General features: G+C 50.1%; 2 protein-coding genes and 2 pseudogenes across 3 annotated transcripts; 3 read left to right on the top strand and 1 right to left on the bottom strand.

Moving 5' to 3' along the window:
- Positions 1 to 72,653: 72,653 nt before the first annotated feature.
- LOC130033033 (ataxin-3-like) lies at positions 72,654 to 73,444 on the top strand (annotated as a pseudogene).
- Positions 73,445 to 87,648: 14,204 nt separating this feature from the next.
- Positions 87,649 to 192,900, top strand: PPARGC1B (PPARG coactivator 1 beta). Its single transcript, XM_056124657.1, has 13 exons — positions 87,649 to 87,782; positions 166,334 to 166,507; positions 173,676 to 173,891; positions 176,925 to 177,041; positions 178,155 to 179,238; positions 180,517 to 180,553; positions 181,318 to 181,382; positions 182,362 to 183,073; positions 186,788 to 186,863; positions 188,366 to 188,487; positions 189,266 to 189,420; positions 192,249 to 192,466; positions 192,497 to 192,900. The coding sequence occupies exons 1-12, from the start codon at positions 87,705 to 87,707 to the stop codon at positions 192,347 to 192,349; spliced, it is 2,937 nt and encodes a 978-aa protein (XP_055980632.1). The 5' UTR covers positions 87,649 to 87,704; the 3' UTR covers positions 192,350 to 192,466; positions 192,497 to 192,900.
- A 12,060-nt stretch (positions 192,901 to 204,960) lies between these two features.
- PDE6A (phosphodiesterase 6A) lies at positions 204,961 to 271,709 on the bottom strand. Of its 2 annotated transcripts, XM_056124597.1 has the most exons (22): positions 271,236 to 271,709; positions 262,635 to 262,787; positions 260,508 to 260,597; positions 259,059 to 259,199; positions 256,365 to 256,439; positions 247,674 to 247,738; positions 242,518 to 242,584; positions 240,368 to 240,415; positions 234,035 to 234,184; positions 232,828 to 232,971; positions 229,462 to 229,527; positions 228,968 to 229,114; positions 226,672 to 226,779; positions 225,116 to 225,225; positions 223,110 to 223,197; positions 222,845 to 222,945; positions 222,172 to 222,279; positions 209,614 to 209,677; positions 209,288 to 209,362; positions 207,276 to 207,359; positions 206,214 to 206,361; positions 204,961 to 205,040 (listed from the first exon to the last, which is right to left on the bottom strand). In XM_056124597.1, exons 1-22 carry the CDS (start codon positions 271,707 to 271,709, stop codon positions 204,961 to 204,963), a joined length of 2,586 nt encoding a protein of 861 aa, XP_055980572.1. The 2 variants fall into 2 exon arrangements, with proteins under 2 accessions (XP_055980572.1, XP_055980573.1); XM_056124598.1 differs by lacking the exons at positions 260,508 to 260,597; positions 262,635 to 262,787.
- LOC130032924 (40S ribosomal protein S25-like) lies at positions 217,024 to 217,401 on the top strand (annotated as a pseudogene).
- Positions 271,710 to 286,852: the final 15,143 nt, after the last annotated feature.

Below are 286,852 nucleotides of genomic sequence, written 5' to 3'. Positions count from 1 at the left end.
GCTGGGTGGGGCCCAGGGAGGCCGCAGGGGCTTTGCAGAAGAAGGAACAGGACATGGGTTGAGGGGGCTGCTCCCCTCTCATCCTCTCCCTCCCTTCTGGACCCAGAATCCCTTTTTATTAGTCCTGATCCTTAGAGAAAAATCAACCTTCGAAGGGCAAAATCCAGGAACTCAGGGATGTGGCTTAGAGGCAGAGTGTAGGCTGTGAGCCCTGGGGCTGGCTCATGGGACCTTAGCACAAGCAAGGGATGCAAGCCGGGACACTGGAGCCCATGGGTGCAGCCCTGTGCACTGCAGGGTAACAGAGGAAAGCAACAAGGAGATTCAAATTATTTATTTATTTATTTTGTTTCTTTGGGGGCTACACCCGGCAGTGCTCAGTGGTAACTCCTGGCTCTGCACTCAAGAATCACTCCTTCACAGTGCTCAGGGGACTATATGGGATGCCGAGGATTGAACCCAGGTCATTTGTGTGTAAGGCAAGTGCCCTACCTGCTGCACTATTACTCTGGCCCTGTCACTGTCACTGTTGTTGTCCTCCCCATTGTTCATCGATTTGTTTTAAGTGGGCCCCTTAACGTCTCCATTGTGACACATCAAATACATCACGGGCAGCTTGCCGGGCTTTGCCGTGCAAGAGAGATGCTCTCAGTAGCTTGCTGGGCTCTCCGAGAGGGGCGGAGGAATCGAACCTGGATCGGCTGGGTTTGCCATGTGCAAGGCAAACGCCCTACCCGCTGTGCTATCGCTCCAGCCCCACTCTGACCCTGGAGATAAAAATTTAAAAGAACCAGTGACTGCCTTAATTTTTCTTCCAGACCTCTTCCGTGGCCAGTGAAGTGTCCAGAAAAGGGTAGTTGGATTTTCCTGCCCCCCCCAAAAGGGTTTTTTACCTGACTCCATGCCCCTGACTCGGGTCGGCTAGGCTGGCTTCTGGTCCCCTGGGTTGCTATGAGGCTGGTCTGTGGGGGAGCTGCTGCCCACCCATTCTCCATGCATGCCTCGTACCCCTCGCACCCCAAGTCCCAAGTCCCCAGGGCCTCCTGGCACCCCACATCTCTTCCTGTATCCTGGGCACAGGCCTTAGCTTCTTTGGGCACTGTGTTCACTGCTTCTTGTCACATGATGGACTAATAACCCAGTTTGTCCTACAAGAGTCAGTTCCTGGGGAGAGAGATTCTATTTTCATGGTTGGGGGATATACCTGATGGTGCTCGGGGACCATGCTTTGCTAGGGATTGAATCCAGGGTTTCTACATGTTTTGAGTCATGTCTCCAACAAGGAGGAAATCTATTTCTGTAAGGTTGCTGAGCTGCTAGGCTTGAGTCTAGAATGTTTCACAACTATTTTGCTACTCTTAGGGAAGGCTGGTTTGAGAATGAACCCTGGGGCTGCTGGGTCCAAATGGGCTCAGGGCTTATGGGTCACATGTGCTGATCAATGGTCCTTTCTTGGCCAATCTTAGTTGGCATTCTGACCTTGGAATTATAAAAAAAACAATAATGAATATAGCGTGTGTTTCTGAAAAGCTGAACCATGCTCTTACTTGACTGAATGCTGATAGTAGGGAGAGGAGTGGGAGATGGGATGGGAGATGGAGATGTAGAGCCATGGCAGGGTTCTTGGAGACTCTCTCGGCTGGGGCAGGAGGCTCTCAGGCCACTGGGGGTCTCAGGAAACCCGGATCCAGGGCATCTCAGGAGTAGCCAGACTGGCTCCACTTTGCCCCCCCCCCCCCCCCCCAGTATCAGTTAATGCTGAGAGCGTGAGAGTGGCCGAGAAGGTGGGCTCTCCATCTCCCACGGGAGGCCTCTCTAGCACACTTCTGCTCAGTGCCGTGAATTCTGTGTAATCAAACTATTTTAAAAAACAAGAGCTGGTGGGCCTGGAGGTAGGGTTTCCCATGGGTAGGGTGTTTGCCTTGTATGTGGCCAACCTGGTTTGGATCCTGGGCATCCCATATTGTGCCCCAAGCACCACCAAGAGTAATTCCTGAGAGTAGAGCTAAGAGTAACCGCTGAACACTGCTGGGGGTGTGGTCCCAAAACAAAACAGCCTCAACTCTCTGTCTCCAACACGAACCCCAACTGAGCTAAGAGTAACCCCTGAGCATTGCCGGGTGTGGCCCCCAAACCCAACCCAACCCAAGAGCTCATAGGATGACAGGGGTAGGGGAAAAACCCAGAGTGACTGATGAGCTAACCTGTGGTTGCCACAAAATGTGTCACTTCTCTCTGAAATTGTCCAAATAGGACATGGGTAGGCCTGAGCACAGGCGAGAACATCTCTTTCCCCTCTACAGGACCTCTCCCCACACACAGGGCCATGGGGGGAAGGGAGGGCGTTGGTGGTGGTACAAGAACAGTTAAATGACACAAAAACACAAGCCCTGCAGCGTCCAGGGTCACCCACGCGGAGTCTGCTCTAACCATATCTACACCTCTTCTCCGCATGGCTGTCACTCACACACACACACACACACACACATACACACACACACACACAGAGCTAACTGTATTCTTCTCAGGCCAGGCCAAATTTCCAGGCTCTCTCCCTGCTTCGGGGGGGAACACTGCTTCCTCTCTCCCCTCCTTTTCAAGACTTCACGGCCCCCATGAAGCTCCCGTCCTTATGGAGGGATGAAAAATGCAACAAGCCAGCTCTCATGGTTCCTTCAATAGTGGCAGAAAATCCAGACCCCAGGGCCCAGCATTGCAGTGACTGTGTCCCCCCTCCCCCTGCCCCGCCACACTGATGGCATCAGAGCTCAGAGCCATGGGCACCCCACTCTGTTCTTCCCCAATCTTTTCGTCCTGCAATGAGGACTTTCTCCTCTCACCACTGACATCTTCACTTGAGGATCTAACAGCCACTAGCCAGAGCTGCTCAGGACAGCAGTCCGGGTGAGGCCACCATCCCTTCTGGTTTGACTCTCAACTGATTGTAAAACCCCAGATGAAAAATCTGGTGGAGGGCACGGCACTCTGGGGGTGGGTGGTGCAGGAATGATGTATGCAGGAACTGTCACTACTAGCATTGTAAATCACAGTGCCTCAATAAAAATGGGCAAGGGAAAAACCCAGATCTCAATACTCTTTTAATATCGTATGAGACTATGACCCAAAGAGAGTAGAAATGAGAGCCAGGAGGACTGACCACGGCTGGAAGCTCATAACAAGTGGGCGGGGACGGGGAGGGCAGTTAGAATAGAGAAGGGACCACTTATTGCAATGACAGGGAATCATCACGCTGGACAAGAACTGAGTGCTGGAAGTAGGTAAAGGGATACACATGGTAATCTTTCAGTACCTGTATGGCAAATCAGAATGCTCCCCAAAATAGAGAGCAAAAGAGCGGGTGGGAGGCTCTGAGGGAGAGTTGGCAGGAGGGAACTGGGGATATTGGTGCTGGGAAATGTGCACTGGTAGAGGGATGGGTGTTGGAACACTGTATGATTGAAAGTCAGTCATCAACAATTTTGTAACTGTATATCTCATGGTGATTCAATTGAAATAAATGAATGAATGAATGAATGAAGCATTCTTTTTGGGGGTGCACACCTGGCAGTGCTCAGGGACAACACCTGGCTCAGTGCTCAGGGGGCACTGTGTCTCTATGATAAGAGTGCTTGGGGGGCCCGATGACTACTTGGGGGACCGTATGCATGCTGGGGGGGATCATATCCATGCCAAGATTTGAACTAATTGTCACAGTCACAGTCACATTAAAAGCAAATGTACTCGCTCAGGCCGAGCCTCATCCATGAGTCAACCCATTACTGGACTGTGAGACAACTCATACCTCACACCACCCATATTCCAAGAGTACCACAACACATTTGAGGGGGTTTAGAGTAGGAGGCAACCAATCTTAGAGGGAAATAATTTTTTTACACACACATATACATATAAGTGTGTGTGTGTACATATATATATGCACGTGAGGCTCAACCTTTAACAACATGTTAGTGATCTCTTACAGAAGGGCTTAATGGCCCCTGGGTGAAATACGAAAATCTTCACTCTCTTTCCTCTAAGAAAACTTTTTTTTGGTAGCATTTTCAGCGATTTTTCATAACAAACAATACAAAATAAATTATTTCAGTTCTGCTTTGGGACAGGAGTTGGGGTTCAGGATGGAAACATCCGAAATACGGTGGTGGGAAGGTATAATGGTGGTGGTATTGGTGTTCAAATATTAAATGTAGTCAAATACTGTGAACTGCTTTATAAAATAGAAAAATTAAATTAAAAAGTTGAAAAGAAAAATCAAGTGTACTGACCTTTGTACCACCTTTCTGGCCCAAAAATATTCTTGATATCTATAAGACATGATATATATTGCTTCATTATTTATATGATAATCATTGAATGTAGATATTGATTCTGGGAGCGATAGCACAGTGGTAGGGCGTTTGCCTTGCACGCAGCCAACATGGCCGACCCGAGTTCGATTTCTCTGCCCCTCTCGGAGAGCCCGGCAAGCTACCGAGAGTATCTCGCCCGCATGGCAGAGCCTGGCAAGCTCCCCGTGACGTATTCGATATGCCAAACACAGTAACAACAAAAGTCTCCAATGGAGACGTTACTGGGTCCGCTCGAGCAAATCGATGAACAATGGGAGGGCCTTTACCTTTACCTTACTTTATAAGTATTTGCTCATTTAATCCTCAGAACAACGCATCGTAACAGAAGACATTGAGACTCTATATTATGTGACCTCCCCAAAATCACAACATTAGTGAAAGAACATATTTGAATCCCTGTGGCTTGCAGGCTACAACCTGGGCCAAGGACAGGCAAAAATTTGTAGCAGGCCAGATAATGTTTTAGCTGTTGCGTTTCACACAGATGGAGTTCAGTGCCATAAACTCTGTCTCCCTGGACTCCTCTCTGCATACCCCAACACTGGAGAGCCAGGCCTGGTGGGCAGCTGGAATTTGCTTGCTCCAGCTCTGTGCTGTGCTATTGTTCAGTCCGATCCTTGGGACTTATCTGCATTCTCAGACAAAGAGATATGGGTGAAGAAAGGTTGCTGGCTTGCGCCAAGGTCGCGCAGAGAGCAGGTGGACGAGTCGGGATTTGCTCCAGGTGTGCTTTGAATCCAGTTACTGCCGTAGCAGGACAACTGACAGAGCTGGTGGGCAAGGAAGAGAGTTGAGTGAGGGGTACCTGTACTTCCCATCTTGGCTTGGAGCCATCGATCAAGCAAACGCTGGGAGAATGCGCACTCCTTGCCCCTCTGCCATTGAGATCCAGGTTTCCCTGATTCTCGAGACTTGCAAGGGTTCTAAAATGCTCTGGCACCCGAAGCTGGCACTCCCAGACGCTGTCTCAACTTGATCTGAGCTCGCCAACCACAGCCATTACGGGAGGTCAGAAAGGTCTAAAGGGCTGAAGCCACCACTCCGGAGAACACATTAGCTCTGGGCTGGCCAGGGCTGGGGAAAGGAGCAAGGTGGGAGGGAGACAGCGAGACAGACAAAGAGAAAGAGGAGCATCTGCCTGGGCGCCACACGCAGGAACACTCTGATGGGGCATCTGTATGGCTGGAACATACAGGAAACCCTGATGGGCATCTGTATGGGTGCCACACCTAAGAACGCCCCTCAAGGTTGTTTTGCTGATTCAGGACCCTGATGGCTTTTTTTTTTTTTTTAGAATCCAGGACGCTGTTTCTCCTTTCCTCAACTCCAGACACAGAGCAGCTGACAGTGCAGCAAAAATATCCGCTTTCCATTAGTTGTTCTAATAATTACTGATTCCTGGTGTCTGTTCTAGGCTTTGGCAATCCTTCCAGCCCACAGGGCAGACAGGACACAGGGATTTGCTCAGAGAGCCTCAGCATCATATTTATATTTTATTTCTTTTTAAAAATTTCTTAATTTTTAAAAAATTTTTATTAGTGAAACACCATGAGGTACAGTTGTAGACTTACAAATTTTTGTGCTTGGGTTTTCGTTGTACAATGATCGAGTACCAGCCCTCCACCAGTGCCCATTCTCCACCACCACGGATCCCAGTATCCCTCCCACCCCCCTCATCCTCCCATCCCACCCTGCCTCTGTGGCAGGGCACTCCCTTTTGTTCTCTCTCTCCCTTTGGGTGCTGTGGTTTGCAAAAAAAAAAGCATTGAGTGGCAATTATGTTCGGTCTAGAGTCTACTTTCAGCATGCTTCTCTCATCCTGGGAGGATCCTCCCAACACCCCCCATTTGGTGCTCTCTTCTACATCTGGGCTGCCTTTTCCTCTAGCACGTGTGTCTGACCTCCAAGCCATGGAGTAAACCTCCTGGTATTTATCTTAGCTATTCTTGGGTGTTAGTCTCCTATTTTGTTACTTTATGTTCCCCAGATGAATGCAATCTTTCTATGTCTATCCCTCTCTTTCTGACTCATTTCACTTAGCATGATACTTTCCATGTAGTACCACTTGTATGTAAATTCCATGACTTCATCCTTTCTGACAGCTACATAGTATTCCATTGTGTAGATGTACCAAAGTTTCTTTGACCAGTCATCTGTTCTCGGGTACTCAGGTTTTTTCCATATTCTAGCTATTGAAAACAGTGCGGCAATGAACAGACAACTGCAGATGTCACTTTGACTATACTTTTTTGCCTCTCTGGGATATATTCCCAGGAGTGGTATTGCTGGGTCAAATGGGAGCTCAATTTCTAGTTTTGTGAGAATCGTCCATACTGTTTTCCAAAAGGGCTGAACCAGTCGGCATTCCCACCAGCAGTGGAGGAAGGTCCCTTTCTCGCCACATCCCTGCCAACACCTGTTGCTTTTGTTCTTTTGGATGTGAGCCAGCCTCTGTGGTGTGAAATGATATCTCATTGTTGTTTTGATCTGCATCTCCCTGATGAATAATGATATAGAGCATTTTCTAATGTGCCTTTTAGCCATTCAGATTTCATCTTTGAGGAAGTTTCTGTTAATTTTGTCGCCTCATTTTCTGTTGGGGTTGGATGTTTTCTTCTTGTGGAGTTCAACCAGTACTTTGTATATCCTTGATATCAACCCCTTGTCAGACGTATATTCAGCGAATATCCTTTTCCATTCTGTAGACTGTCTTTGTATTTTGGTCACTGTTTCTTTTGAGGTGCAGAAGCTTCATAGTTTAAGATAGTCCCATTTGTCTATCTCTGTTTTCACTTGCTTGGCCAGTGGCGTGACATCTTTGAAGACACCAATAGCTTCAATGTCATGGAGGGTTTTGCCGACTTTGTCTTCAATGTACCTTATGGATTCAGGTCTGATGTTGAGGTCTTTAATCCATTTTGATCTTACTTTTGTACATAGTGTTAGGCAGAGATCTGAGCCCAGTTTTTTGCATGTAGCCGTCCAGTTTTGCTAGCACCATTTGTTAAAAAGGCTTTCCTTACTCCACTTCACATTTATTGCTCCTTTATCAGAGATTAGATGACCATATGTTTGGGGGGAGATGTCAGTATATTCAACTCTGTTCCATTGGTCTGCTGCTCTGCTTTTGTTACAGTACCATGTTGTTTTAATTATTACTGCTTTGTAGTAGAGTTTGAAGTTAGGGAGGTTGATTCCTCCCATTTTCTTTTTCCCAAGAATTGCTTTAGCTATTCGTGGGGGCTTATTGTTCCATATAAATTTCGGGAGTGTTTGCTCCATTTCTTTAAAGAATGTCATGGGCATCATAATAGGGATCACATTGAATTTGTACAGTGCTTTGGGAAGTATTGCCATTTTGACAATGTTAATTCTCCTGATCCATGAACAGGGAATATTTTTCCATTTCCTCATGTCCTCTTTTATTTCCTGAAGAAGGGTTTTATAGTTTTCTTTGTACAGGTCCTTAACTTCTTTAGTTAAGATAATTCCTAGGTAGTTGAATTTCTGGGGCACAATTGTGAACGGGATTGTTTTCTCCATGTCATTTTCTTCTCTCTCACTATTTGCATATAGGAAAGCCATGGACTTTTGGGAATTTATTTTATAGCCTGCAACTTTACTATACAGATATATCGTTTCTAGGAGTTTCTTGGTAGAGGTTTTAGAGTTCTCTAAGTATAGTATCATATCATCTGAGAATAGTGAGAGCTTTCCTACTTGGATGCCCTTTCTTCCTTTCCTACTTGGATGCCCTTAATATCTTTTTCTTGCCTAATCACTATTGCAAGTACTTTCACTACTATATTGAACAGTAGTGGAGAGAGTGGGCATCCTTGTATCATACCTGATCTTAAGGGGAAAGCTCTCAGTTTTTCCCCATTGAGGATGATCAGCATCACATTTAGGGTCACACAGCAGATTATGGCAAAAAAAAGAGATCAAGGCACAAGACCCCAACTCCAGGTGCAAGGTGACCCCCGATGGCAGGAGCAGAGGGGATGCTAGACATGAGAAGTGTTGTTACTTCTTTTCCCTTCGTGAACCCTTGAATTCACTCTGCTTTTGTTTTGTTATGCCAGGAGTCAAATCCAGTGTCTCACTCGCTCAGGACAAGCACTCAGAGGCTTAATTGTACCCTCCCCCCAAATGCCCTCTGAGAGGGAACGAGGCTTTGTATGAGCTTGAGAAGGTCAGTGGAAGGCATCTGATAGCCTCACGGTCAACACAGCTGAGACTGTGGAAGCTGGGGGCGGGGAGGCCACAATAGCTGGTAGCTGGTACCCAGAGGAGAAAGGGTGTAGAAGAAAGCTTGTGGCATGGGTTTCTTCCTAAAACAGGAGGCTTGAATTCCCATCCAATATTCTCTAAGAACAACCCTTCTGATTCAGGGTCCTTTTCCTAGGGTAACTCTTAGGACCATCACTTAGCCCAAAGGGGCGGACCTATTTCCCATCTCCAAGAGAAAAGCCTGGAAACTTGAGCATTGGGTGTCATGCAGTGGTTGACCACATGAGGGCACTGTTGCAAAGGGGCAGCTTGGTTTCCCAGCAACTGTCCACCAAGCAGCCTGCTGGGCATCACTTAACAAGGGGGATGCAGAGATGCCTTTTGAGAAATGGGTCATTATCTACTTGTGCTATTGCCAGATGTCATAGAGTGTACTTCTATAAGACTGGAGGGTTTCGCCCCCAGCACCATCTTACAGCACACAGCAGTGAAGAAAAGAATGGCTGGAGGGCCCCACAGCTCCTGGAGAATTCTCCAGGCCCCATTCAGAGCTGATATCACCAGGAAGTCCCAGATGGGGTAGGTGCTGTCTCCCCGCTTTCTCTAGATGGAATCCCGGTGACCATGAGCTTCTACGTAAAGCATGGCTCTGGCATGTGGGTACCAGGACTATTTTCTGAACCGCGCAGCCACATATGTGGCCGCACGACATTTCCTGATATGCAAAGTGATCAGTGGAAAGTAAATGACCTAGCATTTGTCCCTGAATATCAGGCTTGAATGTGGTGCAAAAATCTGAGCAAAAGATAATGCCCAACCGAAATACATCTGGACTGCGTATTTAACTATGGTACTATACCACCCTGGGAAGGGAAGGGTGTCTGTCCCTCCACCTGTCCCCCTTTACAGCGGTGACATGGTGGCCTGCATCTTTTAGAGCCTAATGAACAGCCAGGTATGAGACTGCATTGACGAGGCATGTAGGGCTTCATGGGATGGGGGTGGAATCGGCCCTGCTCCCCGCCATGACTCTGGGTTGCCACCCTCAAATGCCTGGGTTGCCACCCTCAAACGCCTCCTCTGGCTTCTGACTGACCATGATCCCAGAGGCACACTTACCAATCTCGGAACCCAGGGGCTTCTGGTAGTAATCCCTCTAGGCTTATTACTAAAACAGCAGAAATCCAAATTCGCGTGACCGCTATTGTGGCCACACGACATCATATGCTCTTCATAATCAGCAATAGAAAACAAATTTTCTAATGATGTCTTTGTGGCAGGTCTGAATATTGAGGGAAAATTCCAAATAACAATGTTGGGTCTTTTGTCATAATATTGAATGTGATCAACGTAGACACAGAGAGAGTAAAGTGGAAATCTGCCACACAGGTGGGAGGTGAGTGGGAGGGAGGGTATACTGGGGTTCTTGGTGGTGGAAAATGTGCACTGGTGAAGGGACGGGTGTTTGATTATTGTATGACCGACCAAGACTTGAACTGAAAGGCTTTGTGACTATTCTCGCGGTGATTCAATAAAAAAAAAAAAAAGACTGAAGGGTTTGACCCACTACACACCTTGGGGTTTATGTGATGTGATCAGTCATTGACAGAAAGGACACTTGCCTGTACACAAACAGCCCCAGGTATAGTCCCTAATATGTAAAAAAAAATTATCGATCAGGCACATTTCAGTTGGTTCTATAAGTATTCCCTTGGGGGGTTGTGGGGAGGGGCAGGTTGGGAAGGAAAATGATCATCTCTCCACAAGGATGGTCATTCCATGGCACCCAGGCATGGATGCCCAGTGTCTCTGCTCCTCCATTACAGGCGCACACTCTTCACAGCCACTCCCTTCATGGGGTTCCCCAGCACAGGGATGGAGGAACTGGCATCAGCCTGGGCTGGCTACAAACCATCCCTCGAGTTAGCAGTATCGCTCTCTGGCATTGGTGGCCTACCCTAAGCTGTGGCTTTCACCAAGGCAAACTGTCTCTCCACACTACCTTGGGGTGAGAGCTGCTTTGTCCCCCATCTGCTGGCCGCCTTCAGTGGAGCCCAGTGGTGTCGGCACCTTCCTGGTCCCTTCCTGGGACTCTAGCTGGGGAGGACAAGGAGGCTGCTTCATTCTCTTTGTGGCAATAGCAGTTGTGGGGCCCCCCAGAGCACTGCTCCCTGTCTCGGTTCAACGGAGTGGCTGTTTTTCATTCTGCCTGATTCTTGGCCTTCAGCAACCTCCTAGTTCCAGCCCATCCAGACCCAGCATGAGTCTGAGTGACCATGAGCACCTCCACCAGCCTTCCTGGTCTCTGGCAACAAGAGCTGTGCCCCCAGTGGAAAACCTCACATCCCCCCTTCCAAGAATCACACCAGGATGGAGGGTCTCCCCGAACATGTTGCCAAGACTTTAAGGGGAGCATGGGGCACTGAGGATGACAGATGGGCTTATGTCCCCACTTTAGGGGGAGCACGGGGTGCTGGGGGTGACTTTTGGCTCTATTTGCCCCCTGAATAAGATGTGCCCAATGCCCACACACTGCGCTTAGGAGCAGAAGCAACAGCGCTCATGAGCACATGAGTTTAGCTGCTTTCACAGAAACAGATGCGTCGAGGAAAAGAGAGTTGGGTTTGGAGAAGGAGAGTGCCCGCCCCTCTCCCCCGTGGGTGACCTTGAGAGGGAGCTTGCACATGTTGGCACCACCCCATGGGCATTATCACCCAGGACGTGGGTGTATTTATTGACAGAGCCAAGGGCAGATATCCCACTGACCACTGTCTGCATGACTCAGGACAAGCCCTCACCCCACAAGGAAGTGGCCAAATGACCCCCAAAGGTTCTGCAGCTCCACTCTGGGGCCCGGGATAGTGGAGGGAAGATTGTCCTAGGCAAGGGGGGTTCCACTTTGGGATTTGGTGCTGTGGCTAGGCAGATGGGCAGCTGCTTTGGGCTGTATGTGGCAGGAAACCCTCGGGAACTGGATTAAGCAAAACTGAGACGGGCTCAGCTCTTGTCACTGCAAAATGAGGCCCAGATTCAAGCTTGGCTGTATCCAAGTCAGAGGGCGCACCATGCCCGGGTGTCCTTTGGCGTCCTCTGCTAGCCTTCAGCTGCATCCTCCTCAGGGAGGGTTTTGCGGTGCCAGGGAACATGCCCAGGGAAAGAGAAGTGTCCTGCCACTGAGCCATAACCCCAGCTGTGTGTATTCCTCTGTGCAAAGGCAAGATGGTCACCAACGGTATGTCTCACAACCTGCCTGCTACGCCTGTCCCAGGGCTCCAGCCTGTCCCAGGGCAGACTCTAACCATACTCTAGCCAGTGACGAGATCCCCGCAGACCCAATCACCCACCAGAGCCAGGCTGTTCATGCTGCTGATGGGTCCGCTGTGATCACGATCCCATCCCTGACATTAGGGGACCTTCTGGCCTAAGAGGAGAGGGAAGGGGGCCTCCTAAAGGTACATTAGGTGCTGTCACCAGACAGGGAAGGAAGCCCACACACAGGTCCACTCATGTGCACCCAGACCGGTTGTTACCCAAGTCAGTTCCCTGAAGGGCAGCGTCCACCTAGAGAGGCCAATCTGTGGGGAAGGCCCAGATCACTGAGCAGAAGGAGCCCAGCCCGACTGGTGGATCCGATGTGTGTAATGCCAGGAGCTGGTTATGGAAGCCAGTGGACCTTGTACCTCACTCCAGTGTGAATCACTGTGGACACCCCTGTCCCCTGGAGCCCACTTTCAACCAGCGCCAGCAGGGTAAAGGGGAGGACGGGGCTCAGGCCTTGCCACACCTGACATGTTCCCTGAGTGATCTAAAGGTGGCCATGCTGACTGGCCCTCCTAGCCAGGTGGCCCTCCTTCTGCTGAGCTCCAGGTGCGAAACATGGAGCAACAACGCAGGGGACATTGACAACCCCCATCCTCCTCCCCCCACCACACACATTAGGAGCCATTCAGTGGGATTTCCCCAGCCTGTCCTCACCCAGAGGACAGGGACTGAGGGAGGACACAGCAGGCATGGTTCACTGGGGGTTACCAGAGCACTGAGCAAGAAAGGGGGGATACTAACAAGGCTGTCATCCCATGACACCCGTGAGAGTCGCTAACAAAGAGGAAGAGGTTTGGGTACAAAGGGGAAAGGGGACTCGAGGGGCCTGCACTGGGATGGGAATCCAGGACCACGTCTGGTCCCTAAACTTCACGCGCAGGCACTGCTGTCTTCTGGGGAAGGTCCTTGCCTCCCTCCCACGGGGCTCGGCAAACCTTGGGCTCCACACACCCTGACTCTCTACAGGGCTGGCGAAACTCCTGCCCTCGCTGGGGGCTCAGTCTTCCTATCTCTACAATGGGACAATTTGAATGGAGTCCCAAAGAGTCTTTCAGGTCTGTTTAGGTGATGGGATTGGGAAAGTTCCAGCACAGAACCTGCTCCCCAAGATTCTCAGACAGGTTTTGAAACACTCCAGTATTTCAACGGAACCAGGTGTTCAAGTTGTTGGCTTTAAAATTGCTCCCGGGCAGGGGAGAACGCTAAGGTTTGGGTGTGTGCCTTGCATGCTTGAGGCCCTGAGTTTGACCCCGACTCCTCATAGCTCCCAGAGCACTGTGGGGGTGGTCCCGGTGGCCTTCAGCACCCATGGGCCACCAAAACATCTCACTGCCAGGTCAGAGCACTGAAATGTTGGTTTTGGCTGGCTGAGTACTGCCAGGGGTTCTGAGCAGTGTTTGGGGGTGCGGCTCCCCTGACAGAAACAATCTACTGCCTATGCCCATTAAAGATTCCCGATTTATTTAAGGCCTGACAGCATAATTCAGATGGAAGGTCGACATTTAAGTCTTGTTCAGGGAGCTATAGAAGTTTGTAGGTTTGGGAATGTATTTTTGTCACACTGGACTATAAAATTAAGTTTCCAGGCTAGAGAGATAGTACAGGTACTTGGTTGCAAGTGGTCAACCCTTGTTTGAAACCTCAGCACCATATACAGTCCCTGGAGCATTGTCAGGGGTGATTCCTGAGCGGGGCTAGACCCAACATCCCCACCCCCACCCCCACCAGCCAAGCAGCATGCCCTGATGGCAATATTTGTCCTCTCTGCCATGCTGGGCTCTGGGACAGCATGAAAGATGCCAAGACAAAGGGTCACAGCAGCCTCTCACGGTCAGGGGAAGGCAAACTCAGAGCCTTACGGGCCCCTCAGGGGCTTACGGGCACTGGCGAAATGCTTGGACAAGAAGGAGCCAGGGAAAGATTTGAAGGGTGATTTGTAATATTTTCCAACATTTTAATTGTGCATGTCCCTTCATCTAGCAATCCCACTTTTAATTCCATCTTTAAAAAGTGCTTGCTCTGTGCAGAAGGAGGCAAACAAGAGTGTTCTTGTTGTTCTCTCTGTAGCTGCAGCAAGTTGGAAAGAGCCCAGAGACCATCAAGAGGGAATGTTGAATGGGTCCCCTTTATGCTCTGGAGTACCAGGTACCCACACATAAAAGGGCTGCAGTAATGGCCCAGAAAAGCACCCGGTGACAGAAATGGGCCAAACCAATCTCAGAACAGCATATTTGGTTAAAAACACACTTACACCACATTGAGACACGGCTTCACACCCACTGAGACCACTAGATGCAAAAAAAAAGACAAAACTAATGACAAAGCTGGAGGAGACACGCAGGGTCAGTAGGAACGTAAAATGGTATAGCCACTTTAGCAATATTCAGACTGTACTTCAAATCAGGGGCTAGAGAGTACCAGGAGCCCAGCAAATCTACTCCAAGATGCAGAACCAAGAGAAACGGAAATGTATGCTCACATAAAATCCTGTGTACGAGTGTGCTCAGAGCAGCCGCGTTCATAATATCCCCCAAGTGGAAACAATCCAGATGCCCAGGAGTTGATGAACGGAGGAATCAGGTGTGGGTTTCCTCTTGAATAGAATATTATTCTGCAATAAAAAGAAATGAAGTGCCAATAACATGCTCCAATATGGCTTAACCCTTCTGGTAAGTGAAAAATATCAATCACAAAGACTCCATACTTTATGATTCAATTTTATCCCCAGTAACTAACCAAAATAGCAAATCCAGAGAGAGGGAGTAGATGCCGGGGGGTCTAGAGTAGGAGATTGAGGGATGACTGGAAGAAGAATAAGATTTATGTAGAAATGGTGACAATTGTCCTAAAATTATGCTGCTGTATACATAGAGTACTAAAGTGACTGAGTTAGAAGCTTAACACAGCCCATGCAAGGTTGGTTAATTATATCTCAAGCCGGCTCAGCACACTTGTAAATAAATAGAATATTTTTCAATGAACCATAACTGTTTCCAGTAGCAAAAAAGAAGCACCCAATATGTCCATCAGTGAGTGACTGGCTGAGGAAATGCTGGTAAATTGATTTTCATGGAATAAACTGTAAAATGATATCAAAGAAAAACTGAAAAGGCAACCATGTGGCCGTGCCAGGGTTTCTAAGGCATATCCCAGGATGAAAAAAATCAAAGCACAGGACGATGTGTCAAGCTCCCCTCCACTTGGAAAGAAGAAAAAGGCGTCTCTGCGTGCTGTGTCAGCAACCTGCAGTTGCTGGCAGAATCCAGCCTGCCACTGAGTCCAGAGACAGAGTACGGTGGGCAAGACACCTGCCTTGCACTTGGCTGACCTGGCTTCAATCCCTGGCACCACATATGATTCTTACCCCTAACCCCTCCGGAAGTGATTCCTGAGCAAAGAGATAGGAGTAAGTCTTACGCACTGCTAGGTGTGGGCCCCCAAACTGAAAACAAAACAATGATATTTGGGGGGCTAGAAAAGAGTCCAGGAGTAAAGGCACTTCAGCCACAGGGATATAGTGATTGTGCTGGAATGGACCCTGAATAGGCAGGAATAGCCCCAGAGCTAGGTGTGGCCCCAAAAGTTGTTTTGTTTTAACATGGAACTTAAATTTCAATGTCCGTGAATAAAAGTTTAACGGGCACACAGACACACTCATTCATTTATGAGTTGTCTATGTTTCTTTCTCAATACCGTGGCAGAGTTGATTAGTTATGACAGATACCATAAGCCTGCAAAAACAATAATATTTACCATCTGATCCTTTACAGGCTAGTTTGGCTTATGTCTGTTTCAGTCTCTCTGGAAGGAAGTACTGGGTCACCCCACAGTGGCTGGTACATGGGGAAAGTGCAGGACTTGTAAATGTCCTTGGAATCATTCTTTCCCTGTTGTGAGGTGTGGGAGACGCGTCTTGGGGTGCAGAGAGGGTGCAGGGAGCAGACAGGACCCCTCCAGACTTCTCAGGACCCCAGAGTTCACACAGGCAAGTCAAGTGCTCTATCATTTGACCTAAATTTTACAATAAAATTTTATTGAGATGACATTAATTTATAACATTACTTAACTCACGGTTGCACTGCATCATAAGTCATTGTCTATCTACATTGCATCATGACCACCACCAAAAATCTAGTTTTCATCCATACCTCTCCTTTAGAGCCCCCTTTCAGTCTCATTTATCCCCAAACCTCCTCTCTCAACATCTCTCTGCTCTTGCTACCCAAGAGTTCCTTTCTGTTGTTTTGCTTATTATTTGTTTTGCTTCCTTATTCCACTCAGGAATGAAATTGTAGGGAGTTTGTTGTTTTCTATGTAACTGATGTCACTTGGCATAATACCTTCCAGGTCTATCCACGTCTACCCAGTTGGTAAGATGTCATCTTAAACAGAAATAGCTGAGTAGTAGTTGATAGTATCTTTAACTATTTACCCACAGACAGACACTTAGGTGGTTTCTGGACCTATTTTTAAAAGGTTCTCAAAACAAAAGTTATCTATTTCTGCAAGGGAACATATTAAGACCGACAAACATAGAAAAAGATTCCAATAGCTATTCACCAAATGAGTAACTGAGGTCATCAGAGGGAGAGGCTGGTGTGGTGAAGATACTATGGGGGGGCGGGTAGAAAGATAGTAGAGTACTTACCTTGCACACAGTTGACCCAGGTTTGATTCCTGACACTCCATACACTCCCTTGAGCACTTCCAGGAATGCAGGAATGATTCCAGAGCACAGATTCAGGAGAAAGCCCTAAACATCACCATCCCCCCTCCCCAAATATATTGTTGGACTATATTCAAGGAAAGAGATAAAGACTGTGAACTCCCCAAGCTATGCGTGTGCAGGGAGGGATTCGAGCCTTAGGCCGTTGGCCCGTCAGTGAAACTAACAAAAACTGTGGTACATGGTGTGTGTGGTGGGGAGGGGGAGCTGAGGTGGCAGGAGCATTCAGAGGGAGCACAGAGGAAGGAGCACAGTTCAGAGAGTCCTGATGCTACCCAGGCCATGGTCACAGCTCCCATGATCTGTGTGGTTGAACAAGAAGCTTCCCCCTGGACAGGCACAGGAACATCTTAGTCTCTCCCATCCCAGAGTCCCTATTTTTTGTCCTTTACTCTTGAAGGGTGTTAAGGGAACATGCTGGAGGCTTGTGCATACCAGCTGTGCCGGCTGCTCCATAGAACTGCCTTTTCAGCAAACACCATCTGCAGTGCCCCTGGGGACACACCCCACCATCCCCTCACACATTCCCCCCCCCCACACACACACTCCCTTGCAGGATGACAAGAATCGTTGTCCCAGGAGTGTGTCTACTCCTTCAAGAAAGAGGACTCCTATTCCATTCACAGGGTACTTTGCTCTGTGGTTTTTGTGCCACATCTGGTGGTGCTCAGGGATCACTCACTCCTGGATGATGCAAGGAGGGGGACCATATGGGATGCTGGAGATGGAACCTGGGTCAGCTGTGTGCCTGGCTGTGCTATGTCTCCAACCCCAGACCCCATTAGCTTTGAAGGGCTAAAGCCCACTAGGAAACAACAGATGTGTGTCCAATCAGAACATCCCATTTCCCTGCTCACATTGATTGGCTCAGAGATGGGCCAATGAGGGTCAGCCTGAGGGTTTTGGAGGGGGGCATCCTCTGGGGAGAGGCTGACCCTGCAGTTCCCAGGAGCAACCTGGATGAGAATGACACAATGGAAGCAGAATCCAGATGGAGACTTCCTTTCTGATGTCACTGTCACTGTCACTGTCCCTGTCCTCCCACTGTTCATTAATTTGCTCGAGCAGGCCCAGTAACGTCTCCATCGTGAGACTTGTTGTTACTGTGTTTGGGCATATTGAATACACCATGGGTAGCTTGCCAGGCTTTGCCGTGCGGGCGAGATACTCTCTGTAGCTTGCCGGGCTGCTATTTTAATTGCATTCATCTACCGTGGCTTTCTCAGTTCAATTTCAGAATTCCTCTCTCACTGAGGCTAGATAATATGGCAAGAATTGTGTTGGAGACATGCTGTGTGTCCGAGCTTCGGATCATCCATCCTGCCCCTTTGGCTGCTCCTGACCTCCGTGTCTCTGGTTGGGTCCGACCCACCCAGGCGCTTCCCTCCTTGATTCCACCCCTCATCACCCAGGCTGCGGCTGCTATGAACCCCGGCAGCCGTTTATGACTGAAGTGGGCTCCAGTCCCTGACGGTTTTTGTTCTTTAACCTCTGCTGAGCACTTCCTGGGTGCCTGAGTCTCTGCCAAGTACATTACATGCATTGCCTCAGCCACAGCCCCCCAGACGCTGTGGCAGGTAGGTTTTATGGTTATTGCTCCCATTTTCAAGAAGAGGAAGCAGCTACTTAGGGAGATGAGGCAACCGGCCAAACGTCAACAACCACCCGGGCCACACACAGGCCAGGCGGGCTGGGCCGGGAAGGTTCCCGGGACTGACATTGTGTGGGCTGGCGTGCCACTACCAACTCCAGGAGCCCACTCAGGTGTGGGCTGAGAGGTCTGACTGGGACCCGGGAAGCTGCCCTGGCAGCTACTGAAGCTTGAGGGGGCCCCGGGGGGCCCCCTCCAAGGACTTTGCTCAGTGAGAGAAGTCTGACATTCCCAACCTGATTCCTGCAGAAAGTGACTCTCTGCCCTGGCTGAGGAATGATTACAAGACAAACTTCTTTGCTGATGGAGGGAAAGAGAGAGCAAGGGCTGGTGGAACGGGCAACAACTCCCGTCGGGGAGACAGCAAACCATTGAGAGGAACGGGGGCTTCACATTTCAGAGGGTGGGTTGAGGGTGCGGAGATTACAGACTCTGAGGGGGAAGCGGGACTTCTCAGAGCTTGAGGGGGTTCTGGTCAATTGGCTTTTCTCACTTTTCCCTAAAAAGTAATACAGGTTTTCACTGAGCCCTGGGATGAAGTTCAAAGTTTGTGACAGTGTTTAAAGAAGCCAGGCCCGAGTTAGCTATGCTCTCATGACACCTACCCCAGAATGTGCCGTGGCCTTCACCTGGAATGCAGCCTCTTTCCTTCCTTCCCTTTGTGCTCACTGAGTTTCTTCTCAACCTTCAGGTTCCACTGTTGAGGACACTTCCTCTGCGAAGTCTTCCCAGAGCATGCAACTGGGCTTTGGCTCACCTCCCCCATTGCCCTCCGCGTCCTGTCAAGTGCCTTGGGCCCACTCTCGTACTGTGTTTTATGTATTTGATTCCCTCAGACCTTGTCCATGTTCTCTATTCTCAGCAACAGAAAACAATCGCATTTCGATGAAGGAGTAGCACTGTAGTAACACTGTCTTCCATTGTTCATCGAAGTGCTCGAGTGGGCACCAGTAATGTCTCCATGGTGAGACTTGTTGTTACCGTTTTTGGCATATCGAATATGCCACGGGGAGCTTGCCACGCTCCGCCGTGCGGGTGGGATACTCTTGGTAGCTTGCCGGACTCTCCAAGAGGAATGGAGGAATTGAACCCAGGTCGGCCACGTGCAAGGCAAAGTCCCTACCCGCTGTGCTATCAGCTCTGATGAAGGAGTAAATGAAGTAGCACAGCGGTAGGGCGTTCGCCTTACAAGCGGCCAACATGGCCGACCCGAGTTCGATTCCTCCGCCCCTCTCGGAGAGCCCGGCAAGCTACCGAGAGTATTCGATATGCCAGACACAGTAACAACAAAGTCTCCAATGGAGACGTTACTGGGCCCGCTCGAGCAAATCGATGATCAACGGGAGGGCCTTTACCTTTAAATAGCCCCAAAGCTACTTGCAATAATAATCATATTGACCACTAGGTGGCAAATCACCTGGATATCTCCATTTTGCAGTGGTGAGTTGGGTGTATCATCCAAGGATAAGGGAGTGCAGTGCTAGTGCGGCCAGTAGGCGCTTGCCGTGTACATGGCTGACCTGGGTTTGATCCCCAACGTCCCATATGGTCCTCTAAGCACCTCCAGGAGTGCAAAACCAAGAGTAAGTCCTAAGCATCACCAGATGTCCCCCCCCCACACACACACACAAATTGAAGGATGAGCTGACTGTGGGGGTGGGGCGGGAGGAGGGCTCCCAGCTTCTTCAGAGTAACAGCAGCTGCAGAACTTGACCAGCCTTCAATTTGTATATATGGAAACTTTTGCTCAGGTAAATTGCTTTACCCCAGAACTCCACTTGTTCCATGACCTCAAATGCTGTTTTCAAATTTCTAAAGTCTCTAACTCAGGTACCATAGTGTTGGCTTTTATTGTTGTTATTGCTGTCGATTGCTTGGAATGGTTTTGAAATTCCTTTTCTAGTTGGTTGACGCGTCAGTGGACTTTGTCATTTGTAGGATCTGCGTGCACACACACCGAGTCCGATCTTCCACGCTGCACTTTATCCAGAACTTTTGTTTTCTGACTCAAAGGCTGGCATAAACTCATACTTCTCTTACTCTTCCTTTCCATCATTAACACAAGTTGGTGCGTTTTCTTCCCTTTGTAAGGGACCCCAGACAGTGGGGCAGTATGATAAACTGCTTGGCCTCTTGCTTGGCCTGGGATTTTATTTGTGGGGAGTGGGAGGAGACTTGCTCTTCTTTGGGACCTTGGGGGCACCTCCTGGTGATACTCAGCCATCCTGGTAAGACCCGAGGATGTGGAGCTCCTTGGGTTGCACATTGTCTGAAACCCAAAGGGCCTCCCCAACTTTTCTTGGGACCTCTAGGCCCACATTGTGCAGTGCCGGGGGACCAGGTGGTACCAGGGTTCAAGCTCACATCCCAGCATAGGGAGTGCAGGTGACCACTGAGCTCTCCCTGCTGGGCACTGAGCTGTCTTCTGGGGTTTTGGTTCATTCTTGTTTATGTGGCTTTGGCTACACCTGGCAGGGCTCAGGGGTGACCCCAGAGGTGCTCAGGGGACCATAAGCAGTGCCAGGGATCAAACTGGGATAGCCACATGTAAGGGAAGTGCCTAAACCCTTTTACTAGCTCTTCAGCAATGCCAGGTTCCTATTTTAAGAATTACACATATATTTATTTATACTTTTAACATAAAAAGTCCATTCCTACCCTGCTGTCTATTGAGAATTCCAAGAAGGGTGACAAGTGAACAAAGTCATATTGAAAGGTAGCCACAGGGCAGCATGCTGGCCAGGCTTACTTGCTGTTCATGCTTCCAGATTCCAGAACTGTGATTTAAATCTGGGTCCTGCAAAATAACACAGCAGCACACACCGTGACTGTCCTGCTCCCCTCACAAATTGCCAACCTCCACATTTCAACTGTACAGAGCCCAGAATAATGAACTGATGGTTAGCTAGTCGGCACCATGGCCCTGACAGTCTCGTTCTGTGATTAGAATGATGGTGTCCTTTGGAGAAGATCCCCCGCCCCTCTCTGGAAGTTAATGAAAACCTCCAGTTGGCAGCAGTTCAGTAACTGGGAACCTTTAAGTAGTCAGGATTAGGTATTGGCCTGGTGGAGTTAATTCTTGACTATCCCGTGGACGGCCACGTGACTATGCTAGCTTCTCTGCCTTGGCCTCCTTATCTACCCAGTGGAGGCAGTGAGAAGGCCAAGCCTGCAAGGTCGGGGCGGGGTGTGGGGGGGGTGTCCAAGCCTCCTCTTTGTACATATATTTGACTTGGAGCTGGTTCCAGGCCAGTACAGGGGCAGTAAACAGTTACAAAGGCCTCTGGCAATCTTGCTGCATTACCAGGCTCCCCAACTGATGCCAATCTCTGCCCATTACAACCTTTTTATCCGAACAGTTTGGAAATTCTTTAGAACTGTTCTTATTTGTACTTGGACAATCCAGCTCTAACCACCACCATACTTGAACCCCATTTGTGGTTCCTTGGGCTGTTGATTGAAGAGTGTAGGAAGCAAACGCTGAATTCACCAAGAGCTTGGGCACCAACACTGCCCATAGGGGCACCTTGGTGTTGGGAGCTGGGCTAGGGTGTAGGAGTCACATTCTGAAGTACCTTTACCCTTTCCTGGGATGTTTCTGAGTGCTGCGTATGTGTATGTGTACATGGAGAGAGAGAGAGAGAGAGAGAGAGAGAGAGAGAGAGAGAGAGAGAGAGAGAATGACTGTGTGAGTATATGCGTGTGTGTGTGTGTGTATGTTTTAGAGAAGATCCATGTGAATCATGATATTCATCTCTAAATGAGGGTGTCCTAGGGTGCCACAAAAATCAGTTCTACAAAAGTGGGGTGAAGAACAGAAGAAATGAGACTACAATCTACAGTCTACTCAAGATGGGAATTTTAGGACCAGAGAGATTTAACAGGGGTTAAGGGATGTCCCTTAATTAGCCAATGCTGGATCAATCCCCGGCACCTGTGGTCTCACAAACACTGCCAGGTGAATCCCTAGATGCCCCCTCAGCACTGACGCTGTGGTTCAGGTGACCGCCCAAACCACAGGGCCTCAGACAGTTGCATTGAATGCAGCCCCATCTGGCTGAGAATCCCGGGGGCAGCCCCTCACCCTCCAAAAAAAAATACCTGTTTGTTAATAAATGTAAAAGATATACTCTAAATCCAGGCATCAGTATTTACTGAGGTCAAATGTCCTCTGAGATGAAAGTGGCTGGACACCCCTGAATGCTCTGGGCCCAGGTTCCCAGGTTGTGTCCTCCTGTCTGCTGGCCCCGGGCTTCCCTCTGTGTGACTCCCTGTTGGCCAGCCCAGGCCACCCTCTCTCCAGTGCAGCCAACTCTACCTCTGGGTTCACAGGAAGCTGAGCTGCCTGGCCTGGAGGCCTTTGACACCACTCCAGGGCCTCCTCCCGGTCACTTTCTTCATGGCTCCTAGAGTCCACTTGGCTGCTTGACTTCTGCTCTCGGAGCACTTCTCCAGCAAAGGGGTGCCCCAGCAGTGGTTTCCCTGGCTGTGTCCCTCAGAGCTGTGGGCTACCCCACACTTGTCTCCTGGCACTGTCAGAGCCTTGGTGGGGGTGCAGGGAAAGTCCATCTACCATTTGAATTCTGTGCCAGATGCAAACTATTGTTTATTTCCCAACTGAAACAATCATTTCGGGGCAAGAGGCCTTCTTCTTTGGATCTTACCTTTCTGCAAAGAAGAACCAAAAGAGACGGAATGATTTCAGAATGATTGCCTCCCTTCTCCAGAGAAGAATTCAGAGATTTTTGTTTCCCACTTAATGGGCACTGTGCCTGTCTCCCAGAAAGCAGGAGTCATTACAGTGAGCTGGAGTTTTAAATGACATTATTTTCTCACTGAGCTCCATGCCCATATCCCATTTGTTTATTCAATAAACAAGTGCTCAGTGGGGGCTGAAAATAGGCACATTCTGCCTGGGCTAGAGCAACCCAGGGAGACTTTCTGAAAGAGGTGGCAAATGATTGCAAACATCAAGTTTAGGCAAAGTAGAATTTACTTAAGTGAAGACAAAGGGCAGGTAGGATGTGGGAGGATCCCAACACTCCGTTCAGTGACACTATCCTGTGGCTGCACCTATTCTGGCCTTGGGCTGGACACTGGCCAGAGTGTCCAACAGATACGGGGCAATTCAATAAGTGTGAGAAGTGGGCGGGCACAGGGCTTCTGAAAGAAGACCAGGAGAGGCTGCCAGGAGAGAGAGCTAGCACGCGCTGAGCCAGGAAGAACGCGTGGGTGCAGGTGAGAAGCAGGGCTTCACATCAAGGGAATATTATTTATGGAATTCCCAGATCCAGGGCATCTGATGGTCAGGACAGGAAGTGTAGCCCGTGAGATCCTGGAGTGGGAGGCAGCAGTGGGCAAGAGGGAGGTGGAGGTGTGAGGCAAGGTGGGGAGGGAGCCCCGGTCCTGGGGGCGGTTAGCAGTGAAGATGCATCATCGCATCATGAGGCTTTGGGAAAGCACCTGGGCTGGGCTGGTGAAGAAACTGAGCAGGCAGGAAGGGGAACGAGGAAGCATAGGGGGTGGGGAATCTGCCTCAACATGGACTGGGCCTCCTGGGTAGGGGGACACAGCAGGGAGGGAAACTAGGGGACTTTTCTTGCACTGCTGCAAATGGGGCGGCTGCTTGGGGGCTGCCTGTGGGAAGGGTGTGTCTTGTCTTTCCTAAAGGGGCTCTGCACCCTGAGTTTTCTCAACAGTGCTGGCTGGCATTGGGGGGTGCTCTCATGGTAAGTGTGTCCCTTCTCATCTCTCCTAGGATCCTTCCAGAGAGAGTCTGGGTTTGGGGGCTCGCCTGTCCCAAACTCTTGTAGTGCTTGTTTGCTGAGAGAGCAGACCTCAGCTCAGAGCCGCCGTGGCCCAGGGCATTGCTGGGATGTGAGAACTTCCCCGTAGTGCATCTCTTAACTGTGTTTTCTGCATCTCTTTCTCCCTGTAGAGCTTCCTTTCCTGTATGGGAGGAGACTCAGTGAGGGCAGGGAGAGGAAATCCTTCTCTAAATCCAAGCATTCAAGCTAAGGAAAATAAATAAATAAACAAATAAATAAATGGTGGTTTTTGCTAAGTATTTTTTTTTCTTTTTGGGTCACACCCGGAGATGCACATGGGTTACTCCTGACTCATGCACTCAGGAATTACTCCTAGCAGTGCTTGGGGGACCATATGGGATGCTGGGAATCAAACCTGGGTTGGCCACGTGCAAGACAAATGTCCTACACGCTGTGCTCACTCCAACCCCTTTGCGAAGCATTAAAAGGATGATGGTGGGTTTGTAGGGAAGGTGCCAGGGATGGGGGTCAGTGGTAGAACACTTGCCTTGCTTGTATGGAGCCCTGGGTTTGATTTCTGGCACCACAGGGACCCCAAGCACCACTTTGCGGGACCCCCATCCCCACCCCATCAAGCACTGAAGTCAACTATGGCTGGGTGTGACCCAAAATAAAACCCAGATCTGGACACCTATCCAAAATAGACATGCAGATGGTGCAGTCCCATAAAGTGTAGCCATCATCTCTTATTATCAGGGAAATTCAAATCAACGCACCATGGGCTATCAGCTTGCGCCTCTGAGAGTGGTCATTATCCCAAAGACAAGACACAACAAGCTGGTGATGATGCGAAGGAAAAGGAATCCTCACACAGCAATGGATGGTGGGAATGGGAATTAGACAGATTTCTCCCGAAATTAAAACTAGAGCAACCATATAATCCAGCCATTCCACTTTGGGCTCTTATCCAAAAGAAAAAAAAAAGAAAAGAAAACAGTAATTTGAAAAGATTTGTACCTCTATGTAACCTCTGTGCTCAGGACAATCTTTACAATAGCCAGGACCTGGAAACAACCAAAATGCCCATTAGAGATGCCTGGCTAGAGGTGGGGTAGAAATATACAGTGAAAATGAGAAGCTTCAAAGGATCAAATCAGACCATTTGTGACAACTCAGACTAATCTGGAGGGAATGACAGTAAGTGAAATATGTCAGAAGGAGAAAGATAGTCTATATGATTCATTCACATGTGGAGTATAATGAGAAAAAGCAAATGAACAAAACCCAAACAAACCCATAGATGATCTCAACAGAAAGAGGGGGTAAAGGGGGGTGGAGCCCATGTCAGGAAAGGAATGTGGGGGTGGGGTGCTGAATGAATAAAGAAGAATGGGAGTGACCCGTGTGGTGGTGGGCTGTGGAGTGTAGACATTTGTCTTAAGTGTAACGCTGTGCCCATGAATCTTAGTGTTCTAACTCAGTATTACATCAATTTAAAAAAAAAAAGCCCTAAGGCAAAATATTTAAGGTAAGTTGTCCAAATAGTACCAGGTAGATATTACTCTGTTGAGATGATGTTTAAGATCAAGCCATAGTGGGGAGGCTTACGAGTTTTCTGGGTTGTTTGCTTGTTTGTTTGTTCTGGGGCTAAACCCAGCGATGCTCAGGGCTTCTTTCTGGCCCTGAACTCAGCAATCACTCCTGGGGCTGTTTGGGGAACCATACGGGATGCCGAGGATCAAACCCAGGGTTGGCAGCGTGCAAGGGAAGCACTTTACTGGCTGTATTAGCTCTCTGGCCCCTTGTTTGATGTTTTGGGGAGAGGGAGGGCCCAAGCAGTGTTTCTGGGGGGTGGGGGTTCTCACCTATATACTCAGGGAGACAGATGCAGGGCTGAAGGCCTCCAGGGATGTCCCCAGCAGGAGAGACCAGGAGGTGCCAGCCTCAAGCAGGCGCCGGGAGCTCCAGCCCCTGAAAGTATCTCCACAGCCACATTTCTTCTGTTGTCCTTTGTGGTGCTGGGATCAAACCAAGCCCTCACACATATGAGGCAGGTGCTATATCAGGTAGCCACATGCTTCCCTCCCCTGGAGGTCCTGAACACAAAGTGGTCACTCAGGTCAGCTCAGGTCAGCTCCTGGTCATGGATGCCAGGGTGACCAGCACAGGCAGCGAGGGACATGGTCACTCTAGTGATTCTAAGCCATCATACTTGCCCCAAAGTCCAGTGCTCCGTGCCTGCTGGCATGGCCTGCCTCTCATGAGCTTTTGGTTATGACAGTGGGATGAGCCTGGTCTCCATGGTGACGGGTGTGCCTGGGCACAGACCTGGCTAAACCTGAGAACAGGGCATTTCCTCCAGAGCACTTCGACAGTCCTGTCCTGTGTGTCCGGCCTGGTACCCACAAGGACAGTGCCTTGTTCCCAGCACCCTTCACAGGTCGGGGTGCTACAGCAAGGGTTCACCCCTCTTGGGGGAAGGGTCAGGAACCGATAATGCGCTTCTGCTGTCCTCGCATGGTTCCAGGCAGGCTAGTGACAGCACAAACAATGGACAAATGCTGCTAGCAGGAAACTGGAAACGGGCTCGTCCTTGTCCTGGGCCTCATCATCTAGAAATAGAACGGAAGGGAGAACACATGTAAAACTAAAGCTTCAAAGGTCTCAGATTGCCCAGAACTCAAAGTCTAAAAAGTCTTGGTGGCGGGGGTGCTTTCCTCGCTACCTTCTCCCCCTGGCCCTGGGGAGAGGGTCCTGGCTGCCCGGATCACAGCTGGGGGTAGTTTGGCTCCATAAAAGGGCCTGACCAGAGTCAAGTTTTCTTTTTTGGTGTTTTGGGGCTTCACTGGGTGGTGCTCAGGGATGATTCCTGGCTCCGTGCTCTGGAGTTCCCCCTGTAAGAACTCAGGGTCCCTTTGCTGTTCTAGGAAATTTAATCTAGGTCAGCAGCATGTAAGGCAAGTGTCTTAACTTCCATTCTCTCCGGTCCCAAGAGCCTAATTTTTTATCCCAAACCACACAGCGCATGCTCTCCTCCTGCTGGAAGATTCTGGTTCTGATGATCTATAACGTGCAGCACCATTAACATGTGAAAGGATCAGGTAGAGCGTAAGAGAAGATGTGGGGCCGGAGCGGCTATGATGGTTTGCCCTGCACATGACTGACCAGGTTTGATCCCCAGCACCACATATGGTTTCCCAAAGGAGAGACCCTGAGCATAGTGCCAGGAGTGAACTATAAGCAATGCTTGGTGTGTGGGGAGAGAGACAGTGACAGAGACAGAGGGGTGAGAGAGAAAAGAGAGAGAGACAGAAAGAGACAGAGAGACAGAGAGAGCGAGAAAGAGAAGAGCGGAGAGAGAGACAGAGGCAGAGAGAGGCCAGGGAAAGAGACAGATAGAGAGAGACAGAGACAGAGACAGAGAGAGAGAAAGTTGATGCTCCACTCCACGGGGGTTTGGGAAAGTGAAGTCATTGCTATGCTTCCTTGCAATTCTCTGACATGGGGTGGTGGGGCCCTGGCACAGACCGGAAGCCCCGAGAAGGAGACCTCCCACCAGCTTCCAAGATTTTCCTTTCTATGATAGAATGAGCCCAATTCAAATATCTGAAAATACTGTAACTTACTCCAGGGGAAAATGTGATTTACAGTTACAAGGAAGCTAAACATGTACTTACAAGACTAAATTCCAAGTGTGTTGTCAAGAGTGATTTGAGGTTTTTCTCAACAACCTTCTTCTCACTTAAAATCTTTTTTTTTACTGAATCACCATAAATTACAAAATTACAGTAATTTGTGATTGAGTCTCAGGCATACAATATTCCAGCATCAATCCCTTCACCTGTGTCCATTTCTCTCCACCAATATTCCGGTCTTCCTCCTCCCCCCACCCCCCCCAGCCTACCTCTATGGCAGGCACATTGTTTTTCTTTTTTCCTATTAGTTACTGATAGGGTATCTTGCATATCACTGCACTCAGGAATCTTTCCTGGTGGGCTCAGGGGGAACTTATGGGTGCCAGGGATCAAAGCTGGGTCCATTCTGTGAAAGGCAAGTGTCCTACCTGCTGTAGTTTCACCCTGACCCCATATGTTTCTTACAGCTGTGTGGCCTCTGCATTCGAGTCCATCACCCCCATCATGTCAGGGGGTCCCTGAAACCAAGTGTGAGAACTCCTGCTGCTCAATAGATCCCCAAAATCTGCTCAGATGCAAGTGCCATTTGTTTGTGTAAAAGTTCAACAAATTCAAAATAAACTGCAGATTTGAAATAATTGCTTAGCAATAAAGATGCGACTTGGAAATGTAACCTACCGTCTGAGATGATTTGTAATAGCGATCAACTTATACCTAACACATTTTATGTCCCTTAAGAAATAAAATAATTTTTGACCTAAAAAAGGATCACCCACATTTTAATTTTCTCTTATGTTTTCATCCGCTCCATTCCTTTTCTTCCAAAGGCAGCAGAATCTCTTACCCACAGTGTCGCTATCAGAGGAAACGTTCACTTCTGCCCGAAACCCTTCCCACTTCCCCTGGGAGCTGTTTCCCACGACTGCAGGCACCAACCCCTCTCCTCTCTGAAACTCCACTTGCAGCTGAAGAGAGAGGAGAAGCCAGAGTCCCAGGATGTGTGGCACTGAGGCTCTGCCCTCCGGGTCCCCTGGGAATTTGGGGCTCTCAGGATCCAGCTCAATGCAGCCTCGTGTCCAATGAGCACCCCACAATTCTCCTGACACTGACACTGAAACCCTCCTCCTGGGAGGATGAAAAGGACTTGAGGTCCACATGCCTCACTGTCTTCTGGCCCTTCCCGAAGCTATGTCCTGCTGTGGGGCTGAGCTCTGGAATCGGAATTTCCTGTGTCTCTCAGACAGCGTGAGATGAGGGAAGGACCCACGGCCCTGGGTGGGTTGCCTCCCAGGCTGCGCTTTGAAAGGGGCTTCCCTGTGTTTCATTCTGTGGATCCCTTTTTCTGCCCCATGTCCGGTGGCTGACAGTGAGGGGTCTGTTCATGTGGCTCATTTGTGAGTGGCTTCATTTGTGCAACAGGAGTAATTGCCACGTCATGGGACTTGGCTTGTCGGGTGGTGGTGGGGAAAGAGGGGGGTCGAAGGTGTCTGTGGGTGCACAATTGCCCACAGGAGCTTTAAAGCACCTTGTACATGTGAAGCCTGGCCAGGTGCCATGTGAAAGGTGTTTCACATAGAGATCCCTACTGACAAAAGAGCCCTCTTTGTTTTTTTTTTTCTACAGAAAATGTAGAAAAATGTAGAGAATGCAGAAAAAATGATAAAACATACGATGGCTGAGAAAACAACAATGATGAAGCCCGACTTTGTGTCACTGTCTCACACACACTCTAGCGAGTCCTCGAGGCACTTCCTAGGGTCACGCCATAGTCAGTCGGCAGAACTGGCAGGTTCCATGAGGGCCGTTAGAGCTGCACGTTCTGAGGGCGGATGGGCGAGGCCCAGATGAAGGGTCCTGGGCAGGCTGAGTGGGGGTGAAGGGGTAGAGGCATTTCCTTCTGGAGCACAGAGGCTGAGATGAGGGCCCTCGCCCAGGGGGACTTCTCAACACAGAGACAGGAAAGAGCGAGCCGACAGGGATCACAGGGTTTTGTAAGCCTGTAAAGCCCAGGAAATGTCCCTCGCTGCTTCCTGTTGCCTATGAGGAGAAACAGAGGAATCCACCCCTCAGTCCGGCTCTCTCTTTTAGGCACCTACTGGGGTCCTACCCAGTCTCACACGATGGTCCTTTAGAGGCAGGGAAAGGTGCTAAGGGATATGAGATCCCAGAGCACAGTGTCAAATGAAAGGAGGAGGTCTAGGACCATCCTGGATAAGCCCCGGGAAACATGGATCCAGCCTGGTCCGGAGCCTAGGGGGCCGGGAAGGGGGCTTTCCTGGTCACTATGGGCTGCGAGCTGAGCGCTTGTGCTGGAAGCCCTCCCTGACACCCAAGGCCCCAAGGTGCCGCCGCCTCCTCCCTCCTCCTGCTCCGCAGGGGCCCACCCGCATTCCCAGGGAATCAGAGGCTAAAAATAGACTATTGCCACCAGACTCTGGGCCCAGGGGGATCAGTTCAACTAGAGTCCTGTGGGCAGTGGGTCAAGGCCAGACCATGGGGATGAGAGATGACTAAAAGTTCAACAACACCCCCCCCCCACACACACACACCTGGGGCACAAGTCATCCCTGCCTCCCCGCCGACCCTCAGCCTCACTCTGAGGGCCAAACCTGTAGCCTGCCTCTCCATGACCTTCTATGGCCAGGGCTATTTGGATCCCAGCAATGTCACTGAGCCCGTCGCACAGATAGGGCTGGTGGCAAAAAATAGCCTCGTCCCCTTGCAATATTCCTACCCATAACTGGGCACAGCAAGTCTTTATCAGCCCCAAGGCTGGCTCCCAGTGGAGCAAAGGTGCTTTTCTGGGGAGGCAGAACCCGTGACTCTGCAGGCTAGAGAGAATGCGGTGGGGCTCCCATTACCGCAGCGATGCCGGGATCCTTAGACACGAATCCAGCCTTGGGGTGGGCGACTGTCAACCCACAACACCCACCTGTCATCACAGGAACTTTCCTGGGTCTTAGCTGTCCTCTGCTCCCCAGCCTGTGTCACTGACCAGTTTGAGTTCACTCCCCAAACAGACTGGACAGAAGCAACAAATGTCACTGCCAAGCGACGAATTTGGACTTGGGACCACAGGAAGCTGAAGGAGCCGAGACCCTCCTGGCTCTGTGTTTACTCCATATTTGACTCCATCATCTCTAGCTCGAGGTATCCCAGTGGCCCAATAATAATCATAGCAACCACACCAGCTGCCATGAGCACATCAAAAGATGTGAGCGTGGTATTGTTGTGTGCTGAAGTGATAAGACTTTACATGCATCTGTGTACTTTAGAGATTCATACCCATTTTTCAGGTGGGAAGAAAGAGGCACAGAGAAATGAAATAGCTGCCTGTTTCCTGTGTGTGGTTCTTTTTTAAAAAATTTTTTGCGGGGTGTGGTCACACCCTGCAATACCCAAGGTTAACTTCTGGCTCTCCACTGAGGAAGTCCTCTTGGCTGTGCTTGGGGGACCATATGGAGTGTCAGGAACTGAACCTGGGTCAGCCATGTGCAAGGCAAACGCCCTCCCCGCTGTGCTATAGCTCCGGCCACACCCATGCATGGTTCTTGATATAGGCCTGGTCTGAGGGGTTCACTTCTGCTTGGTTCCAGATTCTCTGGCTGGGACATCTGGGGGGAGTGTCCTGTTCCAGGTGCCGGGCTGGAGGGGAAATAAGAAAGGCACAGAGTGAGTGAGCGAAAGTTCCCCAGATGTTTTCCCGGAGTTGCTGTGACCTTTCCCCTGCTGAGACCTTGGCAGGACAATGAAGCCTTCCTGACCTCTGGGGCTTTGGCACGTGCCTTCCATTCTGCGACCCTGCCCACTGCTCCCAAACTGGCTAACTCCTACTCAAATTGAGGTCTCAGCTTAACTGCCAGGGTTACTTGCAACATACCGTGAGCTGACATTCCCTAGGTTTTTACACAGAGGCTACTGAAGTCTGTGTGCGAGGGTTGAAGACAGAGTGCAGTGGGCTTAGTGTTGCATTCTGGAGGCCGGGGTCTGATCCCCAGCATCATGAGAGTATCCTCCAAACATACAGTTGAGAGTAGGCCCTGAGCACCTCTGGATACACCCCAGACTGAAGAGAGAGAGAGAGAGAGAGAGAGAGAGAGAGAGAGAGAGAGAGAGAGAGAGAAAGGAAGGAAGAAGAAAAAGAAAGGAAGGGAAAAGGAAGGAAAGCTAGAAAGGAATGTTAGAGCCTTCTCACAGTACCCTGTGTCTCTCACCTTAATGAAAACTGCCAAGTGCAGGGACAGTGGGGCTCTTGTCCGCTAAGACATCGCTATGAGGCAGCTCTGTGCCTGCGTGCCTCCAGCACTCAGCAAAGACTCTGGATGGAAGGAGGAATAAGTGAACAGTTGGAAACTGAGACTCTCACGATGATTGCAAAGGAGCAGCAGCTGGGACACAGGGCGAGGCTGTGGCTGCATCAGATCCAGAGTTCTGTTGGGAGCAGAGAGGGGGCGGGAGGATGGATGAAGTGGGAGGACGGGCGATACAGGGAGGATGGGTGATACAGAGAGGATGGGTGATGGAGGATGGGGGACCAGTGACAGTCCACAGCTCAAGCACCCCGAGACTGCCTGTGAAGGGCTTCCAATGCGTGTGAAGATGAGCTGGTGTTGGGGTACACTTTGAACGTCACCCTCCATGCACATTCCCTGAAAAGCCAACCAGAGTGAATACCATCTCACGGCCACAATTGTGTGAAACCCACAAAATCAGTTCTGGGGCAGCTTCTCCCAGTGGCTGACTCTGGGGTGTGGGATCCTGAGAGCTCTTGCCAAGCTTAAGTTCTCCCTTTCCTTTCTAACAACACGTGTCATCTCTGTGCAGTCACAAAGTCAAGTCATGTGGCCTATCCTGGTTTGATCCCCGACACCCCATACTGCCCCCCAAGTCCTGCCAGGAGTGGTCTCTGAGCACAGAGCCAGGAGTAAGTCCCAAGCAATGCCAAGTATGGCCCCCAAACCAAAATAAACCAAACATAAGCCAAAATTGGGCATTTTGTAGGGTCATGCTGTGACCTCATTGGCAGAACAGGTGAGGACCTGAGTCCAATCCTTAGCAACACATGCCCCAGCCCCCCAGCACTACCCAATGTGGCCTCCACAATAAAAACATCAAATTTATGACACTGGAGAAATAGCACAATGGGTTAGCAGCTGCCCTGCTTATGCCAGACCCCCATGTGGTACCTCGAGCACTGTCTGGAATAATCCCTGAGCAGAGCCAGGAGTAAGCCCTGAGCACTGCTGGGGTTTAAAAAAAACTTTAAAAATATCAAACTCAATAAAATTTACTTAAGTATACATTTCTGTAAATTTTATTTTTTAATTTAATTTTGGTCTTGGGGGCTACACCTTGTGGTGCTCAGGCCTTACTCCTGACTCTGTGCTCAGGGATCACTCCTGAAAGGTTTGGGGACCTCATGTGATGTCAGAAATCAAACCTGCATCAACTGCATGAAACATAAGCGCCCTTCTTGCTGTCATCTCTCTGGCCCGTGTTTTAACATGCATATAGATTTGTACAACCACCACACAGCCCTGATTCACTTCCTTCCAGCCCAGATCTTTCGGGACATTATGTCTCAGTGTCACAGCCTCCTGGATCCCAACCAGCTGATCACTGTGTCCACCCCTCTGCTGGACAACCTCCCCAGTCCAACCAGCTGATCACCGTGTCCACCCCTCTGCTGGCTTCTGAGTTGTTCTATGTGTCGTGGTTTGTCCTTTGGCTTGAAGTATGAACTTAGCACACAGTTTGTCAGTTCCCCTTCAGGAATAGGACTTCAGGGCCTCAAGCATGCAATGCGTGTGCTTTACTGCAGAGTGACAAATCCCTGGCCAGCCGTGTTTAACTTAAATTCACTGTAGGTAGGTCTGAGGTTGACACTGAAACCACCACTACCTGTGGACCAGTCAAAGACTAGTCAAGTGTAGTAGCAACAGTGAGTAAATCCAAATAAGTCCAGTTCACTTTATGCTATGTTTATCTTAAACTGGTTTTCTCCAGAGGCTTTATCTCCTTACCCTCTCACCGGACTGAGGGTTGCAGTTTCTCTGTGTCTTGCCAGCATTTAGTATATAGTGTATGTGTGTGTACGAGCGCATGCACAAGCGAGCACCCATGCATGCATGTGTGGATGTGAACATGTGTGTGTAAGCCATTCCAATAGATACCTAGTTGTATCTCATCATGGTTTTATTTTGTGCTTACCAAGTGCTCACTGATTGTCATTTCTTGTGCTTTTTTGCCACTGTGAATTTTTTGGTTTGTTTGTTCGATTTTAAGGATACACCTGGCGATGCTCAAGGGTTAATCCTGGCTCTGCACTCAGGAATCAATTTTTCCAGTACTTGGGAGGATCATAGGAGATGTTGGAGATCGAACCCAGGGTAGCTGCATGCAAGACAAGCACCTTACCCACTGTACTATCTCTCCAGACCCAACAACTGGGAATTCTTTTAGGTGAAGTAATGTGGCAGGTCAAGATTTTCTTTTTTTATTTCAGTGCTAGGAATGAAACTCAGGATCTCACAGACTCAAGGCAAATGCTCTACCACCAAGCTACACCCTCAGTGTATTTGGTTTATTTGGGGATGCTTGTTTTGAGTCTTCTCCAATCCGCCTCCAACTCTCCCATATCAATCTTTTCTCAGACACTTGCAAATATTTTCCCCCAGACTGTAACTTCTCTGTCCAGACCCTTCATGGGAAAATCATTTATAATTTTGATGAAGAATATTTTTATCAATTTTTTCTTTTATAGATAATTCTATTGGTTCTGTGTTTGAGAACTCTGTATAACATGGTGACTTTGGAATCACTATATCAACTTGGGCTGGAGAGATAGCCCAGCGAGTAGGGCATTTGCCTTGCACACGGCAGACCTGGCTGACCCAGCCAACTCGGGTTCGATTCCTCTGCCCCTCTCGGAGAGCCCGGCAAGCTACCAAGAGTATTTTGCCCACATGGCAAAGCCTGGCAACCTACCTGAGATGCATTCAATATGCCAAACACAGTAACAATAAGTCTCGCAATGGAGATGTTACTGGGCCTGCTTGAGCAAATCGATGAACAACAGGAGGACAGTGCTACAGTGCTACTATACCAACTTAGCTCACACTGCTTAGCCCAATTAATCATAGGAGGTGGGTACTGTTGGTACTGTTTTTATAGGATCTCATATTGCAGATGAGACAATCGAGGCACTGAGCACTTACATAACTGTCCAAGGCTGGTGTGGCTTTCCATGACAAAGCCAGATTCAAACCTACATCTTCAGAACTATAGAGACCATTATGGCCAGGCTGAAACTGACCCAAGGGAAGTGTCATTGGAATGTCACCAAAGCAAGGAAAGTGGTAACATTTGCTCCTTCTGACATTTAGATTTTAGTTTAAATGTCACCTCCTGGGGGAGCCTTTCCCTAGCCACTCTGTCTGAAATAGGCCCTCCGACCCTCCTCCTTCCTCCCCTTTCCCCTTCTCCCCTCTGTCTTAACCAAGAATATGTCTGTACAGAGCTGTTTTTATTATTAAAATTTGTTTGTTTTCTTCTGTTATTTGTTTTCTTCTGTAGTGTTTCTCATCAGAAAGTTAGAATGGATGGGGGCAAAGCCATAGTACAGTAAGTAGGGCACTTGCCTTGCACTTCACAAAGCTGGGTTCAATTCCTGGCACCCCAGTATGGTCCCTGAGCCCCACCGGGGTGATCCCTGAGCACAGAGCCAGGATTAATCCCTGAGCACCACTGGATATGGCTCCCAAACAAACAAACAAGTTAAACAGGTGAGGATAAATATCTTTTTTTTCTACATCCTGATCTACAGTTTCTAGTTTGCTGCCTGTTACAGAGTGAGTGTTCAACAAATGTTAGTCGATGAATGGATGGAAACATGCATGCATGGAATTCAAGGATGGATGGATGCTCGGGTGGGTGCATGGATGAAAGTATAGATGGATGGGTTGATGGATGCCTTACAAGGATGCATGGATGGGTGAATAGATGGGTGCAAGGATGGAAGTGTGAGTTGATGGATAGATGGTTGGATAGGTGGATGGATGAATAGAATTCATGGACATACAAAATGATGGTTGGGCAAATAGATAAAATGCCTCCACTGGGACATTTAATTTCTCAGGCAGGGAAGTCTTAGAACTAATCAGGTTCTTGCTAAAAGTAAACAAAAGACATCTTCTTTATGGATACATTTGTGCACCATTACTGCAGAGAAACCATCACTGTATTTGTGTTTGTAAAACTAGAATGCACACACAAATGTACTAATATATGCATGTACTACCTCCGGAGGGATACCCAAAAGATTGATGTACACCGGGTGGTTAGGAAGCTTACTGTTTATTTTATTTAGGTTTTCCTCGCCACTTGAAAGTATAATGCTCCCATTGATATTAAAATTGGTAGATGATTCTTTGGATCTAAACCTCTGAACCTGCCCCCAATTTTCCCACATACATCCATGATAATTGAATTCTGACTAAAAAAAAAAAAAACCCATGTACCAAATCATCCTAGAGAGGAATGCTCATCTTTCAGATTGTGAGTTGAAACCTGTTCTCGTTTGTTCATTTTGAGTTTTTCTACTGTGGGTGTGTGTTGCATATTTAAGACGTTCATTTCTTCTTAGAATAACAATAATATAAGATGTCTTCCCAGGCTGGCTGGGCAGCCGTGCTAACCAAGAAGTTAATCAGAGGGAGTTTATCAGAAACAATTAACCCCTTCTCTCCAGTCAGAGAGTTGAAGCAAGGTAAGTAGTAAAAAAGCAGAGGTTTTATAGGAGTAGACAGGTAGGCGACGTTTATTAAGTCATTATTAATGAGCAGGGTTTATTCACTCATTTAATTTATTTTTTATAGGGATATCACCCAAAAGTGCCTGGGGGCGTGGGGGGAGGGCATGGTGACTTTCCCTGCTCTTGCCTGACTAGTGATGGGGAGTTGGGGACAGCAAGATCACACTCAGCTGGCCCTCTGGGCCCCAAAGCTTCTCTCTTATCCTGACAGTGCTGTGGGCAGAAGGGGTCCAGGTCATGCTGGAATTGAACTCAGGGTCTTGTGCATGCTAGGAGTATGCTCTGCCACTCGAACCACATCCTGTCCTTAATTTTCAAATAAAGAACGTGCTTATGGCAACAATTCAAGCTTCAAGATGTTTCTGAAGCAAGGATGAGGATGCTCCAGTGCAGCTGCTTTGACACAATGGAGTGAAATTTTGATTTCCCCACATTTTTCTTTGCTGAAACAAGTGATCAGATTTGGGTTATGTTGCTTTTGTTTTCTCTGAACACTGGATCAATCCAATTCAACATCCTTTTCCCTTCACGGGGAATTAGTTACAATTTGAACTGGTTTCGATGTGAAGCCAGCGCACATGAATTGACTTCATTGGCTGGTTTTGATTTGGGGGTAGGGATTCACTAAGCATTGAGCCGCAGGCTTGCCCCTGACTCTGTGTTTGGGGGTTGATCCTGGCAATGCCTGGGAAATTATGAGGTACTGGAGCTTGTACCCAGGCTTCCCAATGCAAAGCATGTGTTCAACCCTCTATCTCCAGCTTATCAGTTTAGACTGTTTCTATAGTCTTGTTATTAGTGTTTTAGTGACTCTGTGTGTGTGTGTGTGTGTGTGTGTGTGTGTGTGTGTGTGTGTGTGTTTGGGGTCCACACCCACGAGAGCTCAGAGTTTACTCCTGACTCTGTGTTCAGGGATCAGTCCTGTTGGGCTTTAGGAAACCAATATGTGGTGTTGGGGATGGAACCCAGATCAGCCATGTACAAAGCAAAAAATGCCAGTACCTGTTCTCTGTCCCTGCAACATCTGTTCCTGTGCCTATTATTTATCCATCTATGATTACTATGTATTGTTGCTTTCATTTCTGAGAGTCATTAAAAAACATTTTTGCTACAATATTTTGTAAAGTGTTTTCATTAAAGGAGGTAATTTTTAAGGATGTCACTTTTTTTTAACAGTCTAACACTAGATATAAGAGTGTTGGTTTTCTTATATCTTCTTCATTCATAAAGTTATCAATATTTATGCCAGCATTGAGCTATGTGGGAACTTACTAATTAATCCTTATTTCCCCAGTTGTATCTGTTTGTTGCCTACTTCTCTTCCTCTTTTGAAAACTGGTCACATTCTTTGCCCATTTTCTGTTGAGTCATTTGTATTTTCCCAACTTGTTTGCAGGAGTACATTCAGACTAGGGAGAGTAAGTCTTTTCTATATGAAATTCAAATATTTTCTCCACATTCTCATTTATCTTCTGACCTTATTTGTGATGTCTTTTGTTATACAGAAGTTTAATTTTTTATGTAATCAGTTCTTTCTATTTTTTCCTTCATGGCTATTAATAGCCACGGATGTTTGTGTAACCCGGTGCTTTTTATTCTGTGCTCCTAACCTTCGGGGATGAATTGATGTGGGGGTGCAGGGTAGCGAGCAGGGCTGTGACGAGCTCACCACTTCCCCTTCCTCTATCATACTTTACCCATCAGTTATATACTGTAGTGGATGAGGGTCTAGGCTCTGGAGCGAGGATGATTAACAAGGTGCTCACCAACTTGGACCTCAGTTTCTTTTTTTGGCTGGAGTGGGGGGAGGCAGAGTCTGACCACATACAATGATGCTTAGGACTTACTCCTGGGTTGGCTGCATGCAGGGCAAGCTCCTTACATGCTGTACTCTATCTCAGTACCAGGATTCTGTTTTCTTCATTTCTTCTGTACGAGAGAGGGTTACAGAACTCTGCCTCCCTGGGGTCCACAAGGATCCACTGAGCTACCACTTAATAAACACTTAATAAATGCTTGCTGTGTCCATTGATATCTCCAGGGCAGGTGGTGGGCACACCTCTGTTCTCCTGCAGTCCTTCCAGCTGCCTTCCTGTCTAGAGGCCAGTGGGATCATTTCTCCTGGACAGGGAACAAAGCAGAGAAGGTAGGTTTCTTGCCTAAAGACACAAGAGCTGCGAGTAACGGAGTCAGGCTGGGGCCCAGGTTCCTCTGTTACCCACACTCTGTTGTCCCTTGCTGTCATTGGGTACCTGATGGGGGTTGGAAACTCAGCAGTAACTATGAGAGCCCCTGGGCGTTGGTGCTCACAGCACATTGGAGTGGCCATGTGGAGGAGCATCTTGGCACAGCCATGCCTGGTGCAGTGAGAGGTGATAATTCTGAGTTTATTTCAGATTGAGGCACTGGGAAAGGCCTTTCTGCAAGAACTCTGCTAGACCTGAGACCTGAAGATTGAGTAAGCCCCAGGGCTGGAGAGATAATACAGGGATTTCTTGCCTTACATACAGCCCATCTTGGGTTGATTTCTGACACCTAATATGGTTCCCTGAGCACTACTGAGAGTAACCTCAGTGACTACAGAGTGAGGATAACCCCCCTAACACCCAGGATCTGGCCTTACACCCCGCCCCCCCAGAATGTATGCAACCTGAATAGGTGGAAATTGACATACCAAGTGTGTGTATGTGTGGAGGGGGGATAGGAGCTGCTCCTTCACCAGCCCTAAGAATGGACTTGGAGGTCAATATGGCAGGAAATCAGGGGAGATCTTAGAAGGGGGAGACAAAGGGTGCCAGAGCAGATGAAGTTGAGTCATAGGCCATGGAAAGCCACAGAGGGTTAAAGGAATGCTGTCTAAGGCATATCCAACAGCAAAGAAATTCTACTCCTAAGTACATGCCCAAACAGAGGCAAACTTGTATACACCAAGAAAAATAATTCAACAACTGTGCTGTATAATAGCCTGAAATTATAAACTGCTTGAATGTCTCTCAGAACTTGACTGGTGATACAGGTGAAGGAAAATTATGCAGCCATGAAAATGCACAAACCATAAGTAATAGAACAAAAATGGATGGGCCTCACAGACACCAGGATGGACCAAGACAAATACAAAAGATGGGAATGGAGCTTGGTGGTAGAGCACATGCTTTACCTGCCTGAGACCCTGGATTTGGCTTCCAGTACTGCACTATAAAAAAAAATCAGTGATAACAGTAATGTGGTATTGATTCATGTGTATAAAGTTTGAAACTAGGTGACTGTCATCTATGACATTAGAAATCAGAGTGGTGACAGCTAGGTGAGCTGGGCTGGAGCCTACATTAGGTTGTTGCTGCTGGCTCGCTGTCAGTCACAGTATATTATGTTTAGGGCAATGATTTTGCTTTGTTCCAGAATCTTCTGCATGTCCCAACCTGGCCAGTTTGTGACCACTGAACTGGAAAGGGGTTCAAGACTTGCGCCCTGGTCCTTGTATGGTTCGGTCTTATTTTATTTGTATTGGAGTCACTCCTGGAGATGCTGGGGGACTGGAGCCCTGGTCTCCTGTGTGCAAAGCCTGCGCCTTTGGGTTGTCTCTCTGTCTTGTCTTGTGTGGCTTTAAAACTTTGGTTTTCCTCCTATGCCTCAGGGCAGTCTAGGAAGATGCAACAGGGGCTGCTGTGGAACCAGGTGAGATGCTTGGGAGGCACCGGGGGGTGAGGGGATAGAGGGCTGAGGGTGAGAAGACCCTGAAGGGTGGAGGGATATGAGATGTGGGGTATTGGACTGTGGGGTGTGGATGTTTAGGTTGTGGGGTGTGGGGTATGGGGGTGTTGGGCTGTGGGGTGTGGGGTGTGGGGGTATTGGGCTGTCGGGTGTGGGGTGTGACGTGTGGGTTTGTGGATGTTTGGGGTGTGGGATGTGGGTGTTTGGGGTGTGGTGTGTGGGGGTGTGGGTGTTTGGGGTGTGAGGGTTGTGAGGATGGGTGTTAGGTTGTGGAGGTGTTGGGTGTGGGGGTATGAGTGTGGTCACATGTGTGTGTGGTAGACTTCAGAACTCCTAACAGAAGCTTCTAACAGAAGTGCTGGTGGAGGAAGGTGTCATCATTAGGATAGACGGGTCAGGGGAGAACCCTCTTTGCGCGCTTCCACAGGTGAAGGCATCACTCAAGTTCTTCAGCAGGAGAAGTAAAAGAAAGATGACAGGGCTCATGTGGGCCCCCAGCCATGGAAAACCTTCCCTGGACATGACATGTGGGTCTCAGACCCGTTTGCCCAGGGCCCCAGGGAGAAACCTCCAGGGCCTCACACAAGCCAGCCAGTCACACAAGCTGGCCGGTCAGGCAACAGCCACAGGCCAGCTTGTTGAGTGGACAGACAAACAGCTACCCCTGGATAGAATTCTACTCTCTCCAGACGGACACAACTTTCCTGCAGCCACCCTGCCCGGCCTCCCACACGGGTGTGAATCTTTGTCAGAGAATTGATTTAAATACTGAGTGAAGCCAGTCAGGAGAGGGACAGATCCAGAATGATCTCTCTCATTGGTGGGACTTAAAGATAAAGAGTAGCAGCACAGGACCGAAGGCAACACACCGGGGGAACTGATCCACACTGCTGAGCTTGGGGCGGGGGCGGTTAGGGGAGAGGATTGAGAGGGCCCTTGGGAGAGGGAAGTGGGTACATTGGTGATGGGTGTGGTTTTGGAATTATGTGCATGGGAAACCATCGTTAACAGTATTGTAAATCACAGAACCTCAATTAAACAAAGTGTTAAATAAATAAATGAATAGACAGAGAAGCGAAAGGGCACTGGGGGATTGAAAAAAAAAAGGCAAAAACGGTGGCTTGCAAATGTTTCCTAAGTCATTTTCCCCTAAATAAAATCTTACTATACATGAGTGTATCCATCTGTTCCCAAGAAGATGCCATTTGGAAACATCTCAAATTTTGCATGTCCAAAATCAAGGCCCTAGATTCTGCTATCCTCTTTAATCTGCCATCCTTGTTTTATGAAAACCCCCTTTTCATAAAAAAAAAGTTTAGTCCTTCCCCAAATCTACCTTCTTTAAGTGAAGGAACAGAAAGTGTACCCTAGATTACTACTGCCCTTCCCACTCCCCCCAGAACATCCTCACTCTGCACTGCAGGGAGTGGTAACTCCCACTTTGGATAATTCTCAGTCTTGGTATAATCCATTCCTTCCAGAAAAGCATCCCCACAGTGATGGGATGAGTCAAGGACTCCCCAGCACTGCAAGAGGGAGCTTCACCCTTATTGAAAACACAACCACGTAGACCCCCATTGTTCTCTCTTTGCATTTATCATGAGCAAAATTGTTTATACTTGGTTGAGGTGCTCACTGGAGCTGCTCACTGCGATGGTGGCAGGGATCCCCAAGTATGTGGGTGCCCCAAGGGATCTCCACCTGTGCAGCCAGGTATCAGTCCCAGAGCCACCGCTGAGGTCTCCCTGGGCCCCTGGGTTCCACCGAAGGTCAGTTTCACTCAGGCTCTGCCTTGGCCACTAGCCTGAGCCCCCGGGCAGCAGGACTGGGTCTGCCTTGTCCCCCATCTCCTGGCCCCCATCCCAGCACAGGGATGGTTGGCTGATTTGCCCTCTGACCTCTCCAATGGAGGCCCGTGCCCTGTGCCCAGCAATTGGGTACCAAGCATGTCCTCACAGCCATTTCTTCCCTTGCTTCCTGGGGCAAACACGCAGGAGCCGGCCATGACCTTGAAGCCTGGCATGCCTTTTTCCACAGCCCAGGCCCAGGGGAGTGGTGCTTGCTGTGTGCCCAGGGACTTGGCCTTCTGTTGACAGAATCCTCACAGATACTCATGACCAGAACTGACCCCACACCTACTTTTTCAGCACAGTACTTGGACATAGTTTATAAGCAGATTGGGTCCCAACTCTGGACCACCCTCTCCTCATAAAGGAAGGACGAAGGTCAAACCGCTGGGGCCCATTCAGCGTGAAGTCCTGTGATCCTACAAAAGTACACAGTGACCTTGCTGTGGTGACACCACACAAGGCGGCAGTCCCGGCAGGCAGGCAGTCGACAGAGCCTTACAAATAACAGAAACTCCATCTCGGGGAGCTCATTTTGCTGAGAACATGCAGGAGGCATAGGTGAACTAGCGCGGGAGCTGCCTGTCACATCGTACATCACAACAGAAAGTGATCATCAGATCAGTGTGGAAATGATCTAGATATCTGATGGGATTGGTTAAAAGTGGAAGCAGATATTAGTTTGCTGCCACATTATTAAAATGATGCTGTATGTCAGCGATCATGGAATCATGTCCATGGTGTGGGTAGTGGACTGCAAATAACAGAAATCTACCTCAAAGGGGACAAAAATCTAGGGAGGACTTGGTGGTCCTTAGCTACCAAAGTTGAAGAGTTGTATAAGACGGGCAGGGCCACACGTGACCTTAAGAACAACTGGGATGGAATGTAAAATTCAATTCCTGGACATAGCCCCCCACGTGCCATGTTTGACTCTCCAGAGTCAAACTCTGTACTCCTTGTCCCATGTGTCCCATTGCATAGCAGACAGCGCATGGGGTGGGAGTGGGGAGTTGGGGACACAGCAAAGAATCTACCTAAGGCCATCTCTAAAATCCAGAAATCCCAAACAAGGAGTATATTGACTACATTACTCCTTGATCAAGCTCCTGAGACAGAACTAGTCAGCTATGGGCAAGACAACCAAGCGCCAGTCAATCAGCCTGTTGGTAAGACCTTCCTCTGCACGGATCAACTCAGCCTGGGAGGAGTCACCTGAGTTAAAGAACATTTCCCATGAAAGGGAACTGGGTTGATAATTGCAGTTGTCCTTTACTTGCTATTATTTTTATTATTTTTTTAAAATTATATTTATTGAGCTGGAGCAATAGCATAGCGGATAGGGCGTTTGCCTTGCACTTGGCCAACCTGGGTTCAATTCCCAGCATTCTATATGGTTCCCTGAGCACTGCCAGGGGTGATTCCTGGGTGTATAGCCAGGAGTAACCCCTGTGCATCGCTGGGTGTGACCCAAAAAGCAAAAAAAATTATATTTATTTTAATTTTGGATTATTTATTTACTTATTTTATAGTGCTGGGGTTTGAACTGAGGTCTCATGCAAGGCATGTGCTATAGCACTGAGCTACAACCCCAGCCTGTACTGAAGGGAACTGGATAACCAAACAGTAAGCATGGCAATCATTAGCTACCAATGTTGGTAAAAGAGAGTGTGGGATGGTGTAGTCTTCACATGGAAAGACCTGGGTTTATCCTTGCCATCTCATGGTTCCCTAAACACTGATGGTGGGGGTAGGGGGGTTGGGGGGAATGGGGGAAGGCCTGAGCACTTTTGAGTGTTGCCCAAAGCAGAAAAAGAAGGAGGGTAGTTGTGTGTGTGTGTGTGTGTGTGTGTGTGTGTGTGTGTGTGTGTGTGTGTGTGCTGGGTTAGAGATTAGGCCCAGGAGATCATAAACTGAGCTATATCCCCGACCGAGAAAAGAGATGTCTTAGGAGATATTCTAAAATGTTAAAAAAAAATAATTTTTTTCTTGCAACTTTACTGTGTTTTCTACAACAAGCTCCAAATACTTGTTAGATTTTTAAAATGTTGAAACAAAAGCTATACTGATTCCATGAGTATTTAGAACATGGATTCATTCCTGTCTCTCTCTTTCCATGTTGGATTTGAAACACAAATAATTCTACAAAGTACAGTGTCTTTCTGTCTCTGGTAATCTCTCCACCTTGCAGTGACCATTCTCAGCCAGTAAGTGCCAGGCAGCAACACGCACTGGGGCCCAACAGAGGGCCAGACCCACCCCACAGCGTGCATCCAGTATGGGGGAGGCCACTAGAGCGCATCTTCCCCCAACCCCTTCCCACAGATATGTTATGGGAACTCAGAACAAATGTGGGTAGTGCAACAGAAAGGTACAGACCGAAGGGCCACACACTCTGCTCAGGAGATCTTGAAAGGCAATCTGGATGTATATAGAGGGTGCTGGCCAGCAGCTGGGTATGGCAGGAAGCCGGGGACACAGTGAATTAGTGAAAGCTCGGTGCATTTCATTTTACAGAGCGTTTAGTGAGCATCTATTTCATGTCAGACTTGTGATGACATAGGAAAAGCATCTGAATTCGACTCCAGAGGCATTGATTGTCCTCTCAGTCTATATTCCAATGTATCAAAATTGAGATGAAAAATGTGGATTTAACCTCTTCTTCCCCAGGAGAAAAAAGATCCCATTATGGGTCCTTTGCAGTCTCCTCAAGCTTAGATTAGGGGAGGACGTGTGTGTGTGTGTGTGTGTGTGTGTGTGTGTGTGTGTGTCTTGTGTATATGTGTATGTGTGTGTGGTATATGTGTGGTGTGTGTGTATGTGTGGTGTGTGTGTGGTGTATGTGTGTAGGGCGTGTGGTGTGGTGTGTGTAAGGGGCATAGGGTGGGCAGTACCTCACTCTCTACACTCTAACTCAACCCAGGTGCCAGAGATGCTAGGGAATTCTCCCCAGCACTAGTAGGAGAGTCAAATTCTGTATGCGAATCCTAGCTGAACTTTGACATCACCTTCCAGCCCTGGTTTTCTGGAAGGGGCACTGAGAAAGGGAGTGGGGGGTTCGCTAACTCTCCTATGTCTTTGATATTCTAAGCTGAATGACCTTGGCCTGAATCACTGTGGGTTATGTAAGATTAGGTAGCCACTTAGTCAAAAATAGCTCTCTTGCTGACTTCAGCCCACAGAACAGCATCCAAGCAAAGGGGGCACAGATGAGTCGAGCATGCTCAGGAAATTCCCTTCCTGGGCTTCACCACGAGGAAAGCACTGAAGAACGTTAGATGGAGCGTCGGAGCTTCTGACACGGATGTCCTAAGTTGCCTGTGTGGCAGCAGAAAGTTGGGGAGTTTAAAAACAGAAATTCAGGGGCTGGAGATATAGCACAGCTGGTAGGGCATCTGCCTTGCACATGACCAACCCGGGTTCGATTCCCAGCATCCCATATGGTCCCCTGAGCACTGCCAGGAGTGATTTATGAGTGCAAAGCCAGGAGTAACCCTTGAGCATCGCCAGGTGTGAACCAAAAAGAAAAAAAAAACCCAAAACAAATTCAATGCAGACATTGAAGTAAAAGTGAGCGAATGGGTGTCGCAGGCAGAGCGAGCACTAGACCTAGAGTCTTCACATCTTCTACTACCACAGTCATGCCAGAAACAGGCACTTTCTTTCTTTTTGCTATATTTTGGGAGGGTCACATCCAGCTGTTCTCAGGGCTTACTCCTGGCTCGGAACGCAGAGATCACTCCTGGCAGGCTCAGAGCACCATATAGGGCGCTGGGGATCAAGCCCATCAGCTGTGTGCAAGGCAAGTGCTTCACCCACTGTACTATCTCACCAGCCCCAGGCACTTTCCTTACTCACTCACTGAGCAGTTACTATATGCCAGGGACTGTAAAACACAAAAAACAATGACAGGTGTGATCCCTACTTCTCCCAGAGTTTCAGCTCGTGGGAAGCTGTCTCGTTCTCCCTCCAAGGATGACTAATGTTCTAAGGTTGCCCGAGATCTTCCTGGAGTCAGACACTTAAGAAAACATGGGTATTCATGGTGAACAAGTCAGCCACAACCCCTGGCTTCATGAAACTTACATTCTAGCGGGAGAAATAGACAATAGATAAGATCAAAAATTGCAAAGCAACTTTACAACAAAAATTCCAATAGGCGTCCTGTGAAGGTCACAAAAGAGGTGTTTCTGTTGAACTGTCTGTTGCCATCTTTTCAGGACTTCCTGCCCATGCAGGGCATAAGCCATGCCCCTCAATTCTCCTCTGGAAATGAACTTGGGTCAGTTATCTGCCACCACGCAAGGGAGCAGACAGCCCCTTCTCCGCTGTTTGGTTTTTTTTTTTTTTGGCGGGGGGGGGGGGGGGAGAGGCGGGTGTCACACCTGGTGATGCACAAGGGTTACTCCTGGCTCTACACTCAGGAATTACTCCTGGTGGTACTGGGGGGGGGGGGGGGGGGCGGAAACCATATGGAATGCTGGGAATTGAACCCAGGTCGGCCGCGTGCAAGGCAAATGCCCTACCTGCTGTGCTATCGCTCCAGCCCCCTTTTCTGCTGTTTTGACTGAATGCTGGTCTGAGAACTTGGGAGGACAATTTGGCAACATTCATCAAAGCTTTCAAAGTATGCCTCTCTTTTGACCTAATAAGTCTGCATCTGGGAATTTATCCAAGGGAAATAATTGGATAAGTGCACATCTTTGTTCACTTTATAATAAAGCTTATTGCATTCTTTTATAACTATTTTTTAACAGTTAAACTATTTTGCAAGAGTTAAGAATATGAAATGACAAAAAGAATCGATCAGGATAACTGAAGCAGATTGTTGTATATCCATAAAGTGTAGTGCAGGGATTAAGTAGCCTGTACATCACAGGCATGGGAAAACGTCTTTATCTTCAATTTAAATGTTTTATAAAGTTGGGTGCAAAGAAATTGAACTCTGAAACACTTGATAGGAATGTAAAATGGTACAACCACTGTGGACCATTCCTTAAAAATTAAAAATAGAACTGACATCTGATCTAGCAATTTTGCTTCTGGGTATTTATCTGAAAGAATTAAAAATGACTCTTAAGGCATTTGTCTTGCATCTAGTTTACCCCAGTTCGATCCCCAGGACCACATGTGATCTTCTGAGCACCTGCAAGAGTGATCCCTGAGCATAGAGACAGGAGTGAGTCCCGAGAATCACCAGGTGTGGTCCCAACACTTCCCCTAAACAAACAAAACAAGGTCTCAAAGAGAGACTTGTATATACTCGTTCATAGTAGCATTATTCACAATAGATAAAGCATGGGAGGAGTTCAACTGTTCATTGATGGATGACTGAATAAACAATATAAAGCATATATGCAGAATAGAATAGCATTCAATTCTAAAAAGGAAGGAAATTTTGATATGTGCTACAATGTGGATTAACCTTGAGAACGCTATGTAAAATTAAATAAGAGTGCAAGAGGACAAACATTGTATGACAGAACTTACATAAGTCACTTAAAGTAACCGAGCCGGTAAAGATAGAAAGTTTAAAAGAATTGGAGCTGGATCTTTTGCCACTCTGGAAAAATTCACGTTCATCTACTTCTCTCCTCTGCTCTTTTCTCTCTCGAACAGTTATACTTCTCTTTCTTTGCTCTTAAAGTCAACTAATTCCAAAAAAAATTTTGATTCCCAAAAGAAGGAAGGAAGGAAGGAAGGAAGGAAGGAAGGAAGGAAGGAAGGAAGGAAAATTGGAACTGGAGAGATAGTACAGTAGGTAGGGCACTTGCTTTGCATGCAACAAAGCAACATTCCATCGCTGGCACTCCCTATGGTCCCCCAAGACCCTGGGAGTAATCCCTGAATGCAGAGCCATGAGGAAGTCCTGAGCACTACTGAGTGTAGCCCCAAAAACTAAAAACAAACAAACAAAAAAAGAAAAAAATTTCAGAAGCTGGGGGAGTGGAGAAGGAAGAGTTATCATTGAATGAATGTAAAATTTCAGTTTTGCAAGATCAAAAGATGTCTGGGGTTGGATGCTGGTAATGACAACATTATGTACCTTATGAACCTATTTGATACCACTGAACTGTTTACATAAGATGGAAAATTTTATGTTATTTGCATTTTGTCACAAGAAAACTGGGGGAGGTGGCGGGGAGATAGTATAGCAGGTAGGGTATTTGCCTTGCAGGAAACCAACCAAGGTTCAATCCCTAGCACCCATATGGTCCCCAAGCCTTCCAGGAGTGATCCATGACTGCAGAGCCAGGAGTAAGACCGAGCAGCACTGGGTGTGGCCCCAAAACAGAAAAGAAGAAGAAGAAAAAAGGAAGGAAGGAAGGAAGGAAGGAAGGAAGGAAGGAAGGAAGGAAGGAAGGAAGGAAGGAAAGAAAGAAAACTGGGGGAAAATTGTGTGCAACACTTACCCTCCCCCAAAAGAATAAAAAAAAACCGAACAAAAAAGTCAAGAACAAAATACTTATGAATCGTCTGGGAAGATATCTCAAAGCATTCAAGCAAATGCTTTGCAAGCTGAGAATTCGATATCTGGCACCTGAACCATTCCCCTGAGCACCACCGGGGTGACCCCTCAGCATCTAGCCTAGGGTAGCCCTCAAACACCGCCAGATGTGGCTACAAAACCAAAACAAACAAATCAATTTCACCTAGAGATGAAACACTTGTGTACTGAAATGTAAACTATTTCTGAAAGAAATTAAAACCCTAAGTATGTTGACATGCATGTTTATAGATCAAAAACATTCTTATTTTATATCCAAATAAATCTCAGGGATGAGACAGTGGGCAAGGCACTTGCCTTGCATGTGGCAGCCCCAGTTCAATCCCCAGCATCCTATATGGTCCCCAGAGCTGCCAGGAGTGACTTCTGAGTACAGACCTAGGAGCAATCCCTGAGCACCACCAGTGTGACCAAAAACCAAAAAACAAAACTAAAGAAATCGCAGATTGAAAAAAAAATCGACTCTGAAATTCATCTGGAAATGTAAACAATCCAAAATAACCAAAGGAATGGAAAAGAAAAAGTATGAAGACTCACAATGTCCTGATTTCAAAACTTACTACAAAGTTGTAGTCATGAAAATAGTGTAGAATAACAGCTGTCACAGATCAATGGAATAAAATTAAGAGCTCCAGAATAGATTTATATATCTCTGGCTAACTGATTTACAACAAAGTTGCAAAGGTCACTCAATAGAGGAAGAATAATCTCTCCAATAGTTATGCAAAAAAAAAAAAATAAGTCACTTCACACTAGAAACAAAATTAACTCAAAATAGGGGGGCTCTAAATATCAGAACTGGACTATGAAGCTCTTAGAAGAAAACACAGATGATCTTTAGAACAAGCAACAAAAGAAAAAATAGACAAATTGGTCTTTATCAAAAGCAACAGATTTTATGCATTAAGATCATGAGAAGGTGAAAACAAGCCAAGAATGAAAGAAAATATTTGCAAATAATAATGTGATTAGGGTCTTAATGCAGAATACATAAGAAATTGTATGATTAGACAATAGACCAAAAACAAATTTTTATTTTTAATTTAAATTTTATTTTGTGGTGCTGGAGATCAAACTCTGGACCTCATACAAACAAGGCAGTGCTTTACAGCTGTACTACATCCCTGGTCAAACAACTGAAATTTTTTAGCTTGGCAAAGGACTTAAATATTGCTCAAAAGATTATCTATAAATGGCCCACAAGTACATGTAAAGGTGCTTGAAGTTGTTACAGAAATATAAATCAAATTCACAATGAGATATCACTATACCTACTATATAATGGCTGTAATGTAAAAATAGCAAGAGTTATGAAGGATATGGAAATTTTCAAACATTGTTGATGTAAATGTAAATAGTGCAGCTACTGTAGAAAACATTTGAAGTTTCCTCAGATTTAAACATAAAATGACCATTTATCCAGCAACGCCATCTGTAAGTATATACCCAAATGAATTGAAAATAGGTGTCAATTCAAATAAAAACGTGCATAAGCAAGTTCAGAGCAAATATTCATAATACCCAAAGATGGAAACAACCCAAATCTCCTTCAGTTGATGGATGGTATAACAAATATGTTAGTGCCATATAATGGAACCAAATGTGGCCATATAAAGGACTGAAGTACTGACTCCAAAACATGAATGATCCTTGGCATGTTCTTCTGAGTGAATGAAAGAAAACACAGAAGGCCATAGATTGTATGATTCCATTTATATGAAACAAAGAATAGATAAATCCAGAGACAAAGGCAGATGAATGGTTACTAGAGGCTGGGAGAGAATGGGAGTATCTCTTTAGTGGGTATGGAGTGTCCTTTTAAGGGATAAGAATGTTCTGGATTGAGGACCGGGGAGATAGTACAGCAAGTTAGGCCCTTGCCTTGAACATAGCTGACCTGGATTCATTCCCTGCCATCCCATATGGTCCCCAGAGCACTGTCAGGAATGATTCCTGAGTACAGAGTCAGGAGTAGGCCCTGAGCATCACTTGGCATGACCTCAAAACAAAACAAACAAACAAACCATTCTGGATTGAGATAGTGGTGATCACTGTACAACGTTGTGAATGTTCTAAATGCCATTAGATTGCACACTTGAAAATGGTGGAAATGCAACCCAAAAGAAGAGAGAGAACAAAGGGGAATGCCCTGCCATAGAGGCAGGATGGGATGGGGGGATGAGGGGTGGGAGGGATACTGGGATTCGTGGTGGTGGGAAATGGGCACTGGTGGAGGGATGGGTATTTGATCATTGTATGATTGAAACCAAAGCACGAAATTTGTAAGTCTACAACTGTACCTCATGGTGTCTCACTAATAAAAATTTTTTAAAAAATGGTGGAAATGGTGCAAAAGAAATGTGGGCATTCCAGAAAAATAACTGAAAGAACCGATACTACAATGCCAATAGTGATTGTTTTTGTATAATAGTAGAAGTGACTTTCTATTCTCTTTTTTCTTTCCATGTATTGTTTTTCAATAAGTAATTTCTTCCTTGATAACCAAGTAAATAAGTCACAATGAGTTGCCTTCATTTTAGAGAGCAAGAAAGGAAGAAAGGAAAGGAGGGACAGGGAGGGAGAGATTAAAATGGGCACTGGTGGAGGGATGGGTATTTGATCATTGTATAATTAAAATCCGAGCACAAAAATTTGTAAGTCTACAACTGTACCTCATAGTGTTTCACTAATAAAAATAAATAAATAAAAATAAAAGGGGAGCTGTGGCGCCACCCCTTTTCTTATCTACTTGGGCCTCAGGCCCTGCTAGATTGCCTAGACATGCAAAGTTTCAGGTTAGACACTGAGACACCCATCAGCTCAGTAGGGACAATGTCATCAGCCAACAGAATCCTGCGTCTGTGATGGAATAATCCCTACAATGTGGCATGCACACACGCACACAGACACACACACACTCACATACACACACACACTTACCAAAGAATATGTGCATGTGCACTCACAATTGCAAAGATGCAAAAATATATATTTAATATTCAGCAGGAGTGGTGTTCCCCTAGGGGTGGGGGGGTGGGGGGACAGGCTGTTTGGGCAAGCACAGGAAAGAGAAGGCCAGCCCTGCAGTCTATGGCCACCTCTCTGTACCTTCTAAATTTGGTTATGTATTTCCAAAGATCCGCACCTTTCTCCTAAGAATCTGCTTTATATCATAATGTGAAGCTTCCGAAACATTAAAGCAAAGTTTTACGCAAAATAGAGCATGGGGCGGGGGGTGCAGAAGGGTGGGCCACACTCGAATGTACTCAGGGCTTACTCTTGTCTCTGTGCTCAGAGATCACTCCTGGCAGTGCTCAGGAGGACCATATAGACCAGGGGGACTATATGTAGCATCTGGGATTGAACCCAGGTCAGGTGTGCAAGGTAAGCCTATTTGCTCTTATTTTTTTCACTCACTGTGATATACAGTTTTACAATAGTGTCAGTGATAGAGTTCCATGCATCCAGCCATCCACCCTCTTCATCACATCTCCTCACCAGAGTGTCCCTTTGCCTTCACCTTTGTCGCTAGAGCCGTCCTTCCAGGCCCCCTTGCCTCAACACTCCCCTCCTCCCTCCCACTACCATGGGTAAGCTCTGTTCCGTAGACCAGTTCTTAGGTTTTGTTGCTTTTGGTCATGGGTTATTCCTTTACCGTGTTTTTATTATCCCACCTCTGAGAGAGATTATTTTGTCTCTGTCCCTCTCCTTCCGGCTGACCTCACTCAAACGGATACCCTCCAGCAGAACATGTTTCTTTCCTGCCCTCTGAACCACAGTTTAGCATGAATAAGGTGGGCAGCCCTAAACACAGGCAAGGATACAGGAGAGCTCCAGTTCCGCAGCAGGCTCTCCAAGCCGGGCCCGGGGTGTTCCTCAGACACAGAGTAGCTGCCTGCAGCGCAGTCCAGACTTCCGTTTCCACAAACAAAACCCTGGAATCTAAACACTCCTCCTAGCTTACTTTCTTCCGGTGGCAGAGTATCTTCAGAGTAAATCAATTTCATTGTAAAATAAAGGTATCAGAGACATGGTCATTCAAAACACTTTATTTTTAGCTTTTCTATGATGACATGTGTCATGTGGTGAAACCCTGCAATTCATCAAGATCTAGACATCAAAGCTACTATTTTAAAGTGGTCAGTGCAAGAGTTCTGGGTAGACAGTGACCTCCCTATAGCCATGGACCCCTCTATCCCCCGTGGCCAAGCCTAGGACAGGACTGTCCAGCTGCCCTAGATGCTGCTCTGTCTGCCGGGCCCTGCTTTCTGCCTTTGTGACCTCAGGCTCCGAGCTCTGGGGCTCTTTGGAAGGGATGCTTGTCTAACAACCAGTGTTTTTTACTTTGGGAGTATGCTCTAGACCAAAACAAAATTTTCAAAAGAATGTTATCTATTTTGCTTTGGGTCTGCATCCAGCAGGGTTCCAGGGAAACTATCCGTGGTTCCCCTTATGGAGCCTTTGCACCTACTGTGTACAAGACCTTTGCCTTGTTCTATGGCTCCAGCCCCTTGAAGGGATTTTACATTCAGGCTTCTCCATTTTAAACATGGTCCCTTTAAAGACAGGTGGGTGCAGCTGGGCTGAGCGGGAGACAGAGAAGGAGGCCAGCCCTGAGAACCCCCCTGGTGTGGCTGTTTTGGATGTTTTTCTGTCAGTCAGGAGAGGGAAAGACAGCCACCTCCAGCCTCCCTACCCACTGACCTATCACCTGAAAACTTGCCTGGGCCTCCCTGCAAAGTGGAGGAACAAAGACCTTTTCTCCCAGGTCACTTGTGTACAAGGCAAGCCGCCACTGTACTATTGCTCCATCACCACCCTTTCCCTCCCACCACTGCACCCCACCCCTGGGACCAGCCTCCTGAGCCTAGCACTTCTTGGCTCCTCCCCCTAGAGCATCTTGGCCCCTCCCACTCTGTTCCCTGAGCCCCGCCCATGGGTCCCAGGCATGCAGGAGCCTCTCATTGAGGGACCTCTGCTTTTGCTGGAGACCATCAATTTGAGGAGCAAATCACAGTGTTTAAATAAAGAGAGGGGTGGGATTTGAGGAGCACCCTTTCGGATGCACCACACTAAAGTCCTGTTTGAAAACGAAAATCTGTTTTATTCCCTGAATTATAAAAATAATAATTAGGTAAAATACAAATACATAGAAACCTCACCACCATATGAGACCTTAAGAGACCTTAAGAGACCGCACCTTAAGAGACCACAGCTCTGGTTTCAAGTCTGTCCTTGACATCTTGAGAAGCGAATCTGAGTGATCAGAGTGATAGCTCTTTGGGATGAGGCTTTGCATGCAGGAGACCCTGGTTCTATCCCCCGAACCTCATGGTCCTCCAAGCACCACTGGGAGCAACCCCTGAGCACTAAGCCAGGACTAAGCCCTGAGCCACACCAGTGTAATCAGTAGCAAAACAAAACAAAACAAATTAGGTTTTGTTCTCTATTTTTGCTTTATTTCATTGTGATTATTCTGTATATCAATTATATTCCTTTTCAATAAAAACTATTTCAACAGGAGGTTTTTTTTTAAAATTCATGTTGCTGAATATATTAACTCCACCATGCTAACAACTATGCAGTCTTGGGTATGTGTCGTAATTCCTCTGTGCCCAGTTTATTTACCTAGAAAATGGGGATAACAGCAGTGTTTACCTCATAGGGTTGTTCTAAGGACTCCATGAGTTAATGCAGCTAGAACACTTTGTTCTCAGGCAGCCTGATAGACTAAATTCAGGAAGACAGAGTTGGTTTCGCTGACTTGATTAATGCTCTGAAGAACACCTGTGTCTGCAATCTCTGCCATGCTAAAGATTCATTCCTCAAGAGAGATTCTTGAAACAGATTTACTGGACCAAAGAGACCAGATCTTTCTGAAGTTCTTGATACAGATTGCTACTGATTCTCCCAGCAGGAAGCAAAGAATCCTGTGTTCAGTTGTTTCTGTTTTGTTGTCTTGAAGGGGGCCACAACCTGGCAGAGGATCCTCCTGGGTCAGTGCTCGGAGGTTGCTTCCAGTGGTGAGCCACTTCCCTGGCCCAAGGATCCTGGTTTTAAGTGTGAGTTCCTCCTCTGTAGGACAGGACCTTAGCCCCCCTCCCTACCTGCCAAACGCCGGAGGGGGTGAGTTTAGAAGGGTTTGATCTTAAGCAAGCTTTCGGGTTGGGTCTGATAACCCATCTTGGCATCCTCCTGGGACTTGGTGAAATAACCCTGAGTCTTCGGTTTTAGTTCTTTAAAACCCGGGCAAGGATCTTGCTCAAGGTGTGGTGAGGGGGCTAATCAATGGCTAATGGCTAGAGCTGACTTTTGTCCTCCTGCTTGTAAAAGACCTTTGAATCACTTGGCCACTTTTGAGCTTCTCAGGAAAGTGATTACACTTGGCCAAAGTTCATGCCGGTTGGCCAAGCTGCCTCCTTCCGGCACCTATGAGGTTGAGAGGGAAGTGGGCGGGGGTGGGGGGGAGAGGGAGAAGCACTGTCCCCTGGGTGCTGGGTCAGGTTCATTGGGTTGGGGGTCATTGGAGTCAGAGACAAGTCCTCTGGGACACACACTGAACCTGTGGAAGTGCCCCATCCTGGGCTGCCGCCCACTCCTGCACAGTGAAGGATGGAGGTTTTGGCACTCACCAGGGAGAGGACTTTGAATGAGGCGCGGCCCTGATGAGACTGATCAGATCCAGGCCTGTCCCGACCCCCACCCACAACAACTGGCCACCCGCCAACACTTCCCAGGATGACCGAATCCAAATCCCTGAGCCTGCCTAGGGATGAGCGCTTGATCAAACTCAGACAGAATTTTCAGTTCCTAGCAAGTATCAGAAGGAAACTCGGGCTGGACCTCTGCCCCAGATCTCTGCGCTCAAAACCCTCCCTCCAGAAAGCCTGTTCCTGATGGACTACCATCCGCTCAGCACACCCCTCCCTCCTTTCATTCCCTACTGGGGCCCTGCTCTGGGGACTTGCTGCTGACAAGTCACCTTGGCTTTGCTCTTCTTTGAACTTGGTCTCATTTCCCAACACCTAATAATCACATCCACTATGTCCCTTCCTGGAGCTCCTGGGCCCAGCGAGAAACAATTCCTGGGAAAGGAGGGCCTATGAATGACGCTCTTTATCTGGGCCTTTCATGCTCTGCTCGCTCTGCACCCCGTTGTAGAGAGGTTGTTGGCTCTGGGTCACCACTGAGAAGCTCTCAAGGGCAAGCCCCACACTCACGCATCTGTTTGTCCCCAGAGTCTCCAGCTGTAGAACCTCTGGTCCCTGAGGCAGTTAATGGATACAACTGACAAGCTCCTTCCTCTCCCTGGCCTGAAGAGGTCCTAGAGGGAAAAGTGAACTTAGAGTTTAACTTCTTTTTTTTCGATCTCAATGCTTTTAATTTCCTTTTCTTGCCTAGTTATATTGGCAAAACCTTAGGTAACCCCTGAACAAACAAACAAAAAGGTCAATGTTTGTTGAATAGAAATGATGCTAAAAGACATGTTATTCTTGTTTGGGGGGAACTCATTTAGTCTTTTGTTTTTGAGGGATTCAACTGTGGGGATTCTGAAAGGGCTGGAGTGACAGATAGTAAGTGGGGAGGGTGCTTGCCTGGCACATGTCTGACCCAGGTTCTAAACTCAGCACCCGGTATGGTCCATCAAGCACTACCAAGAAGTGATCCCTGAACACAGCGCCAGGAGTAAGCCACAAGCATTGCCGAGTATGGCCCAAAAGCAAACCAAAAACTGTGGGGATTTTCTGTCATTCACTGTCATGTTGGGGACTTTCCCAACTATTCTTAGTGTGCTGATTATTCTCATCAGGAAAGGGGTTTTGAACTTTGTCAAGTGCTTTTTTTGACATCAATAATCATCTAGATGATTATCTGCGTTTTCCCCCATTTTCTAATTCATAGGATGCTCATGTTTCTTGACTATATTAACCAGATATTGCATTTCTGGGATAAATTCTGTTTGGTCATGGTTTCTAGTTCTTTTAATATCTTGCCAGTTTTTGTTTGCTTGTATTTTATTCAGCGTTTTTACATCTATATTCCTAAGAATAATTGGCCTGTAATCTGCATGTTTTGTGAAGTTTTGGTTTGGTTTGGTATCAGCCTAAGTCTTCTTCATATAATTATTTCTTCCTCTTTTATACTTTGGAAGATTTTTTGAAGAATTGGCATCAATTTTTTTCTTAAATATTTGGCAGAATTTACCAGTGAAGTAATCAGGGTCTGGAATTTTTATTTAAGTGGTTTCATATTTTTTTCCTTTCTTCCTTCCCTCCCTCCCTCCCTCCCTTCCTCCATCCCTCCTTCCTTCCTTCCTTCCTTCCTTCCTTCTTCCTTCCTTCCTTCTTGAACCCAAACCTTCATGTACTTTGCCACTGAGCCACACTACCTGCCCTGATTTTTAATTTTCTTGTATTCATAGTTTTCTATTTTCTATATTATTAATTTTTTTCTCTGGTCTTCATTATTTCTTTCTCTGCAACTTTAGGTTTAGTTTGATCCTCTTTTTGGTGTATTAAGGTAGACTTTTAAGTTCTGAGCAGGTATCTTTGTTCTCTTTTAAATGTATTTATAGGCATACATTTCTTTTAAAGGACTATTTTAGCCGCTTCTCAAAAGTTTTGGCATGTTGTGTCTCATTTTTATTCATCTTTTTTTTTTCAAAAAAAGTTCTGGGTTTGGAGAGATAGTACAGTGGGTAGGGTGTTTGCCTTGCATATAGCCAACTTGGGTTCGACTCCCCGAGCACTGCCAGCAGTAATTTCTGAGTACAGAGCCAGGAGATACTCCTGGATATCATTGGGTGTGCACCCCCCAAGGTATCATTCCTTTACAGCAGCATTCATGTGGATGATTTAGACCCACCAGGTTACTGCACCACACCCACTACCATGTGACTATCCCTGTACAATGATCTCTGAGGCCTCATCACACTACATCACTCCCTTGGAAAGACTGAGTTCTGTAGGCCGAATTTCAAGGTTTGTTTTCATTGGCCATTGTTTATTCCCTTCCTTTGCTTCTTTGTATTCTTTTTTTTTCTCGATGTTGGAGTAGGAATTTATTTATTTTTATTTTTTTTATCATTTTTTTAATTAGTGAAACACCATGAAGTACACTTATAGACTTATAAATTTTTGTGCTTGGGTTTCAGTTATACAATGATCAAGTACCCATCCCTCCACCAGTGCCCATCCTCCCCCACCACGGGTCCTAGCATCCCTCCCACCCCCATCCCCGTCCCCCCCGTCCCACCCTGCCGCTGTGGCAGGGCATTCCCCATTGTTCTCTCTCTCTTCTTTTGGGTACTGTGTTTTGCCGGAGAGGCATTGAGTGGCAATCATGTTTGGTCTATAGACTACTTTTAGCATGTCTCTCCCACTCTGGGAGGGTCTTCACAACACCCTTTATTTGGTGCTCTCTTCTTTATCTGAGCTTCCTTCTCACCTAGCACATGTGGCTGGCCTTCAAGTCATGGAGCAAAATTCCTGGTACTAATCTGAGCCCTTCCTGGGTGTTAGTCTCCCGTTTTGTTGCTTTATGTTCCCCAGATGAATGCAATCTTTCTGTGTCTATCCCGCTCTTTCTGACTCATTTCGCTTAACATGATACTTTCCATGTAGTACCACTTGTATGTAAATTTCATAACTTCATCTTTTCTAACAGCTACATAGTACTCCATTGTGTAAATGTACCAAAGCTTCTTTAACCAGTCATCTGTTCTCGGGCACTCAGGTTTTTTCCAGATTCTGGCTATTGTAAAGAGTGCTGCAATGAACAAACAATTCCAGATGTCACTTCGACTATACCTTTTTGCCTCTCTGGGATATATTCCCAGGAGTGCTATAGCTGGGTCAAATGGGAGATCGAATTCTAATTTTTTGAGAATCGTCCATACTGTATTCTAATATGAGCGAGACCATCTAGCATTTGTCTTTCTCCTGAAGTTGCTTCAGATTATACCCTTCAGCTCCATTCAGTTTGCAGCAAACTGCAAAATTTTACCTTTTCGGGGCTGGAACAACAGTACAGTGGGCAAGCCATTTGCCTTGCATGTGGCTGACCTGGGTTCAATCCCCGGCATCCCATATAGTCCCCTGAGCATCCCCAGGTGTGACACAAAAACCAAAAAAAAAAATTTATCTTTCTTAAAATTGACTAGTAGTTCATTGTGGTATATAGTAGTGTACCACAATTTCTTTATCTGTTCACCTTTTATCAGGAACTTATGTTGTCTCCTCATCTTTGCTAGTGTAAATATGTTCACTGCAGTGAACATATGTGTGCATATATATCTTCATGAATGAATGTTTTTATATTTTGGAAACAGATGAAATAGCTGAGGAGTGGAATCACTGGGTTATATGGGAAATATAAATTTAATTTAGAAGTTTCTATGCTATTTTCCACAGAGGCTGAACTACTTAGCTTCCCCAGCAATAGTGAATGAGAGTACTTTTTCATCAAATCCCTACCAGTATGTTGTTTCTGACCTTTTTGGATGAGGCATTCTCACTGGTATGAGAATATCTCACTGTTGTTTTGATTTGCATTTCCCTGGTAATCAGTGACAATGATCACTTTTTAATATGTCTGTTAGGAAATAGGGAAAAAATACATCTATATGTCTTCCTGGGGGATAGGTCTGTTCAGCAACTGCTCCCCAATTTTTATGGGATTGGTCATATTTCTTATTGAATTCTGTGAATGTTTATATATCTTGGATATAACCTCTTTGCCAGAAGTGTGGTGTACAGATAATTTCCCCCATTCTGTAGGGTGTCTTTTTATTTTAGTTGTCGTTTCTTTTACAGTGCAGAAATTTGTAGTTTGATGTTTTTTATTTGTTTAATTTTTCTTTTGTTTTCTTTACCAATGTGGCTGAATCATTTAAGAAGCTTCTGGAATCAATATTTTGGAGATAGCTGCCCTATTTTCCTTGATTTTTTATGTATTCAGGGCTACTATTGATGCTTTGATCCATTTTTGATCCATTTTTAATTAACTTTTGTTGTATGGTGTAAGATCGGTATCCAGATTTTTTTTGCATATGTCTAATCAGTTTTCCCAGCATTATTTGTTAAAGAGAACTTTCTTGCTCCACCTCATATGCCCAGACCCTTTATTATAAACTGACTTTCTATGTATCTTAGGATTTATCTCTTAATTCTCAATGCCATTACATTGGTCTGAGAGTTGACCTTTATTCCAGTACCACACAGCTTTGATTACTATAGCTCTATAGTATTATTTAAAACCAGAGAATGTAATGCAACCCATCTTAATTTTCTCCATATTTCATTTAACTATTCAGAAAGTTTTATGACTCCATATAAATATCAACAGCATTTGTGGGGAAAAATTAGGAGTGTTAATTTTGGGGTATTTATGGATTTTCCAAATCAACTTCTATCACCAATTTCTAATTATAATCAGAGAACATACTTGGGGTAATTTTATTTCTTTTTAATTTGTTGAAGTTAGCTTTATGACCTAGAATACAATGTGCTCCATGTAAACTCCATGTGTACTAGAATAGAATGTGACTCCACTTTCGTTGAGTGAAACATCCTCCAGGTATGGTTGGTCGGTTGCTTGGTTTATGGCACTAAGGCTTATGTTTTTCTGTTTTTTTCTGTTTTGCTGGTGCCTCATAGAGTTGTCTCTTCAATGCAATGGATTAGAAAACAAATGCTTCTTTAAAGACAGATTACATTGTCCTTTAGAGGGTCAGTTACAGAGTCCTAATGATTTAGTCTATCTTCACTAACATAATCCTTTGTCATTAGAACAACCAGTATGCTTCTTGGAGCTTTTGGTCAACTAGCATTGGTTAAGACCCAGAGTGAAAGTCTCAGTGAGCTGCTCCTACACCTAATGTCACATAAAGACCTGTGACTTTTTAGGGACAAAGTGAGGTTCTAGACAAATTGATCTTGGAGCTCCAATTCCACCTAGTATACATTTTCTTCTTTCTTTCTTCCCTTTCATCACTCCACTCTCCTCTAACTTCTTTCTTTCTTCTTTCTTTCTTTTTCCTCCCCCCTTCTTTCTCCCAAGTACTTTCAATCCTTCTATCCTACCACGTATCTTTATTTCTTTCCATCATTTCATTGTTAATTCACCTCCCTCCTTTTTTTCTTTCATCTTCTTCATTCACCATTTTACTTTCATCTGTCTACTCAATTTCTCTCCCTCCTTTCCTTCCTTTCGTTTATTTCTTCTTTCTTCCTCCCTTCAATCTTTCATCCTACATTCCATCCACATAGCCATCTCTTCATCCATCCCTTTTCACTTCTACCCGTTAGCTTTTTCTTTCCTTCTCCTTCTCACTGCTTTTCTTCATGTATTCCCATTCTACCTCCCTTCTATCATCCCTCCTCTTGGTTATTATCCCCACTTTCTTTCTCTCTGTTGATATTGCTGTGATGATCAGAGATCTCGCTGCAGGTCACATGCAGCTATGGCTCCTGCTGAGGTTTGCACTCTTTGGTTGTGGTGAGTGCACCTGTACTTGCCAGGGGTTGCACAGTTTGATTATGGTGCTCACACACATGCGTTCTGGGGCATGAGCTTCCTGCCACTGTGCTTTCACATCTTTTTCAGTTTATACACCCCTGACTACAGTGTGCCAAATAAATTGTGACTCCGGGGATCACAGACAGCCAAACTGCCAGGACTGGGTTTGGTACATGTGATGGTAGCACAGGAGTGGAACTAAGGGCCTCATGGTGACAAGGCAGGAGCTTCAGCCACAGAATCATCTCCAAGCCTTTCCTTAAGAAAATAAAAAGCTCTGTGATAGAGGTGGCACAAGCTCTTTTTGATGTCACTGAGTTCAAAGCAAGTGTGCTTGGCAGTGGGAGTGGAAACCCTGATTTCTTGTCATCATTTCACAGTCATTAACAAGTGTGGCAATGATGTTCACAAACTTCCTTTGGGCACCTAACACTAGCATGGTGCATGGTACTGGGTGTGTGTTTGGGGGAAGACTTGGTCACCACTCTTAAGGTGGAGAAAAGAGTGCAATCCCAAAGCACCAGCATGGTGACCCAAGCTGAGAAGAGGACACTTCAGGTGGAGGCAACTGGAGCAGGTTTCTTGGAGAATTGGTGCCTGATTGGGGTTTGAAGGATGAGCTTTGACTGGAAGGATCAAAAAGTATAGTCACAAAAATTTGTAAGTCTACAACTGTACCTCATGGTGTTTCACTAATAAAATTTTTTTAAAAAAGAGTTTATAAACATTTTTTCTGCATTAAATGGATACATTTATGTTTTGTAAATTACTTATAAATATATTTAATAATTAACAAAATAAAATTCCCTAAGGCACTGGTGAATACAAAAAAAAGTATAGTCACTTGTGAGATTGCTCGTATGTCAGAGTGACTGTTATTAATACTATTTATTTATTAATACTGAGATCATCACACTCAGCTCCCGGGAGAGAACAAGACAGAGTCTCCTACCCTATGCCTGACTGTCTCCACCAGGGCCCAACAGCTGAAGACCACCGAGGCCCAGCCAAAGCCATGCTGGGAGCACTCTCCACACACTTGGATGAGCCTCACGCATAAAAGAACTGACAGAGGAACCCAGGTGTGTGGGACCCGGGGCTGAGATCTCCAAGCCTGCACAGTTTGGGACTGGACCTGCCAGTAACTAGACAGTTACACCCACCAACTGCCGTGTAACTCCAACAACGGCCAGGATCCAGAGATCATCACACTCAGTTTCCGGAAGCGCGCCCGGCCGCATTTGCGGCCACGCGACATCTTATCATCTCATTCCTAATTTGGTGAAACTGGCAGGCTACTAAATGTAACATGCCCACACGGCAGAGTCTGGCAAACTCCCTGTGGTATACCCAATATGCCAAATACCAGTAACAATGATGGGTCTCATTCTCCTAACCCTGAAAAAGCCTTGAATATGGCACTTAAAAAAAAAAATCTCAGGGCTAGGACAAAGAAGACGTTACTGGCACCTGCTCGAGACAATCGACGAACAACAGGGTGGTCGTGATCGTGATCGTGACTTTGTTAATGTTGAAGATACTAACATTCAGTTAGAAAAGCATTTCCTAGAGTGGATGATACTGCCCTACTTTGGCAATGATGCAGGGGGATGGTATTAAGCTTTGGTACAATTGGAGGCTGCTGAACAATGTTTTGCTGTGAAAGGGGGTGGAAGGCAGAATTAGTTTGGGAACTGCTGCATTAGATGAATAACTAAGTACTCTTTTGACCCACAGCAGCATTTGTCAAAATGGTATCAAATTCCTAGTAACAACTTCTTCTTCTTCTTCTTCTTCTTCTTCTTCTTCTTCTTCTTCTTCTTCTTCTTCTTCTTCTTCTTCTTCCTCCTCCTCCTCCTCCTCCTCCTAGCAAATTTTTAGATAGCACAGTGGGTAGGGCATTTGCCTTGCATGCAGCAGACCCGGGTTCAATTCCTCTGCCCCTCTCGCAGAGCCCGGCAAGCTACTGAGAGTATCCCTCCCACATGGCAGAGCCTGGCAAACTACCCATGATGTATTCGATATGCCAAACACAGTAACAACAAGGCTCACAATGGAGATGTTACTGGTTCCCACTCGAGCAAATTGATGAACAACAGGAGGACAGTGCTACAGTGCTAGGCACATCAGCTAGGATTGAAATGAGAAAGTCTCAGAGCAGTGAGGCAGGACTGTGGACCACCTCAGAATGAGGCTTTGGTTCTAGAGTAAGCAGGGAGGGGGACAGCTCTGACTACCGTTTGTAGTCTGCGCATGCCTCTGTTGGGGGAAGAGGTGATAGGACAAGAATAAGAACTTGCCTCGCTTGTATGAGGCCTCAGCTTTGACCCTTGTCACCCCCCAGCATGTACACTCACAAATGAAGTGGATGTGTTGAGACTGGGAATTCATGGCGAGCATTCTGCAAAAGCTGGGGACTGTTGTTCCAGGGGAAAGATCTCCTCAAAGATCATTTGGCTCAATCTGCTGTGGATTCCTGCTTTCCTTTCCTTTTCCTTTTTAAAAATCTGCCAACAAATATCCAAACATGTATGCTTGGGAGAAATACCTGTTTTTTCTTGACCCTTAACTTCCTTTTTAGTAAAACTTGCTTTAGTGTGCCAAGACAAATGCAAGATCTATCCAGAGAAAAATCTTTGAAGTCAAATGAAAAGGAAATAAACATTAAGTAAAAAAATAAATAGTGAAATGCTAGGGCTAGAGAATACAGCAGGTAGGGCACTTGCCTTGCACACAGCTGGTCCAGGTTCGATTCCTCGCACCCCATTTGGTCTCCCAAGCCCTCTATGAGTGGTTCCTGAGCACAGAAACGGGAGCAGATCCTGAGCACAGCCAATTGTGCTGAAACAAACAAAAAGAAACTGAAATGCAGAAAGAAACCTCAAGCACAAACATGGCTGCTTTAGCATGGCAGGCCATGGAGAGGAGAGAACCAGAAACAACACAATTGTTCACAAAATTATTATGACTGTCAAAATAATGATAAATGACTGATAAAATAATGTCGACTGTTAAAATAACTTACGGACTTCCTTCACTAAGATCCTATATTCTTCACTAAGAAGAATATGTGAGAACCAAAATTGTTTTTTTTTTTTTTGAGGTGAAAATCTCCAACTATTCTTTTTAGTTGTTGTTGTTGTTTTTCTTTCTTTAATTTTTTTATTGAATCACCATGAGTTACAGTTACAGACTTACAAATTTTCATGATTATGTTTCAGTCATACAATGATGGGGCACCCATCCCTCTACCAGTGCCCATTCTCCACCACCAATGTCCCCAGTATCCCTCCTGCCACCCCCACCTCTTCCTACCCTTTGCCTTTGTGTCAGAGGAGGAGGGAGGGAGGGAGGGAGGGAGAGAGGGAGGGAGGGATGAAGGAAGGAAGGAAGGAAGGAAGGAAGGAAGGAAGGAAGGAAAGGTAGGAAGGTAGGAAGGAAGGAAGGAAGGAAGGAAGGAAGGAAGGAAGGAAGGAAGGAAGGAGGGAGGGAGGGAGGGAAGGAGGAAGGAAGGAATGAAGGAAGGAAGGGAGGGAGGGAGGGAGGGAGGGAGGGAGGGAGGAAGGAAGGAAGGAAGGAAGGAAGGAAGGAAGGAAGGAAGGAAGGAAGGGAAGGGAAGGAGTTAGAGGTGAAGGGACAGTGCCAAGGTCAAGCCAAGACTGAGTGTCCCATTGATTTGTGGCCAGCTCAGTGACCTTTCTGTTTGACTGGAGGGAAATAGCTCTCCAATCTTATTTGGAGAGCTTCAGACACAGTCTCTGAATGAGCTGAAAGACCAGATCATTTCCTTTTGCACTCACTCCCTCTTGCAGAATTCCAGCAGACAATCATTTTCCAGGAGTAGGCCAGTAACTCTTGCATTCCTGGTTCTTCCATTTCAAAGGACACTCACTAGGTTTTCTTTCACACTTCAGGTCAGTAACATGACCCTAAAGCTCCTCTGGGCAGAGAATCTTGTCAGCCGATGGGCTGTGAAGACTCCTGCAGATTGAGTCAGTTATAATCTCTGACTCATATCCGTAGATAACAATTTTCTATAAAGGTGTCTGTGGAGTGAGAGGGGCACAGAGAACCAGAGCCAGAAAGCATCAATAAGGATATACCAACAAGCATGGCACGGGGACTGAAGGTGGCCTTGGAGATCACCTGTCTCATGGTTCATCTGGGAAACTGAGTCTCAGGTTGTATCAATACCAGCAGAACTAGAACCAGAACCCTAGTGCTTTTTGCTACTAAACATTCTGTCTTTCCTACCCCAGCTCTCAGGTATCCCACCTCTCCTTGGCCAACCTTCCTTCCAGCCAGGGTTCTAGTACCGTGGTGAAGAGCCTAAACTGTGATCTGCTGGGACAATGAGACACTGTGGCAGAAATTTTAGTCTGGTGAGTGATGAAATCAGCTCTGGATTTCAATTGGCTTCTGAAACCTTCCAATTGCTATGGTGTCTAGAATGGAACTTTTTTTTTAATTGAATCATCGTGAGACTAAGTTACAAAGCTTTCATGATTGAGTTTCCATCATACAATGATCTAACACCCATCCCTCCATAGAATGGCACACTCTAGAATGTAACTAACATACTGTAGCAGTTGGAAGGCTGAAATTCAGAACTAACCCCATTGCTCGCCAGACTAAAATTTCTTCCACATTGTTGCAGTGGAAACTATAGAGTCGACTCTGTAGAGCAATGTGAAGGCTGCTTTAATTGTTCAGGTGAAAAGCTGTAGCAACATGGTGGCAAACCATGGCGATGGAGGTAGAGACTGGTGGGTGGTCTCCCTGACTCCAGCCTCTTATTCCTTTTCTCCCTTGCACTTGTAATCAGCATCAAATAGTTTAATAGTTTTCAGAAGCTTCGTTTTGTTGTTTTGTTTTTGTTTCAGGGCCACACCTAGTAGAGCTTAGGAATCACTTCTGACTATGTTGAGGGGACCAATATGGTGCCAGGGATGAAATGCAAGGCAAGTGGGCAAGTGCTTAGCCTCTGCACTGTCTCTCCAGCTCACATAGTACAAGTCTGCATCTTCTCAGGCACTCCTAGACACTATTGCCCAGTGATGTAGCTCAGACTCACTTAGCTCAACACCATTGAACAGTGTCAGGCATGTGATGGGTGCTCAGTACACAATAAAAGAATGAATCAATGAGTGTTTATTGATTTTTGTATTCTTTCTACTACACACAAGACAATACTAACCTTAAGCCAAAAACCCAATAATATTAAATATGCTAAAGCTTACCCTTAACTCAGGAATCTCTTATTTTATTTATTTTTTGGTTTGGGGACCACACCAGTGGTGCTCAGGGTTTACTCCTGAATCTACTCTCAGGGATCATTCCTGGTGGGGATCAGGGGGCAATATATGATAGCAGCATAGAACCCAGGTTGGATGCATGCAAGGTAAGTGTTACAGCATCTGCCCTAGCAGGCAGGCTTGAATGGTGGTGGGAAAATCCGAAATAATGGTGTTGTGAAGGTGTAATGGTAGTGGAATTGGTGTTGAAATATTGAATGTACTATCTGTACTATATCTCTGGAATCTCTCATACACATGAGTGACAGATATCCACTTGGCGGATCTTTGGAATTCACTAGGGATAGGAGACTCCATACTTGAAAAACAATTCATCTTTAAGAAATACAAAACAACCAAATGATGTGTACTACAGAAACAGCTTTATTGAAACATAACTTAATATACAATAAAATGCACCATTCAAGTATCAAATTCTATGCAGTGAGCTATGTAACCATCACCAGAATACAATTCAGAACATAGGCATTATGTCAAAACATTTGCTTTGTAATCTGTTCTCCTCACCCTTACCCTTGACCTTCACCTGTTATAATTTACCTTTTTCTTATAATTTTGTGTTGGAGTGATAACACAGTGGTAGGGTATTTGCCTTGCAAGCTGCAGGCCCGACTGAGCTGGGTTCAATTCCTCCGCCCTTCTCGGAGAGCCCGGCAAGCTACCAAGAGTATCTTGCCCACATGGCAAAGCCTGGCAAGCACCCCATGACATATTCGATATGCCAAACATAGTAACAAAAAGTCTCACAATGGAGATGCTACTGGACCTGCTCGAGCAAATCGATGAACAACTGGAGGACAGTGCTTATAATTTTATTTTCATAAGACTGTTCAAATTAATTGATTACAGTCAATATTTCAACACCAATTCCACCACCATTACACATTCGCACCACCATCATTTCGAATTTTCCCACCACTATTCAAGCCTGCCTGCCAGGGGCAGATGCTAGATAATTTATTTTCTATTGTTTATTTTGAATATCATGAGAGGTTGCGTGGCTGCTTTTGCGGCCACATGCCTCTGGATTTCTAAATTTGTAAACAGTTGGGGTCCAGATTAGCTCTCTGTAAGGAGCTAATTCATTTTGAGATTCATTTGGGAGTCTCTGGATCAAGGCCCTTAATGTGCTGAGATGGCGCCTGGAGGCAGATCATGGGCATGAGAGCCAGAACCCCAAGTAGGGCAGGGGGAGAAGGGAGGGATGGCTGGTCTCAGTTGCTGCCATGTAACCTGGAGTCTCAGGCCCTGAACCCACAGACCTGGGTTTTGCTTCTGGAAGCTCATGGCCACCAGGGTTTCATCTGGAGCAGTCGGAGAGGACACACCCTCTCCATCTGAGGTGTCCTGTTGGGACTGGCTTCGTACTGGGTCTGAAGAGATCTCCGGCGAGCTGCTGTCTCCTGGGATTCACTACTGTGTCTCTTTTCTAAAGGTAAATTTTACCTTTTCTAAAATTTTATTTAAATGTCATTGTATACCATTTGGACTTTTTTTTTAATGTAGGAGTACTGCTATTTATTCAGCCACTGATTAGTTGATTGAATTGGGCATGAACTCCACCTTACTTTTTTTCCATAATTTTATTTATTTATTTATTTATTTTTCTTCTTATATTTATTTATTGAATCACCGTGGGAAAAGTTACAAAGCTTTCAGGTTTAAGTCTCGTTCATACAATGATCAAACACCTTTCCCTTCACCACTACTCATTTTTCACCACTAAGAACCCCAATATACCCCAATATACCCTCCCACCCCTCCCAATGCCTGTGAGGCAGATGATTTCTACTTAACTTTTCTCTACATTGATTACATTCATTATTTCGACAAAAGATGCACCATTATTGTTTAGAATTCCCCCCCCCCAACAATCAGAATTGCTGAAAAGGCATTGTGAAATACTTTGTTTTCTATAGCTGGTTATGAGAATCATATAATGATTTTGGATTTCTACAAAAAGCCAGATAATTACGAAATTGGTTTCTGTGCATCTGGTGTTATGGCTGTGCCGGAGAGCCACTTGTGGGGGGCAACTCGTGACCTCAGTAGGGTGTGAAGGACGAGCCGGTATCGGCAGGGCATGAAGGATGAGCTGGTGCTGCCCCCCTACCCATGAGACTGCAGTTGCCCCGTCACCACTGGCTCATACCTGGCTTTCCAATAAGCTCTGAGGTGTTGGCCACCTTGTATGTGGTCCAGATGCATTTCTGCCAAAAGCCGCTGGGTTTTGAGATTTGTTTCTGAGTTTCTGGGATCATGGCCGTTAATCAGCTTGATCAGGAGCCAGAGAGGCCATTTGTAGGTGGCAACTCGGGGTCTCGTTGGAATGGGGAGGAAAGGACCAGTTCCACACCCATCTGGTGAGGCCCTGCGTGTCTCGTCACTGCAGGCCCAAACCTGACTGTCCAGTGACCTCTGGAGGATGGTGGTCACCGGGCCGCCAGGGGAAACAGGCCAAGGCATGAAACCTATTCCCACCTGCCCACCTGGAGTGGCCCAGCCTCAGTAACCTACTGCAGGAACAGGACGCATTTCTGCCAAAAACATTTGGGTTCCGAGATTCGTTTCTGAGTCTCTGGGATCATGGGCATTAAGCAGTTCGATCAGGAACCAGAGAGGCTGGTCGTGGGCGATGACTTGGGGTCTCGTTGGGGTGGAGAGGACAAGCCCGGCTCCACCCTCATCCCGTGAGGCTCTGTGTGTCTCAACACTGGGGGCCCAAATGTGACTATCCAGTGGCCTCAGACGGATGGCGGCCACTGGGCCGCCAGGGGGAGTAGGCCAAGGCACAAAACCTATTCCCACCTGGGTTGGCCCAGCACCGGTAGCCTACTGCAGAGACCAGATGCATTTCTACCTAAAGCCACTGGGTTCTGAGATTCATTTCTGAGTCTCTGGGATCATGGCTGTTAAGCAGTTCAATCAGGAACCAAAGAGGCCTTGCCTCCAGTTATATAGCTGAGCCGGAGGTGGTTTGTGGGTGTGTCTCCCACATACCTAACTTTTGGCCGTTTACTTTCTTGGTAAACTTTGCCCCAAGGTTTTGGGGTCTGGCCAAAAGCACAGCAGCAATTTTGGGGTATCTGAAAGTCTGACGGTGCCATCAGGCTGCTGATGCACTCGCCTCACAGGTACAGATTGACCTGCTGGCGGCACCATACCCCCTCCATTTGGACTTTTTAGTTGGGGTTATTTCACTTAACACAATGCACCTATGTGTATCAGATTCACTTTGTACCTTATTGGTGCTTTGTTTCTTTTAATTGCTTAGTAGTGTTCTAATGAATGAATATTATATCACAATTTGTTTATATAATTAAGAAATTGCTTATTCAGCTCACCATTTACATTGCTTCCAGTTTTTATTTTTAACAATAGCCAGCAAATTCACTATAAGTCACATGTGCATTCTTGTACAGAAAAAATTCTCTGGTGTAAATGCTTAGAATGGGACTTCTGGGTCATCTGGAAAGTATGTGTTTAAAAGGTAAAGGTAAAGGTAAAGGCCCTCCCGTTGATCATCGATTTGCTGAAGTGGGCCCAGTAACGTCTCCATTTTGAGACTTGTTGTTACTGTGTTTGGCATATCGAACATATCACGGGGAGCTTGCCAGGCTCTACCGTGCGGGCAAGATACTCTCGGTAGCTTGCCGGGCTCTCCGAGAGGGGCGGAGGAATCGAACTCGGGTCGGCCATGTTGGCTGCAAGCAAGGCAAACGCCCTACCGCTGTGCTAATTTAGAAAAATGCAGGGAGTTGGAGATAGTACAGCAGTCAGGTGCATATCTAGTACCTCACCCAGTGTCCATCCCTGGCACCATTTTGTCTCCTCAACATTCCTGGGTGCAACCCTGGAGGACTCCAGCATCGCAGTCTCTGAGCAGGGCTGCATCCTCTAGTCTTAGCATGGAGCTGCCAGCCATTATGGTCATGTTTCTCTGGGAGTGGCTCTTGGGCTCCCTGAGTGCTTCTTGGGAACCCTTGTCCCAAATAAATAAGTAGAAATGAAAACTGCCAGGTCCCTAGGGTGGTTTGGTGGCATCAGGCACTTACCCAGCAAGCACAAGGTTGAGAGTTTAACTTTTTATTTGTTTGGTTTGTTGGACCACACCCAGTGGTGCTTATTACTTACTCCTGGCTCTGCGATCAGGAATTTCTCCTGGCTGGCACATGGACCATATGGGCGCCTGGGGGTCAAACTTGCCTTGGCCGTACACAAGGCAAGCGCATTACCCACTGTACTAGCTCTCCAGCCCTAAAGGTTGTGAGTTTCAATTCTGACTCCACCTGCTAGTGCTAAAGTGATCCTTACAGCTCTACTATTAGGGATTTCCAGTACAAAAGGGCCCAGGGATGACTTAATGGTTTAGGGAGTAAGTGTTCCAGACGAACATGAGCTCCTGGTCCTGAGCCTGGATGGTGTATGCACGGAAGCACGTGGGCTCCATGAGCTGGTGTTCCCCCATGAAGGAAAATTTAAAACAAAACAACAAAACTCTTCCAATGTGATCCCTGGCCCCACTAAAACCTGCCAAACTATTTTTCAAAGTTACATTATTTTATACCGGAAGGAAGCAACACAGGGTCAAAGGCAGCATAGTGGGAGAGCTGCCCCACACAATTGAGTTGATAGGAATGGAGGGGTTGAAAGGGAGTGGAGTTGGGGTCTTTTGGGGAGGGAGGTGGATATACTGATGAGAAGTCTGACATTGGAATTATGTGCCTAGAAAACTATTAATAGTATCCAAAATCACAGAATCTCAATCAATTAAAAAATTTTTAGTAGAAAGGTCCAGGTAATAGTCAAGGATATTTTGACACTGGCAGAGTGGTAGTAGCTTTTTACAACTGACAAAGAACATACGTTATAAGCTATGGCAATTCAATTAAAAATAAAATCATAGAATAAAATTAGAAAGAAGGAAGATAATGTCCCACATTGAAGAGAAATGGAGCATTGTATTTACTCATATCCTTCACCTCAAGGATTCCACGTAGTCTCTGGAATCTTTGAAGCTGACCATTGCAGAGTAAGAAAGCTGCCTCAGAATCACTCAAAAGCAGTTGGTCTTTGAACTCTAATTTTGGGATTAAAAGTACAACTAATGCTTTGAAAAGGCTCTGTGTGCCATTGGTAAAATTTTAGTATAGTCTTAGGACTAACTATACTAACTAGACTCAGCTAAAATGAAGTTCCAGGGAATTATGGTTTAACTAGTCTCCAGAATTAATTTTTCGAATATCCAAGTCCCTCATTAAGCTGTTTTGCAGGCGGTTGTCTGGTTCTCACCACTCACCTGGGAAGCCTGTTTACTAACTTAACCCGCAAACACAGGGACTGCTCTGACTGTAGAAATGTGTGAAGAGACTCAGGAAACGTTAAGTTCAAATCTCAACTCTCCTGCTTCAAAGCTGAATGACTCCAACAAGCAACCTACCCTCTTGGGCCTCAGTTCTCCCACTGTGCAATGGGGATAATGTCAGCACTGACATCACAGAGTCCTGAGGGGCCAGAGGGAAAAGATCAGACACGTAGAAAACCAGGCCCTGGAGCTCTGGATTTTTCTATCTGTTGAATAGGAGAAGGTATATCAGGACTTGGCTCTCTGCTGGACACATAACTGCACTGAATGGCCAGTTTTATCTATTTAATAATTGCACTGAGATTATTTTTATAAAGATTGAGTTGAAGAAAAATTCAGTACGGAACTTTTCACTCACAAAATTAAAACCCAAATATATTTTCATTTCTCTACATTTGCAAAATTTTATCCCCACTTGGAAAGTGCATTAAAATAATGTATTATGAAGAACCTGGCAACAACGTTGTAGAAATCCTCAAAGTGTTTTGATGTTTTTTTTTATTTGTTTGTTTCTAGACTCTACACAGCATTTCAGACACTAGTCCCAGCTTGGTGTGTGGGGGACATGTGATTGCAGCATTTGAACTGGATTTTCTGCATACAAAGCATGCACTCCAAGCTGTTGAGCTATCACTCCAGCTTCATAAAATACATTTTTAAAGTAAAATAGTTTTATTTGGAGAAATAGAGAAAGGGAGGAGGAGGAGGAGAGAGGGAGGGAGAGGGAGAGAGTTGTGATGTGGCTAGTAGAAAATGCATCCAAAAAGTACGTTTTAATATAAAACCAGCACCCAATTACTCCAAGAGTTTCAATTTCTTCACATACATTAGGATCAGAATACTTCTTTTTCTGCCACTCTTTAAAATCAGAGACAAACATGGAGTCCATATTCCATGAAAAACAAGAAGGCTCACTTTGTGTTCAACATTGCTTGAATAATCTACTGCAAGATTATTTTAGCCCTGTGGAATTGTCTTTGACTGCACATCAGCTGGATGAAGAAGAGAGAAAGAGAAGGGCAGAAGGAAGAGTTTCTAGTGAAGATTATTGTACATTTTTATAGAGACTTTGTGGAAATATGGATCACAATGGTCTTTTCTTCATTCAATTCATAAAGCCTTGAAAACATGGGGTTAACAGCTAATCCTATTCAACAGTCCAGAGCATCAGAGGCTCAGGATGGTTCCTGTATGAAAAATAATTTACATGCAATCATAAAGAACATTGTTTTACAGTTAGAACATTAGGAAAACAGTTCAGCTTAAATTCACTCTCTGAGAGTCCAGAACAAATATCAGATGTATAATTTGTACTTTTCTGGGCACAGTCATACTGGGAGGTTATCCTACGTTTGTTGTTAAGTGTGAACTGCAAGAACATGAGGGTGACTTGGTACAGGTAATCAGGGGCCAACAGATGCATTGACCAAAATGTCCTGGAGAAGAACTAATGCAACTGAAATAACGGAGTCCAGAAGGCAGAACTTGAGTGAGTTTTAGGAATTAATGATACGTCTGCAGTGTTAGATATGATGAAGATTTTTCGACCGCTCTAGGACTAAGATTCCAAGAAATTGACCTGGAAGATGAAGAAGCGAAGCTCCATAAAGCTATTCAGCTCGGCATGCAAGGTAGTTTCAGAAACTATCTCAAGATATTTCTGATGTGAGGGGAAGGAGAGACAGAACATCAGGCAAAGCACTTGCCTTGCATGTGGCTGATCCGGGTTTGGTCCTTGGCACCTTACATGGTCTCCTGAGTACCGAGAGGACTGATCCCTCAGTGCAGAGCTAGGAGTACAACTTGAGCAAAGCTGGTTGTGGCCCCCAAACAAAAACAAACAAAAACAAAACGAAACAAACAAAGATATTTATGATGTGGGCTAGAGAGATCCTACAGTGCTTACATTGTATATGGTCAACTCCAGTTCAATCCCTGGCACTGCATATGGTCTCCTGAGTACTGCCACGTGTGACTCTTCGCCCCCAAATATACATATATTCCTAATGTACACACTAGGTACCTAGTCTACTGCAGGAGAGAAACTTACTTTGAAAAACAGCAGCACCAAGTGACAATGATAACTGGACCTATGGAGAAACCATCCATGTGTAAAAGACTGAGCACAAGTTCAGGAGCACTCTGCCATGATCAAGCTGATACTATGAGTGAACACATGCTTCAGGCAACTGTTGATTGTCTAAAACCATCAGGTTTTTAGAAACTGTTGGAAATAATTTTAAAACAGAAGAAACTTTTAAGGACTGTAGAGACTGGGCGACAGGATGGGTACATGCCTTATACTCAGGAGGACTGGGTTTGATGCTGGGCATTCCAGGATATAGCCCAACCCCCACCAAATCCCCAAATCATTTAGATGTTTATACTTCCTACCATTCTCCTGCATGATTACAGCATCATCCCACTTTAGTGATATGTTAAAGAGAACAACACTCAGACAAGGAAGTTAGTTTGGCTTTGCCAAAAAATGAAAAAATGAAAGAAAGCAGGAAAAATGCAAAAGGGACTACTCTTGTGAGTGGCACCCACAGGGCAGTTCGACTGTTCTGCATGTGGAATTGACATAAAGAGATTTCAGAAGCAGAACGCACGGCCGTATTTGTGACTCTGGGACATTGTGGCTACACATGTCCAAACTCTACAACACAGATCATCTGAGTAATAACACAAAACCTAACCAATATCAACTAACACAGAAGACTTAACTTACAACAGCAGCTTAGGAAAACTTCAGTCAAGGACTTAATGTCCCCACCACGATGAGAGGCTACAATTTTCACAAATTTTTTTCCTATGGAGATAATTTTTTATTAGTCTGTTAGCCATTTAATGGTAACAAGCAATGTAAAATAAGCTATTGTGGGCCCACTGCAAGGTCAGATTTGAGGGGTGGTTGGGAAAATGGAGACAGTGGTGGTAGGCTTGGTATTGAGGTATTGAACGCCTATAAAAAATCATCATGGGGGCTGGGCCGATAGCATAGCGGGTAGGGTGTTTGCCTTGCACGCAGCCAACATGACCGACACAGGTTCGATTCCCAGCACCCCATATGGTCCCCCGAGCACCGCCAGGAGCAATTCCTGAGTGCATGAGCCAGGAGTAACCCCTGAGCATCGCCGGGTGTGACCCAAAAACCAAAAAAAAAAAATCATCATGAACATTTTTGTAAACCACGCTGTTTTTTTTTTTTAAAGGAGGGATTAAAAAAGAGAGATCTCAGAAGTGGGCCAGAGAGATAGCATAGTGAGTAGAGCACCTCCTGACATTCAGCCAATCCAGGTTTAATCTTAAGCCTCCAATAAATTCCCCTGAGCCTCTCCAGGTGTGATTCCTGAAGCACAGGATTAAGCCTTGAACATTACCAGGTATGTCCAACACACACACACACAAACACACACACACACACATACACACACAGATTTTAGAATTGCAAATTTTTTTTGTAAACTGTGCAGTTGGTGATCACTGGTCCTAGAACAACTATCCTGCTAGTAAAGAGAGATGGTTTGCACTGCAAGAGGAAAAAAAGAGGTCCCAGAGAAATAGTATAGTGGCTGACTTGGGTTCAATTTTTGGCACCTCATATGGTCCCTTGAGTACCACCAGTACTGATCCCTGAACACCCTTAAAATACTAGCTGAAAAAAGCATTCTGAAATTAATAAAATTGAAATTACTTAATAGTGTAAATTTATAATTTTTTTTCGCTTTTTGGGTCACACCTGGCAGTGCACAGGGATTACTCCTGGTTCTGCACTCAGGAATCACTACTGGCAGTGCTCAGGGGACCATGTGGGATGCTAGGAATCAAACCCGGGTCAGCCCCATGCAAGGCAAATGCCCTACCCGCTGTGCTATTGCTCCAGCCTCAATAGTGTAAATTTAGACATGACATACACTAGAATTGAAATGATGCAAAGATGCCCAGCACTGCCCTGGAGCAACACAAATCTCTAAAGCATTTCATATTTGGACCTGACCATCCTTTGCTAATTAGTGCTGAGGAAACAGTCCGAGCCAAAACATAAAGTATGGGGGCCAGATAGATAAAACAGAGGGTAAGGCATTTGTCTTGCATGCATTTGACCTAAGTTTGATTCCCAGCTTGATCCTGGCCTGACTTTTGAGCCCACCAGGGATGAGCACAGAAGTAGGAGTAAGCTGAACACTGCTGGGTATGACCCTCCCACCCCACCCCTAGAAGTGAGGCACTCAATGGTAGAGGTATGGCTTTTCACATAAAAAATATTCAGGGAAGGGGATCTATGAATCTCGCTCACCCTACAGACCCTTTGTCTCCACGTGGTCTTTCCTGCAGGTGAGCTGAACCCCTTGTCCCAGAGCATGGGCCCAGGAGCTCCCAGCCAGTTTGCTCAACTAACCCTAGGGCCGACTTATACTCTTCTCCGACACATTCCCCTGATCCAGGCAAGTCACAAGACCCGTCCAGAATCAAGTTGGGAAACAGACCCACCTAGCATGGGGCTGGGCGTGTCAGTGGCATCTTGATGCCCATCTTACTCCTGGCTCCACGCTCAGCCTACCCATCTCCTTCCCACCTCAGAGAGCACGTTTGCCTGGCTAGCCCTTTCTTTTCTTTTCACTCAGTTTTAGGGTGAATTTCAGGGAGACCTGACCAAAGGGCAGGCACCTGGCTGGCTTTCTGCTGAGACAAGCATCTGGAGAGCAAAGTGAGTTCACACACTTCTATCTACACTGTGGCGCTTAAGTTGTCCTCCCCCTGCCCCACAAGCCCCTTCTCCTTATAAAGGAAATCCCACTTTAATTTTTCTTATTCTATCAATGTGCCTCTGTGGACTCAGGATATTTTGGCTCTTGCTGTGGAGAACCTCCTTGGGATTTCAGGGTGATGGTTAAGTCAGCAAAGATTCATGAAGATCAGCTGCTCCTCAGTGCTACAGAGTGTCCCCCATGGGGCCCGGGACACATGGAGAAAGACACAAGCTGACCTTGACTTTTCACAGACTGGAGACATAGCATAGAATTGAACGCAGCCAGAGCTAGTCTCCCATTCTGAAGGGTGACCAGGTGACCAGCTCACACCTGTTCTTCCATGTTCTGTCGAACTGAATATGTTTCTGGGAAAAACCCTCCCAACATGGAAGACAACGTAAGTGCTTTCTCAAACTGCCTCAGAAACACAGCCAAGTTATTCCTTTTCCTTGAACCTGAACTTCCTCTTTGGTACAAGAGGCCCTGCTGCCAAGTTCACAGATAGTGGGACACCTCTCATTGAATAGCAGCATCCTGCAAGGTGGCAAGGACTCTCCTAGACGCTCAGAGAAATTGTAGGATTGTGGAGACAGTTCCTGTTCTCCAACTGGCTTGTCTTACAAGCAATGTTATTTCAAAGATTATACCTAGGAATGAGGAAGGGCTTCCCTTAGGTGGCAGAACAGAGCACAAGGGGAATTGAAGGAAGAGCAGTTTGGGTCAAGAAAACAGTAAGTGAACGCCCCCAAGGCAGAAGGTACTCCTTGGAACAGAATGGAACTCATGAGTAAGATCATCTCTATAAACCAAAGAGCCCAGCATTAATTCACTTTCTAGACTAAAATACTCTCACGAGGGGCCAGAGCAATAGCTCTGGGAAGGGGGTTTGCCTTGCATGCGGCCAACCTGGGTTCGATCCCCAGAATCCCCTAAGGTTCCTCAAGCACCACCAAAGCACTTTCTGAGCACAGTCGGGGTAACCCCTGAGTATCACCAGGTATGGCCCCCAAACAAAACAAAATAAATATTTTCACAGAGGGGATGAGGAGGGGAGATGGTTCAAAGGGATAGGGTTCATTCTTTGCATGTGGGAGCCCCGGATTTGATCCTGGGCACCACACGATTCTTCGAATACTGCCAACAGGAATCCCCAAGCACCACTGGGTGTGGCCCCAAACAATAAAAAACCTGCTCACATCTTTTGTCTTAAATGATCCTTAAAGTAATTTTAGAAGGAGAGAAAGGCAGAGCAAGGAATATTATTAACCTTCTTTTATGGAATAAGGTATACTTATAAATTGCCTTTGCATATTTTTCCCAAAATGGTCCCACTATACTTGCCTGCTTAAATTTAATTCCATGTATCACCATTATCTTTTATTGCTTTTGATGATGAGACTCTTTTGGGAACTAGAGACATCTTTATACATCTTTTTCTGTTAGAATATTGAATTTTGTGGTTAAGCCCTTCTGTGTACTGTTACTGAATTTATATTCATAAGAGATATTGGTGTGTGATTTTCTCTTTTTGTAGCCCCTTAGTCTGGTTTGATTATGAGTGTAAGAATGGTCTCAAGAATGAAAGCTGAGAAATATGCCTTCCTCTTCCATTTTCGGAAGACTTTGTGAAGAATTGGTGTGGATATTTCTTTAAGTATTTGGTAGAATTAATCACTGAAGACACATGAGCTGTTCTCTGTGTGTAGTTTTTATTTTTAATTACTGATTCAATCACTTTACTTGTTTCAGATATATTTAGATGCTCTGCTTCTTATTGAAATAATTTTGATCAGTTGTGTGTCTTTCAGGAACTTGACCCTTTCACCTGAGTATTCTAATGTCCTGGCATACAGCCATTCGTGTTACCTTACAATCCCTCTTACTTCTGTAAAGTTGTAATGTTCCCTCTTTCATTTCTTAATTTACTAAATCAAGTCTTCTTCCTTTTTCCCTTGGTTAAATAGCTTAAAGGCATGTCAATTCTGTTTATCCTTTCAAAGAATCAATCACTGATTTTTATTGACTTTATTCTATTTTGTTCATTTTAGTTTGGATCTTTATTATTTTCTTCGGCTTGCATTAAGCTTAGTTTATTATTCTTTCCCCACTGTTTTAAGATAGTGGGGTATATCGATCTGAGATTTAAAAATAGAGACATTTAAGACAGTACGTTTCCCTGCCTCATACAGATTGTTGTCTAATTTCAGAGCCCTGATTGCCCTCACACCTCCTAACTCACCCTAAGAAGTAACCAGAGCCTTCACTGGGTCCTGAGACTCAGCTCTGTGGCCTTGGCTCAACCCTTTCTCTCTAGGAGCTTGATTACTTCTCTGTAAAAGGGAGGGGTGAGAGCGCGACCTCTCCAGGGACCATGTAGTCCAACTGTCTGGAGGGCAAGCTCACAGCTCCTCACCTGCAGGTCCCTTCAGGGTGAACATCTGTTGTTTCTGCCCACTCAGCATCTCTTCTTCTGCTCTGGCAAAGGCACCTAAAACTTCCTTTTGGGGAGACATCTTTCTCCCATATTATGCCTAGGCCATTTTTGTGTGTTTGTGCTGTGGACTCCTTTATTCTTATTTTATTATTTATTCTTATTTTATTTCAAAAACTTTATTTTAGGCACTGTGGCTTACAATAGGGTTCATGAGAGGGTTTTACGCACAACACAATCCCTTACCATACCCTCTCCCAGAATGACCCCCTTTTCAAAGTTAGGTGGTTTAGCCCATGTAAGTAATACCTAGCCAATTAAAAGGGATTAATTATCCTGAAACAGTTATCAAATGATTAGAGAAATCAATATCACTGTCACTGTCACTGTTCTCCCATTGTTCATCAATTTGCTCGAGTGGGCCCAGTAACATCTCCACTGTGACACTTGTTACTGTGTTTGGCATATCAAATATGTCATGGGTAGCTTGCCAGGCTTTGCCTTGTGGGTGAGATACTCTTGGTAGCTTGCTGCGCTCTCCGAGAGGGGCGGAGGAATCGAACCTGGGTTGACCAGGTTGGCTGCATGCAAGGCAAATGCCCTACCCACTCTGCTATTGCTTCAGCTCAGAGGAACCAATATATGACCTAGTAATTTATAATTTTTGTGCATGTGTCCTCTTCTTTTAGGCAGGGGGGATGCAGGGGGCAATGCCCAGTGGTGCTCAAGGGCCATTCACAACTCTGTATTTTGGGGTTCTTCCATGGACCATATTTTTTATTAATATGTTAAATAAGATCTTGTTGATCTAATAGCTCCATTAATTTAAAAATGGTGTAGATAGTACCCAAAAGAAGAGAGAGAGAACAGGGAGGAATGCCCTGCCACAGCGGCAGGGTGGGACAGGGGGGGATGGGGGGTGGGAGGGATGCTAGGACCCGTGGTGGGGGAGGATGGGCACTGGTGGAGGGATGGGTACTTGATCATTGTATAACTGAAACCCAAGCACAAAAATTTATAAGTCTATAAGTGTACTTCATGGTGTTTCACTAATAAAAAAATGATAAAAAAAATAAAAAAAAATAAAAATGGTGTAGATATCTATGACAATTGTGATGACATAAACTGTGTTTCTTATGAAGACAAATTTGAGTATTTTAAATGCTCCTGTACTTGTGCTATATTCATAACAGAAGAAAAATACCTATCCACTGGAATTTGGTAAGAAGAGAGATGTAGTTGTTTTCCATTTAAATGAATGTCTCTTGTGAAGGAAGCTAATTTGGGTGTTTATATCACGCAGCTTGATGTCTGGATTCAGAGGGAGACAGGTAACACATGTTGGCCCACTGAGCAGGGTTTGGTGATGGATGTCATTTGTGTCAAGCAGATACAGGGTGAATCTCAGACTTCTGCTGGGAACCGGGAGAGCTCCTTCTGTGGACTTGCTAAGAAGACTGGGTTTGAGCTTAAAGGTACTCCACCTTATCATCACCAGGTACAAACCCAACTCAAAATAAAATTAGGGGACAGAGAGATAGTACATCAGGTAGAGCACTTGTCTTAGACAAAGTTAACCCAGGTTTGATCCCTAGCATTCTGTATGTTCTCCTGGGCACCACCAGGAGTAATTCCTGAGCACAGAGCCATGAGTAACCCCTGAGCAATGCTGGGCATGGCCCAAAGGCAAAATAATAATAATAATGATAAATATTATCCATTAAAGTCCGCATGAAGAGAGCATTCAAAGCAATGAAAATTATTATGTCTCTAAAGTTTTGCAGAGTGCCTGCTACACAGGAGCTTGCTCATGAAGGAATGATGGGAAATTTCAAATAAGGTGGCAACATGACTATGATTATTTGCTAAACTCACATATGCAGATTTAGCTTGATTGTGTATTCAAAGATAAAGAGCTACTCAAAAAACATTCTTGTGTGTACATGTGTCAGTGTGTGCGTGTGTGTGAGTAGGAGTGTGTGCATGTGTGTATATAGGTGAGTATGTGCATGTGTATGTATATTTGAGTGTGAGTGTGGTGTGTGCATGTGCATGTGTATGAGTATATTTGTGTGAGTGTATACATGTGTGTGAGTGTATACATATGTGTGAGTGTGTGTGTGTGCATATGTGTATATGTGAGCGTGGTATGTGTGTGCATTTGTATGTATGAGTGTGAGCATGGTGTGTGGGAGTGTATGAGTGTGTAAGTGTGAACATGAGTGTGTGCATGTGTGTGCACACATTTGTGTGAGTTTGAGTGTGTGTGTGCATGCATGTGTATGTGAGTATATGCATGACTATATGTATGAGCATGAGTGTGTGTGTGTGTGTGTGGTGCTCAGAAGCAAAATCACACATACAAAACCACACATACAAAGCCTCACACATACATAGCCCGCTGTGCCACTGAGCTACACACCAGCCCCTGCACAAACTTTGACTGTCTCAGCAAGTTGGGGACTCCTCCCTTGTCATTACTCTTTATCCAGTTCAGCAGATTCATCAGTTAGAACTGGGTCCACACAAACCACCTGGGAAACAGAAATCCACCAAGAGTTATAAATTGAGTTTGTGCCAGACTCACGTTGGGAAGAACCAAGCAGTGTTTTATTTATTTTAAATAATTTTATTTACATTTTTGGGGGGAGTGTGTAAACCCAAGCAATTGCTCAGAAGGTCTGGGGATCCCACCTGTGATTCTTGGCTAATGTGTGTGTGTGTGTGTGTGTGTGTGTGTGTGTGTATGGGAGGGGACAGTTAAGAGCCCAGAGATGGGCTGTTTGGACCCTCTGCTGCTGGGGATACCTGGGTTATCCCATCTGTGTCAGGGCCTTCCAGGGCCATATTGGTGGTGCTCAGGGGACCCTATGGTGGCAGGTATTAAATCCTGGTTGGGGTCACACTAACTGTTATACAAGTCCACCCCACCCTCCACCTCCAGCAGTGATTTAAAGAAATAATGGAGTTCTCTGTGCACCAATATGGAAAGTCTACCCCCTACACATGAAAAAGAAAACAGCTTAACAGTAATGACACTAAGATTCTATTTCATTCAAAAGAACACCTGGCGGTGGGCGGGTTGCAGAGAGTTCAGTGGGGCTTACCCTCCATGTTGCCAACCAGGGTTTGATCTTCCTCATCTATAGATCTCTGGAGCACCACCAGGAATAATTCGTGAGTGCAGAGTGAGGGCTAACCCCTGAGCATTGCTGGGTGTGACTCCAAAACAAAACCCAAAACACCCCCCGACTTGCAAGTGTGAGGCCATGCCTCCAAGTTTGGGTGACTGCACGTGAGCTGAGTGTGCCGGGCACCAGCACCCAGCCCGCTGCAGGCAGCCCTGCTGCTGAAATGCACACCGAGAACCTGGAGAGGCGCCTCAGCTAAAGAAGTGAGACCCCTCCGAACACCACGGCCGTGTGTGTGTGTGTGTGTGTGTGTGTGTGTGTGTGTGTGTGTGTGTGTGACCCTGGTCAACAACAGCCACCAAGGGACAGAAGGGAAAAACAATTACTAAGCAGTCATGTGGAACAGGATGTGAGTGGGGCTGAGAGCCATTCTGTGTGCTGAGTTACCCTGGCTCCCAGGCTGATACAGTCAGTGCTCATTAAGTGGCTGTTGTCCCCAAACACTCCTGGGGACAGCCCTGGTGGCCCCCAGAACCATCAGTAATTGGCTATAGCCTTACATCTGGGTGGAGTGTTACCAGGAGTGGCCCTGAAGTCCCTTGAGCACTGCCTAGGGAGGACCACCCCCCTCCCAATGTCACATGCATACACACACACACACACACACACACACACACATGCACATGTACACCATATCGCACCATGAGTAGTTTCCTGCTGCAGAATCATCTAGAGCCTATTACATCCAGATTCCAGAGCACATTAACACAGATTTACAGGCTAGCGATTGTTGGCGACAGGCCCAGGTGGCCATCCTATTCTCCAGAGCTTAAGAACCATGGCCCTGGTGACTGAATAAAGCATTCTCCTATTATCAGGAAGGAGAAAGTGCTGATGTGGTTATTTTTGAGCATTTGCCGGTAGTGACCATAATATTCAAGTCAAATGGGCCCATTTTGTTGCAGTCATTTCCAGGGAGCCTGGAGGAATCTGGGCTTTGCAAAGGGTAATGTAGGACTCCCATGCACTAATCTTGGGAGAGGCCAATAAAGAGGCAGAAAAGATATGGTGGAGCCACATAAAGTCCAAGTTTGGCATCATTATTGCCCTTCACTTGGAGTCATAAAACAAGCAAAGGGCCACGTTCCGGCTTCCTGGAGAGGCTCACTGGGCCAAGGCCTCTTCAGTCCCTTTCAAGAGCCTGCGGCTTGAAGTGTGTAGAACTGGGGGCAAGTCTAGCCGCTTAATTGCAGCTTAATCATGTTAGCCCTTTTTTTAAAGTTTGACTTTCCTCTGTCATAAAGTAGACACCACAACCCAGCCAGCAGGAGTGTTGCTGAAAACTACCCAAGAAGAGGGCAGAGCGATAGCACAGCAAGTCAGGCTTTTACCTTGCATGCGGCTAACCTGGGTTAGATCCCCAGCATCCCATATGATTCCCCAAGCACCACCAGGAATAACTTATGAGTGCAGAGCCAGGAGGAACCCCTGATCATTGCTGGGTGTGGCCCCCTCCCTCCAAAAACAAAACTAAAAAACCAACAACAAAAATTACCTGAGATGTCGCTAACTCAGGTGTCTGGCACAGACTTGGTGCAGAAACACTGTGAAGTTTGGGCCGATACTAGACACTGCCCTGTTGTCCCAATAGGGACTCGGTTGAGTCCTTTGCTTGGCCCTTTCCTAGCCAGGGAAACGCACCCCCGAGTGGGGAGGTACAGCGCACCCACCATGGGGGCAGCTCCCCAAAGTAGATAGTCCTGTCCTCCAGGGGCACTGGGCCCAGCTAGGGGGCAGCAGGTAGCTCTGGGTGTGACTGGGGCATTTTCTTATTTGTTCACATAAAGAAGGCAGATTTCCAAGGCATGTGCAGAGTAATTTGTTTTCTGAGAAGAGGGGGGTAGGACAATTAAGTCTGGGAGGCTCTGACCTCATACCCCAGGTTTCTTTTGGAGAGGGGTGTTTGGGCCATGGACAGCTGTTCTGGGGGCTACTCTCAGCTCTGTGCTCAAGAGTCATCCACGCAGTGACTGGAGATCATGTGGTGCTGGGGATAAAATGGGGTGAAGGCAGATGCCTTAACCCTACAGTATGTCTCCAGCCCCCAGGATTCCTCGCTTCTCCTCCTGTGTTCCTTTCTTTTTTTTGTATTTTTTTAAATTGAATTTGGGTCATATCCAGCAGTACTATGAAATGACATCCAGTTCAATGCTCAGGGGTTGCTTGCAGTGGTCGCTTCCAGGGATTGAACCTGGGCCTCCTGCATGGAAAGTGTGCATTTAGCCACTGAGCTGACTGTCCAGCCCCTCATTAATATTCTGAGGCCTTCCAACTTCAATGATCGAGATCTCTCCTTGGACTACAGGAGAAGAGGCAGAGTCTGAGGACAGCTTGTGATGAAGGGATCCCAGGAGTCCGAGGCTCTTTAGAAGCCGGAGAGATAACACACATTAACCTTGTATGTGGCTGCCCCAGGTTCAATCCCTGGCATCCCATATGGTCCCCCAAGCACAGCCAGGAGTAATTCCTAAGTGCAGAGCCAGGAGTAACCCCTGAGCATCACTGGGTGTGACCCCCAAAGAAAAGACAAAACAAAGAAACAAAAAAAAAAGAAGCTTGGTATCTCGGGTGAGAGTTTCCAGCGAGCCAGAAGTGCATTTTGAGGACATAGAAGCACTGTAGCACTGTCTTCCCGTTGTTCATCAATGTTCTCCAGCGGGCACTAGTAAAGTCACCATTGTGAGACTGGTTGTTGCTGGTTTTGGCATAGCGAACACTCCACGGGGAGCTTGTCAGGCTCTGCCGTGCGGGCGGAACACTCTCGGTAGCTTGCCGAGCTGTCTGAGGGGGATAGAGGAATTAAGCCTGGGTCGGCTGCATGCAAGGCACACGCCCTACCCGCTGTGCTATTGCTCCTGGATATGGTAATTAGTGAAAAACTTGCCCTAAAGTTGGTGACTTTTCTATGGACACTGGAGTTCCAATAACCAAAGCCTCTGGGGAATGTTGTGAGGCCTTCCCTGGGAGGCCATGGCCACACCCTCCTTTCCTCCCTCCTAGGGTGTTGAAGGTTGCTCTGGGCTCTCCCAGCACAGCAGCTGTCAGGAGCGGGGCTGATCAGATCGGGGACCCCTACAAAGTGTTCAACAGGGCAGAAAAGCAGTGCCTCAGGAAAGCTCGGGTCCTCGGAGCTAAGAGGCTGGCTCTGAGAGCAAGAAACGGCCCATTCCTTGTGCCAGGTGAGGGCCAAGCGATTTATATTTACATGCCTTTAAAAATGAAAGCCTCATAAAATCCCTGTTTGAGGTTGAAGCTAGGCCCGCGGCAAGTGAGTACCAGGCTTCAGGTCTACCTCTAGTGGAATCTATAGTAACTAGTAGCTTGTGCATGTGGTAAGAAAGGGGAGTGAATAATAGTAAATAATGGACTTCAAGGGAAATACATATATATGCATATATATTTATATAATATATTCACATATATAGGTTCACTTTCATGGGTGCTTAGGCTCCAAGCTCCTGGCTCTGTGCTCAGGGGTCTCTCCTGGTGGTGCTTGGGGACCATATTTGGTACCTGAGATCAAACCCAGGCTGGCCACATAAGGAAGTGCTGTAACCCCTGTACTAGCTCCCTGGCCCCGGGATAGATCATTTACCCCCAGATTTACAGATGAGAAAGCACCAGAGGTTAGCATTGGCCCTATAAGGTCAGGCCCCATGCCAAACACTTGACCTGTTTTCACCCCTCAACCATCATAAACTCCCTACAAAGTGAGCAACTTAATGACTCCCATTCCTGTCGGCAAGGCAGCAGCCCTGGGTCTCCAGGCTGTGCGAGAGCTTTACAACCAGGCTTTTAGCTTGAGTTGCCAAGTAAGGACTGAGATGTGGGCGAGCTGGGTCAGAACCCAGGACTCCTGACTCCCAGGCTCCAGGTAGGCGCTCAATTGGAATTCATTGTTCCTTAAAAGCGTGCTGGCCTGCAGCCCAAAGAGTGAAATCACACCCCGCGGTTCTGGGAACCACGCGAGCTCTGGCTGCTGTGGTGTTCAAGTCTGAGCAGGTGAGCTGGGGACTCTCCCTGCTTTCCCCTCTCGCTGGGTGGGGTGGGAGGAGGGCAGGAGACTCGCCTGCCCAATAGGACGGGGCGAAACCTTCCCGCCTTCACGCCTTTACCCAGGCTGTGCCCTGTCTCCGTCCAGCATACACCATGAGGTGAGTTCAAGGCTGGCGTCAGCACGCCTGACCACTGGGACACTCCAAGTGTACCTTGCCTTCAGCTGGGCCACTTCCTTATCTGCACAAGGCATGGGATCACTGCTGCAGGGTAGTAGAAAAACTCTCCAGGGTTTTCTTCTTCCAGTTAACACATTACTAAGCGCCTACTATGCACCAGGCACTAGGGGTAACAGCAAATAGATGCGAGTCCAGCATGCAAGCGTCCTTCAAAGACTTCTCTTTGAAGTAACTGCAAAATGGCCACTATGGGGGGCCAGAGAGATAGTACAGTGGGTAGGGTGCTTGCCTTGCATGCAGCCAACCCAAGAGGGTTCAACTCCCAGCACCCCATATGTTCCCTGAGCCCTCCAGGAGTGATCCCTCCGCACAGAGCCAGGAGAGAGTCCTGAGCACAGCTGGGTGTGGCCCCCAAACCAAAAATAAATGAGTTTTCATTAAAAAGAAAAAAATAAAGGCCACTTTTACCTAGTTTTAAAGGCAGAGCACTGCAGGTTTCGGTACTGGTGTAGGAAGTGGAAGGGGCGAGGGGTGTTGTGCGGGGCTGGGTCAGTATCATACGGAGCGGTGCCCCTTAGAGATGCCGAGAGTGTGTGGAGGCCCATTGTGGGAAGGTTCATCTAAGAAACTGAGGCCTATGGCCCTAGACGAGCAGGCGTGAGCCAGACTCTAAAGGCATGTGTGTCAAGAGAAATGATTAATTTTTGGAAGAAGGGGAGGGAGTCGGAGAATAAGGGAATGGGAAATCGGGAGGGGGGGTTGTAAAATTTAACAGAATATGGGTCAGCGCATCTTTCCAGGAAAAGAGAAAAATGCCGCCTCCTCCGAGGAGCCTCCCTTGATATCTCAGTCCTAGGCCTATGGAACTTCCCCCCACCGCCGCGGGCTTGCAGTCAGGGCCTGAGGCTTAAGCCCCCGGGGAGGCCAGACGTGGGCGTCCTCTTCCCACCCCTGGGGTCCTCCGCGGCAGGTCCCGCGGCCGTCCGCTCCCCGGGCCTCAGTTTCCCCCGCCGCGCCGAGCAGGTTGTCTCGGAGGACCCGCCCCGCGCTAACGCAACGTGATTCGCCGGGGCCGAGCGGGGAGGGCTGCCCGCATTGCTGCGCAGGCACCGGGCGGTCGGCGGGGGCCCGTCCGCCGGCCTGGGGCGCTCTCCTGGGGGGCGGCGGGCGAGGATCGCGCCCCCGGCCGTGGCGCAGAGGCGCGGGCGCGACCCCCGCGGGCCCGCAGCCGGCCGCCCTGCGGCAGCCGCGCCAGCTCCGCCCCCCGCGGCCGCGCCGGCCGCTCGCGCCGCCCCCGCCGCCCGCCCGCCCGCGCGCGCGCTCCCTCCCGGGCCGGCTCGGCGCTGACTCCGCCGCACGCTGCAGCCGCGGCTGGAAGATGGCGGGGACCGACTGCGGCGCGCTGCTGGACGACGAGCTCTCCTCCTTCTTCCTCAACTATCTGGCCGACACGCAGGTACCGGCCCGGAGGGCCCGGCGGCGGGGCCGGCCGCCGCCGCCGCAGGGACCGGGAGGCGGCGCGGGGCGCAGCGGGGATGGATCGCGGGTTCCAGGCTGCAGAGCCCCCCCTTCTTGGCGCCCTGCGCTGCGCTCCGCTACGGGGGCTGGGGGAGTTGGAGGTTCCCCCCGGCCCATGCGTGCCGGAGGGCTGGGGGCGCTCCGGCCGCAGGGGAGGGTCCAGTCCTGGCCGCCGGGAAGTCCGTTCCCCCGCCGGTAGGGCTGGGGCGCGGGGGTGGGGGGACCGCGTTTCCTTGGGGAGGTGGGGCCCGGCCAAGGTGTGGGGGGGACCCCCCGGCTGGCTGTAGGTGCCGGAGGCGCGCCCTCAGGCGCCCGGCACTTGCTGCCGTACTTTCACGTGGACTTGTGGCCCCGGCACGGGCGCCTGCCCTGGTCCCCGGAGTCTCCGGTGCTCCGGCCTCCGGTCCCCCGCGTGCTGCTGCCGGCCCCCCGCCGCTTCCCATCCGAGCCCGCAGCGCGGAGTTTCCTGCCATTGGCCGACTAAGGGCAGTCGGGGTCCGCGGGGCACGTGGACCTTCCCGGTCTCGCCCTCCGGCGGCGCCCCCCCAGAGGAAAAGCGCGTCCGGATGGGGGCGGAACGACTGTCTGGGGGCGTCTGGGTCCCCCTGCGGCGCGCGGCCCCGGTGCGCGCTCGGCGTTGCGGGGGGAAGGGAAGTCGAGGCGGCGTCCCGGGCTCTGGCTGCGCCTGGGAGCCCCGCCGGCGACACGCGCGTGACAGGAGAGGGTGCTCTGGCGTGCCCGGGGTGTGTGTGTGTGTGGTGGGGGGGGGGGGCGCTGGCAGGAGGGGGGAGAAGCTGGTGACTTGGAGACGGGTGGATGGGGTTGCTGCAGGAATCAGCTGCCGCCGCATCTGCCTTGCACTCGCTGTGCGCGCCCCCCGCCGCAGCCCCTGTATTTCCCCCCCACCCCCCCCACCCCATGCCTGTTGCAAGCGTAAAGTTTTTTGCCCCGGAGTTCGGCTTTTGCGGCGGGCTCACGGCTGCGGGGAGCCGGGAGGCTGGGGGTGCGGCGGAGCCGGGAAGGAGCCCCCCGGAGGCGGGCGCACGCCGGGGGCGCAGAGAGGGGCGGCCGGGCGGAACCGGGCGCGGCTCGCGGGGGCCGGTTCGGTACCTGGAGTGGGAGTGCGAGTGCCGGCTGGTTTTGCATAACACTGGGAGGGAGGGGGGCCGGCCGGGGGTGGGCGGTGGGAGGGGAGCGAGGGAAACTTTGCTGCTTGTTATAATCGGCCTGTCTCGGGGCGGCAGCAGCTGTCATGGGACCGGGTGGGCGGGGAGAGGCTGGCAAGCTGATCCCGGCGCGGAGACGCGACTCGGAGGGGACGCGGCGGCCGAGACGGTCTGCGCCCGGCGCGCTCGGGGCCGGCGGCGGGGCCCGGCGCGGCGCGTGGCGGGCTGTCTGTCGCGGGGAGCAGGCCCCGGGGCTGCGGGGGAGCCGCGGGGCGGCGCGGCGGCGGCCGTCGCGCTCGGGTGGGTCCGCGGAGCACGGCGAAGGCGCGGGCGGCTGCGAGCGCGCGTCCCCGGGCGCGTGGGGGCGGGGAGGGTGCGTGTGCGCCCACGGGCCGCCCGTGCACACGCCGCGCGCGCCGGGCGCGTACCTTTACCTCTGACGAAACTGCGGTGGAGCTCGCCGCCCGCGCCTGTGTCTGCGCCGGCGGCCGCGCCGGGCCCCGGCCCCAGCCGATGCGACCCGCCCGGGGCCGGGGGCCGCCGGGGTCGTGCGGGCCGGGCGGTGTCGCGCCGGGGAAGGTGCGCTCTGCACCCTCCGCGCCCGCCGAAGGAGACCCGAAAGAGCCCCAGCTGCGTTTAGGGGACCCCCCCCACCAGCCGGATGCCTGCGCCCCGGGACCCCAGGCGCAGCGTGGGGCTCCGCCGTCCGCGTACTTTGGCTGGCCCATAATTAATCATTTGCCTTTTAGCCGCCCCGCGGGCCCGCCCTGCAGGGTTCACCCAAGGAAACTAGAAAATTGGGTAATCAGGTGTCAGCAGAAGCAGCGCAGTGAAAGTTAATCTGGGACGTTTGCTTTTTTTATTCAGCCACGTGACCCCCGAGGCGCTGCCGCCGATCCTCGCCGGCCCAACTTGGGAAGTTGTAACTGATAGGGGGAGCTTCGCGGTCGCCCCTACAAGGTCTCGAGTCCAGCCCGACAGGACCTGGGCGGGCCCGGCGGGCCGCCTTATTTTACATTTGGGGATAGAGGCTGTGAGGCGCGAGCGGCTTGGACAGGACCACGCAGCCAGCGGGTGACAGAGCCACCCAGGGCTCCTGACTCCAGGTCCTGTGTGTTACCTCGAAATAGCACTGGACTTGGAGTCAGAAGGCCTGAGTGGAGTCGCCTTCCCCACTCTCTGGCTGCGTGACCCCGGAGCAAGCCATTTTTGACCCTCCAAGCCTCTCTTCCTCCATCTGTCAAATGGGGCTGGTCTTGCCCCACTGATGAACAGACCAGACTGCCCGTGGTGGTGGGGGTGAGCTTCTCTCTTGCATGTGAGCTGTCTGGGAATCTGCACCTTCCCCTCCCCCCCCACTCCGCCCCCCTCACCGCCCCTCCCCTCCCGTCCCCTATCTCCCCAGTTTGGAAGGGGTGGGGAAAGTGAATCAAAAGGTAACTTATTATAATTTAACCAAAAGACTTGGGTTATCTTTGGTGGATAATCCAGGGCGAGATAGGGGGACGACTTCTGTTTTAGGGGAATTAACTTTTACCCTTTTGGGCCAAAGTTCAGAAATTCAGCAGAGCAAGGATTGGGCAAGTTTGGTGGAAAGAGGACTGTATCCCTAAGGACAGTTCGCTGTCTGCCTGTAGCACCCTTTCTGTCGCCCAGCCTGTACCATCTTTTCTAAAGGCATTTCCCCCCTGCCCCTTATCCTGTTCTCTCTCCCCGTTGCTTGTCTTTGTTGGTTACACAACCAAGCATTTTGTATGTGAGTCCTGTGTCCCAGTAAGAGTCTAGAATTAGTTGTGTCTTTCATCTCTTTGTGTCCTCGTGGCACCTGTCAGGGTGCTGAGTGCCTTTGCTCAGCTCTTGGCTAGGCACGTGAGTTCAGCCACAGAGACTGCCGGGCATGAGAAAGGGAGGGTGCGGGGTGAGGTGGAGAGTACAGAGGGCTGCAGCTGTGGGCATTGCCACCCAGCAAGGCCCACACTAAATATGGATTTAGTGTTTCCTGGGACATCAATCATATGTCAGAGTTGATAAGAACTCTGTAAGCCGTCTAGCTCGACCCCTTATCGTCTAAGAATATTTCATTATAGAACTCTTAGAAAGGATTGGTTTCCATTAAGAAAAGAATGGAAACTGTCATCTTACCCAAAGGGTAACTAGCCATCTACTGTTCATTTTCATAAATATTTCCAGGCTTTTGGGGTTCTTCCTATTCTTTACAAAAATGAAGTCATTCTTTGTTTATTCATTGTAATTGGGAATCACGTTGTTGAAACTTGCTTTTTTTTTTTTTATCGTCCAGACCACTATGCTGTTTGACCTTCTTGCCATATCAATAAATGTTCTACTTAAAACCTGGGTGGTTTGATAGTATTTCATTGAGAGTTAAACCAACTGTATCCTTGACTATCAGCCATTCACGTTGTTGATGGATGTATTGGCTATTGTAAGTCATATTGAAATGACTATCTTCGCGCATGTGTCTCTTTTCATTTGAATTCCTAGAAGGGGAATTACTCTGTCAAAGGAACTTTGCAGGCATTTGGTAAACACATTTGTGGGTTGCCTTCTAGAAAGATTGTGATAATGTACACACTTATCACCGCTGTGTAGGAATGTTGATTCCCCATACCCAGAAATCTCTTGGCATTTTTTCATTTTGCCAGTCTGTTCATCGATAAATTCTGCCATTCACATTCTACTACGCATCTCTTTGATTCCTTGTGAGGCTGAGCCTTTGCCTCAGAGGGTGATGGGCCATTGTGGTTCTCTTTGATGAAATACCAGGTGTGTGAACTTGGCCCCTTTTCAGCAGCTAGACCCCTGAGAGTTCTAAATCTGAATCTGAACTTCCAGGAAGGGGACCCTGCCACATATGCCACATGATGACGGGAGAGAGTGACTGGAAGTTCCAGTGTGCACTTGAGAGGTTTGGAACGCTGCTGCCGAAGCCAGGACTAACTTTCCCAAGTCCAGTTCCCCCGTCTGTGATGCAGGTCACAGGGCAGCATTTGCTGGGTGCTGGGGCCACTCTTGCCCTGCGTGAAGTCAGGGCCAGCAGGCTCGCCTGAACTTGGACAGGCCATGGTCCCTGGCTATGTTTCCCTGATTCTGGGCCCCATGGTTGCTGGGTTTTTGGGTGTTGCTGGTAGCTGGGATACCTGTGAAACCCAGGAAAAGCAATGGCCCCAGCTGGGGGGGGCATATTTGCCCTTCTTTGAGGAGCTGTCCCCTCCCTGCAGGCCTGCCAGGACCCCCACCACTGCCAGCATGTAAGCCGCTTCTTCCTTCTCTCTGGAGTGACAGAAGGAACTCTGGTTGGAGTCAGAAATGACCTGGTGAATGGGGACTTGGATGTCCAGTGACAGCCTTGAGTGCTACTCTGTGTGCTCTGCGGTGCCTTCTCCTGGCCTGACATCCTTCCAGTTTTACCCAGCCTCCACGGAGGCAAATGCTCTCTTGTTCATCCCATTTTATGGACGAGGTAAGAGAACCCCCTGACTGGTAAAGAAAAGCCTCTTGTAGCGCTGTCGGAAGCAGAAGAGCCAGGATTAATTCTGGTCAGTTGTGGGTTCCTGATTTCCAGCCCCTTGTGTGAAGGACGGCATGTGGATAGAGAGAAGACAGAACTCCGAAGTCCTGATGCTCTCGATCTCATTTTCTAATTCTGAGAAAGAATCCAAGACCAAAGGTTGGGAAGGAATGAATACACATACAAGCATTAGCTTGGAATTTTACATGTATTATATATGATAGGATGTAACACTGTAGCGCTGTCCTTCCGTTGTTCATTGATTTATTTGCTCGAGCGGGCCCAGTAACGTCTCCATTGTGAGACTTGTTGTTACTGTGTTTGGCATATGGAATACGTCACGGGTAGCTTGCCAGGCTTTGCCGTGCAGGCGAGATACTCTCAGTAGCTTGCCAGGCTCTCTGAGAGGGGCAGAGGAACCGAACTTGGGTTAGCCCTACTGCTGTGCTATCACTCCAGCCCTTATATAATAGGATATATAATTATAATATAGAACATATAATATATAACATTACAGATTACTCTATTATAATCTATACTTTATATAACAATATATTATATAACAATACATTATAATATATTCTATATATCATATATGTTATATATAAGTATATGAACTTTAACTTGCGCGGAGCATTTTCTTTGAACCACGCAAGCAGGACAGAATCCTATATTGAGCTAATTTCTGTCCAGGAGTTCTTTTTCTTATGTTAAAAATAAAAAGGAGGTAGGGGGAGCAGTTCTTGGTAATGGACTCTGAAAGGAAACCAGGAAGAAATCATTTGGAAGAGAGAAAGGAAAGGTCATTACTGTCTTTCCCAGGCAGTAGTGAAAAGGGCCCCCTCCATCCCTCCCTGCCTCTTGCCCTGCACCTGCCCTTGGTCCTCTCTCCTGGATTCTGCAGTTCCTCCCAAGGAGATCTTTGCCACACTGGACTCTGCCCTCTCCCACTTGTTGGGGCCCTAGGGCTGGCCAGGCTTCCAGACTGAGTCAGGACCTGGGCTCACATATCACTGGCCACCCCAGCACTTTTACGCTAAGGCCTGGACTGACTCTCCTTCAGGTGCGTTGGAGTGTCAGTCCCCCCCCCCCCCCCCCCCCCCGCCCCCTGGCTTTATCCTGAGTTGTCTACCAATCTCATTGGATCCTGTTTCACCCTGATTCAACTTAGCTCATGAATCGTCTTCCTCACAGCTCACCCTCCTATTTGTTTCTCTCTCCTTCCCCCCTATTTTCTTTACTTACTGCACCAGGCCCAGCCCCCAGGGATGTTTTTGTTTTATTCCTATTTTGGGGGGTGTTCTGGGGTCAGTGCTCAGAACCTTGTGGTGCTGGGAGTGGAACCTGGGGCTCCAGCGTGCAGAGCATGTGCTCAGCCCTTTGAACTGGCTCCCCCCTCCCCCCCCCACTGTTTTGGTGATGCCTTCCCTCCCCTCTGCCCAGCACTCCATGAATGCCAGCCTGTCCTCGCTGCTGTCAGCCCACCCAGGCTCAGGGCCTGGTTCTAGTACCTGCTGACTGTGAGCCCTCTTTTTTGAGGTTGCAGGGGCAATGGAACGCTTTGCGCTTCCATTTCCTCTTGCGTGAAGGCAAAGATCAACCACACATCCCCCAGCAGGTTGCTGCAGAGTTCCTAAAAATCCGCTGGTCAAATGGATCAGAAGCACCAGATGCGATGCCTGGTGTATCGTAAGCCCCGAGTAATAGATACCGTTCCTCCTAATTCCATCTCCTTCACAGTTATTCCGGAAATCACTTGGGAAGAGGGCGAGGAGTTTTGTTGGTTTCTCCTGCAGCTCGTGCCCATCTGAGCTGAGTGGGCCACATCCTCAGGAGAGACGCTGCTGTGCTTCCTGAGAAGGGACCCACTTGCGAATGTCCCGAGGAATGGCCTGGAATGCCCCCATACTCATGCCCATCTCAGGGTGCGCCCAGCTGACCTGCCCTCAGCGCCCCCTCCCACTCGGCTCCTCTACAGCTTTCTAAGCCATCTCCAGGCCCCAGCCACCGGTGTGGTAGGGCGACTTACTCCACCGGCATTTGGTGTGCTTTGATCCTGTAACTGTGTTGGCAATTCCGAGAGGGGAAGGAATGGTATTTTTAGCTTGGTTCTTCCAGCCCAGGTTCTCCTTTGAACATGTATCTCACCCTCTTGTCTCTGTGTTGCTTTGCTTGCTTATTTCCCACTCTGGAGAAATAACCTGTGTTATTTTTTGAAGAACGAGAGAGAAGCCCGTGTTCTCTCATGAACTCCTGTTTCTCCCTTTCTGTCCCCTCAGCATCTTTCTAGATAACTTTCAGTAAGAAATGATCTTGCTTAAAAAAAAAAAGACTTCATATTCTTGTCCTGGACTAGCATTGTGGTTAACCAAGAAGCAGACGAGTTCTTATGCTGGCCGATGACGAGCAGAGGTTCTCTGAAGAGAACTGTGTGTTTCGCACATGGCACTGTGCAGTGTCAGACGCATGGCAGGGGCCTGTGGCCCAGTGAGCTCCCAGCACCTGGCTTCAGCTCTTCTCCTCTGGGGCTGCTTTGCCCCAGAGTGTGAGGGCATGGGTCTCTCCGGCCCCCATGGGGTTGGCTCCCTCTGCCCTGTCAGTAAGTGGGACGAGGTGCCCAGGGTTAGAAGAACCACCGTGAATCTACTCAAAACAGTTCTTTCCCACCCAGCCTGGCCTGGGAGAGAGGAAGGGGAGGCACTGAGAACATTAGATCTTTCCTTGCTTTCCCTAGGGGGGCACTGAGGACAGGCCCCCCAGATGGGGAAGCCCAGGCCCATCTGCTACCCAGAGGCTAGGAGGGGAGGTGGGTGCGGGGTACAGACAGAGTAGCCTGGCCTTGGTAGGCCTCCTTAGCCTGTCTCTCTCCAACCCTGTGCCTTGGTTTTTATCTTGCTTTTTGAGCCACACTTGGGGGTGCTTTCCTAGTTTCTCAGGAGACCAAGGGATGCTATGGATGTAACCCAGGGCTCCTACACACACATTTTGAATTCTGAGCAGGCCTCCTTCTGGGGCTTCGTGCTTGCTGTGGGCCAGGGGTGTATCCTCAACCCCTGGCCAGTCAGGACACGTTTCCTTTGTCTTCTCACTGTTCCTCGACCCCAGGCACCTGTGACTTTGGATATCCTCCTTAGGGGCTCAGCACCTAGAAGGGAGACAGTGTCCTGGGCTGAGCAGCCTGGGTCTGAGGCCACTCCACTGGGCTGGACAAGGTTCTGCAGACTGTCTCCTGGAGGCTTCTGCCTGGTGGTGCCTGAAGTTGGAAATTAGCTGCCTTGGTCCAGACCAGGTGGAAGGGACCATGGAAAGGCAGTTACTGCCCCACTGGGGATCATTATCCTCAAAGACTTGGAATGACTGCCTTTTAGGTACAGAAGAAAATAATTCCCCTCATTGGTTTAGGTACCCGAGAAGGCTTCAGAGCTAGGATTGGGTACCACTGGGGCAAGCCTGTGGACTTGGCACCACATTTCTTTTTCTTTGCTTTTGTGCTGTTGATATTTAACTTAGGTAGATAATTTGGAGGCAGTTTGGGGTCATACCCGCCAGTGTTCAGGGGTTATTCCTGGTTCTACTCATGGTGGGGCTCAGAGACTATATGCAGTGCTGGAGATCGGACCTGGGCCAGCACTCCAAGGCAGTGCTTTCCCCTCTATACTAGCTCTTTAGCTGGACCTGTGTCTTTGTTGTTGTTTGTTTGGGGGCCACCCATGGCAGTGCTCAGGGCTTACTCCGGATTCTGTGCTCAGGGATCACTCCCAGCGGTGCTCAGGGGACCATGTGGCTGAGGACTAATCCAGGGTCTGCTTTGAGCGAGGCAGGCCCCTTAAGCCTGTCTCTCTCCAACCCTGTGCCTTGGTTTTTATCTTGCTTTTTGGGGCCACACCTGGGGGTGCTTTCCTGGTTTCTTAGGGGACCAAGGGATGCTATGGATGTAACCCAGGGCTCCTACACTCAAATTTTGAATTTTGAGTAGGCCTTGGAGCCTCTCCCCGGCCCTGCCTTGGTCTTTTCAACCTAGGAAATGGGGCTGTGACAGTGGCATCATCTCAAGGGTGTTTGTGGAGACTAGTTGAGAAGGTGCCTAGACAGCGTGTAGAAATGCTGATTTGTCTGTGCCTTGGCTAACCCACAGGTGAGCTGCTGGGCCGAGCCTGCGGTCCCACTGAGCACTCTGGTCTCCATCCTGTTTAGGCCCCCGGGGTTCCTCCTTCAGAGAACTTTGGTTTTTGTTTCCCTTTCACTTCTGTAGGGACAGACCGAAGAGGAATCCCCTCTAGACTTAGCAGGTGTTGCAATACTGACTTTTAGGAAACAGAGAGAATGAGAGGCCGCAGGAAGAGGGGAGGGGACGCACCAGATTGTGGGTAGAGCTGGCTGTGGAGGGCCTCCGCTGTGGGTCAGTACTGGAGGCCCGCCCCTTGCCGTGCAGCCTTGAGCAAGCGTCTTCATCTCTCTCTCTCTCTGACCAACCCTGCTGGCCTCAGAGGCAGAATCGAGGCTGCTGGTGGCGCGGCCTTCTTGCATCACCAAGGAGGATAAATAACGCTGGCAACGCTGCTTGACATACCGTGAGGGCTCAGGAAATGGGAGCTGCTCTGATGAACAAGGGCAGTGAGACCCACGTGAGGTTTCAGGGTGCCGGGAGAGCCTGAGCCCGTGGTATGCCCTGAGCCCTCGGGTTCTGGATGTTGAGCTCACCCAAGCAGAGGCAGGCCAGGGCCCCCGGGAGCTGTCTGCTTGGCCAGGCCTGGCTCTGTCCCCGGGACCAACCTGCTGTCTGAGGCCCTGCTGTCGGGCACTCGGCGTTGCCAGCCCTGCCTGGGCGAGATGGATGTTCCCCGGCAGCTCTGCGGCACGTTTTCGCCTTGTGCTTGCCTGGCAGAACAGTCATTTAGCAGAGGGAGAGCGAGGAGACTTAGAAACCAGCCCTGAGCACTGCAGCAGCCCAGGAGCGGCTCCCTGATGTTGCCATGGCAAGCAAAGCAGCCTTGGCAACGTGGCTGCTGGAGCCTTTATTTCTGCTCTCCGCCTCCTAGCAGGGAAGCATTGGTACCCGGGACACTGGGACCAGGCCCTGCCCTGGCCCCAGGGGACCTAAGATGACCCAGCCTTCTTCAGGGCACTAGTGACCCCTGGGCTACATCTGCAGTCTCACTGTGCGTGACCAGCAGAGCCTACCCCAGGGGCCTGGCCCTCAGCGTGTGCCCGTCTGCCCACCTCCATGCCACCCTGGACGGCCACCGCCTACACTGCCAGTTCCATTGCTCCTAGTGCGAGCAGGGTGAGCGGGGTGAGCAGGGCGGCCACTCCACGCTAGAGCCTGTCCCTAGCGCTGGTGATGGGAGTCTGAACAGATCCTGCCCTACCAGGTCTGGCACCAGATCACTCAGATGCATCGTCACATTGGTCTTGGAAGTCACCCCCATTTTATTATGGAGTAGACTGAGGTCAGCTCTGCAATTTGTGGTGCTGTGGTTCCTTCCCTCGGCCTTATAGCCACTAGGGCCATTGACATGAGGAGGGGGGGGTCTGTCCCTTTTCCCTCCCCATCCACTTCTTTCAAGACCCAGGTCTGGTCTAGTGCCACCTCCCATAATTTTTACCCCATTCCCAGAAGCTCCCTGCCTCCCATTCCCTTGATTCCACCACCCTCCCCCCTTTCCCCCCCCGCCCCAGACAGCTGGCATGTTCTGTTCTCTCTCTCTCTCTCTCTCTCTCTCTCTCTCTCTCTCTCTCTCTCTCTCTCTTCTCTCTCTCTCTCTCTCTCTCTCTCTCTCTCTCTCTCTCTCTCTCTCTCTCTCTCTCTGTCACCTGGATGGATTGATGTCAGTCGATTGATTCTCCCCCCAGGGCTGAAGGGGAGATTTCTGAATGTCCCGGTGAGGAGTTTGGACTTGGCAAAGTCATGAGGCAGCCAAGGTTTTGTTTTCAGTGTGAACAGTCAAGAGCAGAGGACAGTAATGACCACCAGGGCTGTGCTGAGTGCTGTGCTCGGACATTGGGGTGCGTTATCTTGGACCGGGCTTTGGCTCCCTGGTGAAGTTGGGACAGTGGCAGATGAGGAGTGTGGGACTTGACTCTACACACCTGGGCAGGGTGGGGAAGGGCCGGGATCTGTGGTTCTGCAGAGCATTGGCCTGCTCCGCTGTGGTGTGGCTGATCTTGCTGAATGCACAGCAAGGATTGGAGTGGGGTAACGAGCCACAGAGAGGGGGCATCTGCACTTGGCCTCAGCCAGGGGGTTCAGCAGAATGAGAGGGACATAGGAGAGAAGGAACGGGTGTGAATGGGCTCTGTAAAGTCCCTTTCCTGCCAACGTGCGGTGCAGGAGGATTTGTACAAGAGGGAGTGGCTGTGTTTTCAGGACCCCCGTGTGCTAGCACCTATTCCCTTTTCTCCCCTTCCCCAGAGCCTCGTTAAGTGCAGGGCTGGCTCCAGCCTGTGATAACCCTTGTGTATTTACTGTGCTGTAAACTCTGCAGGATTGGAGTTCCCAAGGAGGGACTTCATCTTGCCAGTTCACCCTCAGTCCCTCAGTGCCTTAATAGTTCCAGGTATGGACCCGCCCGGAAGAGAAGCTCAAAGGGCTGGAGGACACGGCATGCCTGCAGGAGCCTGGGTTTGATCCCCGGTACCATAGGGTTCCTCAAGCATTGCTATGACTGAACCCTGAGCACCAGGCTTGGAGCAACTCCTGAGCACGGCTGGGTATGGCTCTAAAAGAAAACCGAAAACAAACAAACAAACAAACAAATAAACAAAACCCAACTTGGTTCCTGGCACCCTCTTGGAATGCAGTAAATATTTCTTGAGTGACTGAATGAGTGAAAACACTTCATCTTCCAGAAATTTCACCAACCAGTTAGTTACCTGGCTCCTTCTCTGTGCTGGAAGCTACATGACGATGTTTGGGGGAGGGAATTGTAGGAATCTCCACAAAAGGAGACCCCCCCCCCCCCCCAGCCCTTGTCTCCCAGATAAGCCTTGCACACAAAGAAATCAAGCTTCCAGAAGCTCCTAGTGGAACACACCCCTAGGTGTGGTATATTCCAGCACACTGAGGAGGGGCTGGGGGGGGGGGGTGTGTCTTCAGGGAGGTAACTGTTCATGGACAGCTACTTAGGCCAGAGGCAAGGGTCAGGCCGGAAAAAGGTGGGTTCAGAAAGGGGCACGGGGTCTGGCAAGCTCAAGCTAGTGCTTGCCCCTCATGGCTCAGTCCCTGGCATCGCATGGTCCCCGAGCACACCAGTAGAGTCCCCCAGCACAGTCGTGTATGGTTCCCAAGTACTGCTGGCGTGACCCAGTACTTTTCCCCCCCGCTAAGCAATAAGGGAAGGGAAAGGAAAAGGGGAAGAGGGGACCAGGGGTCACAGGCTCAGCCCAACGACTCTGCCTCCGTGCAAGTGTCTTTGCTTGGAATCTCCCCAAGACTGAGTGTTGCACAAGAGACACACATTCTTCTCCTTCATCCCTCACACCCCACCCCACCTTCCTCCTTGGGATTTATTTACTCTTACTTGAAACACAAGTTTGGCAGTCCAGGCCTCTTGTGATCAGAAGCAGCAGGTCAGCTCTGGAGGGGTGAATGTGTGTGTGTGTGTGTGTGTGTGTGTGTGTGTGTGTGTGTGTGTGTCGGTCTGTGCCTGCGAGTGGGCGGCAGGGACCGAGCCCGACCAGAAGCCCCTTCCTGACTTCCTCACTGTCTGCAGGGACAAGGCTGAGGGCCACAGGCACGGGTGGGGGCCCCCATGGAAGAGCACATTCTGTTTGGTGATCTTGTCGGAAGCCAGGAGGAGTGAGAACACACTTTCCGATTACTGTCTACATTAGGAAGTCTATTTGGAAAGTTTGAACATTATCGATAAGCTTTGCTTATGGCAAGCACAGAGTGCTCCTCCATTATGTTCAAGGAATGAGGAGGTCAGCTCGTTCAGCTGTCCAGTTGGAAGGTTCCCAGTTTCCTAAGGTGAGCTAGTGTCGGTCCTCACTCTCAACTGACAGTATCACCTTTCGAGGCCCCAGGCTCTAGAAAGAGAGTCACCAATGCTGATTAGTCTCAGGAAACTATGCAGTTTAGTTGAGAGTGCGTGGCCTCTAGGACCCAGTCCTCTGGTTCTGATCGCAGCTGCCTCATGCTGTGTGACCCAAGGAGTCAGACAGCGTCTCTGTGCTCTGGTTGGCCAGTTCCCAGTGGAGTGACAGTGGTGCTGCCTTCTTGGGTTGGTTGGACTAGGAAGGGACGCTCAGCCACAATTGGACGCGGGAATCAACCGTGTAGTTAAAAGACAGTGCATTCTGTGGCCAGCCTAGCCTCATGAGAAAGGAGGACCTTGGCCAGCAAGCCCTTCAGTGTCCATATTTTTATTAGAATGTTTGAAATCACTTAATTGGAAGGTTAACCGGCAGTGCTTGAAGGACAGGTGGTGCTGGAGATGGAAACCTGGGCTCTGTCAGGGAAAGCTGTGTGCCGCAGACCCCCACCCCCCACCAAGCCTTCTCCCCAGCTTTGAGCATCTGTGTTCTTAAAGGGCCCTCTCTCTTCCCCCCAGTTGCCGCTCTGCTCTGGTAATATTGTCAGCAGTTCTGTGTAGGGGATAGAATGATACCAGGGTGAAGTGACAGTCTCATCGCTCTGCATAGTCGAAACAGAGTCCTCTCTCGTGGCAGCCTGCTTTGGTCCTGGTGGGTAGATTGTACTTGGAGAAAGTCTGGCCTTAGCTCTGTGGTTTGCCCTGCCCCTCACGGTCCTTCCTGCCTGTCTCACCCCCCGCTGGGATTGAGAGGCTGCCTGGGCCACTCCCTCCCATCACCTCAGCCCTGTGTGCGGAGGCAGGAGGCGAGGATTACTCGATTCCATTTGACAGATGGGAATGATCAGGTGGGGTTCTGCAGCACCGGATGTCTTAGCGCTGCCTTTTCATCCCGAGCTCCATCCCGGTGACTCTCAGTCACACTCCTGTTTGCTGGGCATATCAGGAGGTCGGGAAAGGTGCGTGATTATGTCAAGGGGGTGGAGGTGGGGGGCTGGAAGGAGGGGAAGGAGGAGCCTGGAGGAACGTAGCCCCTCTGGGTCAGAGAGTGCTGGTGATGGCCTGGGCCACGGGGCAACTAACAGGACTCGACCTCACTAATGCCACGCAGTGCATCATCTTCCTGCCTGCCGTGCTCCAGCTCATCGTTCTCCCAGCTGGAAGTGCTCCGGCCCTGGCCCTTCTGTCCAGTACCTGTTTTCTTTCAGGAATGACCAGCATTACGTGCATGTCCACTCCTCAGCTCCTCTCTGATTCTCCTGTTGCCCCCTGTGGGGACAGGAAGCACCTTACAGACCGCATGTGGCTTCTCTCATTCCCATGTCTCCCCAAGCACCTGGCCACACACAGGTGTGGCATTTGCAGAACGTCTCTTGAATGCATGAATGGATGAGCCCGTAATCTGCCGGGCCTCTGTGCTGAGCTCCCTTAACGCTCCCAACAGCCGCAGGCACTGAATACTTCCACCGGCCCATTCTCCAGGTGAGGGAGGTGGGGAGAGAGAGTTCCTCTGATGACAGAGCGCAGGGAGCCCCAGGGCCCCAGCGGGCAGGTGTGAGCAGGGCCTGCCCCAGTGCCCCGACCTCATCACTTTCTCCAGGCTTGGAACCGCCCCACCTGGCACTGCAGGTGGAGCCGCCAGGTTCCTGCTCAGCAGTGCGAGGCCTCCAAGCCCTTGCACTTTGTCCTACTGGCCAAGGAGTGGCTGCCTGGCCGGGACTTTGTGGACCAGCCCCCAGCAGGAATGTGGCAACTTCCCTCTGCTAGAAGCCTTGTTTGGTGTCTATACCCCAGTCACACAACAGTGCACCTAGAGGCCAGTGGTGGGGTTTGTTTGTTTTTTTTTTTTTTTTGGTTTGTTTTGTTCAGGGCTGACTCCGCCTAGCTCTGTGTTCAGGACTTGGGGCATCATATGGGAATGCTGTAGACTTGAACCCAAGTTGGCCAGTGCAAGGCAAGCACGCTGCCTCCTCTACTATCTCTCTGCACCCCACCCATCCCCCAGTAATGGTATGTGACACCCTCTCCCCAGAGCCAGACTAGTTCGAGATGACTGACTCCATCCCAGGGAGAGGAGGCTGTGAGAAGCAGAAGGAGGCTGAGGGGTTTCGAATCCAGGCAGATTTAGATAGGCCTCCTTCATGGGAACAACCAGGGGATATAAACTAGCCTAATGTCTTGGGTTTAGTCTTTGGCTTTTTTGGGGGGTCACGGTCCTCCCGTTGTTCATCAATTTGCTCAAGCGGGCCCAGTAACGTCTCTGTCATGAGACTTGTTACAGTGTTTGGCATATCGAATACGTCACGGGGAGCTTGCCAGGCTCTGCCGTGCGGGCGAGATACTCTCGTTAGCTTGCCGGGCTCTCTGAGAGGGGCAGAGGAATCGAACTTGGGTCGGCCATGTTGGCCGCTTGTAAGGCGAACGCCCTACCGCTGTGCTATCGCTGGGGGGTGGGCGGGGTAACAACTGGTAGTGCTCAGGCACACAGAGGCCAGGGATGGAATCCAGCTCTCCTGCGTGCAGAATGTGTACACCAGCCCTTTCCCTGGTCCTGGGATCTTGGGGCAAGCAGCTGGCAGGGTAGATGGGTGAGGCTAGGGCCCTGGGGCAGGGGCTGCTTCCTGATGCTGTCACTTAGCAGCTGAGGGCCCTGGAAAGGGGGAGAGGGGTTGGAAAGGCGGGAAGAGGCAGTGTCTGTGTTGTTCTCATCAGGGTTCAAGACAGTTGGTGGCCTGACAGTGTAGTGATGGGTGGGGGTCAAGTGCTACAGAACCATCACTCCTCTCTGAGCCAGGTGGTGACCACTGGCTGGCAGTGTAGACCACTCCTGTCCTGGCAAGAACAGACCCCCCCCCCCCACCCCCAGCTGGCCTTGGAGGTGCCCAGGGCAGATGTTGGGTGAAGAACAGTCAGGACTGGGGCGGGAGCGTTAGTACAGCAGGTAAGGCATTTACTTTGCACGCGGCTGATCTGGGTTCAATCCCCAGCATTCCATATGGTCCCCCAAGCACCGCCAGGAGTAATTCCTGAGTGCAGAGCCAGGAGTAACCCCTGAGCATTGTTGGTGTGACCCCAAAAGTAGCAAAAAAAAAAGTGGTAAGGAATGTCGCAGTAGTCTCCAGGAGGGGCCAGAGTGATAGCACTGTGGACAGGAGACTTGCCTTGCATGCAGCAGACCTGGGTGTGATCCCCGGCACTCCCTATGGTCCTCTGAGCCTGCCAGGAGTGATCCCTAAGCACCAGTAAGCCCTGAGCACAGCCAAATGTGAGCCCCAAACAAGCACTGTCCTGTAGCACTGTCCTCTCGTTGTTCATTGATATGCTCAAGTGGGCCCAGTAACATCTCCATCGTGAGATTGTTGTTACTGTGTTTGGCATATTGAATACGTCATGGGTAGCTTGCCAGGCTTTGCTGTGCGGGTGAGATACTCTCAGTAGCTTGCTGGGCTCTCCGAGAGGGGCAGAGCCCCAAACCCTCCAAGAGGGTTGAGCCCCAAACAAAACAAGAAAAAAATCACCAGTAGGAAATAGCATCGAGATTTTCAGCTCCAGGTCACAAGCGACTGGTGTGTGTGTGTGTGTGTGTGTGTGTGTGTGTGTGTGTGTAGGGGCGTGGGACAGGTGATGGACTTGGAAAGTAACTAGGTTTTTCCTGACCTCACCGCAGAACAGACTCGGCCTCGACACTCGACACTGATTCTGCTGCCCTGTAGAGTGAATGCGGAAGGCTGTGCTTTCTCACCTGTGCTCTGTTTGAATGGCCTATCCTGGCAGAAGTGGGGGATACCCCCACTTCCCAGGTCCCTGAATGACAGGAGAAAGTTGGCAGTGCCGAGTCAGCCCTCAATAAAGTTAATGATGCTAATGATGATGACAGCCATAATAATAATAATTACTCCTATTACCACTCTGTTCCCTCTGTTGGCATGTACCCGTGAAGCACATGGGCCATTTTCACACCCAGAGTGCATGTCCTTAGAAGGATTAAGGCCTTTCATTTCCATTTTGCAGAGGAAGAATCTGAGACCCAGGGACTTCGCGGTGCCCCCCCCCCCCCCATTTTCCTGGCGTCGCCCCCCCCCCCCCTCAGTCCTGCTGAAATCCGCCTGGTGGGTGAAGGAGACTGGTTTTTGAAATGGGTCCCTCAAGCCATTCCTGTCTGTGTCTTGTCTAGACTGAGTTCTCAGGATTATCTTGATTCTCCTTGGAGCAATGATCCCCAATCTTTTCGGAGTTGCAACATTATTCTTCTGTGGGATTTTGCAACACTTGCAATCCCCCACCCCCACCCCAGAAAACTGTAACTTCCGTTGAGCCCTCTTGAAGTTGGTTTTAGGGAAGAGTCTTGCTGAGGATGGGTAGTAAGCAGAGCTGTCCTCGCTTGGGGACAGTCAGGAAGAGGGTCTGGTAGCGCTTTGCTGGGTGACCATGGCAGGTCTGGCCCCCTCTCCAAACCTAAGTTTCTCCATCTCTCCCTCTGACTCATATTTTTCTCTCGTGGGGGCTGGCTTGATTTTGTAAGTTCTGCTTAAGGCAGAACCGCCAGGTACTGGGTAAGGAGGGAGCTTAGTTCCCGGCGACTAAAGGGAGTAGGAAACTTTCATCTCAGAGGACACCGCCTGTCCCGGGCTCCTATCGCCTCACTTGTGTCTCCTTTCCTGGTGACAGGTGCTGACTTCTTTTTGAACTGCAAGTTGGAGGAAAATTGTCACGGGATCAGGCACCTTAAGTGAGTGGGTTCCGAAGGAGGAGAAGGCGGGGGAGGAAACTCCAGGCAAGAGAATCCCTGATTTCCACCCTCCCCCAGTGAATCACAGAACATTTGGATAAGTCACTCATGGGGGTGGAAAGATTGGGTGAAAAGCAGGAACTGAAGGCCAGATTTTTTTTTTAAATGGAACAAGTTATTCAGAATCCTCTACGGTGGATAGATCATATCTCACTTTCTTCCTTTTTTTTTTTTCACTGACTCTTATGCATCTTAAAAATATGTGTATTTTTTTTAGTCTGTTATTGCCTTTTGCTCTTCTGTTTTCACCAACAAGTATTGTAATAGGGGTGGGAGGGTCTGAGGACCCAGAGGCCCTGGGCTGCTGTTCCCTGAGACTCTGAGAGCTACTCTTGGCATCTACTTCCCAGGGACTTCCATGGAAGGCTGCTGAGTCTCTACCTTGAGGTCTGCAATTATTTAAAGAAAGCTCACAGCAAGTGGAAAAAGAGTGACCAGACTCACCATACCATGTGGCCAGGAGGCAATTCAATACTGAGTAACCAACGAACTCCCTCGGGCTTGGCCGGCTGCAGGATTTTGCAGGGGTAGATGAGGTGGGCCCGGAGGCAGGTCCAAGTGGGTTTAGTGGCCCCCCTCGGGCCACCTGCCCAGCGCCTACCTTGAAGAGGGCACCCGCTGCCCACAGAGCAGGGTCTACTGTGAGCCTCACACAAGTGAATTCGGAAGCAGTTTTGTCAGGCAGCAAAGGAAGCTAAAAGCAATGGGATTTAAAACAAAAATTATATATTGCTCTAACTCAGACATTTAATTCATCATTAGCCCTCAAAGTGTTTGGGAGAAGTAACTTATTGTCTTAAATTGCATTTTGACCATTTGTTCAGCTAGAAAAGACAGTTTCAGTTACTGTTAAGATTATTTTTCATGAAAGAATTTAACTAATATTTTTTAAAAGTTCCAGGGTTAGGAACTAATTTTTCAGAGAAAGTCTAATCTCTTTATTTTTAAGAAACCGTAATTTCTTAGTGGGTTAGTCTGTTCAAATGCCTTTCAGTGAAACATGAAATTATTCATTTTCTTGTTTGGGTAAATATTTTTTTTCTTGTTACAAAAGTGACAGGTATTAAATTTATTGAACTAAGAGTATGTTAATAGGCAAAAGAAAAAAAGTTTTTGAGGCCAGGGAGGTAGCTCAGAGGACTGGGCCGTTTAGATTCCCTGAGCATGCTGGGAATTAGGAGTGACCAGCCCCCCACTATGCTGGAACTAGCCCCTGGTCACCTCTAAAATAAACCAAAAGAAGAAAAAAACACAATACCTAGAAATGTAAGTGGAGTGACTGTGTGCGGGTGTGTGTGTGCATGTGTGCACATGTGTGTGTGCATGTGTGTATGTACATGCATATTCGCGCGCGTGTGTGTGTGTGTGCGCGCGCGCATGCTCACTCGTGAAGCCTGGTAGATCTGGTAGATTTCACCACCAGCTGTTATTTGTAGGCTGATTTCTGCCCATGACCTTGAGAGGGAGAGTACTGAGATGTAACTCTTCCTGCCTACCATGGGAGTCTGTTTGCCACCAAGTGGTGTCACTTAGCATCTCTCCTTCTAAGTGGGAGTAATCCCTGCATTGCTACGGAACTGCTGGTCTTACAGTTGTCAGAGATGATTGCAAGTTATAGGACTGTAAATAGACATAGGGCTGTTCCCTGGCGTGTACCCACCGCAGTGGCTGCTGCCGTTTGAATTCAGGTGGAATCAGATCTGGACAATCTGATTACCTCCACATCGTTCCCATGACCGATCACCATCATCCCCCAGATTTAATTGCCATCAGAGCTTGGCTTTTCTCTCACACACAATGTACCGCATCTGTCTAGATATACACTTGTTAATATGTACAAAGCAAGGTAAACACGGTTGCTGGTTGGGAAGGCGTTCAGACCCTGATTTCCTGATTTAGAACCTATTACTCAGCTGGGCTGTTTGAAGTGTTAGCTGACCCACCTTGTGATTCAGTCTGCAACTGGAGCTGACCCAAGGGGAAGAGATTGGGGTGGGAGGTGGGGGAAAGCGTCCAGCTGCTCACCAAGCTCATGTTGAATCTGGTTTCAGCACACAGCATCGTTCTGGAGGAGAAAGACAGCAGATGTGCTTTGCTTCTGTTTTGAAGTGAAATACATGAACCTGCCTGAAAAACGGAAAGAGGTATAGGTGGAAGGCTCCTCTTGTGTTCTGGGCTCCTCTCACTGTTCTCTAACATGTTGTTCTAGAGAGGAGCCGGGCACATCAGCACCCTGGAGGTCTGCCCTCCTACCCTTGCGTTAACACAAAGGAGAGGAAGCTAAGAGTGTTCTCTAGCAGAAAAGTCTGTCTCGATGATCATTTCGTAGTTATATAAGGATGGGCTTTGGTATTGGATTGTTCTGTCCAACCTAACCTGTCTTCTGTTGGGTGTCTGGGTGATTCCTAACTTGGCGCTGATGCTGCTTTGCTGTGACTGCCTTTGCATGTGGTGGGGTAGATGCCACACCCAGGGATGCCCTGTCAGAGGTAGGGTGGGGCACGCTCAAATAGGATGAGCTTGTTAGCTTCACACTCACTGAGTGAATGAGAGAGATGTGTTTGTCCAGGCTTTCCCTGACACGGCAGGGATTAGACATTTTTTTGAGGGGGTGTCACACCCGGCGATGCACAGAGGTTACTCCTGGCTCTGCACTCAGGAATTACTCCTGGTGGTGCTCAGGGGACCATATGGGATGCTGGGAATCGAACCTGGGTTGGCCGCGTGCAAGGCAAATGCCCTCCCCGCTGTGCTGTCGCTCCAGCCCCAGGATCAGATATTTCTGATCTGTGGTTTCGATCTAGTGCCTCTTCCGAGGTTTGATGATGGGGGTGGGTGTCCTTGCTTTCCACTCGTGTCCTCATGATCCCTCACTTTCTTGGACCCTGCCTTCTACTCTGGAACCCCAGGTGGGAGGAGAGAGCCTCCGGTCTTGGGAGTGTGTGCCTGATGCCAGTCCTTGAGTCCTGACCATTGGGCCCTGACTAAGGGGCAGAGTCACTTTCCCCGCCTATACACGTGGCGAGGGTGTTGGCACCCTGAGATGGTCAGGGTAAAGTTGTTTCATAGACTGTGGGAAGCTGTAATGTCATGTTGTATTCTGTTTATTTGGTTTCAGATAAGTACTGATATTTTGGATTCCTGAAACTTTTTTGAGTCTAGTCAACTGGTTAAATAAGTGGGCTGTTTTTAAGAGGTGGGCTTTTTTTTTTTAAGTAGAGGGGGCTTGAGCAATAGTACAATGGGTAAGATGCTTGCCTAGCATGTGGCTGACTTGGTTTCAATCCCTGGTACCCCTGAGCCCCGCCAGGAGTGATCCTGAGCACAGTGCCGGGAAGAAGCCCTGAGCACAGCGGGGTGTGTGTGGGTTTGTATGGCACAAAAATCAAGAAGACAAATGGGTTTCTGCCTCAGGCCCAGCCCGAGGCTGCTTCGAAGGGAATGGGCCCTCCAGTATGGCCAGAGCCATGGGTGATGTGATTCATAGCAAACGCCCCATAGCAAATCTCGTGACGGCTGTGTGACTGAGCCCCGAGAGCTGAACGCTTCAGAGCCATAGTTGTCTCCAGGGGAATCCCAGCGTGGCCCCCTGGTTCACGACAGGCCTGGTCTCTGCTTCACCTTCCCTGTGCCCCCAGACAGTGTGGTCCTTACTGGGATTGGGGTGGGGGAGGCATCCTGGCCTGGCTGTGGAGGGAGGTTCCCTCGGCTTGTCATGGCAGAGCAGTTCCTGTACCACAGGCCTGAAGACAAGCAAGGGGACACTTGATGCAAAAATAGGCCCTCAAGCCATCCTGGAGTGTTGCCGTGGGGCAGCTCAGGTGCAGATGTTGGGAATCTTGCAGGGTCCCTGGCCTCCCTCGGGTGCCCCCTCCCACTTTACTTGCTGGGGGGCCTAGACGGGGCTGCATTGCGGGGCTGCTGTCAGGCATCACATGGGTTCTGCTAGAGTCTGTCTGGAAGCTTGGGGCCAGCCCTGACCCTGTTGCCCAGATGGCTTTCACTGAATTTTCTCCCTGGCTCCCGGGAATTAGACTCAGCCCGAGTCTCTCACCTGGTGCCTTGGTAGCGAAGATCTACAGCTGGTGATGTACGGTGCCTTGTTTGATGCCCCTCCAGGACTGGGCCTGAGTGTAGGAGGGTCATTCTTCCTGGCTGTTCATTATTTGGTCAGTACCCGTTCCCTCTCATGTACCCCATGTCTTAAACCAGTTTCCTAGGAACCAGCCTCAGTGCTGGGCTCTGGAAGACAGCAGGGAGAAGGGGGCACCGGGGAGGGGAGGGGAGGGGAAGGGAGGGGAAGGGAGGGGAGGGGAGGGGAGGAGAGGAGAGGAGAGGAGAGGAGAGGAGAGGAGAGGAGAGGAGAGGAGGGGGAGGGAGAGAGGGAGAGGCAGAGTGAGGTGGGCGTGATGGCAGGAAAATTGGGGACACTGGTGCTGGGAAATGTACACTGGTGGAGGGATGGGTGTTGGAACACTGAAGCCTAATCATAAACAGTCACGTAAGGGTCTATCTCACAGTGACTCAATTAAAAAAAAAAAACAAAAACGGAAAGAAAGAAAAGAAAGCGTAGTTGGTTCCGGAACCCCTCTGAGCTGACGTGTAGAGTGGCATTGGCGAGGTGATATTTTTGTCAGGGTTTATGACAGTTATGGTGGAGGTCTTGAACAGCAGCGCCATCCTTCCCAGGAGACACCAGCTACCTGGGATCCAGGGCTGTGTGTGAGGACAGCAGGGCCCCGAGCATCTTTTCAGAGCAGCTGATGTGTTGTCACCCATGAGAGCAGGCTCACCTGGGGGGGTCTCGCCCAGGGGGTCTTGCCCAGCCAACCCCATGTGCAGCGGGTAGGCCCCCCTGGCGCTCCGTGTGTCTCTGAGATAAGGGGGTGCCACGGGGTGCTTGGACAGTGCAGACCCGAGGCTTCCCGAGAGCAGCACGGCTCTGGCTGGCTATCCTGACCCAGGAGGGCTCCACCTGGCTCTCCATCTGACGGTGTCAAGTCCACGGCCGCCGTCGACACAAAGTCAATTTCCACTCTCCGATCTGTGATTTAACGCCCGGCTGCTCAGGAGAGCTGCAAAGAGTCGAGGTCAGTGGGGCTAATTGGGTGGCTTAATAAGAGGGAGCGTCTCAGAATTGGAATCGCAGGGCCCGGGGCAGGGTCAGGCTGCAGAAGAACCAGGCAGGCTAGTGCCAGGGGCGAGGCTGAGTGGTCAGGCTCAGTCAGAGGCAGCCCGTGGTTATGGCGTCTCAGTGACTCAGAATGAACGGGGACACCTTGGAATCCTGCAGATGCTGCTGACCTGTGAGGGAGGCCTGTGTCTGGGTGTTTGTGATCCAGACAAAGGCACAGGTGGGCAGCTGGGGACCAGTTTCTGCCTGGGGTAGCCTCTCCTGGGTGGGGGAAACTTGTTCTCCACCCCCCCCCCCCACCCTCCGGCCACGCTTATGTCCCCTCCTGCTCAGCTCTATCTGTGGGTGGCATCTGCATGCGTGACGGATGGCCGTGCGTGTGCGTGGGGACCGGGCTCCGCTGGGGCTGGGCTGGACTTGCTGTGTGGGAGCATGTCCAGCCTTTGCCCTGTCTGAAAGAAGAATTCATTTATTCAGCTGCGCACCCATCCAGTCAACTCTACATCCTCGTGTTTGTTCAGGTTTTTTTTTTCTTTACAAAAAAATTCGACTCAGACTCTGCATATTGGGGGGCAAACTGAGAGGGCCACCCAAGGGCCCCGAGGGGCAGGGGCATATTGGGGAAACTATTTCCTGATGGGCCCAGTGACTTGCTCCTTCCTCCCAGTCACCATGGCCTCTTGCGTTTCTTCTGTAGGATCAGAGCCTGTCTTTTAAAATATAAATTCAAAAAAGAGCAACTAATCATAGTTTTGGGGGTGTTTCCCCCACTTCTATGTTTGTTTGTTTGTTTTGGATTACACCCGGAGATGCACAGCGGTTACTCCTGGCTCTGCATTCAGGAATTACTCCCGGCAGTGCTCGGGGGACCATATGGGGTGCTGGGAATTGAACCTGGGTCAGCCGCATGCAAGGCAAACGCCTTACCTGCTGTGCTATCGCTCCAGCCCCTTCTCCCACTTTTAAAGCAGAGATGATTGTGCACTAAGTTAATTAGGAAGTGATCTTTGTAGCATCAGGGATTGCCACAAGTGGGTGCTTCATCTTCCGGCTGTGCCCCGGCTTTGAATGGGTTCATTGATGTGATCTAGACACCGTTTCTCTGGTTCGTAAGTGACTGCTTCTGCTCTGTCATTTTCATACATAACAAAAATGTAGGCGCTAGGGAGATGGTACAGCAGGTAAGACACTTGCCTTGTATCTGGCCAACTCTTTGATCTCCAGTGCAGCCAGGGGTAAGCTGTGAGCACAGCCGGGTGGTGGGCTGGAGATGAGCCTTTTGGCCTCCTGCCCAGAGCAGCCTCCCAGAAGCAGCCCCCATGGAGCAGGAGAGGAGAGGGTTGCTGGCGTGGCAAGTCAGTCACCAGCTTTCTGCCCACAGCTTGCCCTGGGGAGGGCTGGTCCCACAGACCTACACCCCCACCACCCCACCCCACTGGCTGTTGGGGTTCAGAGGCTCTGAGCTAACTGCTCACCTTGGTATATTCGTGGCAGAGTTGGAATTTGAACCCAGGACTTTTCTTCCTCACCTTCCTGCTGCCAAGCACCATTAGCTGCCTTCGCCCAGTTGATGCTTGTGAGATTTGGGGGCCAGACAGGAAGGGTCTGGGGCCCTGTAAAATGGCACGCCCATGTGCACGAGTTGGGAGCCCTGGACGGAGCGAGGAAGCGTGTGTGGTCAGGCTGTGCAGAGGTCATGCCAGGCCTTGTGTATGCTCAGTGCCACGGGCAAAGCCCACATGTGTACCCGCTGACAGCAAACTCGCAGGTTGTCGAACTCGGGCAGGTGGCAGAGAGAGGTAGTTCTTGGGGCTTGGGATTTGTGTGTGGCGTGTCCCACCCACAGTGACCCTGAGGACAGGGGCGGGCCTGGGTACTGAGCAGTGACCCGGGGCAGGACTTTTGACTCAGACTAACCTGACTGCCAGGTCTGAGGAGCCTGTTGTTTGACACGCCATGTGACCTTGGACAAGTCGCTTGGATTTTCTCAGCCTCCTGTCTTGGTTGGTTTGTTTTTAATTTATTGGTTTTTGGGCCACACCCAGTAGTACTCAGGGCTGACTCCTGGCTCTGCCCACAGGGATCACTCCTGGTGGGCTCCAGGGAACCTATGGGATGCCAGGGACCAAACCCTTGTTGGATTGAGCTCTGTATCATCTCTCAGCCTTTCCTCCAGTCTTGTTTAAAAAGTTCAAGAATGAGGGTCTGGAAAGATAGCTCAAAGGACTGGAATACATGCTTTGCCTCTAACCTGCTGGAACCCTGGGTTTGATCCCCAGCACTGTATGGTCCCCTGAGCACCATTCAAAATGATGCCCTTTTGGAGAGTATCATGCTGAGTGAAATGAGTCAGAAGGAGAGGCACAGATATAGAATGACTGCTTTCATTTTGGGGATATAAAAAAAAGTAGTATGAAACTAATACACAAGAAAAACAGGGGCTAGAAGGACTGGTCAGTGGTTGGAATCGACCACATGTGTGTGGGGGACAGAGGGTAGGTAAGATAGAGAAGGGACCAGTATGATGGTAATAGTTGTAAATGATCACGCTGGACAAGAACTGAGTGTTGAAAATAGGTGTAGGGATATACATGATAACCTTTTGTATCTGTATTGCAAACCACAATACCCAAAAGGTTGAAGGGTGGGGAGGGGGAGAGAGAGAGAGAGAGAGAGAGACAGACAGACAGACAGACACAGAGACAGAGGCAGGCTGGGGGTGTGGGGAGGGGCGCGGAAACTAGAGATACTGGTGGAGGGATGGGTGTTGGAACACTGTATGACCGAAATCCAATCACGAACAGCTTTATAATGGGCTATCTCACAGTGATTCAATTAAAAAAAAAGTAAAAAAAATTAATAATGGTTGGGGCTTGAGAGAGAGTACAGCAAGTGGAATGCCTGCCCTGGTCCCCTATTCCATAGGGCTTCCTGTGCACCACCAGGAGTGATTCCTAAGCATTTTGCCTGTTGTGGGCCCCCCCTCACTCTCACTGTCACTGTCCTCCCGTTGTTCATCGATCTGCACGAGCGGGCCCAGTAACATCTCCATTGTGAGACTTGTTGTTACTGTGTTTGGCATATTGTGAGACTTGTTGTTACTGTGTATGAAATGCGGCACGGGTGGCTTGCCAGGCTTTGCTGTGCGGGTGTGGTACTCTTGGTAGCTTGCCGGGCTCTCTGAGAGGGGCTCTCCGAGAGGGGCGAATTGAACCCGGCTCGGCTGGGCCGGCTGCGTGCAAGGCAAACACCTTACCGCCGTGCTCCAGCCCCCCTCAAGGAAGAAAAAAAAAAGGATGCTACCTCCCTCCTTATGGTTTCGGTGGTCAGCTAGAAAGCACTCTCCCCCTGCACTGTCGGTTTTGGGGTGTGGTCTACAAATCCAAAAGGAAAGAGAGAAGATCGCAGCGAGGCCGAGGAGCCGTAACATCCTCTCTGCACTGCCTGCGGTTCTCAGCACCTGCGTCACCACCCTCATCTAGGTGGGTGGGGGTGGGGGTGGGCAGATGAACAGAGCAGGGGACACGGTTGGGATGAGCACCAATTGTCTGTGGTGGAGTGACAGGAGGAGTCGCAGTGCCACACAGATGATGCAGACGTTGCCCTTCCGATGTCCAGCGCTGGCCCGCCGTACCCGGCGGGAGGAGCAGGGAGGCGCTGGCTCTGGAATCTGCCGCAGGTGCAGGAGGACCCATCTGACCTGGTCTGCCGGGCACACCTGGGGCCCTGGGGCCTCGGAGCAGTGAAGGAGAGGGGGAAGGGCGTCCCTCACGCGCACACGCACTGGGCAGCTGAGCGGGGCGCTTTCTGGAGCCGGCTTATTTCCTAGTGCCCTAGTTATCCCAGCAGCAGGGCTCTGGGCGGATTTGTTCAGGAAATGAGGCAGACTCGGGACCTGGTCCCCTCTCGCCCTCCACCGTGCCATCCGGGGGGCATGGGGGCTAATCCTGTGTCTTTCCGCCTGACAGTGCCCCTGTTCTTCGTGTCCTTGTCCCAGATGAAGGCTCCTGGGGTTGGGAGCCGCGGGGGGGGAGGGCGGGGGGCGCAGGAGAGAGGGGCGGGGCGCAGGCCTCACCGCATCCCCCGACCCTGGTGAGTGCGGCAGAGCAGAAACAGGCAGAGGGCCCTGGCTGACCTGGGCCAGGAAGTGCTTCTAGACTCGACCCTGGTGAGTGCGGCAGAGCAGAAACAGGCAGAGGGCCCTGGCTGACCTGGGCCAGGAAGTGCTTCTAGACTGGGGCCTGACCTCGCCACCAGCTCAGCACTCCCGTGGCGGGGCCTTGTCCCGTGAAGGCCGGGGTGCCTAGTCTGGGGGCTGGTAGCTGATGATGGATGGGTTGCATCCCGCTCTCCTGGGGCAGGCGAACAGCCCTCCTGTCCTCGCCCTCACCTCCTCCCGCGCTGCAGTGCCCTCCAGCCTCCCAGCTGCTATAGCAGCAGGGCCTGGGTCCTGAGCTGACCCTTTCCTATGTTTGTTTGTTTGGGGGGGGGCACACCTGGTGATACTCAGGGCTTCCTCCTTTCTCTGCAGTCAGGAATCACTCCTGGTAGTGCTCGGGGGATGCTGGGGATCGAGCCTGGGTCAGCAGCTTGCCAGGCAGACCCCTTACCTGCTGTGCCATCGCCCTCAGCCCTGAGCTGACTCTTAAGCCTTTTTCTCCTATTTTGTTAGTTTGGGGCTACACCTGCCAGTGCTCAGGGCGTACTCCTGACTCTGTGCTCAGGGATCACACCGGGTGTTATTCAGGGGATCATGTGCAGTGCCGGAAAACACCGGGTCAGCCATGTGCTCGGCAAGCACCCACCCCCCCACACACACACCAGCTAGACTGCCTCTCTCCTATTACAACTCAGTGTTTCTTTGTCTTATAGCATCAGGAATGTTGGGCGTGATGGGTGGAGTTCAGGCAGAAGAATGGGTATTTTGATATTTGTGTAATTTATTTATTTATACCTCCCAAGCCTTGCTTACGACCTCCAGATACTCCAGATACTCCTGGCGATACTGGCCCAGCAGGACTTCGGGGTCACCAGGGGTATACCTGATGGTGCCTGGGAGATTGAACAGTGGCGAGGATTGAACTCTGACCTTTGCATGCGAGGCAGACACTCCAGTCCTCTTGGCCCAGTTCTTATCCCGGCCCCAAGAGCTGGTGTTTTTGGTCTCCTATGGAGACCCATCAAATGAGATTAAGCACTTGACAGAGCCTAGGAATAAATTGCTCAATTTATTTAAGGCTCTTTTAACAGTTTTTTTGTGGTTATTGTTGTTTTCCTTAAAGTGGATGCATGGAGAATTTTCTGATCCCTAATCCTCATCTCCTGAGTACCTCTTATCCCTGCCACCCTCAGGCAAAGCTTTGACTAGACAATCTTCATGGACCTTGTCATCGAGAAGTCACCTGCCTTTGTCTGATAGCTCACACATACTGCAGGCTTGGGCTTTGTTTTTAATTTCTGAAAAATCACCACGTTATGTTCTTCACTGGGGTAACCTAAAGGCGATCAGGCAGAACATCTAAAGTCAGTTGCTTGCAGTCTCACCAGAAAGGCAAGCTAGCCTAGCCCTCCAAGCTGCTCCCACACGCCTTCCTGACCAGCTGGGCTGAGTGTTTAAAATTATGAGACTCGGCTGGAGTGATAGCACAACGGGTAGGGCATTTGCCTTGCACGCGGCCAACCCGGGTTCAATTCCCAGCATCCCATATGGTCTCCTGAGCACCATCAGGAGTAATTCCTGAGTGCAGAGCCAGGAGTAACCTCTGAGCATTGCCTGGTGTGACGCAAAAGGCAAAAAAAGAAAAAAAAATTATGAGACTCTTTGTGACTGGGCCAGGCTCTCGTGGACACTGTGCACACCCCTCTGTAGCTTGCTCTTCAGAGTAGGATCGGGACTGTGACTGCCTAGGGGGCTGAGCCTGGGGAGGGGACCACGGGAGCCCAGGGGTGTGACAGTGAAGCTTGGGTGTCAGCTCCCGCCCGGTATGGATTCCAGATCTGCTGATGCGCTGTAGCTCTTAGTCTCTCTGCCTTTCAGCTGGCCCAGAGGGAAAACGTATTCAGGGCCAGGTTTCAAACCCTTGGCAGAGGCTGGGGATGCCATCCTCTTAGCTCTCTGAACCACCCCCACCCCCCACCAGGGCAATGTGAAGTGATGGAATTATCTCCCCCCGCCCCACATCTCCTCCCCTTTCCTGTTCCAAATCAGTCATCTGGTCTCTCGGGTGAAGGTGGAGGTGAGTGCTCTCCAAGTGGCTCAGAGGGTAGCTGGCCTCAGCCTCCTGCCGGGGTGGGGTGGGGGGGCACTGGGTCTGGAACCAGCCTGGCTGGAGGTTGGGGTGTGGGGCAGGGGGAGCAGGTTGTGAGGAGGAAACTAAACAAGTGCGATCTTTCCGAGTCCCTTTGGCTGGCGGAGCAAGTCTGGACCTTTGTCCCTGTACAGAGCAAGCAGAGGACTGTCCTAGCAGCTGTGTGCACCCCCCCCCAACCAGCCCCCCAGGGGAGGAAGTCTGCCTGTGCCATAAACAACGTCCCCTCTGGAGACTCGGCCCGTTTCCCACGCGGGCCGCCTGCAGCTGTGGATTTGGGGTAGTCCACCAAGGTGACTCTGGGACCTGTGCCCCCACACACCCCTCTGCACCCCACATGCCTCCAGCCTTTTCCTTGCTCTGGGAGGTGTGCTCTGGGCGAGGCTGACTGGGAAAGATGCCTTGGTAATAAAATAATTGTTTAGAAATGATGGTTTATTCAGGGCTCCTGGGGGATGAGTTTCTTCCTTTCTCTCGAGTCCCTGGAGACCGCAGAGTGCTTGGTAGAGGCACTGGGGTGGCCCGTGATGGCCCCCAGGAGGGTCTTAGGCTTCCCAAAGGGGACACAGACAGGGCCTAGAAGCACAGGGCCATCGAGAACCCGGATCTCTGTGCGTCACAGATCTAGAACAAGTGAGCAACCTCTCGAATTATGGCTTTGTCCCTTTCCTTAAGAACCTCAGCATCCCTGGAAAATGCTGCCCCCATTCATTCAGCTGCCAGCTTCAGGGACGGGACGTTTCACTGGGGCATTTCATCCCCTTCGAACCCCGCACAGTCCACATGTCCCCTTTGGGGAGCCCAACTCAGTTCCTCTAGCACTTGTAGCAGTTGTCTACATTCTTCTGCATAACATCCCCAGGGTCCCCTTCCACGTGGCAGTTGGATGGCCAGAGGTTCGAGAGATGGCATCTTCCTGGACCGAGGCGGCGCCTTGCTCCCCGACCCCTGGAGGGGTCAGTGGGTCTTGTCTGGGCTCTTATCTTTCACTTTTTCATCAAATGCAGGTTGTATCCTCTTCCTGTTGCTGCTCCAACAACTCGCCACAAATGCAATGGTTTTAAGCAAGCCAGATGAGATCCAAATGGCTCTCCCTCCATTTCAATCCAGATACTGTCCTCCTCCCTGGAGGAAGAATCCCTTTCCTCGTCTTTCTCAGTTTCTCCAGGCTCCCCACAGTCCTTGGCTTATGGTTGCGTTGTTCTGGCCTCTTTTTCCACTTTACAGTTCTTTTGTTTATTCGTATTTTTTTTATTTGTTTTGTTTTGGGGTCACACCCAGCAGTGCTCAGGGCTTCCTTCCGGTGGGGCTCAGGGGACCATGTGGGATGCTGAGAATTGAACCCATGTTGGCTGCGTGCATGGTAAATGCTCTACCTGTTGTAGTGTCACTCCAGCCTCAGCTTTTTTATTTTTGACTTCATCTGTCTGGTTTCCTGTGATAAAAAAAACACTTTGGTTACATTAGCTATAGGTGCTCTAGGACACCCTCCCTGTTTGGTGCTCCCTGATCACATGGCCATGGTTTGGGTATTAGGACCAAGACGTCTCCGGGCATGGGGCATGTCTGGGGACAGAGCTCCATTTCTGCTGCTTTGGGGCTGGACCTCAGCCTCCTTCCTCCTTCCTTACGTTGACAGGACCACTTGCTGTCTTGCTGGGTCTGGCTTCCTAGAGGGGAGAGATACGAAAGTCCTGAAATTGCCTTCCCCTGTTCTGAAACTCTATTCATTTCTAATGGTTGAAGTAAAAAGTCAGAATCACGGCCCTTCCAGGAACTGTCTTTCTTATGCCTGGTAGCACTACAGATACTGAGAAATGTAAAACATTCACCCTGTTCTCAAGAGTTGTTCCTCTGGGTACTGGGCATGTGGCTCAGTGGTCAGGCTGCAGCCGGGCATGACTGAGTGCTCCCCTGGCACTGAGAAAGGGCTGCTGTTCTAGTCAGAGACAGATTCGGGCACCTGTACCAGTCAAGGTTTATTGCTTGAAGGCTCAGTTGGGAGACCCGTAACTCAACAGGGTCTCTCTCATTTTCCTTACCTGCTCAATAGCACCATTAGCACCTCCCTCCCTCCCCATCCCCGCCCTTGCTTTAAGAATAAAATTAAGAGCCAGAGTGATCATACAGTGGGGAGGGCACTTGCCTTGTATGTGGCCGAACAGGGTTTGATCCCCTGCATCCCATATGGTCTCTCAAGCATCTCCAGGAATAACCCCTGAGCATTTCCGGGTGTGGCCCAAAAATCAATCAATCAAAATAGATAAAAATAAAAGGATTTATAGAAATATACATGGAACAACACAAGACTCTTGCATACCACCAATGCAGTGTTTGGACTTATGTAGTTCAACAGTCTAAAAAGTGATAGGTGGGAAGGCAGGCGTGGGAAGGCTGGCTGTGGTGGGTTTATGGTGGTGGGGGCCACTTTGTTGGGGAAAGCTCTGTGCTGTCCGGGACCGTTCTGACCACCAGGTTCCATGTCCTGGGCTGACTATGTTGGGGAGCTGAACTCAATGGTGAGTGCCCCATTGCATGTCCAAGCCCTACCCACTGCTATCCCCTGCTGGGACAGTGCCCTGGTCAGTCTTGGGCATAGGAGTGTGCACGCCTGCTGGCTCCCATTCATGCATGATACACGCAGGCAGAAGCCAGCACAGGGCCTGGACCTGGGCTCAGGGCAGTTGAGGGAGGACGTTGTGGCTCCCCAGAGGACTACTGCTTCCTGGGGACAGGGACTGTTGGAGGAAGTAGATCTGCATTCTCTAAAGTGAAGAACTCAGCCTCTTGAACAGCACGGCTGGCCACATGCAAGGAAATGCATGCAGACCCTTTTCTAACATCATGCACAAAAGTCAAATCAAAATGAATTAAGGACCTCCTTGTCAGACCGGAATCCATAAGTTACATTGAGGAAAATGTAGGCAGAACTCTCCATGGCATTGAAGCTAGAGGCATCTTTAAGGATTCTACACCATTGGCCAAGCAAGTGGAAATAAAGATAAACAAATGGGACTACATTAAATTAAGAAGTTTCTGTACCTCTGAGGAAAGAAGGAACAGAATACAAAGTCAGCCCACACACTGGGAGAAATTATTTGCCCACTGCTTATCTGAGAATGGGTTAATATCCAAGTTACATAAAGCAGTGGTAGAACTTTACAAGAAAAAAATCTAACCCCATCAAAAAACTGCAGAGAAGTTTCTTCAGAGAAATAGAAATGAATAGAAATGTCTTCAAAGAAGAAATACAAATGGGCAAAATGCACATGAAAAAGTGCTCTGCATCATTAGTTGTCAGGGAGATGCAAGTTAAAACAAGGAGACGACACTTCACACCAGAGACACTGGCACACATCAAACAGAACAAAAACAATCAGTGCCCGCATCATTTCAGCTCGGGTGGGGGACCCTCGTTCACTGCTGGTGGGATACCAACTGGTCTAGCCTATATGGAAAACAGTATGGGTACTCCTCAAAAAGCTAGGTGTCAACCTTCCATATGTCCAGTAGTTTCACTTTTTGGAATATACCTTAGGGCCCAAAACACAACACAGAGAAGACATTTGCATTCTTATGCTTATTGTAGCTCTATTCACAGCAGCACTTCCCCCCAAAAAATTGGGAAAAAAATGGAGTAAGCTGCCTGTTCCTTTTCATTTGGCCTGGGATGGCCCAAGTCATCATTGGCACCCAGGAGTGTGCTGGGGGCATCTAACACACTGGCTCCTGGTTTGCCTGGGGTGGCCCCCTCTCTCACACTTGCCAGTGACACACATTTTTTTTTTATTTTTTGCTTTTTGGGTCATACCTGGGTTAATCCTGGCTCTGCATTCAGGAATTACTCCTGGCAGTGCTCAGGGGACCGTGTGGGATGCTGGAAATCGAACCCGGGTCAGCCACGTGCAAGGCAAACGCCCTACCTGCTCCAGCCCCAGTGACACACATTTTCATGGCACACTTTTTCTTACTCGGTCACTTTTGTTAGCACCAGCATATGTCATGGAACAATCTCTCCATGCTGGCTCCCAACTATCACCTGCTTTCTGCTCCCATCTTTCTCCTCAGAGAACCCAGTGAGGCGAAGACCCCAGACTGGTGGGTGATCTCCTCAGACTTCAGATCTGTTGTCTTCTTCTTCTGTTTTTTTTTTTGGGGGGGGGGAGGTTCACACCCGGCAATGCACAAGAGTTACTCCTGGCTCTGCACTCAGGAATTACCCCTGGCGGTGCTCAGGGGACCATATGGGATGCTGGGAATCGAACCCGGGTCGACCGCATGCAAAGTAAATGCCCTACCCGCTGTGCTATCTCTCCAGTCCCCCCTCCCCCCCCCCCCCCCCCCCCGTTGTCTTCTTCTGCCCCAGATCATCTTGTGCTGCAGGCGTATGGCCCATGTGACTGAATTCAGAGGCAGTGCCTTAAAGGGGTAGTTTAGGCTTCGTCAGACGGGTGTCCTTATATGGACAGAAGCGACACCGGCAGCCCGTGTCCACGCTCTGGAAGGCCGTCTGAGGACAGAGATGGCCGTGCGGGAGAAGAGGAACCTTCGCTGTCTCCCTCCAGCACCGAGGCAGGGAGTCCTCTTGTTGTTTAGCCCCACAGTGTTTGCCGGTGGCAGCCCTGAGTGTGGCCCTCACGGAGCTGCGGGAACCAGGTGATGTCTCCTTCTGCACACATTGAGAGTGAGGACCCCCTCTCGTGTCCTTCCCACTGGGCGCTGCTGCTGTGGCTGGCGTTCCTTGGGGCTTCGAGGCCTGGGTCTCCCCCCAAAGGCAGGAAAGAGTGGAGGGGCTCTTCTCCCCCTGTTCCAGGCTCAGGTTCTGCCAAGGGTTTGGCATCAGAAGTCTGCTGTGCTCTTAATGAGGAGAGCCTTTCCGAGATTCTAGAAGCTTTCCCGGGAGCATGACTGGTGGAGACTGTGCTGGGAATTAAGGTGTTGGAGAGCACCGGCCCGGCGGTGAGGGTGGGGGTGGGGGACAGGTGGGCACCAAGATAGAAAATAGGCCGCCCTGTGGCCTCGGGTCTGTTGTGGGACTCATGGTGCTGTGGACCCTGTACGGTGTGATATGAAGCACCAGGTTGGCTGGGCCAAGTGTGGAAAGCCCCGCTGTCATGGCTCTGAGAAGCAGAAACAATGGTGATGCAGTGCGGGGCTGGTCTGAGTTGGTTATGGCAGTTTGGGTGCCAAAGGCCTTGCCCTGAGTCCCCTGGGTGGTGGCCATCACGTACTACGGTCAGGGTGCATGGCAGGGACATTGTGCTGTGTTTGGAAGGAGGCAACTATGGTCCTGTGTGTCTGCTGGCTGGTGAGGACGTGGACTCTGTGCTCGTGAGGCTTTCCTTCATGGCCCCTGGTGTGAATAGCCGTGGAGTCGCCTCAGGGTGCTGTGCCCCTGGTTGTTTCTCCTCCATGAATGATGGAGGTGGTAGGGATGAGTGATGGAGATGGTAGAGGTGATGGAGGTGGTGGTAGGGGTGAGTGATGAGGTGGTAGGGGTGAGTGATGGAAATGGTAGGGATGAGGATGGAGGTGGTAGGGTTGAGTGACGGAGGTAGTAGGGGTAAGTGATGAAGGTGGTAGGAATAAATGATGAGGTAGTAAGGGTGAGTGATGAGGTGGTAGAGGTGATGAGTTGGTAGGAGTGAATGATAAAGTGGTAGGGGTGAGTGATGAGGTGGTAGGGGTGAATAATTGAGGTGGTAGTGGTGAGGATGGAGGTGGTAGGAGTAAGCAATGAGCGGGCAGTTGTGGAGTCCCCTCAGGATGCTGTGCCTCTGGTTGTTTCCCCTCCATGAATGATGGAAGTGGTAGGGTTGAGTGACGGAGGTGGTAGGGGTGAGTGATGAGGTGGTATGGGTGAGTGATGAGGTGGTAGGATGAGTGATGAGGTGGTAGGGGTGAATGATGGAGGTGGTAGGGTGAGTGATGAAGTGGTAGGGGTGAGTGATGGTAATGGTAGGGATGAGGATGGAGGTGGTAGGGTTGAGTGACGGAGGTGGTAGGGGTGAGTGATGAGGTGGTAGGGGTGAATGATGGAGGTGGTAGGGTGAGTGATGAGGTGGTAGGGTAGGGATGAGGATGGAGGTGGTAGGGTTGAGTGACGTAGGTGGTAGGGGTGATGAAGTTGGTGGTAGGGGTGAGTGATGGAGGTGGTGGTAGGGATGATGAAGGTGGTAGGGTTGAGTGATGAAGGTAGGGGTGAGTGATGAGGTGGTAGGGCTGAGTGATGAGGTGGTAGAGGTGATGAGTTGGTAGGAGGGAGTGATAAGGTGGTAGTGGTAAGGATGGAGGTGGTAGTGGTGGGTGAGTGATGAGGTGGTAGGGGTGAGTGATGAGGTGGTGAGTTGGTAGGAGGGAATGATAAGGTGGTAGTGGTGAGGATGGAGGTGGTAGGGGTGGGTGAGTGATGGAGGTGGTAGGAGTAAGCAATGAGGCTCTCAAGCAGGCTGCTCGCTCTCTTGATCCCGCTAGTCAGTCCCACGTTCGCCAGCCTCGGACAAGCAAGCAGGAGGGGTTGATGTTTGCACCACCACCACCAAGGGTGTGTCGGATAGGGGGGACGTAGCCCCAAATACAGTCTAGCCCTAGATCACAGTCGGGGTTGGGGATTGGGGCTGCAGGGATCATGAGGTGGCCAAGAGGAGGTGAGGCTGGGCGCAGGGGTCTGGGGAGGGAGCCCCAGAGAGCACTGCTGGAGGGAGACTCACGGGACTCGAGGCCTGGCCTCTCCTGCCACGTACCCCGCTGACGTTTCTCCTGGAGTTCTGTGCCCCTCCTCTGCTGCCTGCGCCCTGCCAGGCGGGGAGCCCAGACTTGGCCGCTGAGCCCTGCCTGCCTGGTTGGGCCAGGGAGGAGAGCAGACGAGGCTCTTCTCCCAAGGCCCTCTTGGGGCCCTGACCGTCAGCATAGGCCAGCACGATGCAGCATCAGACCTCGGGGCCCGGCACCTGCACCATGAACAAGGTGAGGCTGGCTCCGGAGAGGCCCCCGCTCTGCCGCAGGGGCACCAGTGTTGTTCCCTGCCGTGCCCTGGGCCCTCTCCCCCACAGTGGGGCTGGCAGGAATGCTCAGCTGGGCTGAGCTTCAGTGAGAAGGGGGGACAGCCCTACGCAGCCCCTTGGAAAATATTCCCTCCAGGTTCTGGTTCCACGTGAGCTGCCAGGCCACTGTTATGACTTGGGGGGGTCTCTAAGACATGCTCCCAGCTTCGACGTTCAGGTGCCCAGCAGGGCTTTGGTGCCCACAGCAGTTCCCTGCCCCCTCCCTCAGCCCTGCCCTTGCTGACCGTGCCCCTCTCTGTAGGGGGCTTCTCGCTGAGGAGTGAGGCTCTGCTTCCCAGGGCCAGTTGGGGGGTGGCCCTGGACTGAGGCGCATCTTCAGGCTGAATTCCATCCTCCCATCTTAGGGGGTCCTGTGTGGGGCTCTGGGCCTCCAGGCCCCGGGCCAGGGTTTGCTCTGATCTGACTGACTCCCAGACTAAACGGATTTGGTGCAGGGAAGGTGGGTGGTGGTGGGTGGGAACCCTGGCTCCAGACAACTCCATGCTGCTCTTGCTGGTCAGCAGGACCTGGGTTTTCCCTCCACCCTGCATGCCCAGGTCTGGCTGCCCCTCTGAGATCCTGGGCCAGGGCCCGGCCAAGCCCCTTCCCCTGGGAGTAGGGTGCTGCTGGGGGTGCTCTGGTGGGCTGACCTGCACTGACCCCTCTCTCCTGGTGGAGTGTATCCACATGCAGCTAAGGGGTGTGGGGGTGTCAGGGTGTGGAGGGGTGTGTGAAGGCTTGTGGGGGTGTGCAGGGGTGTGTGAGAGATGTGTAGGGTGTGAGAGGGGTGTGAGTGTATAGGGTGTGTGGGTTTGTAGGGTGCAAGGGTATATAGGAATGCGAGGGTGTATAGGAATGTGTGAGAGTAGAGCGGTATGTAGGGGTATTTGAGAGGAGTGGAGGGTTGTGTAGGGGCGTGTGAGAGGAGTGGAGGGGTGTGGAGGGGCATGTGAGAGGAGTCGAGGGGAGTGGATGGGCGTGTGAGAGGAGTCGAGGGGTGTGTAGGGCGTGTGAGAGGAGTGGAGGGGTATGTAGGGGCGTGTCAGAGAGTGGAAGGGTGTGTAGGGCGTGTGAGAGGAATGGAGGGGTGTGTAGGGGCGTGTCAGGGAGTGGAGGGGTGTGTAGGGCATGTGAGAGGAGTGGAGGAGTGTGTAGGGGCGTGTCAGGGAGTGGATGGGGTGTGTAGGAACATGTGAGGAGTGAAGAGGTGTGTAGGGGTGTGTCACGGAGTGGAGGGGTGTGGCAGGCAGCTCCTTGCCTCCTGCTAGCTTCTCTGAGCGCTGTGTGCAGGCGAGGTGGCATCCCAGTTTCCACCAGTTTTCGCTGCTGATTTGCCCTCCCCCCACCCCCTGCCACCCCACTTCCCTGCCTCCTCCTGCCCTGCCCCTGCCCGGCCTTGGCAGGATTCAGAAGACAAAGCAGAGGCTTCCTGGAAGGGGGAGCCTTGCCAGACAGTGGCACGGGGGACTCGGAGTGCCCGCTCAGCACCCGTGGCAGACAGAAAGAATCCATCAGCACACTTTCCCTAGGAACCCTTTGCAAGCCGGGGCTGCTGGCAGTGCCCCACTGTCGGCTGGAGCTGGCCCGGGAGCTCTGGACAGGTTGGCTGGTCCGCAACTGGCCTCGATGGCTCGGTGGCGGTGCCCAGCCCTCCTCTGCCCTTGGATGGGAGCCAGGAGCCACTCGGAGCTCGGGATCCTTTGTGCTTCTGAGCTGCACCTCCTTCCATCTCGCCTCCCCCCACAGGCAGCTCCGGAGCGAGTGGCCCCATAGGACAGGGGTGAAGCGGAGGGCAGAGGAGAGGGGAGTCCGTGTCACAGGCCCCACCATCACCCATCCCCTCCGTCAACGACTCCCCTTCTTCCCACGCAACTGAACTGTCTGAGGCCAACACTGTCCCCTAGTGGTCGTCCCGTAGACGCTGCAGTCTCCAGTCCTCAGTCACCCTCTCCCGCCACCCCCCATGCTCACCCCACTTTCCCCCATCACTATGAATAGCTTTCACATGCAGGGATGTTTCTCTTGGACCCCCTCTGCACTCCGTTCTCGTGATACCAGGTGTTATAGGAAAGGCAGCAGAATGTGTACAAGAGTGATCAGGAGCACTGGACTGGGAGTGGAGCTGAAATCCCACCTCCTCTCCACTGCTGGCCTCCTGGATGACCGCAGGCAAATGCCTTTCTCTCCCTGGGCTTTTAGTTCTCCCATATAGGCAATCAAAAGTTTGCCTGTGTTCAATATTGCCCGAAGGGGCTGCCAGAAGCTTTTTAGACTGCTCGACTTTCTCGGGGTCAGGACTGCTGATGCAGTGAGGACAGTAACATGCATTTCAGCCTTCAAATGGGATCGTTGTGCCAGCCTGGAGCTCTCGGTGACCCCAACCCCCTTCCCCCAGCAGTAGTACGAGTGGTACAGTCAGGTCCACAGACCAGGGCCCTCTGGGACACGGAGGCTAGTTGGGGGGAGTCTTGGGGTGAGGGAGGCTGTCGGTGCCCATGGCAGAGACGCTGTTCTGCCTTCATCCCAAATCACTGGGAGACCTGAGCAGTTTGTCCCAGGTTCAAAACCTGGCCTGGACACTCGCTGGCTCGAGGCGCCTGACAGGTTTGAGCAGGACTGTGTGTGCGTTCCAGCCGAGGATGGGGCTATCTCAGTAACCTTTTCCCTTTGGCAGCGGCCTGGGCACGGCCTGGGCACCCGCACTCTGCACCAACACGTGGGCACGCATCCTGTGCCCTGCCTGCCACCAGGCCTGCCTGTTTGTTTGCAGGAGGGAGGCCGTGCTTTCCCACCGGGCACTTGCCAGGCCTCTGGCTCAGGGAGCTGACGTGACCTGTCTTAATTCATCACAAGGCAGGGCCGATGCACAGCCCGAGCCCATTTCACTGTTGTCCTCGTTGCCAAGATAGTTCTGTGGGTTTGCTTTTTAACGTTTATCGAGCACTTAGTATGGGCCCAGCTTTAGAGTCGTGTCCTCAGTGGACCTCAAGTTCTCCCTCTCTCCCCACTTTACAGATGTGGAAACTTCTCTTTAACGGGAAGTCTTGCAGCAGCACCTGCCCAGCTCCTGGCAGGCTGACCCAGCCAGGCCCCCAGGCCATCCTGTCTCCAGAGCCTGGCCTCCATCCACTTGGCCCCCGTACTCCAGTACCCTCCCGCCTCCTCCCAGAAGCCCACCAGCCCCTGGGGCCCACCCCCAAGAGCCAGGAGTGGGAGGGGGCTGCCCGGGCTCTGTGCCCAGGAATGTACTAGAACATTCCATTCCCTTCCCACGCAGGCAGGAAAGAGTTAAGTGGCCGCCTTGTCCCTTGCACATCCCCGAGGCTGCTCTCTCCTTTTACAGCCTGGGTCCCTCAGGAAACCGCCCTGCAGGCTCCCACCCCCCTGCATCCTAGCTTCTTGCCTTCTTTGGTCCTCTCTCCCCGGGACGCGGCCCCCTGCGCCCTCCCACTGTCCGGCCTCCCTGCCAGAGGAGCTGCCTGGGAAGGAAGGCTGCCGTCACACGCTCTCCTCACACACGGCGCCCAGTGCCGTCCAGGGGGGCACGGCAGAGCTCTTGTTTCCTGTGCTCCCAGGGCTGGGTGTGCCGAGGAGGTCTGAGCATAAGTTGGTCAGTTCTACACCCGCCTCAAGCTCACAGGAAGGGGCAGGTGTGGCGGGGCCTCTGTGGCCAGGCTGGGGGCTTCGAGCTGGCCTCTTCTCTCAGGCTCCCGGGCTAACTCCAGGATCTCCGGGAAGGTCAGCACTGCCCTGCAACCAGGAACAGCCGCCCTCCCAGCGTCCATGCCGGAGATGGAACTTGGGCCAGCCTGTGCTCCCTGAGGGGGAAACCAGGCTCCCCCCAGGGACCTCACAGAGTGAAGCCGGTCTCAGCCCACCACGCCCCCACCCCCACCCCAGGGGGCCCGGCTTGTATCTGCCTACCTGCAGCTAGGGGCTGTAGCAGGGGGTTGCAGACTGTTTCCTTGCTCAAGACGAGTCTGATGACAGTATGCTGTCAGAACACCCTACCCCTGGTTGGTCTCCATGCTTCCAAACAGCGAGAGGATTCAGAAAGTTCCAGAAGCATCTCCCAAGGAGAGTCGACCTGTGTCCCGAGTCCATCTGACAGGAAGTTCCTTGTGGGCAGTGTTTTAGGGTACGCTCGGGTGGTCCCTTAAGGCGTCCCACACTGGAACCACGTGAACAGGCTCCTGGCTCCTGGGTCCCACCCTCAGAGATGACTCCACCAGCGCTGCCATGGACACATCTGACCTGCAGCCACCAAATTATCAGGAATATTAGGAAACGATGAGTTTAGTTCTCCAGGTGAATCGGGCCAGAGTAATGGTACAGCAGATGGGATGCTCGCCTTGCATGCGGTTTCCCAGGTTCCGTCCCCATACGGTCCATACGGTCCCCTGAGCCCGCCAGGAGTGACCTCTGAGTGCAGAGCCCCTGGCCCCAAACCAAACCAAACCAAACCTAACATACTCCTCCAGGTAATTCCAGTATGATCCGTGGGTATAGAAGGTGGGAAACTACTGTTCCAAGAGCGGGTCTCCCACCAAGGCTGTTTAGACAGCTGCATTCTGCTCACCCGACGTGGGCCACCTTAGGACCCATGCAGCACCCAGCCTTTGGCTTTTCCCATGAGGCAGTGGCCGCCCCCTCACATAGCGGGCATGGATGCAGATGGTGCCAGGGCTCCCTCTGGGGAGCCGTGCGGACACGGGGCAAGGAAGGCCATGAGGAGAAAGAGGGTGATCAGCAGTGGTCCGCAGGGGAGGACAGCTGTCCGGGAAGTCTTATTCCAGGATTGAGTGGGGTTCCCCCCTCCCCCCCCTTTGGGGCCACACCAGTCCTTGGAGCTATTCCTGGCTCTACTCAGTGGTGACCCCTGGCGGTGCCTGGGTCCTGGGATCTTGCAAGACCAGGGCCTTCCCTCTGTACTAGGGTCATCTTGGGGTGTTTCAGAGAGCATGGGGGCTATTGAGAGATGCCAGCGAGCTTTGTGGTGACATCCTGACTCTCAGCCGCACATGTGCTGGGACTTGGGGGCTGGGGGTTTCCAGGGGCTTCCTTCCCCTAGGGGGCACTCACTGTTGGGAAGTATTTCTTGCTCCTGTGGCTGGCAGCTTTCCCAAGCCCAGAGTGCAGAGCAGGGAGATCTGGGGGCAAGGGCCTGCATCCTGGGAGGCGGAGGGGAGGCACTGTCAGTACCCTCAGCAGGTGGGGCCCCATCATGGGCTCTCAAGTGGGAACTGGTCCAAGTAGAGGGTGGATAGCACCATGTGACCTCACTCCATGGGGTTCAGTTCACCCCTGAACTCTGAGCAGTCCTCAGCCCGACCCAGGCTGGCTCGCCAACTTCATCCGCTGGTAAAACAATCCGCAGTGTTTGGGGGTCAGAGTCCCAACCTGGAACAGGACATTTGGAGTGGCCTGGCCCTCCACTGACCACCACAGAACCTACGTTAACATGCCCTCCTGCCCCATTTGTGCAGTGAGAAACTTGAATTAGGGGTCTCTCAGCCCACCTGTTCTCATCTGTTACTTGAGTTTATTCTTTTCTGTTGGCGTTTGGCATGAGAGGGTGATTCGCAGGTAGGGAATATGTAGTGAGGAGCACGATGAATCTTGGTAAAGCATCAGAAGGCCCAAGAGTTTGACTGTGCCGAAAGATGTCTGCAGTCTGAAGTGAGGGAGGAGGTGATCCTACCACTGTAGAGAAGCAGATCCCCTCCCAGGGGAAAGGAATGGGACTCTAAACCAGTTGTTCTCCAGGGGGCCACCGGGACTGTGGACATTAGCGTTGTGGTTATTAGCTCCCATCATGAGAACCGTCTCTGAGCAGGGGCTGCAGCTGCCTGCACACGTTTGAGAGGGTGGTGGCATGAGCAAGGCCACAGGGCAGCCCAGCTCATGCTCTGGGAGAAGGGGCTTCTTCTGTTAGGAGCGGGAGCAGGCGGGTGGGCCTGTCCCCCCGTCAGGCCCTGTGTCCTTTGTTCTTCGAGACTCCGGGCTTGTGGTTCTTGCTGCCCTTTTGGGACCTGCCAACCCTGTAGAGCAACTCTGGGTGGCAGCCTTCACGTGCTGCCTCAGTTTCCCCCTGACTTGTTGTCTGGATTAGCAGAGGTGGTCACAGTGGTGTCCTTTGTATGGTTCCACTGCAGCCATGAGCAAAGGAAACTTACTTTTCCCCTCTCTGCGTGGCTCCCATGCCTTCCACGTGGCAGGGGAGGAGGAGGGGAGGGGCGGGGATGGGGGAGGGAGGGCAGAGCCCTTTCCTGTTCTCCCACCTGGAGCTGACCAAGGTCAGGGCTGAGCATCTGCCCGAAGGAACTTAGCTTTCGAGGCCACTGAGAGAGGCGAGCATGCTGAAGGAGGGCTAGCCAACCCTGGCCCGAGTGCTGATCAGCTGGCCAGGGCAGGCATCACTAATCGAACACTGCACCTTGTCCTGCACCTCTGGGATGAGGCCTCACGCTCCTGACCTCCACGAGGTAGCAGCTATTTCTGCTCAGATCTGACCTATGAGCTAGACTCTGTTTGCTCCCCTAAATAAAGGGAAACAATTATCCATGCCGTTTTTGGTTCCCATCAAGCCCGTGACTCAGTGACTGCATTTCGGGGAGCGTGAGTGCCGGAGCTGCCTGGGGGTCGGCACAGCTGTGTGTGGGGTGGAGTCAGGGGGGACCCGGCTTCTCGGCGACCATGGACACAAGCTCAGCCTGAGACGTCAGAAGGTTCGAGCACTCCAGGCATTGGCAGGGCAGATACAAAAGCCCAAGTGGCAGGAGGCTGGGAGTAGGGCTCACAGCCAGCCGGAGTGAACCCTGACCCGGGGCCTGGAGCTTGCTCAGATGCTTATTTATTGTGTGATCTTAAGTCATTTCCTTTATGGAAGGCCAGAGGTAAGGCTTGTGGGTCTGTAAAGAACCAGAGAAAATCTTTTACGAAATTCTGCAAACACCAGCGTTTCTTTCCCCTCTCCCCACTTTTCCCCTCACCCCCCTCCCCCACACCCTTCTCCCCAGATTCCTAATGAAGGCCTTATTGGTGGCAGCGTATTCAGGTGCAGTCCAGATGACTCAGAAATCCGGGGGCTGGAAGCAGTAGCAACACCAAGATAGTTATTGGGGGGGGGGGGGGGGAGTTGGAGATGCAAGATGTGGGCTGAGCAGGGCCTGGAAGCGGCAGCTCCCTGGGTTCCTGAGGATGGAGCGTTTTCCCTGAGGTCAGCAGAAGCCACGCGTCTGGAGCAGCCGGGCGGATTTCAGGGGCGCCGGGCACCATATCAAGGCGCCCTTTCATTCCTGGCCAAGAGGGAGGGCAGGGCGGGGGTGGGCCTCGGGGCTGACAGGTTCTCCTCTATTTATAGCTGGGATTTGGGGTCATGCGTCCCTGGGTGCTGGGATGGCCTGGTGCCTGGCCTGGCCAGCCAATCCCAGGGCGGCTGGCCCCAGGGTCCCGCACATTAACAGGTGCCCTAATGTGAACCCACAGTGTTGACTGGGCTCTGGCCAGAGGCTCAGCGTTCCCTCCTGACTCCCAACAGGACTCTGAGGGGCTGCCAAGTGCTTGCTGGGGACAGAGGTGGGGAGGGGGCAGGAAGGGGAAGGAAGACGGACTGTGTGAGAGCAGCTGAGGGGCCGGGTGAGTTCGCAGGCGGCGAAGGCCAGTGAGTGGCTCCCAACCTGCAGGAAGGCCAGGGTGCCTGGAGCAGGAGTTCAGAACGGAACTGGTTTCTGTGTCATACTGGAATGGCAGGGGGCGAGGAAAGGAAGGAAAAATTAAGTAGAAATAAAGAAACAGGGTCAGAGAGAGAGATTCTACAGCACATAAGGCGCTAGTCTTGGATGCAGCCAAATAGGTTTGAGTCCCGGCACTCTGTATGGGCCTCTGAACCGTCCAGGAGTGATTCTGCACAGAGCCAGGATTCAGCCTGAACACTCCTGGATATGCCCCCAGAGCCCCCCACCCCCAGCCCCCTCACCAAGAAGAATAGCACTGCACTGTAGCAGTCTCCTCCTGTTGTTCATGATTCGATTTGCTGAGCGGGCACCAGTAATGTATCCATTGTGAGACTTGTTGTTACTGTTTTTGACATAATGAATACGCCAAGGGGAGCTTTCCAGGCTTTGCCGTTGGGGTGGGATTCTCTCAGTAGCTTGTGGGGCTGTCTGAGAGGGATGGAGGAATTGAACCTGGGTCAGCTGTGTGCAAGCCCTACTGCTTTTGTCACCAAAAAAGAATACAAAGTGAAAACAAAGATAGGCCATCTGTTCTTCTTCCCCCAGGGGACCCTTCCCTGCTGCTGCATTGCCTTCTGGTCCATTTCCACCCTCACCTTGTCCCTCACTGGAGGATTAGGACCCTTCTCTTATCCTCAGCGCTGCTGTATCCTCTCCCCCACTTTTAATTTTTTCTTTTTTCGGTCACACCTGGCAATGCTCAGAGTTTACTCCTGGCTTTGTACCAAGGGATCTCTCCTGGCAGGCTTGGGGGACCATATGGGATGCTGGGGATTGAACCTGAGTCGGCCGCATGTAAGGCAAGGGCCCTCCCACTGTGCTGTCTCTCTATACCGCTCACCTCCCAATCCCCACCTCCCTTTTTGCCCTCCTGGAAAGTCACTTAGATGCAGTCCAGATGGCTCAGAATTCCGGGGGCTGGAAGCAGTAGCAACACCAAGCACAGCTTTTACAGGACAAGAGGAGTCAGAGACCCTAACTTTGTGATCCCGGGGATCTTTCTCACCTCTTTGGGCCGTTGGTTCAGCTGTGAAATGGGAGAACTTTCTGGGACACCCTAGGCCTGGGTGCAGGAGCTGATGGGCTGACCCCGTGCCGTATAGGAGTTGGGCACAGCCACGTCTCTGCCATTGTTTGGGGGCCACACCTGGCTGGGCTCAGAGATCACTCCCAGCGGGACTCGGGGGACGAGGTGGGGTGCTAGAGATCAAACCGGGACATGCACCCTCCCCGCTGCACTATCACTCTGGCCCCAGCAGCCACATTGACACGCTGGCCATTGAGGCACAGACAGACATTGGTAGAAGCATCACACTTGCACACAAATCCACATGCACGCACACGGTGTCCTGGGTCCTGGGGGCGTGGGGGGGGGAGCCCCTGTGTGAGACTGACTATGGCTTCCCTGCTCGCAGGCTCCCCAGTGTGGATCTGGGGGTGCACTTTGTGCTCCCCAACCCTGCCAGCCCCGTTTCTTCTTCCTCATCCACTCAAGTGCTGCAGCCCAGAGCTGGACCCCCCTCCCCCGCCCTCACACTGCTCCTTCCTCACTCTCCACGGCCCAGCCGCACCTCTGCAGTCCCACTGGTTGGTCACATCTTCCTCTTCATTGGCCTCTTTCTCCCTCCTCCTCCTCCTCCTGCTCCTCCTCTTCTTCCTCTTCCTCCTCTTCTTCCTCCTCTTCTTCCTCCTCCTCCTCTTTCTCTTCCTCTTCTTCCTCTTTCTCCTCCTCCTCGCTGCACTGACCTCCAGGACAGCCACTCAGTGTTGTCCTGCTACCCCCGTGTCTCCTTGTCCACATGGGACCAGCACACACTTGTCCCTCCCCTGCAGAGGCCTGTGGTAGTAGAGCCTGGGAGTGTTGGGCATGGCCAGCCTTGCCCTCACCACTGAGACCCCTCAGGTCTGCCCTGCACATGCCCTGCCTAGGTCCCGGGTCTGCCGACCCTTGCACCGGGCAATCGGCCTGTCTCAGCTCCTTCCCTGTGTTTGACTCGCCTAAGGGGACAGTGGGGACCCTAGCTTCCTGTCCCAGCCCTATGTGCAGTGCTACTGGAGCTGAGCAGAGGAAAGTGTCCCAGACCTGGCAGGGCCTCGCTCTCCTGAAAGTCAGGAAGTGGGAGATCCAGAGCAGTCCCCCTGTTGAGCACCCTGGGCCCAGAAGGACCGGGCTGGTGGCCTCTGTAAAGGTGGGTGGGAAAAGGGCAGCAGGTCAGCAGCCAGCCAGACCCACACTTCCCTCGAGATTCTACTACTTGGTCAAGACTTCGGGGCCCCTGGGAACCTGAATCTGCTGGTTCGTTCGCGTCACCCTTCCTGCCATCTTGAAGGTGTGCCACACCCGCGCCTGTCTCTTGGGTTTCCAGTTTGAGGAGGAAATGTGGCAGCTCCCGTGACTCATAGATTGGTACTATCTAGAAAACTACCCCTGACACTCCTGGTGCCAAGAGTTTCTCGAGAGCTGCTGTGCGTTCGCTCCTGCCCACTGCTCTGCCCCGCCTGACACTCATCCCCCCCCCCCCCCACACACACACACTTTAGACCAGGACAAGACTTCTCAGCCCTTGTGGGGGGCACACAGTGGTGGTCCCCTGTGTGTGGGACTCAGGGGGGTGGGTGGCACTCAAGCCCAGATTGGCACTGACCAGGATCCGAGACTAGGCCCCCTTCTACCGCGCCCCCCGCCCCCATGATAGATGAGCTGAGGCTGGAGTCTGACCCTCATTCTCTAGGGGAGGGTCCTTTGGGCAGGAACCAAGATCCAGAGGCCTCCAACCCCCTCTCCTGCCGTTGGCCTTGCAGCTGGCCTCAGTGATGTGCGTGTGCAAACTCCTTGCAGAAGCAGAACAGGCTGAAATGGTCTAGAAAGCTTTATTAACTGTAGTTGGTAACAGGAAGGGCGGAGCAGACCTCAGAGGACTGAAGGGGAGGCATGTCAGTGGGTTGAATGAATGAATCAAAGGAATGAATGAATGAATCAACATCTTCTCCCACCAGAAAGCCAGAGCGGAGCCCTCTCCCAGGCTTCCAAAGCAGAGCACGAGCCTCTCAACGCAGGCCTTATCGGGTTTAGTAGGTGTCCAGGCTAGAAGACAGACATCGGATGAAGACAGGGAGGTTTTGCTCAGTGATTCTTCTGTGTTCTCAGTCTAGCCCCACAGGCATTGTAGAGGCTGCAGGCCGAGTGCCCTGAGCGCAGAGAGGAGTGCCCTCGGGGAGCATGTTCCTGTGGGATTTCTTTTCCACTCACTAATATTGTGAGTGTTTCACAGGGGTTGTTTGGGTTGTAAGTAACCACCCCCAAAAGGCATTTATTTGATCCCATAAATGAAATGTGGAGTTCGGGTCCCCTGACATCCTGCTGTGTTTCTCAAGTCTACATATCTCTGTGGGAATTCCCTTTTCACACAAGCTCTTCCTGGTCAGAGGGGAAAATGGTCACAAAGTCTCCTGCAGACCAGCTTAGCACCCAGAACTGGAAAAAAGTCTTTTTTTCCCCCCCAGTAGCACATGCTAGCATCCTGGGGATGACTGCCCTCTGAATTGAGGGCACGTGGTTGGCCTTTGACCAGTCATAAAGTTGGGGAATAGGCACCCTCGTGGCAGGACAGCCCAGGTGCCCTCTGGAGCCAGAATATCTCACTGTCACTGAACCGTGAGCCAGAGGATGGGAAAGCAGGAGGCCACACAACCCAACCCCTGCGTCCCACCCTGAACAACTCCATGATCATACTCCAGGTTTTTTTAGAAATGTGCTTAGTTTTTATTGAGCCACTTCTACAACAGTGCAACTGAGGCACAGCTGATAATCCTATATTGCTTTTTCTCTTTCCTTTATATCATTTATATGGTTTATTTGGCAGTGTCCTTTTTGTTTAGACACAGGAAGACATTGATGCTATGCTATGTAACATGGGAGTTAATTGACTCCAAGATAATATTTACTCCAGGGTGGCACTGTAGCACTGTCCTCCCATTGTTCATCGATTTGCTCAAGTGGGCACCAGTAACGTCTCCATTGTGAGACTTGTTGTTACTGTTTTTGGCATATTGAATATGCCTCAGGGAGCTTGCCAGGCTCTGTCATGCAGGCAGGATACTCTTGGTAGCTTGTCGGGCTCTCCAAAAGGGACAGAAGAATTGAATCTGGGTCAGCTGCATGCAAGGCAAACGCCCTACCGGCTGTGCTATCGCTCTAGCCCTCGGTGTCCATATTTACTTGACTTAAGCTTCAGTTGCCCTTATTTCCTAGCACCCCAAAAACAGGGTCCCGATGAGGGAATGAGGGACTGATGGACCCAGGGCAAGCTGTGAGCTACCCTGGCATCGAAATAGGCCAGGCCAATTGCCATAATACTTAACTATAAGTTAAGAGCACGGTTATGGACAAACTCTGTTATGACCCAAAAAAGAGGTAACTGAATAACTTTTCACACCTTCTCCAGGACCCTCAGTAGTACAGAAATCTGCTGGTGTCTTGCTCAGGACATCGCATCCCACAGCACCTGACATGATTTGCTGGTCACAGAGGCGAGGCTGCGGACTGGCTGCCAGCTCTGTGTCTGGTGCTGTGTGTTCCCAGGACATGAAGAAAAAGGGCTGCTGCTGTGACCTTACTGTGCCCATAGCCGTCGTAGAGAGGCATCTGGGTGAGGGGGACACATGCAGTGGGCGGGACTTGGGGCGCGTTGTCTCCCAGTCATCTCTAGATTTGGAAATAGCAAAGTCAAATCCAAGATCCTTTCTCCAGTTGGCAGGGTTGGGTCGGATCACCTACCATCTGCCATTGATTGGTGATGTCTGCCAGGCTGGCACGGCCAAAGCTGTACTCTCTTGGCTCAGCGGGAGGAGTGGAGGCGATTAACACTGTCTGCCACGGCAAGAGCGGTCAACGTGGCGGCCTGTTTGCTCTTCCTTTGCTTTGTAACTCTCATTTTGGCTGCGAATCAACAGAACAAATGAGACAGATGTGGGATAGGGGCTTGCCTGAACAGTGCCATAAGAATTCTGGAACTGCTGCTCCCTCCTTAAGAGTCTGTAGAAGTTATTTCCCCATTGATGCCCACGCTTCTCATCCTTACGTTGGAACAGACGATCACTCCCATGAAACAAGCAGAGTTGTTACGAGGATCAAATGAAGCAATAAATGTGGAATCATTCTGTCATCTGTGTAATAATAGTAAGCAGCTCCAGGACATTTTGGTCTTTTCTTTTTTTTTTTTGTGGGGGGGCGGGGAGGGGGACATACCTGGCAGTACTCAGGAATTACTCCTGGCAGGCTCAGGGGACCATGTGGGATGCTAGGGATTGAACTAGGTCTGCTGCATACAAGGTAAATGTCCTACCTGCTGGTCTCATCACCCTGTTTAATCCTCACAACAACTCAGCGAGGGGCACCCTACATTGTCCATCCTGTTTGCCTCTGGGCAGGACTTGGTCCCGTGCTGGAGGTCAGAGAGTTCAGGACCCAGCAGTGCTGTGTGGTGTCCTTCACTGTGGTATGCCCTGCAAGCTGTAAAGTTCCTGCACCTGCAAGGGATTACCTGAAGCAGCACCTCTAATTCCTTCCTTTCTCAGGAAGCACCCCACTAAGCCATTCCCTCGTTAACACCTTCTCAGGTGCAGTTGGTCTGCTGTGGTCCATAAGTGAACTGTTCAGGTTCATTTCACACGTTTCTGAGACCTCCCGGCAAGTGTGGAAAGGAAGGAGCAATAAACCTCAGAGTCGGCCTCTGAGCTCCTGTCAAGTCACTTGGGATTAGCGCTTTACCAGCTGGCTATCTTGGGAAAGTTGCTTAACCTCTCTGAGCCTGGGTTTCCTCATTTGTGAATATAGACAGGAATCGTAACCTGGGATGTATAGTATTGCAGAGGTGTAAGTGGGATAAAGCCAGCGACATGCTTGATGACACTGGATGCTCAGTGAATGCACTTCGCAGGCTGAAGGACGGGCCCTTCCTGCAGCAGCCTTTATTTGGATGGCCCTGTCCCCATCCTGACAGCTCCCCCTCTGCTGCAAGTCACCACACCCCGCCCACGGGGGCCCTGGGGGCTTCTGTGGCTCTCCCTGCTTCTGACAGTTGCCGTCCCTGTTGCTACGGCCTCAGTCCAGCCAACCCCAGAGAGCTGGTCAGAAGCTTGTGCTTCCTCAGGGCATTAAAGGCTTAAACATCATGCTAGGTATCTGGAGTACATGCACACATGCACACTCTCACACTCACACACATACGCTTACACATACACTCTCAACACACATACACTCACACACATATGCTCTCAACACACACACTCACATACACTTTCAACACACTAACACACTCAAACACATACACTCACACACACAAATGCTCTCACCACACACTCACATTCACACACACTCACACACATGCTCACACATACACTCTCAGTACACACTCACACACTCTCACACTCACACATACACTCAACACACACAAATACACTCACACACTCACATACACTCTCAACACACACTCACACACTCAAACACATACACTCACACACTCACACACATACACTCATACATACATTCTCAACACACAGACACACACATACGCTATCAACACACACTCATTCACACACACTCACACACATATGCTCAACACACACACATACACTCTCAACACACACACAAACACATATACTCACACTACACTCACACACATACATATGCTCACATACATTCTCAACACACACACTCACATTTACTCTCAACACACACTCACATTCACGCACACATACACTCTCAAACACACACGCTCTCACACACACACTCAACATACACACGTATACGGTAGAAAGGAGCAGGACTGAAAGGTATTCTGATTCTAGGGTGAGGGTGCCCATGTGCGTAAGGATCAGTTGTTAAATAAGCTGAGAAACAGATCCTGGAGCCCACTGCTGCCTTTTCTCTCTGCCCTCTCCGGGGAGGAGGTCTCAGTGGCTCCCTGTGAAATGGGTGAGGGGAGCTCTCCAGACCCCGGGTTGGGCAGGCTCTGATCACTACACCCAGCCTCCTGCCTAGGTCATGCCTGGAGATGTGTTTCCAGTGCAAGGTTAGGCCTGGGGGGGCCTGGCCCAAAGGGCCACATGTCTGTTCGGTAGGCAGGACCACACAGTCCCCCTGACTGGGCACCATCTGGGCTGTGCTGAAACTGGGCTGATGCTGAAACCACCCCGATGGGTACTTCTGGGGCTGGCGGCGCCAAATTTGGCCAATTTGAGCACTCCATGTGTCTGTTCTGCAGGCAGGACCCTGGGTTCCGTTCCTGGCAGCACATGGTCCCCTGCTCTGAGCATCTGAGCACAGCCAGCTATGGCCCTAATAATAGCGGCCCAGGGAGGTGGTTCCTGGGTTCTTTCGTCTGGTCCCCCATAGTACCACAGTACCACACGTGGGGCACAACAACCAGCCTTTGGGGGGTTTATTTTGGGGCCACACCTGGCAGTACTTTCTCCTGGCTTTGTACTTAGGGTTTACTCCTGGAGGCCTCAGAGGACCATATGCGATGCCAGGGATTGAACCCTGGTCAGCCATGTGCAAGGCAAACGCCCTCCCCTCTGTGCTGTTGCTCAGGCCCCAGAATCTGCCTTTTAATAAGTGTCTATGGGGCAGACTGCATCCTCTTCATGAGCGAAACCCTGGGCTGGATCCCTGACACTCCCCCCAGATTCTCTGACCACCTTCCCTGCTCTTCCACCTCACCTTCAAAAGGTTCAACTTGCAATTAGGAAAAGAGCGATAGCACACTGGCTAGGGCGCTCACGTTGTGCCCGGCCCACCGGGGCAGGATCTCCCACATCCGATGGGGTCCCAGGAGCCTGTCAGGAGTGATCCCTGAGTGCAGAGCCAGGAGTAAGCCCTGAGCACCGCTGGGTGTGGCCCCAAAACAAACACAGTAAATCCTGGGGATCTCGTCCCAAACATGTGGCCATAATCACTCTATTGTATCATTGCAGCATGAATTTGAAAGTTAGCCCTAGAGTTTGGTCTGAGAAGTTCTCATCCCCCCCCCCCCCCCAAAAAAATAGTAACTGCCCATGGTGGTGGATTTTAACCAGACGTATTTTGGGTTCACTTTGTGTCGTACACATGTGGATGAAACCATCTTGTTGTACACCTGAGACCAATATGTTAATTATACCATTTTTTCCCAAATGGAATATTTTAAAATACTATTACATTTGGCTCCATCTCTGAGCCCTGAGAGGCCCCTGGGCTGCAGGGCCCGCCAGCAGAGCTTGTGAACTCACTGCCTGGGGGGCTGGTCATTCTGAGCAAAGGTCAATTTCTGCTGAGAGGGTGGTGATTAGAGAAAATTTCAGCCGGAAGGGAGCATTTCCCAGGCCTGTCTGGTTGCACTGGGGTCCGGCAGCCTGCTGCCCTGCTCCTCGGAGAGTATTTGATTTATTTTAGACACCGTGATTTGCGATGCGGCGTTCCAGAAACAACTCCCCACCCCCACAGCGGCCCAGGGTCCCCATCCCTGCCTCATCTCCTCCTGGGGTAGGCTCAGTCCCAGAGAGCTGCGCCTCTCTTTTGCAGCCTTTTACAGATTAAGATGATGAGAACACAGCCCTGGACTTAGATGTTGTATCTAATTCAAAGATGGCCCCTAAGAAAGCTTTGCTTCTTCCACAAACAGGAGTGACTAAGCACCTTTAGGGTGTGGAGACCGGAGACCCCAGGGCACACACCTGACCTTGGGTCCCAAGGGATGGGCTACGGAAGCAGCAGAGGGCAGGGAGTGTCCCCAGGGCAGGTGGGGTGTCTGGGGGGGGGGGAGGAGGAACTGGGTGATTTGCTGAGGTAGCTCTTCAGGGTGTTGCAGGGTAGAAGGGCGGGGGTTCAGGGCAGTAAAAGGGGAAATCAGAGCCAATTGCTCTTTTGGTCTCCTGAACATTGCTTATCCTTCAGGGACTGGAAGAGGGATGGGGTGGGAGGGACCTCAAAGGCATGGTTCTCCCCCCCTCGCTCCCCCCCCCCTCTTGTAGCAGCTCTCCAGAGGCAGAGGGATGGAACCCTGCTCAGAAGGGCCAAGGCCAGGGCAGGGAGTGCTGCTGCTAAGACACTGGCTTGCATGTGACCACCTGGGTTCTACCCCTGGCATCCCATTTGGTCCCCTGAGCAGCGATTCCTGAGTACAGAGCCAGGAGTAGAGCCTGAGTATCGCCAGGTATAGCCCCGAAATCATCGCTGGAGCGAGAGCACAACGGGTAGGGCATTTGCCTTGCACATATCTGACCCAGGTTCAAGTCCTCCATCCCTCTAGGAGAGCCCGGCAAGCCACCGAGAGTATCCCTCCCGCACGACAGAGCCTGGCAAGCTCCTCATGGCGTATTCGAAATGCCAAAAACAGTAACAACAAGTCTCACAATGGAGACGTTACTGGTGCCTGCTCAAGCAGATTGATGAACAATGGGAGGACAGTGCTATAGCCCCCAAATCGAGAGAGAGAGCAGAGCAGAGCCAGATGAATTCATTTCTCCTGTTTTGGGGCTGTAGAGGGGATATACCTCAGGTTCTACATACCATTTGAGGGGAGAGGGGAATTGCAAGAGAATTGCAGGAATGGGGGGTGCGGTAATCGACACCGTTTAAGGAGATGTCCATTGGCGTAGACAGGCTTGTAAACCCATGTCATCCCAGTAAAGTAGATAAGTTAATGAACCACTGTCATTTAAGGAATGTGACCTTCTGGAGAGCCTGGCCACAGGACGCTGGGGTCTAGTCCTGCTGCTTGCATTACTTTGACTTCTCCATTACTACATTTTGAATCTGCAAAGTGGGAGAGTACCTTCTGCCCCGAGGACTGCTTGAGTTTAAAACTCAGGCTGATGGGGCCAGAGAGTCAGAACAGGAGTAAAGGGTCAGTTGCCTGCCCTGCAGGAAATGGCCCCTGGTTTAATCCCAGCACTGCATCAGGTCCTTGAGCACCACTGACCCCTGAGCACTGAGTTAGGAGTAAGCCCCTCACATCAAAAAAAAAAAAGTGTCATACTAATGTATGACAAAAATCCAAGTAGGGGACTGGAGAGATAGTACAGGGATCAAGGTGCTTGTCTTGTACATGGTTCGATTCCCAGGACCCCACATGGTCCCCTCAGCATTGCCGGGAGTGATCCCTGTGTACAGAGCCAGGAGTAAGCCCTGCGCACTGCCTGGCGTGGCCCCAAGAGAAAACAAAAAGGAGCCAGGGACTGGGCTGGCATGGTGCTGCTCTTGGAGCACTCTGCAGCCTGGTGGCCCCTTTGCCATGTGCGGCCTCTGTCCCGCACGGCGGCTCTGGTCTCACCCAGAGCGCAGCCTTCAATGTGTGCGGAGAGGAGCTGGCAGCCACCCCGGGTAGCTTCGAACTGCCCATGGGTCCGGTGGCTGAGATGACAGCAAACACAGCCTTGAGTCTGGGACAGCTTCTGTCTGCCCCCCCCCCCCCCCTTTTCCCCCATGAAATCACTAGGTTTGTGACTTTGTCTTGCCCTCTGCCCTGGGGGGCAGCTTCCTGCCTCTGCTCTTGGGCTTCCTAAAGAACTGGGTTGAGAGCAGGGGAAGCTCTTGGGCAGGGGGGTGGCAGGGGTGGCAGGGGTGAGTCCTGCCTTCCAGGGCAGAAGCTTTCCCGTCTGAAAGGAGAAGCGTCTGAAGGGAGAAGCAGTTCTGTTGGCCACTCCTGGGGCAGAGAGGAGGAAGTCCACTGAAGTGAGCAGCCTGTGAGTCCTCCAGAATCCCTGGGCACCGTTGATAGTCCAAACTCCCCTGTGCTCAAAGCATGCCCGCCCTCTGCTCACGGGATCCGGGCAGCAAGTAAATGTTGGTGGGGAGGGAGAAGAGCTCACAGTCAGTTTCCTAATGCTTGCAGGGCGCGTTCCCCCAGCAACCTCCAGCGTCTGGGACCCAGGGCGCAGCCTCCTGGGGTGGTTCTCTACCATAGTTCTAGACCATGTTCAACCGTTGCTCCCCAACTGGCTGATTCTTGCTGCAGGGTTAGCCTTCAGCATTGCGGCTCAGGTTGGCTGCCGAACAGGACACGTCAGAGGGAAGTGTAACTTTTAGTGGAACCTAAACACCAAGAGGTGACTGAGGAACTCCAGAGGCCCCTGGGCAGTCGCGAGTCCTGCAGAGGGACTCCTCTGAGGGGCCAAAGGTGAACGAAGTGCAGTCAGCCTGTATTGGTAAATTAAGTTTTATTGGAACCAGCCACGCCCACGTGCTTATGTGTTACCCGTGGCTGCTCTTAACCTGCAGATGCTGAGGTTAAGAGCCTGAAGCGTTTGCTCTGTGGCGTTCCCCAGAAAAAGGGCTAGCCCCTGATGATCTGATGAAGGAAGGGTTAACATTCAGCCTCTATTAGAGCAAGGATTAGAGCAAGGCCAGGAAGTGTGAGTCTCTGGGGGCCGGAGATCCAGACAGACCGGCTGCCGCGCTCCCCTCAGGCTGGTGCTTGCCTGACTGGAAACGGTTTCAGATCATCTGGACTTCGTACATCTAGCCAGTATTCAGGCCACAGAGGATGCTGACCATTTGCACGTGTGTGTGTGTGTGTGTGTGTGTGTGTGTGTGTGTGTGTACAGAGGGGAAACTGAGGCCCCGGAAGGAAGGGACTTGCTGGCTGAGCACCCTGACACAGGAGTGGTGAGGGCGGATCTCTCTGTTGGTGCCGGACAGCTGCCAGGTTCTCAGTCTTCTCAGGAGTGAAATATTATCGAGTCATGGAAATGCTCAGGTGGTCCCCGGGAGGGCGGGAGACAGTCGTGGCCCAGGAACACACACGCACAAAATCCTCCAAACAGAGAAACGACCGGAATGTGTCAGTGTCAAGGGCAGATACTTATTTTGTTTCTCTGTGTCCGTTGCCTTTGCCTTTCGGAGAAGCGGAGAGGCTGGATTCCTGCTCTGCCCTATATAAGGAGGCATTGCCCGGCCGGGCCCTGGCAACAAGGCTAAAATGGAAACGGGCATTTCTGCTGCAGCGAGACCCTGCACGACAGCTGCCTCCCGCCTGCCCGCCCTCCGAGCACCCGGACTGTCCACCAGCACCTGCCCCTCCTGCTGTCACCAGACTGGAATGTGGGCATCGGGCTTGAGGGCCCCCGCACTGGACTCTCTGTCAGGGGCGGGTGCAGTTTACGCGCTAAGCGTGCCAGCCTGTGCACAGAGGCAGCGTGGTGCATTCCCTTGCTCCCTGCAACTCTCCATGCTGAGCCTCATGCCCCTCCCCACCACCACCACCACCATCACCACCACTACCCCTCACGCCCCACGAGGAAAGAGGAGGAGGAGACTTTGTTCAGCCAGGGTCCTTCCTTCTGTTGTTCTGGCACCTGGGCCTCTGGAGAGGTTCTGAAACAAAAAGGGTTTTGTTCCTTCTTGGGCCAAGAGGTCGACGTGGCGCTCAGGGCATCGGATTTCCTGGGTTCCCATCACAGCCCAAGCCTGACAGAGTTGGCCCTCGCCAGCCAGCCAGCCAGCCAGCCAGCCTCTCGGCGCCTGGGGTTTCCTCGCCGGGAGAGCCACAGAGCGGGGAGCTTGCTGCAGAGGGAACTGTGCTTGTTGTGGCTGCATTTCGGCCCTTCCCTGTGGCCACACTGCTTCTTCTCCAGGCCAGCTCTGCAGCCTCTCCCCAGGCCTTGCCTTCACCCTGGTGTTGGCTGAGGAGATAGCTGGAAACCCGATCCCGAGATTAGAGGCCCGGAAAAGGCGATGGAGGAGAGAGGAGCTGTGGGGAGTTTCCAGGGCACTGCAGGCAAATGTGCGCTCAGGCTGGGTGCCTGGGCCATGCCAGCTGGCTTCCTGAGTTCAGGCGGGCCAGGAGGGACCAGCCTCAGAGAGGCGGCCACAGCACCAGGAGGCCTGGGATGCTGGCCCTCCACATCTTCCTATGGAATCTTCCTTCTTGGGTCTCTGCTTGGAAGTGGTTTTGTGTGTGTGTGTGTGTGTGTGTGTGTGTGTGTGTGTGTGTGTGTGTTTCTTTTTGGGGTCAAATCCAGCAATGCTCAGGGGTTACTCCTAGCAGTACTCGGGGGACCATATGCGATGCTGGGAATCGAACCCAGGTCAGCCACGTGCAAGGCAAACTCGCTACCCACTGTGCTATCGCTCCAGCCCTGGAAGTGATTTTCAAAGGGAAGTAGGCCGAGAGAAGGGAAATCTATCTATACTTGTTTGGAAGCAGCAGAATATGGAACTAAGGATGCTTTGGATTTAGCCCTCAGCTCACTGGGCAGCCTCAGTGGCCTTTTCTCAGTAGCACTGTAGCACTGTCATCCCGTTGTTCATTGATTTGGTCGAGCAGACACCAGTAACGTCTCCACTGTAAGACTTGTTGTTACTGTTTTTGGCATATCAAATACGCCTCTGGCAGCTTGCCAGGCTCTGTCGTGCACGCAGGATACTCTCCTTGCTGGACTCTTCGAGAGGGACGGAGGAATTGAACCCGGGTCAGCCACGTGCAAGGCAAATTCCCTACCCGCTGTGCAATCGCTCCAGCCCCTCTCTCCTGTAAGATGGGAAATATGGTTGTAAGGATAAAGTGCAAATGCATGTCAAGAGCTCAACCCTGAGGCCAGAGAGGTAGCACAGCAGATAGTACCGCCCTTGCCTTGCATGCAGCTTACCCAGTTTCTACCCCTGAGCACTGAACCAGGAGTCAGCCCTGAGCATCACAGGATGTGGTCCAAAAACAAAACCAAAAGCCCAAACACCAAAGAAACCTCACCTCTCCTTTATACCCACCCCCCACCTCGTCACCTCCCATAAAATAAGCTCAGGCCCTCCAGGGTGAGGGATGCCTGCCATGCCCGAGACTGGACAGGACATGAGGCTGAGAGTAGACACGGTGCTATGTGTGAGGCACAGGAGATGGCCCAGGAAAGGCAGTGCGCGTGGGGGCCAGGGGCAGTGACCACTTCAGTAGGAGCACTAGGCAAGGCTCACTGGAGTCTCCGTGTAGCATCCAAGACTCGTCGGTGCAGAGGTCCCAAGTTCTAATGTCAGGATCCCTGGGGCGTGGCAGGCCAGGCAGGGGTGATGTGATGATGCCCCCAAGCAGAGGCCTTAGTGGTGACAGCAGAGAGAGAGAGAGAGAGAGAGAGAGAGAGAGAGAGAGAGAGAGAGAGAGAGAGAGAAGGGTCTTTGGAGGACTCTGAGTGGAGTAATGTTAACTTTTTTTTTTCCTTTTTGGGTCATACCTGGTGATACACAGGGGTAAGTTACTCCTGGCTCAGGCACTCAGGAGTTACTCCTGGCAGTACTTGGGGGACATATGGGATGCTGGGAATCGAACCTGGGTCAGCCACGTGCAACGCAAACGCCCTCCCTACTGTGCTATCGTTCCAGCCCTGTGTTGTCAACTTTTCTCAAGCTGGTTTTGACTCAGGTAGGAGAGGCCTGTTGGGCTGTGGCCCAGGAGTCTGGGAGCGCGGGGTCTGCAGGCAGAGACGAGGGGGCTAGGGTTAGGAGAGACACAGGGAGGCTCAGTGGTGCGAGGCAGGGGTGAGGATGGAGGTAGCAGGCATCCTCTGACTTGCTCCCGAGCGGCCAGTGGGAAAGGTTTGCCCTTGACTGACTGGGCGCGGGGGATGGCAGGAGAATCCAGCTCAGGTGGAAATGGACTGGTGGCCGTGGGAGAGGCTGAGGGTCAGTCTGCGACCCCGGTCGCCTTGGAGGGAGGTGGGGATTTTGAAAGGCCCCTTTGCCTGAGTCGCCGAGAGAACACAGCTGGCACGTGGCCGTTGAGTGGAGACAGCCTGAGTGTCCATTAGCTGGGGCTTAACCCTCTTCCATGCTGAGCTTCTGGATTAGCTGTAAGGGCCTCCCTCGCTCACCCGAAGGCCTGGCTTGACCCATATCCGTCTCTGAGCTCCTGATAGGCTCAGCTGTCCCAGCTAGTCGCAAAGAGGACCCCTGATGGTCTCCAGGAGGCATTCCATGGCCTGCTGGATCTGGGAGAAGCATGGACCAAGCAACCCAAAGAAGCATTTAGACGGTGTGTCAGGCATTGTGTGAAACCACTGAGCTTGTGGCCACGTGCCCACTGACTCCAGGAAACAGAACTGGTATGGGGAGGCTGGCCTGTGAACTTGCATGGAAAACAGTTGTGCATTTTGGCCAACGTCTCTATAGGCAGCTTCACGTTGCATTCTGCACATGGTATTCGTAGTACTAATGACTCAGTCATCGATGGCGGTCACAGATCTTTTCCCAGTCATTTCAGATATCTAGATATACTGACGCTCATCACTATTTTGAGATCATGAGTGCTGGCAACTAGAGCTCATAACACAATAAGGAAGAGGCTTCAGTACTGTAAAAAAAGAGTGGGGAGACTCCTATTTTACAAGGAGACACTTTTCAGTTCCATGACGAGGCTCAGAAACTACACCGAGGCCCTGTTTGCAAATCCCTGGTACCACATATGTGCCCTGAGCACCATCAGGTTTAGACCCCTCCACTCCGCCCCAAAAAAGAAATATAAAGTTCTTGCTCTGCCTAGTTGAGTTTGAGGCAAGGGCCGCAGGTGTGGAGTGGCTCTGAGCGCACCTGGATGTAGATCTTTCCTCCCAGGGTCAGTGTCGAGACAGCCCCCTGGCTGCCTCCAAAGAGCCCAGCCACCAGACCTCCCCCAATATAGACAGAGTTCACAGCCCCCAGTCCGTTCGCATTTTATCAAAAAAAAAAGAAGAAGAAGAAGAAAGAAAAGGAAATCCTTTACATCTCAGTTCCTAGCATGCCCTATTAATTTTTCCCTTTGTAATGTGGAGGGCTTTCCTTATCTAGAAATGATGCAGCTTGCCATGGTGCCGACTCGTGGAGAGGCAGCCGTTTCTCCAGGGCAATATAAGTGGGGCAGGCAGACAGCCTCAGTTTCCATCTCTGCCACCCAAGCATCAGGTAGCTGCCCTGCGCTCATTGGCTCTAGCCTATGGGATCCTGGCTTTTATCCCACCACGCCCGGGGCCCTCGTCTGCTCTCATTCGCCATTATTCTCTGGTCTGTAAAGTGGACTGGGCAGGGACTGCCAGTCTTGACCTGGTTGTTGGATCACTCATGGTACAAAAAGAGAAGCAAATAAAGGTGGTGATTATCCAGATTCACATCTGCCCTCAGATACCCTGGGACAAGAGTAGAGCACTTAGGAGACCCTCCCCTTTCACTCCCAACTTCCTGGGAGGTGAGACAGGATGTTCCCAGGCTCCTCCCACCACGGTCAAGGGCCATCATCATGGAGCCCAGACACCTACGAGAGCTTCTCTGGTGAGCGCCAGGGCTGGGTTCATGCCTTGTCTCTGCTCTTTTTTTTTCCCCTTTGTGGGTCACACTCGGCGATGCATAGGGGCTGCTACTGGCTCATGCACTCAGAAATTATTCCTGGCCGTGCTCAGAGAACCGTATGAGATGCTGGGAATAGAACCCAGGTCGGCTGCATGCAAAGCAAGCACCCTACCTGTGCGATCACTCCAGCCCCACCTGTCTCTGCTCTTGCTCAGAGCCCCTGAACCTGAGGTGGCGGCTTTCTTTCACGTGCCTCTGTATTTAATAAGCGGGACCATGACGAGGTTTAGTGACCTCAGGGCCCAAATGGACTGTCTGCTGGCATAAGCAGTGCTTGAGTCACTTCCCAGGGACGAGCGCCGGGCAGCCTTCCAGGAGCTGAGTTTACCCTCTGATGCTCCGTTTCCTTCTTTGCTTCCCATCCCCGGCTCCATTTTATAGTTTCCAACTGCTTTGGTTTCCCGCTGCAGACCAAGAGAGAAAGCAAAGTAATCACTCACTGACCGGGGCGCAGCCGAGGCTCAGCTCGGTGCTGAGGGGACACTGGAGACCAGAAACATTGACCCAGGCCTGGGAGCTCCCCACCTGGTAAGGGCCTCTGCCGTGTGGAAATCCATCCAGTGCTCAGACTCAGGGACTGACTCAGTCTGGGAGAGAGTCAGGCAGAATGGGGCCATCTGAAGCAATCAGGGCAGACTCCACAGGGGAGGTGGCAAATGAAGTGGCCTTTGAAGAATGAGTGGAAGCAGGTGTATGATGAAATCAAAATAAACACCTTCAAAGAGTTGGGGCTGGAGTGATAGTACAGCATGCAAAGGGTTCTTCGCATGACTCCAAACCGGGTTCCATTCCGAGCAGCACATATGGACCTCCTTTGGCCCACCAGGAGTGACTCCCTAAGAACAGAGCGGGAGCGAGCCCTGGAGCTGCCGTTGTGCTCAGAGTCAATAAAAAGAAACATCCAGAAGGTAAACTAGGAAGTTTTCTCAGACCTCTCCCACTCTCCACTCCCTGTTCCCATTTTAGCAAACACTGTTTTATGTCTGTCCTGATAATAATCTCGGAATTATCCAGCGTTTGAAGTACAAGGGGCTCACCTCATGCGAACGCACCCCTTCCAAGAAACGGCCCTTGAAGGCAGCTCTGCCAGTGGTGTGGGCACGTTGCGGGTCCCCGCCCAGAGATCAGTACCCATCTGAAGCAATCAAGGCAGACTCCACAGGGGAGGTGACAGTGTGAGTGAGGGGCCGGGTGGACATGGGGGCTGCGGCACTGAGTGGTGGGGCGCCTAGCGGCAGTCAGACCCCATTGCCAACTCCTCTAGCTGTGTGCCCCTGGGCAGATGCCCTCATCCCTCTGCTTCATGGTTCCTGTCTCTCTCTGGGGTAGCGAGTAACTCCTCCTCCGGGGGCTGTAGGGACTTGCTGTGAAGGTGTCTCGGCGCTTGGCTCCCTCCGCCCCCAACTGCTGTCACCTGATGGGGGTGGGCTGGTGGGTGGGACTGAGTGGGAGCAGCTGACAGGTAGGGCCAGGTGCATGTTGGGTGTTTCTGGAGCGCTATTTGGAGAGAGGAGGGCTCACAGATCGATCTGCAGCTTAAAATAGCCTGGAAGTGCAAGAACAACAATAAATAAATGGGTTCCGGATGCTTTTAAATCTTGGCATTTCCTGATCTCAACTCAGCTGGCCCAGACGGCCCCATCAGCACGGCCGCCTGCCCGCCTGCCCGCCTGCCCGAGCTCGGCGGCGCACGCCTTGCCTTGGCCCCGGCCCAAAGCTGCTTTCAAGAAAATCAGATCTAGAAAGGTTTGGATCTCTGGTGCCGGGAGTGTGGGTCCGGGCTGCAGGTGGGGGTCAGGTCTGTCCTTAGTGGGGTGAGTTGAGACCTGGAGTGAGACCGTGTTAGCCGTTTTCTCCGTGCATTTAATGAGCACTTATTACTCCATGCCAAGCATCACGGAAGAGGTGGTGAGCAATAATAAAATGTCTATGCAAATAAATGTTTGATTACCAACTGTCATTTAGTTGGAGAGGTTCAGGAGGGTTTGGGCAGGTATATTAGGACTTATCCGATCTGCAGGGCTGGAAGGGAAACTGGAGCCATTGGTGGTGGGAAACGTACACTGGTGAAGGGATGGGTATTGGAATGTTGTATGACTGAAACCCAGTCATGAGCATTTTTGTAACTGGGTATCTCATGTTGATTCAGTGTATTTTTTTTAACTTTTTTTTTCTGTCTTTTTGGATCACACCCAGAGATGCACAGGGCTTACTCCTGGCTTTGCTCCTGGCGGTGCTCAGGGGACCATATGGGATGCTGGGGATCAAACCCGGGTCGGCTGCGTGCAAGGCAAATGCCCTACCTGCTATACTATTGCTCCAGCCCACAATGTATTTTTTTATTTTTAAATTTTATTTTCATAAGGTTATTCACATTGTGGTGATTCAACGAGAGAGAGAGAGAGAGAGAGAGAGAGAGAGAGAGAGACAGAGACAGAGAGACAGAGACAGAGACAGAGACAGAGAGTCAGAGATAGAGGCAGAGAAGGAGAGAATAAATAGGAAATGACAAAATAAAGCACGGAATGATGTTCCAGGCAGAGAGAATGGCCTCTGCGGATATGGTTGAGGGAGGTGTGGGTGATTATTCTGGCAAGTTCTGGGGTGGAGGGAAGGCCCAGGCGGCTGGAAGTTGGGGGTTAAGGCTGTAGAATGATACTGATCATTCTGCAGGTGATGTAGGGCCTCGCCACAGGTTTTGGTCTTTGTAATTGGGGTAGGCAGGGGCCAATGTGCTCAGAGCTACTTCTTGGGGAAGAAGACTGTTTGGCTGGCACTGAGGTTCCGGTTGATGGTGCTGTGGACGGGGCAGTCTGAACTTGAAGTAGGAACTTGAAGTAGTGACTCCTGTAAGAATGCTTCAGCAGTACAGAAAGGCTGCAGCTCTTCCAGCAGTTTGGAATGACTCTCTCGACCAGAATGCCTGCAGTCGTCATCTCAGGCACAGCCAGGGACTTGGAAGCATCTTACACGAGATGCTCTAAAGAGCTGAGCTTTGTTTACCTTGCAGCCCTGAGGTGATGCTGGTTGGGTAGGACTCTGATCCCTTGTTTCTCTGGCCACCAGCACAGTCACTGTGACTCACTCACCATCACTCAGCTCAGGCCTGATGTCCAGATGGACAGTTCCCTGAATCTATGGCCCAAGCTTCCTGTTTCTGTGTGTCTGTGGCATGTCCTGTGTGACTTGATGGGATGCAGTCAACACGGTCGTGGTGTGTCCTCTGCCCCTTGGACCTCTGCGTTTCTCTCCCCTCCCCCGTCAGGACAAGCTGAGAGGGTCTCATCCTGCGGCCACGCCTGCCTGCTCCCAGCTCTCTCTTCTCTCTGTTCCTTGCCTTCCTTCTGCGTCCTTCTCCCTTCCCTCCCTCTCCTCTGCTTCCCACCCTGTCCCCATCTGTTGCTGCCCCATGGGGGTCTTTTTCTTGCCTCCCAGATGTGCAGGCAAGACTGGTAAATGTGCCAGATCTCGCTCATTCTCCCAGAGAGCTCAGGCGTCCTCCTGGCCTGTCTGAAGGAAAGGAAACCGGTGCTTCATGGAGGTGACCCCTGCAGGCCACTGTGTGCTGGCTGAGGTTCCACATTCCAGCCAGGGGTGACAGTATCAACACGCCCAGGTCACCTGCTATGCCCTGGCTCAGGAGTTACACCAGGTTTTGCTTCCCAAACATAAGTGTGCATGTGAATGCCCTGGGGGCTTGTTCAGAAAGTTCTGGGATTCGATTGATGGGGCAGGGATGAAGTCTGGATACCTTGGTCCAGTCTCCAGCTCATAGTCTTCCCAGCGCTGCTGGGGTGGCCCAGGTACTCCCAGCATTGTGGGGCCCGAGCAGCACCATGTCCTTTGGCTCCTTAAATGAAACCACTGCCCCAGCTGGCTGATGGGGCACCCAGGGAGTGCTCGGTCTCCTGAGCACTGCTTGCAAGCCCCTTGCAACCCCCCAAACAATTTTTAAATGAAGAAACTAAAATGTATGTTCTGATTGCAGAGGTCCAGAGTTCGGTCAGAGATTCTGCAGTTTCCTATTGCTGTGCCAGAGATTCTGCAGTTTCCTGGTGCTGTGCATCTCAGCCCACCCTTACTGTACCTGCTGTCCCCTTAAAGTGAGGGCCGAGCAGGTCCCCACAGTGTGTGCCCCCCCCCCCCCCAAGTGTCACCTTCGTGGTCTTGTTCCGGCTTTGGAATCTCTGCAGGGCATCTGAAGCTTGTTCCCACTGCCCAGGGCATCATGGTCTGACGTAAACAGCCGTGATCTCCAAGGCGGTGTGGAGTGGGAGGACCGGGATTCCTTGTCAGCGCTGCCGTTCCCGTTCTCTCAGCACCAGGGCCGGGTTCCGGCCTCCCCACCACCACTTTGGTGTGCCCGTCATTTCCCCTCACAGCTCATGGGAACGTGGGTTCACTTCTGTCCTGTGGTGAGGCACAAATGGGAGAAAGTCTCATCTGTAGGATTTTTATGGGGGCCAGAGCAGTAGGACAGAGTTTGCCTTGCACATGGCCTACCCGGGTTTGACCCCTAGTTCTGTTGGGTGCGCCCAAGCCACACTCAGGTGCAGGAGTTGCAGGATCCTGTCCCCCAAGCATCCCAGCTCTCTTGGATCGTGCCCCCCTGCCTGCGCATTTCCCCTTGGGCTTGGAAGGGGGACGCTGTCCCAGAGCATGGGCTGGATTTCCTGCCATTGTCAGCTGGCATCCAGCATCCCGTGCCTAGCCAGTGCCTCCTGGTGCTGGGGAGGGCACGCAGGAAGCAGGCCCTGCAGGGGGCTGAGGCTGGGTGTGCACCCACACACACCCACACACACCCTACAACCCCCCCCCAACACACACACACACACGCGTGTGCGTTGTTGACTATTGACTTAAGGAGAAAGAAAGTGTATAGATTTTGTGGCTGTTCACAGACTCCTGTGGGTGAGTGGCCGGGGCCCTGCATACGGGGACCTGGGGGATAGGGCCATTGCCAGGCCTCCTTGGTCTCCCTTCTGGCCTGCTGAGGCTCAGGAGGAAGCAGTTTCCCACTGGCTTTATGTGGGAGCCCGTGGCTCTGGGATTCTCATCATCTGACCCATGGACGGAAAGGCAGATGCTTCCATCAAGGCTCAAAGGGACCCGGAAGCCCCCGCCCCTGGGTGTGTGTGTGTGTGTGTGTGTGTGAGAGAGAGAGAGAGAGAGAGAGAGAGAGAGAGAGAGAGAGAGAGAGAGAGAGAAACAGAGAGACAGGAAGAGGGAGAGAGGGAGGGAGATGGAGGGATGGCTTAGAGGAGAGAGAGGGATAGCGTTTAGCCTCATACTCACAATAGGGTGAGGCTAAAAGTGACCTGGGAAGCATCTTACCCACCCACCCCTCCCCCAGCACTTCCTGCTGGGCCTGGGCTTCCAGGGAAGATAGAAGTGCAGGGAGGTCACTCCCAGGGTCCCGTGGGCTGTGTGTTGAGGAAGGCATCTCTGTGGGCCCAGGCAGAGCCATGTGGAGAGCCCTGTCCTGGGCTCCCCGTGCAGGGGGAGGAGGAGGAGCAGATCACTGTGTCCAGGGGGGCTGGGGGGAAGGGCGCCTCCCAGTGGCAGCAGCAGGGATCATGCTGGGGGTGGGGGCTGGGGGAACCAGTAGGGTTCCATGGACCCTTTTGTTTATGTGTTTCAGCACCACGCCTGGAGGTGCTCGGGGCTGACTCCTGGCTCTGCACTAAGGACTGTCTCCTGGTGGGACGCAGGACCACAGGGGTGCTAGGAGTCAGGCCCGGGTCGGCAGAGTGCAAGGCAGGTGCCCAGAGTGCTGTGCTCCCGCTCCCACCCTCTGGGGACCTTTTCTGTCCTCGCTGCTGCTTGCAGAGCCAGGGAAAAACCCACTTTTCCTGGCGGTGGAGGGAACAGCACTGGTCAGCCCCTTTGTGGAGCTGAAGAGTGTGTGTGGGGGGGGCGGGGAGGCTTGGATCTAGATTCCCTTTGTGCTTATTAGCAGGGTCCTGCTTACCCCCAGGGCTTCCTGGCTTCACTGGACGAAGGGGATGCAGTCCTCTTTGCAGGAGCCCCCCTTCCTCTCCCTCCCTGACACGGCGGGGGGAGGGGGCTCCCGGCCTGGCGAGTGTGGCCTCAGCACTTAAATTGTGTGGGAGTGTGAGGCGCTGGGAAAACGCCGCCGTGTCCAAAATAGAACGGGAGCAGATTCCTGCGAGATAAGGGGGGACGCAGGAATGATGCGGGCCGTGCACGCATGTGCCTTTGTCCAGCTCATCCTGTCGGATTCACTCAGGTTAACAGGGGACCCTGCCCGGCTGTTGCCGCTGTGGTTTTCTAGACAATTGGAACGGAAAACCTAATTCATTAGCTCTCCTAATCCTCCGACTTCAAAGCTCGGGGGCTGGTGGCTCTGGGAGAGGAGAGCAGGCAGGGGGTTCCCCAGGGAGCCCAGCGTGGGAACCGCAGGGCCAGATGGGCCGTTTGGGGGCTGAGCAGCGCTGAGTCATAGACACCCCCCCCCCCCCAGGTCCTGTGGTCCTGTGACAAGTTCAGGCTGGTGTGGTGACAAGTCCAGCTAGGCCTGCTGGGATGGGGGGGTGGGTGGGGAGAGGGGGTTCCGCTCAGCCTCCTCCCTCTACTAGCCCATGTTTCCTCCCTGCCCAACCCCCCCCCCACCAGGAGCCGGCCGCCACAGTGATGTCCACGGGGGTTCTGGCACCACCATGCGGCCGCACTCCGCTCTGGGCCACACGGGGCCCGAGATGTGAGCTGACCCCACGCTGGCCTGCGGAGTGTGACATTTCTTCAAATGCCACAAAGGGGCTGCCTGCCCTTCACACCCTGCCAGGACCCCTTTCCTGCCGCTTTCTGGGTTATTTATAACAGTGTGAATAGGCGGGCCCTGGCCATCTCTCTTCCCCCGCCCTGCCAGGGGACACAGAAATAGGCGCCCCCAAAGCGTCTCCGGTTGAACTGTGTGGCCACTTCTTTTTTAGGTCTCTGGTAGTTCCTTACTTGATGACAGTTTGGGCATACCCACGGTGCCCCGAACTCAGTGCTCAGGGCACACTCCTGGTGGTGCTCGGGGGACTGGATGCGGTCCCAGGGGTCAGACCAGCACCTGCCCTTGTGCGACCTTCTGATATTGCTCAGTGCGATTTTAGCTCACTGGAGGGAGCTTCACCGTGCAGAGCTGACCCTTCGCCGTTTCTCGTGGCACAATTAGGGCCCTTTGGAGACAGGCGATGCACAGCTATCCTTACTATCCACTTCCTGAACTTGTTCCCCAAGACAGTGGCAGTTTCACCTGTATGATGGAGGGGGCGCCTGCCACAGGCCTGCCTGCCCCCCGGGCTGTGGGATCTTTAGGAAATCACACGGAGTATGTGGAGCAGGGGAGGGGCCGCTGATCCTTATGATGCCACAGCTTGACAAGTATATGGGCCATTGCCCAGCTGGCGGTTCCCACGCTTCCTGGGGCAGCTGGGACCCTCTGCCTGCCCTGCCATTTGGGGCACCAGACCAGAAGTCCTGGAACCCACTGAATCTTCCAGAGTTTTTTTTTTTTTCTTAAGCAAAATCGATCCATTTAGTACATGTCACTCCTTTCATGGTAAGTAAGCAGGGAGACCATTTTGAAAAACTGAATGTTTTCACCATGATGGACCTTTCAAAGGGAAAGGGAATAAAAGTTTCTTGTGCGCAGACAACACTTTAGTACTTCCCAGATACCTCGCTGGACTGGGCTGGGACAAGGCCAGAAGTAACTCCCAAAGAGCTGTGAGCCCCGCCGGAGATTTGTAGAAATGGAGACCCCCACCCAGGATAAGGTGACAGGATGAGTCGCATCTCAGTTCAAGGCATTTGCATATCCGCACACCCTCCCTCTATTCTCTTTCCCTTCCTTCATTCCTCCCCACCCCTTCACACACACACACACACACACACACACACACACACACACACACACACACCTCTACCTCTTAGTGTTTGAGTGTTTAGGAGGGTCCCTTCTAGGGGCCCATGCCATGGGCCACTGGGCATGGGCTCCTCTCTACAGAGCATGCCCCTCACCTTTGGGTCCCTTCCCTGGCTCAACACATGGAATCTCACCCTCTCTTCCCATCCGTGTCTGGAATGAGAGGGAAGCAGAGATGCTAAAAATCTCAGTGCTCAGGATAAACATCGTTTCGATACAGTGTTTAAAGATAGTAATAATCGTGCACAGATATCCATGTTGAGCACAGTATCTGACCTTTAAAGGTGGTAACAGTATGGGTGCCATGCAATGCCATAGAAGCAACCGAGGCAAGGGAACCATCCAGTATGGATATATCAGTATACTTGAAAAAAAGTTACATATTTTTCTCATTGTGAATTTTGAATACCCCCACTGTTGCCTTAAAGTGTGATCTTTGGGGCCAGGGGGCGTTGTCCTTGCATGTGGCCGACCCCAGTTCTATCCCTGGCACTGTACATGTTCCCCTGAGCCAGTGCCAGGAGTGATCCCTGAGCGCAGCTGGGAATGGCTCCAAATAAAATTAAGAGAAAAGTGATCTTCGCTGACTCCTGAGCATCCTGTTGCCTCCATCCTGGCCCTGCTGCTCCTGCCCTGGGTGCTCAGGGGCCCGGCCCCCCCGGGATGCTGGGAAAACAGCTGAAGGTGGCATTTGATCCCTGCAGTCTATTTTTGTACCTGCCCTTCAGCGACTGATAAAATGTTGCACTCAGTAAAGCTGATGTGTTGAAACTGCAAGAGTCGCGGTCAGGTGGTTTGTGCGATCATGTATCTTCGTTCTTGACCTCAAAGGGGGGGCCTGGAATCAGGAAAGGCAACGCTCCAGGCACGTTTGCCCCCACAGACTTGGACTGAGTTGAGAGCCAGACCCTGGGCTGCATCTTGGGACTGTTGAGAAGGAAGGCCCGTGCTCACCCTGTGCCCTCGCCACCCCCGTGCACTGTCAGGGAGGCACTGCCACCTGCGTCCCCTTCAGTTTAGAGAGAGCACCGACTTGTGCTGGACACATGCAAGACATGCGGCAGACATGGGGCTCTCCTGCTCCGTGGAGGGCCCCGTCCTGCTGCTGGGGGCAGGCGCTAGCACAGCCGTTGCAGCGAGACACCCCCGGAGGAGGAAACAGACCCAGGCGTTCCGGCACGGGCAGCTGCCAAGCACAGAGGCCCTGGGGTGGAAACACAAGCCTCGCCAGGTTCCCAGAGGGAGGCTGGTCCTGGGAGACGCTGAGACTGTGACGCCCTGCAGCACACAAGGCCTGGGCCAGGGCGACCCACACCGCTTCTCCAGGCTCCCCACCTAGCCTCATGCTTCACGCACGGGGTGCTCAGCCCGCCGCTCTGCTTGGAGCTCAAGAGGTCCTTGAATTCAAGCAACTGGAGTTGACCACGATGGCAGGCTGGTGTGTGTGTGTGTGTGTGTGTGTGTGTGTGTGTGTGTGTGCGCGCGCGCGCGTGCATTTGCGTGTGAGTGTGTATGCATGAGTTGAGTGTGTGCGTGTGTGTGTGCATGCATGTGTGTGTATGTGTGTGCATGGGAGCATATATGTGCGTGTGTGAATGTGTTGTGCATGTGTGTGTGTGCGTGTTTCTGCGTGTTTGTGCCCTTCAACACCTCTCCTGTGCCCTCCCTGCTCCCAGAAGACAATCCTGTGTTTTTCTGCCTTAAAAGTCCATGCCACACACACAGACCCAGCAGTTCCCAGCCTGGCACAGTCCTGACAGGTGCCAGGGACTCTGGTTTGGTGTTGAGGGCAGCGGGCAGCTGGCAGTGCCTCTGGGAGTGTGGTGCCAGGAGTCACCTTACAGCACCTGGGACTGGGGCAGGCTGGAGCTGCTCCACCGTGGGGTGGGGGTGGGGGGGCGCGCCTGGAGCAGGAAGGAGAATGGTGGAGCAAGGTAACACTTTCCCAGGAGACTTTCTGTTCTTTTCTCACCTCTAAGGGCGGGGTGTGGTGGGGGTGAGGGAACAGCAGCTAACAGAATTTTAGGTGTAGGAAGAAGTGGCTTGGCACGAGTATTGGATGGGGACCTGGGGATCCAGTTCATCCCAGCCCTGCTGGGTTCTTAGGGGATTCCCCTCCTGCGCTCTCTGGGCTCCAGTCTCCTCCCCTGAAAATGTAGGTGGAGGTCCACTCTCGTTGGCTTTCCTCCCCTACAGGGACCATGTTCTCACACCCCCAGTGGCTGCCTGGAACCAAGTGTGTATAGCCCTGAACTGTACACACGCCAAGTTTCCTATCATAGGCACTTGTGATTCAGTTTGACTCGTAAGGATGAACACCAGTCACCATTACCTTCGAGTGATGGTGACAGTACACTGTAATGAGAACTGAATGTCTGTCGCTTGAAATAACTTCTTGTGCATTGTATTTTTAGACCAGTTTACTGCAAGGGGCAGTGGTCTCTCAAGGCGTCCTGCAGTTTCTGGCTTCTTGCTTGGTGGTCCTGTCAGCCCTTGTAGGATTCCTGTAGGCCTTACTTCCTGTGCTGGGGATGAGAACAGAGATCCCTTGAGGGTTGGTGGGCTGGAGCAGGGATGTCCTCAGAGGTCAACGATGGCACAGAGTAACGCACAGGCTGTGGCCTCCACTTTGACCAGCCTCTCACTGTGATGGTGCCAGTGAAGATCAGACGCGCCACCGAGGAGGGAGCTGTCCCTTTTCACATCCCGTTCTGTTGGATCAGTAACATGGACTTTGGTTTGGCTTTGGGGAGTTGTCATATCCAGCAATGCTCAGTGGCTCCTTCTGGCGCTGTGCTGAGGGACCACTTGGTGGTCCCAGGGGGACCATGCGGTACTGGGGGTCCAACCCAGGCCTCCTACATGCAAAGCATGTGCTCATCCCTTGCAGCTCTCTCTGGTCCGAGATCTTAGACTCTTGTTAAGTAATGTAAGTGCCAATCCCTCCAGATTCTTGCCAGTTTTCCCCAATCTTTTTACTATCATCCCACCCACACACAATTTGACAGCAAGAGTGTATGTGTGTGTGTGTGTGTGTGTGTGTGTGAAAGAGAGAGAGAGAGAGAGAGAGAAACAGAGAAAGTGAGAGAAAAAGTGAGAGAGAGAGCAGTTCGACTTTATTAAATTCTCCCCAGCCTTCAGCTAGTTTCCATTGGCATCTCGTCTTTTGTCCTCATATTTTTGGTTTTTGAACCATTTGATTAACTTCTGTAATCGTGTTACAGGTGTGTTTGGGAAGGGCACAGCCGACTCCTGCAAAGCACCCCGACACAGCCAGGCAGAGGTGCAGGTGTCCTTGCATCCCTCTGATTCTAGCCGCCTTACCTTAGGCTTTCGTGAGGAGGAGTAGGTGGTGGGAAGTCCAAGCTCAGTTTCTTCCCAGTGGTCTCAGGCACCTCTCCACCACTGTGTATTAAGGGGAAAGCAGTAGGAACCCTAGAATTTTTTTCAATGCAACAGAGACAAATTAGTCATTCTATTTCATTGATAAGTGGAAGAGTCCTATTGACAAGTGATCTAGCGAGGGAAGTAATGTCCTCATCGTTGCTGAGAACAGAGAACGGCGGCCACTGGGAACGGTCGCATCAGGGTATCTGGTGTCCTGGGTATACATCTCTGTTTCTTGGCTTGAAATCCCCATTCCCTTTTCTGACTGCATTTCCTGGGACGGGCAGAGATGGGTGCCCACCTCTCCAGTATAAAGTCTTTCCAGCTGGGCCCCCAGCCCAAATGCTCCCAAATAAATTCTGACTTTCACCCCAAAGCCTGTTGGACCAGTGGAGGCCCCTGGGGGAAACGCTGTCATGACCCAGGCTGTGCTCACCTGGCTCGTTTGCACTGAAGGGAAGGTTCAGCTTCCCAAAGGAGAATCTGCTCAGGCTCGCGGGGAGTGGTCACGGCTACACCGAAAGTGGAGAAGAACAGTTGAGGGTGCAGAACTGTTTTTGTGTTGACTTCATGAATCCCACTTCCTTCATCAAAGTGAAGGCTCCGGCTAGCAGGGGTCCAGGTGGAGTAGGCTTGGGGGAAGCAGAACTGAGGTTAGTAGTGCCCCCCAGTGTAAGGAAGGAGCGGTCCGCTCAGCACCATGGACTGACCCCACTTAGCAGCTCGCATGGCCCATCTGGGACTTCCTAACAGCACTTTGTCTCATACCGTCACGTTCTACTCTTTCCAGCCCAGAAGACTCCCAGCTGGTGGTGGGCAGGATTTGGTGTCCAAGATGGCAACCAGGAAATCTGCTGTGCCTGGGATGGGAGTGGGGGGGGGAGCATGCCTGCCCCCCACCCACCAAGTCCTGGCAGCCTAGTAGGACCAGTGTGTTCTGGACAGGTTGCCAGGTTCTGAGCACTGCGCCATGGTGCCATGAGCAGGGCACACTGCGGTCGGTGCTGCTGTCAGGGAGAAACCCAGCACTGTGAGAACCAGCAGGTCCGGGGCTGAGGGTGGGATCATGAGAGTGGGTGTTGGCCCTATGAGACCCCAGTGTTCCTCGATGTCAGGTGGGGTGTTCCCTATGGATGCTTCCTGCTCTTGGGAAGGCCCCAGCGGGACACTCATGTGAACACCCACAGCACTGCAGGGCATCTGGTGCGTGCTGGGCTCCCAGCCATGCTGCTTTGTCTTGGAAGAATCATAGGAGGTGAGATGGTTCTGCTCTCCAGGATCACTCCTGGTGGGTTCAAGGGCCATGGGGGGGGGGGGGGGGGGTCAGGGATTGAACCTGGGCCTGCCACTCACAAGGCAAGTGTTCTACCCACTGTACTCTTTCTGGACCTCTTTCGGTGAAAACAGAGGGGATAAAAGTTAGATCCTGGCCTAAAGCATCAGTGCTAAGCCAGCGTTAAACCTTGAGGAGGTCTCTGACCATTTCAGGACAGTCCTTCACTGTGCACCTTTGTCTGCCTCCCTCCCTCCATTCATTCATTCATTCATTCATGCGTTGCAGAGCTCTGCCTACATATTTCTGCAGTCTCCGTGGTAGTAGAAACTAGATAAGTGCATTATCAAGTACTGCATCAAATGCTTGAGCAGGAGGATCCTTTCGGTCACCTTCCAGAGAGAGGTGACCCTGGGAAGGGGCCACAACGAGTCCAGCCAGGCCCAGTATCCCCCGTTCCAGGCTCAGCCTCCGTCATTTCCCTCTGGAGCTGAGTGTGGGCCGAGAGGGTTTGCTGGTGGTAGCGTGGAGGGTGCAGGTGCCCTTTCTCCAGAGACGCAGATGCATTCTTTCTTGAGCAAGAGATCAATTCATTATGAACTTCTGACTTCCCAGTGAAGCCATGTATGTGATTCTAGACCTGGCACATTGGTTCCCAGACAGCCACAGCCCTTTCCACTCCAGTGGGGTATTGCTGGTCCCGGGGGCTTGTGAGCAGCGTGTGGTGATGGCCAAGTCCCAGATCTGCCCCTGCTCAGCCTGAGGTGAGACTTGGGGCTTCCCAGTCCGTGGCCAGAACTCAGTCTCCCCACCTGAATGGAGGAACAAGTCTGGAAATGGGGTGGGCTGGGGGAATTGGTCCCATTTTCAGGAGCCAGAGGTGGATGATGGTGCAGGCTTGGTGGGGGTTAAAGACTTGGGTTTGACCTTTCTGGGACCCTGAGTGCTATAAATGGGAGTGTGCAGATTCCTAACACAGCCCCCACCGCAACCCCACCCCTGTATCTCTGAATCTAACCTTATCTGGAGAACAGGACTTTGCAGGGGTGATTACGTTCAACAGGTCATCAGTATGGGTGCAGATCCAGAAGGATTCTAGTCCTCTTCCCCCCGGGGGGAGATTTGCACTGGGAGCAGGCCTCAGAAGGAACCAGCCCCCAGCCCCTTTAGCTCGGGTTTCTGCTTCCAGAACTTGGAAGGTGTCACCATCTCCCCAGGGGACTCTGTCTCCAGGACAGTGACCTTGGCCCGCATGGCCAATGGAATGTGGTTAGTGGGGGTCCCCTGCGCGGTAGACATGGTGGCCGAGCCCTGGTCTGGATCTCAAGTCAGATTTTTCAGAGAGAACTGGGTCACCTGGGCACCCTTCCCCGGGCCTCTCTCAATGTGGAAGATGTCAGACAAATTCCTAGTAATGCAGTGCCTGACAATTTTTTAGCTAGAACATGGTCTCAGCTCCAACTGACAAGGCCGCGAAACTCAGGGTTCCTTGCTCTGATGTCTCAGGTCCCCTTCGAGTATGCTGAGCTACTGAAAGTAAGTGCAGTGGTCACAACTCCTTCCGGGCACTTGGAAAGGGGGAGGCCTGATTTGGACAGGAAGGACACGCAACTGGGTGACCCTGAGCCAGCCCATTCTGCACCAGCCTCTGCCTCCTCACTGCACAGTCAAGGGTTTGAGCGCAGTCAGATCAGGACCGCTTTAAAAACCGGAAATGATTTTAATTTTAATTTCCCCCTCCCCATCACCTTTTTTTAACTTGCATGGGAGAGTTCATTATGAATTGTGGTGCTGAAATACGACTGAGTAAACTGGGAGTTCAAGTATGAGGGGTGGAGAGACAGTACAGCAGGTCGGGGTGCATGCCTGCCACGTGGCAGACCCAGGCTTGATCCCCAGCACCCCACGTGTTCCTCCGAATCCCACCAGGTGTAGTCTCTGAGCTCAGAGCCAGGAATAAGCCCCGAGCACCACCAGGTGTGACTTCCCCGTCACTTCTGATGTTACGGTGACAGGGGATTGCCCCCACCCCCGGCGGTGGCACACACTTTCCCAGCTTGTGGTCGTCACACGGGAGGTGTCAGTGCTTACACACTCAGCTGAGGTGCTCCCCAAGGCTGGTGCTCCTTGCACACTATGCTCTCGGGGTAGAGGTGGGGGCTGGCGGTGGCATGGGGGGGTGCACTTTTAGCTAGGGCTGTACTGCTCTGTAGTGTCCACCCATGTGTTCACACTTCCTGGCCCTGATGCTCACACATCTCTGAAGTTGGGCTCGCCAGAGGTGCGACCCCTTCTGCAAAGCTGGCATCCACTTGGAGGCAGTGTGGCTGGGAATTGCGTGGAGCAGTGGGCACCTCAGCCAGCAGAGCTGCCCCGATGGCATCCAGGCAGGGCGCATGGGGCCCTGGGGATTTGAACTCGTGGCTGGCCGTTTGCAAGAGAGGAATGCTGAGCCACTTTCCCATTCCACCTGGTCCAAGTCAGGAGTTCCTAAGCTGCCTCTCCACAGGCTGAGCTGTTGGCTGTAGAGTTCTTGCACACACGTGCGTGTGGGAGGGCGAGGGGGCCTTCCCTCTGGTTCACCTGACTCCCAAATGGGCCACAGAACCTCTCAGGGCTTGGCACTAATCTGGATTCTGGTGCTCTGCTGGTCACTTTATCACTTTGTTTCTAAAGCCTCAGAAACAAGTGTTCCTGGGCTCTAGCACAGTGCACCAGGCACTTGCCCTGCACACAGCTGACCCTGGCTTCAATGCCCAGCTAGGTATGGTCCCCTGGGCCCACTAAGATGAGGTCCCTGAGTGCAGAGCCGAGAGTAAACCCTGAGCACGGCCAGGTGTGGTAAGAAAGGTTGGTTGACGGCATTATGGTGGCACAGTGGAGGATGGCATCAGTTCGGAGGGGGGTGTCGGATGGGGCCACGATTGAGGGACAGGCTTTCTGGGGTCCCAGAGCTCATCAGAGTCCCTGCGCCGCTCTCCTGGTGTCCCCACCGGCACTCTGCTCTTCCCTTGGTTGAGCATCACGCGCTTTGCTCTCCGGAGGATCTGTTCAGCTGCTCACCTCCAGCTCCCACCCCATGTATGCACCCCGGGCACCGGGCTCTGCCTCCTCCCACACAGCACCCGGCCCCCAGCCCCCAGAGCTTAGTTAGGTGCTGCGGCTGTTGGGTGGCTGTGAGCTGGAGGAGGACTTAGCAGGAGGAGGAAGATGGGGGTGGCCGGGGGTTATCCCTGCAGATGGCCTGTGCTGGGCACCAGCCTCCTGGAAGAGCTTGACCCGGGCATTGCCCGTACACACACACACACACACATACACACACACACACACACACACACACACACGTGTTCTTGCAGAATGCCAATTAAGACATTTGACCCAAATTCGGGTAAAAGCCTCTTTGCTGTGTCAAGTTGAGCTAATAATATACATTTATTCATAATATATGAGGCCTAGTAAGTGGGAGCAATTAAGGAAAAGCTGGGCAGAGCCTCTTTGTTCCTGGGCACCAACGCTTGGGCTGCCTGCCGAGAAACTTCGTGACGTCGCTAACACTTCACCCTCACTGCTTCGTTCGCTGAGCACTTACCGAGCCAGCTGGAAGGTGCCTCGTTGAAGCACCTGAGGCGGGCATCGTCCCATTGTACAGATGAGGTCGTTGAGATTCAGAGGTTGCACAGCTGGGGCCAGGCCAGACTTGCATGGCTCCCACTTGTTTCTGCAGCCTTCCTACACGGCTCTTTCTGAACCTGTAACACCATTCCGCTTACTTCGACATTATCTTAGACATCACAGGCCACAAAGAAAAGGAAGGTTCCAATTGGGGCTAGGCCTTCGCCCCGATTAGTTAATGTTGAAGTAGCGGGGTGGCATTAGAGGTTCAGAAAGAGCCGAGGAGGAAAGCTGCAGAAACAGAAGTCAGAGCTATGCAGGAGGAAAGGGTGGTGCATGGTCCTGAGAATGTACTCAGAGACAGCAGAGATCTCCTGCGTGCCTCCCACAGTACCCCAGCACCACACTCACCACCAGGGATGTGGGCCTCTAGAGCACTTCCTGTGCATTTGCATCTGTGTTTTACACAGAGAAATGGGAGACTGCATTGTTTTGTTTTGTGTACACACGTTGGGGAACTGTCTACCAGGAATAATAGTTCGTGACTTGCTGTTTTTACATGGCATGTCTTGGAGAACATGTAGATCTGCCTCATTCTTTTTTATTTTCTTTCTTTTTCTTTAATTTTATTGAAGCACCGTGAGATGCAGTTACAGATCTTTCATGTCTGAGATTCAGCCATACTATAATCGAACACCCATCCCTCCACCAGTGCACATTCTCCACCACCAGTGTCCCCAGTATACCCCCCTCCCCCATCCCAGTCCTCACCCTACCTCTATGGAGGGCATTTTCCCCAGGACTTTCTAATTCTAGGCATTATGTTTTTTTCCAAATTTTCCCACCACCATCCAAGCCTGCCTGCCAGGGACAGACGCTAGAGAATTTATTTTCCATTGCTCATTTTGAATATCATGAGAGTTTGTGCAGTTGCATTGTGGCCACACGCTTCTGGGATTGTACATGGTTGGGTTCCAGAGACATCTCTGTAGGGCACTAATCTATTTTGGGATTCAATTGGGAATCTCTGGACCAGGGCTGTTGGCACACCAAGATGGCGCCCGGAGGAAGCTTGTGGACATGACAGCTAGGCCACAGAGTGGGCGAAGATTTGGGGTGGGATCCCCGCCGCCTCTGCCACCATGTGGCATGGAGTTTTAGTCCTGGTACCTGCATGCCTGGGCCTTGCTTGTGGAAGCTTTTGGACACCGACATTCCATCTGGAGTAGGCAGGGAGACTGCACCTGCTTCATCTGGGGTGCCCTGGTGAAATTGGCTCAGTACGGGGCCCAGAGGGAACTTCAGTGCTGTGGTGCCATTCCCGGGCTGGTTGCTGGGTCTCTGGGCCAGGGCCTGCCTCATTCTTTGGAACGGCACCTGGATATTTCATGATACAGGTGATGATAGTTTCATTTACCTCTTTTCAATTGATGGCACTCCTCTGCATTTTAAACATTGCACATATTTCCGTTAAAGCCCCCAGACCATGGACAACTGTTTGTCCAGAGCGTTCTCATTAATAACGTCAGCTATTAGTGCTGGGGTTTTGTTTGTTGCATTGTTAGTATTGAGGAATCCCTGCCTTCCAGAAATTTCCTTTGAACTTATATGCAGGAACTAATAAAAAAAAATATCAGTTCTATTAAAAGAAAACTGGTGGGGGCCAGAGCCATAGCACAGTCGGAAGGGCATTTGCCTTGCGTGTGGCCAACCCGGGTTCCATCCCAGGCATCCCCTGAGCACTGTCAGAGTGATTCCTGAGTGCAGAGCCAGGAGTAACCCCTGAGCATCACCAAGTGTGACACACAAAAAAAACAAATGAACAAAAAAAGAAAAGGAAACTGGTGGTATTGTGGACAAGGCTTTAGGGATGTGTAGGAGCGCAGAGGCGGACACTGAAGCAGCTGGAGGGGCTGTGTTGGCAGGCCTGGTTTATTAAACAGTCTCAAGTCTCGTGGCTGGGGAGATGCTGCAGGGGTTAAGGTGCTCACCGTGCATGGAACGGACCCTGTTTCTGTTCCTGGTTTTATTCCTCTGAGCTTCTCCAGGAGTAACCCCTGGCAGCACCAAGATGTGGTCTACCCCACCACCACCACAAAAAAAAAAAAAAAAAAAAACAAGAAAAGGGTTTTCAGGCTTGGTCACTGCGTGGGTTTAGCTGAACTCAGCTCTGACACGGCTTCTTTCTGTCTTCTCAGAGTTGGGGTTCCGGGGAAGAACAACTCTACGCCGACTTTCCGGAGCTTGACCTCTCCCAGCTGGATGCCAGTGACCTGGACTCGGCTCCCGGCTTCGGGGAGTCTCAGTGGTGTCCAGAGAACCCCGAGACAGAGCCCAGCCCGTACAGCCCCGATGATTTGGAGCTTTTCCAGGTACGTCTCTGGAGCCCTGCGTCCTTTGCCCCTGAGGTCGCACTTGCCTCTGTGTCCATCCTGTCAGAGGCATCTCCCACCAGGCCTTGGGACTCGGTCATCTGGGTCTGCACCTCACCTGCACTGCTCTCTCCCTGTGTCCAGTTTAGAACTAAGCCCCTCCACAGTGCTCTAACCCTGTGTACCATCTCCACCTCCTCTGTGCTCCGGCTCAGTGCTTTCCAACTTCTCAATACCCGTGGGCTGGCACCTGTCCACAGGCCGGGCTGTAGACCAGCAGTTTGAGGTAGAAGGCTGGTTTTCAGTTCCTTCTGTGCTTGCACAGAAGCAAGCCAGTGGTTGATTATCATAAGATAAGCAAGCCCGTGCTTATCTCCTGAGCCCTCGTCCCCATTTGACAGTCGAGTAAGCCGAGGTTTGGCGAGGAGCTGTCACCTCGCAGGTAACAGAACAGATGCAAGGCCTCCCAAACTCTGGGCACGGCTCACAATGACTCAGCAGCTGCCCTGGACAGACAGGGTTCTCCTGGATCCTGGTGGATTCTCGTAGCAGCTCTTTGCTGTCAGCATGGTCATGCCCAGGTTTCAGCTGGAACCCGGGGGTCCTTTAGAGGGAGGCACAGCTGGGTCTAGGCCAGCCACACCCCGTGTATGCCGCTGAGCAGGGTGAGCATGTGGAGGGCGGCATTTCCTGGGAGCAGCCCCCCCCTGGGAGGCGGGATTGGCATTTGCAGGGCTGGGCATGTAGAAGAGGGGACCCTGACCGTGTTGAGGCTGGCGGCGGGCCGTGTCAGGTTCCTGATTCTTCCCCTGAAATGTGCTTGTTTCCCCGCCAGGGTGGCTGGGCCTGTCTGGCAGTAGCATCCTAATAGACCAACAACATTCTGGATGCCAGATGCTGTGCTGGCGTCTGTGTGTCCCTTCACGCAGGCCCGCTGGGTTAGGTCCTTCCTGCCCACACTGGTAGGGGGCTGCGTGCCCCTCGGGAGCCTCTGCAGTCTAGGGGGACTGGTGCTGGCTCAGTAAAACATGCAGACAGCTGGTGGCCAAGCAGGGGTCAGAGAGAGAGAGAGAGAGAGAGAGAGAGAGAGAGAGAGAGCAGAGACGGGGTTGGAGGAATATTCCAGCGGGAGTGGCACTTGCCCTGCACTCAGCCCGCCTGGGTTTGATGCCCTGCACCTTGTATGATCCCCCAAGCCCTTCCAGGAGAGATCCCTGAGCATAGAGCCAGGAGTAAACCCTGAGCACTACCCGGTGTGGCCCCCAAAGACAACAAAAAGCAGGGCTGGAGCAATAGCACAGCGGGTAGGGCGTTTGCCTTGCACACAGCCAACCCAGGTTCGATTCCCAGCATCCCATATGGTCCCCTGAGCACCTCCAGGTATAATTCCTGAGTGCAAAGTCGGGAGTCACCCCGAGCATCACCAGGTGTGACCTAAACAGCAAAAAAATAAACAAAAAAGAAAAGAAAAGAAAATGCAAGGATCAAGGCAGAAAAGGAACCGAGGCCCAAAAAAAAAAAAAAAAAAAAAAGCAGTGTGGGGTAGAACCTGGGGGCTGGAAGCAGAGGGGAAAGTTCTAGAGGCAAAGTCAGGTACGCACAGCATGTGGGGGCCAGGAGCATCTCCCTAGCCCCAAGAAGAATGAGCACTGCCCTGAGAGCTGCTTGGGGGTAATTTAAGGAAACACACGGAAATAAGTCATCTCATGAGGGAGGAACAAGACTAGGTGACTTGCCCAGTCACATGAGCAGGAAGGGCTGGGGAGAAGCTGTAAGCACCCGTGGCCTCGCTGCTATCCACCTTGCCACCAGCACAGACCTAGGGGACAACCAGGGGGACAGCCTGCCAACACAGCACCCAGGGGTCGAGCAGGGAGGACAAGCTTCTCCCAAATGCCCCCTAGTGTGGAGATGGGCACGGGGTGAAACTCGGGGACTGCCTAGTCCGGGGCTGCATAACCCTTTTCTACTGGTAACCCTGTATTATTTTTGCTCGAGAAACACACACAGTTGAGTGGTGCCAACATCTAGGATTCATTATAATTTGGTTTTGAATTCATTTTTAGTGTTGTGCATTTAGAAACCTTGTATCCGATTTTTTTTTTTTTTGGTTTTTGGGTCACACCCAGCGATGCACAGGGGTCACTCCTGACTCTACACTCAGAAATTAGTCCTGGCAGTGCTCAGGGGACTATATGGGATACTGGGAATCAAACCCGGGTTGGCCGCATGCAAGGCAAACAACCTGCCCGCTGTACTATCGCTCCAGCCCCATTGTACCTGATTTTTTTTACCCCTTCCATGTTCAGTCATGTGACGCCATATTGGTGGTGACCCACAGCTGAAGAAGCTGCCCCCAGCAAGCCCCTCCTGCTGCGTCCATGAGTGGTCTCAGACCTCAGCTGGCTTGCTACAGCCCTGGGCTCTGCTCAACATTAAGGATAGACCCCTCCGACTCCCACATTGAAAAACCATTCTACCTCGGACCCCCCCACGTCCCCACCCAGACCCCCAGCACAGAGCCCTCCAAGTCCAGGGCCTCAGACTGCCCAGTCCATTGTTCCACTCCCACAGCCAAATGGCTAAAGCCCATTTCCCACCATCCCCCACGGCCAGGGGATGGTGACGCCCTGCCACTGTGTGCACATGTCCACGTGTCTGTATCCTGCAGAATGAAACTCCCTGGGAGCAAACAGCATTTTCATTAATTCATTAGTTTAGCCTCTCAAGCAATGCTCAGGGGCCTCAGGGGCCATTCCAGGAATAGCCAGTGGACGCGACGTCCAGTGCTGGGGCCTGAGTATGCGAGGACCACCACCAGAGCTGCCGGCAGTGCCAGGAGCTGTGTGGTGCCACAGCCTGACCCTGGGTCTTGGCACCAGCTTTGCTACTGTCTGGCCTGCAAACAGCCTTTGATTAACCTCAGGACCGTGCATTGTGCTGACTTGGTGGCCACATGCTGAGTGAAGGAACGATGGTGACCTCTTATCTGTCTGCTTTCAGCAATACCGTCTACAAGGGGAAAGGCTTCTTTTTTTTTTTTAATTTTTATTAGTGAAACAACATGAGGTACAGTTGTAGACTTACAAATTTTTGTGCTTGAGTTTCAATTATACAAAGATCAAATACCCATCCCTCCACCAGTGCCCATTTCCTACCACCACGGATCCCACTATCCCTCCCATTCCCCATTCCCCCCATCTCACCCTGCCTCTGTGGCAGGGCATTCCCTTTTGTTCTCTCTCTCCTTTTGGGTATTGTGGTTTGAAAAAAGGCATTGAGTGCCAATCATGTTTGGTCTATGGTCTACTTTCAGCATGCTTCTCCCATCCTGGGAGGATCCTCCCAACACCCTTTAATTGGTGCTCCATTCTCTATCTGAGCTCCCTTTTCCCCTAGCATGTGTGGCTGGCCTCCAAGCCATGGAGCAAAAGTCCTGGTACTAATCTCGGCCACTCTTGGGTGTTAGTCTCCCATTATGTTACTTTATGTTCCCCAGATGAATGCAATCTTTCTGTGTCTATCCCGCTCTTTCTGACTCATTTCGCTTAACATGATACTTTCCATGTAGTACCACTTGTATGTACATTTCATGACTTCATCTTTTCTAACAGCTACATAGTACTCCATTGTGTAAATGTACCAAAGTTTCTTTAACCAGTCATCTGTTCTTGGGCACTCAGGATTTTTCCAGATTCTGGCTATTGTAAAGAGTGCTGCAATGAACAAACAAGTGCAGATGTTACTTCGACTATACTTTTTTGCCTCTCAGGGATATATTCCCAGGAGTGGTATTGCTGGGTCAAATGGGAGCTCAATTTCTAATTTTTTGAGAATCGTCTATACTGTTTTCAAAAGGACTGAACCAGTTGGCATTCCCAGTAGCAGTGAAGGAGGGTCCCTTTCTCGCCACATCCGTGCCAGCACCGGTTGCTTTTGTTCTTTTGGATGTGTGCCAGTCTCTGTGGTGTGAAGTGATATCTCATTGTTGTTTTGATCTGCATCTCCAGTTATTTATTTTTTAATTTTTGCTTTTTGGGTCACACCTGGCAGTGCTCAGGGGTTCCTCCTGGCTCTGCACTCAGGAATCACTCCTGGCGGTGCTCAGGAGACCATATGGGATGCAGGGAATCGAACCAGGGTTGGCCTTGTACAAGGCAAATGCCCTACCCACTGTGCTATTGCTCCAGCCCTGGAAATGCTTCATTTTGAGAAGCGATTTATTCACGTAAGCGTTACAGTGATCTGTCATTCCAACGGTATCACGTCTTTCCTGTCACTCGCCTCTTGCTGTGCCTAGCCTCGGGGTTCTCTCTTGGGGTGTGTTCATGGAAAGATTGGATTTGCTCTAGGGTTCAGAGCCATCTGCAGGGGTGACCCACACAGGCCACAGAGGAAGGACGGGTGTACTTTCTTTTCTGCTGAGGACCAGACACAGCTTATCTACTGGCCCTGAGCTGGGGTCGTGGGTAAAATCCACGCCAGGTCTGTGGCCTGCTGTTCATTGGTGCCATTGCTCTGGGAGTAGGTGGAGAGACAACAAGTATCCGTTACCTGCCAGCCACTGCTCAGGGCAGGCCCGTGTCCCCCAACCCCATTGCTCCTCCCAGGGCCCACACCCTGACAGCCCCATAGTAAGGAAGGGAGGAAGCAGTGTTTGCTGGCTCTGTCCCATGTGCTCTGTGACCCTGGGCTCAAGGAACAGGTACAGAACTGGCTCTTTTTCAGTTCAGGGGGAATGACTGGGCTTCTGATGGAGCCTAAGACCCTACTTAGTCCCAGGGGGAAAACAAGTAGAACCAATTTCTTGGTTTTCCCATACCCCGGTGAGTTTCTCAGGTGACTGGAGAGATTTTCTTCATGTTCTTCCAGTTCTGATAGTCTGAATTTTGTTCCGTGTGTCATTCCTTCCGGCCAAGTTTCCCTCCGAAGCTCCCTCGCATTCCTTGAAGATCTCTATTTGCCCAAGATCCCGCCCTGGAACGCTTGGGGTGAGGCGGCATCTATGAATATCCCTTGTCAGCTGATCGACTCTCCATTAATTTGCACGCCTGATTTCCTGGCAGAGTGGGGGCGCTCGCTCCCATGCCCAGGCAGAGAGAAGGGATGATGGATGCTGAGTGATGCTTGGGTGGTGCCGTGGGCAGGCGTGGCCTTCCTTCCGGGCCGGGCAGGGCAGCATGCCACCCACACATCCCCCCTGCCACTCCCAGAGTTGGGACCAGGCTGAGAGGAGGGTGGGACTGGGCCGAACAGGAGGGCTGGACTGGGGATATTTCATGGGTCTTTTTGTAGTTTATGCCCGTGGGTATCCTGTTAGCACCCTGTCTGGGGCCCAGTGAGTCCCTGCATCTCTGTTCTGAACCTTCGTCCCTCCATTCCAAGGCATGGCAGGTGTGGCCAGAGGAAGGAACTGTGTGCGTGCGTGAGTGCGTGCGTGCGTGTGTGTGTGTGTGTGTGTGTGTGTGTGTGTGTGTGTGTGAGTGGGGGGGCGGGGGGGTGGGGCGTGCCAGCACACAGACTGGATGACCCGAGGCCAGTCCCTCTGCCATGTACAGGCTCTCACAGCTCCGGCCACTCAATGTGCTCCTCAGAAAGGACCTTTTCACGCTTCTTTCCTGCTGCCCCCCCTCACCCCAGTGACTTCCCTCCGGATGTTCCCCCGAAACTGCTTCTGGCCTCCTTATAGCACTCCTGAACTTCTGTCCCCACAGCCTTGTTGGGGATCTGATGCCCCTCCCACCCGCCCCCAACTCTCCCTGCTGTAGGAGAGTCCAGCCGTGACATCCCAGTTGCCTTCCCCTGTGGGTCGGTGGTCCGGGCCCTGAGACCTGAATTCCTTTTCCGTTTGCTTCCTGGGGCGGGGGGGGCGGGGGCTGTAGTGTGGCCTGAGGGTGGAGGCGAAGGGCAGCCGGGAAGACCCTGGCCTGGACCTGCCCGCAGGCCCGCATTCCTGGAGCCTGGTCAGAACCTCCTTCTCCATCTCTCCTGTGTCCTTAGCCCGGTGCAAAGGTTACCATCACAACTGCTGCCTTCTCCCCGTGCCGCCCCTTCCAATTCCTCAGCTGCTGCTCTGGCCGCTAGGCCAGGACAGATTTAGAGCAGCCCAAAGGCTGTCACAAGATGCGTCTTGCAGATGAACTTCCTGGGCAAAGGGGAAACAGGCTGACGCGGGGTGGGAGAAGGCCGTGCGGGGGGTCCCAGGCCTGTCAGGCCAGACTGTAGCAGTCTGGGGCTAGCCTCAGACCTGGGGAGTCTGGCGTGCCTGTGTGGGCTGCACCCCTGGTGCTGAATCTCCGTGGGACCCCAGCATCCTCAGGTTCCCTCCCAGCACCCCTTCATGGAGGCGGGACCAGGCCTGCTGTGGGCATCTTCTCTCCTCTGCTCTCCCAGGCATGCTGACACCTTCTCATCTCCTGAGCCTGAGTTTCAGGGCAGCCATCTGTGGCCCCCCCCCCAGACACACCCCAGGCCCTAACTGGCCTCCCCCCGCCACACTCTCCTTTCCTGCCCTTGCCAGGCTCTCGTTTTCTGCGACAGTCTCCTTCCTGTCCTTGTGCCTCGTCTCAGTGCAGGAGCTGGACCATCGGAGAGCACCGAGTAGCCAGGGATGGGTGTGTGCATGTGTGTGTGTGCAGGGGGTGGAGGAGAGAGCAGAGGAAGGAACCGTGTCCCCCCCCCCCCCCCCCCACCTTGGCAGCACGTCATCGCGGCGATGCGCGCGCTGCTTCCTGGCATCTTCCCTGGGTAATGGCCTGGTGTCGTAGCTCTGGGTCGTTCTCCCATTCCAAGGCACGCCCCTCCTCTCAGCCTCCCTCCCGTCACAGGCTCCCCCGTGAGGCACCAGGGATGGCAGCTGTTTCGTCACAGCCATGCAGGGCCTGGTCATCCTCCCAGGACTGTCCTTGGCAGAGGAACAGACTCAGCAGCTGGCTCTGTGCCCAGGGTCTCCGCCTGGCCCTGCCCCTTTTCCCTGCTGCCAGGGGGCCCGGGGCAGCTGTGGTCCTGGCCACCCAGAGACAGGCAGGGCTCAGGGTGAGGCAAGGGGCAGGGGCCAGGGGTCGGGGTGCTAGCCGCGGTGCTGAGCAGGTGCCTGTTGGGTGGGGGTTACTGGTCCGGGTACCACCTAACCATGTGCCCTTTCAATGTCCTGTGCCCCTCCCTCCAGATCATTGGCAGCGAGAATGAGGCCCTGCTTGCGGCCTTCACCAAGACCCTGGACGACATCCCCGAAGACGATGTGGGTCTGGCCGCCTTCCCAGCACTGGACGGTGGAGATGTGCTGTCCCACGCTTCGTCCTCGCCTGCTCCCTCCTCCGCGCCCCCCAGCCCGTCCCCGGAGGAGCCCCCAGCCCCGGTCTCTGAAGTGGATGAGCTCTCCCTGGTAAGTATCTCTGTTTTCTGCCAGGATCCGAGCGCACAGCCAGCAGGCTGTGGAGTGGGGTTGGGGGCCTCCCAGTCTCCCAACTCCCGTCCAGCAGGACTAACCGCGAGGTGCGGGCAGTGGCAGCTTTGGGCCTGCACTGAGGGGTCCTGCCGGGTGGGGGTGACCAGTGGGGTCCAAACAGGTCCCTGCGATTTCCCAGAGAGGCACAGCACAGACCCAGACGGGGAATGTGGACAGTTAAGTGCCAAGCCTCCTTCCCCATCATCTCCCAATGGCTTTTCCTCCCCTGGAGGTAACCATGGTGACTCGTCTGTTCTGTGACTTTCCCACCCGCCCCTGGCTGCTCCCAGGGAGTGGTGGGTCTTGAGCCTTCCTGATGAGCACAGGCAGCTGCTCCCCACCTTTCCGTGGACTGCGCCATGTTCCCTGGTCAGGACCTGCCAGTGCCGCCTGAGCGGGGTGCCCCTGCTGGGGACAGGTGCCTGTGGCGCTCTGGTGTTAGAGCTACAGGCCCCGACTTCCGTGCTGGTCACAGGGGAGTCCTCGCGCCTTCCCAAGTCGTCCCACTTCTGCCTCAGTTTCCTCAGGTACACTTGGTGATCACCAAGGGCCTTTTCAGCCTTTTCAGCTCAGACTCTGGCTGGCCCCCTCCAGTTCCACCAGGTTCTGATATGCCCAGCTGAGAATGGGCATGGCTGAGGGCACAGCCTCAGACACCTCTGCAGTGGAGCACCTTACTCTGAGCCCAGAGAAATGGTTTCAGCAGCCTGGGAAACCTCACCCTCCTGCAGAGCTTCAGAGAAGCCGTGGCTTTGTTTGGCCCCGTGGCCCTTGCCCTTTCCCCTGAGTTCCCAGGGCAGGGCCAGACTTCTCCCTTTCCTCCTGAGCAGTGCTCAGCGGGTGTTCTGTTCCCGGTGACTCTTGAGCTCTGCAGGTGAGTAGTGCTGTTGTGCTTGGGCCCAGTGGTGCGTGAGGAGGCCAGCAGGGCTGCACCAGGCAGTGCTGGGCATCAGACTCCCTGTGGGCTATATTCCTGGCTCGAGCAGGGTGGCACTTTTAGAGAGCACCTATTATGGGCTGGGTACAAAGGTATGCTTAGCCCCACTTGGTTCCTGTTTAGGAGCTCCCTCTCAGACTTGAATCAGACCAGCCAAGTTGGGCTGAGTCCCCACCCCTCCAACTTATTTTTTCTTTTTTGGGTCACACCCCGTGATGCTCAAGGGTTACTCCTGACTCTGCACTTAGGAATTACTCCTGGCGGTGCTTGGGGGACCATCTGGGATGCTGGGGAGTGAACTCGGGTCAGCTACATGCAAGGCAAACGGCCTACCCGCTGTACTATCGCTCCGGCCCTGCCACCCCTCCAATTAAGGCTGGTGTTCCTTAAGGCCCACCCTCCCTCTGGCTCAGCTGTAGGCAGGGTACATAAGCAGACCTCTCCCAGACTGTCTGGATCACTCTCAGAAGGCCCCTAGAATAAATGCACTGGTGGGAAGGGCGGGACCCTTTCCCCATGGGACTGGGCCAGGGACCCCAGAGAGGGGCCGGGGTCAGGCAGAGACAGAGCAGCCCCTGCTGGTCACGGATGTTCCTAGATGTCCATTCTGCAAGCCCAGAGGAGTGCCTCCTCTTCTGTTGCTGTGCCGGCCACACAGGAGATAGTGGCCTCTTCTAGACTCCTGGCAGCCCAGCAGAGTTCTGGGAAGATGGTTCCAGTACCCAGATTCCCAGGGCCTAGCCCATGACCCTCACTTTGACTTCTCCGAGTTGGGCTGCAGAGTGAAGGCCCTCCCAGACACCAAAAGGTCTCCCTGCTCTGTCACACTGCGGGAGAACCAGCCCTGGGGAGGGAGTGGACGTGGCCCGCTCCAGGTACTGGGTGGGGTCCAAAGGCAGACCTTTCCCTCCATCCTGAGCTTGCTGCAGAATCCCGGGGGTGCGGCCTTTCCTCTGGCTCCAGAGGCTCTCCTTGTTGGGGTGATGTTGTCCCCAGGAGACACTGGGGGCTTCTCTGTTTCTCGGCTGGACTGCTGCAGCCTCTGGACAGGAGCACACGTAGTTATCTGCAAGGCTCACAGAGGAGGAAAGGGCCCGACAGACCATGAAGACACGAAGGCCCATCAAAAGCAGTTATCCGCACTTCCCCAGCAGGAAACAGGCCCTGTTAGTGTTTGTGGTAGGCATTTCTCACCCTCCATAAGTTTTAGTAAGTTCAGTTTTGAAGGAATAGATTGGAATGAGTAAAAAAAAAAAAAAAAAAAAAAAAAAACCTGCAAAAGAGGGGCTGTACAGTGATAGTACAGTGGGTAGGTCCGCCAACCCGGGTTCGATCTCTAGCATCCCATATGGTCTCCTGAGCACCACCAAGAGTAATTCCTGGGTGCAGAGCCAGGAGTAACCCCTGTGTATCACCCAAATAGCCAAAAAAAAAAAAGTGCAAAAGAGAAATTGATAGACTTGTACAATATAGACACATCAGTATAGTTCCTTCCAGGCTCTGTGTGTGTGTGTGTGTATGTATGTGTGTGTGTGTGTGTGTGTGTGTGTGTGTGTACTACAGGTGTCTACTACAAATGTCCCCATTAACTATCTGCTTCCAATTTAACAGTAGAATTGTCAGATGTCACCCCTTCTGACAGTTAGGTTTCCCCAATTCACTGTTGCTCTCAGGCAGGTGGTTCCCAGAAGCCTGGCTGAAAAAGCCTCCCCTGGCAAGCTACCCATGACGTATTCGATATGCCAAACACAGTAACAACAAGTCTCACAATGGAGACGTTACTGGGCCCGCTCGAGAAAATCAATGAACAACGGGAGGACAGTGCTACAGTGCTCCTATTAATTATTCAAAGGAGTTACCTTTCCTGTGGGTCCTTGTGTGTGTGAGGAACTCTCAGCTCCCCCTCAGCCCCTCTCAGCCCTTCTCAGTCCTTCTCAGCCTCCCATCAGTCCCCCTCAGCCCCCTCAGCACCACCACAGCCCCCCCTACCCCCAGCCCCCTCAGCCCCCTCAGCCCCTCTCTGCCTCTCGCAGCTGCAGAAGCTCCTCCTCGCTACGTCCTACCCCGCGTCGAGCTCGGACACGCAGAAGGACGGGACCCCCTCGTGCCAGCCAGGCCTCCGGTCCAAGAGTCAGCGGTCTTGTGTCAAGGTATTTACGGGCCTGCTGAGCTCCGTGCTGTGCAGCCTCAGACCCAGTCCTCGTGAGTGACGGCACGTTCAGTTGCGTCTAGTCTTGTCCCTTCCAGAGCCATGGAGCTAGAAGGCCGGGGACTTGTCGAACCATTGGGAAAATTCCAGACACACACGCACATACACACACACACACACACACACATGCACACACACACACACACGCACACACACACATATATCAGGGATGGAGTGGTCTGCTCTCGGGAGTTTATCCCAAGGGGGACGCATGGAAGAGGCCGTGAGGAGGGCTTGGAGTCTTTCCTTGGGAGCCTCAAGTCAGAGGCTCTTTTCGGCCTCAGATTCCCAGCAGATACTCCCAAGTGCCTACCCCTGGGGCTGCCTGGAGCCTGGATACTCCCTGGACAGCTGTGCTCAGGCCACGGTGGGGCCTGGCGGGAATCACTTGCTCTTGCTCAGGCGCTGGGTCCCTCCGTCCTGCCCCCCAATCTTTGCTCCTCTCCCCAAATACAGGGGAGGCCCTGCCAGGGAGGCCTGTCCCTGCAGGCAGGCACGTGGGGTCACTCTGGGCCTGGCGAGCTGCTGGCCAGGGGGCAGGTGGTTCCCAGAAGCCTGGCTGAAAAAGCCTCCCCTCATCCCACAAACCCCGGGATCCCGACTGGACCGCCTTTTTTTCTGTCTTTCACAGTTTGCCGAAGGTGACACTTACCCATCACCAAAGGCACCTTTTTAGAAAGCGCAGTGCAGGGACCCAAGTGTGACAGAGCGGGTGGGTGCTGGCCTGGCACACGGTGGACCCAGGTTCCATCTCAGCGCCATGATTTTTACAAATCATAGTCCTGGAGCCAACTGTGGCATTCTTCCCACTGGAGAACATTCCCAGGATTCCGGAAAGTTCCCCCGGGTCCCTCTTTATAGCTGATCCCTACTCCCAGGCAGGCTTTGCTGCACCCTCAACTGGTGGCTCAGCAGGGAATCTGTGGTGGGGAGCGCTGGGAGGGACCCCTCTCCCCTCCTCACAGCGCTGTAGACTGGACACAGGTGATGGGGTCGCTCCTGTGACCCCATGTGTGTGGACCCTCCCTGCTCACTGCCCCTTTCCCCTCTGTAGGTGGACGGCACCCACGACAGGAGGGGCCCCCTGACTCCGCCCCAGAGCCGGAGCTGTTCGGAGCTGCATAAGCACCTCGTCTCTGCGTCCCCCTGCCTCCAGGCCAGGTGCCTGCAGCCCCCAGCACCTCCAAGCCCCGACCTCCCCGAGCAGGAGGAGGTGGAACTGGGCGAGGACTGCCCGAGCCCCCAGCCCACCCCAGTCTCCCCCCAGGCAGCCCCCGCGCCGGGCGGGACAGGCCCCAGCACCTCGGTTTCCCAGGAAGACATGCAGGTCATGGTCCAGCTCATCCGCTACATGCACACCTACTGTCTCCCCCAGAGGAAGCTGCCCCCGCCAGCCCCGCAGCCAGCCCCCCAGCCCTGCAACAGCCCCTCCAGGCAGGCCCGTGCCCGGCCTGGTCCCCAGCACCCCTCCAAACCCTCCTGGGCCGAGTTCTCCATCCTGAGGGAACTTCTGGCTCAAGACCTCCTCTGTGACGTCAGCAAGCCCTACCGCCTGGCCACGCCTGTCTATGCCTCCCTCACCCCTCGGCCCTGGCCCCCCAAAGACAGCCCTGCCTCCCACGGGGATGAGGTGAGAGTCGCGGGCTCGCCCAGGAACGCAGGGCCCCGGCCCAGCCTGCGCCCTCTGAAGCTCGACATGAGGGGCCGGCTCGGCCGGTCGGCCAGGCTGAAGGACGAGGAAGAGGAAGAAGAAGAAGAAGAAAAAGAAGAGGAGGACGAGGACGAGGAGGACGAGGAGGACGAGGAGGAGTGGGGTCGGAAAAGGCCAGCTCGAAGCCTGCCATGGACCAGGCTGGGGCGGAGGCAGGATGGCCCAGGCCCTGTGCGGCGCTCACGCAGACTGAACCCTGAGCTGAATCCCTGGCTGGGTCGCACGGACGAGGCTGTAGGGCCCGCTGAGCCCCAGGCAGCCCTGGCCTCCCCACACCTGGACCCCAAGACCTGCGACGTGGACGAGGAGAGCGCTCAGGACCAGCCGCTCCTGCAGGGACCTCAGACCCCGACGCTGGAGAGCCCCTGTGAGAGCGGATGTGGGGATGCCGAGGAGGACCCAGGCTGTCCACAGCTTCCGGCCAGAGGTAGGCGGGGCGCGGGGCGGGCGGGTTGGCACACCCCCGGCACCGGGTACCCCCTCCTTTCTGGCTCTCGATAATGGGGTGCCGGGTGCATTGCAGGAAGACCAACCCCCACCTCGCTGAATTTCCATCCCCCCGCCCCCCCGGTGAGCAAACTTCCTCAGCGAGATTCCTGCCTTCCTGGGGTTGTGCGTTTCAGTGGAGGAGACACCCCTGGGTGCAGGGAAAAGAAGAAACAGTTGAACCCCGAAGAGCGTGGGGGCTTGGGGCCCACTCTCTGGCCGTCAAAACTCTCCACGTTGGAGTGATAATACAGTGGGGAGGGTGTTTGCCTTGCACGCGGCCGACCCAGGTTCGATTCCCAGCATCCCATATGGTCCCCTGATGAGAGCACCCCAGGAGTAATTCCTGAGTGCATGAGCCAGGAGTAACCCCTGTGCAGTGCTGTATATGACCCCCCCCACTGCCCCCCAAAAAAGAGAGAAAAGACTCCATGTTAACTTCATTTGCCCCAGTTTAATGACTTAGACTGCTGTTGGCCCTCCGCGGCCAGTGTGTCGCTAGCGTGGTATGTTCTGCATATTGTATACTGTGACTCCTCAGACGAAGTAAGCTAGAGATAAGCCTGTGCTGTGGAGAACAATTACCACTAGCACTGCCTCGCTGAGAACAGAGAAAGGCGGGCGGGGGCCATAGCCCGGTGGGGAAGGCGTTCGCCTTGCACGCAGCCAACCTGGGTTTAGCCCCCGGCATCCACTGTGGTCCCCTCGGCGCAGAGGCAGGAGTCAGCCCTGAGCACCAGGAAGGAAAGCACAGCCCTCTCCGTGGCTGCCTCCATGGAGAACAGTTGCCAGCACTGTCTATTTAAAGAAGACTCGACGCCGAGGGCCTTCGATGGCCGAGCTCCCTGTCCACAGACCCCGTGTGCTCAGGGGCAATGCAACGCTGAGCGCTGGCTGCCCGCTCCTGGCATGGTGGAGGATGTGCTGGGCTGTGGGTGGCAGCCACAGTGACATGCTACGGAGCCCTCCAAGTGACCGGGAGGGGGCCTGTGTGGAGGCACTGAGTGGTACCCTGTTGGGGCCGGGCCTGCCTGTCCGCTCAGCGCAGAGGGCTGCATCCGGCCTGTCCATCCTGGCTGCCGACTGCTGCCTGCATGTCCCTGAACATGGCGGCACCCAGTGCCCTGGCGCTGTCCCTGGCCTCCTGCGGAGGGACCCCGTGTGGGCTCGGGATGCGTGCGGGATCTTATTTATTTCTTTTTTTTTTTTGTCTTTTCAGACTCTCCCAGGTGCCTCATGCTCGCCTTGTCACAAAGGTAGATTTTTATTATTTTTTTTTTGAAAGTTACTTGTTTATGATGATTCCGTTTTGTTAGTACATGTCTAGGGCTTGGAGATTTCATTAGTCAGCTGACCCCTGCTCTGCCACCCTTGACCCTGTGGGACTTTCCAAGGCTGCTTCTCCCCCACCTCCCCCCCACTCCGCCCCCAGGGAAAGGAATTGGTTTGAGAAACTGTCCCTGCAGGCAGCCCTCTCCCCCGCCCAGTCTGTGTAGGCCCAGGAGGTGGGGGGAAATAGTTCTCTGGCCATGCCCTGAGCCGTCCTCCTTCTCCAAGCCTGGGGAAAGGGTTCTGTCCTCTGTAGGAGAAACAGGTCATGCTGTGCTGCGTTGTGCAAGTGTCTTGTCCTTTCTGGGTCTTCGGTGCTCCATGTATAAAATGAGGAGCTTCTCTTTTCTCCAGCAAATGCCTGTGAATCTCCTCAAAGGGCTCAGCTGGGATTGGAGAGAACAGTAGAGGGCTGAGCTGCATCCATGCATGTGCTCCCCCAGTCTGACCCCAGCATCCCCAGTGGGCAGGCCCTGGCAGCGTCCTGGGATGAGGCCTCCGAGCACTGCTTGGGAGCCCCTATCCCCTCTCCTCCTCCCCGATGAACAGCTGTAAGAACCAAGCAGCTTTGAACCCCACGGCAGTCAGGATGGGTTGTTCCCGCCCCCTCCACCCCATCTGTCTGCGTCGCGTGCTCAGGGAGCAAAGCCAGCACTGACCGCTGGTCCTCTCTGTCCTGCCGCCCCCACAGTGACCCTCCTTTTGGCAAGAAGAGCTTCGAGCAGACCCTCAGCGTGGAGCTCTGCGGCACCGCAGGTGAGGTGATGCGGTGGAGCCTTCCCCCAACACAGTCACTCGAGAGGCCTGCGGGGGCCCGGCCAGGGTGGGGTCAGAGAAGCCTGAGCCCGCAGGGCAGCCAGGGAGGCTTGGGATAGCATGTGACAGCCCAGGCTTTGCCCAGCGGTGGGCGATGAGGGCACAAAGCAGGGACAGGGATAGCCCGCAGACCCAGGAGAGAAGAGCAGGAGGACAGCAGGGTTTGTTAGGAAGTGCCATGCCCACTGGACTCCGCAGTCTCGAGGAACCCCAGAGGCAAGAGAGGTTGGACTTTCGTTCCCCGAGTTCCTTGCGGTCCCCTGGAGAGGGTGGGTTGGGCGGGCGGATGCAGCAGACCTGAGCAGGGGGCGTCCTGTGGAGCCTTTCCTGGACCTCCTGCCGAGCTCCCTAACCCCTCACGGAACACGGCCGAGCAGACTTGGGGGTCTGAGACTGAGAAGGGGGAAGACGGTTCCCAGGTTCCAGTTGCTGGCGGAGCCCAGGATGGGCTGCAAAGGATGGCCCTGGGGTTGTGCGTTTCAGTGGAGGAGACACCCCTGGGTGCAGGGAAAAGAAGAGACAGTTGAACCCTGAAGAGCGTGAGGGCTTGGGGCCCACTCTCTTGCGGTCAAAACTCTCCCCATTGGGGCTGGAGCGATAGTACAGTGGGGAGGGTGTTTGCCTTGCACCCAGGCCGACCCAGCATCCCATATCGTCCCCTGATGAGAGCACCCCAGGAGTAATTCCTGAGTGCATGAGCCAGGAGTAATCCCTGTGCATTGCTGGATATGATTCTCCCCCCACCCCAAAATAAAAGAGAAAAACTCCCGGTGGGTGCCCAGCTAGCAATGTCTGCCCCCTCCCTGGGCATGGAGAGTGGCGGCCAGCTTGCTACTTGTGTGTCCTCCCCAACCAGGGGCTGGTGTCCCGTGGAGAAGCCACCGGTCTCCACCTCACGCTTGTCCTCTTGCTTGGGCAGGACTCACCCCGCCCACCACGCCCCCATACAAGCCCGCCGAAGAGGACCCCTTCAAACCTGACATCAAACACAGCCCGGGCCGGCCCGGGGCTGCTGGCCTCCCACTGGTGGCCGCCACCGCAGGCACCGTCGCCCACCGGCCACCCAGGAAACAGCCCGAGCGGCATGAGCTGCTGTCCCAGCTCCGGCTGGCTGCCGCCGCCGCCACACCCCCAGCCGCCTCGCAGGCCGGCCAGAAGCGCCCCTTCTCCTGCTCCTTTGGAGACCACGACTACTGCGAGGTGCTCAAGCCCGACAGCGCCCTGCAGAGGAAGGTGCTGAGGTCCTGGGAGCCGGCCGGGCTGGCCCTGAACAACCGGGAGGAGGACAGTGCGCTGCTGAGGGACCACGAGATCCGCGCCAGCCTCACCAAGCACTTCGGGCTCCTGGAGAGCGCCCTGGAGGACGAGGACCTGGCCTCGTGCAAGAGCCCTGAGTACGACACCGTCTTCGAGGACGGCAGCAGCAGCAGCAGCGAGAGCAGCTTCCTCCTGGAGGAGGACGGGGAGGAGGACAATGAGGAGGGGGACTCGGGGGTCAGCCCCCCTTGCTCTGACCACTGCCCCTATCAGAGCCCCCCGAGCAAGGCTGTGCGGCCCCCGTGTTCCCGTAGCCGCTCCAGCTCCGGCTCGTCGTGCCGCTCCCGCTCACCAGCCTCCCGGAGGCCCTTCAGGTACGGCACTGGGTGGGCTGCGGGGTGCGGGGGGGGGGGGCAGTTTCCATTGTCCTGGGGGAGGGAGATGGGCAGAGCCGGCCTGGACAGGAGGCGTGTCCCGGCCCCTGGCCCAGGCCTGAGCCACTCACTCGTACTTGCTGCCATCAGAGTCAACCAGGAGGCCCCCGAGCGGTTCGACCCTGTGGTGCTTGTCTTGTGTGCATGAGGCCTTGGGTTCCATCCTTGGCACTGCAAAGGAGCACTGTAGCACTGTCCTCCCATTGTTCATCGATTTGCTCAAGCGGGCCCAGTAGTGTCTCCATTGTGAGACTTGTTGTTACTGTGTTTGGCATACTGAATACGTCACGGGTAGCTTGCCAGGATTTGCCGTGTGGGCGAGATACTCTCGGTAGCTTGCCGGGCTCTCCGAGAGGGGTGGAGGAATCGAACCCGGCCCGGCCAGGCTGGCTGCACGAAAGGCAAACGCCCTACCGCTGTACTATCACTCCAGCCCAATATTTTTGTAGTCTGGTAAAAGAAAATATTGCTTGCATGCATTTCAGTTGAATATTGCACATGGGAAATTGTACTATTCTGTTGTGAAGTACGATTTTACATAACTTAAGCTACTTGCCCATAGATTCTTTGCTGATATGATCAGTTTCATAATCTCACACACTGTTTCTCCTTAGCACCTCTCACTTAAAAGGTGTTTGCTTCATCATTTTACCGCAGTCTCTTATCTTGAGATTCATCTATTGCATTTGAACTTCAGTTCTTTTAAATCCTTCGGTTGCTGTTTCAAGTGTGGTATGAAGTTTCAACTCTTAATCATTCCTGTGCTGTACAGTTCAGAGAGTGGACTCAGAATTTCCAGTGGATATCAATTGATACTAGTCAAACATCATCAATTTATTGTAGAAACAATCATGCATGCATAGGCTGCAAGATACATGGTTGGTCACCAGCAGTAGCTACCTACTGCATCTTCATAGAGAAGTTCTTTCAACTTCATGGTGTAACCTTAGAAACTATTTAAAATCATCAGAGCTGACACATTAGCTGTATCACTGGCAGATGAACTGCATGGTTCATGAGATGAGTTTTACTGTATCACTGCCTGAAAACTCACCTCCTATTTTGCTCCCCTTGTGCCTGCAGTTCTTCATTGGGTTACAGTACTATTAAAACTGCTACACTCTGACAAACCACACAAGGTGACTTTCAGGAACTTACTGACTATGCACTTGTGGTAACAACTCTAGGCTCAAACCTCACTGTGTGATTAAAAAAAAAAAATGCATGACCATATGCTACTAATAAATACTTTGCTTTTCTGTTTACATTTTAATCAGCATGACAAACAGCAACTGTAACATTTGACAGTGATAGGTCAGAAGCCCAATTTTTGAATGAAAAATATAGGGTTGAATAAGTATGGAGCAAATAAGTATAGTCCTTATACTACAAAGAAATTAACACATAAATAGATTTCCTATAGCGATAGGTTGTCTGAAAACCAGACATTCCCAAACTCACGTGGACCTACCACATGAGTAGAAACAAACTTACTCCACACCCCCCAAGACATCCACGTTCGTTAAGCCAGCAGTCACACCCACCCTAATCACCCCCAAGGCTGCCACCATCCACCCTGGATCTTTCTAACCTTCCTTGAGTGGTACTCTCACACACGCTGGAAGGAACTGAGGGTTCTACCTTTCCGTGTCTCTGTAGTTGACCACCTGGACGATAATGACCACTAAAGGAAGATTCAAGGGGCCAGAGCCATAATAGCGCAGTGGGCAGGGTACTTGCCTTGCGCATGGCCGATCCGGGTTCAGTCCCGGGTACCCCTTATGGTCCCCCAAGCATGGCCAGGAGTGATGCCTGATCTCAGAGCCAGGAGTCAGCCCTGAGCACTTCCACAGGTGGCCTCATTCTGACTTACAGTCTAGAGAAGCTTCCTGACAGGGTCCCTCTGAGCCTGCACCCACCCCGCGAAGGCGTGCTCCTTCGCTCCTTTGCTCTGGAGTGAGCCACGAGCCACCTGGCTCATATCATTGTGGCACACTTAGCCCCTGCAGAGGGGCCCACCATCCAGAAGGCAACAGAGAGCTGGCAAGGAGATTGGCTTTGTTGGGAGGAAGCAAGACAGGACTCTTCTCTGGGATTGATTGCCCAGGACAAGCTTGGTGCTGGTCCCAAGTCCTCTGCCTGACATGTGCCCAGATGGCCACTAGATGGTGCTCTTAGTCCTGGAGCCCAGTAGCAGTGCCCTGGCGGGGCTGCCTGCCAGTGAGTGTCTGATTCTGTGTGTGTATGTGTGTGTGTATGCGCACGCGTGTGTGTGGAGGGTGGGGAGGGGGACTTGATTTCCCACTGAGGTGACAGTGATGTGGCCGAGACTCATACTTCGTGAGAACCAGATTCAGCTAACAGATACTTGCGTTAGGCATATTGAGTTTCCTATTCATATGTCCACTCCAGTGGCTCTTTACTGGAAATCTGACTGAAAACATTCGTGGGTTCTCCAGACACTAACGTCCTGAACTGTCTAATACACGAAATGCATTCCCAGCAATTTCCCCAGAAGCCCTTCTGGGTTGTAATCAGTTGTGTCTGTCCTCACTGAGCCCTGGGCTCTCTGTAGCACCCAGGGCTGACTTGCATGGCTCCGTTGCAGCACTTAGGAAGAGTTGCATGGCTCCATTGCAGCGCTTAGGGCAAGTTGCGTGACTCTGTTGCAGTGCTCAGGGCTGTCTTGCACAGCACCATTGCAGTGCTCAGGGCAAGTTGCATGACTCTGTTGCAGTGCTCAGGGCTGGCTTGCACGGCTCCATTTCAGGGCAACGTTCAGGTTCAGGTTAATTCCTCCTGCTCGGCCATCTGGCAGAGCTCAGCACCTGGTAAGCTTCCGCATGCCTGCACTCCCTCCCCTGCACCCCCCACTGTGAGCATCTTCTGTTGGACTCCTCAGTGCCTCGCCAAGAGGTTCCTACTTGCGGGTGGTCATCTCTCCTCCCGAGACCCTGGAGGGTTTGTCTGCCTTGGATCCCCCATTTAATAAATTAGGAAACTGAGGCTCCAAGAGGTTCAGTAATAAAATTTGAAAGCTTGCTTCAGGGGACTAAGTATTTCTGTGCATTCGTGGTGAGTCCTCGTGGGAACCCTGTTGGGAAGCTCAGCCAACCCTCCTTAGGTTTCAGATGAAGAAGTGTGGGTCAGAGGGGCGAGTGGATTGAAGGCTGCTGGGACGGGAGCTAGGCCTTGGGGGCCGGGCACTGGATCCAGGACGGACTCGTGCTCAGCACTGAGCCCCCAAGTACGGCAGCACATGGCAGAGCCCCGACATGCGGTGTTTCCCGCCCAGAGGAGAGTCCTAGAGTCAAGGGAGGAAGCCCTCACAGGCTGTCTGTCCTTCCCATCTGGGAAATGGGGACCTCGGGTTTGGGGATTTTCACCCTCAGCAGATCAAATCTAGCAGTGGATGGCAAGAGCTCTCCTCTCCAGCTAGCACAGGAAGTGTTTCCTACCCAGCTAGCACAGGAAGTGCTTCCGGAGGGTCGCAGGTCCCCATCCCTGAGCCAGTAGAAGCCACGTGGCCAAGTGACCAGACCCTCAGGCCAGTTTTGCTTGGAACGAAGCACGGCCCTTGGTTTGGGGGGAACCGTCATGCCTGCCCGCCCACCCAAGAGTGAGACTCTGCTCTGTGGATTCCCTCCCCCCCAGATGCGGAAGCAGAGGGCCATGCTCCGATGGGACACCCAGCTCCCGGCATGCCATGAAGCGGCGGGAAAAGGCCATTGTAAGTACGCTAGGACTCTCACGCCTCGAGTGATGGGGACAGGGCGGGGGGCTGGGCGGGGGGAGCAGGTAGCTTGGGACTTTCTGGATCTGAAGCCCCTCCCTGGGGAAGATGTGGCTGTCACCTGCAGAAGACAATGGCTGGGGTGGTGGCACCTGCCCAGGAGAGACTGAGAGGGCAGGCTGGGCCGGGTAAGGCAGAACTGACTGGCCCACTCGGCTCCAGGCCAGCCCTGCCACCCTTTCTGGGCTTGGGCAGCCTCCAGCTTCCAGGGACCTGAGTTCAAAAGCATGCAAGGGTATGAAGTCCTGGAGGCCTCCCAGGTGGGTCAGAATTCAGCACCCAGATGCCCTGCAGAGCTCGTGCACAGACGCAGGCTGGGCCCAGGAACCCTGCTCCGGAGAGCCCCCCCAGGGGAAATGCAGCAGTGGCCAGATGCAGGGGGGAGCAGGAGTGAGCTGCTGGGGAGAGGAGGCTGGGAGCTCTCAGCCGGGGCTGAGGACAGCGACTGTGCTGGGAGCCTCTTGGAGAGGCTGTATGGCTGTGACATTGCCGAGCACGGCCCTGGGCTGTGGGCAAGAGGGACGAGGGTCCAGGTCCTGTGGTTGGGGCAGGAGAGAGGCTGGGAGAAGGGCCTGCCCGCAGTGCGGGTGTGGGGCTCCTGGGAAGGGCGTCCCTGTGCTGGGGTATGGGGGATGCCACATGTGTCCAGCCGCAGCGGGGGCGGCTCCATGGAGCTGGTCCTGGGGAGGGGATGGAGCAGCACACTGGTACTCAGACACCAGAGCACTGTTGGGTGGGGAAGGGGTGGATGTGGCCCCAGTTTCTGAGCTGCCAGGGGCCCCTCCTGCACACCTGCGGCTCCAGAAAGCCTGTCTGGACCGGTTCCAGTTGGTTTTGCACTGGGAGGAGCTCGGGTTGGCAGGATGGCGCTGAGGTACACCCAGCAGGATGCAGCAAGATGGGATTCGGCTGTTCCCACTCTCCCCCAGGGCTGCCTTGGGGCCTGCCGATAACACTCCCGCTCACGGAACATGACTTCTTGGTCACTGGGTCTAAATGCCCTGCAAAACCCAAGAGAATGGTGCCCCCCCCCACCCCCACCACCATCCCTCTGACCCCACTCAGTGCTCCCTTACTTGCATATTTCCATCTTTGGCAACTGGCGTGACACCCCAACTTCTCCCCCATACCACCCAAAACCAAATCTCAATTCAAAGCGGACTTAGAAACCACCAAGGCTGCTGCGGTGTGTTCGTGTGGCAGGCCCTCTTTGCAGCCCTTCCTCCTGTTTCCTTTCATAAACTTGGGGTCCACAGCCACCACCCCCCAGCACCCAGCAGCCCCGGCTCCACCAAGGTGGATTCTGTGGGACAGAGCCCTCCGCCCCCATCCTCTGTGCGACCCCACTCTCCGCCCCCATTCCCCAATTTGGTGTCTGGCCCCGGGCGCAGGAAGCCCCGGCAGGCAGTGACGGCGTCCCCATGCCTGCTCCCGAGCAGGGTGAAGGTCGCGTGGTGTACATCCGAAACCTCTCCAGCGACATGAGCTCCCTCGAGCTGAAGAGGCGCTTTGAGGTGTTCGGGGAGATTGTAGAGTGCCAGGTGCTGAGCAGGAGCAAGAGGTGAGTCAAGCCACGGCCCGCGGGGAGGTGAGTGAGAGGGATCGAGGTCCCCAGCGCAGGTCTGGCCACGCTGCCGATGGCCAGGATGTGGTGCAGAGCACAGTGGACATAGTGCACACAGGGACCTAGAGAGCCAGGCTCAGTGATCGGCAACCCTAGGTGAGCAGATGCACTGTGGGCTCTGCCAAGGGCCATTTGGGTCACCTCCAGCCCACCGCCCTGTGATGCCCATGCTTTGCTCTTTCTACTGCGCCTGTCTTGGGGGCGCAGACAGGATTCCTGAGCAGCTTGTCAGTGTCCAAGCCACATCTGTGCCTCCAATGTGTTCCAAGTTCCACGTAGCTCTTAGGGCCAGCGCAGGGCCCTGAGCACCCTGGGGCGGGAAGGCACCTGTGCACAGGTGAGGAAAGCACTATGCACAGCCTCCCGGTGTGGGAGCCACTCCTGTCCCCCCTGGTGTGTCCAGGCAGGCCTGGTTCTTCCATCCCTCACCTGGGCAAGTTTCTTTCAGGGGCACTGCAAGAAAATGAGGGTGCATGTTCATGGACCTCTTCGTCGCCAAAACAGGCTTTGGAGTAGTTCTCACCTCTCTTCCATGATGCCTGTAAATCGTTGCTTGGCCATGAGTCATGGCACCAGTTAGGATTGACGGGGAAGCACCAGTGTTCGTTAGAAGTGGAGGCTCTGGGATGCGTGTGCCCTGTGGGCGGGCGGCGAGAGGCGAGAGGCGAGGGCCACTCTCCTGTAGTGAGGGTGCTGTGCTTCCCTTCCCCTGCAGGGGCGAGAAGTCCGGCTTCATCACCTACCGGTGCTCGGAGCACGCGGCCCTCTCGCTGCGGAAAGGCGCAGCGCTGCGCAGACGCAACGAGCCCTCCTTCCAGCTGAGCTACGGAGGGCTCCAGCACTTCCGCTGGCCCCGGTACACTGACTATGGTGAGTGCACACAGCCCCACCGGTCTCCGGGAGGCCCAACGCAGGAGGGCCAGAGACCTCTGCTGAAGCCCAGGCCTACGTTCCCTCGTGGACGCAGCTCCCACACCCAGGCTCCCAGGTGCCGTGGGGTGACTCTGCAGCCCGATCACCCAGACCATCTTGTTTCCCTCCTGCTGCCCGAGAGTCCAGTTTCTCCGGGCTTTCGGGACAGGCCAGTCTGGTGTTAAGAGTCTGCTGGCCGAGCCCTGGTCACTTATCTCTTCAACCTCATGGCACGAGCACCCCGTCCACTCCTCTTAAGGGGTCTTAAGAGGAGTTAAGACAGTTCTGCCATGGTGCTCCCAAGGCAGCCGTCTTGTCTACTTAGAGGCCCTGGTACAGGAATGCTGTTCCTACACCATCACCCTCAGAGGAGGAGTGCTGGAGAATGCAGAATCCAGGATGCGGTTTAGACTAGAATTATCTGGAGGAGCCAGAGCGATAGCACAGCGTGGAGGGCATTTTCTTTGCATGCAGCCGACCCGGGTTCAATCCCCATGTGATCCCCCGAGCACCGCCAAGAGTAATTCTTGAGCACAGAGCCAAGAGCAACTCCTGAGCATTTCCAGGGGTGCCTCCCCCCCAAAAAAAAACACTGCCCCCCCTCCAAAAATAATAAAGAATTGTTTGTAGGGCAAGATCCTGAGTTGGGGGACATGAGAGGCTGGACACTGGCCTGCTGGCCACCACTGACCACACCCAGTGTCCTCCCACTATTCGGGGGGCAGCCTCATTTCCTTCACCCCTCACGTAACACATGTCAGGTGACTCTTGTTATGCTTCCCAGCGGCAAGGAACTGCTAAGTGAGAACGGAATTCTGGGATGGTGGTTTTCAACCCCAGTGCTGATCCACAGGTGGAGAAAGGTTGAACAAGCCGCAGTCCTGGCTGGTGAGGAGCTCCAGAGGGCACTGCCAGGCCCTGGGACTCCCTGTCACATCACAGTGAACTTGGAGCGCCAAAGGCTATTCTCAGGCACGCTTCAAGGCCTTAGCTGTATCTGCTCCAGAGGGTGACCCCAGGACAAGGGCCTCCATGAACTTTTTTTAGCCACTGTGAAATTAAAAAATTATTCATGATTGGGTTCAGGCATCCAGTGTTTCCACACTGACCTCCTCACCAGTGCCCACTGCCCGCCACCTACTTTCACCCCTCCCTCCTTGCTGCTCACTCTCCAGTTGCCACTACAAGGGACACTTTTTAAAAATCTATAAGTTTTCACACTGTGGCTTGCTGTACTGTTGCCGATAGGGTTTCATACAAGTACCTCATCACCTCGGCACTAATTCATCCTCCCCATTGATTTTTCCCTCCACTGTAGTCATTGTCCCCAACCCATTCTGTCTCCTAGCCGCCCCCCACCCATAGTATGTTTTCTATGGAGTACCATTCCTCTATCGCTTCCATTGTCTTTGTGCATTTGTAATTCCCCCAGTATGTTTCCTTATGCCCCATATATGAGAGAGATCATTCTGTTTTGGTCTCTCTTTCTCTAACCTCACTCAGCACGATACTCCCCAGGTCCCTCCACCGAGCAGCAAACTACATGACTTTATCTTTTTTATAGCTGAATAATATTCCATTGCGTACATGTACCACTGATCCATTATCGAGTCATCTTGAACACTTGGGTTTTCCAGATGGCTATTGTGAATAGTGCTGCAATGTCTTTTCTCCACTTTGTTATGGGACCTTTGGGGTATATTCCTAGAGGCGAACGTGCTGGATCAAATGGAAGCTCAGTTCCTAGATTGTTTAGGAATGTCCATATAATTTTCCAAAAAAAGGCTGGACCACTCCACATTCTGCCCCAGCAGTGAACGCGAGTCCCTTTCTCCCCACATCCATGCCAGCACTATTTGTTCTTGTTCTTTTGGTTGTGTGCCAGGCTCTGTGGTGTGAGATGATATCTCACTGTGGTTTTGATTTGCATCTCCCTGATGATATAGAAGGGCTGGAGTGATAGCACAGTGGTAGGGCATTTGCCTTGCAAGCAGCCAACATGGCCAACCCGAGTTCGATTCCTCCACCCCTCTCGGAGAGCCCGGCAAGCTACCGAGAGTATCTCGCCCGAACGGCAGAGCCTGGCAAGCTCCCGTGACGTATTCGATATGCCAAACACAGTAACAACAAAGTCTCCAATGGAGACGTTACTGGGCCCACTCGAGCAAATCGATGAACAACGGGAGGACAGTGATAAGTGATACAGTGATACAGTGATGATATAGAGTATTTTCTCATGTGTCTTTTGGCCATTTGTATTTCTTCTTTGAGGAAGTTTCTGTTCTCTTCTCCCCATTTTTGGATGGGGTTGGAGGGTTTTTGCTTGTAAAGTTCTACCCCACAAGGGGCTGGAGCAATAGCACAGCAGGTAGGGCATTTGCCTTGCACGCGGCCGGCCCAGGTTCAATTCCCAGCATCCCGCATGGTCCCCCAGGCACCAGCAGGAGTACTTCCTGAGTGCATGAACCAGGAGTAACTCCTGTGCATCGCCGGGTGTGACTCAAAAAGCAAAAAAAAAAAAAAAAAAAATTCTACCCCACAAGGTCTTTTTGCTTAAGAAATTTTTATGGACCCTGGGTATGTAGGTGCATGTACACACACGCACACACACCATGCATTTATTGGTTTCATTGATAACAAATCATAAGGAAAATTACCGTGAACAGAGTAAGACTTCTTGCACTCCCCCTGTTCAGTGGTGTGGGACGCGGCCCACCGTCCACGTTTGCTTCTTGCCGAGTTGCTCACCGCCTTCCCTCTCCCTGACTCCCTCCATCCCTGCCCAGATTCCAATTCAGAAGAGGCCCTTCCTGCGTCAGTGAAAAACAAGTACGAAGCCATGGATTTTGACAGCCTACTGAAGGAGGCCCAGCGGAGCCTGCATTGATAACAGCCTTAACCTTCGAGGAATACCTCAATACCTCAGACAAGGCCCTTCCAATATGTTTACGTTTTCAAAGAAATTAAGTCTACGAGAAGGAGCGAGAGCGAGCGCGTGAGAGAGAGCCCGTGAGAGCCAGCGAGAGAACGAGAGCGAGAGACCTGAAACTGCTGTCCTTTCCAAACGAATCAATGTTTACATCGAACAAAGCTGCTTCTGTCCGTGAGTCCCCCATGGTGTGACGACCCACTGCCACCGTAGGTCCTTGCTTCTGCCGGCCGCCCCCGCCCGCGACCCCATAGACGTGCAGCCGTGCTCACCATGACATTTCTTGTCTGTAGTGTGTGATGATGAAATTGTTACTCGTGAATAGAATCAGGATTATAAACTCCTTTTTAATTGAAGAAAAAAAAAAGTATATCCTTAAAAAAAATAATAATGTATTTATAGCTCAGATGTCCTGGGCCCAGGATTATTGTATTGCTTCCTTGATTTTTTAACTATGCACTGTTGTGAGGCGTTTGCCACTGAGCTGCTCTGCTCCCTTGGTCAGTCTGTCTGGGTGGCGGTGGGGGGGAGGGGGGCGGCGTTGGGGGGGGGGGGGCACCCAGGGAAGTCCAGCCTGTAGCCAGCCCCAGGAGCAGGGGGGGAATTGCTAGGTCATATCGGCTGAGCCCTGCCCTACCTGGTTTTGAGCCATCGGGTCCAGTCACGGTCAGAGCCCTCCCCATGTCTCCACCTTGTGCTCGGAGCATGCATCTGCCCCCCTCCAGGCCTTCGTCCACCCGTGGCCCTTCCCATCTGCAGCTGGGAGCGGAGTGTGGGCGACCTGTCCCGGGGCCAGCCGCAGCCTCACCTTCTGACTGCCTGGCCTTGGACCACTCACAGTAGTGGAGATGCAGAACTGTGGGCTGGAGAGGAGAGTCCAGCTCGCCAGACTCCCGGCTTGATGTGGAGAGGCGGTGGCTGACTCGTCCGAGTCGGGCCAGCTCTGGTTCTGGCACGTCTTGATCCGGAGCGTGCTCACTTGTGGCCGCGCCCGAGACCTTCAGCAACACGCAGGTGGCCTGGAAGCCATCGTCCATGGAGGCCTGCCTCGCCTCTCCCCTATGAAGTTGTTCTGGCCTGGGAAAGGGGGGGGGGCAGAGGGTGGGGGAGGGGCTGTGTGTGGGTGCAGAAGGCCTTCAGCATAGAGAATGTTACGGGGCTTCCCCTTGAGCCATGGGGCTGGGGCAGGGCTGTTCTGAGGTGTCCTGGGGCCGGTACCGCCCAGCCCAGGGGGAGGCATTGATGTTGCTCCAAACACCGCAGCTCCCACTCGACCCCTGTCAGACACCAGTGTTTTTTATTTTTTTTTTTAAAAACAGAAAGAAAGAAGAGAAGGGGTCCTACTGCTTAAAAATTAGTTGGAAACGGACTCTCTCAACACTCATGTGATCAGTGATGAAGCTCAGTCAAGCCTGGTCCTTGGAGAATTGCTAACTGACTATTGGTTTTTGTTGGTGTGAGGACTGAGAAACCCTTCAGATCGGGAACTGGGCCGGGGAGGCAGACCTGGGTGGTCTCATACCTCGAACCCACGAGGAGACCGGAGGAGACCGTTTTGGGCAGAGTAGGGAACGCACGTGTCCATTCCCTAGACTTTTCTGACCCCAGTTTTCTTTCCTGGGAAGTGGGCAGAGGGGAGCCCCAGGTGAGCTGGCCCTGCCCATACGTCCTTCAGGCGTTCCTCATCGTCTACACACGGGCCCTCTGGGCCTGCTTCGGCTATTCAGATCCTCAGCCCAGTCTTCACGGCACCAGCCCAAATGCATCAGCTTCAGCCTGTTTGAGGCCCGGTCGTCTTTGATTTCTAACACCCACGACCATGAGGCGGCTGGGTTTCCTGTTGACCCAGCCCTGCTGGTCCTGAGGACACTGCCCCGAAAGTCCCCTGGGCAGAGGACTCCCAGGACAAATCTGAGCAGCTGGGCTGGACCAAGTGGATTGAATTGGTGGCCACAACAGTCTGGGGAAGGCAAGGACCAAAACTCAATCAATCAATCAGTCAATCAGTAGGGACTTTCTGCAGCACAGGCCCATTCTCTATTTTATAGCTATTCACTGCCTAGCACAGAGTAGGCACTGCAGATGATTATGATGATGAGGGTCTAAGGGAGAGAAGGGAACCCTATCTGCTGCCATCGCCCACGACCCTTCTTGTGCCAGGGAATAAACTGAGATTGCGGCCTGCCTGGAGAAGCCTGGCTCAGAGTCCAGAGGTCAGGGGTGAGGCCTGGTCCAATAGGAGTTCCCCTAGGGCCAGGATGAGTCCTGCCCTCACCCGCCATGGTCCCTAAGCCCCTCCGACTCATGCACTCCGCCATCGTGCCAGGCTGAGACCCTGCTGTGGGGGTGGGTGGGTGGCACCTGAGAATAATGGCGCAGAACTGTAGTGAAGGGTCTGTCTCCTCCCCGATCCCCGGTCATCTGAAGCTGCCCTCTCCCTTCAGACCAGCCAGGACACTGTACTTAGACCTGGGCAGAGCAGAGAACTGAGCTCCATGTAGGGACATGATGTGCCTAAGGTCTAGCTTATGGGCACAGGTGCCAGCACCCCCTGCATCAAAGGCTCCTGGCTGCCCAATGGACCAACCCTGCAGGCAGCCTCTGCCTGAGAGACTCACTCAGTGCTGGGCCCCGTCTACCGAGGAGACCTGAGAGTCTCTGCAGGAAAACCAGACCACCGGGGCCCTGCGCACCCAGTTCAGGAGCGGCCCAGAGGAGCAGCTGCCATTGGCAACCACCTCACTGTAGCTCTGTCCTAGTATTTCTCTCGATGATGTTAACCTGTGATTGCCATAAAGCTTCCTGTAGCCTCTGTTGGTCGCTGCCCGTGCAGGGCACATGGTACCGTCCATCTCTGCTCTTCTGGTGTTTTCCAAAAGCATCCGATCCTTCCACTAAGTGGAATTCTTCCATCTCCTTCCTCAGTCCAAGGCTGAATCAGAATCCTCCTCGAGGACTCTGGTTACCGAAGGAAAATGCATCAAAGAGGTAAAGAAAATGAGTGGATGGAGCGCAGCGGAGGCCCCACCCCTTCCCTCTCCCCACTGTGCCTCACCCCCCACCCGAACACTGCTCTGAGTCAAAAGGCACCAGTCAGGGGACAGGTGTGGGGTGGGGGGGGGGGGGGAACAGCAGTGGGTGGAGGGGGGCCGGGGCGCTGAGCTGCAAAGATGCAGCCCCAAGCCCCCACCTGGGGAAGGTTGCCTCGCAGTTTTCCTCACCAGCGCCTGCGTATGTTGATGTTTTGGGAGCAAAGTCGTCAAGGCTTAATGCAGTGTGTGCGTGTGTGTGTGTGTGTGTGTGTGTGTGTGTGTGTGTGTGTGGTGGGGCCGGTGAGTGTAGGGCGAGGAGGATTGGACAACCTGGGCCTAATGGGCAGCCGAATCAGACCCCAGCCTAGAGCAGGACCCAGAGAGGAGTTGCAACTCTGACTCCTGATCACAGTGTTTTCCTTAGGGTCTGAGATGGAGCCGGTGCCCTCAGTTGGGGGGCGGGAGGGGGGGTGGGGAGGTGGGAGGGCTCTATCCCAGCATCAGACGTGACCAAGAAATGAGGTATCCAGTAGCAAATAGAGTGAACCTGATGGTTTCATTGGCCAAAGAAGAGGGTTGCCCTCACCCCTCCTCCCCGGGGCCGCGGGACACAGGTTAGTACTTTTGTGCAATATGTTCAAGTGGTCCCTGAGTCCCTGGGGTGCTTGCACACACAGAGGGCTTCAGGTCTGGATGGACAGGGTAAGTGGGAGCACCGAGGAAGCACGTGCATACACAGACGGGGGCTGAGCCACGTCCCTGCCGGCTTCCAGGAGGAGCTACAGGCTGATTGCATGGAACCAATAAAAGCACTTCGAGGAAAAACACAGCACCACTGGCCAACCACTGGCCACACGTGTTGTGTGGGGTACTCCTTTCTCAGAGGAGTTGGGACGGGTGGGGGCTGGGCGCAGGAGGAGAGAGCACGGCGGAAGCTTCAGGACAGCAGCCAGGAAAGCTAGTCCTGAAGCCTCTAGACATGATTACGGAGTTTTTCGATCCTGGTACCCAGCTCGGTTAAAGAAAAGGAAGGCCAAAACAGCATCACTGATTGAAATGACTGAGCCAGACCCTGACTCTAAGCCATCTCCGGAGGAGCCCCAGTGTCCCTCTGTGACTGTCGAACCAGGGCGGGCTTCTGCCCCCCTCATCCAGCACAGGACAAGAGGGGCCGGGTGAGCACCCATGTCCCTTTTACAGCTGATAGACTCGGTCCTTCCCCCAGCCCTGACCCATGAGGCCTGTTCCTTTGTCTGGCTGTGCCCAGCTCACATCAGAGTGGGGGATTCTCTGCTGGTCCTGGCAGGGTGACCCCACGGTAGAGGGCAGCTCAGGCCAGATCCAAGCCATAGTCCTCTCATGGGGACAGTGAGCCCAGCAGGGCCGGGCGGGGTCCCGAATCCCCCCAGCCTTGCCCGCACCCCTACTAAGCAGCTTTCTGGCAGAATCTTGTGACCGCTTGGCTGTTTCTCTGTTGGTCTCAGACAATACTAGCAATATACTTATTTTTTTCCCCAAAAAGGCTTAACTTAGGCACTTTTCACACATTTCTTTCAAATGATTGTAAAGCATATGGGGCAGCAGGAGGCACGGATCACACTGCATATGTTTGGGGCAACTTTTTTTTTTTTTTGGTTTTCTTAATGGTATAGCAGTGGAGACGGAGGCGGCAGGGCTTGTTGGGGGGAGAGCAGGAGAGCTGTTGCAGCTCCTCAGAATCCCTTGCACATCTGGAAGTAGCTCGGGTAGAAAACCGGCTTCCCCAGGAGTGGGGGTCGGAGTGTGGCGTCGAAAAACCCGTTTGGGGGCTGGAGCAATAGCACAGCGGGTAGGGCGTTTGCCTTGCAAGCGGCCGACCAGGGTTCGATTCCCAGCATCCCATATGGTCCCCTGAGCACCGCCAGGAGCAATTCCTGAGTGCATGAGCCAGGAGTAACCCCTGAGTATCTCCGGGTGAGATCCAAAAAGAAAAAGAAAGAAAAACCCACTGTTTTGTCAGTGCTCGGTCCTGGCCGTGTGCCACGGAGCCTCCCGGAGATCTTTGTAGAACCCTCGCCCCTCTATGCTGTGTTTGTCAAGGGGTCCTCCAGGAAGCCCGCCCTGGCCTCCCTTCCCACTCTGCCAGCCCAGCAACGGGAAGGGATGGGCCGTTCCCACCTCAGCTCTCTGCCTTATCTACGTCCGGTCGCCACCTAGTGGCTAAAGACTGTATCCACCAGCTCCCCAGATGGAAGGCAAACGAGTCCTTTCTGGCCCCCTTGCTGTCCAGCTTTGGGCATCCCCGTCATCACAGCGAGCAAACATGCATGTGTCCCAGCAGTCAGGAGTCTCCAGCAGCAATCGCTCAGACAGAAATGCACTTGTGTCCGCGGGCAAAGGCGGCGTGAGCGCTCAGTGCCCAGGAGGGGTTTACTGTAACTGCAATACTGGCTGCCCGGCGGCCGCCCTTGTTCAGTGACCCTGGCCGGGCCCCGCACTGCCCTCAGGACAGGGACGAGGCCATGCCTTTGGGTGTGGGGAGCGGGGCCGGCCTTGCCTCTGAGGTGGCTAGCCGAGTAGCCAAACTGGTTTGTTGCTTTTTATTTATTTTATTTTGTATTTGAATATTTTGTCAAGTGTTTGTGCGTGCGTGCGTGTTTGTGTGTGTTAGGAATAATAAGTCATAAACTCTTCCCAACTTTGTTTCTTGAGGGATGTGTGATTCCAATGGAAACGGGTTGGCAATCTCCAGGGGTACTGTGATCAAGGTGCTCCTCAGAGCAGGAAGTCCAAGTGCTCCGCTTGGATTTCCAAATGGTTTCTGGGAAGGAGCCATCTGGACAGGAACCTGACTTGGTGTGGGGACTGCTCTGGACCTGGCCCCCTCCCCACCCTGCCCTGTACCCCATCGCACCCCCACCTCCCGTGTGAACATCGGCTGGAGGCGTCTCCTGCTTCCAGAGACAGCCGCCATGGCTGAGGTCCACCCCAGGCCCTCGAGGAGAGGGTGCCTATGCCTGGCCTTACTGACTGGACCTCCCAATCTCTGCTGTCAACCCTTTTCTCTCGGGATGGCTATGCAGCCTGCAGAATTCTGAGCAATAGGAAGTCAGAGCTTTCTCTGGCTCTGTGACAGGGTCAAACCGGGGACTGGCTAAACTCGTGAGGTTTGGGCATCCCCAGGGATACTACCGTAGGGGGCATTAATCATTAGGAAGCTCGACAAGGTAACTACAGCCTGGGGCGCCAGCGTGCAAGGCTGTGTGTGTGTGTGTGTGTGTGTCTCTGTGTGTGTCTGTGTGTGTGTGCGTGTGTCTACACAGAGCATGAGAGCAGATGGGTGCCACCCGCTGGTCTGTCATCTGTTTGTGTATATGTGTGGAATTACATTGATGCATTTCTTGAGAAAGGTGCAAGAATTTCACCGACAAAGAGGGACACATCTGCTTTGTTATTTATAATAGAAAGCTGAATTTTAATTTTTTAAAAGGACACTGCTAATGACTGAGAATCGAGTTTTTAGTTTTGCTATTTTTTTAATTGGTAGAGGATTTTTATATATTTTTTCCATTTCATTGGGTTGTGTCCTTATTTATATAAATACTTTATCTGTCAAAGGCAAGGAAGGAGACTTCTTTGCTTTTAATTATTGTGGTCGTCAGCATCCCTATTTTATTTCCCGTGTGATTTCTCTGTTTTACCTTCTAAATGAGAAAATGTTTTCCTGTATTTGTACATTGTCAGATTCTATAGTTTCATAGATAATTTAACCAAATTGCTCTATGTATTATTATTCCATGAGTATAAAGTTCTATTTTAACGTCTGTAAATACTTCAAAACTGGCTTCTTTTCTCAAATGCCCGCAGTGGGGTTATTGTTTACATCACAAAAACTGTAGAATCTCTATGCTCATGTACTGTAAATAGTGAAGTGATCGGCTTATAAATAAACTTAACAAATACACTATGGAGATTAAAAAGACAGTATCACCTACAGCCCTGCCCACGCGTATCTTTCTTGGCCTGTGAGCTGAAGTCTCAACCTCCTCTAGGGGATGGTGGGGGCCCCCTAACTCCTTCCTTCACAGCCCTTTCTGGGGTTCAGTCTGAACCCCTCAGACCCATGGAGCACATGGCTCATTCCTGGCTTCTGACCACAACCTTTGTAAAACTGAACAAGGATTCGCTGGTTCGACTTCTCTGCTCTATTTATCCCACTGAGTAACTGGTGGGAGGGGGTTCCGGGACACTCCTGGGAGGGTATGTTCACAGTGGCGGGCAAGAGCTGATACTTGCGCTATTTTCTTTTTTTCTTTTTTCTTTTTCTTTTTTGGTCACACCCGGTGATGCTCAGGGGCCTACTCCTAGCTCTGCAGTCAGGAATTATTCCTGGCAGTGCTTGGGGGACCATATGGGATGTTGGGATTGAACTCGGGTCAACCGCATGCAAGGTAAGTGCCTTACCCGCTGTACTCTCGCTCCGGCCCGCCTGCAGTGAGAGCCGGGAGAGGGGCCGTGGCTTCCAGCACATCTGCCTGTGGGACGTGGATGTGGCTTCCAGGCCTGCCAGGGAGCTGGGGGAGTCATCCTGACTGCAAGAAGGAAGGCCTGGAGTTTTGAACCAAAAAACCAGTGTACCTGAAATTTTCAGCAGGGTAGCATCCCTGTAGAGCTCACTTGTCAGCCAGAGGCACGGCGGCAGCTGCCAGGCTGTGTGTTGGAGCTCTGATAGGGCGGGAACATGGCCCATCTCCACTCCTGAAATCACCCCCCAGAGGTCTCAGCTGGGACTGGGTCTAACTTTATTTTTAAGTGCAATTTGACTGTAAGAGACTCGTGGGCATGAAGCCTCAGGAAAGAAAATGCCATCGAAGAGGCCCCTCTGCAGTGCTAGGCCATGAGAACTATTTTTAGGGGCCTCTGTGGCCCTCCATGGTTCTCCCTGCTGGTGGCTTGTTTTCTCTGTTGGGCTTTGTTGTTGCTGTTGTTGTTTGGAGGCGAAAGGGGGTGGGGGAGGGGATGCTACACCCAGCAATGCTCAGGGGTTACTTTTGGCTCTGCACTGAGGAATCACCCCTGGCAGTGCTCATGGGACCATATGGGATGCCCGGGTTTAAACCAGGGTTGGCTGCACGCAAAGCAAGTCTACCTACCGTGCTATCTGGCCCTCTGTTGGAATTCCTCTGGTCGGAAGGAAACCTGGTGATCAAGACGAATCGGGAGGTGGCACCTTAAGCAGCAGGGTCCTCTGGCATGATCTGTGTGCTGGGCAGCAGAGAGCTGTCCAGGGGCACGGGACTGCAGTGTGTCTGTGGGTGGTGGTGGGGGGGGGGGGGGGTTGGTGGTGGTTGTGGGTGGGAGGTGGGGGCGGGGCCGTCCAGCATCTGGACCTTCCTAGCTGGGCCCAGATAGATAGTGAGGGACTCGGCCCAGCTCAGGATCCCAGGGATGATCCCTTCCAGGCTGTGTTCAGTGGCACAAGAAACGGAAAGTAACCTGGAGGTCGGGCGGGGACTTTACACCTGTTGTCAGGCCAGCCCAGAACGCACCAGGTGAAATGCCTTCTCAGAACGAGGAACGAGGAACGCAGAGGTCCTTGTGCCTGCCAGCAGCTGACACTCAGTGGGGAGGAGGTGGCGCTGGAAGGCCGGTGCCTGGATGCTGGTTGCCAGGCTGACCCCACCCCTGGCCTCTGTGTCCTGACCTCTGGATGCTTAGCCAGAGATCCAGGAACCATGAGTTTCTCCCCAGTAGGATGCTTGTGAGGATGAAATTAGGCTCCTGGTCATAGGCTCCTAATAAGCCTCAAAATGACTGATTTCACTGGGGGCAAGGAGGGGAGGGACATAACCCCAAGAGAGGCCCCGCAAAGGCCGGGCCCCTCCACGTGACAGCTGGGGAAGGTGAGGAGGACTCGGCACACACGGTGCCAGTAGGTGGCGTACTCCGCCACGTTCTGAGCGCGCCCCACCGGGGAAGGACCGGAAGTGCCGAGTGCGCCCCAGCACGGGGCTTGCAGTTGACGTCAGAACCTGCACGTGGGCGGGGCTGCTGCGTCAGGCGCCCCTGATCGATCCGTGCCAGTTGCAGGGACACTGTGTTGTCCATGACCTTGGGTGTGTGCTTCTGAAGGGAAGCCAAGGACTTGTGCCGTGCGGGTGAGCCAGCCTGCCCCTGCGTGGCTCAGTTTCATATAGGAGCTCAGTTTCATATATATTTTACATATACGTGAAAAAGGGAGGGAAACTGGGGACATTGGTGGTGGGAAATGGACACTGATGGAGGGAAGGGTGTTGGAACGTTGTATGCCTGAAACCCAATCAGGAACAACTTTATAACTATGTATCTCACGGTGATTCAATTTAAAAATAAATTTATTTATTCTAGGCAGGGCAAAGTAGACTGGTGGTTTACTAACAATTCGGAGAAATAATGATCCCCTAAATCAATTGCTATAAAAATATTGGCTGCTCACTCTTTACAATAGCCAGAATCTGGAAAATACCTGAGTGCCTGAGAACAGATGACTGGTTAAAGAAACTTTGGTACATTTACACAATGGAGTACTATGTAGCTGTTAGAAAAGATGAAGCCATGAAATTTACATACAAGTGGTATTACATGGAAAGTATCATGTTAAGAGAAATGAATCAGAAAGAGAAGGATAGACATAGAAAGATTGTATTCATCTGGGGGACATAAAGTAACAAAATAGGAAATCAATACCCAAGAGTAGCCGAGATCAGTACCAGGAGGATTACTCCATGGCTTAGAGGCCAGCCACACATGCTAGGGGAAAAGGGAGCTCAGATAGAGAAGGGAGCACCAAATAAAGGGTGTTGGGAGGATCCTCCCAGGATGGGAGAAGCATGCTGAAAGTAGACTATAGGCCAAACATGATTGCCACTCAATGCCTCCTTTGCAAACCACAACACCCAAAAGGATAGAGAGAATAAAAGGGAATGCCCTGCCACAGAGGCAGGGTGGGATGGGAGGGATGGGGGGTGGGAGGGATACTGAGACCCATGGTGGTGGAAAATGGGCACTGGTGGAGGGATGGGTATTTGATCGTTGTATAACTGAAACCCAAGCACAAAAATCTGTAAGTCTACAACTGTACCTCATGTTGTTTCACTAATAAAAATTTAAAAACAAAATTTAAAAAAATATTGGCTGCTGGGGGCCGGAGCAATAGCACAGCAGGTGGGCATTTGCCTTGTACGCTGCCCACCCAGGTTCAATTCGAAGCATCCCATATGGTCCCCTGAGAACCCCCAGGAGTAGTTCTTGAATGCAAAGCCAGGAATAACCTCTGTGCAACGTCGGATGTGACCCAAAAAGCCTATATATATATATATATATATATATATATATATATATATATATTACTTTTTTTTATATTAAAAAAAGATCTTATATGAGAAGATGAGAAGTTCTAGAATGAATGTCCAGTGTAGAAGGGCGGGGATGGGGAGCATCTTACAGGTGATGATGAGGAAACAGATGGTGAAGCCACGCCCCACACAGATGCCTGTGGTTCTGCAGCAGATCCCTGGTAAGGAGAAAGTGTGGGAAGCCCCACTGTCATTGGAGATGGGAGAAACATGATCAAGGAACGAAGTTTGTTTGCACCAGTCACGTGTCATTCACAGCCAATAAGCTGTGAATGACACATGAGGGAGAGGTACGACAAATCAGCTTGCCCAGAAAGCAGCCTTGGCACTGGCCCTTCGAGGTTTCTGAGGATGCATCCTTGGGCCTGACACCTCAGAGAGGAAGGAGACGGTGGGAGCAACAGAGGAGAAACTGAGTCATGATGCCAACAGCCTGGCTCTGCCCACCAGGAGGCTGGAGTTCAGCAGGACCAGACTGTCCCCTATCAGGCCCCAGTGACCAGGCCTAAACAGCTGCTGTGGACCAGCCGGTGGGTGTGGGTCATCCTAGGAGAGCCCCTGCCCACAAAAGGACTGATACTCCATCTGCTGACAGCACCCACAGCGCTGGGAAGAACCCAGGTCCTTGGTTCTGTAGTGATGCACCAGAAAACTAGGCCCAGCACCCACCTCACTGGGTATGTCTCTTGCCAGGACAAGATTGATTCTGTCAGGAAGTGCCCACATCTCCCAAAAAGATGTGGAATGGGGAACTGGAAAGGTAGTATTGAGAGTTGGGCACTTGCTTTGCATGCAGCTGACGCAGGTTCGATCCCAGGCCCCCCATATGGCTTCTTGAGCACCATCAGGAGTGATCACTGAATTCAGAGTCAGGAGTCATTCAGTCCTCAGCCCCATGTGGTCCCCAGAGCACTGCCAGGAGTGACCCCAGAGCACCAAGCCAGGAGTGGCTCCTGAGTAGTACCAGGTGTGGCCCCCAAACAGAAAAAAGAAAGGGAGGGGGGTACGTTGCCACCCAACAGGTCAACCTGCACCTATTGAGCAAGTGCATCAGCAGCCATTGATGGAAACTTCAGGCTTCCTGATACCCTAAAATTGCTGCTTTGCATCTAGCTGGACCCCAACAATCAATCAATCAAATAGCCGTAGTCACGCCCACAAACCACTGCCAGCTCGATACATATATAAGCTCATGTATCGGCCTTGCTTCAGAGACCCATAAATAAGTCTCGAACGATAAAAAGCAAGGCCATTTAAACGCATTAATGGCCATGATTCAGAGACTCACAAATGAATCTCGGAGGAGAGCAGCACGCCTCAGAGATGCCTCCGGACCCAAAATATTTTAAAAATTTTAGAAATCCAGGAGCACTCCGCTGCTTTTGTGGTTGCATAACATCTCATACTATTCATAACAAGCATACAAAATAAATTATTCAGCACCTGCCTATGGCGCAAGCTTGGGTGGTGGTGGGAAATTTTAAAATAATAGTGGTGGGAAGGTGTAATGGTGGTGGGATGGGTATTGAAATATTGAATGAAACAATTGTGAACAACTTTATGAATATAAAATTTTGAAAATTTTTTTAAAAAGTAATGTGGAATTCATGCCTGCTTAATCAGTGGCTGAATAAATAGTAGTACTCCTACATTATAAAAAAAATTTGTTTAAATAAATTAAAAATAAATGAAAGAAGAGAGAGAAGAAAGAAAGAAGAAAGGGGAAGCAAGGAAGGAGGAAAAGAAGGTTAGGAAAACAGATGAAGTAATTGTGATAAACGCTTGTTAGACTGAGTGATAGGGTTAGTTAGGCTCTGAGTGACGGTGAGAAGATGGGGCTTCTGGTACAATTTCTGCTTTTGAACATGATGGAAGATGTTTATAAGGAAACTGAACAATGAAAGCAAAACGACAACAGAAAATGAAAATAAAACACCACAAATAATTACAAGCTAATGAACGTGGCATTAATCATAGGTTTAATTGAGGTCTATAGAAGCTAGAATGTCGGTTTTGCTTAATGCAGAATTAATTCCTAGCGCTGAAAAAAAAAATCTTTACAAGCTATTAGGTAAACGGAAGCTGGATACTCTTTCTCCTACGAGCTTCACATCTCCAGGTGTGTGGTCTTCGGCTGGCCTTGCCAGGGGCTGAGCCCGGGGCGCTACTGGAGACAGCAGGACTTGGACGTGGGTGCGGCCCCAGCCGGCTTGGGGCTGTTCCCTGCCTGGTTCCCGGCAGAGGCTGCAGCTGTACCGGAAAGAGCAAGGTGAGAGGAGGCGCGGGCTGGGGCTGGGCTAGGGGTGGCGGAGGTCGAGGGTGAGGCGGAGGCGGGAGTCTGGGGCCTTTCGGGGGTCGTGAAGGTGCGGCAAACCAGCACGCTGGGGGCTGGAGCAATAGCACAGCGGGTAGGGCATTTGCCTTGCACGCGGCTGACCCGGGTTCGATTCCCAGCATCCCATATGGTCCCCCAAGCACCGCCAGGAGTAATTCCTGAGTGCAGAGCCAAGAGTAACCCCTGAGCATTGCCAGGTGTGACCCAAAAATAAAAAATAAAAGTAGGCACACTGCCTACAGGAAACCGAGGCTGAGCACGATCGTGGGAGCAAGGGTTGGGGAAGGACTGTGTGCCTGCACACCGCCCGCCCCAAAAGTGGAACAGAGATTCCTCCTGGCTGTGGGCCGCTAGGAGAAGCTGAGCAAGGAGATGATTTCAATTTCAGGAGTTCCTTTTCTCAGGAACTCTCACGAAAAGTGGTGAGTTCCTGCTGGCAGGATAGGCAGGGCCCCACGTCAAGCCAGACGCTCCTGAGATGGCTTTCAATGGTGACAGATGGCTTTCAACGGTGACGGTGATGACTTGGCTGTGACACCTCTGAAACCCCCCCGCACAACCCAGGGCGCCCCACCCCCCCATGTAAAATGGGCATTATGATGAAAAAAATCTATCCTACGCATCTTTGGTTTTATAACTGATTTCTAGAATGTCCTTTAGAAAGAGGATTTTGCTTGGGGATGGAAAGTTTTAGAAAGATGACCAGCCTGTCTGCATTTATTCCAGGCTAAGAAAACACTGATTTTAGGAAACTCCCTGAAACCGGACTGATAGCCCTGGACACACACACATACACACACACACACACACACACACACACACACACACACACACACAGGCTCTGGGACCCCTGAGCTTTGCCGAAGGATTCAGGTGCTGGTCTAGCCTAGACCCCCCGGATCTGATCAGCCCGGGCAATAAAGACCTCCTTGCTCCCCCATCATGGACTGCCTCCTGTGCTTGATTAAGCGAACACGCGTGACAGCAGGGGGACTTGTGGAGAAGCATGGCTGCGGCGAGGTGCTGAGGCAGAGCCCCCGGGAGCCCCTGGGGAGCGGGCACCAGGCTCCCCTCCTGCAAACCTGGCTTGGCCGCCTGCTGCTGCTGCTGCTGCTCCTCTAGCAGCTTCATCTTGGCGTCATACTCGTCAGCGAGTGCCTTCCACTCCCTGCGGTTGGTGGTGATGCCGTCCAGCATGGGCGTGATCTCCTCGTGAAAACGGGAGAACTCCTGCAAGGGAGGATGCTCCTGTGGGAAGGGGCGAGGGGGTCTCCGTGCTGGGAGGGGAGGGGGCACTCCTGCTTAGAGCTCTGCAGGGCCACCCCACCCCCAACGCCCAGATTCCTTCATTTGGGCTGCACCCTTCCAGGTCCTGTGCCTTGTGACCTCCTTCTGGATGTCACACAGCTTTGACTTCACACGGAACCTCCCCACTTCTCCCCACACCACTCCATCCATCACTTCCCAGGCTAGCCCCTTTGGATGCCCCAGGCAAGTCAGCTCCCTCTTGGGAGCTCCCAGCCCTCTTTCCCCCCTCCCTCCCTCAGAATATGCCCCTGCACCCCAAGATGCAAAGCACTAAGATGCACAAGTGCTCTGTCAAGAGGGTTGGAGAAGTCTCTTGCATCTACCTAGCTCTAGAGGGGCGCTTTGAACACAGCCTGGGTAGTTAGGAAGCACCTTACTGCTTCTGAGTTGCAGAAACTCTTGGGCATGAGGGTGGTGAGGGTCCTGAGTGTTGAGAGGGGTCTCCTGGTAGGAAGGGGCCCCCCTCTCCTCCCACCTACCCTGGCTATGGCCTGGTGTGGGTCACTAGAGAGCGGCACGCCCACAGACTAGGTTGTGACCACGCCTGGAAGAAGCCTGGACCATCTCCCAGCCAGTGGCAGGGACAGTCCCGGACATTTAGCCTGTGGCTGCAAGTAGTTTGCCAGGTCAGTCCTCTCAGGAACTCAGGGGCCCCTCTGGGAATGCCCCACACCCTTGGCAGTGACCCCAGCACAGGGCCTTTTTGCAGAAATGCCTCCTTAGAGGAAAAGCACTTGGACAATCCCACCATTGTCCCTGGCTGGGGGCAACATTTGTGTTGGCATCTCAGATGTCCTGAAATCATCAGGTTGGGCCTGAGGAAGCACAGGGCCTACCTTGTAAACAAAGGTGCAGACGAAGTCGATGAAGCCCACCTGGAGCTTGGGGAGTTCATCTGCCTTGTTTCTGTCCATCATGGGCTGCAGAGGGAGAGAGTGTCCACTGCTTGATCAGGGCCCCCATCAAACCCTAAACTCAGCAACCTTCCAGTGAACATCTTAGAGGTTTGCAGGAAAAAGGGCAATAGAGAAATCTACTCAAAGTCCCCAGAAGGATGCAACCCACTGTGTGGACCTCAGCCAAAATCCAGAATGCTGGACACACGACACAAGACTTGCCGTCTTCAACATATGAAACTCTCACCCCTGAACAATAAACCAGATGTCACTGCTGCTTAAGTGATTCAAGAGACATGACAATGAGGAACTGCGCCTTGACTGGATTCTAATTCAAATAACTCACTGCTTCTTATTACTCAAGCAGGGAAAATGAGCAGAGACAGGTGCTATCAAAGGATCATTGTTAATTCCACGTGATGATGCATTGTGCTTGTGTATGTATGTGGAGGAGTGATGGTGGGTGTTTTATGTTCTTGTTTGTTTGGTTTGGGGGCCACATTCTGCAGTGCTCAGGGGTTACATCTGGCTCTGTGCTCACCCACCTGGCTGGCTTGGGGAACTGCATGTGGTGCAGGATCAAATGTGGCTCAGCCACATGGCAAGGTAATGACCCCACCCCTGGTACTATCTCTCTGGTCTCTGTTTTAAGTTCTTATCCCAGAGTTGAAAACTAATTATGGATGAAATGACAATGCCTGAATCGTACTTTTCTATACTTTGTGCCAGAAAGAAAAAAAAACACATAAAGAGCATGAATAAGTGGAATGGATGGATGGATCAAACCAGAATGGTAGATGGTAATGAATTAATTGTAATGGTAACAAGTTGACTGAAGGGTGGTCAAAGTTTATCGACAATTCTGTCTACCTTGAACAAAGTCTAAGAGAAAAGAGACACAAATCTGCAGCTTGCTGTTCAAGTTCAAGAGGCTGTTTGGGCCAAGGATGTGGCTCAACAGCCCGGAGCTCTTGCCTTGCCTGGGTTTGAGCCCCAGCACCTCATGGACCCCCAAGCACTGAGCCAGGAGCAGCCCCTGAGCACCGCTGGGTGTGACCCCCAAGTCAGAAAGAGTCAAAAAACAAAACCAAAAGACATATTGGTTCTTCAAAGCCCCCCCCCCCCCCGGCCTCTGCATTCACCACAGATCCCTCTCACATCTCCATGGAGTTCTATCCCCTGTCCCCTTCCCCATTTCTGGCCTGTCTCTCCCTCCCTGCCCTAGCTCAGGCCCTTGGTGGCTCCTCTAACTGGTCCTCAGGGCCCGAGGATCCCAGCCAAGCTGTCATCTTGGACAGTTTCTTGACAGCTCCTTCCAGCATGCTCCGTGCTGCAGGAACAACATCAGGAGACCTGTTGGTCTCGGCAGAGGTGAGGAAGCTGAGGATGCCTCTGTGGGTTCCCAAGCTCCATCAGGGCCCAGATGCAGGAGGGCATGTTGCTGAGGCCAGCCTGGGAGCTTCTAGGTCCAGGCTTCCCTCATTTGTTCTCAAGCAGCAAGGCAGATGGCGCTCCTGGAACCACACTCTTAGCAGAGGGCCATCTTGGGCCAAGGACATGGCTCAAAGGACTGAAGGCTGACTTTGTAGGCAATTGGGTTCCTGACACCACTTGGTCCTCCAAGCATCACCAGGAGTGACATTGAGCATTATGCTGGGAGTAGCCCCTGAGCACCATCAAGTGTGGCAGGAGAAAGAAAGAAAGAAAGAAAGAAAGAAAGAAAGAAAGAAAGAAAGAAAGAAAGAAAGAAAGAAAGAAAGAGAGAGAGAGAGAGAGAAAGAAAGAAAGAAAGAAAGAAAGAAAGAAAGAAAGAAAGAAAGAAAGAAAGAAAGAAAGAAAGAAAGAAAGGAAGGCCATCTGCATGGCAGGGTCCTCCACATCCTTTGCTGAGAGACACAGTTCCTCCTCAGGACATGCCCCAACCCCACGGGGAGACGACCCACTTTACTCACGATGGGGTTCTGCTGCAGCACCTCACGCTCCAGGTCACCTTGTTCCCAGAACTCAGCAGCCACCAGGAGAGCTACCTGCAACAGGCAACCCAGCCCAGTGCGGTCAGTGGGACCCGCATCCTCCAAGCCCACTGGGGCTTCCAGCCCAGCAAACTGGAGCGCTCACCCTGCATGCCCCCGCAACTTCATTTCACTGACAACATGGTCCCCCAGTGACCTCGCTGTCTTGGTAAAGCAGGATGGGGGCGCAAAGCGGCCACCTGCAGAGTGCAGTGGAGTTAAGTCCACTGCCACCAGGACAGGGAGCGGGAAAGGAGGGACCGTACCTTGCTCTGTACTTCCCAGGGCTTGGTGATGGCTGAGAGGTCGCACGCGGTCATCATCATGGCCCTGGGCACAAAGATACCAGCCATGAGTGCAGAGCCAGTGAAGGAGCAAGGCTGCTTCACTCCACCCGCCTCTCCAGCTCTGCACCCCTTTGTCTGGCTTTTGTTGTTGTTGTTGTTGTTGTTGTTATTTTTCTTTTTTCTTTTTTGTTCTTTGGTTTGGGGTGGGAGGGGCGGTCATACCCAGCAGCACTCAAAGCTGACTCCTGGCTCTGTGCTCAGGGATCACTCGCCACTCTGTGCTCCGGGATCACTCCTGGCAGTGCTCAGGGGACGGTGTGGGGTACTAAGGATCAATTCCTACCCACTGTGCTTTCTCTCTGGCTCTGTACCCCTTTGTGAGTAGAGGAATCACCCACTCCTACTGTGTCTGAAGGTCCGGCTTTGGCGTCAAAGGACGTGTAAAGCCTGCCTCTGCAAGGATAAGACTGATACAGAGAGATTGCATCTACTTCTCAAGGCCTCAGCTTCCCTCTCTATACTAACAGACCCACACGTATGTAAAACTCTTGGCCTAGCACCCACACAATGCATGTGTGCTGGTGCTCTGGGTATATGCATGAAGGTCATCACTGTCACTCTCCTGGAGCATTTTACACATGTCACCTCTGTTGCTCTGTTCCCAGCCTCTCCCAGCTGCCTTCTCTACTATCCAGAGTAGAACTGTGTGTCCCAGCCACCCTCTGGCCACGACATTTCTCTCTGGTCACTCCCAGAACTGTTGGTGCTACCGACAGGGCATATCTGTGGGAAGGGCCAAAGACACCACTGTGCTAAGCTGTTTTGCTTCTCTCCCAAGAACAGCTCATATCCCTGTTGGAGGTTAGGCCGCAATCCCCTTTGAATGGTGTCTGGGACAAGGCTTGATGTCGGGGGGGACAGGATTGGGGAAAGATCTGCTCTTAGAGGGACCTCAGGAAGTGGGTAGGACCACAGGGAGGTTCTGCCTCAGGCAGAAACAGCAACAAAGAACAGAGCAGTGAGCATCAGACACTGAGAAGCTTCAGGTTGGCACACAGTGGCATGGCCATCCAAGAGAATATCTTGAGCACTACCTTGGTTGTTCAATTCTGAGCTGGCATCGCAATGGGTACAGATGAGATGGGGAGTGGGCATTAGGACCCCCTGGAACTTCAAAGACAGGCAGGAAGGCGGTCAGAAACCTGTAAGAGGGAGGACAGGGTCCCCCTGACCTGTGGGGACCAATGGATGGGGACTGGGGTGGTAGAGAGGGTTGGGGCTCTGAACCCAGCTTGCTCCTGAACTGTGCCACCAGTGGCAGGGGCCAGGATTATGAAAAAGTAACAGTTTTCAATGCCCTTGAGTGAGTAAAGCCCACAAAAGTTGTTCCTTAAGTAAATTTTTGTTTGTTTGGGGGCCACACTTTGACCTGGTGTTTCTTAGACCTTCCTCTGCATAGCACAGCAGAGTAATAGCACAGCTGGAGCAATAGCACAGTGGGTAGGGCGTTTGCTTTGCAGCGGCTGACCCGGGTTCGATTCCTCTGTCCCATACAGAGAGCCCGGCAAGCTACCGAGAGTATCCCACCCGCACGGCAGAGACTGGCAAGCTCCCCATGACGTATTCGATATGCCAAACACAGTAACAACAAAGTCTCACAATGGAGACGTTACTGGTGCCTGCTCGAGCAAATCGTTGAACAACGGGAGGACAGTGCTGCAGTGCTACTCTGCATTAAAGGCTCTGCATTTAGGGATCACTCTTGGCAGGACCATAGGGGGTGTCTGGGATTGAACCCCAGTCAGCCATCTGCAAGGCAAATGACCTCTCTGCTAAGTAAATTAGTTTTCTGAAACCTCTTAGAAATCCATTCAGTGTTGCATGTAAGTGTCATGGGCATGTAAGTGTCATGACTGTGACCTGCTTTTTCCATAAGAGAGATACACAGGGGTCCCTGGGACATGCTCTTCTCTGTAAGGGCTTCCAGGTGCGCCTTCAGGAGGGCACCAGGTGCTGACCCTTCTTGGCTGGAAAGGTCATATGATGATCCCTCCCAGGGCTGGGGAATTTCTCCGAGTGTTTCATAAACAGAGCCATGATGTGTGCCTGACCAGTGTGCCTGAGGACACCTAGGCATGGGCAAAGGCTCCCCAAGCCCCTGCCCTCCAGTCCCACCCCCATTAGGGGCTAGGGCTGGGGTGCCAGTCTAGACACTGGGAATTCAGACATTCCTGTAGCCTGTTATCACGGGAAAGGAAACCGGGTCGCACGTGCTCTCCGTTGCTTTGTCAGAGGTCACCACGCTGGCGAATAAAGATCTGCAACCCATCAGGCCATTTCCCAAAGAGCCTGCATGCACTTACCAACTCTGGGATGTTTGGGCAATTCTCATCATTTCAGCCTTTCTCATTATTATGACTGTCATGAGGATTTGTGACCAGGGATCTTTGATTTTACTATTGCGCTTGTTTTAGGTCACCATAAACTGCACCCACAAAAGACAGTGAAGTAGATCAATAACTGTATGTGGACCTGCTCCATCCGCCGGCAATTTTTCCATCCCTCCATCTCCATTTCCTGGGGCTGCCCTATTCCTTTAGACACAACAATGGAGAAATAAGGTCAATTAGGACCCTGCCTGTCAGGTGTTCATGGGAAACAAAGCATCCCACATTGCTAACTTTTTTGTTTGAGGGGAGGTCATTGAGGAAAACAGCTACACTGAGCAGAAAATGAGAGGAGACAAAGAAATTTGCTTTCTACTGGAAGAAAATGCCACTCAGGACTTACAGAGCCAGAAAGGAGACATTGGTGTCTGGCTTCAAAGCGTAAAGGACAGGCTGACTCTTGTGTTAGGGGTGAATGGAGCTGTTGACTTAAAGCCAATGTTTATTTACCATTTTTGGGGGGGAGAGGACCAGAACGTTTATGTCATACCTGGCTGTGCTAGGGGCTTACTGAAGGCTCTGTGCTCAGGGATTACTCCTGGAGGCGCTAGGGGAACCATACGTGGGGTATGAAATGGGATCGGCCACAAGCCAGGCAAGTGCCTGAGCCTCTGTGTTATCATCCTGATCCTCATTTACTTTATTGAAAACCCTTGCTTATGGCTCTTAGAAATGATGTGAAATCTACTTCATTCACTTGTAAAGTGAGATCATCATCTTTGACTGGAGCCTGTGAAATTCTGCTTTGGTGGGTCCAAAACAGTCCAATGTTAGCAGTTTGTGATGGTCAGTGAACTGCACCTGCCCAGTCATCATTGTGACCATCGCATAAGATGATTTTCAGTTCCAGGATGCAGTTCAGTGGCAGAGTACTTGCTCCATGTGGAGGAAGCCCTGGGTTCAAGCTTCTGCCGTCCCCCCACCCCGTCGTCCACCCTCAAGGCAGATATCTCTTTCACTTAGCTGGGAAGCTTGTGGCACTGATCCCTGACTCCTGGCTCACCCCAGAAACACCCCAATCAACCTGTGCAGGTATTCAGACACACCCTAAAAGTACACCTGGCCTGGAAATTGTGGTCTGCTGGATCAGGCCAAGCAGAGCTGAGCAAACTGGCAGCTTGGAGATATGTGTGTGTAAGAGGGTTGAGTGGCTTGAGTTTCAATCCTTCATGCTCCACCAATGCCCAAGTAACACAGGCAAGTTACTCTCCTCAGTGGTAAAACACAAAACTCCTGGGCTGGAGCAATAGTACAGCAGAGGGAATGATCACGCTGGCCAAGAACTGAGTATTAAAAGTAGGTTAAGTTAGGGGCTGGAGCAATAGCACAGCGGGTAAGGTGTTTGCCTTGCAGCCGACCCGGGTTCGATTCCCAGCATCCCATATGGTCCCCCGAGCACCGCCAAGAGTGATTCCTGAGTGCAAAGCCAGGAGTAACCCCTGAGCATTGCCGGGTGTGACCCAAAAAGCAAAAAAATAAAAAATAAAAAACAAAAGTAGGTTAGCCTGAGAGTCACTTCTAGTGATATTCTTTTTTTTAATAATTAAAAAAAGTTGTGTCCATAAATTTGTTTTTCTTTTTACTTTTTTATTGTCTAGTGATATTCTTGATAACCTTTCAGTATCAATATTGCAAACCACAATACCCAAAAGGTGAGAGAGAGAGAGAGGGACAGACAGACAGACAGGGACAGAGACACAACGAGAGAGATAGAGACACAGAGAGAAGAAAAGTGCCTGCCATAGAAGCAGGCTGGGGACTGGCAGTTGGGTGATGGGAGCGAACCTGGGGACACTGGTGCTGTGAAATGTACACTGGTGGAGGGATGGGTGTTGGGACACTGTATGACTGAAATATAATCATGAACAGCTTTATAAGGGTCTATCTCACAATGATTCAGTAAAATAAATAAATAAATGCAGATAAAAAGAAAACAGCAGATAGGATGAAGCTGATCTGGGTTTGATCCCTGGCACCACGTATAGTCCCCCCAAGTCCTGCCAGGAGTGATCTCTGAGCACAGAGCTAGAGTAGCCCTGAGCACTGCCAGGCATACCCCTCCACCCCCTCCCTCCAAAAGACATGTATACATCTTTGTTGACTGCAGCACTCTTCACAATAGCCAAGATCTAGAAACAACCCATATATCCAATGATAGATAAATAGGTAAGGAAATTGTGGTATATACACAACAGAACACTTCTTGATTATAAGAAAAGATGAAATTTACTTTGTTACAACATGGATGGAACTAGAGTGAGTCATGTTCAGTGAACTGTGTCATAAGAAGGACAAATGCTGGCTGATCTCACTCATATGTGGTGTAAACAAAACTAGGGAATGGCAAGCGTCCAGTGAAAACAAATCTTTGGACTCTGATAACAGATTTGAGGTTACCAAGCAAGGGAGTGGGGGAGAGGGTGGAGGAGGCAGAGGGATGAAATAGATTATAAGTGACATAGTGACTGTGGTGGAGGGCTTGGGGCATTTTTGTGGTGGTGAAGGTGCAGAAACTTTGTATATCAAAAACATAAATATCGAGAGTACTGCAAACCATGTTGCCTCGTAATTCGTGAAATCATTTTTTTTAATAGTAAGTAAGTAAGTAAGTAAAGGCCCTCCCGTTGTTCGTCGATTTGCTAGAGCGGGCCCAGCAACGTCTCCATTGGAGACTTTGTTGTTACTGTGTTTGGCATATCGAATACATCACAGGTAGCTTGCCAGGCTCTGCCGTGCGGGCGAGATACTCTCGGTAGCTTGCCGGGCTCTCCAAGAGGGGCGGAGGAATCGAGCTCGGGTCGGCCATGTTGGCTGCGTGCAAGGCAAACGCCCTACCGCTGTGCTATCGCTCTAGCCCTTTTTTTTAAATATTTTTTTAATATTTGAGAGATTTTCATCTGGCATAGGTGGTATAGACTTTTTTAAACCTCTATTCACCATTAAACATAGCTATAAAAATAGATATATGAATGAATATTTCTCTCCTTTTTATTGTGAAAGTAGTGGATCTCCAGGGGTGAAGTATTAAGGTAGTCTGAGGGTCACTTCTAGTAATTCTCAGACCAAAAATGCAGGTGCTCACAGCTCGGATGCTTAGGGTTGGTGGTCCTAGTGGCCACTACACCAGTTGTGTTCAGGGAAGGGAGACACACAATGTCAGGGATTGAATGAGGACCTCATGTATGTAAGACATGTGCTCCAGACCTTTGAGCTATCTCCCCACCCTATGAATGAGTATTCCTTATTGCTAACTTGAAACAGAATTCAATATCTGTCTTATGTCTTCAAAACTAACAGGATGCAAGGATGGGAGAGGTTCCAAAGCAATACCCAGGAAGTTTGGGGCCCTCTTGGCGATATTCAGCAACTAACACCATTCAATACTAGGGCCCAAACATGGGGAGTTCCTTGGATCCTTTATTTGTTCTTTTTTTTTAAAAAAAAATTTTACAGGGAGGCAGAGAGATAGTATAGCGGATAAGGTACTTGGCTTGCACGTGGCCAACCTTGGTTCAATCCCTGGCATCCCATATGGTCCTGGGTGCCCTGCCAGGAGGTCTTGAACACAGAGCCAGGGGTAAGCCCTGAGCACAGCCAGGTGTGAGCCCCCCAAAACTAAAGTACATAAATCAGTAAGTATAAAATGTTTGTGTACGTAAATGCCATTAATTAGAGACTTTGAGAATGGAAGGGATTTTGCTACAACAATGTCACTTAATTATTTGAGCTCTTTCAAATTAACTTTAAAAATCAGTTATTCTGATTACTATATAAACTAAAACCTCAATTAGATTCTCCCTCAGTTTTGTTTTAAGCAAACATTCAAGTCATTAGAATAATTGGCTTCCTCAATTTCTGGGAAACATGCCATAAGATTTGACCAAGACTTCTTATGTGACTGCTAATTACACCCCTGACACTTCCCTGACACACTTGAATGCAACCAAGATATTCAAAATGGTTTAGGTAAATTAAAACATTATTACTTTTAATATATCTTTCCAATGTTAGAGTTTTAATAAAGATCATTTATCTGATAACAGTTTTTAACTATGTTTTTATCAAATTCTAAAACTGAAGATTTGATTCATTTAGTTTATGGAAACATTTGCCATATTACTAATTGAAAATACCAGCTTGTACAGTCAACCAAAGCAAGAAAATTTTGACTTGTTTCTGCCAGAAAAAAAATATGACTTCGTCTTTCAATTCAAATAAACATGTGATATCTTTATTCTAAAAAGAAGATGAGGTTTGGGGTTGGGCCACACCTGGCGTAAGCCTGACTTTGAACTCAGAGATCACTCCTGAGGGGCTCTAGGGACCATATGGGATGCCAGGGATCAAACCCAGGTCAGCCACATGCCAGGCAAGCATCCTATCAGCTCTACTATCTCTGGGCCCCAATTTAAAAAATTTAATGCGAAGAAAAATAGAAATGAATATAGGAAGATTATATGATAGATCATAGGACTTATCACTGATGCTTCTTTGTCCTGATATCGAGGTTGTCCCTAGATAATGGTATAGTCTCTGAAGTAATATTGTTATATAAAAAGTTTCTTAGCTCACGGTGATTCAATAAATAAAAAAATTTTTTAAAAAGTTTCTTAGGTCCTGCTGCCCTAGTTGCACAATACAGAAAAAACATTCTTTTTTTTTTGCTTTTTGGGTCACACCCAGTGATGCTCAGGGGTTACTCTTGGCTCTGCACTCAGGAATTACTCCTGGCGGTGCTCAGGGGACCATATGGAATAAATACTGGGAATTGAACCCGGTTGGCAGCGTGTGCAAGGCAAACACCCTACCCGCTGTGCTATTGCTCCAACCCCAGAAAACATTCTTCTTTAGTAATATTTTGCATTAAAAAAAAATAAAAAGAGCCTTTTGTCCGACATCTTAGCGCGCTTGCGGAGCTGGCTGCTGCCCTCCGAGCTTCACAATGCCTCCCAAAGATGACAAGAAAAAGAAAGATGCCAGAAAGTTGGCCAAGAAAGACAAAGACCCTGTGACAAATCTGGGGGCAAGGCAAAAAAGAAGTGGTCCAAAGGCAAAATTCGGGACAAGCTCAATAACCTCGTCTTGTTTGACAAAGCCACCTATGACAAGCTGTGCAAGGAAGTCCCCATCTAGAAGCTTATCACCCCTGCTGTTGTGTCTGAGAGGCTGAAGATTCGGGGGTCCTTGGCCAGAGCTTCCCTTCAGGAGCTTCTTAGTAAAAGATTTAATAAGCTGATTTCAAAGCACAGAGCTCAAGTAATTTACACCAGAAACACCAAGGGTGGGGACGCCCCAGCTGCAAGGGAAGATGCGTGAGCAGGTCCCAACTGTATATTTTGAAAAATAAAAACTTTATTAAGTAAAAAAAGAAAGAAATTAGAGTCAGTACCTTCCTTGCACACAGCCAACCCAGTCTCCATTTCCAGTACCATATAAGGTTTCCTAAGCCCCACCAGAAGTGACCCCTGAGAGTCAGGAATGAGCCCAGAGCACTGTCAGGTATGGAGAAGGAAGGAGGGAGGAAGAAGGAAAGGAAGGAAGGAAGGAAGGAAGGAAGGAAGGAAGGAAGGAAGGAAGGAAGGAAGGAAGGAAGGGAGGGAGGGAGGGAAAGGAGGAGGGAGGAAAAGAAAGGAGGGAGGGAGTGAAGGGAAGGAAGGGAAAGGAAGAGAAGAAAGAAAGAAAGAAAGAAAGAAAGAAAGAAAGAAAGAAAGAAAGAAAGAAAGGAAGGAAATTATAAGACACCCAGTGCAAAGGTTACAAGCCGTTCATCTTGGCACCCACAGTGACTGTTCTCAGTGCAGACAGTGCACAGACACCCCGGGTCACAGCCTTGAGTACTCATTTCCTAAGCCACAACTGAGGGTTAACAATCAAAGGGCTGTTATGCATGCTTTGTATATGGAGAGGCTAAGTCTCATCCCCAGTACCACAAAGTTCCTGAACTCCACCAGGAGTGAGTCCTGAGCACAGTCATCAGGAGTAGATACTGAGTATCACCAGGTGTGACCAAAAAAATTACAAAACCAAACCCAAACCAGAGGCCCAGCAGGGAGCAGACACACCCGAGTGAGTCCCATCCCTCAGACACATCCCCAAACTGGTACTGACAAATACAACCCCGACCCCCCACCCCAGTAGCTACAAAGATCAGTGAGCTGAATAGCTGTGATTAGGATACATGTGACCACACTCTTGTTATTGCTCAAGTCAACTGGACCGTGAGACAGCAGCCACCATGAACCTTGGGCAGGGCTCAGACCAGTTAGACATTAGCACTACAGCAGCTACAGGACAAGGTGCCTACAAAGTCACACAACTCAGAACCCTGGGCACCAGTTTATCCTTGCAGACATTGAAAAAAATTCTCACAAGACATCTGAGAATTTAGGTCACAAACACTAGCCTAATATTGTGACTAGGAATATTGAGAGTTGTTCAGGCCAGCCAAAACTCAGAGTTCCAATCTTAGCTTCTGTGAAACACCAGGAATAATGAAAACATGAAGGAATTCAGCTGTATCAATGGATGGGGACATAAGTCCAGAATTAATCCTCAACAACATCAGAACACTCTAAACTGCTCAAGAATGACCTCAGAGCAACAATCCCTTCAATGTTCACTGAGTCGAGGAAATGTTGGGAATCAATAAACTCAAAGAAATGAAACAATGTCAAACAGAAAGAAAGGAGCTAAACGAAACTGTAATAAGACTCAACAGCAAAATGGAGGAAGCTGAAAGTCACACAGTATACAGCATAATCAGTAAAGAAGTATTAGAAAAGAGCTTTTGAAAACTGAAGAGAAGAGCTGAAGAGATATTACAGGGTTAAGGCATTTACCTTGTGTGCAACCAACCTTGGTTCAATCCCCAGGACCCCATATGCCCCTCCACAAGTACCACCACGAGTGAACCCCAGCACAGAGCCGGGAGTAACCCTGAGTAATCAGGTGTGTGCACCCTGATCCCCAGTGTAGAAAATTTAAGGCATATTTGGCAATAAAAGGAGCATTCTATTTCCCCGATGAAGCAATACAAGCAAGAGAAGAATGGAATGGTACATTCAAAGTACTGAAAGAAATGACCCTCCACCAAGAATCCTCTACCCTCCGAGGCGATCACTCAGATTTGAGGAAGGATTTAAAAAAAAATTCTCAGGGGGCTGGAGAGATAGTACAATGGTTAGGGCACTAACCTTGCACGTAGCTGAACCCACGGTTCATTTCCCCAGACCCTATGGTTCCCAGAGCCCACAGGGAACGATCCCTGAGTCAGGTGTGAGCTATTAGCACCTTCAGGTGTGGCCCCAAAACCCAAAATAACAACAACATTCTCAGACAAACTACAGCTGCAAGCATTTGTAGCAACTAAACCAGCTCTGCAAGGGATAGTGAATGGTGTCCTGTAAAAGGTGAATGGTAAAAACAACCAAAATACTCATAGAAAAGATGGACACAAATTTCTGCATATTGATAATTTCTCTACATGTAAATGGACTGAACTCTCGTATCAAAAGGCAAAGTAGAGTGACACTGAAATGAAATGAGCTTCATTTGGTGTGGCCTCAAACCCAAACCAAACAAAAAAGGCAGAAAGAGGCTGGAGGGGTCAGGAAACCCAACCTAACCTTCTGTTCTCAGAGACAGACTTGAACTCTTGTGATAAACACGGGTTCAGAATTAAAGGTCACAAAACAGTTGTACGGGTTAATGTTAGACCTTTGAAACGGAGAGCTGAGGATTGGAGAATTAGCACTGTGAGTAAGAGTCTCTTAAAGACTGGGCAATAGTGGACCTTTTGGAAAGATATTTACATCTAAAATTGTTCCTTACAGATCTGTCCTGACCTAAGCCTGTTTTCTCTCCTCAATGAGGAAGCCTTAGCTCTGCATCTCTTTGTTTGGTGGTGGTAGTGGTGGTGGTGGTGGTGGGGGGGGGGGGGGGGGGTTTAACATATACATCTTAATACCATTTTTAATTTAAAACCGTATTTATGTTCTTTTATCATTTAATGTTTTTACTGTAATTTTGGTGGCCTTAATGATATAACAGTAGGTAGGCTGCTTGCCTTGAACGTGACCAACCTGGGTTTGATCCAGGCACCCCACATGGTTCCCTACGCCTGCCAGGAGTGATCCCTGAGCATACAGCCAGGAGTAAGCCCTGGTAATTATTGTCAGGCATGACCCAAAACACAAAGAAAAAAATTTACTGTAATTTCAATAGCATGATTACATAACTTTTATGGTTTCAACGAACAAAATTATAGCACCTTCACCATCACCAAAGTTCCCCAGACCCCCGACTCCCACCACCATACCACCTCTAATTTCCCTCTTCCTCCCTCCCCCCCCCCCCCCATTGCTTGGTGATCTTTCTTTCACAAAGGCCAAGGGTCTGTCTACATTCAATAGTGTCCTCTTTTGTTTCTCTATATGAGTGAGGTCATATGGTATTTGTCTTTCTCCCTCTGACTTACATCACTTAACATAATGCCATGCAAATTGCAGCAAACTGAAAGAATTTGTCTTTTCTTCTACTTTCATGGGTATCTTCTGAGTATACACCACGACTTCTTTATCCAATCACTTGTCATGGGATATTGTGGTTGTTTCCATATCCTTGCTATTGTACTAGTTAAGTTTTTCTTTTTTGCATGGGGGGCACACCTGGTAGTGTTTATGAGCTGCTCCTTACTCTGTGTTCAGGAGTGACCTCTGGCAGTGCTCAGGGGACCATATGCAGTGCCAAAATTTCAAACCAGGCACTACGCAATGCAAGTGAGCACCTTAACTCCAGTACTATCTCTCCAGTTGTCTGGCTTAAATATTTTTTATTATGGTAATAGGGTCACAATAATATTGAAGTTAGTGATGCTGATGTACAAAGTTATTGCACCAGACCCCAAGGCCAAAGTGTCCATGACTCTTCCACCCCACCCCATCACCTCCAGTTTGACATTCCTTCCCTCCCACACCTCCTTGCATTATTTCTTGATGACACTTGATGGTTTGGGTGCATCCCTCAGCCTCCATCCATGTCCTCCAGACTCTCCACCTTATGTTTCATGTTACTTCCCGGCAACCTACTCATTCCCTTCATCCCCTTCCCTCCATCCATGTCCTCCAGACTCTCCATATTTCCAGGCAACCTACTCATTCCCCTCAACCCCTTCCCCCAAACTTGATACTTGCAGGTCTATAGTTTGGTATCTAAGAGTTTTATTTGTTTTTTGATTGATATTGCCTATACTGGGCTGGAGCAATAGCACAGCAGGTAGGGCATTTGCCTTGCAAGTGGCCAACATTGCCAACTCAAGTTCGATTCCTCCGCCCCTCTCAGAGAGCCCGGCAAGCTACCAAGAGTATCTTGCCCACACGGCAAAGCCTGGCAAGCTACCCGTGACGTATTCAATATGCCAAACACAGTAACAAGTCAATGTTACTGGGCCCACTGGAGCAAATCGATAAACAATGGAAGGACAGTGACAGTGACAGTGATTGTCTATACCCTTTATTTGTTCTCTATATACTACTTATGAGAGAGAACATCCCATATTTGTCCTTCTGCCTCTGGCTTATTTTGGTCAGCACAATGTCCTTCAGTTCCATCCAAGTTGCCATGAACTGCATAACTTTATTTTTATGGCTGCATAGTATTCCATTGTGTTTCTGTAGCATGACAACTTTATCCATTCATCTCTTGTTGGACCTTCGGGTTGCTTCCAAATCCTGCCTATCATACTAAAAGCAGCAATGAATATAGGTGTGCATATATGTTTTTGAATCAATGTTTTTGCTGGCTTCTACAGTGATTGAAGTCCTGACCTTGAGCTTTTTTTAAAATATGAAAACAATAAAAACTTGTGTGTTGGAAATAATTTTATAATTTCTTTTTTCTTTTTTTTTGGGGGGGGGGTACACCCAGCAATGCTCAGGGGCTATTCCTGGCTCTTGCATTCAGGAATTACTCCCAGCAGTTCTCAGGGAACCATATGGGATACTGGGTATCAAATCCAGGTTGACCAAATGCAAGGCAAGTGCCTTCCTCACTGTACTATCCCTCTGAACCATCGAAGCCCCTTTTAACTCACATAACAATCTCCTTCCGAGTCTGCTCCAGCATCATGTACTGCGTCCACTCCTGTTCACTCTCATATGTCTTAGACTGGTCCACGATTTTCTGAAACATGGTTCTCTTCCTACCAAAGACACCAGTTTGTTACCTTAGCCTGAGATAACAGACACAGCTCAGAGTCATGTCTAAGACTAATTCAGTCCTAGTGTCTTCTCCAAAGGTTGATCAGACCAATCAGAACTAAGGTGCTGACTATTGTTACCATCGTTGTTATTGCTAAAATGGGAGGGTCTTCCAGGCCAGAGAGAGAGGCAGTCCAGCAGGTTGAGCACATGCTTTGTGGGAGCCAGGTTCAACCCCACTGGCATGGCAAAGGATGGCCCCACCAGAAACTTCCCCAGGCCCCTGCACAAGGGGTTGCTCCAAGAACCATTGAATATGGCCTAAAAGCAAAACAAATACAAGTTCTTAACTCCTTTGTGGGACAAGAACCATAGTACAGAAGGAAGGGGATTTGCCTTGCTTGTGGCCGACCTAGGTTCAATCCCAGGCATCCCGTAAGGTACCCCTGAGCCTGTCAGGAGTAATTCCTGAGTGCAGAGCTAGGAGCAACCTCTGAGAACTTCCAACTATGTCCCTCACCTCCCCCCCCCCAAAAAAAAACAACAAAAAACGGGAGGGGTACCAACTTGAAATATAAGGCGAGGTCTGTGGCAATGATGGCTATGTCCATCATGTGAATTGCGTGCTCATGCTGCCTGCGATTGAGATTTTGAAAGATATTCAGGGCCTAAGAAGAAAGCAGTAAAGAGATGTGAGAAGGGATGGGTCACCCGATGATCAAGCATGTCCCCGGGCGCAGGGGAGAAGCACTGTCTCGCACTGCTCAGGTTCCAGGAGATGGTCCTCTCCTGGGCAGGCCGGAAGCCAGGACAGGCGACTTCTCCAACTTACGTCATCTCTTAGCAGTGTTTTTCCAAACTCCAAGTGGTGTCTCTCCAAGATGGATGACCCATGGAGCTTGGCCAGCGGGTTCTGGGATCTGAATGAGAGAGATCGAGAATCAGCATGGAACGGCCAGGGGAGAGGGTGCAGGCATCATTCAGATTCCCTCCTCCTGATTCTGTGCCAGAGAGGATGATGTGTGGGGATGTGAGGGAGAATCTCCCGCGGCCAGCTGTGGGGAACAGGACTCATCTCGGGCCCTAACTCTCGGTTTTCTCTCCAAATGAGCCTTGGCCTCTTTTTTTCTTTTTTAAGTCAATGAGGAGATTTTATTTTTATTTTGTTGTTTTCTGGAGCCACACCCAGTGCTGTTCAAGAGCTACTCCTGGCTTTGCACTCAGGGATCACTCCTGACAGTGCTTGGGGGACCATATGGGTGATAGGGATCAAACTTGGGTTGATCTCCTGCAAGTACTATCTGTTGTACAATCACTCTGGCCCAGCCGTGGCCTCTTTGGGGTTCTGAATGCCTTAGACAGTTTATTGCTCAGTATGGACATATCTCCCCAAATTAAAAAAGGCATAAACACGCCCCCACACGCACTGTTAGAGGTACGTGAGTCCCTTCTAACCACCCACGGACACTATGAAGGTCACCCAACCCCTAGTCCTCCCTCCCTGATGCTGGTGAACTCCCCCAGGCTCTGTGTTCATTCATGTCTGTTCAGCAAATACCCGAGGATTTGCTGTGCTCTCAACACTTCCTTTCACACAGGTAAAACATGTGAACACAGGCTCAAGCCATGGAGTATGCGCACAGCTTAAGAGACTCTGAGAGCAGGTTTGAATCTTGCTAGAGGGTAGGATGAGGGTGGAGGGGCAGTCCCAGCTCTGCCCAGTCCTCAAAGGGGTCCCCAGGGCCCACTGACAGTGTAGCTCTCGCACGGTGCTCAGAGGCTGTCTTGGCTCTGAGGGGATGTGGTGAGTGTTTTCTGATGAGTCTGACCCGCTCTCCCAGGCATCTCCTCTGCTGAGCAGAAGCTGCCCTGTGAGTGTCTGGAGAGTTATAAGGCCAAGAGCGACCTACTGTGGTGAACAGACTGACTTCGGTGTCTGGCGTCTGCGCTCAAATTAGTTTAGCCAAGGAGGAAGGGGAGGAGGAGACGGAGGGAGTTTGATATATTTTTTCCTATTGCTGCTGCGAAAATAAATTGCTGTTGATGTCATGACTTAAAGCCACCATTTATCATTTTATAGCTCCGGAATTCCGAAGCCGGAAGTAGATCTGCGGGGTGGGGGGTGGGGGGCTGCATTCCTTTTGGTGGCTGGAGGGGGAAGCTCTTCCTGGCCTTCTCTAGCTTCTCCAGACAGCCTGCATTTCTGGGCTTGGCACCATCCTCCATCTGAGAACCCGCCTCACTGCAGCATCACTTTTTGCTTTTGTTTTGTTTTGTTTTGTTTTGGAGGGTCACACCTGCAATGCTCAGGGGTTACTCCTAGCTCTGCACTCAGGGATCACTCCTGGTGGTGCTCAGGGAACCATATGGGATGCTGGGGATCGAACCTGAGCCAGCCTCATGCAAGGCAAACACCCTACAGCTGTACTATCTCTCTGGCCCCCCCTTCTCTTTTCTCAGGCCTCCTAGCTCCTTCTTTGAAGAACCCCTCTCATGAGGTGGGGTCCACTTGCACCATCCAAGATACCCCAATATTCCAGTACTCTTCACTTAGTCACATCTATGAAGTTCCTCCGGAATGAAAGGCAACATTTTCCCCAAACATTGAGGTGCTGACAGAGTTAGGTGCCTATTGCAGGGATTTCACTGGAGCCAAAGGATGAGGGGGGGGAAGAGAGAGAGAGGGAGAGAGAGAGAGAGAGAGAGAGAGAGAGAGACAGAGAATCTGAGTAAGATGCACCCCCCCCCCACTCCCACCTCTATTCCCACAGATGAGTCTAGCCAGTCAGACTTGAACAACAAAACCCAGGGCAGGAGCGGGTGAGGGGGTTGACTCACTTCATCTGGTAGAGGTTGTTGGTGCCTCTGTGGTCAATGTCATGGCAGAAGGCCGCGGTGACCATGGCCAAGGCCTCCAGATCCGTGAAGTACCGCTTCAGTTTCCCCGTCTGGAAGGACAGTCAGAGGACCGCTCACTCTGGAGGGGGCTGAGGGCTGGCTAAGCAGGTGAGGACTAATAGGGAGCTTGGAAGTATATGTCTAACTGTGACTCCGTAGGGTTTACCAAGGACTGAAAGGTTTCTGGCAGGAAGGACGTTCAAGGCTAGAAGTGTTGGACAGAGCTATCCAGAGTGTTGGAAGCGTTGGACAGAGCTGAGCCCATGGAGCCCTTGGGCCTCCATCTTCCCGTCTGCTCCCTGGAGCTGGAGTGTGTGGGACTGTTTGTTGAGAAACTGTGGCCATTAGGTTTTAGGATCGCAGGGCCATCGAACATGACCAGACTAGAAACACAACCCTCCCAGTCAGCTCTATAGGCTTGAGTGTGTGTCCCAGGAGAATCTTGCCCTGAACAGCTTGAAATAATAACTCTTGTTTGCACAGGGTGTTGCCGTGGAGGGTTCAAGAGAGCAACAGAGGTACAACGCCAAACAAAGCTCTCAGAAATAATCCGATGAGAGTAGAGCCACAACTCGCCCCTCTGGCCAGAATTCCTCCCTCTTGCCCTCCGGCTTGACCAACCAGGGGAAGGAAAGAAAAAAGGAAGAAGGGCCAAAGAGAAAGGACAGCGGGGAGGGTACTTGCTCGCCTTGCATGTGGCTGATCCAAGTTTCTATCTGGCATCCCATTTGGTCCCCCAAGCACCACCAGGATTAATTCCTGAGTGCAGAGCTAGGAGTAACCCCTGAGCATCACCAAGTGTGGCCAACAAAACAAAACAAACAACAACAACAACAAACAAGGGGCTGGCTCAGAAGGCAAACACTGTAGGCTGACTGCTGTGAGACTCACACTCAGATGGGGGTGGGGAGCGGGGGCAGGGCAGGGGCGGCTCACCAAGGCAGCTGCGTAATAGGGGGACAGTTTCTGTTTGGGGTCATGAAAGTGACTGCAGAGCACTCAGTGCCCTGACTCACATCCTTAAAAATGGTGTTTTTTTGTTGTTTTTTTTTTTGGTTTTTTGTTGGTGCTCAGGGAACCATATGGGATGCTGGGAATCGAACCCAGGTTGGCTGCAAGCAAGGCAAATGCCCTATCCAATGTGCTATTCTTCCATCCCTCTCGGAGAACCCGGCAAGCTACTGAGAGTAGCTACACACAGCAGAGCCTGGCAAGCTCCCCGTGGTGTATTCGCTATGCCAAGCACAGTAACAACAAGTCTCACAATGGAGACGTTACTGGTGCCCACTTGAGCAAATTGATGAACACTGGGACGACAGTGCTAAAGTGCTCTCTCTCTTTATATATATATATATATATTTTTTTTAATTTGTTGCTGCTCCTATGCTTCTCTGGTCTTGGGATTCATTTTCACTAAGCATGCATGCCACTTCAGGATAAAGACCAGGCAAACCCTGCAGCTGCCCACACACCACCCACCCCCTGCACCCACATACCACCAGTAGTGAGAACATGGTCTGACCCACGTTGAAGCCATGCCGCCAGTTGTGGTAGGTGATCCTGCGGTAGCCTTTACTGAGCGAGTACATGAACCGCACCAGCACCTGCAGACATGAGCACAGCCATGAGACAGGTGCACCCCGCTCTGGGGTGCCTGCCAACGCAGCATCCTGGGGGCCTCTGAGCGCAGCATCTTAGAGGCCTCCAGGGCACTACCCTGGGGTCCTTCGAGCCCGGCCTGGAGCCCTGCACCTCTGAGCACAGCATCCTGGGGCCTTTTGAGCCCAGCTCCCCAGGGAGCTTGGGAGCAAATCTGTAGAGGCATCAGTGCCATGACAGCAACTTGCCAAGTGCTACTTACATTTTGGGTTTTTTTTTTTTTTTTGGAACATACCTGGATGTGCTCAGGGCTTACTCCTGGCTCTGCACACAAGGGTCACTTCTGGTGGGGCTCTGGGAGTATTCAGGGGGCTGATGATCAAACCCTGGTCAGCTGCGTAAAAGGCAAGCACCCTACCAGCTGTGCTATGGCTCTGGCCCCAGTGTTAGCTACAGTGAAATGGGAATATCATGCAGCTGAGGAGACAAAACTCACTCCTCTTGTGATCTTCACTGGGGACCCCCACACACCCTGCCTCACAGAGTGAAACCAAACAGGTCTGTGAATTGGGGGGTCTCCAACCTGAGTGCACATCAGCATAACTGGAGGGTTAGTTAAAAGAGAGAGAGACTTAATTAAATCAAGGTTTTGCTTATTAAAAAAGAGAGAGAGACAGAGAGAGAGAGGGAGAAGAGAGAGAGAAAGAGAGAAGCAAGGGGAGAGACAAGAGAAAAATCAAAGTATAAGTGCGGGGGGGAGAGAAAGGAGAGATGAAGAAAGAAAGAAAGAGGGATAAAAGTACATATGGAAGATTAAATTACAGACCTTAAAATTGTCCCTTGGATTTAGGATTATTTATTTATTCGGGCTTGGGGCCACACCTGGCTGTGCTGAGGGGTGACTCCTGGCTCTGTGCAAAGGAACCACTCCCAGTGGGGTAGGGACCGTATTGTGGTGTTGGGGATCAAACCCTCGACAGCAAGACAAGTGCCTTCCTCACTGTCCTATCCCTCTGGACCCTGACACAAAGATTATTTTTAAGCTGGTTATTTGGCTTTTGTTTGTTTGTTTTAGTGAAACCAAAATAGTTTTTAGTTAAATGAATATACTTCGATGTGAGAGGAGACAAAGAGAGAAACACCTGTTCAAAAGAAAAGCTGGGCTTGAAAAATGCTTAAGCTGGTTATTTATATGAACCAACAGATTCAAAGAAAGTTTTGCAAACAGGTGAGTGGTTCCCCTTGTGTAAGAGATACTGGGATAAATGTGTCCATTTGTCGTGGTTTCCCTTCCTGTTGCAAGAAGAGAGATTCTCGGAGATTGAACTGCAGAGGGTGGAGCCAAGAGAGTGGGCGGGGGGAGAGGGGGGGTGCAGGCTTCCTCTCTGTGCCTGCAAGCATTTGGTTACCAGCCTCTGTTCTCCCACCTTCCCTAGACTGTCTTCCTCCTTTCAAAGATCGAGCCCTGCGGTCCAGGATTCTTATTCCCTCTTTAACTGAAGGTGATATGTGGTGGGGGCTGGCCAGAGCCTTTTCTGAATCGCCCGGTTTTTCTGGCTCTTTTTCATGCATTCAGAAGGCACAAACTTCTATTTGTTTTTCTCCTGCGAATCTGCTGGTCAAGTAGAGCAGGAGGACTCTCAGGAACTCAGGAGAGGGAGAACATTTTTCCCCCATACATGAACAATGTGTACTTCTGGCACTTTCTGGGCTGATGCTATGTGAATCAGATCTGTCCGTGACCTGTGCACACACAAAACAGGTGCCACTTCTCCAATTGCCCAACCCCTGGCCATCTTTTGGTTTTGTGAAATGGGTGTTATGTGAGTACATGCAAGATGCGTGCTCTAGCACTGCGCAACATTCCTGGCCCCCAAGAAAGTTCTGTTTAGATGAACTGAACCCACACTTCCCAGCCTTATTCACCCCTAGATAAGTTTCTGCATTCCATTTCCTCAATGCCTTCAGAACTTGGGGCGTGGGAACCATAGGAAGCCAAAGTGTCCAAAACACCCCAGGTCAGAGGAACACGTGACTTATCAGGACTCCTTTATGCAACACAACGAGTGCTTTCAACCCTAAAGGTCAAGGAAACACTTCTTTCAGGCGGTTTGTAGACTGATTTTTTTTTTAAAGCAAACAAGAAAAAAAAAAAAAAAAAGGAGGCATCACAGACCTGGTTCTTGACCTCACCTCCTGAGGAATGTGAAATTTTTCCACCACTTTGAGCTCATAATACATCTGGATCCCACATTTCACCAGTTCCAGTTCCGTCAGGGGCAAGTCGCTGAAGTGGAATTTATTAATTTCGAATTTCTCTGCATCTGGAAGCTCTGCTTGCTGTGTGATGATAAAGTCAAAAAACTCTATAATTTGGGGCCGGAATGATAGTACAGTGGGTAGGGCACTTGCCTTGCACATAGCTGGCCCAGGTTCGATCCCGGGCACCCCATATGGTTCCCCAAGCTCCACCAGGAGTGATTCCTGAGTGCAGACCCAGGAGTAACATCTGAGCAAGCACTGCTGGGTGTGGCAATCTCCCCCGCCATCACCACCACCACCAAAAATAAGTTCCAAGATCTTCCCTGCTTCCTATCAGCTCTGCCCCAGCTCCTGTCTGTTGGGGAATCAGAACAAAGTGTCAGGGACCCTGGTGGATACTAGGTCAGTGTCACTGTACCACTCACCAGGATCTCAGCCAGCTCCTCTTCCTCACATTCCCATGGCTCCTTCCCATATACCTCTCTGGTTTTCTGCCACACCCAAAAGGCAGAGACAAAACAAAGGGTTAAGGAGACACAAGTATGCCACAGTTTTTCCATTTCTGTTTTTCTCCTTCCTCCAAAGTCCCTTGCAACAGTAACCCCAGCTCAGAGAGGCTGAGGGCCCTTTCGGAATTCATTGAAGAGCAACTTAAAGCCAGGGGCTTTGGAAGCTGTGTGCGAACTTGAGCTCTGCTCCTTACCTTGCAGGGCTGTTTATGCCACAGCCTTGACCTCATGACCTCATCTGTAAAATGGGGACAGTGAAAATCCTTCACTGAGGAATTGAAATGAGACTGTGCGAAGTCAAAAATGCTTATGCAACAAAATTAAATGATGCTTGTAAATCACGTCCTATAGTGCTTGGCACCTAGGAAGAACAAGAATTGTTTGGGGGGCGGCGGGGGGGGGGGGGGGGGCTTTGCATAGAGCCCTGGCACTTCCTGGCCCTTTTTGTGTGACTCAACACAAGCTCCCTCCCTTTCACATTTTGGGGGGGGGGTGTTTCTTTTTTTTTTTAATTGTTTTATTTTAATGAATCATTGTGAAACACAGTTGCAGACTTACACATTTTCATGATTATGCTTCAATGTTAGAGTTTGCTGTTATCTCCTTATCCACCTTCCCTCTCTGTTTTTTTTTTCCTTATGGGCTTAAAAAAGAAAAAAATTAAGTCCAGCCACTTATTTCTGATTTCTTACCAACACAGTCCATTAACCACTTTTTTAAAGGTCAGTGGGGGCAGAAATCAGCAGTGTTCAGTGGCTATTTCTAGTTCTGTGCTCAGGGATCACTCCTGACGGTATTTGAGGAACCATGTGTGGTACCAGGAATTGTACCAGAGTTGGCTATATGCAAGGCAAGCATCTTTTTCTTTCTTTTTTCCTTGGTTTTTGCGCCACACCCAGCAATGCTCAGGGGTTACTCCTGGCTCTGCACTCAGGGATCACTTCTGGCAGTTCTCAGGGGATCATATGGGATGTTGAGGATCAAACCCAGGTCAATCACATGCAAGGCAAGCGCCCTTCCCTCTGTCCTGTTGTCCTGGCACTGCAGAGCAAGCACCTTAAACCCTGGTCTAGCTCTCTGCTCCCCAAACGTCTATTTACTTTTTACTGGTTTACTTAGATTACACTTCCATAAAAATCATATCGGCATCATTTAACTAAAATTATGGGCTGAGACAAGTAACCAAGGTTTAAACTGAATGTTTTTGCCTTTGAGCTGATTGGTCTGGGGGCTGAAAGGATTAAATTTGTTGTGAAATTTTCCCAGGTGAGTAAATGACCTATGGAATGAGGATTATAATCCAGTGGTAGAGTACAGCCTTTGCAACTCTGAGGCCCTGGATCTGATTCTTGGCACTCCCCACCAAAACAAAAAAAAAAAAAAACAACTAAAAAAAATATATAGGGGCAGACGCAATAGGGAACTTGCCTTGCATGTGGCATCCCATATGGTCCCCTGAGCACCACCACGATTGATTCTTCAATGCAGAGCTAGGAGAAAACCTTAAGAACCACTAGGTGTACCCACTCACCCCCTCCAAAAAATAAAAAGAGAGAAGGAAGCAAAGAATTTGCTCATTAGCTTGATACAGATTGTGCTACCTGGGCCAGAGAGATAGGACGGTGGGTAAAGGTGCCCGCCTTGTGCTCAGTGGACCCAGGTTCAATCACTGGCATCCCATATGGTTCCCTGAGCACCGCCAGGAGTGACCCCTAAGTGCAGAGCCAGGAGTAAGCCCTGAGTGGCTCTGGGAGTGGCCCAAAACAAAACAAAAGAGTGTGAGACCTACTCGATCAGCTGGTGATTTGGGGACATTGTTCTCTCCTCCTGAGCCATTTTTCATGTCCATAACAGAGACAGAAATACTTGCCTTGGCTCCACCCCACCTTTATTGGGTCAATATGAGAATTAAACAAGATATAAGTTGCCTTATATACTACAAAGTGAACCAGGGATCATAACTCAATAGCAGAGTATTTGCCTTGCACATGTGAGACTCTGTATTCTATCCTCATAAAATAATCAATAAGTAAATAAAATGAACTGAAGTTTATTGTGATGAAGCAATGTGAGGGTCTCCATAAACGTCTGATTTCTTCTGGCATACTTCTTTGCTCACCAAACTCCTCTGTGATCTGTCTTCTCAGTGAGCTGAGATTTTGAGATTTTGAGATTTTGTCTCTCATAGTAGGTGCTATAGTTGAAGAAACTCCATATTTAGTACTAAGTTAGCCTAAACATAGTGGTAAATGGACTGTCTACAGTTGTTAAATCAAGACTGAAATGGCCCCTGGAAGGATTAGCTGTCTAGTTCACACAGACTAGCCATTATTTAGCACTTCTGGCACTGAACCATTAATTCACCCACATCTACATCCAACATCTATCTGTTTATCCAAAACAGACATCCATCTATCCATCAAACCATGATGTGTGGTTCTAGTCTTCCAATTCATCTACCCATCCAGTTACCCACCCACATATGCACTCATGCATGCATGCATCCATCTATCAACACATACACTTATTCATCCACACATCCATCCATGCATACACACATGCATCCATTCATCCATCTACCTCTCAATCCGGGCTGGAGCAATAGCACAGCAGGTAGGGCGTTCGCCTTACACGCGGCCAACATGGCTGACCCGAGTTCGATTCCTCCGCCCCTCTCGGAGAGCCCGGCAAGCCACCGAGAGTATCTCGCCCGCCCGGCAGAGCCTGGCAAGCTCCCCGTGACGTATTCGATATGCCAGACACAGTAACAACAAAGTCTCCAATGGAGACGTTACTGGGCCCGCTCGAGCAAATCGATGATCAACGGGAGGGCCTTTACCTTACCTTTACCTCTCAATCCATCAACACACCCACCAACCCATGCATCCACCCACTCTCACACATCCCTCCACCCACCCACCCACCCATATACCAACCCATGCATTCGCCCTCTCGCCCACCATCCTCCATTCATGCATCCATCTACCCACCCACACATCCACCCATGCATGTACAGATCCAAGCATCTATCCATCTAGCCACCTACCCTTCTACCCACTAGTCTATGCATCCACCCAAACATCCATCCGCCCAATCATCATCCACTCACCCAACCAACCATCCATCCACTCACCCACATACCCACCCACAGCATCCCTGAGCTATGCAGAAGAAGCAGGAGACAGACCACCCCAGTCACCGCCCCCCGTGAAACTTGACATTCCACTTCACCCTGGCAACTGTGGTCTCTACTAGAGCAGACAAGAAAAGAACTTCACCCACCAGGATTTTCTGGATTTCTTCATTGTCACATTTCACATGATATTTTACCATGTCTTGGAAAATATCCTTCCTGTTTTCAAGTTTATTCATTGACTCATAGGTGTCAGGATTCAAAACAGACCAGCCCAGGAATTGAGTCAAAGACTGAAAGAAAAGAAAGGAGGAACTGGAGACAGATTGGCCAGGTTTGATCCTGCCTCTATAGCTGAGCACAAGAGTATCTAAGGGCCCGGGGCTAGAGTGATAGTACAGTGGGTATGGTATTTGCTTTGTACACAGCCACCCGGATTCTATCCCTGGCATTCCATATGATCCCCTGAGCACCACCAGGGGTGATTTCTGTGTGCCTAGCCAGGAGTAATCCCTGAACACCACCCGGTGTGCCCCCAATCTCCAAAAAATAGAGTAACGTTCAATTTTCTCAGCTGTAAAATAGAATTTACAGGTTATGCGCTGCTCTCTTGAAAGAGATGAGGTGAGGATAACATGTGATAATAGTTGGAAAGGAACTTTAAATAAAGCACTAATATACAGCAAGCAGTATTCTGTGTGTGTGTGTGTGTGTGTGTGTGAGTGTGAGAGAGAGAGAGAGAGAGAGAGAGAGGAGTGTTTGAATGTGTGTGTGTGGCTGTGTGTCAGTGAGTGTGTGTGTGGGGGGGGTTCTGGGGCTTGAACCCAGGGTTTCGTGCCACTCTGCCACTGACCTACATTCCTGAACCCTCCAGCATCACTCTTGTACTGTAATATAATGTCACAGAAAAACACATGTTGTATCAATGAATAGATGAGGGTATACAAGCATTCTCTGTAGTTTTGGTTTCTAGGCCACACCTGACAATGCTCAGGGGTTACTCCTGGCTCCGTACTCTGGAATTACTTCTGATGGTGCTCATGAACCATATGGGATGCCGGAGATTGAACCAGGGTTGGCTGCATGTAAGGCCAGCTGTGCTATCACTCTGGCCCCACTCTCTGTACTTTTTGCTCAGTGTGTCTTTGAACCTAAAAGCTCCTCGAAAGGTCTGTTCATTAGGAAAGGGAGGTGAAGACCTCCCTGCAGGCACATGGAGATACAGATGCAAAGCGGAGAAGATAAAGCCTGAGGCTGGTCGGAGCAGCGTTTCCATCCACAGTGGAGACCCCAGCAGCCCAGCCCGGGCAAAGCTGCCTGCAGGACTGCTGGCAGCATGGCTCCTGGCCAACATACCTCCATGAGCGTCTCATCCATTTCGTCAAAGGGTTTTCCATCTTTGCGATTGTAGAACGTGGCCACCCCAACAATCTCTTCCTTCTTGTTCACAATTGGCATAGAGAGGACATTTTTGATCATCCATCCAGACTCATCCAGAGGTTCTTTCTTCAAGAGAAGAGACAGTGGTTTCCCCCCAGGCCCTGGCTGCAGGAGCGTCTCTGACAGGTGGCAAGCCTGTGCTGGCCCAGACAGGCAGAGGGGCTGCGCGAGGGAAGAGCTGGTTGGATCCAGCATGGTGTTAGCCTCCAGACAGCTGCCAGGAGCAGAGAGGGCCTCTCCTTGGCCCTCTTCCAAGCGGAGAACTGCATAGGCTTCCTCCCCAGGGTGGCAGGGCCCTGGCACGCTGGCCCAGGCACAGAGTGTGGATTTTGAGGATGTACATGCCAGGCCGGCACTGGCCCAATTTCCAATGCAGGTGGCACTGGTAAGCTCTGGGTTTGATGGGGCATTGCTGGTGATCCTGGTGACTCTGAATTAACGAATGCATCAACCTTATACTCACCTAATTTTTGCCCTACTTTCTCTACTATTTCTGGCTGTTGTTTCATCTCTGTGGGCCCCTATTTCCTCTTCTTATTAGGGGGTCATAGTCTCTGCCTTGCAGAACAAACAAGAAGATGTACCATCTCTTGGCCAATGCCTTTGTGAGCCATTTCCCCACTGTTTGCACCTCACCTCCAACACATTCAAAATAGAAATAACTGGCCCAGCTTGTTTCTAGACTCCTGGTCCAAAGATTCATCAACTGGTGCAAAATGTGCAAGAAAGTGAGCTAGAAGCTGGAGAGACCATGGAAAATAAAGGTCAGATGGTGCCTTCAGGTTGCTGAAAGGTCAGTGAGCAAGTGCACTGTGGGGGAGGAGTTCTCCACGATATCTTGGGAGCCAGAGGAGAAAAGGAAACCAAAGAAGGTTACCTGGAATTGGAGTATTCTAATGAGAACATTCCAAGAATCGTAAGGTGGTGGAATGATAATTGTTATTATAACTAGCATAATGAAAGTGAAATGGGAAAGTTTTGAAGAGTTTTAAGCAAGGAAGTTAACTTAATGTAACCATAAAAAATATGGGTGGGGGTAGGGGTAGGGGGTAATGTTTTGGGGTGCATCAAGCAGTGCTCAGGGCTTACTCTTGGCTCTACTCTAAAGGATCACTTCTGGTAGGCCTCAGGGGACCATTTGGAGTACTGGAAACAGAACCTGAGTCAGCTGCATCCAAGGCAAGCAGCTAACCAGCTCTACTTGTCTCTCTGAAAACACCCCCCCCCCGTGTGTGTGTTTTTTTGCGGGGGGGGGGGGGGGTTATACCCAGTAAGCTGTGGTGGTGCCAGCAATCAAATCCACATGCAAGGCAAGTGCCCTATGCATTGAACTCTGGCTCTCAACCCCCATTTTTTGTTTGTTTTTTGTTTTTGTTTTGCTTTTGGGGTCACACCTGGCAATGCACAAAGGTTACTCCTGACTCTGCACTCAGGAATTACTCCTGGCAGTGCTCAGGGGACCATGTTGGATGCTGGGAATCGAACCCAGGTTAGCCACATGCAAAGAAAACACCCTACCCGTTGTACTATAGCTTCCACCCTCTACCCCTATTTTAAACTAATTTTTAGGCCTTGCATGTGGCCGCAATACCAGGATCTCACCATTCTACAAAGAAGTGATCGTTGATGTCAAGAGAGGGGTGCGGCAGGGTGATACCATTTCACCGAAACTCTTCAGTGCCACCCTCGAGAACATCATGCGACGACTGGAATGGGAAGGAATGGGAGTGAAGATAGATGGTCGGCAACTACACCACCTCCGCTTTGCTGATGACATTGTTTTAATAACACCAAACATCAGCCAAGCGGCACAAATGCTGGCCGACTTTGACCGTGAGTGTGGAAAGGTAGGACTACAGCTGAATCTTACGAAGACAATGTTTATGAGAAACAGCCTCGTTCCTGATGCCCCATTCGCTCTCAATGGAACGACCATCTCCGAATGCAACAGCTATGTGTACCTAGGTCGAGAGGTCAACATGACAAATGACCTGGCACCCGAGCTGCGCAGGAGGAAGAGAGCAGCTTGGAACGCCTTCAAGAACGTCGAAGAAATAGCTAAGAGGACGAAGAACCTCCGGCTCCGGGCACATCTCTTTGATTCCACTGTTCTTCCTGCATTAACATATGCCTCAGAGACCTGGGCCCTACGCAAACAAGATGAGAACGCTATTCAGGTCTCCCAAAGAAGAATAGAAAGAGTTATGCTTGGAATATCACGTTTCACTCAAATGAGAGAAAGAATCCGGAGTTCTGACATCCGTCGACGATCAAGAATCAGGGACGCTGTCTCATTTGCCAAGGTGTTGAAAATCAGATGGGCTGGTCACGTAATGAGATTTAAAGACGACCGCTGGACTAGAGCTGTTACCGACTGGATTCCACGGGATGTCAAAAGACCGCGTGGCCGCCCACCTACCAGATGGTCAGACTTCTTCGTCAAGATCATGAACGATCGGTTTGAGGCCCTTCATGTTCCCGGAGCGAACAGATGCCATTGGGCTACACTAGCACGCGACAGGGACAAATGGAGACGTTACTGGCGCCCGCTCGAGCAAATCGACGACTAACGGGAAGTTAAGTGATTAAGTGATTAAGTGCTTGTGGCCAACCCGGGTTTGATTCCCAGCAACCCATATGGTCCCCTGAGCACGACCAGGAGTAATTACTGAGTGCATGAACCAGGAGAAACTCCTGTGCATCACCGGGTGTGAGCCAAAAAGCAAAAAGGTAAAGGTAAAGGTAAAGGCCCTCCCGTTGATCGTCGATTTGCTCGAGCGGGCCCAGTAACGTCTCCATTGGAGACTTTGTTGTTACTGTGTCTGGAGCGATAGCACAGCGGGTAGGGCATTTGCCTTACAAGCGGCCAACATGGCCGACCCAAGTTCGATTCCTCCGCCCCTCTCGGAGAGCCCGGCAAGCTACCGAGAGTATTCGATATGCCAAAAAGCAAAAAAATAAAAAATTAAAAAAATGAAAACAAAACTGGTGCCCCATCTCCCTGTGCTTCTGCCAGCCTGGCAGTCACACCCACAAACTGTCTCTGGCACCATATAAACTCATAAGCAGCCATGATCCAGAGACTCACAAACGAATCTCAGAAGAAATCGAGAAGCTGCAGAGAATCCTCTGGACCCTAAAGTCACCATCCAGCTAAATATTTAACTCCAACTCTATCACCCTATTAAAAATTTTAGAATTTCTGGAGTGTGCGGCCGCATTCATGGTCATGTGGCATCTCATACTCTATGTCACTGATGTACTAAGAGTATCACACCACATTCAGTGGGGTGTTAAGTAGAACACAATCAATTCAATTAAAAAAATATATATGTATATTAGCACACAGGCTCAACCTGTAGCAACTTGTTAGTAATCTGTTAGTAATCTCTTGTGCAAGGGCTTAATGGCTCTGGGGTGAGATATAACAATTTTCACACACTTTACTCTAAGGAAAACTATTTGGAGCATTTTTAGCAGGTTATTCATAACAAGGAATACAAAATAAATTATTGAAGATCTGCCTTTGGGCAGGCTTGGGTGTTGGTTGAGAAAATTCAAAATAATGGTGGTGGAAAGGTGTAATGGTGGTGGGATTGGTGTTGAAATATTGAATGTAATAAACTACAGTGAACAACTTTATAAAAACAAAATTTTTTAAATCTTTAAAAATTTGGAATCAGGGGCACAAAGAGATGGTACTGTCAGTCGGGCACTTGTTTTGAACACAATTTACCCAACTTCTATTCCCAGCATGGTACATGATCCCCCAAGTACTGTCAGAGATGACTCCTGAACAAAGAGCCAGGAGAAACCTCTGACCACCAATCAGGTATGAGCCCAGGACCAAAATAAATTTTAAAAAAACAGATTAATATTGCAGGTAAACTGCAATTAATTGGATGACTGGGTTTGGAAAAATAGTAGAGAGGCTAAGGAGACCTTAGCAGCCTCGAAATCTGGTTCAAATACTCAGCAAAGCCACAAGTGACTCCTGAGCACAGAGACAGGAATAGACTCTGAGCACTGCTGAGTGAGACCTCAGAGCCCAACCCATTAACCCCCATGAAAAGACCAAGTCTATTGTGGTTTATAATCAAATTCACATCTCTTAACACCAATATAGCCTGGTCATGCATGTGACCAGGTCAAATCGTATCAAAGGCCAGGAGCCTAGGTCAAAAACCGGGGTGCATGTTTTGCATGCAGAAGGCCCAGTTTGGATACTCAACACTAACCCTTAGGGTCACAGTAGCCACTGAGCATTGCTAGGTATTGCATTAAAACAAACCAAAAATTCATAACAGCAGATATATTGCTTAATATTCTTTCAGGGTACAGACATCATTCACTAATTTTCTGAAGAGCCTTTCTTAATTTTTTCTTAATATTTTTCTAGTTGCTAAAATAAGTTTTTTTTTTCTGAAGCTAAATTTGGTGAAGTTAGCATGCTAGGCTTCAGAGCACCTGGAGCTAAAAATGTCAAGAAAGATGCATCCCAACCCTTGACTACCAGGAAGGTGATATTTTCCCCAGAGAAATTAGACTGAAAGACAAAGGGATTAGAAAAGAGGAGGTGAGGGAAACACAGGAAGCGGGATTAGCTCTGGGGCCCAACTCTGGGCCCTCTGGCCCTGTCCCCTCTCCGCTCTCTGCCCCTGTGCCCCCAGCCAGGACTCTTCCTAGATCACGCCACAAACCCTCTTTCCCGCAACCTTCACTCTGTTTTTCGTTTTTTTGTCTTGTTTTCCTTTCTTTTCTTTCTTTCTTTAACCTTCACTTTCTTTACTACCAAAATAAAACTTCTCAGGACAGGGCTGGAGCGATAGCACAGCGGGTAGGGCATTTGCCTCGCATGCGACCGACTTGGGTACGATTCCCAGCATCCCATATGGTTCTCCGAGCACCGCCAGGAGTACTTCCTGAGTGAAGAGCCAGGAGTAACCCCTGTGCATCGCTGGGTGTGACCCAAAAAGACAAAAAAAGAAAAAAGAAAAGAAACCAACTTCTCAGGACAGATTCCTTTATTCCTCCTAAAGTCAGGCCTGCTGATCCCGTGCACCTGCTCAGTAGCAAGCTGCAGAGAGGCAGGCCTGAGGCAACCTGCCTCGGCCAGCCTGACACAGCGCCCAGGCCCAGCACAGCGGATCCTTTTGTAAACTGTGTGAAAAGGACAAGCAGAAAGCGATGAAACACTGAGTAAAGCAGCCCTGAAGATCCCAAGGAGATGGAAATGAATGTACAAAGGAAACAATAAAACTTGAGAACGAGACATGTGTGGAATATAAAAACTAACAGAATAGGAGACTAACACCCAAGAATAGTAGAGATAAGGACCAGGAGATTTGCGCTATGGCTTGGAAGCCAGACTCACATGCTGGGGGGAAAGGCAGCTCAGACAGAGAAGGGAACACCAAGTAAAGGGTCCTTGGGAGGACCCGCTCGGGTTGGGAGCTGCCGAAAATAGACTATAGACTGAACATGATGGCCACTCAATACCTCTATTGCAAACCACAACACCCGAAAGGAGAGAGAGAACAAAAGGGAATGCCCTGCCACAGAGGTAGGGTGGGAGGGGGAGGGGGTAGTGGTGGTGGGAGGGATACTGGGATCATTGGTGGTGGAGAACAGGCACTGGTGGAGGGATGGGTACCCGATCATTGTATGACTGAAATGCAAACACGAAAGTTTGTAAGTATGTAACAGTACCTCACGGCGGTTCACTTTTTAAAAAAAAATTATTTTAAAAAAAGTTCCATCAAAAAAATTGAAAAAAGTTAAAAATTAAACATTTAAACTTAAAAAAAAAAACTTGAGAGAGAGAGACACTTTAGCCTTTGAAGTTAAGGGCAGAGGGATTCAGGCAAGATTTGGTGATTGGAGGGAGAAGAGTAAAAACAAAGGTCCTGAGACCAGTGAGCCAAGTGTGGGAGTTAAAACTGAATGGGCAAACGGAGATGGAGGTGCTGGGGAGACAGTACAGCTAGGAGGGCACTTTTCTTCCATGCAGCTGACCAGAGTTGGATCCTCGGCTCCCCAGATGGTCCCCTGTGCCAGGGGTGATCCCTGAACCCAGAGCCAGGAGTAAGCCTGAGCTTACTCAAACCAAACAAACGAACAAAATTCTGGGTGGGGGTAAGGGGGTAAAGTACTTTTTTGAGGTTGTTCCAAATAAAGGAGTGGATTTGAATCCTCTCTGAGCAGAAAAGAAAAAGTCACATGACAGAAAGTAAATAAAAAATGACTTACCTGGAATGCAAAAAAATCCTCCGCGGGTGCATTCATGATGTTGCAAATCTAAAGGACATGATACAGAGGAATAGATTAGGGCCAGAATGATAGTACAGCAGATAGGGCACTTGCCTTGCACTCGGCCCACCTGGGTTCAATCCCTGGCATCCCATGTCCCCCAGGCACCACCAGGAGTAATTCCTGAGTGCAGAGCCAGGAGTAACCCCTGAGCATCATCAGGTGTGGCCCAAAGAGCAAAAATGGAGGAGGAGGAGGAGGAGGAGGAGGAGAGGAAGAGGAGGAGGAGGAGGAGGAGGAGGAGGAGGAGAGGAGGAGGAGGAGGAGGAAGAGGGGGAAGAGGAGGAGGAGGAGGAGGAGGAGGAGAGGAGGAGGAAGAGGAAGAGGAAGAGGAAGAGGAGGAAGAGGAGGAAGAGGAGGAAGAAGAGGAAGAAGAAGAAGAAGAAGAAGAAGAAGAAGAAGAAGAAGAAGAAGAAGAAGAAGAAGAAGAAGAAGAAGAAGAAGAAGAAAAGAAGAAGAAGAAGAGAAGTTGTTGTTTAGCCTGACTCTCACTGTGTCCAAACACACTGCAGTCTTGCCCAGGGCCTTGCTCTCTGTCCAGGAGGAAGTGCTCTGAGCGCAGAAAGGCTGCCTTCCCCATATCACGCCACAGTTTGGAAACCAGCCCCATGTTCCAGGGAGAAAAGGCAGTTGGGATGAAGAAGGGACCACTAAGTAAATGATGGTTGGAGGGATTGCTCAGGATGGGGGATATGTTGAAAGTAAACTAAGGACCAAACATGATGGCCTCTTAATACCTGTATTGAAAATCATAACACCCAAAATGAGAGAGAGAGTATGAAGGAATGTACCTGCCACAGAGGCAAGGAGTGAGATGGGGTGAGGGTTGCGGGAGGGACACTGGGAACAATGGTGGTGGAAAATGTGCACTGGTGCAGGAATGGGTCCTCAATCATTGTAAGATTGAAACGTAATCATGAAAGTGTATAACTATTTCATGGTGATCTAATAAATTAATTAAAAATAAAATAAAAATGCACAACCAGACCAAAAAATAATAATAATAAAGATAAGGAACTTATCCCTGTGTTCCTTGTTGTGTCCCTTCTTGGTTTAGTTTACAGATAGGATGAAGTGTGCCTCAGACACCAGGTAAGAAGGGACTCTTTCTTGGTTCTAGAGCTCACCCATCTCTTCTCTGTTCTTTTTCTACAAAAATGTAGATGTATACCTGAGAGACAGAACAGGGTTAAGCCTCTTGCTTTGCATGCTACAAACCCGGGTTTGATTCCCAGGATTATATATATGGTGTGATCCTCAGAAAACACACTGGGTGTGGCCCCCAACCAACCAAACAAACAAAAATACAACTTCTGTCCATGCAGATAAAATGATTGTTTTGAGGATATGAATTTACTTTTTCCAGCCTGCTAGTTGGTTTCCAATAAAGCTGATCCGTCTCTGACCCCAAGTGGCAGCGGAACAGAACCGTCATACATATATGATCATCCTTTCTTTAGGATTGCCAGCCTCTTGGAGGTCTCTTTCCCCTCATCTCTTGAGCATGCCTGGGTCTCACCCATCTTTGAAAGGAAAATCCTTTTAATCCAAATGGTCCCTGCCGTAACCGTGCAGACTTTCCCCTCTTTGACTTTACATTCTCTACCACCCCCTTACCCATCCACACCTCAGTAGAACGTACATTGGTTTCTGCCTCCACCTCATCACCCAGTTTGCTCTCCTCAGAGCCATCAATGACCTCTTAATTGTTCATTCCCAGCCATGCTCAGGGGATCATGTGATGTTAGGATTAAGACCCAGGGTTCCCACATGCAAAGCATGTGTTCCTGTCCTTGGAGCATTTCTCCTACCCTTGCCAGAAAACTTTTGCATCTAAACCTTTGTCTTTTCTTCTAAGGATGTGAGTGTGTGCATGTGTGTGTGTGTGTCTGTGTGTGTCTGTGTGTCTGTGTGCATGTGCCTACATAGTTCATAGTTCCTTAATTGTCATTTATCTCCTTGAACAAGCTGTTCAATGAATTGAGAAACTAAAGAATTACGCTTTCCAGAATTTCCCCTATTTTCTTGATCTGAAATCCTTTCACCCCCATAATCCAAACCTCTCTCCCTTTAAAGTAAGTATTACTTACCAGGCCATTTTGAGCAACATAAGTAGGGAGCCCGCTTACTAAAGCCCAGTGATCAGGAGGTGGATTCCTGCAAAGGACAAAATCAAATGGTAACATTTGCTGCTGGGAAAATTGAACTAAAAACTTGAATCAGGGTTTTTGTACTCCTCCAGATGACTCTCTGGCAGTCCCCAGCTCCTGCTCACATTCTTTTTTTTTTTTGAATTGTCAATTTTTTAAAAATTTTTATTAGTGAAACACGATGAGGTACAGTTGTAGACTTACAAATTTTTGTGCTTGGGTTTCAGTTATACAATGATCACATTCTTTATACCCAACCAAATCCAAAATCTTAGCTAAATCTCCTAATGTCCAAATATAGACATTCAAACTAAGTGTGATAAATACACTCTTTTTGACTGCACACTAGCCTAGATATTCTTATAGTTTCTCAATTCATTGAACAGCTTGTTCAAGGAGATAAATGACAATTAAGGAAACAGCCTTCAATGGTCAAATTGTTATCAATTACTGAGCAAAAACTCATACCAGCTTTCTGTTTTGTTAATACAGAGTTAACTCAATCTGAGAGGGGAGTGTGGGGAAGAGGTGTGAGCAGACCAGAATGAGGGAGGAGAGCTGTGCGGTGAGCACAACCCACATCCCAAGCACTGTTGGCTTTACAACAGTTTCACTTTGGGGGAGGTATTGTTATTTTTATGAGAAAAATACACACCTAAAAATTCATCCAGAGTTTCATCATTTGAAAGTGAACATGTGGGCGGGAGCGATAGCACAGCAGGTAGGGCATTTGCCTTGCACGCGGCCTACCCGGGTTCGATACCCAGCATCCCATACGGTCCCCTGAGCACTGCAGGGGTAATTCCTGAGTGCATGCGCCAGGAGTAACCCCTGTGCAATGCTGGGTGTGACCCAAAAAGCAAAAAAAAAAAAACCCAAAAAACAAAAAACAAAACAATAAAACAAAACAAAGTGAACATGTCTGAAATAGCACCACATCAAGACCTGCAAGGTCCCTGCCCTGGAAGGCACCCCCTTCTCCTAAATCCCATTTAGGATTGGTTCTGATTTAGGATTGTTACAGTCTTGATTTTCTGTAGAGCTGATTTCCTGTATCCACTAGTTAAACAATTGTCTACTTTTCAATTTAGTTTAGATAGAACATTTTACCATGTCATTATATTGTTTGATTTCTTTGTCATTTTTTGTTTGTTCTTAGATCCGGGCTACCCCCAGGTCTGTGCTTGGGGGTCACTCCTGGCAGTAGTGCTCAGGGTAAAACCCAACCCGCTTCATGCAGGCAGGTGCCTCACCACCCGGACCATGTCTCTGGGCGCTTGGCCTCTCTTTCATGCTGCTGTAATGCAGGGCTTTTAAAACTCTTCCATTCATGACTCCTTTTAACCTGAAAAATTTGTATGCAATCCTGCTTATCTAAGTATATTAAATAGGCCTGTGAATCAAACAAGTGCATATGTAACAGAAATTTATTTAAATAAATAGCAAAAAAATTATTTAAAACATTCCTAAAGACTTATGCTACTCTGTGTGGGGTTTCACTCACATGGAGTATAAAAAGTCAGACTGTAAGTGTTGGAGAGATAGTTTGAGGGTAAGCCACTTGCTTTGCAGATGGTCGACCCCAGTTCAGTTCCCTGAGCAAGGTTAGGAGTAACACCTGGGCACAGAGCACAGAGTGACACCTGAGCACAAAACACCCTGAGCACCATGGGATGCTGCCCCCAAATCAAACAAGCAAAAGACTTTAGTCTGTAATACATTCATTCTATTGACTTACATGGAAGCGTTCCCATACTTGACTGTAGCACTATTTACCTATTCACAACCAATGAGGAGCAATGTCTTTCAGTTTGGGGTAATATCAACAGTGATGCAATGAAATGCTGGTGTAAACATGCTTCCAAATATATATATATGTATATATATAAAATACATATTTACTATGAACTATTTATCATATCATGTGTGGTACATCCCATATAAATATATAGATATAAATCTGTAGATATAAATTATATATCTATGTTCTCTTCCTTCAAGCTATTAAGAAAGCACTCCTCTATGCAGAAAATTATGTTTTGCTTCATGTGGCAAATTTGTGTTGAGTGATTTTTTTCTCCTTTCTTTTCTTCTTTCTTCCTTTCTTTTTTTGTTTTTGTTTTTGTTTTTGGGCCACATGCAGCAGTGCTCAGGTCTTACGCCTGACTATCATCCCAGGTGGGTCTAGAGGGATCATGAATAGTGTCAGAGATTAAACCAGAATTGGTTGTGTGCAAGAGAAGTGTCTTAATCCCGGCACTTTCTCTAGCCCTTGTATTATCTTTATATGTCTCTATCACTGTAGTTATCCCTTCCTTTCATTCCCAATACACCTTATTTTACTGTCTTTCTACTTTTCTTACTCACTCTTGCCAGAGATTTTTCAATTTTATTCATCTTTAAAGATATTAAACATTTATTAATTTTTTAAAAATTAAACATTTCAGGCATTTGTTCATAATTGTTGCATTTTATTAATTTCTAGGCATATTTTATTTTCTGAACTTAGTTTTCTGCTTGCTTATTGCTAATTTCAGATGATGTGTGTCTGGCTGGCAGTTATGTAGTGTCATGATTCTATTTTAGAAACCTCACCAAGTAGGTGAGATATTTTAGATTCACTGTGATGTGACAATTCTCTTTCTTATCCAGCGTTGCTGGATTTTTGTCATTTAACTGGAATATTTAGTTGATATAGATTTCAAGCAATTGTTGATATATTTAGATTTTTGTTTGTTTTTGTTTAGGGACCACAGCTGGGGATGCTCACGGGTTATTCCTGACTTTGTGCTCAGGAATCACTCTTGGCGGTGCTCGGTAGGGATCATATGGGATTGAACCCAAGTTGGCTGCATGCATGGCAAGTGTCCTACCCACTCTACTATCACCCCAGTTCCGATTATTGATAATTTGGACTTAAATATCATCTGAAGGGGCCAGCTGATGGCTGAGTGCTTAAAGTGCCCACTTTGCAAGCACATGTCTGGTCCCTAGCACTGCCACATTGCCAAGTACAATCCTGGCAGATATGTCTGAGATTCTCAGGGCCAAGGCACCAGAACTTTCATGCCACACCACCACCAGATGTGTGTGGTCACAACTAAAAGGATGTGGAAGCTCTGAGGTCCAGGGCGCCGTCCAAGGGTGAGCCTTACTGCGTGTGAGCCTCACCAGTACTGCAACTAAGTTGGGAGCTCCAGTGCCAGGCGTGGGAAGGACGCCTGATTATTTTACGGCACAATGACATCAAAGAGGGGAGAGAGGAGGAAATGATTAAAACTCTATTGTAGCATGTTCTATTTTTCTTACCTGCTCTGTGTGTAACCTCTTACTCTGCCTTCTTTGGTTTGATTGTAAACCTTAGTTTACAATCCCATGCATCCTCTATGGATTCAGAGGTCACGGGCTGTGGCAGTCACTCAGGACGTTTGCAAATCGCTCAGCTATTGCCTGCTCTGGACACAAAGATAGAGTTCCAGGTCCAGAGCACTGGAAGGGAGGTGTGGCCTTGGGATTCACCAAACGTGAGCAGGAGCAAAGTAGTGCCCCTTCCAGATGAGCATTTAAGAGGCAGATTTGTGGACCTGGAGCGATAGCACAGCGGGTAGGGCATTTGCCTTGCACACGGACAACCCAGGTTCAATTCCCAGCATTCCATATGGTCCCCTGAGCACCGCCAGGAGTAATTCCTGAGTGCAGATCCAGGTGGAACCCCTGTACATCTGAGTGTAGCGCCAGGAGTAACCCCTGTATCTGAGTGCAGAACCAGGAATATGTCCTGTGTCAGGTGTAATCCAAAAAGAAAAAAAAAAGCAGATTTGTTCTCTCCTAGATTCTCTCTTCCTGGGTTAAGTCAATTTAGCACAGTCCCAAAGGGCAGCAGTCCTGCCTCCTGCCTGCTGGTCTCTTGCGCTGGAGGGGAATGAGCCCCTGCCAGGCAGCAGGCAGCACACCCGAACCACCCACTGCAGAAGACGGAATGAGTTGTCCCCAAAAATGACCCAAGAGAGCACCTTTGGCAAGGCGGTAAGGCGGGCAAAGAGCCCAAGGAGCTCAGCAAGGACTCGGTCCTCATATCAGCAGGCACAGGCAGGCAGAGCAGAAACTAGGAGTGTGAAGCAAGTGCGTGCTGTGCCCCAGCAGCAGGATTAAGACTATTTGGTTTGGAGACAAGATCCAGTGAGTAGCTTTAGGATTAAGCAAATCTCTTAAGTGGAACGGAGAACTGGGAAGAAACTGAAGGGGTGATTCCCACAGCGTGGGGTGGGAGCCTCCGGGAGACAGCAGCGGGGTTGGAAGAGAACCCTGCCTGGTCTGCGGCTCCCAGTCCTGGCTCTGGAATCAACTAAAAGGGAAGACAACCACATTTTCCCCCTCTTTGGTCATTGGGCCATACCCTGTGAACCCTGTGATGCTCAGGAACCATTCCGGGAACTCCCCCTGGCAGTGCTCTGGGGACCACGTGATGAAATGCCAGAGATGGAATCCAGGTTTGCTGCATGCAAGGCAAGTGCCCTCGCCCGCTGTACTCTCATTGCACTTGGTTCCTGCCAACTACACTTTTGAGCACTGCTCTACTAACTAGCATCTCCCTGTCCTCTGCTGGAAAAAAGGCAGAGTCTCTTCTGGTCTTAGCCTGGTCTTTGTGTGGGCCTGCATGCAGGCCAAGGTTCCAGGCCCAGCTCTTCAGATATTCTTTCCTCTTTGGACGTCAAAACGCTTAGGGGCTGGGTCCCCTGGGGGTGACTGGATTACTGTCCTAGTCCTTGTGTTCATTCCAGAGGTGCCTCCTCAGAAAACAATGAGGAACTTTCTCAGACCCCAGGGCTTGGCCCATCTTTGAGAAACTCTGTGGGCTGGGGATTAGAACTCACAGCACTATGTCAGTGCTTGGCCCGGTGGCTTCAGGCACTCCTCCCCACCGTTGGGGCTTCCCTTCTCGCCATGGATGGTCCTCCCACCCCTGCATACTGCCTCTTCACCACTTGCCTGCCTCTAGCCAAGGATGCTGCCCTGCGGTGGGCGTTGCCCTGAGATAGTGTCTTGTGAACAGTGAAATGTGCCTGCTATTCTACTTGTTTTGAGAAGAAACTTACGGGATGACTTTGATGTCTTCTTTTCCATGCAGGATGTAGTCAATGACCTTGTAAAAGTTGATTTCCTAGCAAAGAAGTGGAAAAACAACGATTTTTCAAAGGTCGTGGCAACTAGGGCAGGAGCCTGCGCATGAGATGGGTCTTGTTCTTGGCCACATGTACCCTGGCTTTCCAGGGTCACGAGTCTGACCCAACCCCCCTCTAAGGGGTGGGCTTCCTCAGCTGTCTCTGGGCTCATTGCCTTCAGCTGAGTCCTTCTTGCTGGGGGCCAGCCAGGGGCCAGTATCTAGTCATGGCAAGAGGGATTGGAAGTGCTTCAAGGGGTTCTGGGCTTGAGAACAAGGAGAACGACTGCTGCTAGAATCCAGGGCAGGAGATGGGGGAGGTGGAGTTATCGACCAGGCAGCACTCGACCCCCCTGCCCTGGCCCCTCTCTTTCCTCACTCCTGCCCTCGTTTCTGTATCAGCCTCAGGACACTTCCTCCTACCCTTGTGTCACCAGGAAAACTCCCATCTCAAAAGCACCTCTCTTCAGTCACATAACTTACTAACAGGTACTCAGACATTGGGGGCGGGGGGGGGAGGGGCGTGCTTCCTCTCACTCAGATTATCTGAACACCCAAATGGAAGGAAGTCAGCAACTACTTTATAAATGAGAAGACTGGTACTTTATGAGTCCTAATGAGAGATTAGGGATGCATTTGTAGGACAAACATGTGTCAAAATCAAACTGGAGGCCCTGGAGCACATGCAGGGCCTTTTCTGCTCTATGGCTTATGGTTAATAGTGCATTTTGTTAGTTATTTTTTCATAATTTTATCTATTTATTTTCTTTTATATTTATTTATTGAATCACTGTGGGAAAAGTTACAAAGCTGTCAGGTTTAAGTCTCGGTCATACAATGATCAAACACCTTTCCTTTCACCAGTACTCATTTTTCAGCACCAAGAACCTCAATATACCCCCCTTCCACCTCATTTTATTATTTATTAGCATATTTATTTATTTGGTTTTGAAGCTACACCTGGCTGCCCTCAGGGATTACTCTTGGTTCTACACTCAGGGATGACCCCTGGAGGTGCTTGGGGGACTGTATGGGGTGCCAGGGATCAAACCTGGATTGGCCATACGCATGGCAAATGCCCTACCTGCTGTACTATTGCTCTGGCCCTGGATTAATGTTAAAAGCAGCTATTCAGGGCCAGAGAGACAGCCAATAGACTGGAGCACATGCTTTGCATGTGGGAAGCTTGGATCCATCCCCAGCACTGTATAGTCCCTGGTACACTACCAGATGGGAATCCCTCAAAAGAAAAATAAAACAATATAAAATAAGAATTTTTAAAAAATGGTTTCTAACCACAAAAAATGAAGTTTTGGAAAAACAAGTCACAAAATAGCATCAGCCCCTGTGTGGTGTGGAAAACAGCACAGGGGCAGAAATGTGGGAGTCACAGCAGCTCTGGTGGGAAGAGAGCCTGGCCACCTCCTCCAGGCAGGCTAGGTCTCTTCTGTGAAATACTCTTTCATTGGTGGGTGGGAGCTTCTCTTCTGCTCCTGGACTTGTGCTTTGCTTTGCTCTGTTTTGGGTAGAAGGGACACACCTGTTGATGCTCAGAGACGCCTTCTGGCTTTGTGCCCCAGGAATCACCTCGAGTGGTACTTGGGATCCAACCTATATCAGCTGCATGCAAGACACTATTCTTTCTCTCCAAACTCTATGATTTTTTTAAACAAATATAAGCAAAGTATGATAAGATCGTGTTATTTTTTTCTTTACTGAGTCCCTTATTTTTTTATTTTATTTTTTATGGCGATTCTGTGGTCACAGTGCTATTAATAATGTCACAACTCAATTGTGTGAATCATTTCTCCCCTTATGTTGTCTTTGGATCTTCGTTGCTACGTTGCTGTGTATCTATAAGCCCCAGATATGAATAGAACTATCATATAATACAGCAATACCATACTCTGTATCTGTTGCCCAAAACACAAAACATTAATTCCAAAGTTATATGTACACCTATGCTCATTGCCACACTTAATACAATAAACAAGCAATGGAAACAACTCAGATGCCCAACTCCAGATGAATGGATTGAGAACTTGTGGTATATATACACAATGGAAGACTACTGTTTAAAATTTAATTTTAAACAATTTAAGTTATACCGTGTGGGAAGTTCTAGAAAGACATCTACATTTAGGTAACAACTAGGAAATGTCCTGGGACTTGGGTAGAGCTCCGTTTCTTCCTGGAAGGAGAAGGAGACCTACTTCAGACCTTTATAGCATCTTAGTCCTTGGCTTCACTGCACTCCCAGTGAACTCTCATCACAAAACTCCTGTAGATGGGGCTGGAGAGATAGTACAGACCCCTGCATCCCATAGGGTTCCCTTGAGGACTACCAGGAGTGATCTCTGAGCACAAGGCTAAAAGTCAGCCCTGGACATTACCAGGTGGCACCCAAAATCTCCTTCCCCCTATTTTTAAAAAATAAATAAATAAATAAATAAATAAATGAAACAAGACTCCTGTAGAAAGTTTGGGAATGAATGGTTTTTTAAACCCTCAAGGGAAATAGTTTCCTTTCACAGAAAGGAACAAAAAGATCAGTGTGCTTTAGGTAAATGGGATTTTTCCACACACTGTAGCTCAGCCAACTTGCCTTCAAGACCATATTCATGTAGGAATCCACCAGGTTTGGAAAGTACAGTGAGCCATCAATGGGCATGTTGTTACCTCTAGCTGAACACATGGATCTTTGAAAGATTCTCTTAAATACAGCCACTGCCAAATCATCAGGAAAATAAAATGCCACTTTTTTTCAGTTTGGTTTTAAGTAGTATTCAGGGGTTTGCTCCCAGCTCTGTGCTCAGGAGTTGCCCCTGCAGACCATGGGAGGTAAGGGGTTCTTTTGCATTTAGGAAGTTCATAGAGCTATACTTCCAGTCCTAGAAACTCACTTTAAAATATTCATTTTTATTTCTTTTTTGTTTCATTATTTTATTTTATTTTTATAAAGTTGTTCACAATAATTCATTACATTTAATATTCAAACACCAATCCCACCAGCATTGCACCCTCCTACTACCATAAGAGTAAAATGTGTGAAGATTGTTGTATTTCATCCTGGAGCCATTAAGGCTTTATAAAAGAGATTATAAGCATGTATCTTAAAGCCAAACAAATGTGTGTTACTCTTGGTACATCAGTGATGCAGAGTATGACAGGTCAGTCCAGGAATTCTGAAATTTAGAATATGATTATGCGGCAGATTCACTCATGGGTAAGGTCTATGTCGCTCTCTTTCGGGAGCTTTATTTCAGAGTCTCTGGATCTTGGCCATTGCTGAGATTATATGGCGCCAAGGGTAGTTTGTGGGTGTGACTTCCAAGCTACCACTAAACTTGGGAGATGCGGAGAAGAGACCCATTCCTGCTCTGAGCGAGCTTGGATATTTCAGTCACGGGTCTCGCATACCTGTGCTTTTCTGCAGGTTCCCTCATGGGTGAGGCTCATCCTAGCTTGTGGAGAGTGGCCAGGAGCATGGCTGCAGTTCGTTTCTGGAGGTTTTCGACTGCAGGGTTTCTTCTGGGGTAGGAAGGGAAACTCAATCCGCAATCTGCCCCCCCCCCACCTTAAGTTGCCTCAGTGAAGACAGTCTGGCGTGGGGTCAGGACGTTCTATCTTATATTTTTTTTTATGAACTGTTTAATATCTTTGTTTCTTTTCTTTTTCCATTTATTTTTGTTTGGGAGCCACACCCAGCAGTATTCAGGGTTCTTTGTGACTCTATGCTCAAGGATTACTACCGGTGGGCTCGGGGAACTGTATGAAGTGCCAGAAATCAAGTTAGGTCAGTCATATGCCAGGCAAGTCCACTACCCTCTGTACTATCTCTCCAGAACCTCCCTGTTTGTTTAGACTCCGCATATAAATAAGAGCATCCCTCTTCTACATTTCACTTAGCATGACTCCCTGTAATGCCATTCAAGTTGCAGAAAATGGCAGGATTTCATCCTTTTTCATAGCTGAGTAGTACAGAAGCACTACTTTTGTTTGTTTTTTTTTGTTTAGAGGCCACATCCAGCAGTGCTCAAGGCTTACTTTGACTCATGCTGAGGGATCATGTCTGGTGGTGCTCAGGGGACCATAAGTGGTGCCAGGAATTGACTCCCCCAGCTCACTTTGTGCAAGACAACCCTACCTACTATACTATCATCTCCACCCCTTGTCCTCCAAAATATGTACATCTGATGTGAATAGGGCAAATGAATTAGAAAACAACGAAAAATAGTTGAACACATGATTGCAATGATTGTATCAGAGAAAAGCATCCTGAGTTTGAATTTTTGCAAGTGACTTGACCCCTCTGCCTCCTGATTTTCCCAACTAACAAATTAGGACAATGGTATGCTTGTAAGCTCTCTGACAATAAATAGTCTATGAAATAATCCAGGTAAAGTTCCCATTGGAAAGTAAGTCTCAGCCTGGCTGGCTGTGATTTTTTGAGAGCCTGCTGTGAGTTGGAGCATGACTCATATCCATGATCACAAACTGACAAGGCCAGCTGATTCCCCCCGCCCCCCACCGCGGCATTACCCATAAGGATTGGGAGGCTTAAAGAGGTTATCCCAGACCATAAAACTAGAGAGTGGAACAGAGTTCTGGACCCAGGCTTCCACCCACCAACTCCACAGAGATGCGCTTTGGAACAGTCCTGATTTGCTATGTCCACAGCCCCTTGCTCAGTTTTTTCCACAGCTATGCCCTAGACCTGGAATGGACTCTGGAGATAAGCTGGAATAGCACTTCCAAGATGGGGAAATCAGGGACTCATGGGAGTTATCTCATCAAGCAGCCAACCCAGCCCTTGTGCTTTATCTTTTGATCTCTTACACCCAGAATGTCTCGCATTCTTCAAGGCCTGAGAACGTGCTGGCTTGGATGATATAATAATCCTTGAGGAGTGTGTTTTTTCAAAGGAAGTCATGCAATTGGGTTAGCAGCAATTTAGCACAGACATGTGGGATAAAAGACCGTTTGCTAAGGAAATAGAGACACATCCCCTGCTCATGGATTTGGGAGACTTAAACATTGTTAAAAAAGGCAATACTCTCCAAAACATTATACAGACTCAATGTGGTTACTATAAGGATACCCATGACATTTTTCAAAGAAATTAATCAAACACTCCTGAAATTTATATGAAAAGATAAATCCTCATAAATAGCAAAGGTAATCTTTGGGGGAAAAAAAGATGCAAGGCATCACCTTCCCCATCTTTAAACTGTAATACAAAATGGTAGTAATTAAAACAGCATAGTATTGGGATAAAGATCGACCTGCAGACCAATGGAATTGAGTTGAATATCCTGACACATGCCCTCAATTATATGATAATTGAATCTTTGATAAGGGAGCAAGAAATATGAAGTGGAACAAGAAAAGCCTCTTTCACAAGTTAATATCAAAGATATACACACACTGGTTGAACTTGACAAGAAAAAAAATCCAACCCCATCAAAAAATGGGAAGAAGAAATGAACAGAAACTTTCTCAAAGAAGAAATTTGAGTGGCCAAAGGCACATGGAAAAATTTCTCTTCATCACTAATCATCAGGGAGATGCAAATCAAAACAACAATGAGATACCATCTCACACCACAAAAACTGGAAACAAAGGAACAAGAACATCTAGTTCTGGCACTGATACAGGGAGGAAGGGACTCTAATTCATTGCTGGTGGGAATGCCTTTTTTGGAAAACAACATGAACGTTCCTCAAAACACTAGAAATTGAGCTCCCTTATGACCCAGAAATATCACTTCTGGGAATATACTCTGGGAACCCAAAAACACACAGCAGAAACACCATATGCACTCATATTTAATTGCAGTACTATTCATTATAGCCAGAATTTGGAATTGTTTTTTTTTCTTTTTGGGTCACACCTGGCATTGCACAGGGGTTACTCCAGACTCATGCACTCAGAAATTACTCCTGGCGGTGCTCAGGGGACCATATGGGATGCTGGGAATCAAACCTGGGTTGACTGCACACAAGGCAAACACCCTACCTGCTGTACTATTGCTCCAGCCCCTATAGCCAAAATTTGGAAACAACAGACAAATGGAGAAAGAAACTATGGCACATCTATACAATGGAATACTCCACAGTTGTTAGGAAAAAAGAAGTCGTGGAATTTGCCTATAAATGTCCATGGAGACTATCATGCTGAGTGAAATGAGTCAGAAGGAGAAGGATAGATATAGAATGGCTTTATTCATTTGTGGTATATAAAAATATATATAGTAGAAGACATATATCTAAGGCCAGGGAAAACAGGGGCTAGAAGGACTGATCAATGGTTGGAATCTATCACAAGTGTGTGTGGGGCAGAGGGTAGGCAAGATAGAGATTAGGGATCAGTACGACAATAATAGTTGGAAATGATCATGCTGGACAAGAGCTGAGTATTAAAAGTAAGTAAAAGGATATACATGATAATCTTTCAGTATCTTTATTGCAAACCACAGTGCCCAAAAGGGGGGAAGAGAGAGAGAGAGAGAGAGAGAGAGAGAGAGAGAGAGAGAGAGAGAGAGAGAGAGAAGTGCCTGCCATAGAGGCAGACTTGTGTGTGGGGGGGCGGGAAATGATTGGAGGGAAACTGGGAAACTGGGGACACTGGTGCTGGGAAATGTACACTGGTGGAGGGATGGGTGTTAGAACACTGACTGAAACCTAATCATGAACAGCTTTGTAGGGTCTATCTCACAGTGATTCAATAACAAATATCTTTTTTAAAAAGATTGTCCATCACTCACCTGATAAAGGTTAATGTCTAAGATATCTAAAGCACTGATAGAACCATACAAAACAAATCTGACCGCATCAAAGAATGGGGAGAGAAGATGAACAGAAACTTCCTTAAAGAAGACATACACATGGCCAAAAGGCATATGGAAAAATGCTCTTTATCACTAATCATTAGGGAAATGAAAATCAAAACAAGGAGCTATCACCTCACATTACAGACTTGTACACATCAAAAAGAACAAAAATAACTAATGCTGAATGAATGCAGGGAGAAAAGGACTCTTATTTACTGCTGGGGGGAATGTCAACTGGTTCAGTCTTTCTGGAAAACAATATGAACATTCTGCAAAAAACCTAGAAATTGAGGGGCCAGAGATACAGTAGAGCTATTAGGGGATCATGCATGGTGCCAACCCAGGTTGGATTCTCAAAATCCCCAAGAGCATGCCTGGAGTGATGTCTGAGCACAGAGCCAATAGCAATCCCTTAGCACCATGTGTAGCCCAAAAACCAAAACAAAAAACAAACCAACAAACAACCCCCCTCTAGGAATTGAATGCCCATTTGACCCAGCGATTCCACTTCTTGCATCTATCCCAGGGACCCTAAAACACGACGGAGAAAACATATTTGTACCTCTATGTTCCTTGCAATACTATCCATAATAGCCAAAATCTGGAAACAACCCAGGTGTCCAAGAATAGATGACGATAAAGAAATTAGGTACATATACACAACTGGATATTACTCAGCAATAAGAAAAGATAAAATCATGCACTCTGCTACTTTAACGGATGGATCTGGACAGTATCATACTGAGCGAGGTTAGAGAAAGGGACCAACACAGAATGATCTCACTCATATGCAGTATGTAAAGAAACAAAATGGTGCAATAGTGAATGCCCAAAGGCAACAGAAACAAAGAATATGAGAACTGGTCTTTGGTAAGAATCATGCTATGAAACACCTAGAGATAAACTCAAGTACACACCAAAGGCTTAATGCAACATCTCTAATAACACCTCAAGTTCCCCTGTGCCATATCATCTCCTTTCAAGTCTGCCAAAAGGTGTGGGGGTGTGAGATAGGACAGGGAAGGGCACATTATAACTATGGAGGTAGTTGAGGAGGAAGAGAGGAAGCTGACAAGTGATTTAGTGTTATACATGAAACCCTATGGGTAACTACCACAAAGTTATAAAAGAGGTTGGGGTGATAGTACAATGGGAAGGGCATTTGCCTTGCATGTGGCTGACCTGGGTTTGATCCCTGGCACCTTATATGGTTCCACAAGCCTGCAAGGAGAGATCCCTGAGCACAGAGCCAAGAGTACACCCTGAGCACCCCTGGTTTTGACCCAAAACAAGCAAACAAAAAAAGGTTACATATGTACATATATATACATATATATATACATAAAAGAGTGTCTATCATAGAAGCTGATGAGTGGGTAGGCGGGAGGGAAATGGGGTGCAGAGGCATTGGTGCAGGGAAGTGGACTCTGGTGGAGGAATTGGTGTTAAGACACTGTATCTCTAAAACCCAGTCATGAATAACTTTGTAATTATTTTATAATTCATGACTACTAAATTTTTAAAAATTCAAAGACTGGTTTAAAGAGAACACTGATTTCTTCTTGGTCAGACCCACACAATTACTATGAAACTCCAGCTAGATATTAAAAACACCTTGCAAATTATAGCAGTTGGCAATTATAGGAAATTACCATAACCTCTTGGGAAAAAAGCTCAACCCAAGCAGATATATATCTAAGTGATAAAGAAACACTTTCTACAGGGCCCACCAGGGCCTTGGTTCCCATTCCATCAGACAGTTGTTCAAATCCAACAGATTAGAGATAGACCTACCCTTCCATCTGGAGTCCTGGGACCTGAATACGGTGGCACCTCACCCATCAAGACTGGCCACACATCAAAAAACTCCTAGGAGTGAGAAAAAGTAATGGTTAGTGGACTTGGAAATGGATCAAGAAAAGATTAAGAAAACATGAGCAACCTCCATGAATCATCTACCACAGAGATGTTGAAGGTGGGAAGAGTTCACAGAAACCTAAGCTGGGAAGGGCTGCAAGACTCTTGAGGGTTAAAGGATGTCAATCAAGCCTGTTCTAAGACATAGAACATCCAACTCTGTCTAATCATTAATCAAAACAATAGGACCTGCTTGAAGCACCCACATGCTCCTCAAATTCCAGGACCTGAGAGGGAAAATCCTATGTCAAGGTTAAGACTTTGACCTTAGGGAAACAATAAACACACGATCAAGGGTTAACTCATGTGTTTCCTTTGCAGTAGCATTTCTAATTAAGGCAAGACCTAAGTGTCTTATGAGAGGGGACTTACTATGTTACTTGTGCTAAGTATTGTGACAAATGTGTATGGATTGATTTCGTGTTTAAAGAGCCCACAACTCCACCTGTCCCCTAGAAATCCCAACGGCTGCCATCTTCCAGAACCCAATGAAAAGCCCAGGTACTCAAGATTAGTGACAGCAAATTCCAAGCCTCATGGGATAGGGGATGGGATGGTCCTTCTGGTCTTCCCGCCCCCATGGGACCCTGGATGTCATGCCCAGAGTTGCCTTCGGTGACTACTTAGCTCTTTAATGGCCAAGACCCAGAGACATACAAAAGAATCTCGGAACCGAGCAGCTCGCTGCAGAGATTTCTCCAGACCCTAATTATCTAAAATTTTAGATTTCTAGGAGCAGGCACATCCTATGTTATTCATAGTGAGCAATACAAATAAATTATCTAGCATGCATCTGTTTGACAGGTTTGAGTGGTGGTGGGAAATTTGAAACAATGGTGGTGGGAAGGTGTCATGGTGGTGGGACTGGTGATGAAATATTGAATGTAATCCATTATTATGAACAACTTTATGAAAATTTTAAAAATATTTTTTAAAAAAGGGTCCAGGATAGTTCAGCAGTAGAGCCCCTGTCTTGTAAGTGTGAGGTCGTGAGTTCAATCCTCAGATACCACCCCACGTGTTTGCTGAGTGTGCTCCAGGTGGCACTGCCATTTGTGATCTCTGGTGCCACAACACAGTGTGCAAAGTCCTGTGCACCCCAACCAAGAGCCCGAGTCCCCAAATTAAAGTGTGCAACCCTGGTCATTGTTGCAGCAGCAACAACAAGACAGGGAAGGGAACCTGGGAAATAAATATAAAAATTCTGTAAAATGCCCATGATACATTGGTGACTGAAAAATGTGGTGATGAGGCATATACCTGTCCTGACCCATAATAATGTGATCCTATGTTTAACACAACACAGAAAATGATCCGGAAAAGGATTTCTCTAGCCTCAAGCTTCTTTTGGAGAGTATGTATGTGTGGGTCACTCCCAGCAATAGTCACAGGTAACTTCTGGGTCTACGGTCTAGGGTTGATTCTAGTTGTGCTGGGGGACTATGCAGAGTCAGGGATCGAACCCAGGTCTCTCTCCTACTTGCAAAGCATGAATTTGACCCATGGAACTATTTTTCTAGCCCCTAGACATTCCCCCTTCCTTTCTTCCTTCCTTTCTCTTACATTAAGGGTGAGAATTTTGATCTAACAGTGGTACTCCCGGGCCACTTCTGGTGGTTCCCAGGGTTCTATATGTGGTGCCAGCTATCAAGCCAAGGTCAGCCATGTGCAAGGCAAGTGCCTTAACCTTGTGCTATCTTTCTGGTTCCTGAACCCTAGCTTCTTAAACTGTGAATCATAAGTCCATGTGTGGGTCATGTAACTGAATGTGAAGGTTGCAAAAAATCTTTACTTTTATAGGGACCAGAGTGCTAGTACAGCAGGTAGAGTACTTGTGGCCAAACTGGGTTTCATCCCTCACATCCCATGTGCAACATTAGGAGTAATTCCTGAGTGCAGAGCCAGGAGATACCCCTAATCATTGCTGAGTGGCGTATGTCCCCCCAAAAAAATAAAAAGCAAAAAAAATATTGTTTTAAAGTAAACATCACAGAACACTAGCTTTGGTTGACTTTTCTCATAATGTGAATAATGCCAGTAGGAGCTTAAAGATCTGTCAGTCTGGCTCCTAGTGTGCACAGGCAGCCAACAACCCCTTTGGATGCTGAGTTGTTCTTTTAGGATCAGGGATACCTATTCTGCATATTCCCACTTAAATCTGACTTAGTTCAAAAGTAGCAGAGGGCAAAAGGCAACATAGGTCAACCTTTTAAGAACATACTAAACAGATGATGGACTGAGCCCAGACTCCAAACATTAGCCACACTGGAAAAAGACTGGTAGAGAAGGGAGAGAATGTGGTGGCTGGGAAACACTTTCCAGGTGTTTCATATGAAAGGAAGGAGCATCGATAGTAAAGGGAAAAGTCAACCTAGACTACAGGTGAGTAAAAATAGCCTATATCTTCCGGAGTCAATAGAAATGAAGGCTCATGTGAGGGGAAAACTTGATGCACGCCCAGCAGGGCTTGGGGGACCATTTGGGATGCTGAGGATAGACTCCGGGTTGCTCTGCATGTTAGGCAAATGCCCTACCTGTGTTCTTTGAATCACCCAACCCTCTAGTTCTCACCTTCTGCTTGGTCATGTCTAAGAGCCCCACTGAGTATCTGTCACAGTTGAGGAAGGCTCGGACTGTGTATAGGGCTTTGTGGAATTGTCTCTCGATGTCTGTGAGCTCTTCAAAGACTTTGCTTCCAGACCATAGCAGTATCTGAAAAAATACAAATACGCGGCCAAAGGATTGAGACCAGAACAGAATCTCATCATAGTAGATAACAATAGCAACTCTTAAAGCTTCTCTAGGGGCAAGAGTGATAGTACAGCGGGAAAGGTGTTTGCCTCGCATGCGGATGACCTAGGTTTGATCACCAGCATTCATTCTATAGCGTTCCCCAAGCACTGCCAGGAGTAATTCCTGAGTGCAGAGCCAGGAGTAGCCCCTGAGCATGGCTGGGTGTGGCTGCAAAAACAGAACAAAAACAAAAACAAAAGCTTCTCTAGAGTTTATTTTATTAAAGCCTAATAAAATCCCAGGGGAGGAAGGACCATTATCTCTATTTTATATGTATGGAGAGAAAATGAAGTTTAGGGACTGGAGAGTAGTACAGTGGGTAGGCCGATTGCCTTAAACATGGCTAACCAGGGTTTAATCCTTGGCATCCCATATGGTCCCCCAAGCATTGTCATGAGTAATTGCTGAATGCAGAGCCAGGAGTAACCCCTGAGCATCAGCAGGTGTGCCACTTCAAGAACAAAAGACAATTGAGGTTCAGAGAATGGTGCAGTTTATATTGGGCCTAATTATTTTCATTTCTTTGATCTCACAGGTTATTGATAAGAACAACAGCAGCCAACATTGAGCACAAATTTTAGACCTACATTATCTCTTTTGCTATTGATTATAGTCTTTGGATAATAATTTAGGAATTATAATTTGGAATAATACAAATAATAATAATAATGGGCTGGAGCGATAGCACAGCGGTTGGACGTTTGCCTTACAAGCAGCCAACATGGCCGACCTGAGTTTGATTCCTCTGCCCCTCTCGGAGAGCCCGGCAAGCTACCGAGAGTATCTCGCTTGCACGGCAGAGCCTGGCAAGCTACCCATGTCATAGTCGATATGCCAAACACAGTAACAACAAGTCTCATGATGGAGACGTTACTGGGCTCGCTCCAGCAAATCGATGAACAACGGGAGGACTGTGACCGTGACTAATAATAATAATTTAAAACCATAATTATTTTCAAGAGGAGACATTTAAAAGTTGGAAAGTAAAATTACTTACCTAGGGTCTTAGAGCTAGTAAATGCCTTAGCAAGGATTCAAACCAGCTGCCTGACTTGAAAATTGGTTCCTGAAATGCCTCTGAGCTGATCTTTACAAGCCCCACTGTCATAAGACCAGGGAGGCAAGGCAGAAACTTTGACTTCTGAATGCTTCCATGACCACTCACAGTCCAGTCCCATCCTTGATTCAATGAAAGGGCATGTTCAGTCTGTGAGTCTAGACCCTTACCTGGCCACGTCGAGTCTCACAGTTGTGTAAGTAACTCAGGTGATACACCTTCATGATCAGATTTGCAAAATTGAGGTATTTGAGAAGAATCTGAAAATCAGATCACCAGAGAGAAAATTGATGAGAAGGAGAAGCTCTTTCTCTAGTCACTTGTTCCATCACTAAATGTCTGAGTTGTTTGTTTGTCTGTTTGCCCTTTTTTTTCTAGAAATGGGGGTAGGCACACCTAGAGGTAAATGGGAGCCTTTCTCTGGACCACAGGATAAGTGTTTTAAAAGCTTCAGCAGAGCATGGTCTAGCCACCTGGCTGGCTGTTGCTGCAACCCAAATAGACTGACCCCTCCAGGGCCTTGAGCAACTGTCTGCATCATGACACATGACAAACCGGATTGTCTCAAAGTTGGGCTGCTCTTGGGCCTCGAGATTCATCTTTCTGTGGATCTCACTCATCAAACATCATGAAAATATCAGTAGAAAAGGAAAAATGACTTGAAACAGATTTTTGGAACACACCATTGAGGGACTATAGCGTTACAAACTTCTGTATTCACCAGTTGAGTTGTAAAAGTTGTGAGCGGAAAAGGTGACTAGTGGCCCAGGGATGATTGAGTAGAATAAGTGTCTGCCATGAGAGCTCCATCCTCCATGCAGCCCACACGCCACATACCTCCCTCACAACCCTGTGTTCTGGAAACACAGGAACAGCAACAGGATACAATGTCTCTTGCACACAGCCAGGTGCATGTATAAAAAGGCCCTCCCGTTGATCATCGATTTGCTCCAGCGGTCCCAGTAACGTCTCCATTGGAGACTTTGTTGTTACTGTGTCTGGCATTTCGAATACTCTCGGTAGCTTGCCGGGCTCTCCGAGAGGGGCGGAGGAATCGAACTTGGGTCGGCCATGTTGGCCGCGTGCAAGGCAAACGCCCTACCCGCTGTGCTATCGCTCCTGTGCGGCAAAAAAGAGTAGCCTCTGTGAGCATGTGTACAGCACCACAGCTCGAGTGTTTGAGCCCTGGAGAGCACTGTGGCTGAGCATGTGGCCACCCAACCCAGTGTGTGTGTGTGTGTGTGTGAGTGTGTGGTGACCCTGGTCATCTTAACAACAAGCAAATGGGGTGGGAACTACCTGCGAATCTATGTCAACATTTATGTTTTGCACCATCACATGAATAAATAAATGTGTTTTCAGAGAGATAGTAAAGTAGGTAAGATGCACACAAATGACCTGAGTTAGATCCCCAGCACCCCATATGGTTCCCTGAGTTGGCCCGCAGTGATCTCTAAGTGCTGAGCACAGCTGGATATGGCCCTAAAACAAAACAAAACAAAGTGCTTACTTATTCTCCAAAAAAATAGCTTCATTGGAAGCAGGTGGACTGCAGAATACTGATTCATAAAATGCTGCATTATCAGAGTGAACACTCGCATATACAAAATACCAATGTTGATAAGAGGGTACAAAGGTTCACTGAGTTTGCAAACCTTTATGTATCTTGTCTAGCTAATTATCATAAGTAGACCATGAAGTGGATACTTTAAAATCATTCAAATTTTAGGGCCAGAGAGAGAGAGAGAGAGAGAGAGAGCACTCAATAGGCTGGAGTGTGTGCTTTGTGTGCAGCAGGTCCAAATATGATCTCTGGCACTGCAACCGCTGAGCACAGAGCTGGGAGTAGCCTCTGAGCAGGGCCAGGTGTGGCCCCCAGACCAAAATCAATGAAATAAAATCATTCCCATTTCCTGGATCTAGAGAGAGTACAGCAGGTAGGGTGCTTGCCCAGAGTAATTTCTGAATGTAGAGTCAAAAGTTACCCAAGCATTGCCAGGTGTGACCAAAAAAACAAAAAAACAAGCAAAAAAAGCATCCCCATTATTTCCCAAAGGAGAAAATGGAAGTCAGATAAAGGAAGTGAACTGTCCAAGTTCAACATGTAGATGTTGTCAGAAAAATCATCCTTTGATTCCTAGCTTCTTAACCACCATTCTACCCGACCTCTCTATGACAGCATCAGACTAAACCCTGTGGTACAGATGGGGAAACTGAGGACAGGCCAAAAAAGCAAGACACAGGGGACTTCATGAACTGGGAGAAAAACATTTGCATGTCCATCCTCACATCCTTACCTCCTCATCACTCTTGGTGAAGTGCGGCCCATCCACCTTGTTCACCGCCATGAGGACAGCCACCACATCCTTGCCGTTCATTATGGGGGAAGCCAAGATGTTTTTGGTGTGATACTCTGTGAGGTTGTCCACGAAGTCACAGAAATGCTCATCCTGAAGGACAGTGAGACAGACATGGTGGAAAGAGAAGCAAAGAGAACACAACAGCCTAGAATATCAGACGTCCAGGGTAGGGGAAGGTAAGGGGGGTGCTATCCTTTGGTTGACAACAAACTGATTTTCTCAACCCACTCTCCTTCAGCAGGAGCAAGGCAATCAGAGATTTATTCCAGAGAATTCCCCAAAAGCCAGCAGAAGGAACTCTGAGATAGAGTCTGCTAAGGATCCAGAAGGAGAAAAGCCTGCAAAGGCCCATGAACCCGAAGACAGGGCACAGGTGTGTTGGCTTTGTCTGGGAAGAGTCAGAGAAAGCTTCATAGATATGATGATGAGATCCCCAAAGAAACGTGAGTGCAGAAAAGACCTTGATATAATAATCACAACTGTTAGTGGGTACTCCATACTTAAATTCTTCCAGAACCCTATGAGATGGAGACTAGGGGGCAGCCCACCTTACACAGGGAAACAGACTCTCAGGAAGGTTAATGTAACCCGTTACTGACCCCAGAACCTAAGAACCTGCATCCAGCGGCACCTTTCAGGGATCCTGGGAGGTTAGAATGGGCTAGACTGGGCTCAGGAAATTGAACAACAGAATGAGTTCCATCCAGGTGTTTAAGCCATCCAGTTCTAGCATAACACAGTCAAGCCATGGCTGTCTCAAGCCACAGATGTTTTATTTTATATTTATTGATTGCGTCTGTGATTTAAAATATTCTCTTTGGGGGGGGGGGGGTCACACCCAGTGATGCACAGGGATTATTCCTGGCCCTGCACTCAGGAATTACTCCTGGTAGTGCTTGGGTGGGGGTGGGGGGGCGGGAGCAATAGCACAGTGGTAGGGCATTTGCCTTGTGCGCAGCCAGCCCGGCCAAGGTGGGTTCGATTCCTCTGCCCCTCTCAGAGAGCCTGGCAAGCTACCAAGAGTATCTCGCCTGCATGGCAAAGCCTGGCAAACTACCCGTGACATATTCAATATGCCAACTTAGTAACAAGTCTCAAAATGGAGACGTTATTGGGCCCACTAGAACAAATTGATGAACAACAGGAGGACAGTGTCGACGGTGCTCAGGGGACCATATGGGATGCTGGGAATCGCATCTGGTTTGGCTGAGTGCAAAGCAAATGCCCTACCCTCTGTGCTATCGCTCCTGCCCTGATTTAAAATATTCTTAAGGTTGGTTTTCCGTGTATGGAATTCCAACACCACACCCATCACTAGAGTACCCACCTTCTTCCTCCAAGGACCCCATTGTTCCTTCCTTTCAAACACCCCCTACAAGCTCAGTTGTGGGATCAACTATCTCACTGGATCATGATTCTGCCTTTGTTGTTACCTTTCTGTGTATCTTTAGGTCCCACATACAAGAGATCATTCTGTGTCTATTCCTTTCCTTCTGACTTACTTCAATCAGCATGATATTCTCGACTTTCAGGGAGCAAATGGCATAATTTTGTTCTATCTTGGAGATGCATAGTATTCCATTGTGTATATATGTCACAACTTTTTGATCTCTTCATCAGTAATTGAGCATTTGGGTTGTTTCCATTTCTCGAATATTGTACTACGTGTAAGGCTATAGATCTTAAAGGAAGCAGTGTTATATGTCAGCCCTGTGCCAGGGACTCAGGGAGAATAAGATCCTGGTCTACCCACAGATAAATTAATAATAGTAACACAGAACATGCAATTTGGTTCAGACCTGTGGGACTCAGGTGTGCACCCTCCAGAAAACGTATAAATGCCAAAACTGCCTGCGAGGAGAGGATCGGGTGGCTTACGTGATCAGGAAAAGGAGAGAGACCCTGAATTGTTGTCTGACACTTAAATAATCTACCTTTCTGCCTCCTGACAGAATCATGGGGGTTCCCGAAAACCAGTATTACTTGGGACATAAACCAGACGAGACATAGTTCCTGCTGGGAATCAAACCTGAGAACAAATCTAGAACTGAATGTGCAGAATTTTCCAGTGATTCAAAAATGCAGAGTATAAAATCCACCTCTATGGCTTCCCTTGGAGTAGGATTAATTAAATAGGCCACTGTGATGTTGGCAGTGACCTCTCTCAGGCAGGTGAAGGGTAAAGGAATTAAGAAAAGCCAGTAGAGCTCTACTTAAATCAGCATTATCGGATTAAGCAAACTCTCAAAAGAGGCATTAGATATGAAGGATTTTCGGTGTCATACTCTAAGGACACTGGAGAATCCCTGAGAATAGAATTGGTCTTGGGGTGGGGCAGGGGGAGGAGGGTGTTGGTGGGCAGAGGGGGGACAGGATGACTTTCACTTTCTGAAATCAGTCTTTTTCACCATAATTACCTGTCACCCACCTGGCCTCGGAGGGTGACATTATTTAATGCAAGCAGAGCCTTCTTTTCCACTGAGTTCCTCACAAATCCTAGAGGACTTAATAGCTGACACAGCACTACCTCTACTTTGTATACTGTCAGCATAGAAACTGTTCTAACTGAGTCAGAGACCCTCCAACTGATATGCTAGCTCAAATTGTTTATTTTCAAGTCCAGACATCAGGACTGGAGAGAGTAGGGTGCTTGCCTTGCAGGCAGCTGACCTGAGTTGTCCCCGGACCCTATGCTTGCCAAGAGTGATTCCTTGATCTCAACCCACTCTCCTGAGTGCAAGCCAGGAGTAAGCCCTGAGCACTGCTGGGTGTGGCTCAAAGCCCAAAGAAACACATAGATAAAGTCCAGACATCGAGTGAGCAGCTTGGGGGAAGTCATGTGGCAATACCAAGCTCAGTTTATCTATCACCTGTGCTTCTGACCATCTGACTCTGAGCTATAGTTCCCAGGAACCCCTTTGTGGGGCCAATAATTTGTAAAAAATAGCTCAGAATCCAGAGTGGGTTCACTTCCTTATGTTTCTTCATTGAATGTAAAATAAAAACTATAAGGTGAGTAGTCAGATAAAGACATGCATGGGACAATATCTGGAAGGATCCCAAGTACAGATGCTACCGTCCCCATGAGTTGGTGTGCATTGCCTGCTTGGCAAGGGATGTACAAGATTCCTAAAAATACAGGGTTCAGCAAGATTCACTAACCTGGAATCTTACTGAACTCTGTATTTTTAGAAAGTTTAAGATGGTGATATCACGATGGACTATTAACCTTATTTTTCAGTCTCTTTTCTCTTGGGAGAAGGACAGATGGGGAATGAAATTTCAAGTGCCTGATCATAGCTTGGTATTTCTGATGACCACCAAGTATTATTTTGGAGCCCACAGAAGTGATCACATTATTAAAAGAAAAGAACACTTGCCACCCATAAAATTCTAAGTGTCTTAGGAGCTGGGATAGAAAGCACTTACATATCGTATGTTGAAACTTATAATATCTGTGGAGCATGGCGATGGGCACTGGAACAGATAAAACCCAACCTTGCAAAGTGGTCCTGAAACGAGGCCCCAAAGAAGGGAGTATCTTGGCAAAAGTTGGCAAGAACAGGGTGTCGGCACCAGGAGTTCGGCCTTGAGCCTCACTCAACCACCTAGTCACATTCACCAAAGACACAGAAACTGTCACGTATGCTTAGTATGTCATCCAAACCACACCATCTAGCCTTTGATTGGGATTGGACTGGGGCAAAGCAGAGTAGGAAAGGTGAAAGGCTAACAATGCTAAACTTTATGTGATTGGACCTTCTTGTAAACCAAGACCCCCTATAAAAGATGTGTGTATTTGGCAATAAAGTGAATAGCCATCAGCTGCTTGTGGGCGCTTTTTTCCCATCATCCTTCAGCCCATGTCTGCCCAGACCCAGTACGCAACATGTCCGGGCACCTTACAGAAAAACTGTCCCCCAATAAGTACCATGAGAATTGAAGAAGAAAGACCATCTCATGTCATTCATCCTGTAAATATTAAGGAGTATCCACACTGTTGCAAGCAAGACACTAGGTGCTGAGGACCAGTTGTGTATAAGGAAGGGCCTCATGGACTTCTGCAATAGAAAAAAGTTAAGAATGAGTATGCAGGGGCCAGAGGTATAGTTCGGTGGGTGGGGCACTTGCACATGACCTACTTGACTCAATCCGTGGCAATCCTTACAATCCTCTAACCACCACCAGGGTTGATCCTGGAGTTCAGAGTCAGGAGTAAGCCCTGAGCATGACTCTGTTGGCTGTGCCATCCCCCGTCCTCACCCCAAAATAAAATATGAACACACAGCAGTGAGGAAGATGGTTCAAAGGTCTCAAAGGGTACATGCTTTGCATGAGTGAGGCCCAGATTTGGCCGCAGGCAGCACCGCTGAGAACATCGCCTCAAGGTATTATATGAGGAGGAGGTCTCCAGACAAAAACCAACCTATAAAAATGAACACACACAATACACCCAAGAATGAATACACAAATACTGAAACAGAGTTGCCAGACTAGGGGACAGAGAGAGAATACTGCAGCCATGGTACTTGCCTTGCATGCGGCAGACCCAGTTTTGATCCCCAGCTCCCAATATAGTCCCCTAAGCCCCTATGTACAGAGCCAGGGGTAATCCCTGAGCACCACTGGGTGTTACTTATAAACAAACATAAACACAAAAACTCCAGCTGTCAAACTTAGCAAATAAATGCAGGACGTCTAGTTAAATTTGGATTTTTGGTAAATAAGTATTTTTTAGTGCAAAGCTTTCATAAAGATGGCATGGTTTGGGGATGACCCCAGACCTGAATTTGTACCATCTTCTTCCTTCTGTACCATCCAACATCCCCCCCATCGTTGTCAGTCCCCAGTAGAGTAATATTTCCAAGGATGAACAGGAAAAGCAACACATTGAGATACCATGTCCATAGCCTGCTGACCAGGACTGACCCTGGACCTGCGCAAGAACTCTCAGGAAAGAACAGGCATCACTTCCAGAGCGAACACTAGAACCAAACGGGAGATAAGCTATGGTCTCCAAACAAGAAAGTGGTTAGTCCAGGATCTTTTCAGACATCCTTTCTAAAACCTGTCTCTAACCCCAGAGTCCACGGAGTGTCAAATCTCTCTTCTCTATTTCTCCCACAAAGAAAACCTAAACGAAGGTTTAGGTTAGTTGCCCTCCCCAGAGGGCAAGACCAGATTTGCCAAATCTCACAGATTCCCAGTAATGGGCTTCCCTTAGAATGGATCCTTACAAAAGTAAATAGGTCCTTGCAACAAGAATGTTAGTAGATGGGGAACAACTCTTGTTAAATTCTACAGCTAGTCTGGGGAGATGGTGCAAAGGTCTGATCACATGCTTTGCATGTGGAGGTCTGATTGGATCCCTGGCATTCTATGTTCCCCCAATCAGGAGGACCCCATGAACACAGAGTCAGAAGATGGAACACCACTGGATGTGGCCTCTACACAAAATGAAAATTCCACAACACTGCAAGGTAGGTATTTTGACCCCATTTCAAAATCAGGAAATGATCCCAGTCAGTCTAAATGTCTTGACGATGATCTTAGCTTAGTCATGACCATAGTTTCAGAAAGTGACAGTCATGGTTCATACCCAGACCTACCCTCACAGTTTAACATCTTATTATTGTCCTATATGATTTGAAATAATCTGGTAAGTGGTACCAAACCAGTGCTCTCATTTTCAGGAGAATGTGTGGAATTAGCTGAATGGTAGAGAGCCGAGGCACAGGTCAAATGCCCTTTAATATATTTTGCTCTGTGCTACCTACAGGTTCCAAGAAAGCTTCCCAACTCTCTGGGCTTCACATGCCTTACACAGGTAATATCAGAATTGTATCATAAAATATCATCATGTGACAATCCATGCTGACTACAAGGAAAGCCTAGAGGGAGTTGAAATTGATGGGGGAACAGACTGCAGCCATTTGGACATGTCTCAGAAAGGCTCTTGACAGATCCCCCAATTCCTCCTTCCTCTGGATATCAGGGTATGGTGAAGATTCAACCTCACGGGTTTCAGAGAAAGCCTTGTACAACAAAAATTCATGCCTATGCCTCTGGCTCAGAGCCACTGAACCCAAGGGAAAAAGACAATGTCCTGCATCATTTATGTTAGTTGGGTGTGAAGTCCCAGTTCTGTAAATCCTGAAGACTTTAGGCAAGCACTTTCTCAAGCTCTCTTAACACCAGGCTCCTCACTCACAGAATAAGGGATTTGGAAACAGAGGCCGTCTTTGAAGTCCCTTCCCTTCTCTTCTTTTATCTTAATCTGAAATAAGGATGTGGGTAAGCAGAGCACAAACTTACAAGATGTCCAGAAATAATGGGATGCTGGACCCTGGATGGCCTGTACAGCTAGGAGACCCTCACAGGCCCTGACACAGGGAAAATATTCTGTCAGGTGCAGAGAGGTGGTAAGGAAATGATTGCATAACTATTTGACTGGAAGTCTTTGGTGCCAAGTGTTTACTAAGCAACTGCTTTGTGTCAGATATTTGCTGCATCCTGGGTCTGGGAGAACATAGAGAACAAAATAGGCATAGTCCCTAGCTTTCAGGTCTTCTTATAGTCTTTCAGGAAGGAGAGTGTAGGGAGCCTCTTCCAAGGAAACAACCTTTGAGCTGAGATCTGAAGGAGGAGTAGGAATTGGTCAGGAAAGACAGTGGGAGAAGTGATTAGGTGACTTTCCCAAGGCAATCAAAAACATCTTGTTATAGCTGCCTATGGAATCCCACAGAACCTGGACTCTTTGAAGCACGTGCCAAGTGCTTACCCAACATTTTCAGTAATAAGATAGATTGCTATCACACATTTCTTGATAGAAGAAAAATGAAGCATCACCTCTGAGATAGTCCTGCCAGAAATGCTTACCCTGAATCTAATCATAAAAATCCATCGGACAAGTCCAAGTGGAGGAAAATTTCTTTAGAATATTTGGCTTGGGCCCTTCAAAAATGTCAGCCTCATATGCCAGCTCCCTGAGAACCTGGATATGGCCTTGGAGGCAGCCAGAGCCTTGGGATAGTCTATCAGTTGGCCCTAACATTGACCAAGCATCACTAGAAGTAGCCTCTGGGATCCCCTGGGCACTGCTTAGACGTCACCAAGGCCTGCCTTCCCAACTGCCAACAACATGGAGAAACAAGACAAACTGGAGTACTCCGTGGGTTATAAATGGGATGACTGGACAAAATTGGATGTGGGCTGTTTATTAAATGTATTTACTATCTTTATTAGCAAACGTAGCATTGTATCAATGTGACATGGGGAGAAGAGAGGCTATACTCGGCTGTAGTCAGGGCTTACTCCTGACTGAGCTCAGGGATCACTCGTGGAGAAGCTTCTGGGATGCTGGGGATGGAACCCACTATGTTCTCTCTGGATCCATAATGTGACATTTTTTGAAAGTCATCATTGTACTGTGGAGATGTAAGGAAGAGACCTATCCACATATAAGAAATATGTATGAGGCCCCCATAACCATGCCACCGGACTCCACTCCAGGCTGTTTTCACTCGGGGCACCCCAGAGGGGGGCGGGTGAGAGCCCTCCCTGTCCCAAGAAACCCAGCCCCAGCAGCCGACATCCACTACCCAACCGCCACCATGCTCTAGGCCGCTTTCCACACACTCGGGCCGAGCCTCACATGAGTGAACACATTCCAGGAGCAGCCAGGCAACACATCATAAGATACTCCCTACCCATTTTCCATAATTACCATACCATATTTGATGGGGTTCAGACAGTGGGCAAAAAATCATAGAGGGAAATATATATCTATATCTATATCTATATCTATATCTATATCTATATCTATATCTATATCTATCTATATAACCTCTCAGAGAGCTCGGCAAGCTACCGAGAGTATCCCACCTGCACGACAGAGCCTGGCAACAAGTTACCCGTGGCATATTCGATATGCCAAAGACAATAACAATAATGGGTCTCATTCCCCTTACCCTGAAAGAGCCTCCAATATGGCAGTTTTGTCGAGAAAGACGAGAGGCTGCTAAAATCTCAAGGCTGGGACGAATGTAGACGTTACTGGCGCCAGCTCAAGTAAATCAATAAACGACGGGATGACAGTGATACAGTGACAGTGATATGTAGTGCTGGAACTGGGTTCAATCCCAGGCATCCCATATGGTCCCCTGAGCACCAGGAACAATTTCTGGAAGCAGCACCCTGAGCATCGCTGCACTTGACCTTTCACCAGAGAACTAAATGAAACATTCATGCATCGAATACCTAGGGTGTGATGCTTGTCTCTGAACTGGGTCAGAGAGATGCCAAGAGTACAAATGTGGTAAGGTGCTACCCATTTGTGAATCTGAAAATAAATAAATAGGTGTTTGTTGTCTTTGCACTCTTTAGATTTCTGCTAAGTTTGAAAGAATTTCCCAAAATTCGGTGTAAGTCAAAGCTGACACTGATGACAGAAATGCAGTCATCGCTGGCTGTGCCGGGGCCAGAAGGTTCCGCACCCGCATCTGCACCCGCCCCCCAGAACCTCCCGACTGTGGGTACCTCTTCCGTGTTGGTGACATTGGCCATCCTTTTAGAGTGTGCGACGTGGCCCACCACGCCCATGTCCAGGGGAAACACGATCTCACCATCGGGTGCCACCAGGCAGTCCTCCAGAAGCGCGTCCCTGTGGACATTGAAGAGCCGCGTGGCCAGCTCCGGGACGCCGTTGCGGGCGCGGTACATGAACAGGCTCATGCGGTCCGCCTGCAGCAGGAAGCACAGCTTCTTCATGACGTTGAAGATGCTCTTCTCGGTCTGTAAGTTCTCCTGAAAGTCCCTCAGGAGGTCGAACATGACCTCGCTCTCCTCCACGATGCTCAGGGCGTGGTAGTAACTGAAATCCACCGCGGCCTCCTTGGCACCCAGGAGGTCGGAGATGACCTTCGGGCGGTAGTGCAGATTGTAGTACTGTTTGGCAAAACCCATGTTCGAGTCCAGGAACTTCTCCACCTCCTCCGGGGTCACCTCGCCCATGGCTGAGATGGCCACTAGCTATGTGGTGGGCACCAGGTCCGAGGCCAGCCTCGGGGCTCAGCTGAGTCAGAGGGCTGAAGGCGGTGGGTCCTCGGAGACAGCAATCTGGGCTAGCCTCAGAGCAGACTCAGAGCGTGCTGTGGAGATTAAAACTTTAATATTTCCAAGAACTAGGATTAGGAGGATCAGAATGTTCCAGATGCTGCTGGGCCTTAGGATGTGAGAGCTCTCTTTATATCCTGCTCTTCTGAAACAGAGATTATGGGGCACAGCCCAAGAGGCTCCAATGAGCTGTTTCCAACCCAGAACTCCCCATAATGGCGTTTGTTTCCCCGGCCCTTCCATGGGCTCTCTTCTATCTCGTATGCTGTGTGTCTGACACCCATGGGCCCCTGCATCTCTGCGTCAGTCTTTCTATTTTCTGTTTGTTTGTTGGCCACACTGGCGATTCTCAGGGGAAAGGCCCAGTTTGGGCACTCAGGAATCACTCCTGGTGGTGCACAGGGGACCATAGGAGATGCCAGGGATAGAACCTTGGTGGGCTGCACTCAAGGCCAGCACTCGACTTGCTGTGCTATCACTCCGCTCCCGCCCCAACCCCACCATATGTCAGTCAAATTTTGATATTAGAAAATATAATTTTGATGCTGGAGCAATAGCACAGACAGCAGGTAGGGTGTTTGCCTTGCATGCGGCTGACCCGGGTTCGATTCCCAGCATCCCATATGGTCTCCCAAGCACTACGGAGTGCAGAGCCAGGATTAACCCCTGAGCAGTGCCTGGTGTGACCCAAAAAGCAAAAATATAAATAACTAAAAACATAATTTTAAAATTTAGAGGGCCTGGAACTAGAGAGACAATACAGTGGGTTGGGTGCTTGCCTTGCAAGGGCTAGTCAAGCTGGTCTGATTCCAAGATACCCCATAATGTCCCCAGGCACCTGCCAGGAGTGATTCCTGAGTACAGAGCACCCTGGCTGTGCCCCTTCCCCCCTCAAAAAGAATTCAGAAGCTCCTCATGAAAACAAACCTGTCTAGAGTTGTTTGTTCATTACCAAAAAAAAAAAAGTGTTTGCTGTAGAAAATACACAGAGATGACAGTTAAAGTTACCCCCCTATCTGTTATTCACAGAAACCCTCTAGTTATCAATTAGATTTTAATTTTCTGTCCTTTCTGTAAAGGTTTGAGCCTATTTTCCCTTCAGCCCCCCTGGTTCCTTCTCTTGAGGCTTAATGATTTTTTTTCCTGGCTGCAATCAGTACCTCTCAGGTGTCAATCAGAAATGCACACAATAGTCTAGATGCTATCAGCTCCAGTGAATCTGAAAATAACTAGAAGCTTCTCTGAAGTGCCCCTCCAATACAGAGGGGTTGGCGCTGCACGCTGCGCTCAGGATAAACAGTCCTATAGCTTCAAGGAATCCATCTGCTCCAGCCTGCCTCTCTAGTTGGTAAGCTCTGTGGAATGCGGGCTGACGCTTTTGCTGGCTCTTTGTACTATGCAAATAAACTTTAATAAAAGTAGATTGTTGGGAACTCGGTAGATGGATGAGGAAGACCTACAGGGTGGGTAGTTTATGGGACCTCTCAACCTGGAGGAGGAATGCTGCTCTATCTCTGCACCCTCTCCCAGAAGAATCTTCCCTGGAGAAAGCCCTTTACAAAGTTGCCTGTCCTGATAAACTAAGGCCCTGAGGAGTGTAAAAGGATAGCTAGACATTTGACCAAAGAATGTGTTTCTTTTCCTTCGGTGATTGCTGGTTCCAAGCAGTAATTGTGCATGGAGGACAGTGGGGGTTTTTAGTCCACGAGGCTATTGGCCCCTCACTCCGTGTCTTTTTCTCTTTAATTTTGGTCTTAATCTTCACAGTGTCTCTGTTTTAGGCCCATTCACTGGGGGCTGATCCAGGCAGTAGATTACGTTCTTGACAGTGTGATAACTTCAGGGGCATTGTATCCACTCAGGTGACAGACTGGCCTGTCATGGAGTTACCTGGACCTCTCCACACTCCTCTACCACGGACTGTCCCTAAAGTTACTCCCACCCTTGTACCGTGACACCTTCTGTACCTCTTTATCTCAGCTGGTCTTCCCTGTGGTCCTGTTCTAACAGCACCAACCTCCCCACTGCACTTCCTGTTTCCGTTCTGCGCTGGCCCTTTATTACTACTGGCCCTTAATTCTGTTGTAAATGTCCTGCTGTCTTTCACTCTTGCCTGCTGTTTGTCTTCAGTTCTTCACTGTGAGCTCCTCCAGGAACACTGGTGCCTCATTGGGCTTCAGTGCTACCTGTTGCAAACTTGGTGCTCAGTACCTTTGTGCGTTTTTAAATGATTGTTGTTGTCTTGTTTGGGGGCCACATCCAGCAGTGCTCAGGGATTACTTCTGGCTCTGTACTCAGGGATCATAATTGAAGTCAGTGGGACCCCATGGGTGACTTCTGTGAGGCGGAGAGAAGAGAGGGACAGTCCCTTTCTCCCAATCTGCTTCTGCCACCCCAGGACCTGGTAAGGTTAGGACTCAAGATGGAGTGAGGATTTGCTCTTTGCAGGAAAGGAGAGTCAGTCCTCGGCTTTACTCAGGGCTTATAGGTTCTTGTCTTCCTTGCAGAAAGGAATGTCAGGAGTAGATGAGCAGAGAAGTAAAAATAGTTTTTATTTGGAGAGTTTTTAGGAAGGGGAAGGAGGGAGAGAAAGTGAGAGAGAGAGTAACGCACGCAAGGGAGAAGGCAGGCTTCTCCAAAGGTGGAAGGAGCCTCTGCACATCACAAGAGGGGAGATGTGGGCGATGAGTGTGCTCGGGTACCACATGTGCTTGGCCATGTGGGCACAAGCAGCACATGGGCTCAGGCAGCATATGCACGCCCTTCCTTTGTTCAAGGTGGCTTTTATAGGGTTTCTCCGACCTCCCCCCAGGTAAGGATTTCTAGCTAGGTAAGAGTTCGTTGCTAGGGTGGTTGCCAAGGCGGGTTGCCTTGGTCTGGAGTTTGTGTCTCTGTGGGGTCCAGCCTTTTCAGGGTATGTCACTGGCTCCAGGAAGATCTTGTCAGGCATAGGCCTAAATTCTGTCAGCTTCAGTGTTATTGGATTTATTACTTCTCAGAAATTCCATTGTCCTGGGTGTCAGGGATCTACCAGGATTTGGCTGTGTTCATGGTGAGCGCCTTAACCCCTGTTCCGTCTCTCTGCCCCTGTGTGCACTAGTCTTTAATTGTAAATTTATAATGTTTAATTTTTAAACAATTTTTGGCTCACATTCAGTCATGTTCAGGGGCTAATCCCAGCTTGGTGCTCAGGGGTCACTCTTGGAGATGATCTGAGGACCATGACGTGGCAGGAATCCAATGGGGCTCCCTGCATACAGACCTGTTTTCCAATCTGCGGAGCCACATCCTGGCCCAGCTGGTTGTTTATGTGTAAGCTGACCTCAGCTAAAGGAGAACCAGCTCTTGGTAAATACCATTTCTAGGTGTGTCTGTGAAGTTGATTCCAGAAGAGATTTGAATATCTGGGCATCTGAACCTGATGGGTGAGTAAATAACCCTCCCCAGAGCAGGTGGAGCATTGTCCAGATCCAGAGGGCTCAAAGGTGAAGGGAGAGAGAGTGTGTCCTCAGCCTCAGCTGGGGCATCTGCCTTCTGTTCTTAGATGTCAGCTTTCTTGGATCGGATTCAAATCAGAACTTGCACTTTTGCATTTGCACCATGGCCCCTGCTTTTCACACTTTTGGACTCACACTGAATTAGGGTTTTCTTGGTCCTCCAGCTTGTGACTGTGAAAAATTTTAGCTTCCTAAGCTGGGTGACTCAATTTTGTGAAGAACCTATATGAACACTAATCCTAAAGGTTCTTTTTTTTGAGGGGGCATGGGGGAGGCACACCTGGTGATACTCAGAGGTTATTCCTGGCCCCGCACTCAGGAGTTACTCCTGGCAGTACATGGGGACCATATGGGATGTCGGGGATTGAACTCAGGTCAGCTACATGCAAGATAAGTACCCTACCCACTGTCCTATCACTCTGGCCCGAGGTTCGCTCTTTCTTTCTTTCTTTCTTTCTTTCTTTCTTTCTTTCTTTCTTCTTTCTTCCTTTCTTTCAAAAGTTTCTCCTTTATCTTGTTGTGCTGCTTGGTCGTAGCACTGACACCTAGTTGTGATAGTTAGATTTCAGACAGGCAGTGCTTTAGAATTGGTGCGGGGGCATCAAACTCATGGTCTCATGCTTGTAAGTCAGGCACTTGGCCACAGATCCATCCCTGGACCCTGTAATCCTGACCAAAATTTAGTAAACATTGAAAGACACAAAATGAAGTTAAAACTAAACACAGTCCCAGATATTACCATTAACTACATATATGTGTTTGTGTGTGTGTGTGTGTGTGTACACATGTGTGTGTGTTGGGGGGGAACACACCTAGTAATACTCAGGGTTCACTTCTATCTCTGTGTTTAGGGATCACCCCCGGTGTTGCTTGAGGGACCATATGTGGTGCTGGAGATCAGATCCAGATCTGCCCTGGTGAGGGAATGTTGTATGACTGAAACCCAATCATGAACAACTTTGTAACTGTGTATCTCATGGTCATTCCATAAACAATTTTTTTTAAAAAAGAAAAGAAAATGTCCTGTCCTCTCTCTGGGTTTCCCTGTCCATGAAAATAAGAAGACCAGATGGTATCTTTCACACGCCAGAGTCTGTGACCCAGTGGGGTTCTGAGGGCTAAGCACTGACCTGGAAGGGGACCCCTGCATCTCTGACCACAGCCTTGTCCTAGGAGCCTCCTGGAAGAATAACTGGAGATGTTGGGGACTGGCCTTGGTCTCCCCTGCTTGTCTTCCCTGAAAGGGAATGAGCAGGGGGAAAACTGGGCCTGTGGGAACACCATGCCCTGGAGGCTGACCCTGTAAAGGGGGACGGAAGGGAAGGCTGCACCTGATCGGCCTTGGCCGGGCCAGGAACCACATTCTCATCCTGAGAGAGCTCAAGGAGCTGTCCCTACGCGCAGCTGCAAAGCAAAACAACAGATAACGCAGCTTGCTCAAGTTGTAACCCTTGGCTTTCCCACAGAGTACCCACTGTATACTACAGAAGAAAATGAGCCTTGGAATAAAGTTGCTGTATGCTGTATGCCATATATTGCATGCAGTCCTCTAGCCCTGGTCAACTCTCATTCCCTCACTCTGGCCAAGGTTCAAGTTGGCCGCACGGGACACGGCATGGAGATACTTATTATAATGCTCTGCACCCAAAGATCCACATTTCACAGGTAAGGAAACAGAACCTTCATGGGAAAGCTGGGTGGCAAATCACAGATGATTCAAATCATTTTTTATTTATATATTCAAGTAGCACAAAATTCATCATTTTGTTTTATTTTAATTAGTGACTTGATAATTTTTGGATTTTTTTTTTTAGGAGGGTGCTGTTTCTAAAAGTGCTCAAGAATTAATCCCAGGTCTGTGCCCAGGGATCACTCCTGGAAGTGCTTGAGATACTATGAGATTCTAGGATCAAACCTGGATCTCCCTCATGCAAACTATGTGGAGGTTATCTCCCTGGCCCTCAAAAACCTACCAGTTTAGAATGTGTAATTAAGTGGCTCTCAGTATATTCATTATTTGTACAACACCAAATCTACTTGGCAATCTCTTATCAATTTTCTCTTTGTGTGGGTCTTCCTATGCTGAACTTTTCATGTAGATGAAAAACATATATGTGGCATTTGATTTCTGATGATTTTTCCTTACCAAGCCTTCAAGGTTCATTGATACTTCAGTGTGTACATTCCTTTTTAATTTTTTTTAAGTTTTTTCTTATTTATTTATTTATTTATTTATTTGCTTTTTGGGTCATGCTTGGCGATACACAGGTGTTACTCCTGGCTCTGCACTCAGGAATTGCCCCTGGGGGTGCTCAGGGGACCATATGGGATGCTGGGAATCGAACCCAGGTCGGACGCGTCCAAGGCAAACGCCCTACCTGTTGTGCTATTGCTCCAGCCCCTGTACATTCCTTTTTAAAGCCATTTAATATTGTTTGACACTTTTGCCACTTCTTGTTTATCCGTTTATGAGCATGTGGATTGTTCTCACTTTGGTATTTATGTACAAGTCCTTATGTAAACATGTTTTTCATTCTCTTGGGTGTATACCCAGGAGGGCAATTCTGGTGATAGTTGATTTTAAGACTATGAGTTTGAGTGATAGCACAGTGGTACAGCGTTTGCCTTGCGTTCAGCCAGCTTGGCCGAGCCAGGTTCGATTCCTCTGCCCTTCTCAGAGAGCCCTGCAAGCTACCAAGAGTATCTCGCCTGCAAGGCAAAGCTTGGCAAGCTACTCGTGACGTATTCAATATGCCAAACACAGTAACAACAAGTCTGAAAATGGAGAGTTACTGGGCCCATTCAAGAAAATCGATGAACAACGGGAGGACAGTTTTGTGTTTGAGTTTGAAGAAAAGTAGAGAAAGGAGGAAGGAAGGAAGGAAGGAAGGAAGGAAGGAAGGAAGGAAGGAAGGAAGGAAGGAAGGAAGGAAGGAAGGAAGGAAAAGGTATGGAGGTAGGGAAAGGATGACCAGGGAACTAAGTAGACTCAGGAGAGGTATTTTGTGTGAAAATGCTTTTTTGAGGAATAGCTCGGGGTTTAGAGTGGCCGCCTGCAAACATAGTCACGACTTCAAATTCCTGGTGTCCTACATGCTCTCAAACATCACTGAGTATGCCTCTGCCCCACAGAAAAAGTTCTTTGTGAAGTACCTTTTATGGAAGAATACCAGAATATTTCAGAATACCTTTAGGAAAGAATATGAAGATACAGCAACCTGCTAATGAGTTTTTCTAAAGAAAATAAAACCAAGATGTGATTTAAAGAAGCTGCAAAATCCCTGCTCCAAAGCTACCAGAACCAGGAAAGCCTGACTCCTTTGAGATGCAAATACTGAACTCTTTGGTGTTGCAGAAAATGAGGCACCACACAGATTTAGAACCTGAGACACCAGCCAGAGGAGGGTGGTTCCTTCTTAAAAGAAGCTCCAAGAAGGAAAAATAGGTCATGATAAGAATGTGAAAAAAAAAACCATCAAGAATCCTAAGTTCTGAGATGGAGCGATAGTACAGCAGATAGGGCATTTGCCTTGTATGTGGCTGATCTGGGTTCAATCCCCAGCATCTCATATGGTCCCCCGAGCACCACCAAGAGTAATTCCTGAGTGTAGAGCCAGGAGTAGCATTTGAGCATTGCTGGGTCTGACCCAAAAAGCCAACAAAAGTAAAATTAAGAAAAAAAAGAATCCTAGGTTCTGGACTGGAGTTATAGTACAATGGATAGGGCCCTTGCCTTCCATGCAATCAACCTGGGTTTGATTCCAGCATCCCATCAGGCCAGTCTCCTGAGTCCTGCAAGGTATGATCCCTGAATGCAGAGGAGTAAGACCTGAGCATCTTTGAGTGTGTCCCAAACACCTAAGGGAAAATCCTAGGGTCTTCCCTTAGCAATGACCTAGCAAAAGACTCTGACCAGGCAGTTTGGGAAAAGCCCCACTACAAAAGCAACTTTTAAAATGCAAGCAGTGCATATTCTTTATCTTGGGATCTCCCGCAAGTCTACCTGGGATAGCAACTTAAACTCTTGACTCTTACCCCTTTGGAGAAGCCATGTTCTCTCGAACATGTATCTTCCTCTTTCTCTCTTCTCTGCCCTTCATATTTCAATAGAACTAGTTTACTTCACTATTCATCTCCTCCTGAAATTCTTTTCTGCAAAAGGTGATAATCTTAGAAATCTTGAAAAACCAGTGGGGACTGGTACTTTCCTTTTCCTGCAAAGAGCAATTTGTTGCTCCAGTTCTGTTCTATGGCACCCTGAGAGTTCAGGTGGTGGAGACCATTTCCCTCACCATGTACATCAAGTGGACTTTGGGCACAACTTGATAGCTGCCTTGTGGGGTGGTACGACACTAGAGTCCACACTGCATAGGTAAACAGGGACTTATTTGTCCTTCCAGATATTCTCTAGATGGCTGAGGTAGATTGACTAGGAAGGCGGTATCTGCTTCTCTCAAGGGAGAATTGACTAGGAAGGGCTGTGTAGGTGGATTGACTAGGAAGGCAGTATGCTCTTCTCAAGATAGTATACTCTTCTCTTGAGGGAGTAGAGTATCCTCAAGTTTACTCTTCTCCCTTGCTCCCTACTTTATCAATCACCTACTTCATGAGGCAAGATGGTCAGGAGTCACATGACCTGGAACAAATAAACTGTAGAATCCGGGACTTTCTTGACCGAGAGGAAGTAGTCAACTGGTAGAGTGTCCTAGTTTGTTCAGCGAGGACTGGCCCAACATGACTGGCAGACGTAGATTATTATAAGAAAGCAAACCCAGAGTGCTTAAGAAGTGAAGCCCAGGAGTTAGACTAGGAATGACATTTTAATTATTTAACTTATCCTGGACATTCCTTTTCTCTGAATTTCTCTGAAATGTTCCAATTATTTTACAATGGTGTGATGGGGATTTATATTTAGACACCAGCGCACAGTACCAATGTATCGCACTTGAATGTGGTTTAATTAACACAAACTGCAGTCCCAGAATTAGCACGTTAAATGAGGTACCTCTCGGAAAGACTGGCAAGCTACCGAGAGTATTCCGCCCGCACGGAAGAGCCTGGCAAGCTATCCGCTGTGTATTCGATATGCCAAAACCAGTAACTACAACTGGTCTCATTCACCTAACCCTGAAGGCTTCACCGACATGGCAGCACTGAGAAGGATGAGAAAGGAGAGGCCGACAAAATCTCAAGGCCGACCTAGGCTGCCACAACGAAGGAAGACAAAAATGATCGTCTGTACTTTCAATGCACGTACGCTAGCATCAGATGCATCCATCGAGGACCTGATGGTACAAGCGCGAATGATCAAGTACGACATCATTGGTCTGACCGAGACAAGAAGACACGAATCTCACCATGCCATTTTCGACACTGGAGAAGAATTGTTCCTCGGAACATGCGATAAAAGAGGTGTTGGAGGCGTCGGTGTCCTTATCAACACAAACTTGGCCAAGAGCATTGATTCATTCGAATGCCTAACAACCCGAATCGGACGTTTACATTTGAATAGATGTGGCTCACTGCCTGCAGTTTCTATCTTCGTTGTCTACGCACCAACATCTCATTATGATGAAAGAGAAATCGAGAAGTTCTACATGGAGCTAGAGAAATTCTATAAAGAAGACCACACCTTCTACAAGATCATTGTGGGTGATTTTAATGCCAAGATAGGACCGAGAAGATCAGCTGAAGAACTTCACATCGGAATCCATGGCCTAGAATGGAACGAACAGGGTGAGAGACTGTCTGAGTTCATCATGTCGACCAAGACCATTCATGGTAACTCACAGTTCCAGAAGGCAGAATCTAAACGATGGACATGGGAGTCTCCCGGTGGACGATTCCACAACGAAATAGACCACATCATATTCAATCGACGGTTTTGCCTGACTGATGTCGCTGTTGTCCCAAAATTTCGAACGGGATCGGACCACCGTCTCCTTCGTGCAAAATTCTACTTCACAGAGCGGGGAGAAAGGGCTGCAAAGTTCAAAAAGAGAACTCCCAGAACGACCACCAACTGGGAACTCTTTGGTACTATTGCGGCAACATGGGAAGATGCCATTGTTGACAACATTGACGAGGAATACGATCGACTGGTTCAGCACCTCCATGAATGTGCGAGGAACGCCAAGAGAGAGATAGCCACAAAAAGTCGCCTATCTTCGAAAACTCTTGAGCTAATTCGCCAGCGTGGTTTGGCGCATGCCTCAGGCAACCGCAAGCTAACGTCCGAGCTTGCAAAGCAGTGCAGAGATGCGATCAAGGAAGACCTCAAAGAGAGAAGAGCAGAAGTACTGGTAGATGCGGCAGAAGCCGGGAAAAGTATTCGTAACGCCCGCCTGTCCTTCGCCAACTATAAGACCAAGATGACTGCCCTCCGACGTCCTGATGGATCCATCACATCCTCCAGAACGGCAATGGAGAAGATTATCCATGACTTCTACTCAAATCTCTTCGATAGCCATGTCCACTTGCCGACATACCAAATTCCACAGGATGGGTATGTCGTTCCCAACGTTCTCCCTTCCGAAATCCGACATGCCATTTCGTCAGTAAAGAAGCAAACAGCACCCGGCCCAGACAAGGTCAGACCTGAACACCTGAAGAACCTGCCGTCAGTACTCATCAATACACTGGCTCGGCTCTTCACTCGCTACCTGTCTGAATGCAAGGTTCCATCTCAATGGAAAACCAGCAGGACCGTACTACTGTTCAAGAAGGGAGACATCCATGACATTGGCAACTATCGCCCGATCTGCCTATTGTCTGTCATCTACAAGTTGTTCACTCGAGTCATCCTGAATAGGATTGGCAGAACACTAGATGAAGGACAACCATGTGAGCAAGCAGGGTTCCGCAAAGGATTCAGCACCATCGACCATATCCACACGATAACCAAACTCATTGAGGTTTCTCGGGAGTTCAAGATGCCGCTCTGCTTAACGTTCATTGATTTAAAGAAGGCCTTTGATTCTGTTGAGACGGAAGCGGTCATTGAAGCCCTAGCCAATCAGGGCATACAAGCCCAATACATCAGGATCCTCCGTGAGCTGTATTGCGGATTCACTACCAGGATCTCACCATTCTACAAAGAAGTGATCGTTGATGTCAAGAGAGGGGTGCGGCAGGGTGATACCATTTCACCAAAACTCTTCAGTGCCACCCTCGAGAACATCATGCGACGACTGGAATGGGAAGGAATGGGAGTGAAGATAGATGGTCGGCAACTACACCACCTCCGCTTTGCTGATGACATTGTTTTAATAACACCAAACATCAGCCAAGCGGCACAAATGCTGGCCGACTTTGACCGTGAGTGTGGAAAGGTAGGACTACAGCTGAATCTTACGAAGACAATGTTTATGAGAAATAGCCTTGTTCCTGACGCCCCATTCGCTCTCAATGGAACGACCATCTCCGAATGCAACAGCTATGTGTACCTAGGTCGAGAGGTCAACATGACAAATGACCTGGCACCCGAGCTGCGCAGGAGGAAGAGAGCGGCTTGGAACGCCTTCAAGAACGTCGAAGAAATAGCTAAGAGGACGAAGAACCTCCGTCTCCGGGCACATCTCTTTGATTCCACTGTTCTTCCTGCATTAACATATGCCTCAGAGACCTGGGCCCTACGCAAACAAGATGAGAACGCCATTCAGGTCTCCCAAAGAAGAATAGAAAGAGCTATGCTTGGAATATCACGTTTCACTCAAATGAGAGAACGAATCCGGAGTTCTGACATCCGTCGACGATCAAGGATCAGGGACGCTGTCTCATTTGCCAAGGTGTCGAAAATCAGATGGGCTGGTCACGTAATGAGATTTAAAGACGACCGTTGGACTAGAGCTGTTACTGATTGGATTCCACGGGATGTCAAGAGACCGCGTGGCCGCCCACCTACCAGATGGTCAGACTTCTTTGTCAAGGTCATGAACGATCGGTTTGAGGCCCTCCATGTTCCCGGAGCGAAGAGATGCCATTGGGCTACACTAGCACGCGACAGGGACAAATGGAGACGTTACTGGCGCCCGCTCGAGCAAATCGACGACTAACGGGAAGTTAAGTGATTAAGTGAAGTGAAATGAGGTAACATGTTGCAAAGAGCAAAGTCATGCTCCCAGTGTATATTAAGTTGGGCTGTATGAAATTGCCCCCATTTGACTCTTCTTTCCTCCACAAACAGAAATTCTGTCCTGTTCAGTTGGGCAGCACTTATCCAATCATCATTTGCCATAATCACTGTTAGAAATTAACTGGGTTTCCTTGAAGTAGTGAATTTCCTGTCATTGAGGGATGATTCACACTACAGACATGGCAAAGAAAATTTCAAGATTCATGCCTAGAGAGAGTACTTAGTCCAAGCCTTGCAGATCTGCCCTTCTCTCCTCCCCCATTTGAGGCCTCTGCGGCCTCCAGGTATTCAGCCAGGCTGAGAAGCGTCCCAGCTTGATTTCCCGCTTGGCCTTTATTGGAGCTGGAGGCGCTGGCACAGCACTGGATGTCTCCTTCCTGGTGTTGTTCAATCCGGATGTCAGTTGGGATAGAAACATACTCCAAAGCCCTGGAACAAACTGGGTCCAAACGATCAGTAACAAGTTTTTCACAGTGAATGTAGATTCCAGCAAACTGAAGAAAGAAGGTCCAGACTTGTAAACAAAATGTTTCACTTGTGAAACTTCTTCAAATGAAGGTCTTCCAGGAGTCATTGCACAACTTTCCACTAAGCTAGAAAATATTTTCCCTCTAGGTGCATGAAAACATGTGGATGTTTTTATGTTGGGTGTTTTGGGTTTTTTTTTTTTTTTTTGCTTTTTGGGTCACACCTGGCAATGCACAAGGGTTACTCCTGACTCTGTACTCAGGAATTACCACTGGCAGTGCTCGGGGGACCATATGGGATGCTGGGAATCGAACCCAAGTGCGAAGCAAACACCCTACCCTCTGTGTTATCACTCCAACCCCTATGTTGGGGTTTATGAGCGACAGCACAGCAGGTAGGGCGTTCGCCTTACATGCGGCCAACATGGCCGACCCGAGTTCGATTCCTCCACCCCTCTCGGAGAGCCCGGCAAGCTACCGAGAGTATTCGATATGCCAGACACAGTAACAGTAATAAATATATAAAATGTAAAACAAAACAGTATCTAAATAGGAAGATGAGGGTCTGGAGCAATAGCACAGTGGGTAACGCGTTTACTTTGCACGCAGCTGACCCGGGTTTGATTCCCAGCATCCCATATGGTCCCCTGAGCACCGCCAGGAGTAATTCCTGAGTGCATGAGCCAGGAGTAACCCCTGTGCATCGCCGGGTGTGGCCCAAAAGGCAAGCAATAAATAAATAAATAAATAAGAAAGTGAATCAGGGACTAGCCTGTGAGTAAGGAAACTGCTGTCATCCTGTGTGGGATGGGGGGGAGGGGAGTGTGGATAATGATACATGTGAGAGAGTGGGAGAAAGTGAACAGGCACAGAAGCAAGCTGAGAGAATGTGGAAGCCACATTGGGTGGTTCCTGTGACATGTGAATGTTCCTTTTAGGACATATCACAGACACGGGCTTTCTCTTCAAGTCAGTGTTCTCCCCTGAGTACTGCTTGTGTCTATGTGCCCTTTCTTTTTCCCACTATGGAGAAGTCCCAGTTCTCTCTTTAACACATATTTCCTCTTTCTCTCCCTTCAACATCTTTCTAAGGAAATTTCATTCAATAAAAGCTATTCATGTATTACCTCTCTTTCTCTCCCCTGAATAATTGTGTAAGCAAATTTCGTTCAATAAAAACGATCTTACCATGGAGTCCATGCCCAGATCAGTCAGCTTAATCAATGACTGAACAAATAGCAGTGCTCCTACATTGTTGAAGAAAAAACAACAACAACAACAACAACAACAAAAATGCTCTTACGTCACTAAAAATGTAGAAAGAAAAAAAAAGAAAAGAAAAGCGTTTCCCAGGTATTTGATGTTTATTTAGGTTCCACTTCCTGCAGGAAGCCCCTTCCTCTCCTGGCCCGCCGTCCCCCAAGGCATCTACAAACCACAGAAGGAAGTCAGTGTTCCTGCCCCCATCAACCCTCAAAACCAGGGAGCCGTTGGTCTCCACCCTCATTTAATACTTACCTTGGCACTCGCCCATATTTCATTTGCTTTCACTGTTGACCTAGGGTAAACCTCAGTTCCTAATTATTCAGACTTAGTGACTATTTGCTACTTGGGTTTGCTATTGGCTGTTCCTTGGAGCTTCGTTATTGTGACAGTCTCTTTGCTTCACCTTAAGAGTCAAACTTCTAATGGATTTTTTTTTCTGCTTTAACCCCAACAATGCACAGGGGTTACTCCTGGCTCTGCACTCAGGCATTAGTCCTGGCGGCTGGGAATTGAACCCGGGTCCACCACGTGCAAGGCAAATGCCCTACCCACTGTGCTATCCCTCCAGCCCCTCAGTGGACTTTTAAACCAGATAAAAATTTGTCCTTAAATACATTTGTCCAAAACTTGGCTTCTCGTGAGAATCTATAGCTCTTAAATAGAAACTTTGTGGAATCCTGAAAATTCAGAAAAAAATTAGATCCTAAGGTGTGCCTGGCTCTAGGTTTGATCCCTGGCACCACATACTCACACATAATAGGTCCTGTCGGTGTGTTCAGATCCCTCAAACACACACACACACACTCACTCACTCACTCAGAATCACACACTCACAAAATAGATCCTAGAGTCAGACTCAAATGGCTCCTGTGCACATATTTCATGCATAGGAGCTACAGGGTCGATCCTAGAACTTCATGCTCTCCTGAGCACCACCGGGAGTAACTCTGAGCTGGGGCTGAGTCCGGCCATATGTGACACCCCAGTCCCTCCAAAATATGGTCCAATATGTAAGCTGTGGGAGCATTGTAGTAGAAAGGCAATAGGTATGAGGGTATATCTGGAAGTAGTGTGTGCTTGTAAGATTGCTCGAGACCAAATGGCGCCCAGCTGATAGACTGTGACATTCCCAAAGCCATCCTGTCCACCTCTCTGCCCCGTGCTTACCCAGTTTACCACTCCCACTGATCTTGGTTCTCCTTCCCAGTTCTCTCCCACTGATCTTGGTTCTCCTTCCCAGTTCAACCCATAATTATTGACTTGTTTTGTTTTGGGGCAACACTTGGCAATGCTCAGGGCTCACTCCTGACTCTGTGCTCAGGGCTCACTCCTGACTTTGTGCTTAGAGCTCACTCCTGACTCTGTGCTCAGGGCTCACTCCTATCAGGCCCAGGGAACCTTATGGAGTGCTAGGAATCAAACCCACAGCAGTCACAGGCAAGGCAAGCGTCCCACCTGCTGTTCTCTCTCTCCAGTCCCAATGTGTTTTACTCTTTTGTTTTGGGACCACCCCCAGTGATCCAGGAATTACTCTTGGCAGTGCTTGGTGGGGGGGGGGGGGGGCGTCGGTGATCATATGAGATGATGGGAATCCAACCAGGTCCGCTGAGTGCAAGGCAAATGACCCCCCAACCCCACCCCCGTAGCATCTCTGTGGCCCCTCTCTAGCCCTATAAC

The sequence above is a fragment of the Sorex fumeus genome, unplaced genomic scaffold, assembly GCF_029834395.1.
Source record: "Sorex fumeus unplaced genomic scaffold, SorFum_2.1 ptg000051l, whole genome shotgun sequence".
NCBI lineage: Eukaryota > Metazoa > Chordata > Mammalia > Eulipotyphla > Soricidae > Sorex > Sorex fumeus.
This window is presented reverse-complemented; position numbering and strand designations above follow the sequence as displayed.

Excerpts from the sequence above, each read along its gene's own strand:
- PPARGC1B (XM_056124657.1), top strand. The coding sequence starts at position 87,705 with ATGGCGGGGACCGACTGCGGCGCGCTGCTGGACGACGAGCTCTCCTCC. Across the intron at positions 183,074-186,787 it reads GCCTCCCGGAGGCCCTTCAG|ATGCGGAAGCAGAGGGCCAT; the intron begins GTACGGCACTGG and ends CCTCCCCCCCAG. Across the intron at positions 188,488-189,265 it reads GTGCTGAGCAGGAGCAAGAG|GGGCGAGAAGTCCGGCTTCA; the intron begins GTGAGTCAAGCC and ends CTTCCCCTGCAG.
- PDE6A (XM_056124597.1), bottom strand. The coding sequence starts at position 271,709 with ATGGGCGAGGTGACCCCGGAGGAGGTGGAGAAGTTCCTGGACTCGAAC. Across the intron at positions 226,780-228,967 it reads AATTTCACATTCCTCAGGAG|GTGCTGGTGCGGTTCATGTA; the intron begins GTGAGGTCAAGA and ends TCATGTCTGCAG. Across the intron at positions 225,226-226,671 it reads CCATGTTCTCACTACTGGTG|ACGGGGAAACTGAAGCGGTA; the intron begins GTATGTGGGTGC and ends CTGTCCTTCCAG.